At 47.2% G+C, this 250553-nt stretch overlaps 20 protein-coding genes across 23 annotated transcripts in view; 7 read left to right on the top strand and 13 right to left on the bottom strand.

The window, feature by feature from the left end:
- Positions 1-1166: 1166 nt before the first annotated feature.
- ARHGDIA (Rho GDP dissociation inhibitor alpha) lies at positions 1167-9369 on the bottom strand. The gene is made up of 6 exons (XM_054170643.1): positions 9275-9369; positions 4588-4797; positions 4155-4238; positions 3500-3576; positions 3263-3326; positions 1167-2836 (listed from the first exon to the last, which is right to left on the bottom strand). The coding sequence occupies exons 2-6, from the start codon at positions 4775-4777 to the stop codon at positions 2637-2639; spliced, it is 615 nt and encodes a 204-aa protein (XP_054026618.1). The 5' UTR covers positions 4778-4797; positions 9275-9369; the 3' UTR covers positions 1167-2636.
- LOC128898242 (uncharacterized) lies at positions 6101-9430 on the top strand. Its single transcript, XM_054171099.1, has 3 exons — positions 6101-6104; positions 7418-7480; positions 8814-9430. Exons 1-3 carry the CDS (start codon positions 6101-6103, stop codon positions 9428-9430), a joined length of 684 nt encoding a protein of 227 aa, XP_054027074.1.
- Positions 9431-9575: 145 nt separating this feature from the next.
- ALYREF (Aly/REF export factor) lies at positions 9576-14368 on the bottom strand. The gene is made up of 6 exons (XM_054171001.1): positions 14069-14368; positions 13668-13799; positions 11387-11534; positions 11223-11286; positions 10909-11086; positions 9576-9847 (listed from the first exon to the last, which is right to left on the bottom strand). The coding sequence occupies exons 1-6, from the start codon at positions 14297-14299 to the stop codon at positions 9833-9835; spliced, it is 768 nt and encodes a 255-aa protein (XP_054026976.1). The 5' UTR covers positions 14300-14368; the 3' UTR covers positions 9576-9832.
- A 48-nt stretch (positions 14369-14416) lies between these two features.
- On the top strand, positions 14417-14977 carry ANAPC11 (anaphase promoting complex subunit 11). Its single transcript, XM_054171002.1, has 2 exons — positions 14417-14560; positions 14652-14977. The coding sequence occupies exons 1-2, from the start codon at positions 14452-14454 to the stop codon at positions 14795-14797; spliced, it is 255 nt and encodes an 84-aa protein (XP_054026977.1). The 5' UTR covers positions 14417-14451; the 3' UTR covers positions 14798-14977.
- Positions 14978-15064: 87 nt separating this feature from the next.
- On the top strand, positions 15065-15879 carry NPB (neuropeptide B). Its single transcript, XM_009898012.2, has 2 exons — positions 15065-15412; positions 15571-15879. Exons 1-2 carry the CDS (start codon positions 15182-15184, stop codon positions 15697-15699), a joined length of 360 nt encoding a protein of 119 aa, XP_009896314.1. The 5' UTR covers positions 15065-15181; the 3' UTR covers positions 15700-15879.
- A 3892-nt stretch (positions 15880-19771) lies between these two features.
- PCYT2 (phosphate cytidylyltransferase 2, ethanolamine) lies at positions 19772-31697 on the bottom strand. Of its 2 annotated transcripts, XM_054170325.1 has the most exons (14): positions 31580-31691; positions 31077-31488; positions 30351-30439; positions 29402-29563; positions 27523-27589; positions 26982-27066; positions 25882-25926; positions 24416-24554; positions 23677-23759; positions 23412-23489; positions 22780-22845; positions 22468-22533; positions 21895-21983; positions 19772-21040 (listed from the first exon to the last, which is right to left on the bottom strand). In XM_054170325.1, exons 1-14 carry the CDS (start codon positions 31584-31586, stop codon positions 20950-20952), a joined length of 1479 nt encoding a protein of 492 aa, XP_054026300.1. In that variant the 5' UTR covers positions 31587-31691; the 3' UTR covers positions 19772-20949. The 2 variants fall into 2 exon arrangements, with proteins under 2 accessions (XP_054026300.1, XP_054026299.1); XM_054170324.1 differs by lacking the exons at positions 19772-21040; positions 21895-21983; positions 25882-25926 and having other exon boundaries at positions 22375-22533; positions 31580-31697.
- Positions 31698-31761: 64 nt separating this feature from the next.
- Positions 31762-35855, bottom strand: SIRT7 (sirtuin 7). Its single transcript, XM_054170327.1, has 8 exons — positions 35426-35855; positions 35209-35346; positions 34521-34625; positions 33559-33629; positions 33390-33462; positions 32860-32958; positions 32164-32400; positions 31762-31920 (listed from the first exon to the last, which is right to left on the bottom strand). Exons 1-8 carry the CDS (start codon positions 35519-35521, stop codon positions 31783-31785), a joined length of 957 nt encoding a protein of 318 aa, XP_054026302.1. The 5' UTR covers positions 35522-35855; the 3' UTR covers positions 31762-31782.
- Positions 35856-38665: 2810 nt separating this feature from the next.
- On the bottom strand, positions 38666-44587 carry MAFG (MAF bZIP transcription factor G). 2 transcript variants are annotated; one of them, XM_054170747.1, is made up of 3 exons: positions 44484-44587; positions 40168-40229; positions 38666-40078 (listed from the first exon to the last, which is right to left on the bottom strand). In XM_054170747.1, the coding sequence occupies exons 2-3, from the start codon at positions 40201-40203 to the stop codon at positions 39626-39628; spliced, it is 489 nt and encodes a 162-aa protein (XP_054026722.1). In that variant the 5' UTR covers positions 40204-40229; positions 44484-44587; the 3' UTR covers positions 38666-39625. The 2 variants fall into 2 exon arrangements, with proteins under 2 accessions (XP_054026722.1, XP_054026723.1); XM_054170748.1 differs by lacking the exon at positions 44484-44587 and adding an exon at positions 43303-43334.
- A 2447-nt stretch (positions 44588-47034) lies between these two features.
- PYCR1 (pyrroline-5-carboxylate reductase 1) lies at positions 47035-50602 on the bottom strand. The gene is made up of 7 exons (XM_054170788.1): positions 50408-50602; positions 50246-50316; positions 49970-50149; positions 49088-49309; positions 48543-48635; positions 47997-48160; positions 47035-47901 (listed from the first exon to the last, which is right to left on the bottom strand). Exons 1-7 carry the CDS (start codon positions 50472-50474, stop codon positions 47754-47756), a joined length of 945 nt encoding a protein of 314 aa, XP_054026763.1. The 5' UTR covers positions 50475-50602; the 3' UTR covers positions 47035-47753.
- A 2891-nt stretch (positions 50603-53493) lies between these two features.
- On the bottom strand, positions 53494-56305 carry MYADML2 (myeloid associated differentiation marker like 2). Its single transcript, XM_054170789.1, has one exon. The coding sequence runs from the start codon at positions 55860-55862 to the stop codon at positions 54954-54956; it is 909 nt and encodes a 302-aa protein (XP_054026764.1). The 5' UTR covers positions 55863-56305; the 3' UTR covers positions 53494-54953.
- Positions 56306-61099: 4794 nt separating this feature from the next.
- On the bottom strand, positions 61100-70410 carry NOTUM (notum, palmitoleoyl-protein carboxylesterase). Its single transcript, XM_054170786.1, has 11 exons — positions 69794-70410; positions 69343-69395; positions 69102-69197; positions 67999-68059; positions 67045-67103; positions 65555-65657; positions 64575-64766; positions 64135-64235; positions 63889-64036; positions 63242-63289; positions 61100-63131 (listed from the first exon to the last, which is right to left on the bottom strand). The coding sequence occupies exons 1-11, from the start codon at positions 70309-70311 to the stop codon at positions 62825-62827; spliced, it is 1686 nt and encodes a 561-aa protein (XP_054026761.1). The 5' UTR covers positions 70312-70410; the 3' UTR covers positions 61100-62824.
- Positions 70411-76691: 6281 nt separating this feature from the next.
- On the top strand, positions 76692-122005 carry ASPSCR1 (ASPSCR1 tether for SLC2A4, UBX domain containing). The gene is made up of 16 exons (XM_054170795.1): positions 76692-76828; positions 76909-76964; positions 77967-78078; positions 81674-81774; positions 87717-87774; positions 88653-88726; positions 89491-89929; positions 96617-96756; positions 99132-99213; positions 100072-100138; positions 101068-101130; positions 101441-101493; positions 116124-116175; positions 116849-116918; positions 117252-117439; positions 118431-122005. Exons 1-16 carry the CDS (start codon positions 76730-76732, stop codon positions 118442-118444), a joined length of 1668 nt encoding a protein of 555 aa, XP_054026770.1. The 5' UTR covers positions 76692-76729; the 3' UTR covers positions 118445-122005.
- Positions 122006-122802: 797 nt separating this feature from the next.
- On the top strand, positions 122803-133026 carry LRRC45 (leucine rich repeat containing 45). The gene is made up of 17 exons (XM_054170785.1): positions 122803-123162; positions 123857-123918; positions 124726-124796; positions 125107-125285; positions 125989-126117; positions 126670-126782; positions 127312-127370; positions 127476-127553; positions 128470-128605; positions 128888-128965; positions 129130-129241; positions 129415-129485; positions 130356-130448; positions 131043-131135; positions 132086-132259; positions 132356-132503; positions 132830-133026. The coding sequence occupies exons 1-17, from the start codon at positions 122826-122828 to the stop codon at positions 133024-133026; spliced, it is 2130 nt and encodes a 709-aa protein (XP_054026760.1). The 5' UTR covers positions 122803-122825.
- Positions 132980-139493, top strand: RAC3 (Rac family small GTPase 3). Of its 2 annotated transcripts, none has more exons than XM_054170791.1 (6): positions 132980-133069; positions 137517-137588; positions 137852-137969; positions 138574-138636; positions 139098-139257; positions 139363-139493. In XM_054170791.1, the coding sequence occupies exons 1-6, from the start codon at positions 133023-133025 to the stop codon at positions 139491-139493; spliced, it is 591 nt and encodes a 196-aa protein (XP_054026766.1). In that variant the 5' UTR covers positions 132980-133022. The 2 variants fall into 2 exon arrangements, with proteins under 2 accessions (XP_054026766.1, XP_054026767.1); XM_054170792.1 differs by lacking the exon at positions 132980-133069 and adding an exon at positions 135082-135188.
- Positions 139494-140597: 1104 nt separating this feature from the next.
- DCXR (dicarbonyl and L-xylulose reductase) lies at positions 140598-143892 on the bottom strand. The gene is made up of 8 exons (XM_054170790.1): positions 143800-143892; positions 143624-143721; positions 143290-143444; positions 142105-142147; positions 141692-141791; positions 141470-141534; positions 141255-141372; positions 140598-140760 (listed from the first exon to the last, which is right to left on the bottom strand). Exons 1-8 carry the CDS (start codon positions 143855-143857, stop codon positions 140657-140659), a joined length of 741 nt encoding a protein of 246 aa, XP_054026765.1. The 5' UTR covers positions 143858-143892; the 3' UTR covers positions 140598-140656.
- Positions 143893-145112: 1220 nt separating this feature from the next.
- On the bottom strand, positions 145113-152855 carry RFNG (RFNG O-fucosylpeptide 3-beta-N-acetylglucosaminyltransferase). The gene is made up of 8 exons (XM_009898019.2): positions 152186-152855; positions 151302-151350; positions 150695-150797; positions 150162-150315; positions 149054-149142; positions 148800-148965; positions 147384-147469; positions 145113-147156 (listed from the first exon to the last, which is right to left on the bottom strand). Exons 1-8 carry the CDS (start codon positions 152615-152617, stop codon positions 147084-147086), a joined length of 1152 nt encoding a protein of 383 aa, XP_009896321.2. The 5' UTR covers positions 152618-152855; the 3' UTR covers positions 145113-147083.
- A 150-nt stretch (positions 152856-153005) lies between these two features.
- Positions 153006-164125, top strand: GPS1 (G protein pathway suppressor 1). The gene is made up of 14 exons (XM_054170787.1): positions 153006-153091; positions 155615-155707; positions 156194-156375; positions 157611-157775; positions 157932-158067; positions 158221-158298; positions 158772-158832; positions 159224-159309; positions 159755-159849; positions 160906-161011; positions 161365-161445; positions 161572-161709; positions 162084-162218; positions 162958-164125. Exons 1-14 carry the CDS (start codon positions 153059-153061, stop codon positions 163030-163032), a joined length of 1464 nt encoding a protein of 487 aa, XP_054026762.1. The 5' UTR covers positions 153006-153058; the 3' UTR covers positions 163033-164125.
- A 7334-nt stretch (positions 164126-171459) lies between these two features.
- On the bottom strand, positions 171460-183446 carry DUS1L (dihydrouridine synthase 1 like). The gene is made up of 13 exons (XM_054170796.1): positions 183055-183446; positions 180715-180823; positions 179747-179797; positions 177973-178085; positions 176965-177047; positions 176705-176808; positions 175612-175756; positions 174894-174990; positions 174442-174530; positions 173527-173693; positions 173112-173149; positions 172145-172220; positions 171460-171848 (listed from the first exon to the last, which is right to left on the bottom strand). The coding sequence occupies exons 1-13, from the start codon at positions 183289-183291 to the stop codon at positions 171715-171717; spliced, it is 1443 nt and encodes a 480-aa protein (XP_054026771.1). The 5' UTR covers positions 183292-183446; the 3' UTR covers positions 171460-171714.
- A 1805-nt stretch (positions 183447-185251) lies between these two features.
- Positions 185252-227712, bottom strand: FASN (fatty acid synthase). Its single transcript, XM_054170794.1, is given in 45 exon segments — positions 185252-188212; positions 189295-189546; positions 189697-189795; positions 190350-190570; positions 190982-191209; positions 191704-191892; positions 192062-192304; positions 192579-192730; positions 192859-192950; positions 193375-193526; positions 194521-194722; positions 194998-195221; positions 196523-196645; positions 196799-196918; positions 197729-197823; positions 197825-197876; positions 197879-197907; positions 198392-198542; positions 199498-199698; positions 200024-200178; positions 200281-200399; positions 200589-200753; positions 202718-203101; positions 203247-203557; positions 204381-204584; positions 204799-204978; positions 205283-205465; positions 205558-205638; positions 205876-206067; positions 206414-206589; positions 207020-207135; positions 208697-208900; positions 209182-209316; positions 209721-209815; positions 211114-211303; positions 212543-212730; positions 213075-213534; positions 216220-216354; positions 216620-216735; positions 217369-217491; positions 217939-218139; positions 218970-219143; positions 220165-220317; positions 221129-221275; positions 227417-227712. Coding segments are annotated over 44 exon segments (7530 nt in total). The 5' UTR covers positions 221256-221275; positions 227417-227712; the 3' UTR covers positions 185252-188074.
- Positions 227713-231240: 3528 nt separating this feature from the next.
- CCDC57 (coiled-coil domain containing 57) overlaps positions 231241-250553 on the bottom strand; it is a 24774-nt gene continuing 5461 nt past the window's right edge. The window contains exons 3-10 of the mRNA XM_054171100.1: positions 248747-248970; positions 247473-247629; positions 244899-245085; positions 244315-244415; positions 243607-243835; positions 242841-242977; positions 238389-238611; positions 231241-231557 (exon numbers count right to left, since the gene is read on the bottom strand). Coding sequence (XP_054027075.1) covers positions 231319-231557; positions 238389-238611; positions 242841-242977; positions 243607-243835; positions 244315-244415; positions 244899-245085; positions 247473-247629; positions 248747-248970 — 1497 coding nt within the window. The 3' untranslated portion in view covers positions 231241-231318. The remainder of the gene's footprint in view (positions 231558-238388; positions 238612-242840; positions 242978-243606; positions 243836-244314; positions 244416-244898; positions 245086-247472; positions 247630-248746; positions 248971-250553) is intronic.

Below are 250553 nucleotides of genomic sequence, written 5' to 3' on the forward strand. Positions count from 1 at the left end.
GCTCATGGACTTGGCTGCCAGGCTCTGGAGAAAGCATGGGCAGTGAGTCACCACTGGAGCCCCAGCCTCCAGAGTTACAGCAGGTCCACCGTTGGGCAAATGGACCAACAGAAACGCCAACGTCCCGAGTTTGTCAAGAATTGCCCAAGAGCTGGGGATTGCATCAGGCAGGATCTCGCCCTGACACCAGCTGCCCACAGCGGCTGCTGGGGGCCGGCACAAGGAGGGCCTTTGTTCACTTTATCAAGCACATCTGGGCTCACTCTAACTGACACGAGGGAGGTGACGCCCGCCCTGAGCTCCTGCTCTCATGGGGAGGCCACAGGGGCACACACTAGGTGCAGCTCACGGCATGGAGCAGCACTGGCAAACTGCTGGCATCTGCTCCCCACCGTCACAGGCAGGCAGCTCAGGCCTGGCTGAGGCTGTTCTGTACTTCCTCACAGATTCCAAGCCACATCATTTCCTTCAGCTGCAGCACCTGGGATGGGCATCAGCTTTCCAAGGACCAGGGAAAAGGGCCTGTGCTGCGAGCTCAGCAGATTCCCTCCTGTACTCAGTTTTTCATCATTGTCACAAATCTTTTAGACTGGGAACAGGGCTAAGCCATCTCCTCTGCAGCTTCTGCAGTGCTGTGGAGCCTGTAAAGAGCTTTTCTTGATACACTTTTCTTATCCTTAACACAAACATGCCACATGCTCTGCAAACATCCTCTTACCACAGGCTCTTATCACACTCCCTCATTACCTCCCTCATTCCTCTGACCACACAGTAATTTCACTTGGTGCTAGCAGCTGAAGGGGACACACCACAGGCAAACCAAGGCTCAGAACCCAATGTGCTCCCTACAGAAGATCACCCCCCCAACCTTACCACCTCACAAACCCTTCATCTTTACTCCCCTACACCCTTCTCACCCTTCAGTGCTGGCCACGCAGAGTGAACAGCGAGGGACACATCCTGAGGTCAAACCCTGCAGCAGGGGCCTCACCTCTCTGGCAAGGTCTGTCCCAGCTTCCTGCTTCACCACTCAGCCAGCCCAGGGACTCAAGCCTTCTCCCAGCCCCGGTGTCTGCAGCAATCCCCTGTTGAGCAGAGGTTCCGCCACCTCCCGCCAAAGTCTCAGGGCCAGAAGCTTCAGAACAGAATGAGAATGGCTGTGGACAGTCAGTTCAAAGATTTTATTTAACTGTCATAAAAGGAGAAGCAGACGATGATTCCAATCCTGTTAACCCGGTTCTAGGATTTACAGACATATGCACCAAATCAAATTAACAAAAACCACTCTAGGGGCAGGGCAGGGGAAGAGTTAGAGGCAGAGACGTAGCTACGAGAAAGCCACATGTACTTGGTCCCAGTTCTAATACAACCTCAACGTGGCAGGATCCAAATGAGGGCTGCGGAGCTGGACCGTGCCTGCCCAGCCCTCGGGGCTCCTTCGCCCCGAGCGCCGTGCCCAGGCCGCCGCGGGGGTTCTGCCGCGGGCACGGCGGGAGCCGAGTGTCAAGGCAATAAATACTGACAGGCCAGGCACAGATTGTAAAGGCAGAACAGATACATAAGGCATTAACCGCTTCGGAGTACTTGTCCATGGCGAGCTCTGTGTTGATCGTATCAGGAGAGCAGCTGCAGAAACAGCCTAGTCCATCCTCAGCCCAAAACCGCCAGGAGGGCAGGTGCTGGCCTGGAATTTCAGTGCTTTGCAGCGACCTTGGCTGCAGTGAGAAGTGTGAGGTGATGGCAGCTCTGGTGACTCCCGCACCCACCCACCCTGTAGCTTCCCCCCTTCCTCGGAGATGCAGAGGCTGCCAGAGGTCGGAAGTCTATGCCAGCAGGGCCAGGGGACCTGCCAGCTCTCCCGACAATGTGAGGGGGCAGCCAGGCGTCACCCAGGATGTCACCACCCTCCCCTCTAGAGATATCCTGTCTCGGGTGAAGAACGGACCAGCAGCAAAGCGGGAAGTTGTGAATCTTTCCTAATAACCCACGAGGGGCGTGACCAAGAGGAGTGCCATGCCAACGGACGGGGGGAGGGCGGGTGGGGGCGTTTAAAAAGTGTAACAGGGGCAGGGCCCCCTCCCTAGAGGATACATGTTACACATTAAGGCATCATGGTTACAGGGAACATCCACAAATGACGCTGCCAGTGTTCCCGGGACACTGACGGGTGGAAGGGACAGGCTGGACATGATTTTAACCAACAAACAGATTCAAGAGCTGCCTGGCATTGAAGTTCTTCAGCTACTTGAGGCAGTAGCTACCCTGAGCTGTGCACAGGAAAGCCAAGCACTAATCCTACACAGAACATGGGAGTCCCTCCCCTTCAGCACCCACCTGAACAGAGGAAGGTGAGAAGCAGCAAAGGGCTTGGCAAGGGACCGAGCGCTCCCAGCTCTGTGCCGGGATGCCCAGCCCCGGGACGGGCAGCTGGAGACCAGATGCAGACAGCATGGTTTGGTCAATGCACTCAGCGATGCTCTGGGGAGGGGGCACGGTACAAAACTGAGCTCTCTGGTCAAATTATAATGGGGGGTGAAAGGTAAGAGGGTTCCAATGTCAGCACTTTGGTACAGGGGGGAATTTCTACGGTAGCCACTGTCTGATTCACGCTCTCTGGGGTTTGGCCTTGGGAAGGGCTAGTCCTTCCAATCCTTCTTGATGGTCAGGTTCCACTCCCAGGACAGGTGGTCAGTCTTATCATCATCTGTGAACTTGGATTTGATGTTGTAGCTGCCCCGGGCCAGCATGCCCTTAGGGGCTTCTTCCATGGGGGTCAGAAACTCATACTCCTCTGCTCGGGGGCCGTAGCTCCCAACCATGTATTCGGTCTTGTCAACTAGAAGGAGAGAAAGAGGCACATGGAGCCTCCCCTGAGTTTGGAGCAAGGCTAAAGCAAATTAAAGGTCTGTTACTGCTACAACAAGCCACAGGGGAGCTGTGAGAACAGGAACATCACATGATGTGTGAGCTCTGCTCACTCTGGAAACAGCTTCCCACATGCTAACATCACTGTCAGCAGTGATCTGCTCACTGTCAGGCACCAAGCCCAGGGGTGCTGGTGCAGGCAGGAGCACAGGTGGCCACAGCAAGAAACCCAGAAGCTTTCACACATCACCACAGGCTCAGCAGCACAGACGTGACTGAAGACATTCACTCTCCTCCCAGTATGAGCAGTGGAGGCTCCAGTGGGGGAGTGCCCATCACCAGTGGAGGGAGCAGGACGCCCTCACACAAAGCAGCACCCACCCCAGTCAGCACTTACTTTTCACACCTTTCCGGAACGTGTGCTGGATGTACTTCAACCCTGACACAATCTCCCTGTTAACCTGCAGAGAGACAAGGCAGCACTGCAGCAGACACCCCTGGACACGTCACCCACCCCTTCCATGGGAAGCAAGTTCCTCCATCACAGCACTTCCCAGGGCTTGGACATTGCCAGTGCTGGGATTGCAGCAGTCCCATCTTGATTCCTCCTTCAGATTCAGATCTGAACTCTTACCCTAAAGGAGATTTTTATCCGGTATTCCACACCCTCCTTCAGCACAAATGCTTGCTTCTTATAGCTCTCCAGGTCACCTGCAAAGAAGGCAGAGGGTCACTCAGAATCCCTTTGTATTGTGCTCTGGGGCCAATTTAAGATGCAAGAGGTCATCAGGACAGTGTCTGCAGGGCCAGGGGACAACCCTGACTGCCTGGCAGCATGCAGATCACCCTTCCATTTCTGCACAACAGGACCCTCTTGCTGCGCTGCCCAGGCTGCCCAAGGAGGACAAGTGATGCCCTGTGAAGGGCACTGCAGAGCAGAAGTGCAGGTAATGCAAGAATGATCTTTTGTGGACATTTGCACCAAGGCCACCACAACCTCAAGGCCGCCACCACCTCAAGGCTGCCCTGAGCATGGCTGCAAAGGTTGGGGGACAGTTGCTTCCCTGCCCAGCAACTCACATGAGGGAAGGCTGACACTGAGCAGGAGCAGAGAGGCCTTTTGCTGTGCTTGGGACACAGCCCAGGCACAGAGCACTCCAGAACCCCAGCGCCCAACTCGGCATCCCACCCAGGGGCATTTCTGACATAGGATGCTTGGCCCACAAGCCAGCCATGCACCTGGGGGCCACTGCACCTGGGAGAAGGGCTGGAATTCTCTCCTAACTCACCTGTCAGGTCCAGCTCCAGAGGGCCAGGAGCAGTAGTGCAGACCAAAGTCAGTTTGGTCACAACCACATTCGGAGCATTGGGATCTACAAGACATGTGGAAAGGCTGTTAAATCCCCATCCTAACGCCAGCCAACACAACTCTGTTTCCTTCCAGGGCACTTCTTGAAAGAGCAGGAAAACCAGTGGATGTATCGCCTCCACAGCACATCAGGCCCAGCTCAGGGACTCTCCAAGAGCACCCCCTCTGAAGCACAGCATGCCAACCCTCCATCCTTGGGCCTCATTGCTGGGGCCAGAGATTGGCACACGGAGCACAGACACACGCCTTCCTGCTCCTGCCAAAACACAGAGCTGGGAGAGGAATGGCAAGAGCAGACGTGAGGCAGGAGGTGACCAGCAGAGCCCTGCCCTGAGCCATGTCCTGGGGCTCACCTGCAGTCACGGTGACAGCACCCAGCAGTGCTTCCTTGTACTTGCGCAGGCTCTCATCATCCTTGTCCAGCTCCTGGATCTCCTGGATGCTCTTCTGGGCAGGTGGCTTATAGTTGACAGAGTGTTCGTCCTCCTCGTTTTCAGCTGCGATCTGGGCCAGCTGCTCTGCTGTCGGCTCCTGCTCTGCCATCTTCACACACACGACTTACACTGTAGTGGGAAGGAGAAATGAAACTGCAGCCACCTGCCCCCCTGTGCAGCTCCTTCCCACCAGCACAGCCCAGCAGCACCAGCCAGGCTCTCCCAGAACTGCTCTGCCATGATTTCAGGGGCTGTCCCCAAGGACCCTCAGGGACACAACTCTGCCAAGGCCCCGCAGACCCCTCCCCTAGGCCAGGTATCATTCGCAGCTCACTGAGGCCCACGCAAGAGGGAAGAAAAATTCAGCCTCAGCCCTTTCCTGGTAAACTGGAACAGATAAGTAAATACCTCCAGCTATGGAGAAAATGCTCTCCCCCACAAGACCAGTCAGGTGTGGTTTCAGTCATAACAAACCTAAGCCAGTTCAGTTCAGCTCTCCACAACACAACAATTCCAGCTAAGAATAGGCCTCTACCCCACCCTGCTCTGCACTGTTCCACCCTGGCACAAGTGCCAGGAGCCTCTGCAGCAATCTGGAGCTCGTATCTGTAACTCAATCAGATCCATTGCTCTGTGCTGGCTGCCTGGGAGGAGTGGAACAGGACACCCAGCTTGGCTGACCTCACGCTTGGCCCTTTTGAAAGGTCTATGTCACACACGGCCACGGGCTGTAAACGTGCAGAGTTTGGCTCAGCTGGGCAAGACCAACTAGGAAACGGCCAGCTGCACAACCAGTGTAGGGTGGAAGGGATGGAATTGAAGGGAGAGCTTTAAAGAAGGGAAGTCATTACCTTCTGCTGACTCCCAAACTCCCTGTGAGCCCTTTTTGAAAGTGTGACTGCAATAAACAGACATCCACACGGCAGACGATTCCTCAGCATCCACATGCATATCCCTCACAGTGTTGGAGCCCTTCCCATGGCACTGATGTCTATTAGTCTGCTACCATCTTCCAATTTTCAGACCAAGCAGAGGCAGCTCTGAAGAGCACCTATGAATGACAGGCCAGAAAAGCCACCAGCCACCTCTCAAAGACTCACAGCTCACCAAAGTCAGCTGTGTGGACGCAGTAGAAGGTCTGCAGAGCAGTACTGAGCACAGCATAGACCTAACAGAGGGGTCTGGCCTGGCTGATCACTGTGCACAGGAACAGCCCCAGTGTTAAACACTGACAATCCCCAGCAGCTGGAACAGCAGCTGATGTCCAGGATCAGATGTCCTACCCTGACTGGTTAAGAAATGCCTAAGTTTGGTTTCAACCAACCTCCAGATGTAGCAGAGAGAGACTCTTTCCTCCCACACATCACCAGCACTCAGTTTTCACCTTTCCCTTAGGGTAACCCCTCCCACAAACAGATATTTAGCAACAACCATGCGTAGGGGGCACAGAAAAATAAAGAGACACAACTGAAAACCCAAATCCTCAGCTCTTTAGTAATGTTCCTGTGCCTCTGGCCTCAATCCTGTGACACAGAGCTAAAGAAACAGTTCACCACTACACGGATTAATCAAGAGCCACGCTGATCCTCATCAGGTCTCTTAACTGACGGAAACCCAGCAAAGCCTGAGAAGAGCTCTTCAGACCAATACCAAGCACTGTTCCACCAGTGTTTCAAGCCAGGCTGGGGTTCAGATCTCTGCAGAAACCCTGGAGAAATACCACCTCACCTCTCAAAACAGGCCTCCAGGGGCTGCAGACAGAACACCACCTCTGATCACGCTGTGCTGAGCAGAGAGCACAGCAGAGACAAAAGAGAGCAGGCTCCTGGCCTCAGCTGGCAATGTGAGGGTCAATTCACCCTGTGACAGCCATCCCACCCCCCAGGGCACCAAACACTGCACTCCATCACCACAGGCCATGGTGCCTCAGCTGCTCCTCCAAACACACAGCCAGAGGGGAAGGAGACTCCTCATAGCATCAATACTTTTATGAGGCCTCATTCTTGCTCATCAGGCTCCTTCAACAAAGCCTTCATCACAGCTCAGGATTAGTAAAGCAAAGCTTTCCAAGGTATGTGACAGAGCATCCATGACACTGTCAGACACAGGGAAGCCAAGGGACATGACTGGACCTGAAGAGCCAGGAGAAGAAAGAGCCATGCTCATGTGTCCCACCTGTGCCTTGCTGACACCACACCGGCAGAAAGGAGAGGGGACCTGTGACACTGGCAAGGGGCTCAGCGCCATAACCAAATGTCCTGCTACACTGCTGACCTGCTGCTGGGCCTCACAGGAGCTCCACACCTCAGTCCTCAGGCATTGCTGAGGCATTTAGAGGAGGTTACTCTTCAGCTCCTTCTGAATGGCACTCAGGAGGTGCTGAGGTGCCCTGCTCAGCACCCCTGCACAGAAGCTTGCTGACTCCTGAGGCTCAGTGAGTTGCAGCCTCCACGGTGCTAGGCCCAGCTGCTCTGTGGGATGGCACAGACCTGCTGGAACATTGCCATGGCTGCAGGGAAGGGGGCTCCAGCCCCTGCTTGGCCTGAAAGCACTGTTACAGGAGATGGGCTCCTTGCGGTGAAGAGATGTCTGGGGAACAGCCTTGGGTTCTTCCCAGATTCCTGCAGGTCACAGAAGCCTGAAGGGCTGCAGAGGACAGAGGCTGAACCACTCCCCACCTGGGAATGCACTGCCTTCAGTGCTTCCTCGGTCAGCAGTTTCTCCTGGATTCTCAGCGTTTTTCACGCAGGACAAGGAGTGAGCAGCAGTGAATGCAAGAGCCCCACCTTCTGCCGGACAGACAAACTGCCCAGTACATAGCCCGACTTGTCTGCAGGAGAGCAGGGCTACACAGCCACTTCTTCGTGCCCCGGGACGAGGATGCCACAGCACAAGTGAGACCAGGATTAGTCAGAGTCTCTTTGGATGAGCTAATCAGCTTCAGACGTCCATCAGGCCACAGCGCAGCCGTGGAGAGGCGGCAGTGCCAATTCCAGCAGTCCCCACCCTTCCTCCTTCCCCCGTGGTGCAGCAGCTCAGCAAACTCGGCTGGAATGTGATCCCGTTAATAACCGCTCCTGCAGGGCTGCTTTCCAGACAGAGCAGTTCACAGATCCAGTTCACATGCAGCTCCCAGCGCTTCTGTGCTGCAAGGACAGGGAGCCAGAGCTGCGAAAACCGGCCCAGGCCGCGCTGCTGCTCGGAAATGAGCCAGGCTGGGACAGGTCCAGGGCAACAGCAGGGAAAAGGGGGTATTGGTGACCAGCTGACATCTCCTGAGGCTGAGTGCTGCCCTTGGACACTACCAGGAATCCACAGGGAAGAGGACCTCCAGACAATGCCACTGCACCCATCACTTTGTAAGGGCATCCCAGATGCTCATCATCTTGCCAGATCCCTGCTACTGGCTCACAACTCCAGGATGAAGGACTCAGAGCAGCTGGATGCTTTCAGAGACTTGGCATTTTGAAGATGGGGGGGTGGTGTTATTTTTTATCTTTTTTTCTCATGACATAACCCTGGACTGCAGTTTACCTGCAAGGCATTAACTGTCATGAGCAGCCCCAAAAGCATGAGCAGACAATCCACACGTTCACAGCTTCAGCAGTTCTAAACCTCCCACAGTCCTACGTCCACAACTCAAGCAAGCTACATGGCTAACAGGCTGCAGCCCAGCTCTGCCACTGTCTGTGTGGTGACCACAGCGCTGCAGACACAGACATCACTTGTCTGCCTGCATCACCACTTGTCCCTGTAGCGGACAAGAACACCTGCACTGGAAGAACTCTTGGACAAGCAGCACCACTGCTCTCTGGACCAGACCCGAAACTCTCAAGCTACCAACTCAGCCTTTAAGAGTGACTGGGAGCGCTTCTTGTCTTAAGAAAAGGAAGTTTCGACTTTCAGACTTGTTGCAAAAAGCCTACGGAGCCATTGCCATCCTTCCGCAAGGTGGTGAAAGAAGGAAAAGAGCCGAGACCTCCTGCAGCAGCCACGCTGGGGTCTCTATGCACGCTGCCCCGGCTGCTTTAACACGATCCCTGCCAACAGCACCACGGGCGACAAATCGGGCTCCTTCATTACCCTAACATGAAAGAACACTGACCCTGAGGAAGCTGCTTCCAAGTTCCTCATTTCGTAACCAGAAACCATTTATGGAAAATCCGAGACAAGTGAGAGCGCTCGCATCTCCACACACGCCGGAGACCGAAACGCGACCGCCGTTCATTCCACCACCGCCCGCAACGAGGGCAACGGGAGAAGCCCGAGGGACAGCCCCAGCTCCTCGTGGAGCAGGAGCCGAGCCGACCCGTCTGCGTTTCACCCTGACGTGGGCCTCGTGTTTCGGAAGCCCCTCTCCAGAACGGCCCTCACCAGCGACAGCGGCTGTCCCCAGCGATTAGAAGGTCGTGCAAGGGCACTGGGCTCCCCACTCCCGCACCGCGACCGCGCCCCAACCCTTCCCGCGGCCCATGGCCAGCGGGGCGCGGCATGGCCGGCCCCGCCAGGCCCCAGCTGGACGGCCTCCCCCCGTCCGGGCCCCACCGCCCCCAGGAGCCGCCCGTCGCCGCATCCCGGTCCCCACCGCTCCCCCGCCCCGCCCTACCGGCCCTGTTCGCTCTCCCTCCGCGCTGCGGTGACAACGCCGCCGGGATCCGCCCAGCCGCCCGCGCACCCCCGCACTTCCGGGACACGCCCGTCACTTCCCGTTATACAGGACCCAGCCTCGCACCTCACTTCCGGCCGCGGCCTAGAGCGCTGATTGGCTGAGAGGCTGCGCGCGCGGTGGCGCGCCCGACCATAGAGTTACGGCGGAGGGGCGGGGCGCGGGAAGGCGCGCGGGAGCGGGCCGGGCGTGGCGCGGCCGGGGGCGGCACGCGGGGCGGCGCAGACGTCAACACTTCTAGACACGGTTCTATTTTATTACGGCAAAGGTGAAAAAGCCACCTCGGCCCAACAGGCAACCAGTAAAATTTATCCCAAAAATAACTCGGTACAAAACGGGTCTGCTCAGAATTAAAAAAAACCTTTACAGGAGTTTAAAACCTATCCCAGAACGAAAAGTAAAACAATTCCCATCCACGGTATGAGTGGCCACCGCCGGAGCCCCCCCCGGAGCGTGGAGCCAGACTGGAGTCCTTCTCTGCGCCCGCTGCTCACCCATTTAGCTGGTGTCCATCTGGAAGAGAGGAGAGGAGCTGTCATCACACACCCTGCAACACTCCTGAAATACTCCATGGCACCCCTCTATAACACCCCATGGTACCTCCACACCTCATGGTACCCCACCACACCCCTGTGGCAACCCCCAGCACACCGTGGCACCACCACAGCATCCAGGCCCTTCCTTTACCCTCCACAGGCAGCCTGCCCCGGGTGAACCACCACTACTCCCCCGTGCTGCTGGCCAGGACCATGCAAGTTCAAGGCAAATACAGGCACTGGCCTGGGAGTGTCAATGGTGGCAGGACACAGCTGACTCTCTCAGTGCCCTCGGGCATAACTGGGAGGTACCTCACCGTGCTCACCATCCCCCAGTCAAGTCTGTGCAAAGTAAAATGATCTACAAATCCCCACAGCCAGAGAATGTTCAAAACACCAGACAGACTCATACCAAATTTTTGTGTAATACTGCTCATTCTACTCCTCCCACACTCCTGTCTCACCTTTACCCTATTCCTACAACACTGACTCTGCTGTCACCATGTACATGTGTGACCTCAGCTCCCTATCAATGTTTTCACATGGCTGCAGCTGAGACATGAGCTGGCTTTGAGGGCAGCCGCCAACATGTGTGGCTCCATGCTTTATGGACTTGTATCCAAAATCAGCACCCCTCTTAGGGACCTTTATCCACCATTGACCCCTCCTCCAGCAGCACCCCAGACAGAAAACAGGGAAGAATCCATGTGAGAACCATTTCCCCAGCCCAATATCTCTGTGGGGCTCGTGACACAGCCACTCTTCCCCACCGCTGTTCCAGCCATGGCAGCACTGGCCCTACACCAGCCCCAGTGAGGTGCAGGAAACGAGGCCATTTCTTGGCTTTTGGTGTCAGCAGTTGACAGTGTTCTGGAGCATGAAAGCCCACTGCTGGAGCAGGGAATTGCCCAGTTTCAGGACACTGCTTTAGTCCAGCTACCTGGCAAACACTCCCTCTAACAGGCAGCTAAGAGGCAGCAGGAATTTCCCAGGAAATGTCATGGGGGAAGCTGTGGCCACCATCCGGGCAGCACTTACCCTGGCATTGTAAGCATCCAGCTGTGCATCTAGTTCTTCTGCAGAGAGCTGCTGTTTGGAAGTTCTCCCAGCTCCTCTGCCTCTCCCTCTGTTCCCACCACGAGTTCCTCGCCTGTTGCCTCCTCCTCCACCGAATCCTGAACCGCCACGGCTTCTGGTCATGCCCCCTCTGTTTACACTGGGATTTTCAAAAAGCAACTGGTCTAGTGCACTCTGGTTAACCCAGACAGATCCACGCTTCCCACAGCAGGAGGGGCTGGGCTCATCCCCACCCTGCACTCCCCAGGCTCAGGGACTCCCACACAGCATCTCACCTCTGTGCTGGTCTCCTCTGTGTGTCAATCTGTGACGTGACCAGCTGGATGTTCATGGGGCGCCCTGGGGGAAGAGCAGCCCATGAGCCGGCGTGCGGCGGGACGTGGCACGTGGGCTGCTCCAGCCACAGGAACGCGCTGCGGAGGCTGTGGCACCGACTCACCGTCCAAGGGGACCCCATTGTACTGCTTCATGGCCTTCAGGGCGTCTGCCTTCCTCTCGAAGTGCACGTCCGCTGTCCCTAGGCTGCGGCCGGACCTGTCGTAGTGCACAGCTGCCTTCTTCAAGGTCCCAAACTCTGCAAAGAGCTCCTGAGAACGAGAGGGAGAAGAGCACAGGTGTCCATCAGCGCTGCAGACACTACACAGCCAGCAGCTTGCCCCATGCAACCACTCTCAGCAGCTCCAGGTGCCTTCCAAACCATCATGGGTAACTCAGAAAAAGCACTGATCGAAGAGGGAGCATGAGCTCCTCAGAAGGATTTAAGAAAGTCGCCACAGGTGACACAAAAAGAGGCAAGACTTCATCTTCAGCGAGCACAGCGTGCATGTTTACAGCCCATGAAGCAGACTCAGGGCAAACCTCACGTCTTTTTCTGGAGGCTCAAAGGGGTGACCACTCAAAAATAATTTTGACACTAATCTGTTCCAGAGGAGGAATGATCCTCCCCCTGACAAATGCAGGGACCCACAGGCTGATCACTGGACTTCTTTTCCTCTTTAAATCTTTATCAGACCAGTGCAATTTAAAAACAGTCCATCAGGAACAGACCCCAAACCTTGAAATAAGGAAAGCCCTCTCCTCATCCTTCCTCGTGGCACAAAGGCTGGAAATAAAGAGGCAGCAATGGAGCCACTCCTTTTGTTTAATTTAGGAAGCCAATTGCAGCGGCTCACCTCCACAAGTTTATGCTCTACCCTGCATCTCAAAAGCTTCACTGACACCAGAGCTGCTGGGTGTCAGAGGGACAGGCCACCTCCCATAGCATCTGCTGCAAATCCCAGACACCCTGCAGCTGTCCCTCCGAGTCACTGCCCAAGTATTTTTCAGAGCACCACATGTGTTCTTCCACCTCCCAGGCATGCAACACTCCAGGCAGGGCTGCAAGTCAGCTCCTCCCAGCATCTCTCACTGGAGATGAACATTTCACACAACTCAAGAAGTTCCCTGGACAGAAGTAAGGAGGTGCTCAGGTCCCTCTCCAGAGCAGCTGCCCTGGCAGCAGAGAGCAGAAGCTGTACCGCATTAACGATGCAATGAGCATAGAAACAAAGATCCATCACCACATCTGAGTCAGCACTAAATTACAGGCTGGGTAGTGACAAATAGGTGTAAAGCCATTGATTCAGCTTTCCTCCCAAATAAGCCATAGGTGGAAGATTGCCCAAACCAGTGGCAGAAACAGAAAATTTCAGCTGCCACACAAAGAGCAGGAGCTGGGTAAATTGAGGTGACTTCAGAGACTCATATCTGTGCCTGTCTACAAGAAGCAAGAAACTCATTTAACCCAAATCTGAACTTGCCTGAGAAAAAGAGGTGGGTTTAAGTGCACCATCCAGTAACTAGGTGACCTAAAAAAACCGATTCACCGGGCACAGCCGGATCAGCACATGAAGTAACAGGAATGAATTAACCAATGAAGGAGGCAGGGAATCAGTTGTTTGTTCTTCCCTAGCAAGGACACAGGAAGCCTTTGCAGCATAGTGAGCCCCAGAGCCCCTGGTGGGGATCTGCCTGGTCTTCACAAACCGTTATTTCTGTACAACTCTCACCTCGCTATGGTCCTGACCTCACAGCCCAGTGGGAGCAGCACACCCCAAGGCTACCAACCCACAGGCAGACTGCAGCGCATGTCCCACCGAGAGAACCCAGCAGTTCTTACCCACAGCACGTCTGAAACAAGGGCTGTGGCCCAGGTTTGAACACACCAGGTACCATGCGTCCTGTAGTGCAGAAGAGCCTGTGCCCCCTCACAGATATGTCCTCCTAGTTACACCCCAATGCTCAAAACAGGCCTTCACCAGTTGTGAAGCAGATCCCACAAAAGCAGAGCACCCAGATAGACACGCAGCACAGATACGGAATTGCTGTGGTTACACAGACCTTGAGAGTTTACATGGCTTACAGTAAATCCTCCAGCCTAACTAAACCCAGCCCAGGAGCAGCATCTTCCCACAGGTACTGTGGCACTCACTCAACAATGGGATCAGCTACCACCCTCCAGCAGACAGTGGCTTTTCCTAACTGCAGCCTCTTGGGATCCCCAAAACCATTGCAAGACAGGCACTTGTGGCACAAACCCCGACCCTGCACAGCTAGTTCATAGGCGTGGGGGTGTAAAGGGAGCTGCCGCGGGCGTCTGACGCGCCCGATCCCGACGCGATGAATGAAACCCCCTCCAAACATGACCCGCGCAACCGATGGGGCTGCTCCCAAGCCTCTACCTGAATGTCCGCATCCGAAACACCGAAGTCCAGGTTCGAGACAAGCAGTTTCCCGCCGGTCTCCACGCCGGCGCCAGCTCCAAAGCCACTGTCGAAAAGGTCATGTTGCCACTTCTCGGGGAGCTGCTTCGGCTGCAACAAGACCGGGACCTCGTTAAGCGGTGCCGGGGCATCGCCAGCCACAGCCTGCCGCCGGCCACGCTTCCCGCCCCACCAGAAGCGGACAAAGGGCCGCCCGCCGGGCCCGCCCTCCGCCCCGCCGCCGCCTCACGGCCGCACAGCTCTATCCCACTGCCGCTCGCCCCGCTGTATCAAAGGCCCGACCCAGGCCTAGGTCCCCAAGACACCGTCGAGCCCCATGGGCGAGCGCGCTCATCGCCCACTCCCGCCGTGCTCCATACCCGGCTGTAGGGCGCGGGCCGGTTCCTGCCGCCGCCCCGGGCCATCACTGGCCTGTTCCGCAAGGGGCCGCCGCCCGCTCGCCCGGCTCCCACGCCGCCCCGGCCGGGCCCGCCGCCGCGGATGGCGCCGCCTCGGCCCCGGCCGCCCCGGCCGCCGCCTCGGCCAGCACCCCGCTGGCTCCGGTTGAGCTTAATGATATCGTCCAGGGACATGTCCATCTTGTCGGCCATGATGGCGGCTCCGCTCCGGGGCCTGCACTTCCGGCCGCGCTGTGCCGACGCCGGAAACGGAAGAGGCAGGGACAGCGGCGAAGGCGCGGCGGCCGCGCGCCCTTGTGCGCGGGGCCTTATGGGGCGGGGCGGGACTTCCGGCGGGGCGGGAGATGCGGGTGCGGGTGCGGAGCTGGCACGGCGTCGCCTCCTGGCTGTGGGTGGCCAACGACGAGAACTGCGGGATCTGCCGGATGGCTTTCAACGGCTGCTGCCCCGATTGTGAGTGAGGGGACGGGCGGGCGGGATAGAGGCCCCAGGGCTGCGGCCTCCCCCAGGCCGGTCCGGGGCTGACCGACTGCCCATTCTACAGGCAAGGTGCCCGGCGACGACTGCCCGTTGGTATGGGGGCAGTGCTCGCACTGCTTCCACATGCACTGCATCCTCAAGTGGCTGAACTCGCAGCAAGTCCAGCAGCACTGCCCCATGTGCCGCCAGGAGTGGAAGTTCAAGGAGTGACCGCTGGGATCTGCCGGGGCACCGGGGGGCGGGACCGGGACCGTTTTCTGTTGCCCCAGGCCGCGCTCCCGGCTGGGCCGCCTTCAATAAAGGTGCGACCACTACTTGCTCCTCTCCACCCCCGTGTTCAGTATCCTGCTTTTAGGATCGGCGCTCGACGGAGAGGGGTGCAGTGGAGAGCGGCTTCGGCGGGTGCGGGAGGACCGGTGTCGGACGTGCACCGAGACTTCCGCAGCCCTATGGTAACGGGGATGGCTGCGAAGTTGCCAGCGAGTAACTCCCCTGCGGCTCTGCCGCCCCCGGAAGGCGGGCCGCGGGGGCGGGCCCCCTTCGCCTGAATATAAAAGCAGCGGTGGCCCAGCAGCGTTGCGTCTCGCCGGCACGATGCGCGCTGCCCGGTGGCTGGGACTAGGACTGGCACTGCTCTGTCTCTGCCACCCTGCCGAGCCCTGGTACCGGCCAGCAGCTGGGCCCCGGTACTACTCGGTCGGCAGAGCCTCGGGACTACTCTCTGGCCTCCGCCGCCCATCCCCTGCTCGCCGATCCAGCGTCGAGGAGCCCGGTCCTGGTGTGCTGCCCGGCTCTGCCCGCCCACCCGCTTGGCTCCAGTCTGCGGTGAGTACCAGGAGCTCAGGGCAGAGTGGGCACTGGGATCGGGCTCACAGCCATGGGTAGCATGCCAGAGCACCAGAGTCTTTTGCCTGCACTGTGCCTTTCATTCTGGTGTCTCGATACCTGGGGACTTTGGTCCCTGCTGACTGTCTCCTCTGCAGGTGCTGTGTGTGACAGATGTGGCCCCTGAGCCGTGGAGCTGCTGGTCGCTGCCTGGAGCCCCTGGCACTCTACGGTGCAAGGCAGACATAACTGTGTCTTTGGACCCCCTGGAGTGTGCAGATACCTGAGCCAGCACCAGTGTGTCTCTGGTGACAATAAACATGCTTAGGCTGACTCTGTTGTCTGTCTTTGCAGGGGAGAGTGATGCTGTGGGGTGGAGAGAGCCTGCTGGGTCTAAGGGGTTGGGGTTTCTGAGCCCCCACCCCATCTCCCTGAGAGCTGCAGGGCCTCATCTGGGGCTGGGGGCTGCCCCAGGTCAGGCTGGATAAAGCCAGGCTCTGCCCTGGTTGAGAGGCAGGATATTGAGCTTGGTCTTGGGACATGCCCTGGGTGAGAGAACAGTGACAACATGTCTAGGAACACATGGATGACAGCAGGACCAGGGCTGTGTGAGAGCCCTGGGAATGCAAACAGCCCCATTCCTGGCTTTGTCGTGGGTGTCACGGCAAGGGCTTCAGCACCCAGCCAAGCATCCAGCACCTGATGTGTGGTTTGATTCACCCTCTCTCTTCCACCATGCTTCCAGGAGCCATGAGAGCACTGGCTAGCCCCATGGCTCCTGGGCCTCTCTGAGTGGCCTTTTCCCCTGGGAACCAAAGCACCTCAAACAGCAGAAAAAAAATCACTTCTTGGTCACAACTATCACACTGTTGCCCCATGGAGACTGCAGGGGACCTGGGCTGATTGGTGGGGAGTAGCTGGAGCCAGTGGGGTTTTGCCTGGGGGTGAATGACACCCCAGGGTGCTCCCTTTCCTAGTTTGCTGACTCTCTGTGCTGCAAGAAACCTGGGCATCTCCACCTGGCACTGAAACAACAAGATGATGTTCTGGCAGCAGACTATGGCCCAGGGACAAGAGTAGTGTGGTGGCAGCCCCCCCTCCATCAGCTGCTCCCTGCAGTGACAGACAGCTGAGAGGGCCATCTCCTCCCCAGAGGCAAGACTGGGAGGACAGCACCCAGCTTGGCTGAAGTCCCTGACCCCATGAGGGTCCCCAGGACCCTGCCTCACCCAGCAAGGGTGCATGGCCACAGCAGTGTGCTCTGCATGAGAGAAGCCTCCTTAGCCCTGTCACCCACTCCTAGCTGCAGCACAGTCCCAGCTTTGCAAGACACTACACCATGCAAGTCTCAGCAAGGTCTGCACCTGCCCCAGGGCACCAGCGTGGCTCAGTCACTGGTGCCAGGGTCCTCTCATGAACCTAGATGGGCAGCAGGGTGCCAGCAGCTGCTGCTGTGTTTGGCCCCCTCTCCGAAATCCTGCAGACACAAGAAGTGCTCAGGCAGCTCAGGACAGCCATGCTGCTGCCACACAGATGTCCTGGGTGCAGCCCTTCTGCCATCCACAGAAGTACAACTACCTGAAGGGAGGTTGTAGCCAGGTGGGGGGTTGGTCTTTTCTCCCAGACAACCTGCGTCAGAACAAGAGGACACAGTCTCAAGCTGTGCCAGGGGAAGTTTGGGCTGGATGTTAGGAGGAAGTTCTTCCCCAAAAGAGTGATTTGCCATTGGAATGGGCTGTCCAGGGCAGTGGTGGAGTCACCATCACTGGAAATGCTTAAGAAGAGACTGGATGAGGCACTTAGTGACGTGGTTTAGTTGATTAGATGGTGTTGGGTGATAGGTTGGACTCGATCTCAAAAGGTCTTTTCCAACCTGGTTAATTCTGTATTCTGTAACACACTGGTTCAGCACCAGCTGTGGTCCAGGTGCTGAGCTCCTGCCCAGAGCCACCTCGTGTAGGAAGCAGCTATAGATGCCCAGCCTTCCCTGCACTGAGGGAGCAACGTGCTGTGAGGAGCTTAGCTGGGACTTTGCCCAGGGTAGCAGCAGCCTATGGTGACCTGCTGGGGCATCGGGGTCTGCCAGCTCCCCTCAACAGGGTTACAGCTGCTCTTACAAAAGTTAAGGCACCTGCCACAATCATTCCAGTGAGTCAATTCCCAATAGAGAAGGATCAGGCACTCACTGCAGTTGGCACTGCACAGGTAGGGCTCCTCGGGATGGGTGCAGGGAACAGAGCCCTGATCTTCTGTGCTTCAAAGAAAAATCAAAAATAAATTTAAAATAATAATAATGAAAAAGACAAACATATCACAGAAAACAAAGCAAGTCACAAACTTGACATTCATGTATTTTTTTCTCTCCCTATTTTAATTTCGTGCTCATTCTTGCCCCCAGGACTCGCAGGGTGTCAGTAAACAACAGCGTAGAAGAGAGGCCCAGAGGCGCTTGGAGAAAGGAACATCAGGTGCAAAAGTTTCCAGCGTTAAACTCAGAAACGACTCTGAGAGGCCCCAGGGCACAAGCAGCTCCGGTTGTGAGAGCCGAGCTGACATTTGCACACAAAGAAGTTTCCGCGGGCAGGCAGCAGCCGCGCAGGGCGAGCGCGGAGCTGAAGTGCCTCTGTCATTTGTTAATAACAGCAGTACCTGTCTGGGTCCCCGCGGCAGCTCGTTCGCATGCAAATGCTCAGCGCGGGTAGATGTGTCACCCCGGCTGAGTTGTTTGTTTTTAATGACAAACTCTGCTGCAGGCTCCGTGGGAGGGGGCTGCGCGCCGCAGAGGGTTATTTGTGCGCTCAACAGCCGGCAGCTCCCGGGAAGGGGCTGACAGCTCGCAGTCACGGCTGCTCTGGGGGCGAGGAGCGACTCTGCCAGCTCCAGGCAGCATTTCTGCTACGAGCCAAAGCAGCCGGGGCTCAGCAGGAGGGTGCACAGGGCGCTTGGGGGCTGCGATGCAGACTAGAGCAGTGTTTCAGCTCTGCCCCGGCACGATGGGGGCACACCACGTGTGGCTCCTGTGCCTGTTTTTCACTAGGCTGTAGCAGAACCAGGGCAGAGCCTGCCGCCCGTGCTGGCTGGCACAGCTGGCAGAATGGCCATTTCAGCTGGGGGGCAAGCCCCCAACCTGTCTCACAGCAGCAGCAGCTGTTGCCTCTGGTCAAGAAGGGAAAAACTCTGGGCTCTGCACTGCAACATGAGCAGCAGGGGTGCCTGGGCTCCCCAGGAGGGACCTGTCCATTGCCCAGACTCTGGGGACTGTCTCCAGCCAGACAAGGCTCATTGTGGCTTTTCATCATAGCCATCACCCTGACACCGAGGCAAGATAGGTGCTACCTTCCTATACAGGAAGCATCTTCTCACAACAAAGGGCAGCAGAAGTATGAGATCACTCCTACACCCCCCAGGGTTGCCCTTTCCTCTTCCTCAGCTGCAGAATTCCCTGCAGAGCTCAGCCTTGCTGCTGAAGAGCCCTTCTGCAGAGCAGTGAGGACCAGCTAGCTGTCTTTGCCCTCCCCAGTGGGAATGCCAGGTCTCAGCAGTGGCCTTGGGGGATGCAGGGGACAGCCAGGAGAAACCCAGGATGAGGGGACATACCCACAGCAGTCCCCATGCTTAGCACAGCACAGACACAGGGCTGCTGGGGCACCTGAGGGACTCCAACCACCCCAGGAGAGAACAGGAGGCTCACAGTTCTCCAGTCCCACCCCATGCTCAGCAGGAAGAGTTCTCACACATGCTCATGGCTCAGCTCATCACAGATGACACACTTGTTACCGAAATGCCAACATGCAAACACAGGCTCTGGGAAAGCCATGAGACCCAGAGCCCCATGAGCTTAGCTGTCCCCACCACAGCCCCCTCGGGACAGCCCCACTGTGACTGCTCACAGTTGCTGCTTTGCCACCAAGATAACACCAAAACACAGCAGAAGAATCCAGGTCACCTCTTCCCTCCATGCCCACCCTGGTTATGTGATAAACTGCTGAGATACCTTTTCAGCACAAATTTTTCTGCAGTTTTAGAACCCAGGAAACATAACCCCCCCAGAACACAGCAAAGACCTCTCTCACGTGGTCTAGTTCAAATTTCTAGTAAATTCTACACAAACCTTTTCCCTCAGCACAACAGATGGCTTCTAGGCAGAATGATCCCCAACCTCTGTGCCAGAACAAACCCAACATGCCCCAGAGCACAGGCCAGGCTGCCCAAAGGCAACAAGATCCTTCTTGAGACACTGCAGCCATTCCCCAGCCCCTGTCAGAGCGTCTGGGAAAAGCTGCTGTAGAAGACTATCCATCTGCAGGCTTGGCCCCTTTCTGCTACTAGACTCAAGTCACAAAGAAAGCAAAACACAATTCTTCATCATTTTATTAATGATCAGCAACAAAAGTTTACAACAGAGAACAACAGAACTGTTGTGGAAAGACATCCAGCACAGTGCAGGGAGCAGCCCAGGACACCCACCACAGCACCCTGGAATGTAAGAGGCAGAAAGGGGGGGCTCAGCCCAGCACCCGTTCTCCTCAGGCCATGTACCTCCCTGCAGGGGCATGTGTGCTGCATGCCAGCCCTCAAAACCAGCCATGAAATGTCAGCTGAAAGGTCCCTCCCTTAGGGAACCTGTCAGGCACAAGGTGAACTCCGGCAGCAGCAGCAAGGAGGGCTCTGAGCACGCTCCACATGCAGCACTGGGTTCTGCTGCCTCACAGCAGGGCAAGCCTTTGGCAGAAGCCCCCAGGGTTCCCTCACCTCACATAAGGAAATGCCTCAGCCCTGCAGGGACACTGCAGAACTGAGGGTCCCTGTGCCACCAGCTGCACACCCCCTCAGCAGCTGCCACACTGCTGCCTGCTGCTGGGGCAGCAGACGATTCTCTGACCCAGACACAGCAGAGGGAGCTTTTACCCAGCTACACCCAGGGTAGCTTTGGGTCTGGTGTTTGTGCAGTGGCAGCAGCTGAAAGTCGTAGCACAGCAAACCCCAGGGCCTGTCAGCACCTCCGGCAGCTGCACACTTATGGCTCAGCGTCCCCAGACACAAGCTCACAGGAGGAACTGTGGGTGCTGTGTCCTTCCCCCAGAAAAGCCTCTCTCACCAGTCTGTCCAGCCACCCCCACCACTGCCCAAAGGGCTGCCTGGAATGCTCAGGACAGCCACATCTGGAGGGGTACAGGGGGCCTGAGTGGCTGCTCCATTTCCCTCCTACTAAAAGCCAGAAATGGCAGAAGGTAAAAGCACATCAACATGTTAAAATATTAGTTATAATTAAAACCAGGGTGTTTTTCCCATAAAATCTCCTCCTGGGAAAGGGGATGGGGGCTGATTAATGGAGGAAAAACTAGGCAGCAGGATCCTGACTCGTTATGTCTGCATAATTAGTGCAGGAGGAGCTAGGACAGAAGAGGATAGGACAGCACATCCTGCATGCCAGCAGCAATGTCCCTGGTCAGGGGTCCCCTCTCAAAGAGCTCTCCTGCTCCTCAAGAGGGTGAGGCTGTGGTGCTCTGTGACTCACACATTGCCTCTCTGCTGGCCTAGTGCTTCTCCTCCTCCAGTCTCTTCATGGCCTCCAACACTGCCAGCTCTTTTGCTTCCTTCTTCTGGTTCCTAGCTTCAAACTCCAGCCTGCAATAATCACAAAATGCCACAAGATTCTCATCCATCCATCTCTCTAACAGGCTAAAATCACCCAGAGCAGGGGAGCACCGCCTTCTCCTAACACTGCTTTGTTCTGAGAGTACTTCAGAAACCTCACCAGTCCCCCCAGATCCCTCTTCAAGAGCTACCACACAGAGCTTCCCATAACTGTTACCACTGCTTTGCAGTCCTAGGATCCCAGAACGATTAAACACTGTTTATTTTCTCCAGGAAAATGGTTGAATCCCCATCCCCAGATGTGTTTAAAAGATGCAGAGGTGTGGTACTGAGGGACATGGTTTAGCACCAGACCAGGTAGAGTTAGAGAATAGTTGGACTTGCTCTTAAAGGTCTTTTCCAACTGGAAAAACAGATTCTGTTTCTCCCTGTGTGGAACATGCTGCTATTCCATGCTTGATCTGTCCTGGGATAGAGCATTTAGTGATGGAATACCAAAAAATCAAGTTTAACACTGACCTGAGCCAAGGTCACTGAGGGTGAAGGACTTGTGCCTAAAAGAGCAAAGCCCTGTTAAGAGCAACATGCTTCATTCCCCAAGAATCCAGCAAGGAAATGTTATCTTTAATAGAGGAAGAGGGAAAAATGACAGAATGTGCTGTGAAGCACATTCTGACATAGCCAAGTCAAGCTATTCCTTTTCCTGTACAGTCCACTACATCCACATTTAAGCAGCCTGCCCAAGCTACAGAAGATGAAGGCCCAGTTCACTGACTCTGTGGGTTTAGACAAATCCTTCTCTTCCTGTTTGATGCCATTAATTAGTCCTCAGACAAGGTAGATGGAACAATGCACAACACAACTAGGAGGCGAAGAAAGCCGACCTGTTTTTGATGATTCTCTGCACAATTAAGTCTGTGGTGAGGTTGCTGCCACTGTCCACCAGCTGGAAAATGCCACGTCTCTTTGGTTCCTGTGAACAAACACAGCACTCAGCTGTGAAAAACACACAGCACCTCTGGGTTTACAGCTCAGCAGTGAAAGCCGAGCAGAAGTCATGGCAGGTCCTATGGGCACCCAGCCAGGCACGACACAAAATGATCTCCTAGGGGGCAGAATAAATAACTGCTGGAAGCAAAGCTTCACTTATCTGGGAACTGAGCAAGGACTGGCATAGAGCAAAGATTACAGGATTTCTCAATCTGCCATAAAAGCATCAGGAAAAAGGCAAAACAAAACAGTGACTACAAAAAATTGGGAGCTGCTGCGAGCAATTTGCAGGCTTTGCTCCAAGCAGCTACCCTCAGGGGTGGATGAAAAACAGCATCACCTGCCAAGGACCTGCTTGGGTAGCATCCTCTGCAGCACAACTTCCCAGCTCAGGAACATGAACAAAGCCATAAAGTATCTGCCAAACACTGACAAAGCAGCATGGAGAGCAGCAGCTGACAGCTTACCTCGTAAGGATCAGAACCATCCTTGTCTGGCACCACCTCAGTCATCCCATGACACACAAGTGTTACCTGGAGAAGGACACAAAGTCACTGACAAGCTCCAAAAGATGACAGGGACTTTCCCTACCACTACACTTGTTGCAGCATAGCCTGCTGGTCAGCAAGGCCTGTACCAGGCTTGGCAGTGCATCTGGAGCTCCCTGTGATGCTTCTGAGCAGGAATATCTCTTCCATACCCTTGTGTTTCCCTGCACAACTTTAGCTCCCTAAGCACATCACACATCTTCATGTCCACCTACACACAATGACTCCTACCCTGAAGTGATCCAGTAGATCAGCAGTGACAGCATAGGGGGCTCCAATCACCACTTCTGAGACATACTAGAAAAGAAATCAGGTAAATAGTCCAAATATTAAACAAAACAAACCACTAAAAAACCCAAACAAACAAAAATAATCAATCCCAGAGACAAGCCTTCTTCCTAAACAGACTTAAGCAGATCATCTGGTTATAGAGTTAGGAGCAAGACCAGGGGAACAGGAGAGTGGGTCTAGCAGCCACTGCTTGTCACACAGCAGCTTTTTTTTTGCCCTAGAGAACCTGCTTCCTAGTGGTACATCCATAGCAAATCAAAAGTTAATTGCTCAGGGCACACATTTCTGGGCCTCCCCCATTTCTTTCCCAGGAATTGTCTCCCTTGCTACAGCAGGGAGCTTTCTACAGGAACAGGGCTGTCATTGCATAGAGCAGCACAGCACCCTGCAGGACACCTTGCCTTGTCTCACATGGTGTAACAGTGCTGGGCAGCCTAAAGCAATCAGTCTTATCTTTGTTTTCTTGGTGCACACCAAAGAACTTGTGGAAGATTGTTGTCTACAGGTGGACACCACTCAGCTCCAGGCAGTTCCTGGAACAGCACAGAGGCACCTACCCAACAGGCACTTACCCTGCAGGCCAAGACACTGAGTGTTCTCTCATGGATGTTCATGATGGGATAGTTCTTCCCTTTGTAGCGATTTACTTCCTACAAAAAAGCAATAGGCACAACTGGAAGAGGGACAGAGCAACCCCCTTCCCCCTCACTGCCTCCCAGTAAGAAAATCCTGGATGGGCCATTACATCCCACTCCTGCCTTCCAGAGCTCAGCCTGCTTGTTTCAGAAGGAACAGGGGCAGAGCTGCTCTGTCTCTAGACAGTGCTCTACTACAGACCTGATCAAAGTGCAGCCCAGCAATGATGTAGGGTTTCTCTGCCAGCTGGTGAACCTTCTCCAGGAAATCCACGTGCCCAATATCTGTAGACCTGTTTAAGGAATTGAAGCTAACATGGAAACCAGGGAAAGGAGAACGGAAACATGCACTAAAATAACACAGCAGGAAGCAGGAATCCAAAGGATTTTGTTTTTGCATTACTCGTTGCCTATGTTCCAAGAACAGATGCCTCCTTCCTGCCCAGGTTCCACAGGTTCTGGGAAAAAGCCAAGCATCTTTTCAGCTCCACCCTTCATGGCCTCAGCTTTGCTTCTGTCCAGAATTTCCACCTGTTCTGAGTGTTCTGGCACCATGTCTCAAAGGCCATGGTAGGGATGAAATGTCTGCTCCAGGTGCCCTGCGCAGTCACTCGGTCTATGACAGCCTCAAGTCCTCAAGAGGGGCTAGAGTGTGATCACCAGAGCATGCAGAGTACCAACTGCCTTCCTGAAATCCTCCAACAGCTACAAATCTCTCCAGAGAAGAGCTACATCTCCTTTCTCAGTGACCTGTGACTAAGCAGCAGCCGTTAAGAACTCCTGACTCTTCCCTCACACACACACATGAAGGAAAGGGAAAAAAACCACCAAAACCAACCAACCAACACAAACAGAAGAGGCAAGTATCTTAGTCTGGTGCCTCAAAACTGAAAACCTCAGAGACCAGCACAACTTTCTTGACTCTGTTTTGTCAAGGATACGGAAGAGGTCAAAGGCTCCAGCCACGTAGATGATAGTGTCTCCTGGCTGCGGCTCCTTCCCTGATGCAAACTGGATGATCTTCTGAGATGTCTGTAGGAACTGCGAGACGCCAGTCCAGGGACTGTGACCTTTTGGCCCCTGGGGAAAAGCACATACCACAGACATTTCCTCTTCAGGCTCTAGGAGGGGGTTTGGACACACACAGAGGGCAGCTGTGAGCCTTAATTCACTAGCAAGTGTCACAGCTCAGAGCAGCTTGGACTTTCGACATGCCTGGCACCAAATATTTACACAGTCTCACAAAAGCCCTTTTTGCTATGTCAAACACAAGTCTAAATTGTCCCCTCAAGAGCCAGCTAAAAGATGCTGAGAAGAAAGCTCAGAAAGAAGGAAAAGTAACAGGGCAGTCTTTGATTTCCAGGAGAGATGAGGAGTGCAAAGGGAGCTGACACCCAACCAACCTACACTCTTCCCACCCAGCCACCCATGCCAGGCTGGGAAAGAAGCACCTACAACTCCAGCCAAGGCCAGGTGGCAGCACTGGGATGGCAAAGATAGAACTTTATCCCCGCCACGTGGCAGCTCTGGAAACAGTCACTGAGCCATCAGCTCTGTGCCCTTAAAGCTGCTCTGCAAGACTTGAACAAACACAACTCAGCCAGACCTAACCAGGCCATACGAAGAGCAGCGTGCAGGGGTCATGCAGGGTACCTGGTGCCCAGATGTTTTCCCCAGATCCAAGCACCAGGAAACAGCCATGCTGGAGCAACAGACCCACACCTCCCCACCTAAATCATCATCACAAAAAAACAACGTGGTGGGGGACAAAGAGGATGATTCAACCTGGTCAGCAAACCCTTTTGTAAGTGAAAAAAGACTTACTCAAGCTGTAGGTCCAGGTGCTTGTTCACCAGGGACAATCCAACAACCAGGGGAATAAAAAGGGCAGTGAAAGCTCTTTAGAGGCAGCCCAGGATGTGTGCTGGGCATGGAAGGAGAGCTCCAGGAAGCTGCTCTGCTACTTGAGACCAGGCATGTGAGCTCCAGCTCTGCAGCACCGCACGCTAGCTACGTGCCTGTGCCAAATGCTTCCCAGACCAAATGCAACACCTTGAAAACCACGAGCACTGAAAGAAGCCTGCACAGAGGCTGTCCCTAGGATGCAACTGCAGCACTTGGGTGCCAAAGGAAGCAGTGACAAAGAATTTACGATCAAGCCAGAAAACCAGCCAAGGCTCAACAGGTGCAGCGGCTCCACAGCACTGCTAAGGAGAGTTCACTCCCTGTGACCACACCTGCCTCTCTCACTGGCTAAAGCAGCTGCTTTATGGGGCAGCAGACATTTACTCAGATTACAACTGAAGGTGAGGATAAAAACAGCCCTGCAACGTAGGCCAGAAAGCACATTTGGAATCCTTCTCAGACATGACAACAACCAGATGTCCATGACCAGAACTCACATTACCTTCCCAAAGTTGTCAGTGTGCTTCCGATAGTCTAGGTCCTCATCCTGAAGGGAGATAAAGAGTCAAAATGTTTAAGCACTCACATAGCTCTGTCCAGCCAAGAACATGCTTGTGTGTGGCAGAAGTGCTGGAAAGCTGGCTCAGCCTGCCCACCATTGATCTCTGGCACTGAATGCTGACAAACTAGTTGGTATCTAAATTCAGAGTCATGTCCCAGAATGAGTCAGATGAAACATGTCCTTATCTGATCCCAGCTGGCACCACAGTGACAGTGCTTCTTGCCCAATCTGCAGATCTGATAGTATCGCACACTTATGTCCTTCCTCTACTATGCAAGCCCCTTAGAGGACAGCATTCCTCCTCCCTTCAAAGACACTCCTCTAGAGATGGGCTCAGATCTCTGCAGACAGCTAGCAGCCCTCTGCTAGGTCTTGATGTGAATTTATAGATTACAGCTAAGCCAATCTAATGGCTCAGGACACTGAAAGATTTCCCTCTACCATCTCTTGAATTCCTTGTGGGTCCCTTGTCTTGTCCCTGCTGTTATCTAGGTGATTCCATTCACTGGACTGCTTGCTTACTAAGTCACTCAACTCATTAACAAACATAAAACTACTTCCTTTATTCTCCTTTGATTAGGTTAGCAAGCTGAGGAAAATCAAGAGAGATCTGGTAAGATTAGATACAGCAGAAGACAGAAGCATACAGTTCAGTGGGAAGGAAGAGGACTTTCCAAGTCTGGCACCACTGGGCTGCTAGACCAACGCGATTGCACTGTGTAGTTTCACTCTCAGGGAGGCCACAGGCTAGGTAGAACGTTCCCATGACATTCCTGAAGCTCACACCAGTCATGAGGGATTGAAACTTTTATCCCTCACATCTTTCCAAAGCAGCATGGGCTGAGATCATGGTGTGATCTCAGACAGGCTTAAGCAAACATAAGCAGGTTGTTTGGCTGCCACTGCCCATAATCAGCTTGCCAGTTCTTCATGCACCTAGGATCCAGACCTAGGAGCTCTAACTGCTGTTTGGGACAGCAAAAGGAAAGAGCTGGCAAGGCCCTGGATTCCAAACTCCCACCCAAAGCCTTCTGACTCACTATGTTGCTGTGGTGAGCCTTAGTCATGAGCAGCATGCGGCCAACGAGGTCGGTAGTGGACACACCTTGGGTGCGTTTGCATTCCCTGCAGGGAGACAAGCAAAGGATAAAGCAGAAGCCACAGGGGCATATACCTCTTCCCACAGTTACCACAGAACATCTGTGACACCTGGGAAATACAAAGCAGGGACCATTTCGAGAAGCCTTCCTTCTACCTGCTCCTGATATCAAGTACAGCATTCATCTGCTGAGCCTCTGCATCTTCACACCACCGCAACTGCTCTTATGAGGAAAACTTACCTTGCAGAGACTTCCCAACAGAGATAACTCCCAGTGAGGCTTAAGGACCATAACTAGCATCTGACAGGAACAAGAAGGCTTGGCCAGTCAGCTTCCCAGAAGCCAAAATGGTGGGAGCTCTGACACATGCTACAGCAAAATGAAAGCGTGACCTGAAGATAGCTCTGCTTCATCTGACTTCCCTTCAGGGCACAAACACCCGGAAACTATGCCCAAAAGAAGGTAAGCAGCAAGGTCTTACCTGTATCTCCCTGCTGTCTTCACTTCCTCGTAGGTATCCTTGCCATCTACCGTTAAGGTGATGTCATCTGCAGAGACAAAAAAGCCTCAGAACTGTGCCCCAGGCCTTCTTGCACTAAAGCAGTTTCAGAGCAGTAGCAGCTGATGAGATCCAGCAGGTGCACCAGACTACAGCTCTCGCAGACCAAATCCCTTCACACACATGACAATACATCCTGCATCCCTTGGAAACGCTAGGGGCTTGCAAGGCAATCCTACCTGTGGAGACAAGCATATTCTGGGATGCTAAACACCACAAGCCATCCAGCTCACTGCTCTTAGGTAGCCCAGAAAAATCTGAGCTGTTTGCCCTCATAATGACTCCAGCAGCAGGCACAAGTGAACTGTCTGAATAACAATGAACAGCTTTCATCAATCTCAGTATTGAAAAACATCTTAACTTCTCCAGGACTGGTTTTAGCTGTTGGTTCATGTTATACCTGTTTCAAACAGTCCTCTGAGAGCCAGTTCTACCCTAAGTGATGGCACTTCCACAGTGACATCAAGCCACCCTTCCACAGAGTTAATTTCAGTTCAGCCTTGGCATGGTTCCCAACTCACCCTACAAAACCACCTCTCACCTACTTGTAGTGATAGTGAAAAATCTTCACAAGGAAAACCTCAGCTGGTTCTCATCTGGCAGAGCAAGCAGCCTGCCCTGCAGCACTGGCAGCTCAGGAGGGCTCTCACACCTTAGGTGGCAGCTCAGGGCAGCAGAGGAGTTCTCCAACTCCACACCCTCACCTCAGGGCACAGGGACAGAACATCTTGACATGCCAGAAGAAGCAGAAACAGCAGCTTTGCTGCCTGTCACCACCTTAGTTAAGCTCAAGTTATTTCAAAACTTATCTTTTGCATAAACACAGCATGGCAAAACCGCAGGGTGCGAGGGTGGTACTCAGGTAGAAGTGCAGGAGGGATAAACACAGGGAAACTGGAGCAAAGGACACAGGTGATTCTCTGTGGCCATGATCTCTCACCGAGTCTAGTTAGAGGTTGTGTACCCCAATAACATTCAGGAAAGGCAATTAAGCTAGCAAGAAATTTGATAGTCACCCTGTCCAAGTGAAAAAGTGTATGTTGGAGAATATTTACGACTGACTTATGTTTAATGACACACTTGGCTTATCAGCAGCAGGTGGCTGAGATCAGATGAGGAAGGACACATGAAATGAGTGCAAAGACCACTCCTGATTAAACTAGCAAAATACCAGGGAGGAGGGACCGAGGTGGGATGAACAGTCCCAGGAAGGGACAAAATACAAATTCATCAACACTGGCACTCTTCAATGACTGTAAACTGAAAAGTGCTCAGTAAGAAGTAGGTCTCTGACCACACGGTCAGCTAAGCCCTTCAACAGCTTATCAGCCGGATAAAGAGAGAGAAGCTTTCAAGATCTGATCTCATCCCAGGGTAAGCAGATATAAACAGGATTGCATTTCTGCACACTTACCTTCTAAACAGCATTTTTCACATTTAAATTTTGCAAATTACTTTCTCCCTATGCACAGATTTCTGCTGATGCTAAGGGCAACCCCAGAATAAGTGTCAGGCAACATGCTTCACCTCTGTATGTGAAAGGGATGCTTACAGCCAAGGAATCTCCAAGGGACCTCACCAGTAGCAGGGTGCCCACACACAGGTGTACTTCTCCAGACCGCCAGAGCAGGAGTAGCTCTTCTGCCCACCCAGGTGCTGGTAAAGGCAGACCTCTGTACACGAGGTATCCTGGGGGCCAGCACTAGCCTGAGCATTCCTCCACATGCAGCAGGGAAAGCAAGAGCACAAAAGCCCCAGAGGGCCTGTGTTAACATAACTATCGCCTCAGAATTCCACTCACCACCATGCACACAGAAGTCACAGTTATATTTGTCCAGGGTTTCCAGTGTGGTGACATAGGGAGCTCCTGGAGCAATCTCATCCACCCATTTGATGGCTTGCACCATTTTGTACCTCTCCTCCTGTGTAAAGACAGGGGGGCCCTTGTGCTTGGCAATCTCCTCTGGGCGAGAAACAGAAAAACCCAGTTAGAAGCAGGTACTGCAGCTATGAAGCCTCTCACCTACAGGAGCCTCACTCATCTCATGGGCAGATGAACTTCCCTGGGGGCCTAAACTCAGTCTGAAATCACTTGTGGTAGAGAAAGAAGCCACAGCTAGATCAGAAAAGGTTTTAATTCATATGCATTTCCTTAATGTGTAACAAGGGCCCTGAAATCCACTCTGAAGGTGAAAGGTCTCATTGCCTCCCTGTACCCAAGACACCTCCTCCTAGTGGGGCTACCTGGGTCTCCCAGCAGCCCTCAAGGGGGAACTGCCCTTTCAAGCAACATCTTCACGCTGTGCTTGGTTCATGCTAGAAAATAAGCATCCCTAAACGAATTAAAAATCCATCTTCACAGGTGAGAACTAATTCCTAGCACTTAGCTCGCTGCAAGCCCATCTGGAAGTTAACTCAACACAGTTAATTTGCTGTGGAATATCAGTTCTGCAGTTTGCACCAGTAAAATCTGACTGGTTTTGAACTGGTTCAACCATCTTTACAGCAGAGAATCCAGATCACCCCTCAAACAAAGCCTACAAGCTCTATACTACCTAACCCTCACTCTAGAAAGCCTAACAGGGGTAACTCCACTCCCTTACTCAGGGAAGACACTTCTGGAGGCTGCTGCTCCTTGAGGAGATGTAGGAAGAACCCTGCTTTGCACCAGGATATCTCCACTCTTGCGGTTAACGCTGCTGGGTGATTCTAGAGGCAGCTCGAGGTGAAAAGCTGCAAAAACCTCTTACCATCAGTGTGGACTCCAACAATCAGATAATCTCCCATGGCCCGAGCTTGGCGCAGCTGGTTCGAGTGCCCATAGTGCACCATGTCATAACTAGAAAGAGAACAGCCCCGGTTCAGACTGGGGACGCTAGGATGAGTTTTGCTGGGAAGCTGCAGGAGGTGACCTTCCACCTTCGCAGCGTCAGCGGGAGTCCTTCCCCTCGGGCTGCAGAGTTTAAAGTCTCTCTGCCGTTACGATGCAGGACTGATGCGGTTACAGCCCGCTCACCAGGGGCAGGCGGCAGCGCTCCCTCACGCTGCAATAAAACCTGCCGCGCCCGGGGAGCTGGGTGCCAGTGGAGGACCAGCCGGATTACGGGGTCCCTATCGCGGAGCAGGAAATTGGCCGGGGAGCTGGCTGGAAAACAGCGTCCCCAGCACTCCGGGGCCAAGCGGCAGGTATCGGCTGCAGCGCCAGGCGCTCGGCACGGCCCCACCGGCAGCCCGGCCCAGCCCTCCAGCTCTCCGAGGCCCGTGGGGTAGCGAAACCCGTGGGAGCTGCCGGTTCCGGGGCGGTCATATCCTGCGGCGGCTTGCACCAGGACTCCGCAGCAGCTCAACGGAGAAGGCCCCGCCCCGGGGCCCATTGCCACCCCGGTCAGAGAAGAGCCGGAGGCACGGTTACGGCCAGCACGGTTTTATTTCTCCGGACGACACACCACGCCGCCCCCACTGCCCGCCTCACTCACCATCCGTCGCACCAGACACGTACGGGCCGGTGCACGGCACCGGCGCCCGCTACGGGGCCGCCACCGGCGCCCGCTACCGCCCCGTTGCGCAGCATGGCCGCGCTGTCACCGGCAGCACCGGCCGCCCGCCAGCACCGGCGGGGGCGCCCTCGCCCCGCCCCGTGCCCGCCCCCGCCGCCATCTTGGGGCGCGGCCCCGCCCGCCTCAGTGGCTCTTCCTGCGCCGTGTGCCCTTGGCGCAGCCGCGGCCCAGCCACCCGCCGGCCCGGGCGGGCGGCGGATCATCCCGCGACGGCTGCTCCTCTGGCGGCGGCGGCTCGGTACCCGGCGGCGGGGCCACCGGCTTTCGCGAGTGCGTGCCTTCCTCCTCGGGGCGCAGCGGCTCGGACAGCGCGAAGATGGGGTCCCGGGCCCTACGGAGACAGCGTGAGCGTTAGGGGGGGCGCTACCGGCGGCGTCGGTGCTGTCAGCCGCCGGGCTGGCAGGGTTTCCCGGGCCACTCACCGGTCATAGCGCGGGATCTCCAGTCCCAGCTCTGCCATCAGAAGCTGCATGACATCGTCGCACCGGCCGTGCAGCTTCAAGGCTGCCAGGTCATCCTTCGGGGTCCACTGCAGGAGAACACCAGACCCACGGCTGCAGGCAGCTCCCGAGGGCGGGGAGGACCCCTGCCCTGGGGCCTGCACGCTGCAGAGTGGATGGATGCATCACAGACCGGTGTTGTTTAGCCCAAACCAGCCAAATCCCTTGCAAAAGGCTCTCACCTGCAGGTTCACTATGTAGAGCTTTGGACGACGTGTGGGTGGCTTGCTCATGCACCAGAGGCGAGGGTATTTTTTCAAAACCTGCCACAAAATAGAGGTTATCAGCACAGCCAAAGGCACGTGGAACTGCAAACTGTATCAGTGAGAGGAAAAGGAATGTATTACCAGGAGGGGAAAGAGGGAGGAAGAGAGACTATCACAGATGGTGGGCGAATCCTGACACCAGAGTTTACAGTTGTCTGTTTGGGAGGAGACTGCTCAGCACCAAGGTGTATCACCAAGAGGGAATGCAGCTAACAATCTTCACCGAGTCTCTAAAGTTACCTTTAAGCTGGAACCCAGACAAAGAATCACATCTGCTTTGCTTGCAGCTTCTGTTGCTGCTTCCCAGTTCAGGGGCTGTCTCAATGTCCCCTTCTCCCCAAAGTGGACGATTGTATCTCTCAATTGTGCCCCACACTTGTGGCACATCCTGCCCGTGTGATGCCGGTGCAGGGCTGTGCGCTCCGTCACGTCGAATACTCGCACATACTCTCTGTTTGGTGTGCAGGAAGTGCAGACCTGGTCAGGACAAAAGCAAAAAGCCTGTTACATCGTTAGCATCTAGTCTAAGAACAGCTAAGAGCCAAGCACTGCTCAGAAGAAACGCACTTTTTGGGGACAATAAACTGGAAGCAGTAGAAGGGATCATCAGGGATCAGATGCTCATTTGGAAGACCTGGAGTAGCAAACAGAATTACAGGACCTTGCTGGCTATGCAGTAAGAGGGATTTCAGAGTGGGTCTGAGCAAGAGTACTCAGAAACAGAAGGCTCTACAAGTAGAGAGAAAAAGCTACAGAGCTGTACAGAACACTAGTTTGGTGTCTGGTGACTAGTTCACCCCAAACCTAATGGCCTAAAGATAGAATCTAAGTAGAGGCTAACCTTTGTACTAATTCTTCTTGAGCTAGCAGTGGACGATTACCTTATCCTCTTGTGAGGCCACCAGACAGTAATGCTGTCCTGTTCTGGGCACTCACCTCTATGTACATGTTTCCATGAAGCTCAGATATTGCTGCTCGGGGTAACCCACTCCGCAGGTGCAGCCCATCACAGTTTTGAGACACCACATGCTGCACCTTGAAGATAATAAAACACTGAGCTAACAGGCTCTAAAAGGAATGCTCAAATGCAGGCAATGCCTATGTCTCCAACAGCCCCACACATCAGAGCAGAACCAGCAGAAGAAATGTGTGGAGAACAAACCTTTCTAGAAGCTAAATGAAAAGACTTCTCCTGCTAAACAGCTGTACAGGTCTGGCTGACTTTGTAGCCAGTTCCCCAGACCAGCCTCACTGGAAGGCAAATATATGGTGTTAAAAGGCACCACAGAAAAATTCCCAGAGCTCATCTGGAGCTAGCCTAAGGGAGACTCGGCTGCAAGAGCACAAGAGGCTTCTTCCCACATGGATGTGTATTTGGGAAGCCAGAAAGACTCTTTCCTTGTGTTGGGCTTTATTTATCTTACTTAGATGAAGGAACACAAGTGAGGTGTAGAAAAATACCTTACCAGGTTGTGCTTGTGCAGGCAGGCGATGCTCATGTGGGTGAGTGTGGGCTCTGCCTCACTCAGATCTGTAGCCCTGACAAGAAGTCAAAAAAAGAAAGTAAGTTGGAATTGACCTTAATCTCTGCTAGCACCAGCTTTCTGTTGCACAGCTCAGAGTGCGTCTCCTTACCTGATGCTCCTGCCCTTCTGCAGCAACGTCCATATGCCATTAGGGCCTCTGTAGTCAGGGATTGAAGCTGCCTGCGTTACCATGAAAGAAATAAAATGAGGCCTGACGAGAAGATTCAAACCTCTTGTCCACAAACACATCACCCAGAACAACCAGATACACCTTATTCACAGGTGCCTTTTCATCCATTCCAGGTTTTCTAGCACAGCAATTGCCTAATAGCAGCAACATGTTTTCATATGTTTTCCTTAGTACCACTTTTCCTACCTTACAGCTCATTTTCACCTCTGGCATTTATTTTCTTCTATTCTACCATTATGGAATCCCTCCACAACTTTTTTTTTTGACCCTTAGTCCTTCACCATTTCCCTATGCACAACTCAAGTTTCGAACCTTTCCTATTTTCATCATACTGATTTCTGGTACCTTTAGGAAAAACACTTGTCACATCAGCACTCATAGCCTCTGCCCAGAATCATGCTGTGCGTCAGCAGAGACGGTAGAAAAGGTGACACACAGCATGTTATTAGAGGCAAAACCAGACTTCCACTCCCAGAGGCCCCCAAAGCCAACTGCTTCTTAAACTGCCATATGTAGGTTCTAACAATCACCAGCTATTCCTAGGTCCTGTCCACTGATGCAGCCAAAATGAAGTAGCTAACTTGGTTTGACACCAAAAGTAGTTGGAGAGACTTGAATGAAGTGAAACTAGCAATCCTCTCATTTGAGAAGCACCATCTTCAGAGGATGACGGAGGCAATGCAACCTCAGAATCAATTGGGCAGCAGGTGCAAAGCCCACGGTGGGAGCTAGCAAATGTCTCGGTCACAGTTTGCAGCATAGCACCCCAGATTTAGCACACACCAGAGTCATTTGGAAACCACAAAAAAAGTCCTAATGACATTGCAGCATTCCTGAAGGAGCTCCCAAAGCTCCAGCCACTCACCCCCAAAGACTCCTACCGTACTGATCCCAGCTCCTGTATAGATGACAAGGTGCTTGGCATTCTGGACAGCAGTGGCCAACTCAGTGACCTTTCTCTTTAACTCTTCTGGTTCATCACATACCTAGAAAACACACCTGAGCAAGTTCACATGTTTCTGAGATACATCTGAGTACATCACTAAATTAGAAGGACTGAGAATTTGCCTGGAAGTTTTAGCACAGGCTGGGTCTAACCATGAAAGCAACGCAAGCGTTATCAAAAGTGGATTTCAAATAAAAGAACATGGGTGTTGTCCAGGGAGGATCAAGGGGAAATGCTTCCTGGTTAGCAACATGTGCAGATCCACCCTCCCAAGACGTGCCCACACAGGACACGTGCATAAACCCACACACATTCGGAAAAGACAGGAATCTGGCAGCCCCTAGATTAAGGCTGATGTGGAGCCAAACCGAGGGTGGACGCGGGAGCCCACAACATCGGGGGCGGAGGCGTTCCCCGTAACGCAGCACGGCAGCTTTTCACCGAGACCTGCGTCAGCTCCAGAGCTATCCTGCAGCACCCAGCGTGGCGACCTCACCCCGCCGGAGTGCAGAGCTCCTCTTCCCGGCCGCGGCCTGCTCCCCACAACAACCGAGCAGCGGCTCCGGGGAGGCGCCGCCAGCCCCGCGGGCGACGACTGCGCCTGCCGCTCCCCCGCCGCCCACCTCCTCTTGCCGCCGGCGCAGCCGCTCCCGCCGCTTGCGGCGCCTCTCCAGCTCCCGGACGATGTCCTCGCTCTCACTCAGCACCTGGCACTCCTCGGGGCTCCGCTCCGCCGGCGGCTTCCTCCAGATGCGGGACACCTGCCCGGTGCATACGGGTGGTCATGGCAGCCCTCGGCAGCCCGCAGCAGCGAGAGGGCCGGGACGGGCCGCGTCGTACCTGTCTCCGCCGGTCCCGCTGCTCCTCTTGCAGAAGGATCTCGGCCCGCGCCGCCGCTTTCCGCTCCGAGCGGCTGAGGCTGCCGCCGGCCGCCATCACCCCGGAAGCGCCGCGCTTCCGCTGCCGGCCGCCCCACCCCAGAGCCGCTTCCGTTAACCGGCGAGAGCGGCCAGCAGCCACTTCCGGCAGCGCCGACCCGCCCGCGACAGCGTCCCCCCGCGCCACGGTGCACCGCGCCCCAAGGAAGCGCCAGGCGGCGGCTGTTTGAAAGCGGTTTATTGTCACGTACAAAACAGCGGCGGCCGCGGCCGCGGACGGACACTCTGTACAGCAATAAATAACGCACACCCGGCCCGCCCGGGCAATAACTTAGCAATAAATACCGCCGCCCGCCCTGCCCAGCCCCAGCGCCCCGACCCTGCAGCGCGGCGGCACCGGCGCCCTCGCTGGCGCCTCAGGCTGCCTGGTCAGGCCACAGGCTGAGCCCAGGGGGAAACCTCCCCCAGGACAGCCACCAACAGCCCGGGCGGGTAGGGAAGCCTTCAGCACAGGGCCAGAGGGCCGTCCGGGGACTGGAGAATTATCCAGCCGCCGAACTCCCCATGGCAACCTGGCCCTCCCCAGCCCCGGCCCGGGAGCAATGCCCGCCGAGGCTGCGCAAGGCGGGAGGAACTGTACACAATTCACCACAAGATACACAAATCCCCGGCAGCGGTGCAGGGAGACACTCCATGGGTTTGCCTTGGGGACAGGTCGTGACAGAGCCCCCTCGTCCCCAGCCACCGCAGTGACGGCACCGGGAAAAGGAGAAAAGAAAACAAACCAAAACACGACACCCTTCACAGCAGGAAACCAAACGGACGAGCACCTCAGGAACAAGAACTGTCACACTCCAGAACGCTATATACGAGAGAGGTCAGCGTGACGGCTCAGGGCAGGGGTCGCCTCGCACGGGCACAGGAGGCCAGCTGGCAGGGAACCGGGTCCCAGGAGCAGGACAGGAGACTCCTTGGACACTGCAGAAAGACATCACTCAGGGCCCAACACTTCACTGAGAACAAAACCAAAACCAACGCCCTAGCACAGGGAAGCAGCACTCACAAGGGGACCACGTCCCATCTGACAGCCAGCCCAGAACCTGCAGAGCTTGTTTACCACACAGGCACCCTTCAGCCATGGCTTTGCACCTGTTTTGCCCTACATGATGTGTCCTCATCAAACAACACCCTCAGCCATTTGCAGCAGGTGGGGCCACAAGCTTGCAAGCACAGCAGAGGGGAGGAGAAATGGCATTAACATCTGGTGGAGTCGGTACTGCCGCATGCTCTATTCTCCTGACTCATGGTCTCACTCTAAAGCAGCACTGTCTCCTATCAGCTACAGCATGGCTGCCACCCAGCAGGCAGGAACAGACCTGGACATCCCTTGCTGTCGACTACGACAGAAACAAGTTCACCACAGCTGCAGGATTGCCTGTCATCTCCTGCTCCAGCCCCTGGGGCTCAGTTCTAAACCAGCCCCATAAAGCCTTGGCTGCCCACTGGAGGCCAGGCCTCCATCTGTGTTTAGAATGCACTCTAGACAGTTCTGACTTCAGGTTGGCACCAGGAAGTACAGGGTTGGGACTGACACTCCAGCCAACTGGAGGTCTCCATGTTTTGAAACATTTTGCCTCTTCCAGGCACCCCATCACCAGCTGGAAGACATGGGTTAGACCCCAGGGCTGTGTGCTGAGTGCTGCTCAGTGCACAGCCCATCTGATAAGTGGCTGGGAAGTGGCATGTCAGACATTTCATCTCAAAGAGGAGAAAGCCCAGGGCTAGGAGGGGGAAGCCTGAAGAAAACATTCCAAAGTGCTCTTCATTCAGAAGTTAACTGGGAAAAGCATCCCAGACAGCACCTCCCTAAATTCCCAAGCAATCAGAGCAAAGCTGATCTCCCCAACCAGCAGGAAATCCCCAACCATCCACTCTCCTGCCATGACACAGCATTCATCAGGTTTCCCTGCTTCTCAGCCCAGACAACAGCAGTATCTGTTCAGCTACATGAGAAATAAAACACCAAAATCCACCCAGTACAACAAACTGCACTTCTCTGCAAGGGGCAGGTTCACCTGTGCCATCCTGGTCTGTCCACTCTGTTCAGGAGACTTTCAGCAGCTGGGTGATCACATGGACTTCATCCCCACAGCCTGTTTCTCTAAAGCAACTCAGCAATCAGCTCAGATTTTTGGGAAGGGGAGAGGGGGAATCAAAGTATGTGTGGAAATGGAGCCTGGACACAGATAGCTTCTCAGCTGTGTCACACAACTTTAAGTCTAAGCACTCTTCCAACACCCACAGACAGAAGCTATACCAGGAAAGACAGTACCATGCCACAGATGAACTTTCAGCGATGTGCAGACACTTGGGACTAGCACTGGCCCAGCACTGCCCAGAAGTCAGGCAGACTCAACCCTCCTGTTAGAAAAGCCTCAAGAGCAACAAGTTCCAACCATGGGACCTGGAGTTAAATCATACCAGTATTCTCCAAAACTTGGACATTTCTCTCTTGCATTACTTCTCCACCAGCTGCTTTGCTGTAGAAGGCAAAGCACATTGCCCCATTCAGGCAACTGTCAGCAAGAGGCCCAAGCTGCCTGTGCTCCTGCAGCAGACCTCTGCAGGGAAGCAGGGAAGCACAGGCACCGCTGCTCGGTTGCACCAGCCATTCATTTTTCGCCTTCCAGAGCTGCAGTGCCTTTGCCCCTGTGCCAGGATCCTTCTGGAGAATTCAGAGAGATTCCAACCCAATCTCTCAGTCAAGCTTAGGGGAAACGCCAGCAGGATGAAATGACAGCACACGGCAAAGGCAGCCACCGGCACCACCACACCACAGCGCCACGCGAGAGCTCAGAGAGCGCAACACCAGGGGACACAACGGAAGCCAGCAAGGTCGAGAATAAGTCACTTTTGGTACAATTGCAAAAAGATATCAAACAGGACTTGCCTCTTTTTTTGTCTTTTTTTTTTTTTTTTCTCCTTTTTTTCTAAGTTTTATAAATAAAGTCTGATAACTCTTTATAAAAACTAACCTCAGAGCCACAAACAGCTTGCGGGAGGTTCATGACAAACTTTAAAATTATTTCTTTATTAACTTTTTTTTTTTTTTTCTCTTTTTTAACTAGCAAAGTCTCTGAGAATATTTCCCCATTCCCATGGGCAAATATTCTCACCCTCTCAGATAAAAAAAAAAAAAAAAAAGAAAAAAAAGCTGACTATAAATACGCTCTCTCTCTCTCTTCTGTCTGATTTTAATTTTAAACTTAGATAATTTAATAACTCTTAAAAGGATGTTTCTCTCTTTAAATAAAGGGCTATTTAACCACATAAACTGGTCGTGTAAACCATCACACTAGAGACACTTGATACCCTCAAAGCACGGGAACAACTAGTGATTTTGGTGTTGTTCCATGCAACACATTAGGCACAAAACCGGCCTGTAGTCAACACGGTACCTTCCCTCCCTCCCTCCCCCAGGGTGCTGGGCCCCCATTGAGGGCCCTGTCACAGCTCCTCCCCTGGCGCTGGGGCAGAAGCAGCTGGACACGACAGCATCTTCCCTTCCACCACTGCTAGTTTACACAGCTAACGCAACGGACGTCTGAGGGGAAACCCACTGTTAGGGCACAGAGGCACACCTAGAAAGGAATAAAAACCTATGACACAGAACACCCCAACTGCAACTACAGGTACCAAAGGAGACAAAAGCAGCAGGTTCAGGTGCCTGGCAGTCAGGCACCGAGATGCACCACCTGGAAGAGCAATGAAATAAAGCCTTTGGGAGTGACCGAAGACTAGGGTTCCCGGCCCCCAAGGAAGAAAGCCTCCCTCCAGACCTTCCCCAAGCCCTTCTGACACCCTGCCACACTGCACAGACTTTCTTTGGCTAGAAAACCAAGATCTTGCAGTCTGTCCCAAGGGCACCCGAGGGCTACAGACTGATGGGTAGGAGGCTCTGTCTGCACAGGACAAGGGACGCATCACCACTGCTCATACCAATCTGGACACAACAAAACAAAACTGGAGTGATCAGCAGGCCAGTCCTGGGCCAAGTAGAAGGAACCCAGACCCATGTGGGGAGGGTTTGTGCTTTGGGGATTCCAGGCTGGTTTTGTGCCTAATTGCCCTGCACAGACAAGCTCAGGCAACACTCGCTTCACTAAGACCGGGCGTCCGTTTTGGATTTCACTATTGTGATGACACTAGTAGTAGCAACCTTGCCAGGGACCAGGGGCCCCATACTGGAGGTGAGGGGCCCCCGTGCAGGGGTCACGGGGCTCCGGGCCACGGTTCTGGCGAAGTTCTGAAGAGCCTCGTATTTGGAGCGGAGAGCATCGAGTTCCATTTTCATGCTGGCGTTCTCAGAGGCCAGCTTCTCCACTTCTTGCTGCAGCTCTGCCTTCTGCTTCTCCAGTTCCTCCTTCTGGGTAACGCGCTTGACTCTGCAGCTGGCCGCGTAGCCCCGGTTCTTCAGTGTGCGCCGGCGCTGCTTCAGCTGGATGATCTCCTCCTTTGACAGGCCTCGTAGATGCTGGTTCAGCTCCCGCACAGACATGGTCACCAGCTCCTCATCTGTCAAGCTGGTCCCATTCTCACCTGGCTCCCGCTTCACCTGGAAGAGAAGGCAACACGCACTCGTGAAACCTGCAGTGAATGCCTGCACTCACCACCTGTGCCCCTTTCCTCTACCTGCTGCTTTACCTTCAAGGCCTTGTTTCCTTTGTTGGGGGTCGTCATAACACGACAGCCTTGTCAATCAGGTTCTGGAAGGGAAGAAAAGTCAGATTAGCCTCAGAATGCAGCACAGCCTGTGACATTCCTGTGGCAGGGTCCAGCAGCAATACCCTGTGCTGGAGCACATCTCACTGCCCCTTCCCCAGATGACACTCAGTGTGCACCTATGACTGAGCTGAACTCAAAAGCTGTCCCCAGGCAGAAAATGCTGCCCCTCCACACATGCTCTCCTATAGAGACTTTGTGACACTGGGAGGGTTTTGGCTATGTTGTTGGGGTTTGTTTTGGTTTGGGTTTTGTTTCTTTTTCTGCTTGGAGTGAGGGAAATTAGAAAACTAGGAGGAGTCTGAATACACAGAAGACACATTTTTAAAAATAGCCTGGCAGGCAGCAGGCTGGGTCCAGAGCATGGCTGCTCCGGGCCAGTCATGCTGACTCAGCAGGACAGCACTCTGCACCTCTTGCTCCTGTACTCATCCTTGTTGCTCCCAAGCAGAGCAAGGCAGCCAGTCACTCCAACACACCCTTACAACAGGTGCCCAAGCACAGGCCAGAAACTCCCCAGGACAAGAGTTCTACCAAATTCTAGGTCCCCCCCAACAACACACAACCCTGGGCAAGGAGTGCAGGGAAGCCTGTGCCTCCACAACAGGCCTCGCTGGGCATCCTGCAGGACAGAACACCACTGCTGCATGCATGCCTCTCCAAACTTTTTCTGCTTCCCAGGAAAGTCAGCCCATCCAGGTTCAAGTCAAAGTCCAGCACCCAACCTTTCTCAAGGAACAGAAGGACAACTTCATACTGCAGTACAAGGAAGTATTTTGGCACACTGGGAATTCCATCACAAATTTGGGATGATGTCTCAGCAGCCTTCACCTCTCCTGGTCACAGAAAGCTGATCCCAGCTGTAGGTTCTTGCTGTGAATAAGTCCCTATGGGTCCCTGGCAATGCCAGAGCCCACAGCCACCTTTCCCCTCCCTTATCTTCAGAGCCAAGGTACACTCATAAGGAAACAATTACTTGGAGCAGACAAAACCAGGTGCTCCTTCAGTGCCACGGACAACAAGACTTCAGAACTGGTAAGAACAATTCCCAGGCCTGGTTTTACAGTAACACGTATCCAAGCTTCTGCTTCTGCCCCTGCATACCTCCTCCCCCGAGGCTTTAAGTTCAGAGTGCTACCACACTGCTCAGTGAATTAATCCACTCAGATACCGCTTGACAGACATAGCTGCACCTCAAACAGCTAGGAACAGCACAGATCCTTACACCAGGCAAGTGCTCCCGCGTAAGCACAGCCTATGACCACCTCTGTACCTTTTGTCTCTTCAGTACCTGTCAACAGCAATTTTGTTTGCTGCTGCTTTGCTAAATGCAAGAGGCTCTGATGTACAGTTACAGCCAAGAACCAGATGCACAAGTCAGCAAATACGAATTTATGCTCTCCCAGCAGCTGTGGCGCAGGCTCCCTGCAATGCATCTACCACCTATTAGAGGTGAACAGGGTCAGCGTTCCCCAGGACACCGGCAGAGACATTCCCAAAGCCCGCAGCCTGCCAGGAGCCAGGCTATTTATACCCAGAGAACAATGCTCCTTCCAAGGAGACATCTCTACAACCTGACAGTGCTGGCGTAGAGAGGGTCACTTTGCCATCCAAAGAGGGTAGCTGCAATGAAGCAGCCTAACACAGAACAGACAGCACACAAGCAACTGCTTCATAAAATCAGTTCTTCACTTCTTCCCATACTGTGCTATTTCCTTCCTCTTCTCCCACCTGGCAAACAACACAGCAGCTGGGAAATGGGGAGAAGAAAGGGAATAGCTTGGGAGACCAATGATGTCACCCCACAGCACCTCACTCTGCACTGTCCCCTGGTGCCAAGGGGAGGTATAGTCAATGGGACCTCAGAAATTTGTTTGCCTTGTAGCACTAAAGAATTTCCAGCTGCCCAGCAAGCACTCAAGCTCTCTTCACTAAAGCATGGCTGAAATAAAACAAGCAAGGCAACAAATGTGCTGGGCCAGGCAGGGTACTGGGAGAGGTTTCCTGGGGGCAGGCTGGGCAATCAGCAGGGCTGTTCCTGCAGTCCCAGCCCTGCAGAGGCAGTGACTCATTCCAGCCTTTGCACCAGGACTTCTGCTAAAGCAGAGATGGGATGAGAGAGCTGTCAGCAGACCAGAGAAGAGGCTCATCCTAGTCCACAGTAGCAGCAATTTAACTTTCTTTGAACTTACAAGAGTCAAGAATTTTTACCCAGAGGAATCCAACCTCCTCAGGCAGCAGCCTCCCACAACAGCCATCAAAGCTGTAACAGGACCATCTCCAAAAGCACCTGGTGACCCCACCTCTCCTCATCCCTCTGCCCAAGGAGATCAAAATCAGATGCAGCAACACTCAGTCAGTAAAACGAGACAAACTATTCAGAGACCAGGTGATGACTATTTTCTGAGCCTCGTTTGAAGGATCAGAGACAGGGCTACTTGTCAGCACACAGAGAGGACACCCAGGGAACTGGCACCACGACAGAAACCAGACTTGGCCCTAACTCTCTGGACTGCTTATTGCTCAGCTTTTCATAGCTTCCTGAAGAAAGATCACACTGAAAAGTGCCAAATGCGATGACTGCAATGAAGAAAATGCAGCCTCAACACATTTCCCCAGAGCTCAAAAGGCCTGAACTCAGCACAAGCACAGCCAATTCTCTCCAGCTCAAAGGCGGCACAAGGGAGCTGACAGCACCGCGCATGATTCAACGCGGGCCCCATTCTCCACATTCCTGATGGCAGGACCGTGCCACGAGCCCCGTGTAAACACGGTGACGTCACCCGTTCCAGCGCAGGCTGGCACCGAGCCGGGAGGGCAGGAGGGAGGCCCATCTGCAGGGACCGGGAGGCAGAGGAAAGCGCTGTGCTCCCCAACGTGCTCCACAGCACCGGGCGGGCGGATGAACGTGGTTTGCTGGCAGCGGTTTGGCGCACCACAGAACTCTCCCTCCCAGTGCGGATTCCACACTCTGTTTATTCACTTCGTTGTGAATTAGCTCACACAGCCCCCTCCCCCCCCAGAAGCCCAAATAACGCAGATGACTGCCCCCATTACCTATGAGGTCAGGGCAGTGTCCCTCCCTCCCTTCGGGAGTCCTGGAGAGCTTGGTCCAACCCAGGGCACTTGCACGGCAATTCTTCCTCCGAGGGATCTCCCACCCACCCAGTGTGACTCCACCAATCTCAGATCAAGAGAAGAGCAGGCTCTGGGAGACCCCCAATCTTTGGGCAGCAAGACCCCTGCGTGCACACAAACACCCCCCCAGACGCTCAGTGTTGGTGCCCCACAGTCCCACTGCAGATGCTTCAGTGCCCACTGCCGAGGGAATCAGCTCAGCACTGACCCTGCCTGCCCCTTGCACCCACCCCCCACCGGGGGCTCTGACAGGGTCCCTCCAAAACAGGGGCCACAAGCGCACACTCGTGTCTCCTCGGCCACCAGCTCTCTCCCGGTCAGCACAAGCCACACCGAGCGGTGGGGAAGAGCGGTCGTCCCATCTGCTGCCAAGCCTCTGCGAGGCCCCTTCACGGCTCGTAACCCTACCAGACCAACTCCTCCTCCTCTCAGCAGGAGGAACCACACAGCAAGAAAAAGGCCCGCGGCGTGAGCCGGTCAAGGCGGCTGGTGGCTGAGGAAGTCTCCCGGAGACGGCCACCCGGCAGGGCCTTCACACCGGCCCATGCCAGTGACTCCGCCCCTCGAGGGACTGGGGACTGGTGCCCGGGGCCCGGCTGCGGGCCAGGGCGCGGCGGGCTTCGGGAGCGCAGAGGGGGCGGGACGGGCAGGCCAGACCCAGGGGCATTCAGTCTGCGGAAAGACCAAAGCTGGCGGTAGCGGCGGGAGGGAGGAGCGGGACGCGCCTGCGGTGCCTGCCGACAGCGCCGGGAGGCGGCGGGCGGGGCCAGGCCCCGGGCCGGCGGCCCCGCGCACCTGTTGCTCAGCCGTGGGGCGGGAGACCGGGCGGGGCGGGGAACAGGGGCGGGAGGCGCGACGGGCGGCGCCGGGGAGGTTTCGGCCCCGGAGCTCCCGCCGTGAGTCAGCGGTCGCGGCCCCACGCAACACCCGCCGACCCGCGGCGGCAGCCCCGACCGCCATCCCGGGCCCGCCGAGCCCGCCCCGCCCCGGCCCGCCCCCGGGGACCGGCCCGCCGCTCCGCCCCGCACGGTGCTAGGGCCGCGCCCGCCACCGGAGCCGCGCCTGCTGTAGAAAGCGGCACCGTTGACGTCGCCACTCACCCCCTCACGGAGCCGCCGGTGCCGGGCCGGGCGGGGGAGGCCGCGCTGGGAGGGACCGGGACGCCGCGAGCCGCCGCCGCCGCCGCTCACGGACGCGTCACGTGATGTTTGGGTCACGTGGCTCCATTCATGAAGCGCCCGGCGCAACCGCCCCGGGCCTTAAGGGGGCCGCGCTCGCCGGGCGGGGGCGGTGCCGGCGCCGGGCGCGTCCCCAGCACGCACCGGCCCGCCGCGGGCGTGAGACTTCGCCCGTCCGCGAACACAAACGTCACCCGAGACCGCTGGGGGCTCCCTGGCCTCAGCCGGTACCGCCTACCCTCACCGGCGCTGGGCAGGTCCCAGCCCGGGGCTCGCCCGGGCTCCGGTGGATCGGTAGTGGGTCAGAAGGACGTCTCGCGACACCGCTGACCCAGCGGCTGTCGGGGCAGCGGCGTTTCCTCAAGTTTCCACGCGTGTTAGCAGTGGCCAACAAGGACGGGGAGTAAGGCGGCTGCTCCCCGCGGAGGGGCTCCCCTGTCCCACGGCCTGCGTTTTAACGTGGTTCTAGCACAAGCAGAGCGCGGCTGCTCCCGCTGCCAGCTCCAGGCAGCCTCTCGCCCAGGAGGCCCCAGGCTCCCTCCCAGCTGCCGCTCTTTGCTGCATCCACAATTTAGAACTGCTGAGACTGCACGGAGGAGCAATGAGGTCTCCACCGAAAATGCTGACTTAAAGATGGGGTCAGCAGCAGCCCTCCTAGGCACGGGTGACACTGCTGAACCAAGCCCTGGCTGAGACACGTTAGGGCTGGGACTGGCTCTTCGGCTGTGAAATGCCACTCTGCCAGGTCATGCCTGGCTTACTCCAAGTGTTTCCACCTGTTCTGCTGTAACAGTGGGTCCAGGACAGGAATACTGGTGCCTTCAGGCTGAAACAGAGTGCTCAGGGAAAGTGGTGGTGTTACCATCCCTGGAGGTGTTAAAAAAAACATTATAGACATGGTGCTCCAGGACATGGTTTAGCAAGCATGGTGGTGTTGGGTTGACAGTTGGAACTTGATCTTAAAGGTCTTTTCCAACCATGATTCTATTCTGTAATTTTAATGCATTTTACTACAAGCAAAACAGGCCTGAGAAGGAGAGAAGCAGAAGGTGCAGCAATGAAACTGGGTACACAGGAGCTCAGGCAGCATCATGCAGAAAGCACTCTCCTAAGGAGGAAGTAGAGTGTACCCTGGGCATTCAGCAGCAGCTCTGCTGTGCACACACAGGACATGAGCTTGAGTCCATTAGGGTTCTTTGGTAGGCCTCAATAAGCTGGGTTTTCATCTACTGTGGCAGTCAGCTCAATTGCAGAACCTAGGAAGTTCAGCTACAGCTCTGCTTCTCTGGGAGTATGCTGGGGCAGTTCAAAACTCTCTGCAGAGGGGATTAGACTCACTCCCTTGCATCAGTCAGTACTTAAGCCACCTGACTTCCAGACTGGCCTTTCTGTATGGACTATTCACAGCTTCTGCGTGGGGAAACTGAGGAACACACATCTGTTCATCTCCCATGGAAGTTTGTATGCAGCGGCAGAACCACTAGAAAGCCTAAAGGGTCAGGATACAGAGATGGATTAACACTCCTTCATGTCAGATTTCAGCCAGGTGGCTTTTCTCCTGCCTTTCTCTTCGAATTTCTGAAAACTGATAGCACAGGGTCCCAGACTAACTTTTACGCTGTTGCTCAGAGGCCATGAGTGACAAGGAGAAACAGGCCAATATGCTTCCCAGTCCCACACCCAGACAAACCAGCCTCACAGACAGGTTTGCAGCACACTTCAAGCACATTTACCACAGGTACCAAGGACCAATAACCCCTGCCAGAAGCAAGACATTATCCAGTCCAAACAGCTAGGATTAGCCACAACTCTGTCAGTGCAGCAGTTTATTTTACAAAGTGAAGCACACTCCTAAGGAGTAACATTCTACCATACTTATAGGGTCATACCCTGCTACCAGCTGAAAGCCCAGCACTCAAAATGCTTTAACATTGCTAGCACCTTTGTCAGCCTCTGCATTAATAGTAAAATACTCTTCCTGCATCACCTGCATGTCCAGGATTCCTCAGGAGGCTGTAAGCCCAACTTACAAATCCTTTTACCAGCAATCTCCCAGTACAACCCAAGGTAGAATAGTGTGAGTTATCCACCAAATCTGTTCCATCTCCTCCAGCCAGTTGCTCCCACGACAGCCCCGTTAAAGTGGTAGGGACAGGTTGCATTCTTTGTGCAGCTCTCTGGCTTGGGACATGCCTTACTTGGGCTCTGGGAGGAAAGTAGCGAGGCAAGGAAGCCACGCAGGAACATTGCCTATAAAGAAATCACAGAAAGCAGCAGTCTTCTCTTTGCTGCTGTTCTGGGGTTAGAAGGAAAGTCAGAAAGGAAAGGTTAACCATCCTTCTAGGTGGGTTGTAATCAGAACATTAGTACCTTCAACCCTCATTTGTCCCTTTCCCCAATGGGCCCAGGGAAGAGGGGTGTGGAAGCAGATTCTGCTCATGGAGAGCATGAAGAGCGGGTGGAACTTAGAGAACAGTCACTGCACCCCCAGCTGGTCCAACCACGTAAGCCAGGCTAGCAGCAAAAAATGGGACAGCAAGATCAGTCCAGGATTCCCCAAACCAGACAAAGCAGAGAGGCAGCCACCAAAGAGAAATGGAATGTGGTCCAGAGATTCACACCATCTGTCTCCCAGTCAAGGCAGATGAAAGATGGGGCAGAGGCACTTTGATCCCTTCTGAGAGGCTTTAGGCCCAGTCTCTCATGGAATGTGCAGCACTGCATTTGTACTGCAGTACCTGCTCTAGCCAGCAATGACAAAGACCCAAGCTCTGACAGCAGATGCAAGATGAGGCAAGAGAGATCTAAGTCTGGTTTCAACCTTTGAAGCTAAAAGGCATTCTGAAAACTCTTTGTAAAATCCTATTAGAAACCATTTCTGCATTGGACATCACAAACACTGCCTGAGTCCTAGAAGTAACCAAGGCTTCTGTACAAACAGTGCCCTTGAGTAAGCTCTGATGATGGCATTAGTCCTGCCCAAGAGAGAACAGCAATGCCAGGGACAGTTTGCACCAAGCCTACTACAGGTTAAAGACCCTTTTCTACAGCATTGCACTGTCCCATAGCTGCTGCAAGCTAGGAGCCAGGCATGGGGAACACCAACATTCAAAGTGAGTGTTTTTCCTTAGACAGAATGGAAAGGGCACAGAAGAGGCTGGTGTTCACCAGAAGCAGGCTACAGCAGTCTGGTCAGTTCTTCTTGCTGCTTGGGCTCTTATTGGTGAACAGGCTGACTTTGCTGGACAGAGAAGGAGACTCCATCTTCACTTTATCCAACAAAGTCTTCTTGATGGCTGCTGGGGAGATCTTCTCTTGGTCTGCCACATGCTGCAGCTCCCTGCAATGGGGTGGTGGAAGAGAAAGACATAGCAGAAGAGACAAGGAGTGAGAAGACAAGTTTTGCAGGTTCTTTAGGACTTTCTAGGTGCCCACCTTGTCCGGATGCAGGAAGCCTCCACAGCATTGATTAGGAGTGAGCGAAAACCACCACTCTCCAGGAAGTGCAGGGCATGGATGGTGGCTCCTCCAGGTGAGCAGACATTGTCCTTCAGCTGACCAGGATGCTGCTCAGACTCTAACAGCATTTTGGCAGCACCCTGTAGCAAGGAAGAGAAAATGGGCTGCCAGAATTCTGACTGAGGAACCAACTGTCAAACACCCCTGTACTCCACTGCACAAAGCAGCACCTGAGACTCAACAGTGGGGTCCTACCCCAGAGCAATTGGCAGGCTGCCAAAACACTTTCCAGATCTGAAAAAGCCTGCAGAGAAATCGTGGCTTCCCAGGCCCCATCTACCACACCACCATCAGCACCAGCAGATTGCTGCAGACACTTCCTATATCCCCTCACCAGGAACCTGTGTGCAGTCAAACCGAACGTTCTTTGAAGTAGATTTCAGTAAGAGGATTGAGATAATTTCAAACTGTGATGTGCAGAAGGAACAGATTCAAACTTGTTCTGGAGGAGGAAATACTGACCAGCAAAGCCTGTGCTCCAAGTCGAACTGCCAGCCGTCGGGGAAGTCCCATTTTCACTCCCCCATCTGCCAGAGCATCCAGTGCAGTGAATGCCTGAGACCAAACAAAAGGAGGTATGACTGAAATTCTCTACGAGGAGAGAATCCAGGGCTCCAGGATCACACCATGACACCTACCTCTTATGGACCTTTCAAAAGCCTCCCCTTTCACTACATGGGTGCCATGACAGCCTTCCCTCCCACTAGTTCCAGCCCAGAAGTGAAGAAAATGGGAGAAATGCAGCTTATGGGTCATACAAACTATAAACCCATGTTCTGCAACATGGACATGTGGACATGGCTATGGACTTCAGACTTATCCACTGGCAACAAACTTAAGTTGTTGACCCAAACTGGTTATAAACTGCATACCTGGATTACAGGTAGTATCACATGTGAACCATGAGGAAAACAATAAATGACAAACTGAAGTTGCACAGACTGTCACCACATGCAAAGCCTACTGCTCTCCCCAGGAGTGCCACAAGTTGAGGAAGCAGCACATACATACGCAGGGCCACTGCCACTGAGCCCCGTTACAGCATCTATCAGGTCCTCTTCCACCTCAGTGCAGAAGCCTACACTGGCCATCAGTTGTTCCAATAGCTTCCCATCCTCCACATCCGCGTGAGTCCCAGTGGCATAGACAGTGGCACCTTCTCGGACAATCACAGGGGTGTTGGTCATGCACCTGATCACTTTTGGTGTGGGGCAGAAGGTAGACAGTTTCTTAGGGCAGAAAATTATTTGAGATAGAAGAAACAAAGAAAGAAAGAAAGAAGGAAGATACCAAAATGAATTTTAGTGCATATTTCACATATCAAATAGGCTGTCTAGGAAGGGATTCCCGGGAGGAAGGACAATGTGAACAGAGAGAAAAGAGAGACTCTATTCCAGACTCCCTGCTCTGAGACAAAGGGCCCAAAATTTAAATGTCAGGTCTTTAGCAGTACCGGCAAACAGGCAGAGCTGCTGTTAAGAACAAGACCCTTAGGGCTAATTCACGCATGGCCTCATGAGTCTCCAAATCACTTAGCACAAAGACTGCAGAAATTCTGGGGCAATCACCCACCTCTTTTGAGAGAAAAAAAAAAATCTGACAGCTCCTCAGGTAACAGAAGAGCTGGCATAAGGACTTACAGCTTTTGACAACGAGAACAGTTAAGGTGACCCAAAGCAACCATTAGGCCACGGCAGGAATTTAGTCCCGGGGATGTGATATCTCGCACCAAGTCCTGGGGGACCAGAGGAACGCTACCAGCCCCAGGCCAGCTCCAGGACGGCCCTGTCCTGTGTCAGAATCGCCCCAGACACCGAGGGGCCGCTATGGGAGGAGGACCCAGCGAGGCTCCGGGCCCCACCCCGGCGCCTAGCCCCTGGCCATCTCACCTTCTCGATGGAGCTGATGGTAACGCCAGCTGCGCAGGACACCACGATGTGGCGCGGCTCGATGTCGGGGCCCACCTCCTCCAGAATAAAGGGGATGATGGGGGGCTTCACGGCCAGGAAGAGGACATCGCTGCTCTTCACCGTGTCCTTGTTGCTCACCGTGAAGTTCACGCCCATTTTCTGCACCGGGTGGGGAGAAACGGAACCGCTGTCACCTGGGGCAACCCGATAGGGACAACGCTGCGCCCCTCCACCTGCCTTCGACCATTCACTCACCCGCAGGCCACTCACGGTGGGCAGGTCGGTGTCCGGGGAGCTCGCCGTGATCTTGTGCGCGGCCAGGATCCCTGCAAACGGCAGCGCGCATCAGCCCGGCCGGTCAGCTCGGTCCGGCTCGGAACCACTAGCTTACCCCCACGCACCGTGCCCCGTGCCCACCTGCCGCCGTGAAACCCCTAGCCAGGGCAAAGGCGAGCTGCCCGGCGCCGATGAATCCCACGCTCATGGTTCGGCTCGGTTCGGTACCACCCAGAGCACACCTGCACCCGCGCCACCGTCCACGTGGCCGCGCGCGGCGCAGGGAGGCGGTGACGCGTGGCAGCAGGGCGGGGTGTTGCCGAGCAGCAAATCAGCGAGCTGCAGGGCGGGGCCACACCAGGCCTCCGCCACTCAGGAACCAGCTATTGGAGCAACCGGTGTTGGGTGTTGCATCATTCACCGGCTACGGAGGCCGCCGGGAGTCAGCTGCTGCGTCGTGCCGCCAGGCGGCGCTGTCCTACCACCGTAAGCAGAGTCTCGGCGACGCGCGCTCTTCTGGAAACTTCGGGCTCCGCCGCGTGCCCCGCGGGGTGGCTGCCGCCGTCGCCGTGAGGACTGCGGGACCCCGGACGGAAGAGGCCGGGCAGGCACCCTCGGGGGTATCCCGTTAGCAGTGTCCCCTCCTTCGATCTGGCGCCAGCACCGACACAGCCCCGGGGCTACCGTTCCCGCAGGTCTGAGCGGGCCGGGGCCGTTCCCAGCTGCTGTCCCGGGACATTCCTGGGATGCTCCTGCCCTTGCCGGACTCCGCGGGGCCGAGAGCGGCCCATACCGGAACGCCTCGGGAGCGGCAGCTGCGAGAATAAGTTCTCGGTCCTCCCTGCGCGGGCTCCCTGCTTCCCTGCTATTCCCGGCAGCCTGCCTTCTCTTTCTGGTCCGCAGGCAGGGGCCTGGGCGGCGCCTGGGAGCGGGTTCCGTCTCCCCGGGAAGGACCCCGCAGCCTTGTCCGCGCAGGTCCTGGCTCCGATGGAGGATGCTCGAGCGGGCGCTGATCCCGGCGCGGGCGCATCTCATCCTGGCCTCAGCGAAGGGATTTTCCTACTCTCCAGTCGGGCTGGAAACTTAGTAACCCAGTAACAGTGTGACAGACTGTCATCCTAACTCACGGACAGCCGCACCAGCAGGCAGCGCCGCTGCCCTGGGGCTGAATGTCCTGCGGTGATGGAGATTGGTCCCACTGGTGGCGCCAGCACTGATGCCCCATCGCATGGCTTCAGCAATGGGCTGTAGGGAGACCCAGACGCTTTGAAATATGTCTCTATAAAAACCAGGCACCAGGCAGTGCTCTTTTTTTCCCCCTAAATGTAACCTTAGCACATGGGTTTCTCTCTTCCCTCCCTCTCCCCCCCCCCCCCCCCCCCCCCCCGGCTTTTTCCTTTCTCCTTTATTGACACTAATAAATCTCAGTGTATCTTCTGTGGGTGAATGTTCTAAACCTTGTCTTTTGAGGATACTGAATCCCAGCTTTCAGTAAGAGGAGGAAAAAGGGAAACCCAACCCAAGCCCATTACATTGGTATTATACACTCTAACGATTTTATATGTATGTGTGTGCGTGTGTTTATTTATATATATAGATATTATATAAAATATATAGATATGTTTCAGTTTGGAATTCTCTAGGAGCTGTCTAGTTTGGCTGCAAACACAAATCCATCACTCTTAAATCGGCACATGCATTAAAGCTGGGCATGATTGGTGCCTTAGAAGCCTGTTTTACGGCAATCTATTTGATTGTGATTTGTTAATTGGGAAAGAGGAGCTCTGGAAAGAAATAGGTTTTTAATTAACTGAATCCTGACAAAGTTGGTCGTTAAAAGCATATTAAGCAGATATTGGATGTTCTCTGTCCTAGATTGGGTAATCTCATAGTTTCCAATGGTTAGTGAGTGTTTAACCACTGAGGCATGAGGTTTTGATTTTTTTTTTCTCCTAAAAGAGTCAATTGTTGTCCACACAATCTTTTTTTTTTTTTTTTTTGCCATTTTGACCATGCTAACATTTTTTTGCTCTGTCTTTGGCTGGCAGATGAGAAAGCTAAATCTGAACACACTGTTCTTGGCAATGACTTGTCTTTCCACTCGTCCAGTCAGTGGTATCATGATTTCCATGTTAAATTCTATTTCCTCCTTATTGTGGAGTCACTGAACGTTACCCCCCCCCCCCATTGTTTCCCAGTTACCTGTTTCTCTTGGGCCTTTCTTTATGTCCCTGGCACTGTATAAGTCACATCAACTTGTGTCATTAGCAGATTTTATAACGTTCCTGCTTGTTGCTCCTACTAGGTGCAAAGTCTTCCCAGCAAAAAGCATGGCTGAGAAAAACGTTAACCAGCTGAGGGGCTTTCCAACAGACTATACTGCTCGAAAGACTCCCAGCATCATTTCTGGAGACAAGCAGCCCCTACCTGCAAGCACCTGCCCCAACATCCCTCTCTCTGGCCTCCACCAGGTCCTGTGGAGCCCCTCCAGAGTTGATAGGAAGGTGCCTTCATAAAGAAATGTTCCTGGTTTTGCAGGTCTCAGTTTTGTAACAGAAGCCATTATGGCTCACAATCACCTTCTTGATTTTTGGTGCTCTGTGGTAACTTTCAAGTGTGAGCAGTCCAGGCTCACCGGTTTTAAAAGAATACATTAAAAATGCTCAGGGTTCTGTTTGTGTGCAGGGGCTCTTTGCACCCTACCTCCTTCAACTCAAATGGATTTCTTTTCCCAAGTTAGCATTTCTTCATTTGTTTGAGTGGTAAGAAATAAAGCTCTCAAGCACCCTGGCTGATATCTATAGCAGATAGTCTTTGGTCTTGCTCTTGAACAAGTTGCCAGCCTCTTGTTGGACCATTATCTTCCAGACTTCCTGTCCTTAATGGGGACTGGTGAAAGAGAAGAACCTCTTGGAAGGCTGCTCAGCACATTCCCTTTATGCTGGACTCTGATTCTTGACCTGTTTTATAGGCTAATAATTCCCCCTGCTAAAGTGCTTACTCAGTAGCAGAATTATACATCACAATTTGTCCCAACTATTTTTCCTTTGATTTTCAACCCCCATACAAAGCACCAATGAACAGAAAGTTTCCTTCCTTTTTCCTGAGTGACTCTTCTACAAAGAATGTCAGTCTGAGGTCTCGGCTGCCTTTTGTATATACTTCTTTTGGGGCTGTGTTCTGGCCTCACATGTCAAAATAAATTGAGCTATGTTTTCTGGCAGAAAGCAGAAGGGCTATATCTGGTGAAATAAAAGCTGCGTGGAGAGCAAGATGAAGGCACACAAATCTCTGGAGATGTAGTCAGTCTGCCATTCAGCTTTATTTTAATTTGGTTAATAAATAAATCTTGCTTCTGACAGTCAGCTACTTCAGATTGTAATCAAACCTATCTAGCCTGCATGCTTCTGCACACATACTCAGACTGCTTTGGTTTCTCACTGGATCAGAAATTAAGAACATTTCTTCCCATTAAGCTTGAAATCTGAGCTATGCAGTGTGGGACTTCAAAGTGGGTGTTTTGTCAGGGATGGGTCGGAGAAATGCAGCTTGTTGGTGACGCAAAGTGCTCGGGAATCCCAGTGCCTGATCCGGGCTGAGGCAGCGCTCCCAATCTGTTACCATGGTAGGCAAGCTTTGTCATGTCCCATCCTGTCTGTGGCCCCCCGCCCTCGTTTAGTCTTTTATGCAGCATTGAGAGATCAATTCAATTCTGCATCACCTTCCCCCCTCCTCCCAGAACTGATCTTTAAGCTTCCAGAAAAAAAAATTAAAATAAATCCTGACATCAGTAAAAAACTCCAGCAGCACATGAGCTGACACAAAGCATGTGCCAAGGTACCTCCTGATCACGTTTGAGCGAGGATGTCAAGGTACACCCAGTGATTTAGCAGTTTATCCTTGTTCTACACTGTATTTCTTGGCAGGAGAGCCCAAATTTCACAGATTTTCATTTCTATATGACTTGGTGTTTGCTAAATAGGAATATCCCATGCTGCCCCCCACGGCGCCTGCTTGAGGGTATTCTTTTTCTGTGCTAAACAGTGAAGGAGAGGGAGGGAAAGGGCTGGTAATCTTCAAAATACTATTGCAGCTATGATGTTCTTCTCAGAAACATTCTGACTGGAATTTCCCACACTTGCAAGCATTTCTTGTCTCACCACACAGCCCAGACTAGCCCAAACTAACCCAAACTCTGAAGGATTGTTTTTCATCTCCAGCACTGGTGTTCCTGGATGCAACTTTTAACTTTCCCACTTCCTGGGTAGTCACTTGATTACAGTTAAACTTTGGTAACAATTTCAAAATCCTTGGTGTCTTTCCTAATATTTGGCTCAGTAATTCAGTAGCCAGCAGACCCACTCTTGCAGCAGCCAGCATTTCTCATGCCTGGAGATGAAAGGCCATTCTGCATACTTTGGGCGGCATCGTGTCTTTGCTCTGGCACCAGGCAGCTGAGGGAGATGTGGAACGATGGGGGAGGTGAGCTTTGCCCAGCATTAGCTGCAGCCCACCTGCTAGAAGTCCTTAATTTGCTACTCCAGTCAGCCTTGACCTCGAGGTTTGGTTGATGGTTCTTGCGCACATGCCTGATGAGCACCTCCCTTCCTCACATCCTGTCTCCTGCTGCATCCCAGCTGCCGTTGCTGCCGGCGCCGGGACAGCTTTGCAGCAGTGGCGCCGCGTTTCAGATGTGTGAGACAAAGCGGATGCGCTGGGAGTAGGCCAGGTCCACAATGTAGAGCAGCAGGTTCACATAGGTGAAGATGGCAATCACCAGCTGGCTGTCCCAGGGGCACTTGCCCTTGGCACAGGGGCCGGGGCGCCGCGGGGACCCATACTTGCTGTCAAAGCAGAACACCGGCCAGATGACCGCCGCGCTCACGTACAGCAGCACTGCCCCAAAGGTGTAGATGACCACCGAGCGCTCGAAGGGGAACCATGGCAGGGCAGTCTTACCTGTGACGCTGAAGGCCACTACCACCACTGTAGCCACAAAGCAAAAGCTGTAGACAGCCACGCACCACTGCGTGGCCACGTACTTGCTGTACTGGCTGTCGTTCACCAGTGCCCCAAAGATGATGCAGGCCACAAAGGCCTGCACGATTTTCAAGAGCCCTGAGACAGTGGCCATGTAACTGGTGACTTGCCCTGGTTTGGCCCTGGTTAAGAAGACCTCAGCGGCGTAAGCGATGAACAGGAGGCCAGCGAAGACGCTGGCTGCGATGCGGAAGTCTCTCACCTCACAGCTGATGGGGTAGCAGTCGAGCTGGACGAAGTAGAGAGGGTAGATCACTGCAGCTGTGACAGACATGAGTGTGGCGAGCATGGCAAATGCAGCTGTGAAGTTTCCCCAGGAAATGCTCAGGCAGCTGTGCAGATGCGTGAACTCGCAGGTGATGATGAAGACAGTGATGGCGAAACAGAAGGTCCAGACAAACATGCAGAAAGTGCCATATGCTGCACTGAACCCTCCCTGGTGGGCTACCAGGCTGAATGTGGTGCAGCCAAACGTTATCTGCAGCAAACGAGCTATTCCCACGGGGGACGTCACAGCAGCAGTGTTCAGATACGGCCCTCCCGTGCTCTCCATCATCTTTCCAGTCCAGCAAACAATGCACTTAAAGCCCCTCCACAATGTTCTTGCAGGCTCTTGCTCTTTTGTCCTGAGTCACACCTGGTCCTGGATCAGTAGAGCAGCAGCTCGAATCCCCACCTGGTCCGTGCCAGTATCCGTAGGTGCTGTGTGTGACGCTGACTTTGCGCTTCTGCAGCCTTTCGGCGCAGACTTGCTGGCTGCAGGGAAGCTGCTGCCTGGCTCTGCCCACTGGCTGCGATCTCAGGGTGCCGCGATCAGCTCGCTCTCCTTCCTCAGGTCCGAAACCTGCCCTGTGTGTCCTTTCACCGTCTCCTTCCCCACATGATGGCTGCAGGGATCGCCTTCTCCCCGGAGGCTGACATTTACTCCAATTTAGCTCTGCAGCTGTAGCTCTCTCTGCGCTGTGTGCGGGAACCTAGGGGTATAAATAGGGGCTATATTAATAGTTCTGGAATGAGTCCTGCCCCCCTCAACTGCCGGTGTTATTTAACACTGAGGCTGTGAGCCCCACCAGAGGCTCTTGATTGTCTCTCTGCTGTCTCTCTAGAAGCATTGTAGGGTCACCGAGCACTGCAGTTCTGCAGCAGCCCCCCCACGCTGTGGGGGCTGTCGGTGGAAGCAGGCTGTGATCCAGCCACACTGCAGAAACAAGAGCTCAGACCTGCAGACCTAAGGCCCCTGGGCAGGGGCACAAACCCAAAGGCATCACAAGCCCTGTAAAAGGATTTAGGCCAGAGGCTATGATAAAAGCTGACTCACTTTGCTCCATTTAATCTGGAGCAGTAATATATTTACCTGCTGTGAAAGGCCCTGCTGTGCTTTTGAGTGTTACTGAGAGCATGTGGCTGTGGGGATTTTGAGCACCAGTCCTCCCTGTCTGCTTAAACTCTTCCCTGTCTCTGTTTTACTTATATGTGAACCAGTTATTCTTGTACCTCCGAATACCAAAACCAAACACAATTGTGGAAAAAAAAATTACTTTGATACTCTTAGTTCTGTTTTGGAACACAGATTTCAATCTACAGCATCAAACCCTCCCTCCTGTTGGATCAAAGCTTTCTCAGGTAACTGGTTTTGATACACATTTCCCCAGACTTGGTCTCCACCCAAAAGTCTCTTAAATCAACTCTAAAAACTCCAAAGGCATTTTCTGATGTAGTTTCATAATGGGAAAAATTAAAAACACAATGTAGTAGAAAAATTCTTCACTTACCTCATGGCAGTATTGCTGACTCTTCACCCACAGACCAGCTCTTGCTCTGCTGGTCCCAGTATGAAAGCAGGACCATCCTGGGAGCTCCACAGGTGCACAGAGTGAGCATGACCGAGGGCAAGCCCAGCTCAAAGCCTTAAAACCCTTCTGAATGGTTCAAGGTAGTCATCAACTGTGCTGATAAAGTCTGTAACTTCCTAACTGGGAATTATAGTCAGCCCTGGTGCTTGGTATCAGTAATAATTGCCCAGTATAATTGTTTCTTATTCATATGCTCACATAATGATGTGACACTCACCAAGGAACTGCAATGCACAGGGCTAGATACTGTAAGGAGCTGAGAAAGGTGAATATCTGCCCCAACTTGTGATCTCAGCCTGAAGTTCTGGGGCAGCCTGGGTTTGTCCAGGTAAAGGACACGGCTACTTCCTCTCCCACAACCCTTCCTTGTGCTGTGACTGGGGACTCAAACGGGCTGGTTCAGGGAGCGCAGTCAGCTGGAAGCCCACCAACCCCCCTGGAAGAACCCCCATTCTCAGCCATTTGCTGCCTGCGAGATCTGCTGGCAACAATAGTGCTGGCAGGCAGGACCACCACCTGAGATGTGTGACTGCAGCAGCTCACACTGCCAGGAAACGCTCCTTCAAGTGAGTCTCCGCTGGGATAAAATGGGCTTTGGAGGAGATGCAGCGCATTCAGTTTTTGGCGGCTTGTTCATACCCCTCCCCCCCTCGCTCCTACCCATCTTCCCTACACAACTGCTCTGTGAGCTGGGTCAGGATTTAACTCAGAAAGCTTGCACCGGGCAGGGATTATTTTTAACCTGGAGTCATCGCTGGTCTGATTTAGACTGCAGATGTGCATGGGTGTATCCACACAGCAGTGGCATCGACAGACGGAGCAGCCAGGACCAGAGGGCTGGACGGGAACTGTTTAAGCTAATATTGCTGTCTCAAGTCAGTTGTGCTCCAGCTGTGGCTTAAGGCAAGAGACAAATGGAGACAGACAGGTTATAGCAGGATTGCTTATGGTGAAAAGCAGTGGCTGCAGCACTTCAGCAGCTCACAGTCAGCATTTCGTAGGCCATGGATAGTTTTGTGAAACGATTTGCTTGAGAACAGGACAAATTTTGAGGAGGTTAAGATAAAACATGCCTACCTTCAGCTGTGTCACCCTCTTGTTACCCTGCTGCCTCTTTCAGGAAAATCCCTCCGATTTTCCTTGAAAAGACCTCTGGTGCTAAATGCAGAAAACCTGCATTCCTTTGGAGTGGAAGCTGAACAATTAACATCACAATAACCAGGAAATGCAGCAAGAGAGCCAAGGATCTCCAGGTGAACTGCTCTCACCCTGAGGTCTTGCCCTTCTTGTCTGTGATGTTAATCCTTCACCTCCAGAAGTTTCCCAGACTTTAGTGGTGCTGTATCACTGCCCGCATTGTGACAGATCCTGTAGAACAGGAGGGCTGTGTTACAAGGCAAAGCTATCGCTGCTGTTGGATTCTCCCCTATCCTGCCTGGAGACACTGCTTTGCTGACCCTGTGCAGCCTCAGCACTCCATCAGTGATGCTCTGTTGCACCTAAACACAGCTGAAATCACTCTGATAATTTATCTTCTTAAGCTCTAGCAGGAGCCTCTCTAGATCTCCCACTACCTCCAACACTTCCCCATTGCAGCATTTGGCTGTGACTGTACCACACTGGCTCGTGGGGTCAGTGGGGAAAAGTAGATTCAATGCTTAGCCCATGGCAGTGTTACTGCTTATGCTGTCACTTCTGCATCACCTCCTGTCTGCACTCACAGGCAGAGAGCATGAGGACATATCAAGGCCTTGGTGCCACAGGCTGATCACCACAATCCCCTACAGCTGCCCTGCACACTGTGATGCATCAATGATGTCTGGGCTCAGAGCAGAGCAGAGCAGAGCTGGTGCTGGTTGCCAGGCTTCTGGTTCCCATCAGAAATGGTGTCTTGGGAGGTAGTGTCAGCTGAGGGCCATGGTCCCCAGAATGAACAGCTGCCAGGAGCAGAACACCAGATGGACACTGCCTTCTGCTGGGGTGTTGGGTTGGAATGTGCAGGTCTCTGGCTTCTGTGGGTCCTCAGGGCCTCCGGGTGCTGCCAGCTGTCTCATTTCCCAGCATCATACAAATGCACTGCTAAAGCACTTGAATTTTATTTTCACTTTAAAAACGTGTATGCACTAAATAACTAAAGAACTAAAACCCCACTACTTCTTGCACCCCATCAGCTCAGCTTGTTGCACTGCTCCTCTGAGACCCTGTTCTGCTGAGCAGGCTCTGCCTAAACAGTTGAAGGTTTGTTCTGAAGGGAGACCCAGAGCCACAGACATTTGCTGGTGAATGCCACAGCAGCTCTGCAATTACAAGGAATGTTGAGGAGCCCACATACCCACACATCTGACCAGTAGCTCCTAAATGGCAAGACACAGCTTCTTACAGAGCGAGACAGTACAGAAGAGACCATGGCTACCAAACCATCCAGATTTTTAGCCTGGTTTCCACATAGGCAGTGTGCTGCCAGGACAGAGTAGAAAGGGCTAGGGTGGGGCAAAAGCTTGATCAGCAGCTCCATAGCTGCAGCAGATGCTGTAGAACTGAGGAGGAAGCAGCAGCAATGCTATACCACTGCTGCTACCATCCTCTTGCAGTGTTCTCACAGTAATGATGCTGTCTCCACGTCGTTTGTCCAAGGAAAGGGGCACCTTTCCCCAGAGCAGCCCTTCTGTGCCTGTCCTCTCTTCAGCGTGGCACTTCCTCTTTGCAGCTGCCCTTATTCCAGCATGGAGCTCCAGTTGGTAAGACTGGCAGAACAGCATCATCTGTGGTCTTCATTGTTACTGTAACCAGGTTTGGTGTGAATTACTTACCGGAACTGCAGTGCTCCTCCATGAGGGCTAACAAGTGATCTGGGTAAGGCAGTCTCTCAGGCCCTGCTCATTAGCTGTGATTCCTGTAGTGCAGAGAGGCACAGGGCCACCTTATGTGCCTGATGCCCACATCTGGACCTGTAAGTTGTGCAGTGTAAATCCATATACTTTGCTATCAGACTTTGACTTCTTGGTTGCATTTTAATTCTGGCTCAATCATGTGATGCTTTTGGAGACAATTTTTCCCTCTCAGAGGGAAAGCATCTCATCCAGTCATAAGATCTGAGAGTACAAACACATGGTACCAAATTCTTCCAGTCTTGCCCCTTTTTGCCACTGGCTTCCAGAGAGCAGATGTCACTGGGGATGAACTTAGAAGTGCCAGCTTGACAAAGGCTTAGGAAAATTATATTTATTGCACAAGTACAGGAAGCATAGAGCTGGAAATGACTTCCTACAGATGCCAGTTTCCAGCTACGACTTGAAACCACATTGTATAATTTTTCTAATAAATTAGCCAAGTTCCCCTTTAAAAATATTTCCAAGACTTCTCCTTGTCACAGAGGCACACTAAGCCAAAAGAGTGATCCCTGACTCCCAGGGATTTTTCCTGTACTTGCAAGGAAAACATCCCATGTGATCGTTCTTCGCCTCTTAGAAATTAACCTTTCAATTAATGTTTTCAGGAAAAAAAAGTATTCCAAACTTCAACAGTGGTATTTCTACTTTGCTGTTTCCTAGTGGAAACACACGTCTGGATACAGCCTATGGCACTTGTCGTATCTACAAGAGCATCATCTTGTGTATAGTCTTCCTGCAAACAACTGATACACACAGCAACTTCACTTGGTGCTTCCAACTGATGAAGCAGAAGTTCTGGCTACTCTTCCAAGTATCAGCACTTTGGATGTGACTCCAGCCCTCAAAGGAATTCCATCTTCCTGAATGCTTTTCCAAATGCTGTCTGCACTGAAAGAAGCCTCTCAATTTAATGGCAAGAAAAAAATGTAACCAGAACACTTCAATACCCAAGTCTGTAACACATAAAGGGTATCAGGAATCCCTAGACTGATACAGAAAAACTCCACTGAAGAGGTTTCCTGCAGTTCCCTTTTTTATTTTTCTTTAGATACTTTTTAAACATCTATAAAACCCATCTTGCACAGCAGGACAGCTAACCTCCTGCGTGCTACTGCCCAACTGTTTGATGAAGCCCGTGAAAGATAACCAAATGGCTGCAGTTTTGTTCACTTTTGTGTTTACTCACTCAAGACAATGGATCTTACAAACAGCACTACCACTTCAACCTGACAAGACCTATCTTGAATGTGCATGGAATTTTTCTAAAATGAGGCCCCAATTTTCTGTGGCCTACACTTAGTGTAACCTGACACAAGTGCAAGCAAGTGCAACGTTGGTATTGACAACTTGTGTGGAATGGACGTGAACAATGCTGTTTGTGCAAGGCTGTCCACACCAGCTGCAGTACACTACAGATTAAAGCTTTTCTGGGGCTGCCTCTGTGCTTTCCCCTCTAAGGAACAGCCTCTCCCTAGTTCCAGTTTCAGTCACACATTCCTCATCCCTCCCTCCTTCTCCTCCCATTACCATCAAAGGGGATTCTCTATGTTCTGAGGTGGGTGTGTTTGCAAATGACTAGAAGAATAGAAATATGTTGGTGCTTGTCTTGTTCTCTGCCTTTTATGTTCCAAATGCTCCCCATTTTAAGACAGGACAGATGGTCTGATCAAACATTTCTCTCACTAGAATAGAGGCTTTGCTGCAAAACCAGATCTCCTTGCATCTTACAATGCAATGCCCTGGACCACCTGGCAAATCAGTCATGCTGAAAATGCTGTGCAAGTATGCAAACATCGGCTGCTGGGTGAAAGTCTCTGTACTTAAGACCTCACAGGACAACCTCTTCATCAGAGAAACGACGACAAAGCACGTTGCAAGGGGAAGACAGAAGTCTAATTAATACAAAAATGTCAATACCACCCTCAGCCCTCTCCCAGGCACAAGTGATCATAAGGATAACCCATCTGAATGAGCAGCATATACAACTTTACAAAGACATAGGTATGGTTCTCCGGTCAGCCCTTATAAATAGCATTTTACATATTAAAATAAATATGTCCACATTGCCAAAGTAGCAAAGAGGTTTCTTCGTTATTTAAAAAAAAATATGTTACAAAACAATATCATTTATATTTCTTGCTTAGTTAAAAAAAAAAAAAGTAATTAAAAAGTCATTTAATAAAATAATACAAAAAGTAAATTGAGTACAAGAGAGTCCATCCCTAGCACGTGTCCTGGGTTTGTACATTATGACTCATCATGAGATGCTGACCTCCAGGAAGTCATGTAATCATTCCTTCACTTCTAGTTGGACAAAAGAAATCCAGTGCTTGCCTCGTTTTGTTTTGTTTTGTTTTTCCCACCACTTGAATCGAGTCTATGATGTAAAACTCATGGCAAGAGAAGAAGTCTTAGATCTGGGGAAGGTTCTCATTGATGCTATTTATGGCTTTGCTACTCCCTGTATCAGATTGCCTTGTGTAACACAGGAAGAGGATGTGAATGGCCAAAACTGAGCCCTGGAGTTTGGAGGTAACGAGTTCCAGTCAAATAGTGTAAGCAAGAAATTGTCTTTTGTTTGTTTGTTTGTTTGTTTTCGTGACACATCCTAAGTGTGCAAGAGTGTGGGAGCACGTGGGCGTGTACAGGTTTGAGCATGCATGGGTGTGAGCGTGCGTCTGCCTGCATGAGCGTAAGGAAGAAGATTAGAAAGTGTGGGAGAAGGGCTTAGTCTCCTCCTGATCTAATCTTTCTGCCCCTCTGAAGACCCCTTCCTAGTTACCACTGCTGAGCATCCCCAGAAGTTTACTGGGCTCCAGGCCCTGTTGCTGTGCCATCTTCTGAACATCAAAACCCATGTGCATGAGGAACTGGATGACATTCATCTCCTGCCCTGTGAACTGGTCCCTGATAGTGGGGCACGAGGGGTTGCAGTGAGGCCATGGACAGCTGTCAATCAGATGAATTGGGCAGCCTTTCAGAGGGGCCTTCCCGTTTTTGTTGCTCTCGTGTAGGCTCCGATCCCAGCAGTGCAGGGCACGGGGTAGTGACGTCCCCTTCACCTGGATGTCTGTCCAGTGACTGAAAAGACAAACCATACGGATTGCATCATCAGGGGCAGGCTGTCAGCAGTGGGTAATTCCCCTACCACTTCCCTGTTGACCTTTCATAGAATCTGCAAAAGCACTCACTTGCGTGTAATGATCTCATGAGACAAACAGGCAGGAGCAAAGCTAGCACTAAAGGAGAAAAAGAAACACGAATTAGGTCTTGGAAGGACAAAGTAACTCCTGAAAAATAGAACCCTCCGGACTAGGTAAAGGGCAGAATTTTTGATGCCCTTGGCAAGAGTTTTAAACCCAGCAATGACTATTGTGATATGAAACCCCAATGGAGTGGAATGCATTCAGAAGAGGCTCCATCCTGCCTAGCAGTGTGCATTTGCAACCAGACACCTGAGTACCTGCTCTTATATGAAGCAGGTAAGGCACACTAATGGTTCCTCCTCTGGGTGGTTTATGACCAGTACTTTTCAAAACATCCCTCTGAGCTTAATGGCTGTGCAATGGAAAGGAGTCTCAGACCTCACCTTGGAGGTAGGAAAGGAAAAAACCACAACACATTCCTATTGATAACAAAGGGTGGATGATAACTGTGAAGCTAGAGATCACTTTGCACTTCTCCAGAAATGAGAAAGGAAAGATTCTCCATACAAACTGATAGTTACCAAATTTACAACACTCATTCCTGCAGAGATCTGAAAATTCTGCTAGGATGCTGGACAAGAATGTCTCTTAGCAAACACACGTGTGAGGTTTTCCCTCAGTGAAACACTTACGTCACATCCTTCAAGGTGTTTCTCAGCTCCCTACCCAGATTCTGGATGTAGAGCCACTGCCCTTCCTGAACAGGCTGGCCAGTGAGGTGTACATTGTCTACAGTAAGCTGGGCCTCATCAAAGAGCCACTGGACAACAAACACTGGACCTGGGAAGACAAAAAAAATTGAAAAAGGGATTGCTCTAAGTTAGGTGTGGATACAGAGGAAACCCTAGAATCCATTCTATATCTCTCCTGATACTTACATCGAAGAGTAGGATAAATCTTATACCCAAAAAAGCAATTCCATTCCTCTCCCTCTTTAAACTGCAGCTTACAGCGTTCAGGAACAATACCATTCCAATACCTAGAAGACAGAGTAATTAGAGAAGGAAAGGCACAACTCAAGTCGTAACAATGGCCTTTCCACATCCCAGTCTGTTCTAATTATAGTTCCAGCTTACTGTCACCAGAATTCATTCTTGGCTACAGAGTCCCATCAACACATTTTAGAGCATTTCCAGTTGCACACATTCTTTTGCATGTCTGTATTTCAAATTATTCTCTTTTCCAATAAAGTAATTTTTAAAACCCCACTGATGTAGATGATAAATTCTCTTTAAATATCCAAGTGAAGATAGAGGAGGAGATTTTCTCCACACTCCCAACTTCTTACAGAAGCATACTTTAGAGCATCTGATTGTACCTTATTCCTCTTCTGATGGCTTCTGTTGGAGCACAGGTTATGGTATCAATACAGTCAGTTCTGCGATACTGTTTATTATCCAAGAACCATCCGGAGTCAGCCAAGCCTCGAACCTGGATGCCTTGATAACCCATCTCCTCCAGCTGCTCTGCCACTCGATCCACGTTTAGGAGCACTCCAGTCCCTCCAGCACTGCAACAGCAACATTAACACTGCAGTCATGAAGTGCACACAGCTACTCCATGGTTAGCTAGAGCACAGATCCTCTCACAGCAGTGACACCCTATGAACAACTTCACCTATCCACAGGACAATCCACAGCTAACCTGGCAGTCACTACCTTATTCCCTCACTTTGCCAAACACTCAAATAAAAACAGAGCTGAGTAACAACCTGTAAGAACCTGATATGCCAGAAACCAAATCCTGTTCTGATTCTTTCTTTTTGGGAGATACATCTGCTTTATATCACTTGCAAGGGGTTTGGCTGCCCCAAAACTGGAAGAATCTGAAAGTCAGGCAAATTCAGTCTTTGCAACTTCTGCGTTACACCCCAGTGTAACACACTGAGTGTCCAAAGCTTTACGCAACACAGCATGATTCAGAGCACCTGCGTCAGGGCAACTCTGGCATTTTATATCAGATGTCCCAAGTCTCTTCACATGTTGGTGTGGGCCAACAGCAGCAAGCACTCTTGATGCAGGGAAGAAAGAACACATTGGCTCTCTTCCCTCCCTCATACAAAGCTTTTACCTTCTTGTTATTTTCTCCTAAGTGTACCTGGACCAAAAGCCAAGGAAATGATATTGTATCATCCCCCATTGCACCACTTAAAGGGGAACAGCGAGAAGATACAGAGTTTCCTGTGTGTTACTGTACTCCTAGAAGAAATTTTACAGGAGCTGCTGAGACCTCTTCCCTAACAGCTTTCTACTATGGAAGTCTCCTGTCTCCACCACAGGAAACCATGTAGATACCTACCTGCTCCCTGCTAGCAGCAACACTTTTGCAGTGCCAAGACCTTTTCCTACCAGCTCCTTTATGACCTCCTGAATGATCAGTGCTCCCATGAAGGCATATTCATCTGGAAGAGAGAGCTCAGTGTCAACAAAACTGTTTCCTGTCCAGGCTAAGACTTTTGCTTCCTCTCAACAAATGCTTCGGAACCTTACAAAAGCATTATGAACCTAAAACCGAGCATATTTTCTCCACCTGTATCAAGTAGATCTAAGAAGAGATACACCCCTGTCACCATACAAAACTTGCTTCCCTGAAAGTGACTTAGATTGTCAACAGAATACACAGCAATGTAAACACACCTTCCTACAACACTGCTTGGGAACTAGTAAACTTAAAACATGGAAAGCGGGAAGGAAGGTGATGGGACCCTTTGTCCATACATGAGGAATGAGTACACCTTCCTACCGCCTGGAATCTCAGTTCCAACTTACTGCATCCCTTTTCTTCCCAATTCATAAAGCCAGTTTAGACAAGCAAGGTTTCACCCAATGTTTTACCCACTCAGACCACTGCTTCCCCAGCACCACTGAAAGGCAGCCCTGTGCTGAGGTGTTAACTGCTTCACAGGAACAACTGTGTGAAGCTGTGAGGAAGTAAATAGCCCCCAGCTGTGACAAAAGGTCTATCTGTGCTAACCATGAGCGGTCAGTTTCTCAGTGATCAGGTTTAAGGCCAGAACTTGTAGATCAACTCAAAGCAAAACATTAACCTTCTGCCTTTGCAGTGCTACATTGTGGAGCATCTCAGGCCAAATTCCTTTGTCCACAGCAGCAAGTATCAACAGTATTAACACTCTGGTCAAAGAAACTCTTAATGAACAAACAAGAGCAGAACTAAGCCCCCAGGCACCAATCCTCTGTAAGTTGGTAAACCCAGAGGAGCACAAGAGGTGGAACAGTTCCATCTGCATGAACTCCAGTTTAATCTGGAAGAGGATTCTTTAAGCAGACTCCCTAAACTCTGTCATTACCAAATGACAGCTGATGGCAATGCCTATAATAAGACAAATTATTCTTTATTCCCATAAGAAACCTACAGGCAGTTCCTTTCAAAGGCCAAATATCCTCCTGTCAGAAGTTTGAACTAAATTCACGGCACTTGCCCCCAAGATCAGCAAAGCCGAAGTCACATACAACAAACCATGGTTCCTCAGCTCCAGCATTTAATTTGCTGTGTGCTGGAACCTGGAGAATCATCTAAAAGGAATTTTTTTTATATCTAATCCTTGCATACTGCATCAGTGTAACATCTCTGCAAGCAGGGGCTCTGAACTATGTCAAAACAGCCTGAGCTAAAGAGATCAGGATGTTTTATCTGGACGTAGCTCGATATTCTTTCCTGCCGTTCAGCAAGAAAAAGCCTGTTCTTTATTCACGTAATTTCACAGAAGTCTGGCCATATCCTTTCATGTGTGATGTCTGGGGCAGCAACAGCCCATCAGCAACACTCACTTTTCTCAGACTTGGAAGAGGCACCACTCCAAACATCACTTGAGCAATAAGGGATGAATCTGTAAGAGAGAGTTGTGTGAGTACTGACGGTCCTTTGACATGCAAGGAGGGGTGAGAACAGGGTCAAGTAACTGGAAGAAGATTAAACCTTGGGGAGGGGAAGAGGGAAGAGTTTCTTGTCAAGTTAGACAACTTACCTTATTGCACACCAAGTGACAATTACAACTGCCTGGAATTTTCTCCTGGACACTGACAGTTTTACTGAGGTAAACCAATAAATGATTTGTCTTTTAATCAATCTAATTGAAGCATGGAACTCAGTGGACACGACAGACCAATAATTTTGCTCTTAGCTGTCCCACTGATGTGGTGGATGGCCTGCCCCAGGAAAATCTCTGCGCTTTTTTTTCACATGAAAAATGAGAGGACCTCAGCAAAGCAGCGTAAATGCTGACCTCAACCACTGGAGGTTTTTGTAGGAATTAAGTTATCTTCCCAGTTTTGGTTCTGGCTTGCAGAATGTACATTAACATCCTGCTCTTCTGCTGTCCCCTCCCATATAGATGCATATACAAACTGGTGACTTTCTCATTTCTCTTCTCTGAACCAGAAGAGCTGCTCCTCATTCCCCCCCTCAAACTGACAATGCCTAACACACTATCAGCATACCACTCAACGGCAGGATTTGCCACCTCAGCTCTTTGAGAGGGCTCTCTAAGCTATCCTCAGTTTTAATTCATCAGATCACCCCATGAGGTCAAGGAGATCAGACCTCAGACTTTCTCCAGACCTTGCCAGAGCTACTTCTTAGAACTGAACTAGAACAAATGTGGAAACAGACAATTTCCTCTTGCAAGTGTCCGCCTCATCTGTCTCTGAAGCATTTCTGCCAGCCTAAAAGGCAGGAGATGCTGTTGAAATGTAAATTAATTTCCCTCCGTTGTCCCTCCTTACACCATGTTTGCGTTCCACCAGTGGGGATTTTCTTCTGGCTGTGATGACAGGATCCCAGTTCCTGCAGATGGGCACAAAGAAACAAGAAATGTACAGAGAACAGCCTGTGACTTCAGAGAAACCCTATGAGCCTCAAGCAGGATCTCTGACCACACAGAAAACAAACATCCATGAGGGGAAAACATTGGTAAGGGAAGTAGAGGGAACATTTCTAAATTTGCCTTTAGGCAGATGTAACTTTCCAGATTTGATTCATGCTAGAGATGAAGCCTGCTCAGAAACCTCTTGTAGTACTGAGAAGAACCTGTGACACACATTTACAATTAAGCACTTCCCCAAAACCCAAATCCGAACCGGTGAATTTCTCTGTACCAGGATTATAAGATCTGTGTGAATGACAGAGGTTTGGGTGCTCAGAAAGCTGGAGTGTAGGCAGTGAGAGTGAAGAGAATAAGCTCAACACTTCTGTGCTGACCGAGGAGCCTGGTGGTCCTGAGTGTGGGTATCCAGGGTGCTAATCTCACCTGATACATGAGCTACAAACACTTTGCATATGCAGCAAACATCTGCTTCCACATAGGGAATTTATCCCTTGCACACAGGGAAAAGGTGGAACCATGCAGCTCCAGGTGAAAGCTCAGATCTGGTTTCTCCCTATGCCCAGGGCCAGTCCTACACTCACACGCAACCAGCAGTGTATGATAACATGCACCTGACAGGGAGAGAGGCCCCAGGACAGCTCTTCTTACAGGAGTAGGAGAAACAGAGAGTCTCTTTATCGACCAAAACACTAAACTACAGCTCTGCAGACCCCAGCAGGTGTGAATACCTGTGTGCGTTTAAAATAACCAGAACTGCCCACCAGTAACCAGCATGTATCCAAACACAGGCTTGCATCTGTGTGTCCTGAACCGGTTCACAGTGGAGACACAGGTGTGTGCTCATGTGTCCCCTGGCCCCTGGGCGGCTGCGATGCCACCGGGGTAGGAATGGGCACCCAGCAGTGAGCATGTGCCTGCAAGGACACTGATACCGCGGGCAGCTGCACCGTCCAAGTCTAGCTCCCCGGGGCTGTCCCACCGGGTCTGGCGGGGGACACTCACCCACACGCGTCGCGGGCCACTCCCGGGAGCTCATGAGCCTTCGCATGGTGTCGTACCGGGTGTCGCAGTTCTCCCTGTTGAAGCAGTACCACCCTCCTGGTGAGGGGAGAGAGGGTCAGCCGCCCCGCACGGCGCCGGCCCGCGGCGGGCAGCCCTTCGGGAGCAGCCCGCTGGGGCAGACTATAGCTGCTTCTCCGCTCCCGTCTCCGCCTGGTGCGGGGATGCAGGGACCGGCGCTCACCTTCCAGGAACAGCAGCCACCGCCGGCTGCCCTTGGACTCCTTGAGGTAGTAGCTGCGGACAAACAGACAGAAGCGGCGCAGCCTGAGCAGGAGCCGGGCACAGCCGCAGCGCTTTGATGCTGCTCGAGCAGGAGCGACGGGGCCGAGCGCGGGGGTGGTAGCGGCAGCAGGGTAGCGGACGCCAAGCCACACGCCTTGCGCCGCTGCCGCCCGGGAGGCGCTCGCTGCACCTGTCGCCGCCGCGCCGCCCGCCGCCGCCGCGAGGTGGCGCCACAGCCCTCGGGGGGCCAACACCGGGGGCGCGCGCGGCGAACCCGAACCGGGGCTCGGGGGGCGCGCGCAACGAGCAGGAGCCTCAGCCGAGGGCTCGGGGCCGTGGTGACCCGGCAGCGAGCGGCGCGGGCCAGCCTAGGGGCGCCGTAACGGACGGGACGCGGCGCGGGGACTCACCCGGCCGGGCTGCCGTCGTTGCAGGTGACCGAGGCGTTGTGCAGGAGGTGCAGTCGCAGGTCGTGCGGCAGCGCCTGGGCCGAGCAGGGGTACAGAGACTGCGCCAGGCTCTTGACCTGCGCCATGAAGCTGTCCATGTTGCCCTCCACGGCGGTGAAGTCCAGCGGGAAGCTCTCCGCCGCCGCCGCCTCTCCGCGATCGCGGGCCGCCGGGCCCCGCCGCCTCCAGCCTTTCCTGCCCTCGCCGCCGGGCCCGGCGTGCAGCAGCCCCAGCAGCAGCAGGAGGTGCACGGCTGCCGTGCCCATCGCCGCCCGCCGCCACCCGCCGCTCGCCGTGGCGGCAGCCAGCCCCAGGCGGCGGGCAGCACCGCCCGCGCTCCGCCGCGCCCCGCCGCGCCGCCCGCGAGGACGGGGGTCGGCAGCGGGCGGCGAGGGCGGCGAGGACAGCGCCGGCGGCGCGGGCTCGGCGGCGCGGCTGCCGGCGCAGGAGCCCGCCGCCCGCTCCCAGCCGGCGAGCATGACAGAGGGGCACGGAGTGCGCGGGGAGCGCTCCGGGGGCGCCGCCAGCCCGGGCGCCGCGTGGGGCAGCAGCCGGCCAGCCCCCGCCCTGCCCTGCCCTCCGCCCCCTCGGAGCGAGGCGGAGGGAGCGGGGGGTCTGCGCCTCGCCGCACCGGCACGGCGGGACGCTCCGTCGGGGCGCGCCCCGCGCCCCCCGCCGCCGGCGCCGCCATCGCCGCCCCTGCCGGCGCCGGGGCCGCGGCTGGCGGCGCCCGCCAGGCTCGCCCGCAGGGGCGGCGGCGGCGGTGGGGACTCGGGGTGGCCTCTCTGCGGGACCGGGGCCGGTCGCAGGGGTCGGGCCGTGAAGACCCGCACGTGGCAGCCCCCACGGCGGCGCCCCTCGGCCCGTGCCGCCCCCCCAATTTCCCCCCCCACCATCACATCCCCTCCCCCGCTCCGCGGCCCCGACGGCGGCCCCGCCCCGGCTCCGTGTGGGCGGTGCAGCCCGCCCCACCGCGGGATTGTCGCCTCCTCTCCCCCGGGCAGCCCCCGGCCTCCTTTGCTGCCCGGCCCCCCGCGCCGGTCCGGTGGTGGCTGTGGGCATTGTCCCGTGGTGCTGTTCTCCAGTGTGGCTCTGGCTCTCAAGGAGCGGCGGGAAGCCGGGACAGAGTCATTTGTCACCGAGACATCGGTGTCCGGTCCGCCTAGGCGCCCGCGGGTGACCGAGGAGGGCAGCAAATCTCTCCCGACCCCGGGATGTTACTGCCGTGCATTAAGGGACGGCTGGACCCTAGCTCCGTCCTTGCCAGTGCAGCCCCTCCACAGCCCCGGCTCGGCGGGAGCGGTTCTCTGTAGCGGACGGGGCAGATGGAGCCTCCGCACCGCGGGGGCACTGTGCACGCTGCGCTTGGCAGTTTAGGAGGTTCACTCCCGGTGGCTCAGTACGTTTACCCCCGGCAGCTCTCCGTTCGCTGGGGGGGAGGACACTTCCAGTGACTCCCAAGAAGCCTGGAGAAGAAACGTTGGGTCCCTGTTAGATGAGAGTCCGTCCTCTCTGTGAGAGTCAAGACTGTCGCAAGAAGGCTGCCCTTGTCGCAGACCTGTGTATTAAAAGTCGAGGGAATACAGTCAAAATGCTACTCTTTGAATAATTGCGTCTTTTAGATTCCAAAACAGACAGCTCACACCCCTCGACAACTCTTCAGAGAGGAGCAGGGAAAGTACAGGCAACAGTAATCTACCTGGGATGAAAAAAAGGGAGAATAGTGTAATCTATGGAGCGTTTTTTGGGGAGCAAGAGGCTCTCCAAAGGCTGTCCAGCTGCTGCAACTATATTTTAGCATGTTTGGCCTTTATGAGTGTCTCCTCAACTCTGAATTGCCTACCTATGTTGCACATGGGTTTGCAGTTTGCTTGCTGTGTTGTTTGGGTCTTGTTTGTTTACTTTTTCAGCCACTCCTATATACTTTTGGTCTTACCTCTGTCCTCAGCTAGACTTTTACCTCCAAATGTTTACTTTTGTGTAAGTTCTGATAGCACCCACAGTATCTTTAAGACAGGAAAAGTCAAGAAATTGAACATACTGCTACACACAGACACACACACACCATATTTAGCCCTGGTACATTTTTGGTCCCAGCATAATTCTGCATATCTTTTTTTTTACACTGCCCTTAACATCTCTTTCTGACTGGCCAGGAGAGGCCTGAGCAATTGATCACTAGGAATAGTTATAGCAGAGGAGCAGCTGGAAACTGGGTAGGTTGTACAAAGTCTTAAGAGATGAAGTCTGAAGAGAAAGTCTAAAGTGCTCCAGGATCAGTGGGACAGTTGGAATAAACAACTCTAAGACCTCATGTTCCACTAGCAAGAAAGCAGGACAGATAAGATTGCTAAACTCCATGCTACTTCTTCAGAGAAAAGACTGTCATTCATCTCACTGATAGGCCTGTGTTTTTTCCTGTTTTCTAGGCTCCTTCTCTTCAGGCAGGTCAGCAGTTACTGGACTCTAACATGTACCAGCTGGTGTATTAAGGGGAGACTGAATGTGATATAGCAGTGAAGAACCCTAGGGCAAAGCAAGTTGTAGATCTTTGGGCCTTTGTCCTGAGAGGTGAAGAAAGGCATTTAATTTTTTTCTGTCTTGGCTTTACTGATCCTTCTTCAGCTTTCTTACTTCTGCATCAGGTAACTCAGGAGGGTTTCTTGGTGGGCACTCTTACTTGTCATCCTTCCAAAACCCAGTAAAACATTCCTATTCCCTCTGTCAGGAAGGAGCAGAAAGGCTGCTAGAAAGGTGTAAGGCTGTGTGAGCTTATGGTATGACAGGCTGCTTTCTTCTAGACGTTTAAATCTGTTACAGTTTAACCCTTGATGCTTGAGAGAACATCAAAGTGCACGCAGACTTCAGAGAATTGTATAATACTGTCCTTCAGTACAAAAGGTTCACAAAGTTTTAATCTTTTAACAACCCTACATTGAATAGCTTGAGCTCAGTGCAGGGGGAAGCTGAGAGAAGCTGTGATAGCACTGGACTCCCGCTCCAGGCACTGAAGACTATTTGTTTGGCATATTTATTGGCAGGAGGCCAGCAATAAATTTGTAATGATTGTGACTAATGTTAAAGGAGATGCTTCTTTTATTTAATACCTTTCAAAATGAAATATCCTGCATAGTATGTTCCAGTATGTCCTAATGTAGTTCTCTGTGTTGAAATACAGTGGACTACACTATACCACAGCAGTTCTGGGGTTCCCCTGTACTCTGCCAGGACCAAGGCAGCTTCAGGACTTGTCCTTTTGATGTTTCCTTATCAGAAACCTAGAGATTATATCTAAAGTCCTGTGCAAGGACTTGTGCCACAGTTGTGTTTCCCCTTTGTAGCCAGCTCTTACGCCTCATGTAAGCAGCTCTACAGCCTTGGCTCCAATGAAGTTCCCTGGCTTGCATCTTGGGGTTTGTGTCAATCAAAAGTGTGTGTGTGTGGTGCAAGAAGACCACCCATAGAAGACCACTCACTGACAGATAAAATCCCTCTTTCACATAGTCATGCTGCCACTATCTCTTCTAATGTCACTGGTGGGTGGGGATAAAGAACTCTGGTAGGGCAAGAGAGCTCATTTACACAAACATAACATCCCAGGACTCTGCATTACCAGTAGCACGTCCTGTTGGTACAGACAGGAGGAACACTTCTCAGAAACAGTTATTGTGATAAGTAACTCTTGTTCTGCATCATGTGTTGGAACTGGTTACAACACATTTCTAGATGTCCACAGTTAATTTCTAATCCATTTGAAAGAAAGGAGAGAAATGAAAAAGGGAGGGTTCCATGCTTCATGAGAAACAAATCTGTGCCTTGCCCTGTGTGGGTGTGCGACAGTGCGAACATGCATAATGCCAGGGAAATGTATCTAATGCAAAGCACTAGCTGCATAAAAGGGGATTTTAGGGAAAGGTCATTCTACCGTTTGTGCACTGTAATCACTAATGGAATGCAATTTCTGCAAAGTTTTTAGCATGGTGGACATTGTTCTGCTGAGACTCACCTGGCAGATTCTGATAGTGGCACCTCATGATCCTGATAGTGGCACAAATGCCAAATTGTGTTTTCAGCTAATGAGTTCCTCTTTCTTTGTAGCATTTTAATGAACTCCAGGCTGTAGTTACCTCCTGCTTTTTTCTCTCCTGATGCTTCTAATTTCAGATAAATATCTGAGATTAGAAGTGGCTCTGGATATGAAATGTGACCCTTAACCTCCCTGCAACTTTCTGATTATGACATGCCATTAAAAACTAGATTCATCTCTCTAATCCTGCAACTTGGAAATGTTCAGCTCAAATTACATCGGTGTCTTTTTAACAGGAGCAACATTTCTTTACAGGATGTGTCACTTCCAAATGCAAAATAGGAAACAGCTGCCTGCTTCAGACATCAAATAGGAGCTACCCCTCCCCATCCAGAAAGATCAATATTTTGGTCTCCATGAAACCCAAAGTGTATCTTAAAAAATTGAATGGCTGCTCCACCTCAGCAGCTGAATATTCACTGGTGTTGACATAGCTATTTTAATTGTTTCTTCTTCATCATACCTTCTGTGAAGGTATTAATAGTGGAAAGACAGGATATCAGATATGTCAGATACTCCCAGGGCTCTGGATCTCTACCTGGTTGTACAGACCAAAAAGAACTCGCACTCCACAGGTATTTGTTGCACCCTTTATAGGCAAACATGAAAACTTCCAGGACAATCTTGCACTTAAGTCCTCATGTTTCTTAATGTATTTTACAGCAAAAGACAATGAAAATGGTAGAGAGATTTAAAAGAGATGTCTCCAGACTTGTGAATGTTGGAGACGGTAAAAGAGAATGATTAGTGATTGTTTCTTAATAAGCGATGGGGAACACCAAAGAAGAAGTTCTAAACCACAGAAAATTAAATATATCTGTCCTATTGCCCTGTGACCCTGTGGATGACAAAAGCTCAGATGGGCTCAAAACATGGCTGGGCAAATTAACGTAAGAAAAATCAGATATGATTAGATGTAAAGATACAACCTCTGACTTGGGAAATCCAGAAGATGCAGATTGATGAAAACTGGAAGCTGGTATTGGGGAAAACATAATCTTCTCTGCTGTTGTTCCCATCAGAGGCACTGTGTTGATTACCTTGGGGAAAGCCAGTTTAGCTTTTCTAAGATGTGGGCCTCTCTTCTAGAAAAGAGCAACCTTGAGAGTATGGTGATTTACAGTGCTGAATTCCAGAGTATGAACAAAGTTCATCATAATACAACCTGAGAACTAATATCCTGGCTCTGAAAGTAAAATGCATTGACTTAAACCATTTTAATGGTTTAAGAATTTTAATGGTTTAGGAATTAGATATGGACTGGGATGCTAACATCCTGAATGCTGTAGCTGTACAATTGATATGACAATGATACTTCCTAACAGAATGGGGCAAATGTGAAGACATTTTAAAGCATTATTTTTATGCCAAGATCTCCTTTATTACTTTCACTACATTTTCATGAGCAGTTATGGTTCTGGGTGGACTTAGGAATCCACATGCATAAGCAAGGGGGTATCTCACCATAATTTCAATTCCCATCCTTTCTTTTTCTCCCTTCTCTCACACTGCTGATATGGTAAAAATGAGCACGTGTTATCTTTTACAAAAGTGTCTTTCCTTAAAAGGATCTTTTCCCTTTACAAGCCAAGCAAAGCAGACATTTTTGTGGGCACTGAGGGTGGCAGTGGGGACTTAACATATATGATAAATATAGAAGTAGAGAAAGTATTTGGCATGTGGCAACAACTTAGGCTAAATAAATTCCAGTGGTTACCCAAACTAAAAGTTTTTTGTTGTTGTTGTTTGTTTATGATAGCAAAAAATCCAGACTGCAGATGAGTCTTCGAGAGTGCCTTCAATGCAGAAAAGGCAGTGCTGAGATTGAAGGGGAAGCTCATAAATGAAATAAAGCCTCTGAGAAGTTTTATTTTGTAAAACATACGATAATCTTTGGATCCCTAGCTGCAGTCATCTCATCTGAATGGCTGAGTTCACAACACTAATCATGAGATGTCCAATCAGCATTTTTCCCTTTTCTGACCAGAAATGGCTTTTGAAAGTAGTGGGATGCTGTAGTTTGTCTTACTACCAGTGTTCCGATTGTGACAGAGTCTAGACGCTCATCTGACAATGGGAGCGTAGTAAGATGCTACTCTGGGAAACTGGCTGCTGCAACACCTTTTAGATTTTCCCAAGTAGTTCCTTTCTTGTGCACGTAGATGTTTGTGAATTTTTTTGCACCGTCATTACTGCTTGTTAACGAGGCAAGAGCTTAAATCCGCGAGAGGTTTCTTGCCCTGAATCTAGCATCTGGGCTGGCCCCCAGCAGACTCTTCGGACTCGGGGCGCAGCGCGGCTGGCCGCGGGGCTCGGCAGGGTCGCAGAACCGCTGTGTTTCGGGGTTTATTTCCTTAGCCGTCCGGTGACTGCTCCTAAACTGGACTCCCAACGACCAGCGCCACGCCTTGTCAGCGGATGCTGTTCTCCCCTCCAGCTCCCCGTGGAGCCCTCGGCCCGGCCTGAGCCGGTAGAGCAGGGGATCACCTCCACCCGCCCCGCTCCCTCAGGTCGTACCCGGCGGCGGGCTCCTCTGGCGGCCCGGCATCCTCCACATCTCCTCCCCAGCCCCGCTAGCAAGCGCCGGTGACACCACCTGCCTCGTTCACAACAAGGGAAGCGCAAATGCCGCTGTGCCGAGCAGCCGCGGACGGCCACCCGCCCGATCCACTCCGAGACGCCCCCGCGGGAGAGTCCGGAGCCGCCCGGCTGCCGTCCTTCGCTCGACGGGGCGGGGCCCGCTGGTAGGGCCGGCCCAGGACCCAGCTCCGCCCCAGCCGCGCGGGGCTGGCACGGCGGCGGGCGGGAAGATGGCGGCGGCGGGCGGGGGGGGTGCTGTGGTGTCGGTGCTGGCCCCCAGCGGGCGGCGGGTCACGGTGCGGGTGGGGCCCGGCACGGTGCTGCTCCAGGTGGGTCCGGGGGCGGGGGCGGCCGGCAGCGCGGCGGCGGGGTCGCGGCTCGGCCTGTAACGCCTCTCTTCTCTCCGCAGATCCTCGAGGAGGTCTGCAGGAAGCAGGGCGGCAGCCCTGCCGAGTACGGCCTGAAGTGAGTCTCACCGCGGGGCCGCCTGCGTCCTACCGGGCTGGCGGGCGTGCGGCGCAGCCCGGGCCCGGATGGAGGCCGCGCTGTGCTGCCGGTTGGAGAGGCCTCGCCTGGTCCTCCCGCGGCTGCTCTCCCGGCTCAGGCGGGGCCTGTCGTTGCCGACCTGCCTACCGCCTTAACGTCGGGGCGCACGCCCGGTGCCCGCGGCCTGCCCCAGGCTTTGGTGTCCCGCAAGGCCCGCTCCGTTGCGAGGTGGACGGGCTCCGGCCCGGGTGCGAATGGTGCCGGCGGGGGTGTGTGTGTGTTAGAGAGGGATCCGGGGGTCCTCGAGCTGTCAGCGACGTCAGGTTTCGTTCGGTCGTCGAGACAGCTGTATGAGTCTTGTGTGGGGACAGGTGAGGAACTGATTCCCTGGGGAGTGGAGCCACACGCCGCGGGTCAGGTGATTCTCCATAAAGTGATTTTGTTCAAACTAGTCTCCTGGTGTTCTTGTGCCTAGTTCCCTTTGCTCTTGGGATCGATCAAACTCCTGTGTAAGTTCCACCCAGATGTCCCTCCCTGCACACGCACTTCTGCTAGCTCACAGGCTGGTCAGACTTTTTCCTTCTCTGGAAGTTTGACTGTGTGCTCCTGCTGTATCATAACCAAGAGGTTATTTGCCTGGGTGGCACTAAGAAAAAAGAAAAAAAAAAGTACCTTGTTATTTAGCAGTGAACATTGAGCTTCAGTATGTGTTCAGTTGCAGGTTTTCTTTTCAAGCTTGAGGAGCAACATCTATTTGAGTATTTTATTTGTGACCTCTCCGAACTGCAGCTTTTTTGGTAGGCAGGGTAATTGTTGGTAACTCTTTTCTGAATTACCAGTTGTCCCTTATTGAATCATGCTCTATGGCTTGGGAATTCTCTTGCTCAATACCTGGACTTTGCATTGTTGCCAGACCATGAAGTGATCTCAAGGTAACATTGGGTGGTTCCTGGTGTCTTCATGGACTGTCTTCTTCCTTAGGTTTCAGAGAAGTGTGTTGGACCTCTCTTTACAGTGGAGATTTGCCAGACTGCCCAACAATGCCAAGCTGGAGATGGTGCCAGTCACTAGTAAAGTGGAATTTGGAAACACGGTACGTTCATTCCACAGCATGACTCCCATCTGTGCAGTTATCAGCTGTGCTGGATACGATCTCATCAGATCTACTGAATGACAGCATGGGAGCATGGTTAGGCCTGGTCAGTGCTTGAGTGGAAGACTACCCAAAGACTGGTCGAGGTGTGGTGGAAAATGGTGATTTGGTAGCCTCTTGCAGTCTGTGCGATGGTGAAGTTCCCTCTGTGCTAGAGGATAGGGAGTAGTCAGGAGTGTATCAAAAGTTAAACATCACTGATGACTTTGCTCGGCAGTTGAGCTCCTAGCTCAGTTCCCTTTCCTAATTGCAATTTCATCTGCTGTTGTCTGCCCCTGGACTAAATCTCACGTTTTTAGAGGATTCTCGTGTGCCTCTTTCCCAGCATTGCTGCTCACGGCGTGTTCACGCAGCTTTAGAATTTTTTGGTGACGTGTGTTGTGTTTAATAGCTGCCAAATGCCCCTATTTAGTATAATTTTGAAAGGGCTTACAGATGCTGTGTTCTGTAGGAATTATTGTCATGTTTAGGAGAGTTAGAAGCCTTTTATGCGTGTCGTTACGGCAGTGGGAGGCATGGTTTGTAAAACTATGGATAGACGCTAATGAGCGTGAACATTTTATGTGGTAAAAATGATGCATGGTCTGGTTTAAGTAGCCTGGGAATGAAAAGTTGCCTATCACTAGCAGTCATCTCTCTCTTCACTGACTTCCTCATATGGAGTTTCTCAAATTTTGTGGAAGTTCTAGGACTGAAGTGCTGATCTCTTAATGTCTCCCTGCCAAGTTGTGCTGGTGGTATTCTGTCACAGGTAGTTGCTTTAGATGTCATTTACGTTGAAAAGTGAACTTGGTAGTGTGAGAAGGTTTTGCAGTCTCTGCTCTACTTCCTTGTGGGTGTGCAGTGTAGTACTGGGGGTCATTGATGTCCATGTTTCTCCCTGTAGAACCTCTATATACTTTGTTTTGGCATTAATGTTTTCTTTCTGAGTTTGTGATTGAAGGATGTTTGTGCTCCAAATAATGCCTTTAGTAAAAAAAAAAATAATATCACAAGCTGGTAGCATCTGCTTAAATTTTTTCAGTCAAAATTGTGATGGCACAGAGTTTGTCTTCCAGAAGAGAGTGTTTCTGTGAGCATGGTACAGTGATGACTTTATCTGACTTCTGCATCCAGTTTCATAGAATCATAGAACTGATTTGGTTGGAAGAAACCTTTAAGATCATCAAATCCAACCATTATCTAACTTTACAAACTCTGGCAGATATGGTACTGAAAGAAAAAAGTGATTTTACTTTTTTTCCCCTCTATGGAGATAATACGCAGCACATCAGAAAGGATGAGGAGGTTCACATATGGTAGAGAGGGATTATAACATGGAGTCTCTAGGTTATGAAAGAGAAGAGCTAATGAAGGTTGAAGTTGTTCCTCTTTAGTTGTATTTCAACAGAAGAGTCTACAAAAGTGAGGTTTCTCTTGGAGTGCTCATTGCTATTTTGTGGAGTTGAGAAGATGGAGAAAATATGCTTGTGGAGGGTGCAGTCTAAACAGAGCTGCTGTCCCATAAACTAAGAGCAGAGATTTCATTTGGAAGAATTTTACAGACAGTATAAGCAAATACTTTGTACAGAACAATTGACCAAAAGAATTCTCTGCCACAGGGAGCTGGTGTCCGATACTGTAGGAAGCTTAAAGTAGCCAGATAACTGTGACTAGAACTGGCACCAGTGTTATGCCCCAGCATAGTGACAGTTGAGAGGTGGACTCAATCACGCTGACCAGCTGCAGTAAGGCCGGGATGAATTGGGTTCTGTGCCTTTTGTTACTGTCTCTTTTATTGAGACAATGTGTGTGGAAGCAGGTGTGCTTTCCTGTGGTGTGTTGGCAGCAGTTTCCTGTGGAGGTTTCAATAAATCACAGGTTTGTTCAGCAAATCTGGTATTTTAAAAATAGAATGGGTTTGGGTTTGGATTTGTCTTTGTCTGTCAAAGTCATTGATTCCTGCAAGTCAGTTGGTTAGTGAAAAATTGACTCGGTTCCCCTTCTGATGGCAGGTGACCTGGGAGTACCATAAGAGCAGTTGTTAGCCTTTTGTTTATATGTTTGTAAACTTGAAAGATAATTGGCACTCTTAGTTTATATAAAGCCTGGGATTTAAAAAAAGACTTTTCTAATTGACTGAATAGGACTTTCGTGACATACTTTGCTTTGAACTGTTGCCCAAAAACTGATGCAACTGGTAGTCTGAAATTTCTGGGCTGGATTCTTAGGGAATGGTGATGTCAGCTGTCATCACTCTGTTGTAGTGGAGAATAATCTAAGGCTTGTCTCCAGCATAGGAGAAACCAGGAGGTTGTCACAGTGGTGGGATGAAACAGCTTAGTTCTGTTGGCTAGTTGTTGATGATGCCACTGTTTCCTTTGTGTAGAAAAATTCCTGTCTCCAGCAGATCACAATTTGCAGTCCTGCAAGGACTGGTAGGAGCTGAGGCAGATGACAAACACTGCCCCAAGGAAATCAGTCAATTGCAGAAGTGTGTGTTGCATATTTTTTTCCCATCTCTCTTTCTTTCTCTCTCCCCCCTCATGCTCACACACTCTTCACATCCCCACAGACCCCCCTCAGACTCTCAGAGAGACAGAGAGGATGCACTGAGATTGTTGGTAGGAACATGTGAAAACACAGAAAGAGAGAAAACTGCTGTTGATGTTTTAGGCTTATGCCCTTCTCAGACTTTTGAATAAGGCAAATTTCTGCAATCTTCATGAAACCACACTTGACTAGACCAGGTGCTACCTAGTGGTGCCTTTTGTGTGTGTTTACTTTTCTTTAGATGGGTAAGCTAATGGGGAAAACTTAGGCATTTTGAAAAAGAAAGCTGAATATTGTCTACAGCATGAACTAACCCCTGAAGTGCGCCACCATTCTCCATCTCTTGGTCAGCTGCTAGATTTTCCTCTTGGGAGCATCAGGAGCTGGATGTTCTGTGGGAGTGTCCTCAGTGTGTGTGTTGGTTTTAGAAATGCCTTGGGTTTTGTATGTTGTTTTTTGTTTGTTTGCTCTTTTAGGGGGAGAAATTCTCTGGAGAATATGTAGGATCGCATGAGCACTTGCTAATCAACACTGCAGGTTGGAAAGGGCCTGTTAGAATAGGCAGCGAGCTGTCCTTTGCCTTTCTCTGCAGGTGTTTGAGAATTCAAGAACATCCAGAATTGTTTTTCCCATTAGTTCACTCTTAAATTGCATGTCAGAATTTGGTGGTGAGGAAGAATGGATGAGTTGCAAGTTACACATCTAGTCTTTAGACTGATAACAGTTGGTTAGGTCTTCATGACTCAAGAGATAGATTTGGACCATATTTGTTGTTTCTCTGTGTGGCTGTGAAAGTGCTCTCTTTCTTCTGCCCAAGGGAAGTTGTTCTGCAAGTTGTTGTTCAAGTCAGCAGATTTAATGTAATCCTTTTCAGCCAGTGTTTTATAAGAAGGTGTATTTTTTTGGATAGCAGGTTCTAGAGATCATTGAAATATTAAAAAATAGAAAAGTGAAGGAAAAAAGTTTTCAGTTTTGGGAATAATTCAGTGTATCTTCCCTCCAGGTTCGGATTGCACTGCAGTTAGACGATGGCTCCCGTTTGCAAGACACCTTTCCCTGTCAACAGACTCTGTGGGAACTTCTCAACCATTTTGCAAAGATCAGGTAAGCAATGATGCAGTGAGAAAACACTTGTTTGGATGTATCTCCTCATGACAGTAGGTAGTTGTTATGGTGATCCAGCTAAATCCTGCAGATCTGTAGAATTTACATGTGTTTGATTGTAGGTTTTCCTTTACAACACAGATGTTTGCCTTTTCCATGCTCTTTCAGATTTAATATGCTATAGGTTCATTAGTTATGGAATCATTTATGTTGGAAAAGTCCCTTAAGATCATTGAGTCCAGCCACTAATCCAGCATTGCCAAGTCACCACAAAGTCCCTCAGCATCACGTCTACACAGCTTTTCAATCCCTCTAGGGATCTCATCTAGGGATGGGGATCTCACCACTGCCCTGGCCATCGTGTTCCAGGGCTTGACAACCCTTTGGGTGAAGAAATTGTTCCTGATGTCCAATTTAAACCTTTCCTGGCTTGAGGCCACTTCCTCTTGCCCTGTTGCTTGTTTCTTGGGAGAAGAGACCAACCCACGCATCGCTATAACCTCCTTTCAAGGAGTTGTAGAAAGCAAGAGGGTTTCCATTGACCCTTCTTTTCACCAAGCTGTTTAATAATAACAACAACATCAGCAATAAATCCTGAAGTAGCACTCCTGGTTCAGGACATAAACTGGTAACAAGCTGCTAAGGCTAGGAAGAAACTTTGTGGATACACTGCTGCACCTGTCTTTTACACAAACTTGTTTGAAGTCAAGTTACTGGCAGAGCTGAGATAGTGGCCTAGCTGGTCTTAATTACCAGTATTTCTGTGCTGTGGTTTCATGTGGTGCAGGCTGTTCTTTCTTAAGTGAGTTGCTATTGAGGCTTGCTCTTGTGGAAGTGCTTCAAGGAATTCTGGAGCTCTCAGCAGGCTGATGTGGAATCGTCGATTAGGTCCTGTTTAAATGCAAGAATTTCTGCTTCTACAATTATTCAATATATACATGGGTTAGAAATTGTATTTTTTGAGTCCAGTCTACATTCAGTGAATGCTTTCTTTTGTCTTTTAGTTTTGACTTAAAAATACTGTATTGTTTTGAAATGTCAAGCTAATAAAATTTTCTCCAAAGACAGTTCTTTTATTTTTGTCATGGCATTGGAAGCCTTTAAGCTGTGACAGCCATTCTGTCCTGAACAGAAGTTCCAAACTGCATTTTTTCTGTTGTAGTTTGCTTTACTTTTCTCTTGATGAAATGTATTTTGGTTGGTTTTTTCACCAGGTCCTGTATTTTTGTCTAATTCTTTCTCTTCCATTCCTCATCTTCTGCCAGTTGCTCTGTTGCATTTGAATCTCTTGCTCATTGTGTGGATGCTGTGCTGTGGTACTGTGCAAGTAGGAGCTAGTTTTGTTGCTTTCTTAAACCAGCTACTCATCTAAAGAGACAGGAGCTTTCTGTGTCAAAACCTTTTGAAATCTCCAAGGCTGTGGTGCTAGAAAAGCTCTGAAATGAGTAGGCAGTGGTAAGGGTGATGGTTTAGTAACACTCAGATAAGCTCAGTCTTTTAGGGCACAGTTACAGGATGCAAAGTGATGGATTGTCACCTGTTAGCTGAGATGTAGTAATTGACTGGTTACAGGTATGTGTTAGTAGTAGACTTCACACGCAGCAGCATAAATTACTTTAAATGAAGTTTCAAGTTGCTTGTTTTACACTGTAATGGAAATAGCCTAAGCAGCGTGATTCTGGAGTTGGCTGATGTTATCTCAATAACTCAGGGTTACATGGTTGAGTTATGTGACTGAGGTTGCTCTGTAGCTCTTTCCAGGGTGAAGGAACTAATTCTTCCAGCCTGCTAATGATGTGCTCTAACTTTTCTGCTAGTTCAGCCCCATGACAGGCCCATAACACGATCAAAGTGCTGGCCCAAGGGAGGGAGTTTGGATTGGGTGCTTCTCCTGTGTAGCAGGAGGGGATTGAACATCCTGCCCTCCTGTGTAGCTCCCCTCATATTGTTTGTGCAGCTTTATGGTGAATCATCTCAAATAGCTGATTCAGCTGAAAACTTACATTTTCCCTGTGTTACCTTGCAGGTAGGTAAGTTTCCTAACCCAGTGAAGGGTTGTCTTTCATAGGCAGTTATGACAAGCAGTGTATTGTGTCTGGAAACAAGGATCCAGAAGGAGGAGGCATCATATGGGTAGGAATGACGTATGTCAGTTTTCCCACTCAACATGATGTGCCATCAAACCACAGTTTGAGGAAATGCTTGAGGTAGTCTAGTGACTCTAAACCAAGATAAATGAGTCTTAGCATTCTCTTTTAATGGTCAGAGACCAGGTCCACACTATGACATTTACTCTTAAAGTCAGAAGGGACAGTCTTCATGTAAGGGCTAAAAAGAAATGAATTCTTTTCCTTTTGATGGAGGAAGGAGGTAGGCAAGAAAAGACAGGTATAATTTTCCAGGGTGTTTTAAGGCTCCTCTTGTAACTTACTACACACTTTGTGCCCTTTGGGAGGAGAAGAGTGCCATTTGCAAGTTTGGGAACTGTAAGACTGGTGGGGGTGGTAGTTATAGTGACAAATAGCCTTTGTGTGGCTTTCTTGTACATTAATTGGTTATTTCTTTTGTTTAAATTTCAAGCTTTTTATATAATTGTGCTCTTTTGGAGTGGGTTGGTTTGTTACAGGTTATTGTAGTGCTATTAGTTAATGGACATGCTGCCCTTTTTTTTTTTTTTTTTAAGCTTCTAACTGCTACAGTGTGCTAAGAGTTATTAACTTCAATTCATAAGACACAGCTGTTGTTTTCTGCCCGCTGGAAGCAGAGCTCACATGTTTGGATGGACTTTGCAAGCTTTGATGAAGTTCAACAAGCAGCACAGATGCTGCATGTGACTCTGTCACAGAACAAGCTGGATCTATAGCTGTCCATACAGATTTCATGGGCTCTGCTGCTCTTCAGTGTGTATTGACTCAGTTGACAAACTAGTCAGCTAGTTGTTGACTTTTACCGAATCCTTCCTTTTACTTTCCAACTGGAGATGTTTTCCTGGAATGCTCAGCTGCTCTAAGTGCGTGAGGGGAAATATTCTAAATCCACTGGAATTTCCCCCGGGTTTCCAGCGTCCATCATGGCTAATTGGGTCTGAAGAAGGTCTGGAAGCTATTGTAAGGCTGCTCCTCCTCTCAGCGTGCGGCAGTCCTTGCACAAGATGTTTACAGGCCCTGTCAGATCACTACATGCAGGAATCTAATCTGCTTGCCGTTGCCCTTCTGAAGAGCAGCACATCAAAGAAATGACAGTGTGTTTGATGTGTGTGCTTGCCTCAGTGAATGCATGTAACGGATTAACAGCAGCTGGAGGAGGAGCCTGCGAGCTTCCAAGAATTATACAAAAATAAGTCTCTGGGGGATCTTTCCTTGGCGTCTGTTCTGCAGAGACTAGTTGAGGGCACAAGCGTTGTATACCCTTTTAGCATGAGGCCTGGGAGAGAACTGTTGCTTTTCTCTCTCCCATGCTTGCCTGCCTGGCAGCTTCAGCAGCTTTGTAGACCCTTCTCCATAGAATGGGTTGCAGTCTGGACACCTGAATACAGTTTTAACGATGACTGTGACTCTTTGCTACTTTTGTGGTATCATTCATCAAGTTCAGATATTTTCCATACACTTTTAGAAGACTTTTCAATCCAAGGAGTTGTTTGGATTGAATTGGAAAGTAGTTTTGAAAGGTGAATGAAACTAGGTTGTGTAAGTCAAAACTGTTTTCCTCTCTTAGAGGTTTATATGGTTAGGACATGTTCCAGTCTGCCTTGGCTTCTCTCTTTGTAAATGATCATCCACCTTTCCTGATAGGCAACTCGAGATTCAAGCTTTTATTCCTCTAGGCTGTTTCATTTGCCTTTTTGTCATTCTGTGCTGTTTCCTTCATGTCTTAGCAGTCCCTTACCTTTTGTGTACTTCAATCAAAGATTCCTCTAGGGATACAGCTGATCCTGATTAGAAGCAAAACCTACTGTAGATAAGGTAGAGATCAGTAGCTCTCCTGAATTGTCTGGAAAAGTCTGAGCATGCATAGTCTGCTGTGGTGTGCTAAAGGTGGTCTCTTAGGTACTATTTTGTTCCCATGTTCCAGTCAAAAGACAGGACTTCCCCCGCCCCCTGCCTTTCCTCATCAAGCATTGGCCTTTGGAAGCTACTGCTGTCAAAACAGTGAGGGAGGTTGGAGCCTGAGTCTTGAATCATAAGGTTATGCTCACTCTATATTGGATACTTAATCTCTTTATTCCTGGCAAAGCATTGTATACAGTTCTCTGTCCTTGAGAGAGGATAACCACAAATGGTGACAGACCTATTCTAGTGTTGTTTTGGTTGTTCATCTTGAGTTAGGAAGTTAACCATTTCATAATCTGAAGCTCAGATGTGTTTGGATGCTCTGGGTGTGTCTGCTGCTTTCTGCACAACAGGATTTGATGCAGTAGCTGGGTGAAGTCTTCTGAAAGAATGGTATCTCAGAACTATAAACCCCTTGTCATCTATTGCAGCTAGTCTGGAAATAGTTCTCAGCCCCTGACTTCCCTAAACCAGACCCGACCCTCAGGACTGGTTTTACAGGTTAGTCTGTTTGGATTTGCTAACTGTAGAGTGGAGCTTCTCAGTTTCATTGTGACTCACTTTGTCCCATATCACCATGCTGTTGCATGCTTTATTTAGAGAGCCTCATGTTTTAACCTCTAGATCAAGACAGGAAATAGGCTGCTACAGTTAAACCAAACAGAAGTCTCAGTTCCGGTCTGTGCTAACAGGTTTGCTCCTCCACATCCTCCATCTAGAACTCTTGGGGATTACTCAAGGATTGAGTATCATAATTTTCTAGGTGGCTCTCTCAATCCTGAGTGACTTCTAGTTCCAGCTGTTTCACTTCCACTTCATTGAGGCTGAGTTTTGAGTCTAAATGTGAAGTTTTTTGTTGAATACTCCTGGAACTCAATGGCTATTTCCTTTCATTTTCTACTTTGTAGGCTGTCTGACTCCTTTACTGTTCAGTTTGTTTTGACACTTTGTGCTAGGTTAAATAGATTCATGCTAAAATATTATGTAAGGCATTGATTGTGTATATTCTTCCAAGCTGCCCATCTGTGATGTATTTTGGATGTCATGGAAAGACTGCATAAGATAATACTGGCAAAGCTATTGTTGTTAAGTAATTAGAACATCATGATGATACATAAGATTATTGGAACTGCTGCATTGAAAGTAGTAAGATGCATGGGGGTGTGCAGACTCTTGTCTTCTGAGTTGCTTATCTAGAAGAAAATGGGAAGAGTGACATCTTTTCAAGAGTAGCATCTTACGTTGTCCTCTGCACATGGCCTGTCAGCAGTTTGCATTGCTGCTCACATGTGTCCTTCCTCACTGAAATGCTTAATGTGGGTTGATCTTTACCTACAGCAGCAGCCTTTCCTTTGGCTTTATTTCGTCCCTGGTCTCCAGAATCTGAAAGCTTCTGCTGTTTCTCTTTCACCTGTCTGACACTAGGACAGGCAAACTCTTTGTCCTCTGATGATTCACGTTAGAAGAGTATTTCATTGTGTTGCTAAGAATATATGGACCTGTCCCCAAGGAAAGTGCAGTCTAAACTATAATAAACTTAGTTAACTTAGTTAACACTTACTCTTTTTAATTGCTTATCAAGTCATGATTCAGATCCTGTTCTGAAGAATGACATGCTCAAATTTCTCTAGTAAAAGCAGCTAATTTGAGAATTAACTTTGATTATCCCTCTTTTGTTTTTAACACTTTTGGGGCTGCGTTTAAGCAACAGCAAATGCGTCAGAGCAAATTCTTCACCTTATGTCTGACTCTCTGAACTGTCGAATGGTTGTTGGTGGAGGAACACGGAGGAGAGTGTTACCAGCTAATTTAATTCCTTGCTGTTGCCTTACGTTGGTTTTGGAGGGAGTGGACTGTCCTACAGATGCTACAGTATTTTGCCTTTTATTGCAGGGAGTTTATGGAACAGCATGGTGAATTCTCTCCAGTCTGTATTTACATGCGAGATGAGGTAAGTCAGAAAAAGTCTTCTCCTTCTGTCTCTCCTCTTTCTGTCCTAAAAAATAAGAAAAACTCAGCTCAGCTTTCCAACCTGGAAAGTGTTTCTTTTGAACTTGCTTGAGAGGGGAAGTAGAAAAATGTTGGTCTTTTCAAAGCATGACGTGTCTGTATGGAAAAAAGCTCTCTTGGAACGTAACCCTGGGCCGTTTAGACCTCCGAGCCCATAAAATGAGCTCAATGACCTGTTTGTGTTTTTCTTTCCAAGTTCTTTTAAAGCTCGAGTCAAAACAGTGGTTTCATTTTAATAAATATTTGCCTTTCTCTGTGTTTTGATCTTTCACTGTTAATGTTTTGTTTAATATTTTGTATGTGCGTATTATGGAATTCGCTCTCCCTAGCTGTCCCCTTCACTTCCCACTGACCTCTGTGCACAGATCATCTTTATTCTGGGACAGGTCGTTACAAGCAGATGGGAGGTGTATGTAGTGAAATCCGAGATGAGATGCCTGTGATTTACATTCTGACATAAAAACAATGCCTTGCTGAGGTCAGATCTGATTTGGATGTAGGTGTGGGATGGAAGTATAGATAGGCCATCTTCCCTTGAGATTATTTAACAAGCAGTGAATTTGGTGAAGCGTTGCAGGTGAAGACAGGTGGATTTAGGTCTGATTTCCACTTGCAGAAAGAGTTTGTTTTTGACTGTTTCTGGTGCTGTGTGGTGTTTGTTTTGATACAGGCTTCCTTCTAGAAAGAGCACTTTAAATGCTCACCCAGATAGGCAGCTTCCATGGCAGCAGGGGGGATGGAACTGGATGATCCTTGGGGTCCCTTTCAACCCTGACAATTCTGTGATTCTCTAATTGCTTTCCCGTGGTTCTATTGCAGATAACAGGGAAAGAGGCTCTAGAGAAGACAACATTGAAGTCACTTGGCCTGACTGGAGGCAGTGCCATAATCAGGTTAGGAGGAGCAAAGTTTGGATTCTTTGTTTTTCCTTTCCACTGTGGTGGTGAATTTGTTTTGTTTCAAATACACACACACACAAAAAGGCAAACATCACAGCACTCAGTAATTGTTGTATTTGCCTGTTTATCTGAAACTGCTGCCCAGATGTGCTTCCCACAGCTGTAGATGCTGGCACTGATCAGTCATGTGCAGATTAAAGGAACTGTTTGTGTCCTCTTATTTTTTTCTTTCTCTCTGTTTTTACATTTTTTTTCTTTTGTGAGTGAAACAGACAAATCAAAGTTAAACGTTTCTCTGAGAGGACATTCATTTACTGCTTCATTCATCCCTGATTTAGATTTCAGGCATTAATCTCCCAATCCTTGTAGTGCTTCCTGTTGACTGTGAGGTGGGGATCAATGGTAGCCTTTCTGTGATCTTCTAGCCAGTTCTGTGCAGTCTATGTGATGACAGGAGTGACTAGAAGCTGTGCTTTACAACTGACTGCTGTTACTTCCTGGAAGTCAGCTTTCTTCCTGTGGAGTGGGTTGTTCCTGTTAATTTTTTTAACACAAAATCCTGACCTCCCCACTCCTAACTTCAGAGCACTTGGAGCTCATTCTTTGTGGGTATCTGGAAGAAGCAGATCATCAAATTAGGGGTATATTGGAGTCTAGCTGTTTGGGGATTTTTTTGTCATGGTCATATTGAGAATGAGGAGAACAGTACTGTTATGATAAATTCTTTTGCCTTTATTCCTTTTGGTGTCCTCTTCAAGAGTTGTCATGAAGAAATGCAGTTCATCTGTTCAAGAGGAGTCTGTGGGTGCCACGGTGCCGTGCAGTGAGCAGACAGTGAGGCCAGGCTCTATTGAAGGAGCAGAGGATGTGCCCCTACCTCAAGCAAACACGTTCCCAAAGGACCTGGACCACAGGGATGTGGCCATGTCTTTAAACAGCTGCACAGACAATCAAGACTCAATTAGGGAATCTCATGCCAGTTTGGGGGAGCTGTGCCCTTCCTCAGAGCCTGAGCCTACCCCATTTGTTCCTTTTTCTGGAGACGGACAGCGTCTGGGGGACTCTTCTGTAGCTGCTTCATCTCCTGGGTCAGATTCACCATCCTCAAAGCTGCCAACAACTTCTTCCAGCCCCGAAGGCCCTTCTAAGCCAAAGAAGTCTAAGAACAGCCAAGAACTGCAAAAGGAGCAAGAACAGGTAAGGGAAAATTTATTTGCAGTGAGAGCTTTTTTTATCCTGTCTTGCCTGAGGCTGAGCTCCTGCAAGGAAAAAGATGTTTCCATTTTTAAGACTTTTTCCCCATAATATAGGGTTAGGTGCCTGGTGCCACACAGTTCTGCCAAGAGTCCAGTAAGGAAATACTGCATTTGGGATGGTTTACTATAGGAAATATGAAGGATGGAAATTTAAGAATTTGCTGTCCAGAGGCAAGCAAAGCTTTGAGCCTTGATGGTACCAGAAGAGCTTCAATCTGCCTACTTCAGATTCCCTGCAAATGTCATTAATAGATGCCCACTTTGTCACCTGCTCCCTGGGTACTTGTCCTTTTTTTAAGTGCTCTCTGCTGAAGATGTTTTGCTGAAGATGATCAGTTTGCTCAGACTTGTGTTTTATAGTACTTTGAAGGTGCTTCCTGCTTCTTGTGAGTGACACACCTCCCAGATCATACAGAAGGTATAAACTTGGCAGAGTTTCACATATGGAAAGTGATCATTTTTCTAACTTGCTGTAGGATTGCCCTAGAAGCAGAATTGGTCTTCATGGGTTTGTGGCAATTTGATCCCGTGGCTTCCAAGATCTGAGAAGATGGTCAGAGTTTCTAACTCTTAGGCTGTAGGCTGTGCTCAGCTTTCTTGTCTGGGCCTTTCTGTGGAATGTGGAACTCCATTGTAAAGCTGTTGCAAAAGCAGTATTCCGTGCTGGTAGTTGTTACCATGTGTTTCCTCAGAGTTCCTTCTGCCTGTGGTCACTGTGACTTACATGTCACCAAAAGAGTTAGACTGTGTGGTAGAATATAAGTGATATAGATCTAGGAAAGGAATTTTTCAGCTACAGTTGCATCTTGCCAAGAGTTCAATATTTGGAAAAAAACCAAATCTGGATCTTTTCTTTCCCTTTCAGTCTAGTCCTATCCCTGGTGTGACTCTTAACTTTCTTAGGATTGCAGATGAAGCAGAGACCTTCCATCCTTTTCTTGATTTCTGCTTGCATATCAAAGTGTTTCCTGCCTTGTTCTAAAATACCTTGCTGCTTAAAGTCTAACCCTCTCTAATCCTTCTTCCAGAAGGACAAATTGTACATCTGTTATCATTGTTGGTGCCTCTGAAATAAAACTGTAAAGGTTAAAATTAAAAATGCTTTAGCCCATGTACAGATACCAGAACTGATGGTCTGGAAGTGCTGTGGTGCTAAATAGTAGTGCTAAATATGCTTAATGGGCTTTCAGTAGGGGTTTGAATGCCTTCAGCAAGGTTGGGTATTTCTGGCAAGCAGTGCAAAATGAAGCTCAGGAGGCTTATAAACTCGTAACTTACTCCACTTTATTGTGTGTTGGGAGCTTCACATCCTGGAGTCTCTGACCAGCTCTTTCCCTTTCCCCTTCACTGCACACATCATCACTAGGGCTGGCTTTAGTGGTCAGAGATCGCCTTTGTTGTTTCCCACTCTTTAGTACCTCCTAGAGTTGGGGACTTTGTATTTATCTCTGGTTCTGATCCAGCCACAAGACTAAACAATGGAAAACCTTAAGCAGAGGAAGAAAAGGCTGCTTGATGAGGTTCAGAGGGAGCTTGATCCAGGAGGAATTTAGCAATACTATGTGTATGCTCTTGTGTTGATATAGAGATTCTACTGGCTTGACTTCTTTGTGCTTGCAGTCCATTCTTGGTGAACTTCTGAATTGTTTAGGAGCAGAAGACAGACCCTGAAAAGAATCTGGAGCAGTTACAAATGTAGCAGACAGAGGCCTTGCCAGCCAGTTGGTGAATATTTCAATGTATTGGAAGCATGCTTGAGTCCATTTAATCAGTGTTGTTTAACCTTTGATCTTGAGCAGCCTCCAGAGGAAGAACTAAGCAGTAGGCAGGGTGATTTGTCCAGTCTGATGCGCTGCTTGCTTCGATTGTACTCTTACCTATGAGGGATTTGGAAAGGAGGGATTTCATTTGTGTCTGAAAAGGGAGGAGGAAGTGCAAGGGTTTGTGCTGAAGTTTTTCACCAGTGCCATTGCCTGCACTTCTCTGTGCTCTGGCTGGAGAGACAGAACTCATTTTAGCGTTCTGCTGGCTACAGCTTAATGTGAAGCTGTGCTGTTGGGAACAGCAGTGGCCGAAAGACTCTCGTGATCCCGCACCTCAGAGCTGCAGTCCAGTTCAAACCACTCGGAGGCACTTCTGGAGCCAGCCTCCCTTCCAGTTTGAGAGCAGCTTTGGAAGCAGCTGCAGATTCTGTTGGGGGGGTTCTGCCCTTGTGTTAAACAGCATGTGATTTTGACTGCTGCTTTCAAGCCCTTTGATCTCTGGTGCTTTTGCTGCTGATTGATTACATTTTGTTCCCTCCTCCATTCCTGCCATCCTCTGCTCTCCTTGCTCTCAGCAGCAACAACAGAGCAGGGCTAGCCACATGGCATCTGCTTTTTGTCCCTTTTCAGTCCTGAGGAAAAAACCCAAAACAAAACAAATTATTTTTAAACATCAAAGGTCCATTTTTGTAAAAGAATCTTCCCATTAATGCTTTGCCTGTGTGTGGTTTTTGAAGCTGAAGAGAGAGGCTGGATAAAATCTGTGCCGGCGTCCCTTCGTTTCTTGGGCTGAAGATGGTTTACAGACAGCTGCATGCTGACTTTGATGTCAGAACATTAATTATTAGAAGGTAACTTTATACCAGATTGCCCATGAGATTAGAGCTCCTTGAGGTGGTGGGGAGAAGGTAGGTCTCCAGGGAGAGCTTGCTGCTGTGGAAGGCACAACAGCCACTGCTTCACTTGAAATAGAAGTTTTCCTCAGCTTACCTGCTTACTTAGATCCAGGTTGGTGATCACAGTGACCTGTATTCTTCCTGACACTGGCTTTATCACGTGGACTGCCTTTAGACATTGCTGTGAGTAAGGGTTCGGCCCACTGCTGAGATGTGCCTAACATCTCAGCTTTGGTCCCAGAAGTAGAGACTTTGAAGAATGAAGGTGGCAAAATGTAGTGCAACATCTTGGGCTTCTGAAAGTTCCTGGCTGACAGAAATACGACAGCACAATGCACAGGAGGTCAGAACTGCTGTATGGTGGCCGTGTATTGTTACAGCAGATGGCTACCTTTTGTCATGGAAAGACAGAAACCATGAGATATGTGTGGTGGACTGGGAAGTGAGCTGGTGTCCCTAGTAGCCTCCTTTTTGTAAATTGCTGCAGGAAGGTAGCTTTTGGATTCTATCTGTGCTTTAGGGATGTTGGTGACACATTAAATAAGGCTGTGTTGAGAGTACTGGGATTGAGAGAGTCCTAGCTGGAATACCTAAGTGAGCAGATGGTGGTGGATAAAGAAAGAGGAGGTTGGACTCTGAGGAAAGGGAACTGGTAGAGTAAGTGGTAGAATACCTCTTCCTAAAGAGTGTTTCCTATGTCTTTAAGGACGCTAGATGTATGGTTGCTATCGCAGGGTGTTAAGTACCTGTCAGAAGAGACATTATGTGGCAATCTTTGCATCCTCAGAGGCAAAATGATGATGTCTTTCGGTTGCTAAGCAGTGCTTAGCAGACACTTTGTGCTGCCCTTCTCTGATCAGATCCTCTTGTGCAATTCTGGAATGGAGTTGCAGAAACTGGCTCAAACCACCTGAATTATGTTTCACAAATACTCACTGCAGCTCTTTCCAGGGGTCACACTTTGCTTTTGGGGTTAGCTGAAAATTTAATTAGGCAATTTTTACTCATGCATTTTTGCAGTCTTATTTAGATGTGCACAGATCTGCCCCTCCTTCTGTACAGAAAAGTCTATTTCTTCATGTTGAGTAGTAGTTAAGTAATGTGTCTTGCTTTGGAAGTTAAAATAATCAGCATTCAGCACTGGATGGGGAAACAGATAAAATTACAGACTTGGGAGCTAGAAGGTGGCCATGAGTCTGTGGGGACATTGCAGGTATCCATTCTCTGTAGAGAATGAAATGGGGACATCTTGGCTGGATGTAAGTTGGAGGTCAGGAACAGGGTGTTTATGTCTGGGAAGTAGTGGATTTTGTCTCACAGCACGTAGGGTAGTTCTGGTAGGCTGGGGAATGGCTCTAGAGCGGACGTTCCTGGCTGCCCATTTGTGGTACCTTGTTGGCAGTGGAGAGCCATTTGCTTGACCAAAGATGTCTGGAAAGCAACACTTGAATGATAGTTCTAACATACAGTGGTCTGGAGCAGAGAACACACAGCAAGGAAGAGTGGTGAATCCTTAGGACTGGATGTATGCCTGCTTTCTGCTGTCTTGTGATTTCTGAAGTCTTCAGCTACTACCATGGTTTGGGCAGTAACTGATGCTTTCCTTGTGGAATCCTGATACTGTTAGGATTGGCTAAAGTGCCAATAATGGTAAGTTTAGGATTTGCTAATGCAGACATTGGAATTCTCTCCATTGTATCCCAGCACCCCTCACAACATACCATAGGACATTCCTGCTCAGTCTTTTTTAAGCAGTCTATTTTCAGTATGTGTGTGTGTGTGTGTGTTCAGAATGAAGTGAAACTTCAGCCTGTTTGAAGAGATTGAAGTACACCTGGTCACTGGGGAGGCCTGATTCATTTCCCTCTGGCCTCTGACTTTAATCTGACCTTACTAGACCAGCTGCAGGCAGCAGTTAGGGCTGCTGTGCAACAAGCCCTTTCCCAGAGGGTGGCTCTGCATGCTCAGGATCACTCCTGTAGCGCTGGGCATTTGTCTCCCTGAGCCCCAGGAAAGCTACAATCAGGCTCCTTCACCCACTAGTTAGAGCTGACCCTGCTCAACTTTCTAAAAGTAGCCAAGGGTCCCACCCACACAACCTCACTCTTTTAATTTCTCAAATTACCCTTTAGTGCCCACAAGCAGAGTGAACATTGCCTTGTAATTTGTGTTGTCTTTGACAATTGAGGGAGACTCCTTGCTCCCAAGGGGCCTGTGCCTGGGGGAAGGGAAAATGGATGGAACAGATGGAAGGGGAGGACAATCAGGCATTACAGAGGATTGGAAAAAGTATGTGAGGGGATAAGGGGAGAAGAAATTGACCTTAGGTTTGTTCACAGAGCCTAGAGCTGTGTTGGGCTGGCAGCTGATGGTACAGAAATGCTGTAGTATCAAAGTTTTTGTTCCCATGGAGCTCTTCAGTCATAGACTGCTTCCCCTTCTGCATCCCCTGTCACTTACAGCACACTGTTTGTTTTCAGATTCTGTGTGTTCAAACACTTCTGTGATTTAAAAAGTTTGAATTGCTCAGGAGCCAATAGGTGTAGCTGTCTCTCGTGTGTTTGACTCCGGTAGTGGTTTGTGTTCACATACTGACACAGCTGCTGCTTCTGACGTCAGGGAAAGTAGCCAGTGTCTAACCTTTTCTAAACTGGGAGGGATCCATAAAGTCACTCTCCCTTCAGGGACAGCCAATGATGTTTGTCTAATAAGTTTTGGGTGCAGGGTGCTGGGGGTTTGGTGTGGTTTAGGTTTCTTGGAGGCTGTGGGGTTTGGTGTGTTTTGTTTTGTTTCAATAACTGCATCTACAGTTACAGGCCAGGGCACAACTGTGCTGAAAGGTTTGCTGTGCTGCTATCCAGCTCCTGCTCTGGAGGCAGGAGAGGCAGAGTGGCCAAGCTGTCTGTGAGCTGCTGTGCAGGTGATAGGGACCTTGTCTGTTTGAGCTCTGTGTGCTGCCTGAAGGGCCTGCCCTCAGCACCTGGAGCAGGGAAACAACCAGTGAATGCATTAAATACTTTTACTGCAGCAGTGAATGCATGCAAGGAACTGCTCTGCTCACATCTGTCTCCTTTGCCTGCAACAAAGGCTGGTTTCAGTGCTACCTACTTCAAGTGCAAAACTAAAAGGTTTTCACTATTCAGGGGAGTTTTCTGCATATCAGAAACCAGGTTAAAAATTTGAAACGTGGACAATGAAACTCTGCAGTGGCAGAGAAACTCCCTCTGAATTCAGGGAACATAACAGGTCAAAACCTACCTTTCCAAATCAATGTACTGCTTTCTAGAGTAAGAAGAAAGGGTGTGAGCCCAAGTTGGGAACTTGATGCTGTTGGCTCTGTGGAAAGACTTTCGAATGTGAACAGAAGATACAATGTGAGCCAGGAGCGCATGGCAGATGGAAAGCTTAGAAGGGCAGATTGTAGTACAAAGCATAGCACCTGTGTAAGTTGTGTGCTGCTGTAGAATGGTAAGGAAGTGATTACATACTAAGAGAGAAGGGTTAGAATAGAGCAGAGAGGGGTACCTTATGGTTTTGGGACAGGAGTAATCTCTGAGTACTTGTTACAAGCTAGTAACTAGGTAGAAATAGGGTTCAGCTGCAAAATACCATTGTACTGTAAGTGAAGAGATTCCACAGGCACTCCCTGGAAAGGAGTTACCTCCTCTTATGTTAGGTGAGTGCTGAGGTTATTACCCAGGGCTTTCTGTACTGATGGTGGAGAGCAGCTCGTGTGACTCATTTGACTATAGATTGCTTGTTGGGAGGAATTGTGCCCCATGCATTATCAGCTATAAAGAGTGGCAGCCTCTGTCTTGTTAGTCTGATCTTAGTGACGTGAATTCCACACTAGTGACTGTATTTCGATTTTCCAGTGCTGTCCTTTTGTGTTCTCTTTTTTCCAGCCACCTCATGGCATAAGCAGAGCAATGCATTTAAGACTGACCAAAGCTGCTTTTTATTCTGTAGCTTGTAGAACGAGAGCCAATTGTGTGTCACCTGGACCTCCTAGAGCCACTGCCTGCTGCCCCAGAAGAGCTTCCTGATGAGTTTTTTGAAGTCACAGTGGATGATGTACGGAAACGTTTGGCACAGCTGCGGAGTGAGAGGCAAGTTCCCTTTCTGCTGGCTCCTGAGATTGCTCCATCTCCTTTTGCTGAGCAGAGTGCCACTATGCACCTATAGCTGGCTGTGATCTCTGGGTAAAGGCTTGTAGCTAAATTACTGGGTGTGGGATTAGTGACCAGCACTGGAAATCTCTGTCCTTTATGCCATTTGACTTCAAAGGTTATGTCCTGTTGTTGTGACAGCACCCACATTTTTGTGTGAATCAGTTAAGCACTTATGAAACCATTGTCCCATGCAGGTGGATGCTGAATACATAGAATACATAGAATAAACCAGGTTGGAAGAGACCTTCAAGATCATCACGTCCAATCCATCTCACCCCACCTTTCTTTCTTTCCTTCTTATTACTTCTGAAAGAGAAGCTGTTGCCTTTTTAATGAGATGTGCTTTTTTTTTTGCCAGAGGCCCAAAGTAGTGGTCAGCTTCTCCTGCCTGTTTCGATCTGACTTCATGTTAACTGCTAGGAGTTAAATGGTTGGAATTTGTGACTTGTGATGTACAGATGTACAAACACAATGATCCAACCTTCCCAAGAATAAATCCCACTGACTTCAGTAGTAGCTAGCGGAGGTTTCAGCCACTAAGAAACACCTTGTATTTTAAGTAACAGAATTAACCTTTTACTAGACCTCATCAGAAAAGACCAAAATTGAGACATTTACCCAAATGGTAATTAAGCAAATCAAACTTAGCCACAGATCAAGTTGTGAAAATGTTTGGCACACACACAAAGAGGGAGAAGTGTGGGCAGCTGGATTCACAGTGGAGTCTCTCACTGTTCAAGTAGCTTACTGTCAAATATTCATGATTTTACTGTACTCTTATTCCAATTCTGAGATACAAAAAAATCAGTTAAAATGAACTACCTTCCCTCTCACAACAGCATTTTGCTGTCTCTGTGCCCCTTAAAGAAAGTAATTTCATGAATGTACTTAGTTTCAAGTTGATCAAAATATTTCTTTAAATATTGCAAGCATTCTCTGAGACTGTGGGACAGCTTACTTTGCACTCTAACCAAGTCTGAGTTGAAATTTTTACTTAGAGCTGATTTTTTTTCCCCACAGGCCACTGAAATCCACATGAGTACACAGATTGGCCTGCAAATTACTCTTCTGCTTGGCCTGAAAATTACTCTTCTGCTTGTGGGTCTGCAGTATTTAGTGGTACAAATGTAGGATCATTTGGTTGGGGGTTACTGGAATACAGGCCCCTCAAAAAAGACCTAATTTCCAAACTTGCTGATGCTTGTAATCCCTGTTCCCTTTACAACCAGGGATAAAAATAAAGGCGAGTTGCACATGAAACTGATACCAGTTGGCTTCTGATCTCAGCTGCTGAATCTTAACAAAAGCTATCTGCATACAATGCAGTACTTTCAGTGCAATTAGAATTTAATTCTGACTTCACAAGGAGCTGAGAATTTGTGTGAATCAGCAACTGAGGAGAGAAGGAATGGAGTGGGTCAGTTTCATGTTTGCTTTTCAGACTGTGAAGTTGGCATTTTCAGAGCATCTTGGAGCGTGGTGTACCAGGGACAGTTGGTGAAGTTCAGCCTGTAGTTGTTTTGTTCATCAGCTGTTCCTGTGATACTGTGGTGCTTCTTGAAAATAAAAAGAAGTCCTTCACACTGTATAGGTGTAAGAGATTAACTGCTAAGTGGTTGTGCAGAATGACATGATCAAATGTTTCACCAAGATCTAGCCTAGTGAATTGGTTTTCAGAACTAAGTGCAAACAGGAAAAAGGGACTAAAGTTGAAGATGGGATCTGTTGGATCTAAGCTTAATTCTTTACTTACAGGAAAATACATAGTTATTTTTTTGAAGTTATGGTTTCATTTTGGGTACAGGTGGATTTTTTTCACCCACTTCTCCTTTTGAAGCACAGTCTACAGTTCTTGAATGATCTGAAACTTCTCATTTTTGCTTTGTTTCCCTGTTGCTAATTAATACCCATTAATTTCCTGTGCCAGCATTGATTTTCAGCTTCAGTAGCTCTTCTCCCTCCCTGGAGTAGTCATGTCCCACTTCAGTCTCTGTTTCTTTTCAGATTACCAAGTCCATCTCTTCTTAGGCAGCCTAAGCAAACATTCTCCCATTCTTTGTAATATCTTTTCTGGCATCTGGCATAGTGAACTCAATTTAAAAGTTGTACAAGACAAATACATTTCTACAGCATTGCTGCTGCTGCTGCTCAGCAGTTCCATGGATGAGATTTTTGGGTAGCGACCACAGGAGGTGGGGATAATACTGTGAGGGTTGAGCAGTTCTCATCAGCCCTGCTTGGACCTTTCACTTTCTTAATAAAAATACATCTTAAAATCACAGAAGTGACAGCTTGTCTTCCCATGTATCTAGGAAACATCTGGAAGAGGCTCCACTGATGACAAAATCTTTGAGGGAAGCTCAGCAGAAGGAGAAGTTAGAGCGTTACCCAAAGGTAGCCTTTGTTCTTTTTCCAGTCCCTCTGGCTAGACCAGACTTGGGAGTTGAGTAACTTTGGGAATCAGTTGTGATCAACAGGATCTTGAGGGAGGGTTTTTCAAATTTCTGCCCCTCTTAATTGTTTGTGTGCACTTGTATAACAGTTGTACCATGTAAAATCAGCTGTCCCATAATGATCTGGTGAGTGGCAGGCAATGTAGCTGCTTTTATTTTGGTCCAGATGTTTTAAACCCCCTGTGTGCTCATATCAGTCTATATGACTGAAGTTTCCTGACTGGCTCTTCTCTGTAGGCTTCAGCATTTTGGTAGTATCTCACTACAAATGAGATGAGAAGATGTTACAAATTGGACATCTCTTACCCTGTAAATATGATCCTAATGCAGTTTTTTGTCTTTGGTAATTTATTGCGAAAAGAGCAGGAGGTGAAGTTCACAAATGAAGTGGCTTTTGACCAATGCTGGAAATAGAATGAGAGGAGTTAGTTCAGCTGTATGGCAGGAGGATTCCTACTGCTGTGGGCACCTCAAGATGCTGATACTCCATCTCTACGTGTCCACGGGTGACTTTCTACTTTGTGCATCACTTAGCACAGGGATCTCCTCCTGTCTGAGTATGAGCTGCAGCATCATACATCATGCTCTTTCTGTAGATCACTCTCTTGCAGCCTTTGAAAGCCCGACAGCCCATGTCCTCTGAGGAGCTGCACACTGTTTGTTAGCCTCTATGCTATTCTGCTCCTGCAGAGTAAATATCTCAGATCTCCCCATTTAAAATCAAACTTGCTTGCAGATTCTCAGCCAAGCTCAGAACAGCCATAAACAGCTGACTTAATGTGCTTTGCTTCTGACTTAGGTGGTGTTGAGAGTCCATTTTCCAGACCGTCATGTTCTGCAGGGGTTCTTCTGTCCTAATGAAACTGGTAAGAGCAACCCCCATGTCAGTCTGTGTAGCTGCAGCTATCCTCTCTCATCATTGATCAGTTACATGACAAAAGAGAGTGGCTGGACAGATCTTTTTTGCTATCCAGGAAAATTACACTGCTCTGAAAAAAGAGCAGTCACTAGTTACATTGTCCTTACTGAGCTCTTGAATGGGATGAGAGAAGAGTCTGAGGTAGTTAAACTCACTTAAAGGGAATTTAATTCCAGGACTACTTAGAGACTGTCAGGCTACTCAGTGGCAAAGTATTTGTGCTCAGGCAACTGTTCCACTTGATATTTCATTGTTTATGTCCAAATGTTGTGTTACTGAGATGAGTTTGGGCACTTCTCTATGTTAATGCTTAAAAAGTTTGGGGCAAAACCCAACACACCCTCCTCCAATCCAAAACAAATGCAAACAATTGGGAAGAGGGAAAGAAGAGGCTTCACCTGCTGCAGTAAGAATAACAGGGGACAAACCTTTTTGCCTCCCTCAGTTCCTGAAAGTTGCTCAGACCATACACCAGGTAGTTCTTGCTTTTGTTACTGGAGCTCCTCTTATTCTCAGCTGGCAATGATGGTTACCCACATGATTTTTTGATACTTCTATATGGAACAAGAACTAATAACTAATTACCAGAGTCTTACCTGGCTGGCCTGTACAAATCTTGCAGCTGCTTTTGGGTTTCCTAGGAGGAACTTCACTGGCATCCTTAGATTTTGCTGACAGACCAGCATGTCTTAAGTGGGATTTTTTTTTCTTTTTCTCTTTTCTCCAAGACATTGGTAATGATAACAATGTTCTTTGGAGGAAAAGGCAATCTACAGACATGGTAGAGGGCAATTCTGCTGTTACAGGTTAGCCTTTCTGCCCAGCATCCGAAGAAACAAATGCAATTCAGCAAACCTTTCTCTCCTTTCTTCACAGTTGGCATTTTGAGAGACTTTGTGAGAAGCCACCTTGCAGATGCAGACTTGCCATTTTACTTGTGTGAGTGTTGTGCTGTTGGTAATATTTAGCCTTACTTGAAAAAGCCTGTTCCTGGCTGTGCTGCATGAGAGACCTTGTGCTGCCATGAGATACAGCCCAGGGAGGAATTCCTTCCCTAAATACAGACTCAGAGTGCAAAGAAGGTGTAACCTGCTCACGTAGCCACATCATGCTTCTGCCTAATAAGAAGCCAATGTGGGCAGTGAGAATGTGTCACTCCTTTAAAGAGCAGTGCTTCCTCCCATACCTGCTGTATTTATTGTTTTGGTTGCTGGGTGGTCCTGTTTTGTAACTTGTTTTTTAACTTCAGTTATTGCACCTCCCAGAATCATCTTGAACGATGAAAGTTTGACGCTCTTTGAGGTAAGGACTGACACGTGTGCTCTGTGATTCTCTCTACTTGCTGCTGCCCTTTACCCTGCCATATGCCTTTGCTACTTCTAAAAGAAGCTGTATAGTGGTGTGAGCCCCGACTAATGGACCCAGGTGTTTTGGAGCACAAGCTCTTCACCAGAAGAGGTCCACCTTGTGCAACAATATGCACTGGCGTATTGTGCAGGGTGGGAGGGGGGTTCATATTGTTGCTAACACTCGGAGCCTTATGGAGTCTGAACTGTATTTAACCTTGAAATGTTGTTACAAGAGCTGAGCTAATGGGAGTTTGATATATCTGTAGCTGGGCTGGTATAGTAGATGTGAGACTGGATTTAGATAGGTTACTGTTTCCAATTTCTCCAGCAGAAGCTTGAGGCTGTATTTGACAGACATCTGACCTTTTTGATAATCACTGTGTGAGAATTTATTTTAAGCCAGCTTGTACATTAAGGAATTTGTGCTCTCCATGTGTAACTTTTTTCAAATCCAGATTCCTTGACTGTAAATCACAATGTCTTAGGAGACTGACTGAGGGATTTTGCCTCGCTCAGGCTGTTCAAAATGTGCTGTGCTGTCCTTCAGAACCTCATGGATGTTTGTAAAGCCATGCACTGAAGATCACTTGCAGGGTAAAGGGTCAAACAAACTGCAGTGAGAGTTTTTGCTTGATGCCCCCAAGGGAGCAGGAGGAGTTGGGTGGGGAGAGGGATAGAGAAAGGAACTTTTCAGGCAGCATGGTGAATTAGGTAGGGATTAGCATACCTCTGAAGTTGTTTGTAATGGAGCTTTCCAAATTCCACAACTTCCTGACCAGGCCATGTAGAAGAGATACACATGCAGCTGCTTTTAGACTGTTGAATGTTCAGGGAAGAAAAGTGTGAATCTCTGTGTTCACTGTGGGAAGTCTCTCCCCTTCCTAATACCCTGTTAAGAATTCTTTGCTGAAATTTGAAGTTTTGAAAGTGTGTTTTTGATGTTGGAGTTCCTCATATGGTCAGCATGCCTGTGACAGGTTTAGCTTTCTAGAGAGTCCTGAGCTTCTTAGGGGTCACAGCCCTGTTTGGTTCTGTGGTTCAGGAACTGCTGTGCAATAACTCTCAGCCTCCACCCAGCTTCACAGCATGAGGACTGATGCTTCTATCAGCCTTCCTACTCTCTCCTTGACCATGGCCTCTCTTGGAGTGTGCAGTGTGCATGGCTGTGCTTTTCCCACTGACAGGAATGGGACAGTGTGTGTGTTGGTAAGACATAATGTCATTGTGGGTGGGGAGAACAACCATTTTTCTTTTTAGAGTCATTTTGGATATTTTAATTCATAATGAAAATACCAGTGGAAAGTGCTTTGTGTGCTTGAGCCAGGAGATTTTGCCATTTGGGCATGAAGGAAGTTCTTCCTCTGACTTGTGCCATCTCACCCACATCTGCCGCCCAAAACACTGTCTCCAGGCACACATTCAAAGGAAGAGCAAATAAAAATTGCTCTGCACTTGTTGGCAGTTCTGAGGCAAGGGAAGTAGGTGTGGAACTGTGTTTAATATAGACTGGTCAGACATGGCACATCCACACTTCTCTCAGCCCTTCTGTCTCTCCTTTTTCTTTCTCTTCTTTCCCTTCGGTTCTATGCTGTCATGTCTGAGCACATCCCTCACCTAGAATTCCTTTACACATATTCTAATGTGGGTTTTGGAAAGCTTTCTTTCATCATCCCAAAGTGTGGTCTCTCTGCAGCTCGCACCAGCAGAGGTTTCCTGTATAAAATGGGTGTTTTTCTGTCTTCTTCTAAGATTTGGCTGGGATGTGTTCCCAGATTTCCTGTTTCAGCCTTCAGACTTGTGTCCCTAGAAAATATATTGCTTTCTTTTCAGTGTCTCTGTAGGAAGTGAAATTCTCCCACACTCCATAGGCTGCATTTTCCTCTTGAGTCCCATGGACATCAAACTTTGGCACTGTTTATTTTTGATTTAAGATAGGTGCTTGTTTGTTTGCTTTAAGTGCATCCTAGATTCTGAAGACTCAAAATTTGCCTCTGTAATGAACCTTTGTCCTGTTTTCAGTTACGTTTATTAGATGTTTTGTTGCTCCTTCAAATTCCTTCACTTTCCTTTCTGACACTGCATTCTTCCACTGTCTTCTGTCAGTCTTGGACATTACACTGCTTATGTGCCTGTCCTTACCACCTTGAAATCTCCTTTGACCATTTTCTTCCTCTTTTTTCAATTAGCTTCTAAATCCTTTGTTTACTATACTCATTCCACAAAGAAAAGGCGGTTTCTATGACTTCTCAGTATACTTGAATGCAGCACCCTCTTTGCTGATCTGTATCTGCCTCTTACTCAGCCAGCTCTGATGCTGTCTTCATTCTCTGTTGTTAGCTTTAGTCTGTCTTCTAAACAAAGTTCAAAATCCTCTGCTTGCCCTTGTTTGCCCCTTGCCTCCCCCACTTTCTCCTGCTCTTTTTGTTTTCTTATTTTCTGCATACATCTAATGTTTCTCTGGATGTCTTTTGAAGCATAACTTGTTCAGTGAAACACCACAGAAATAATTGTTTTTTCTTTGTCTTTGAATCAGAAACTTTATGGGAGGAATTTTGTTTAATTTGCTGTGTTAAAGCCTTTGTTCTATACCTGGCACCATTGCTTGTGCTTGTTACATGTGTGGCAATTTCCCAGTTTCTTATTTGTGACATTTACTGTGGAATTCATTCCTCACAGCAGCTCTCTGAAACATAAAAGTGTTAAATTGGTGCTCTGTGAAGACTTCGAGGTGCCTTACAGCCCAGTCTTTTGGAATCCTTTAGAAATCACAACTTGGTGAAGAACTTGGTCAGTGTTAGTGTCAAGCATCTTCAATTTGCAGTGACTTGCCTGAGACTGAAGTGCTTGCTATGGCACATGGCAAAGGTGCAAAGCCTTGACTTCAGTACAGAGCTGGGACTGTTCATAGAATCATATAATGGAATCATGGGTTTAGGTTGGAAGAGACCTTGAAGATCACCTAATTCCACCCCTTCACCATGGGAAGGGACAACTTCCACTAGAACTGTTTGCTTAGAGCTCTGTCCAACCTAGTCTTGATTGCTTTCAGGAATGGGGCATCCACAGCCTCTCTAGGCAACCTGTTCCAGTGCTTCACCACCCTCACAATAATTTCTTCCTTTTAACTAATTTAAATCTGCCCTCTTGCAGTTCAAAAGCATTACCAAGAGGCAATGTTTGCAACAGGCCCTGCTTAAAAGTCTGTCCCTATCTTTCCTGTAGGTCCTCTGAGTACTGAAAGGCCACCAGAAACTCCCCCTGGAGCCTTCTCTTCTCCAGGCTGATCAACCCCAACTCTCTCAGCCTGACTTCAAAGGAGGAGGTTCAAAATGTGGTGCTCAGGAGTTGAACGTTCTGCAAATTGACCACTTTGGGAGATGATTTTTGCTCTTTTCTCACTTCCTCTGGGTCAACACAAAAGAAGAATAACATCCAGTTAAGATGAAGGGTGGGAAATCCAAAGCTGATTTAAGAATTCTTTGTTGTCCATGTAGCAGTGTAGTTAAATTGTGATTAGAAAGCAGTTGTGTTGAGAATTTTGGGCATAACTGAAGCAAACAAAATGATTACAGTTATTTGAAAAATGTGGAAAGCAAGTAAAATCTCATGCTTAAAATACTTTTAGGGATTGTAACATTACAAAGAGCTAATTATTGCTTTACTTAGCAGTTGCATGGCTTGGCATTTTCTTCTTAACCAGCTGGCTCTGGGTAGGTAAATGTGATAATGCATGTGTGGAAGAGAATAATTTGAACTTCATCTGCATCTTGGTGAACTCTTGGGATGATTGTTACAGCTCTAGAGCAAAGCCTTACAGTGATAAAATTCATCAGCTCATTACTGAATAGTAGTCAAACCCAAAAGGACCTCCTTCCCCAAACCCAAATATTCTGAATGAACTGGATAACAGAATGAAGAACATCACTGTGTCACTGTATGAAACCAGGGTTGCTTCCACATTGAATAATCTGTGCAGATCTGGCCTCTTCTATTAAAAAGGAACTGGTAAAAGTGCAGACAAGAGGAGGTGAAGATTATCAGAGGTTTGGAATGGCTCCTGCATAAGTAGGACTAAGTAGACTAGGACTTGTCAGCCTGCAAAAAACCACATAACTGGAAAAGAAATAACGTATCAAGTAGAAGCTGGAAGGGGTTGATTTCTTACTCTCACACAAGAATGGCATGAAGTGAGTTAAGCAGAAGCTAGAATAGATGGAAGAAGGTAGTTGTTCATGCAACAGAAATATTTTCTTTACAAAAAATAACGATTTTTAAAAGTTAAATTACGTTCAGCCTTGCCTGCAGGGCCCTGGGGCACTGGAAATGAGTGCATGACTTGATCCAAATGCTTGAGGCTAGCACCACTGCTCTGATGAGGTGGGCAGAAGTTTAGCAATAAGGGATGACACGTGTCACTGGATGGGCAAGAAACAGCAGGGGAATTGATTTATGTGAGGAGCAAAGAAATTTAATGTATATTCAGGATGAGATGCAAGAAGGAAGAAGGCTGCAGGGGCTGTGGTGACTTGGAAAGATAAAACAGGATGAAGAAGGGAAGCAGAAATCTGTGCCTGGACAGGGCTGGGTTCCACTGTCCAGAGTTTTAGATTTTGAGGCAGTGGCTTCTGGCCTGCCAGGAATGTGTGCTGGGGGAAGTGCACATGTGCACTGCAGCCTTCAGGTGCGTGTAAAATGGCCATTATTCAAAATGGGCTTGCAGATTGGAAGAGCTGCATTGTAATGCCAGTGGCCATGTAGCCTGTGTCCCTTGCCTGGGGCCCTTCAGCCCTTTCAGGTCATGGTTTGTTATGGCAGGAATGATTCTCTGTGTTTATAAACATTTTATTTGGATGAAGCATCAAACAGGAAAAAACAATTCCTGCAGAGAACTTGTCATACCATTCTGCTTACCCATACTGCTTGTCAGAGACCGCAGTGCTCTAACCCACCAGGATGGTGCCTTAGCCCAGTTTAGGTCAGCTGATTCTGGGTGAAGCTTTGCTCCCCCTTACTAGTGTCAATCCTTTTCATCTTTAACTTTCTTCTGGAGTCACTGAAGACCCCGTGCTCTAATGTCTTCTGCTTGGATAGGCTTCCCCTTCTTTTGCTGCAGATCTGTGTGCTTGGCAGGGGCTGAAGGGGGCTTTCTTCTCGGGGAAGAAACAGGCGCGGAAGTTGCTCTGGCTTTGGTGTCCCTGGCAACTGTGTTATTGTTGGATGCCCTTTTTATAGGCGGCTGTTACTAATCTGGCTGCTTTGCCAGAGCCATGCTGCTCTCAGTACAAATGACACTGGCCCAGACCAGGAGCAAGAGAGGTGATATTTCTGGGTGTGAGCCAGGTGGGGCAGCTCTGGGGACAGGTCTTGCTCACCCCTTCTCGCTTGCTCTCTGTTGTCGCCTTCCAAACTATGAAATCTTCAATCTGGGAAGTGCAGCCCTTCGCTCACTGCAGGGCTGAGGGCTACAGAGCAGTGCCTGGTCCTGCACTGGATGGGGTTAGGCTCTCTGTGGGTGGGTTACGTGAAGAGTTTGCCCCTTTCAGGCATTGTGTGGTCTGTAGAAGGGAAACCTACTTTAGTCAGAGATCCCCTTCTGTTCCCATTATCTGGAAGAAAAGAGATGAAATGACAGAGCAGCCTTATAGAAATAGAAGGCACATGGTTAAGGTGTCCTGTAAAATGTGTGGCTTTTGGGTGGAGGAAGTGCTGTGGAGTGTGCAGTTCTTCTGGATCTTGGGGGAACAGGGGGGCATGGGTAAAGTGACAGAACAGCTGATTTCTTAAGCCTTTTTGAGAGCTGGGTTTTTTTTTGAGAATGTGTGAAAGGTTGAGGAAGGAGATTGTCAGCTCTGTAGGGTTGTCCAGTTGTATCATTCAAGTGCCAAAAGCCACAGCTGTTTCTGCAGATACATCGTGTCAGAAGTGTTAGCAATAGACACCTGGAATGCTTTGCACCTGATGTGGTTCTCTTGCAAAGGTGATGTTCAGGTTCTCTTGCCTGCACATAACCTGGCACTTGATTTTAATGGGATATCTACCATGTTCTATCTGTCCATTTCCATTTTTTCAGCATTAAACTTTCATATTATCAGGCTGTTCACTCTTTCATAGATGTCTTACCTGAGCAGAAGATGACACACTAAAATAGAGCGAGTCCTCAGGTGCTTCATAGAACACCTCTGGAGTGTGTATTCATTGTTCAGGAGTAAAGTGACTTTCAGGGGAATCAAATACAATCACAAGGAATATTGCACTGAACTCTAATTGTTTCAGTGATAACTGTGAGCTGTAACTGAGATTGTATGAGCCTTGGAAGTCCTAACTTTCATACATGAGATTGTGTCTAATTACCCTATTCCATTTGTTTGGGGCTTTTTTTTAATGTGGTTTATTCTTCCTTTGCTCTCAGGGACTCCTGAGATTCTTTTTCACAAATAGGGTGCTTAAACTCTCGAGAAACAGAAAATGACAAAGTGTTAAAAAAACCCAAAGAGAAAAGGAATGTCTTCTCAAAATACAAGGCACTGTCATGATTAAACATAAGTGAGCTGTTAATATTTTTAAGTAGGAGTGTGGCAAAGAAGCATCCACTTACTTATTCCCCTCAGCTACTTAATTGCCTTCTGCTTTCTGCTTTTCTTTGAGAAATGTCTTGCTACAGAGGGAATTCTAGCAGCATCCTCCAAGGATATGGGAATCCTCTCCATGAATTTCAAAAGGATTTTCTAGAAAGTTAACAATCTTTGCTGAGACTGTCAGAGGCAGAGCCTGCTTGAGCCCAAACACAGTGTCCTGAACATTGACCGCTACCATCTTAGGTGTTTTCAGAACTCGTTGTCCTGGAGACTGTGACTGATGGTGTCACAACCCCACCGTCTGCTAGGGTAGAGGGTAGAGTTGCTTCTGAGGAAGCCTGGGAGTTGGGTGTTTGAGATTGCTGGTCCAGTGTCACACATGAATCATGGAGCTGCACGTAGCTTTCCTAGGTCTTCAGTTAGCATTTATCCTCCACTGTGTAGACTTCCTTGCTGTCTGAGGTAGTAATGAAAGCCCATTCTCGTATTTATGAGTGACTGAAATTTGTGTTGAAGCCAATAACAGGAGTCACTGCAGATGGTGGAGTACCATATTATCAACACTTGTACTCTCTCTCCACCCTCTCACTCCATTCCAGCTGATAAGATTGGAACTACATTCATTAAATCTGATGACTTACAATGAAGGGAGAACCTTTACACTGCAAGCAAAATTGGGGAAAAAGACAAATATTGTCAACTTGTTTGCCAAGATACTTGGACAGAAAGAACTGTCTGAAGTGAATTCTCCCAAAATATGTGTGTATTTACAGTATAGTGAGCACACAGATTGGCAGCAACATGAAGTTTTTGGAACCCATAAAGACTTCAAGGCATTGCTTTGATTTTTTTGTTATTGCTGGTTTTGCTGGCTGCCTTCTCCTCATGTCCCTTGAAGTGTTTTATAATGTTCTGCTCTCCAGAACTGATCAACTGCAGGCTTCCCTGTTGTAGCACTTGGCTTTGGCTTCCTTGTCGCTCTGGTTGCTTGTTTGTGTTTTTTCTAGGCTAGCTGAGCTTTTCAGAGTTGTTCATTAGCTTCTTTCTCCTCCCAGAAACAGGCACTCGTGTAGTGCATATCTGGGGTGCATTAGTGGAAAAAAGATCATTGATTGCTGAGTTAATAGTCAGGGAAGAGCAGAAGGTAAGAATACCACCAGCTGGAAAACTCAAGGTGGCAAAGAGGGCAGGAGCCCATCATCTGTGTTCAGTGGAGCTAAAGAAATCTGCAGGCTTCCACATAAATATTTAGATCTTCTAATCAGATCTTAGAGTGCACAGAGTGTTTCCTCTGGTGTGTACCGTGGGGCAGAAATCCAGGGGAGCTGTTTGTTTCTTTCTTAGCCTTTGGTTCTGTTTCCATATCCTAGTTGTTAACGACAGTTTGGGCAATACATCTGGCACGCTCCTTCAGTGGAACCAGCCACGAATTGAGCAGTGTGAAGCCCTCTCTTGCTTTTGGCAAGAGTCTAATGCAATTTCAGAAAAAATTACTTCATCAGAGTCAGCTCGTCGGAGGCATTTCCAGTGGCAGGCCTTGCGGTTATTCCACTCACTAGCAAAGAAAATGGTGATTAGTAATGAAATTCACCCAGCCCAGAGAATGGCATTCATTTTCCTGCATGGTCTTAGCCCTTTACCAGGTGTTTTCTCACCTGACTAGATTTTGGTATCGATTTTACCTCCTGCTAATCTTGTGAGGTCTGTTAACCATGCTGGCAGAGGCTGTCTCATACAGGCTGCCCAGGGGGGTTCTGGAGTCTCCCTCTCTGTGGGTATTCAAGATGTGCCTGGATGAGTTCCTGTGTGGTCTGGTATAGGTAATCCTGCTCTCGCAGTGGGGTTGGACTGGATGATCTCTTGAGGTCCTTTCCAGCCCCTAACGTTCTGTGATTCTGTGCTAGCATTTTAGACTGGCTTCAAGTGAAGCGAGGCACATCAGCCCAGGTGAGGGCTTTCCTTGTATGACTGAGTTCAGGGTGGAAATTCTGCCCAAAATGTCCTCTCTGAGGTCAGATCTTTTTGATCTCAGCTCAAGGGCTCAGTGAATGCTCTTTCTACCTGGATTCCTTCTTAAGTAGCCTTTTCAAATCTTATCTTTGCCTTATGAATTTTCAATGTCCCCTGCCTTAGCTGGTTCAGACCTCCTCCGTATTGGCTGCAGAATATCCATCTCCTTTGGCAGTTGCAGTCCACATTGAGCAGCTTTGTTCTCAGGTTATAAACACGAAGCACTTAGTCAGTTTGCCCCTTTCACCATGGCTGTAGTGTTTATTTCTGTTTCAGCGATGCTTTGCAGCCTTGCTGGGGAAGCTTTTGATCCACCGGCTTTCCGGTTGAATTTTCCAAGAGGCAGTTTATGTGTTTGGGGTGTGTGTAGTGTGCAGTATTTCATGTTGGTAGCTTGGGTTTCTCCTTCCATGCGCGTGTTCCTTTGAAGTGCTTATTTTCTTATTCATCTTTTAACATCAAACCAACAGCAGACCTGTGGCACTCTAATCTCTTCAGATCATGTAACGGAAAGAATGCTTCTCATTCTGGCAGCTGCAAGTTCCCCTTAGACAGCAGTCTCTGCCTGGTCTGAAAGCATCACTCTGGCAGTGAGCAGAATAACTGCGTGGTAACAATAAATGTATTTTGCAATCCTGGGTTCCAGGAGGTTTTTGCATGTCTGTGTCTGGAGCTACCTAGTGAAGGAGGAAGTATTGAGATGTTATTTGGGGAGAGTGCTGCCTAAAATCCATTCCGTGCTGTTGAGAACGATTTACTTAAGACAGGCAGTAAAACAAAGCAGGAATGTTTCTCTTGTGTATCACAGCTGGATGCCGGGGGAATGTTGTTCTAGTGCAGATATTTTTGTCATGGAATGCAAGACGCAGTAGCCCCAGCGTGCCACTCCACAGCCAGGATGCCCTGCTGTCACAAACCACGCTCACCGCTGTGGTGTCTGAGGAGCTGCACTCTGCCCCTCTGAAGTAAAACTTGGAGTGACTTAGCTGCATAGTTCAAGACTGCCTTTACAACGGCTGGTCTTCAGATTGCAGAAGTGGAAAACGCTCCTTTAAATCTCTGCCACTGTAACTAAGCAAACTGATGAAGCTGTGTTACTTAGGTCTTTTCATCAAGTCTGAGGAGTTGGTCGTTTGGAATGATATTCCCTAAAAGGGAGAACAGAAAGCAAGGCATTGGCTGCTTCAATTTCTTGCCTCATCAGTGACTTTCTGATCCCTTCAGCAGAAAGCTGTCCTGTGATTAAGGGCTCGGATGGGACTCTGGAGACTTACATACTTAGCTCTTGCTTCTGCTGCTGCTGGCCTGTGTGACCTGGAATGTTATTCAATCTCTTTAGGTCTCAGTTTTGCATCTGTAGAAAACAAAACAAAACAAAACCCCAGACCAGCCCCAAACCCTCATACTTCCTTGCATTTTGAGTTCTATGGCATGTTGCTGCTCTCTACATATATATAATTGTGCAGTAGAACACCATTTTCAATTGGATTTCTAGGTGCTGTTGCAATAAAAATAATCTAACTGTATCATGTAAATATGCCTTGCACAGCATGATTTGAACATTATAATTGGACAGATAATAACATCTTTTTTCCAAGTCAGAATTACATTGTATCTTTGGCTGGAAATCAAAGCAGAAAGGAAGAGAAATGCTGGATATTTGAGTACAGTAACTAGCTGTTGGCTCAGTCCTATTGTAGTAATTCTTCACATAAAACTGAACAGAGCGTTTTGAATATTTGTTTCAAACAGCCTGCGATTCTTTTGGTCGATCTGACTGGCCCAGTGGGACTCTAAATGGTTTCTAAATCTGTGTTGATTGACAGATACTCATACAAGAACCCTATGCAGTGAGGTTAAGAACTGCAGAGGGTTTCTGCTAGAGACATGGACATACAAGCATTAGAACAACTGCAAATGAGGAAATAGCAGATAACTTGAATATAGTTTTCAGGTAAGGATCTGCTCAGTATTTGTTCCTTGCATTCTTAAATAGTGTTAGAGAAGAATAAAGGACCCAGCTTTGGGTTTGTATGTTTTCCTGGACTGCAGCTACTAAAGCCTTCTCATCTTCATGCCAAGACATTCTTTGGCCAGTGGGATCATTCCACTGGCTGGTTTTGTTTTTATTTTTTTTTCTTTTTCCTTTCCAGTGTGAAATTGGTGCTGATTTGAATACTTTAGTGTTACAAAAAAAATCTCAGACAGCATTCTGTCCTGCCAGTGACTGGCTGGAGAATTCCTGGGGTGATTGGTGAGATGTAGCTTAGCCGCCTTCCATACTGAACCCTTAGTAAGTGCTGAAATTGGGATGATACCCGAGAATTCTGCACAAAGGAAGCTAGACAAAGGGTTGTATGAATGAGCCAATAGTCTTTTGAATTAAAGAACTTACTGGATGTAAATCTGGCAAGAGGGGACTCTGTGTTGGCTGACCCCTAGGAAAGGATAGAGATGCAGGGAAATGAGCCATGGGAAGGAGGTTGCGTTCTGTATACTTGTGAGCTGCTGTCTAGTGCCTTAAAGTTTCTTTCAATTAAAAGATTTTGAACTGAAACATTTGGACTGATGTTTTGCCAGCAGTGGGAAATGGTTGTGGACGTGGATCCAGAAACTTAGAACTATGCTTATTTGTCAACCTGTGAGTAAATAGGATAGAGGTTTATATTGGGGCACATTCTGTCTGCACTGGTGTGGTTGAGTGTGTCTGTCTAGCTCTTGGTCTGCGTTTCTCACTCTCTTTTTCTCTTTGTGCCTCAAGCAGGCCCTGCCATGAATTTTCTCTGACCCCTTGGGGCCATTCCCACATGAAGCTTTGATGTGTGTGCCCAGAGCTTGATTGACAAGGAAGTTTCGGTGGCGGCAGCAGGGAAACGAAGAGAAAAGGGCAGGGCTTTGAACTAAAGGGCTTTGAGCTCTGAGATGCTGTGCTTACTTATCTCCTTCAGAATGTTAATTATTTACCAAGATAATTGGTCGGGAGGGGAAAAAAGAGAGGGGAGGTTATTAAAAAATTCCAACACTAACACGCTACAAAAACCTCATTTTCCAACTTGCAGCTGGCATGAAAAGGATGTTGTGTATAAAAGGGTTTGAGTGTATGTGTACTGGGGGGGGGAAAGCTTTTTAAGGCACCCGTTTCCTAAATAGAGGGATCCCTTCAGACGAATGCAGCGGAAACATCAAAGCTCTTGCAAGAGTTTTCTCTGGGGTTTCTAAACCGTGTCTGGTACTTTTTAATTAAAAAAGTTTATGGAGAGCCATCTTTGTGACTGGAGCAGGCAACCTTAGGCTCTCTTGATTGAGGAATGAAATGTTAAAAGACTTAATAAATAATGATTTCTGGTAAAACGTCGGTTCAAGGATGTGAAGGTGCCTGGATGCTTTAGCAGGAGCTGAGACTTGGAGTAGCCTGATGAATGTTTCCTGCTTCAGCCTAATGTGGTGTAGGCCACACTGTGTGTGAAAGGCTCCTACAGCCTTTGGGTTAATGTAAAAAAAAAATACGTAATTGCCACATACATACTCGTTTGATGTTTGTAGTCAGGAAGATAGGTGCAGCTGTTTCATTTTGCCTCCAGTTAACACAGTTTTATTAGTCTCTGCATTAGGTAGCGATCCACAGACTCCTCCATGACAATCAGGGTTCCTTTGAGTTCTGGTAATTGCTGTGCTGGATCAGGTCCAAGGGCTGTCATTCTGGTATCCTGACTGTGCTGATGGTGGCAACAGAGGTTCAAGAAAACTCAAGAGCAGGCAGCCTGCCCTCTTGCTAGCTATGAATTAATGATACAAAGATGGGCAGCTGCGTGCTTTTGTCTATTTATTTATTTGTTGGATCAAGCTGAGAAGTTTGGTGGTGTTTTGACAGGGTGGTAGAAGCCCCATCCTTGGCAGTTTTTAAGGCCAGGCTGGATGTGGCTCTGGGCAACCTGATCTAGTGTGAGGTATCCCTGCCCATGACAGGGGAGTGGAACTAGATGATCCTTGAGGTCCCTTCCAACCTTAACAATTCTATGATTCTCTGCAAATGATCCAAAGAAATCACTGAAATGATTTTGTTTAATTGGATTCCCTAATCATCATAATTGGTGGCCCAACTAATTATTTTAGGGACTTCATTTATCTGAACTTCTTCCTGTTCTAATCCTTGTGGTTTAGCTCTCTGAATTTCCTTCCTTACACCCATTCTGCTGCTTCATTCCTTACTGACCTCAGAAGCATTAGCTACCAACGTTGAAAGATCTTTGTTATTTGTTAATGATGGGTAACTCACAACACTTACTAGTTCACTTTAATGCTTGCTTCCCTGCTTGGTTTTTTGTTTTTTTTCCTTCAGTTAGGGCTGCACAGCATTTCTGAGACCCCCTTTTTCCACGTAACGTTTATTCACCAGCTAAGGATTCAATAGCTGAAGGTTTTACTTCCATTTTCTCTGACTCCCAGGTGTTTAATCAGCCTGATTAAATTCATTAGCTCTCTCTTTCTAAAATACGATGTTTGCTTTAACTGTTCACACATTCTCATTTCTTTTGGTGTTGAATTTTATAACATTGTGATTGGTGTTTCTTACTGGCTCGAATCTGATCCTATATATTACTTGGGGCTAGTTGAAAAGAAGTTCTTCTCTTTTATGTTTACAATTATTTCTTCAGTGGGTCATAATTTGAGCTACTGACAAACTCTCAACAGTATAATTTCCTTTAATGTGTTAGTTTGTATATATTGAACACAATCCAGGTTTTTACTGAATTTTATTCAGTCTAAATTTATGCAGAGGTAGTTGAATAAAGCTAGATAGCCATGACATAAAAGACTAGGTGTGAAGCAAAGAAAGGAGAAGGTGGTGAGAATGGCCATTGTCAACATAAGTTAGAAGCTTCATCACTTTGATTTGTGTTTATTTTAAATTGGAGACAAACAAGTGAATTGCAACAAGCCAGATACTGCATGGTGCATTACACTTGAGAGACATCAGGTCTCCTGTTCTTCCTGTGTGATGGATGTATACCTTAAAGTGGAGGAAACTGAAACATAAAGCAGTGTGGTAAATTTATGGACAGGTTAAATTAGGAAGCAGGTCTGCTGGCTAGAACTGTAGACATTTCCACTTCTCTTTTATTCCCCCCTTTTTTTTCTTTTCTTTTTTAGGTGTGGCACACAGTATGACTAAAACACTCACCAAATGATTTGTGATTTGGCTGGCTGACATCTCAAGTAATAGTCAGAAGGGAATTGTTGAAAAACGTAGATCACTTATGCTGCTGTTTTGCTGCAATTAGTTCTGGCCACATTCTGTTTGTTATTTTCATCTGGTTTGGGGGTAGATATATAATTCCCAATAATCATTGATAACATTTGCAGATGAAATAAAGATGCAGCATGAGAAAGGCAGTTGTACAGTTATCTGAGTCATGTGATGAGCTAAATGGATGAAGAAAATGTTTGAATGTGGCAGTTATTCTAACAAGTGACAACTAGGGATTCAGGCTGGATTTATGGAGGGATGGACTGCATCCTGGAAAGTTGTTGAAACAGCAAACAACAACTAGAGATAGGGTATAAATGTAGTAGATTAGAGTAGATTTCTGAGGGCACAGCTGGATTTTCTTTCTCTTAACTATCAGCCTCTTAGGTCTTGGAAGATTCTTAATCATGCTCACGTTGTCGGCTCAGCAGTGGAGAGTGTGTCTGAAATATAAAGGCCTGAGTTATGGGGACAGAGCAAAACAAATGGCAGGTCACCAGCACAGTGAGCTCTTGCTGTACAGGTCTTGTCTGTGTGTAGCAAAATAGATCATAGAATTTTGCTCTGTGTCTTACTCTGAGTGCCCTGTGCTCTACACAAGTTTAGCCTTTTCTGAAATGTAGATGGTTCAATGACCTCAGCTTGAGCCCTGTGCATTGGTCTGTAGTTGTCTAACTTGTGTCTAATGGTCACTATGAACTATGAAATCATTTACCATCAGTGATCTCTTCTTTTCCACTTTTGCTACAGGCTAAACTCTTTCCAACTGCTGTTGTTCATTTTGGATCTGAGGAGTGTAGGGGTGAGTGAATTTCCTCTCTTCTTTAGCTGGCTGTATAGTTCCTGTAGGTAACCCTGAAAAATTGCATCCTTAGATTGAAAGCTCTTCCCACAAAAGGTAATGCAGTCCTTGAGAAGGCTGGTGGATGTTCCCATTCTGAATGGCGCAAGCTCTTCAGAGCTAGCTTGGTCAGTTAGCTGGAGCACAAATGTAAACACAGTACCTTTCCTATGAGATTTGTTAGGCTGTGGAGAAGGCATTGTCTCCTATGGGGACAAGAATGATAGAATGACCCTGGAAGGAGAGTCTGTTGTCCAAAATGTTAATTAGACAAATGAGTACGAAACACTTTTCCCGACCTATGATGGATATGGGAGAACAGATCTTAATCTTCGATTCTTTGTCACCTCTGTTTTATGCTTAGAATCTCTTTTTTCTCCCAGAGATTAAAAAAGTTCTTGAGGTGCAGCAAGCACTGAAGGAAAATGTCAAGATCTTAAGGGTTGAATGATGAAAAAGGGCACCTTGAGATGTAAAATTGTCACAGTTCAGGTGTCCTGTGTCAGCTGGGGGCAGACAATGGAGATATACTGTAGTACCCAGCAGGTATTTGCTGAGCTGAAGACTCTGTGATTCTGTGGTGATTGATCTCTCTGTGTTACTAAACAAGTCTTTGGGTTTCATTTTTAAACAGATTCTTACCTGAAATCAGACCTGCTGAGCTCTGCAGTTTCCCCTTCTGCAGCTGATTTACTGGTAGCCAGGTACGTGGGGACTGAATGGAGTGGCAAATTGGTATTTCAGGGATGGGAAGCATGAAATAAGCCAATCTTACTACAAAGAAAAGTGTTCTGAATATACTAGGACTTCATTTTCTCCTGAAACTGTCATACTGCCATATTTCACTTCATAGCTTTGTGAGTCCTTCTTTGCATGGTAGGATTTCAGTAGTAGGATTTCAAATAAATTCTAGCACTTTTATCATGAAAAAGAAGAACCTTTTTAGTCTGACTTTAAAAGTTCAAAGGTGGGGGTTGCACAAGGGGTTGTTATGAAAAAACAAAGCTTAATTCTGCTTGGGTTTTTTTCTTCCTTAGATGTTTGTCCAAACCATCAGTTCCTTCTACTTCATCATCTTTAGAATCAACAGTTTCACCCCTATCTGAACCACAAGTGGAAAGTGACCAAAAGACTGACGAGCAACCAGAGCCAGCGAGCGTGTGTGAAGCTCCACAGGTGTTGAGAAGGGTCCCTGGGAAAGTCCCCAAATGGCTGAAGCTTCCAGGTATCATGAAATCAGAGGAGTTGTCTTCTTACTATGAACTCCTCAGAATGGCAAGCTCCTCTGTGCTAAACATGTTGTATGTTGGCAGTACCCTTGAAGATGTCAGCATAGGGCTTGCAGGACGTTTAGTTCAGTGCTTGTCAAACACAAATCAGTTTGTTACTTAAACCTGAGCATTTGCTGGAAAAGTATCTGAATGCAGGCTCTGGGCTTTGAGTCGTGCCTAATTCATATGCTTGCAACATTTTTATGTTGTGGACACTTCTTAACTGTGCTGGTGTGATACTCAACGTATCAAAGGCTCCCATGTCACCTGTTAAATGTCTTACATTATTTTCCCTTTGCTAGTATAATCTGATTTTAATATTTTCAATCAGCTCCCTTAAAAGCAGTAAAAAGAAGAATTTTCTGGAATTCCCTGTCTAATAATGCCAAATGTTAACTTGCTGAGTGATAATTCTAGCATTTCATTCTGCAAGATCCCATGGGGCCATCAGCTCCAGCAAGGGCAGCATAAGGTATGAAATGATTGCTGGAAAGCTGCAGATAATTAGTTGATGTGTTGCCCTGCTGTGGCTGGTGAGTTTTAGACTGGTACTGGGATACTGATGCAGATCATGTGGGTAGCAGTATGTTAGCTTCCCATTTTCAGTATGCTTGAAGCATTCAACATAGAACGTCCCCAAGTAAAGATTATGTGGATAAAGTATGAAATAACATCTCACCTACCTGTACAGGTTGCCCATTAACAGTTGGTATGAAAGGTCAATAAGATGCTCTAACATGCATGTTAATAACATGTAGGATGAAGTTCTCCACTTGAAAAGTTATGATGTATTCACCATTCCATCTTCTTGAGGAGAGCTCTTACATGCTACCCAACATGCTGCTCTGAGTGTAGAATCCTCAGCAACCACATCATGTTTCTGAGAAACAATACAGTACAATTTACATGGTTAAGTGTTTCAGTGCTCTTATGTTTATTTTGTAGGTGGGAAGAGATGAAACACTGTGGGCTGCTGGATCAGGGAGCAGTCAGCTGAGCCTCTTTGCTGATGAGCTTACTCAGAATATGTAAGAAACTGTTGGTGGTCCTGGAGAGATTTAATTTGGATGAAAACTACTTATAAAAATAGAAAATTGCTATTTGAGGTGCCAGTTGCACCTTTTGGAGGAGTGGAAGGCCTGCTGGTGGTCTTTGTGACTACAGAAGCAATGTTAGAGGTTAAATTTAAGGTTTCTCGCATGCAAATAATATGAATAGAGAATTAAAGGGGAAATAATTCCTATATACTTTTTGTGGAGGATTTTGTTTTTATCCATACTTTTCAATTAAAACCTTCACAGTTCTACTTTCAGAGTTAACTTTGAGTCTAGCTGCCTGAATTCTAGCAGCAAAATACAATCCAATCCAGTTTTACCTATAGCTAAGTGCTGCCTAGAACAAGACTTCTCTCTGCTTCTTGTTGGCTGGGGTTAGTGTTGCTCATAATTCCAGGCTTTAGATAGCTGGAAAGTGAATGAAGAGGAAGCACTTAAACCAAGTCATTGAAACCAGTTCAAATGGGCTTTTCCTGTGAACCTTCTGGTTTGCTGCAGTTGTATTGTTTTCAGTTGCCAGAACCTTGTCAACAAAGAACACAGGTATCTCTTAATGGAAAGCATGTGGAGGCTGGTTTTGCCCCAAGCTTTGTTTTATTTTCACTACATATAATTAACATCAGTAATACACTGGGGGGGAATCTAGTAAAGGGGCCTCTTCACGTGACTCTTGATCCGTGGACTTCTGTGGTCCCAGCATTGTCCACAGCGGAGTAGCTGTTCTGCGGTTAACGTACAGAGGGGAGGACTTGCCCAGATCTTTGCCTCCTGCAGATGTTGTACAGGGATGACTGTTGTTGGTTAGAACTGTGCCTATGCTGCAGATGAACTCTATAGTGCCACAGTATCCATGGTGCTGTATTTTATTTGAAGTCTTCTCCATGGATCAGCGATTCATACTGGACAGCTGGGCTTCCATGCTACGGTAACAACATGTTTTCCATTTTCCCTGTGTAGACAATTGTTCCCTGAACTGTGTGTGCATCTGCACAATTTGTAGAGGTAATAAAGCAGAGTGGCCATAGGAGGCCTTTCGGTCGGTCTCTTTGATAGTATGTTTCTTCACCCAGTACTCAGTTTCTCTGTCAGTTCACAGGAACCTGCTCCCTTTTCAATGGGCCTGTCATGCCTCATTCCCTTCCTCCCGTTTTTTTTTTCCCCCAACAAAGCAAAACGGAGCTTTGTACCATCTGAATGAACTTCAAAGTGGCTAGAAAGGGCACCCAGGGTTCCTGGCACTTGTCATTGTCTCCCAGCCTGGCCAACATTTCCCTTCAGGTCTAATTACTTCCAAATGCTCCCAGATGCTTTGAAGAAAGTCAGAGGGAGGGAGAAGCATGAAAGAAAGGTGGAAGAGAAAAAAAGAGTCAGAGTGAAGGGAGCAGAATGCTGTAGCAAAAATGTTGATTGATTTCTTATATGTCACCCAAACATAAACAGGGCATGTGTGCGGCCGCTGGCAGTGGGCAATGCAGGAGCACTGTGTGCAGCTGCTGCCCTGGGTCCTCATGGTGCAAAGAGAGCCCTTCTGGCACTTAGCAGGCTGAGGATTAGGAGACTTCATATTGCTACCCATGTGCATTACTTCAGCCAGTGCTGCCCATACCTGTCCCTTGACTCAGCTGAGCATCAAACCCAAAACTTTTCTTTAAGGAGAATGAAAAATTGGTACCCTCAACAGCTGGAGCAGAATTTTTAGTCCCCTCTTCCTATGCAAGTAATTCAGTTTAGCCACTGCTGTTATTAAAATACTGCTCTACTAACATTCACCTCAGTGATTCTCTTCAGTCAAGAAAGCTGCTGAATGGTCAGAGAAGGGAACTTGAGCCTTTTTAAGGCAGAGGCTTTGAGAGACCTGTATGTCAGTAGGAATCAGAATGGAAGGAGAGATGAGGATTTGAAGTCTGGAAAAGGCAAGGAAGTAGCAGTGAGTTTTTTAAGAGGGACAAGAAGCCCTGGTATTTAAAACTACAAGATCTTCACTAAGGTAGTTGCTGCAAGGATTCCTGCCTGATGAGCTGATTTGAGTATCACTTCTGCTAGAGTAGCTCAACTGATCCCTGGCTTTGGGGGCATTCAAAAGTAGTAGTATTTGCCTTTTTAAAATTTTTTTTGCTATTGCCTTTTTTTGTCATAGAGTTTGGGGGCTGAAAGCTGAACTAGGTCAGTCCCTTCATTGGTTTCATTGTACAGCTGCACAAACAATTACCTTGGCAAAGAGGCTGCAGTGCAGAGGGATGGGGCACTGCTTCAGCTGGTACTGTCATCAGGAAGAATGTCTACTGAATTGTGGTTTTAGGTGAAGTTTCCAAGTGGCTGGTGGCCTGCTTGATGACCTTGATAGCTCTTGGCTAAAGAGTACAGTGACCTACTGAGCCTCTGCCTGCTCCAGCTGTCAGTGGGGGAAAACCCACTTGCTGTTACCGAGCATAAAGAACAGAGCCGGCCCCAGAGTGAGCAGCCCTGAACCATGCTGCTGTCAGCTGCCTCCTCTGCAGCTGCTTGTGTATTTCCCAACAAAGCCGGTTCAGTTGTGTGGGTCCTGCCTACATGTGTAAGGTTTCTTATTTCACAGCTTCCCCCTGTCCTCCCCCCTGGCTGAGGGGCCAGGCTGTCCCATGATGTGGGATTTTCACACATGCTGTTTGTTATTCTGTCCTTTTTCCTTTCGTCCTACAAAGATGTAGAGAAGAGGGTGGGTGAGGGGGGAAAACTTTGCAAGTCTTTGAAGCAACTTGACTTTCAATGATTAATTGCAGCAAAGAGCCTACACAAGGGAGGGGAAACTTGGGTTTAATTTATTGATGTTTCTTTGTGAGAACAAATTTATAGCACAGGCAAAGCAGCTTCTGAGGAGAATATCAAATGGTTAAAAGGTTCCAAGCACTCTTTGATGTCACAGCCCTGGAGAAATACTGGAAGGTAGTGAGGCACAGTCTCTGTTTATTTATAAAATAAAGATCAGTTACCTGCTTTTGGCAAGAGCCTGTGACCGAGCTCCTGTTAACAACCTATTCATTAGAGAGGCTTGGAACTGGACCTGAAGTTTCTGCCACAGCTGCCTGCTGAGGTGATGAAAACCTGAAGTTAGGATGATGTTTCCAGCCATTAAATCTTTCCGAGCATCTCTGTGAAGCAGCACCTGTTTCTCACATTAGCTGAGGCAGCAACAGCACCTTCCTGTACTGTGAAGTAGGGTTTACTGCTAAAGGAGCAGGATGGACACCAGTCACAGACCTAGCCGACCACAGCAAACGTTGAAGCCAGACGCTTCAAAACAGCCTCTGACAGCAGAGCTGCCTAGGTCTTAGCTACGCTTGGTAAAAGAGAGGAAGCAGAAGCAAAATGGCAGAGGGAAAAAAATTTGAGACTGCTCTTCCTTGAGCTAGACTGAAGATGAGCCAGATGTTTGCTGGCGGGTCAGGATCTTGTGCTGGTAGGCCACATGTGCCTCATGAGGCCTCTAGAAGTCCAGAAGCTGTAAGGAGAGAGCAGAAGTCAGTCAGCACATCTGCTGGGTCCCCAAACATCTCCCAGGAGGAAGAGGATTAAGCTGTCTCAGCCCACATCCTCCCCTCAGTGCAGCTCAGCTCCCGCAGCCACGTACCAGCTGCGGCAGCACTTTCTCCAGATGCTCGATGTCCACCTTCGCCAGGTCCTCGGCCTGTGCCTGCCGCGTTGCTCGTGCCGCTGCTTCTGCCGTGCAGAGGGAAAGGACTGTCAGAGGGGCTTTGGAGACGGTACGTGGGGGCCCGACGAGGTGTCGGGGGCCGGTTTCCCGGGAGGAAGACGCAGTCTCACGGGCTCTGCTCCCTTGAGAAGGCTTTTCACCGACCCACAGGGAGCGGAATCACGGCTGGAGGGGACGAGCCGAAGGCTCGGAGGTGGATGAGGTAGGGGTGGGGGCATCCTCTCGACCCCGTAACGAGCCGCTCTGGCAGCTCAGGCAGACCCCGATCCCGGCACCGGGAGGAGGTGCTGCGCCCTCACCTCGGACGAAGACCTTCAGCATCTCCGCCATCAGCAGCTGCGCGTCGCCGTTAACTGCAACGACAAAGCATTCAGGGGAAACGGGAGGCCGCCGCACTCTGCCCGGGCCCGCCCGCCGCCTCTGCCGCCCCGGTACCTCGGGTCCTGCTGTCCCGGAAGTGGAGGCGGAGCAGTCGGTCCACGGTCTCCTGCGCGGGGAGGAGAACGCGTGAGCGGGGCGCGGCAGAGCGGCTCACAACCCAGCCCCGCCGCCCGCTCCCGCCGCACCTTTTTGAAACCCTCTTCCCGCTCCTCCATGGCGCCGCCGGTCCCCGCCTCCCGGAAGCGCGGGCCGGGCGGGGGCGTGGCCGCCTCTGCCGTTGCGTTGGCGTCAGCGCCGCGCTCGGCCGGTGCCGGTACCGCGGCGGCAGCCATGGAGGAGTTCCGGCAGGCCTACGCGCGGCTGTGCGCGGCGCCGCAGGAGGCTGTACTGCGGGTGCTGCGGGAGCGCGGAACGGCGCCGGGCCGCGGCCGCCTGGACCTGACTGCTCAGAGCCTCTCGCTGGAGACGTGCGGAGCGCTCGGCCGGCTGCTGCCTGGCGCCGCGCCCTTCACCGAGGTGGTGCTCGGTGACTGCGGCTTGAGCGAGGAAGGTGGGAGCGGGGACCGTGACCGTTGGCGGGCGGAGGCGGCCTGTCCGCGGTGAAGGTGTCGCGGTGGGTCCGGAGCCGGCAGCAGGAGGGCTGGGCAGGCAGTAACTGCTGTTTCAGGCAGGTGAAGCTGCCAGGTCGGTGTCTGAGTGAGGAGGAGGCAGTGCAGTGTGAATGCCGTTAGAAACCCCTTGGCTGTTTTCGAGGGAACGTGTGTAATGCTGTTGGCGTTGAGTAGACGGTGGTGGTTGCTGATAGGGGAGAATTCGGATGATGATCTGATAGATCTAGTCACTAAGTCGTTAAATCTAGCAAGCACTGAATGGGGATTCCCTAGGAGGCAGTGTGAGCCTCTACTCGGTCCCTTCTGCATGAGCAGGATTTAAGGAAGCCTCCGTGTGCCCTGCATGGACATGGGCTATTTTCATAGCTGCAGAAGGAAGGCACACAGCGTGACACGTAGTTCTCTACCCAGGCACCTCTTTCCCTGAGAATATATTTTAAAATCTCCTGTCCTGAAAGTTCAGATGGAGCTTTCCAGCAGCAGTGGCCGTTTACTAGGTCACATGTTTTACCACAGCCACCTCTCCTAGGCTGGCTGTTGGTAAGGACGCTTTCTCCTCCACCTCAGGCAGAGGGTTACACCTAGGAAACAAACACTGTGGTTTGTTTTTGTGTTTTTGTCCCCTCTACTTAGGTGTAAAACTTCTGTTGCATGGTCTTTGCTCCAACACCACAGTCAAATCTTTGGATCTGAAGGTGAGTCTGGCTGAATAAAATGAAAACAAAGAGATGAGGAGCAAAATAGGAGTACAAGTTTAGTCAGACTGAGAAATAAATGGTCCCACTGCAGGATCGCTCTACAAGATGTGCACTGCTGTGAGATTCTTACCTTCAAGCAACTCAGTCCTTTCCTGCTTAACACCATGTCGCATCCAAAGTTACTATGCAGCTGATTTTTGTCTATTCTTATTGCATTACTCTATTGGAAAGTTATTGCTGTGTATCTGTTGTCAGTTGCTGCTTGGTCAGATGAAGCATGTGTAAGCTATTCTTTGGGTTTCTGTATTAAATAGTGAATTACTAGCTGTTTGACTTTCAGAGGCCTGGAAAACTAAGCATTGTTTTCCATACGTGATGATCACTCTACTGTAAGAGTGACTTTCTGTCCATCCCTCTGGCACACACATAGCTGGTCCCTTGAATTTACAGTCCTAAGCCGCATCACACCTTTCTCAGCTGAGGCCTTTTCAATTAAGTGTGTTGAAATGGTTCTGCATACCTAGAATCAGCATTTTCTGTCCTATTGTGGACCATGCTGATTCTGTGCCATCCTATGATTTTTGTGAGCTCTCAATCATGATGCCTCATAAGCCTGGCACAACCCTTCCTCCCAGGGACTTTAATTTTCTGGAAAGCTGACTAATACTGTGAAACAAATGTTGCTTAGACTATGTTTGACAGGCTGATGTTGGCATTACGGGTGGGGTGCTCCTGGTGGTGCTGATGGGATGGCTAGAATGGGACAGGGCATAGCCTACTCATCACCTGGAACTTTTGTTTCAGGGAAACAACCTGCGAACTGTGGGAGCTGAGGCTTTGGGAAAACTTCTTAAGCAGAACAAATCCATCAGGAGGTAAAAAAGTTGAATCTGTCTCTCTTTCTGTTGCTCCTGCCAGATGAAGTGCAACAATAGAAAAAGGCTGAGGGTGTAGCTTGTTGGGGTAGAAGGTATGTCAGGTGGTGCAGTTTCTTGTGAGGGATGGGACAGATGAAGGAGTGAGAACTGGAGGTGCCCTTTTGCATGATGCAGGGCCCTAGCAGCATCCTGGTCTCTGAGTCTGTTGGCAGATCTGGGTGTTTGAATGGGTACCATGGTCCAGGCATCATTTGTAATTGTGCATTTACTGTATGAACTCCAATCTTGTCTGATTTTTTTTCCCCAGCCTGATCTTGGAATGGAACAACCTTGGTGTGTGGGAGGAGGGTTTCTCCTTTTTCTGCCAAGGTCTGGGAGCAAACAACATTCTCCAGCGGCTAGATCTACGCAACAACCAGATCAACCACCAAGGGGCTGGAGAGCTGGCCATGGCATTGAAGCAGAATGCCAGCCTTCAGGAGCTAGGTAAGAGTTTTTTGCCCACCTATGTATATGTATGCATATGCACCTGTATCTTCAGGTTCCTTGCAGCCTGCCCTGATCTCTGCCAACTGGTTAGTGTCATTCCCAATTCCTCTCAGTCTGGAGTGCTTTGCAGACTTTGTTCAGGGAGTAGAGGTCACAGCCCCTTAGCCTTTGGAGAGTGGGAACTGTAATTGGAGTCTCTGGAACCAAATTTGCAGATGAAGATTGTATGCTTGGAGCAGGACAGTTCTTAGGGGAGGAGGGAACGGGTTCATTCCCATTTGTGAGTGCTGTTGGCATGCCTCATACCAGACTCTGAGACTGGCTTTACACTGCTTTGTCCTTAGTAAGGAAGTTTCCCAGAATTGCCTTCAGAAAAATGTGGTTCTTTGTGCCAGTTTTCTCATCCACAGATTGTGGTTGTGAAAGGAAGGCTTGTGAGATGAAAATGTGAGGGACAAACTTGTGTACCTTTTAAACTGCAATGGCTCCCTGCACTTTGCTATGCTTAAGAGTCATCCTTGGTTTTCCTACTTTGTCTGTTGTTTTCTCTTCCTCTCATTTACCTTGGAAGGTGTTCACCTGTCCTTGTGCTGAGACCATCAGGGACTAGTTAGCCATGCATAAGTAGCATGGTTTCTCTTGAGCCCTGTGTTTTCCAGCAGATGTGTGACTACTGGGTGAAAATTTGCTTTCTGTATAGATTTGCGTTGGAATAACATTGGGCTTCTGGGTGGCCGAGCTTTGCTAAACTGCCTGCACAGCAACAAGACCCTGAAGAAGCTGGAGCTGGCTGGAAACAATGTTCCTAGTGACATCCTGAAAGCTGTGGGTAAGTGTTACTTGCTGCACAAGAATCAGTAACGCCTTTTCCATTTCATCACTGGAGGGGTACAGGGCCCTTGCTGGTCTAGCAGAGAGCTATCTCTCTGCTCCTTCCTTTCTCAGCAGCATTTACACAGTGTCATGCAGTGCTTCCTCTTGTCTTTTTGAGGGCTGGTCAGGTTGGAAGTGTCACTTTTACCAGCAAGAGGAAAATAATAATTTGGATTAGAGATAACTGTGCCATGTAAATGTGGGAGAATTTGGGGCTCTAGTTTCCCTTTGAGTTCCCAAGCTTGGATATGGCTAATGCAATATCTCCTTTGTCATTGTCCTATCCATAGCAGAGTTGAATTGCTCCCTGTGGCTGGGGTGTTGATTGCTCCGTCTTCAATTTTGCTCCACCTTGTAAGATGAGAGTGGTCTTTGTACATGGGCCAGCCTGAGAAGGGCTGCTGGCCTGGTGCTTCCCATGGCTAGGTGTCATCCTGAGTGCTGTCTTCTAGCAATGCTTCCTGTTTTGATGCTTTAGAAACATGTTCTCCTGCTCTCTCTGCATCAGAACAAGCCATGGATCACAACCAAGACCGTCAGACTATCCTGAGTGACACCCAGAACCGCACATACATACTGACCAAGGAGGTTTTGAGTCTGAAGGATGAGAAAACCAAGCAGGTTAGCCATCTTATGTGTTGGCAGTTCAAATGGGGCAGCTGGAATCCTCATGAAAGGCTTAGTGTCAAGATTGTTGTGCACCTGAAGTTGCAGGTGTATCCCTGTGGGCAGGCACACATCATAGAGCACGATTTAGTAAATTGAGTCCTTTCTCTGCGCTTGGCTGCCCTGGAATCAAATGGTGTGGGTATGGACATATGCCCTGCTGAACATATTCATTCTGGAGGAGTTTTGGTGATTTCTTCACCCATATTTGTGCTTTTTGTTCTTTTGCCATTGGTTTCGTATTTCCCAGATGGTGAAAACCTGGGAATATGAGTCCTTTCCTTCTGACATCGAGTGGTGCAGAGTCCCTGCAGCTGATGACCTCAGTCAGATGTGCTAATGAGCCATCAAGCCTCCAGTTTGCTTGTTTTCAACAGAGTGGCTTGACCTGTCTTTAGCTTGCACTAGGAAGAGAAATATGAGAAAGGTAAATGCCTCAGGCTGATGCAGTTCTTTTCCTTACTGATGTTCACCTTGTTCACAGTTCTTGGATTTGATGGACACAATAGACAAGCAGAAAGAAGAAATAGCCAGGAGTGGCAGGTGAGTTGAGTTTCTGAGTGCTTTATGCTCTTCAGTATCAGAATTGGGCCCTCTCCATTTCCTGACAGAAACTACTTCTCTTTCTTTTCCTCCCACCAAATACAGGATATCTGCAGCACGAGTCAGCCAGCTTCAGGAAGCATTGAATGAGCAGCACTCCATTATGAATTCACTGAAAGCCAAGTATGGAGGAGGAAAACCTTACTCTTCCCACTGCTCTGTGCTGTATAGGCAGTGCTGAGCAGAGCTGTTAAGAAGGGGGATAATCTTGTAGGGTGGGTGGTTTACTGTTTTGCTTAGTTCTGCAGTAATATCCAGAAATTATGGTCAGGTCAGGCCTTTGGGTTTGCCATGGCAGATATTTACCCTGCTTTTAAGTAAAATTACAGTGCCTTGGTGTAAGAGCAAGTGAATTACAGAGGGTGAAAAGAGGGAAAAAGGATCCTGGGGATGGGATGGGGGCATGTCCCTTGCACAGTTCATAACATGGTGAGAGGCTGTACCTGCTTCCCATGGCAGTGGACAGTATTCTCTGAGCACCATGGCAGACATGAAAGAAAGTGACCAGGAACATTGCCTGCCAAGGAACAATGAGATGGAGCTGCCCAAAAGCAGCATTAGATTGTGCAGAGCCATATACATGTGACAGTGTAACAGGCTCATCCAATTCTGTCGGGCAAAGGTACTTTTGTTGTGCCCTACCTCAGTGTAGACACATCTCTCATGTACAGAGTGAGCAAATAGCTTATTCTATCTGTATTTAAAATGCTATCTGTACTTGTAAACAAGCTTGCAGTAGTATTACATAGCCAGCTTTGTGAGAAAGGGGTCCAGGAAAGGAAAACAGCACTTGGAAGAGGAGTGTGGTAGGACAGCAGAACACCAGGCTCTGAGAAGTCCCAGGTCACTCACTGGAGAGGTTGTTGGGTTCAGAGACATGTGGTGTCCTTGTCCCAGGGACAAAAAAGACCTCATTTAGGTAGTTAAATTTCCTTCACTGACAAATACGTGTTAACATCTTGTACCATGTGGTTTAGAGAGCTCACTGGAAATGTCTGAAATTGTCTCTCAGGAATCTGAAAAGTGTTTCTCTTAATAGGCTGCAGATGACTGAAGCTGCCCTGGCTCTGTCTGAGCAGAAGGCACACAATTTGAAAGAGCAGATGAATGTTGTAAAACAGGAACAAGCCAGCATGGCTGAGCGCCACTCAAAGGAGCTCCAGCAGCAAAAGCAGGTGAGCTGGATAAATCCTGCTTAGGTTTGAGAGCAGGTCATCCTTGGTTTGTGTAGGTTTGGGGGATGCGTGGTGGGATAGAAAAGCATGGGGTTTAGTGGGTTAACTATAGCCAACATGATGAAAATTCTTGAGTAAATTAGGTAGGTGAGTGGCAGGTGTGAGGAGGAGCCATGGTGTTTATGGAGTAGGTTAGATGGTTGGTTGTAGTGTTGCTTGGAGTAGGCTGGCAGAGTGAGAACTAAGGTGAGTGGAGGTTCTTAATGTTGATTCTGTTTGCAGGAAGGTGCTGATCGGGAAGAGAAGCTTTTGCGTGACTTGTCTGCTGCCAGTGAGAAAAATCTGCTTCTAAGAAACCAGGTAGGAAAGCAAGGCTAAGGCTGAGTGGGACTTGAATATTATTCACTTTTGCCCTTTATATGTGTCCTCTGCTTTGATCCTTGTTTGCTGCTGATTGTTCTAAACAGCCAACTTTCTCTGCTGATAGGAAAAGAAAATCCATTCTGGTGGTAATTTCCTTGTAGGTGGATGAGTTGGAGAAGAAATGCAAAGTTCAGCAAGATCAGCTATTCCAGGTGAAACAAGACTTGACCAACACAACAGCAGAGCTGAAGCTGAGGGCTGTGCAGGCTGAGGGTGAGTGGAGGAGCAGAAACTGGTCATAGGCACCTGTGAGTTGGGATCGCTGTCCGTGAGTCAGTGGTGCAAGGCAGCCAAGGAGAAAGGATGGAAGAGTTTATGATAGAGGGTGGCTATAGCCTGGGTAGCAGGAATACCATCATTGTGATCTGCCTGCTTTTAATCTACAGAACGCCTGGAAATGGAGAAGAAAAGATTTAAACAAAGCCTGGAAGACATGGAATCCCTTCGGGTAAAAGAGGTAAGAGTGCAATTTCTGCAGCATCTCTTGGGTCCTGACACACAAGTGCCACTGAAGGTCAGTGTGGGCTGTCAGCTGTTCTTAAATTTAAAAATGAGTGGACTCAGACATAGTGTGGGAATAAAAGGCTATTTCTGTGAGCAAAGCCCAGCAGAAGAGATCACAAGACATTCTGCCAGCTGGTAAGGTTTTGTGGCTTGCGAGAGGAGAGGCCAGAGTGTGTGTGTGATTGTACAAAAGAGACTTGGAGGCTGGCCCTTGTGTCAGTCTTGCTGTGCCTAAAGGGATTTATGAATGAGCAGTCTTGTCATGCTCACTGAATATGCATTAATGGAGGAAACTGAGACACATATACTGTATATAACCAATCCTTTAACAGGGATCATCTTGCTAGCCCCTTTCCTGTTATGTTTCAGGGGGATTCTGTCTGAGTGTGGACAGGATGAGAGGCTGTGATCAGATCTCTTTGGAAAGTTTGCTGAGGAGTGAAATCTCTCAAAAATAAAACCATACCAATAGATTTCTCAGAAGATGTTGAAATCTTGTAAGAAAAGACATAGGCCAGGAAGATTTTAGCCCAATTTTAGCCCTCTTACAACTAGAAAATGAATCTCTGGTGTTTCATGTCGCCTCAAGATGAGAGCTTGAACTCTGTATCTTTCATCTTGGCATGGAAAGGATCTCTAGAGCTCCCAGTTTCTAGAGGGTAGATTTTCTTAGTGGAGCTCTGAGGGAGGTAGGAGGTTTTCTTTTGCTGTTAGGTGGGTCGATGAGAGGATGCTCTTTCTTACGCCGAATGGCCATGCTGCTTTGCCTGGAGAGAAAAGTGGTTTTCTGTCACTTGTTTAAATGATTTTTACTGCTTTGCAGGTGGATCATATGACACAGCACATTGAGACCAGTGAACGTTCCATGCAGGACAGGATTCAGAGGCTGGAGGCCATCAGGATAGCTCTGGAGGAGGTGAGAATGGATGCTCCAGGCATGCTGGAATGCTCAGGTAGCGGTGTCAGGAGAAGGCTCCCAGGGGAGTTTTGTGGAATCTTATGTTGCTGACCTATGTAAAAATCACCATGTACTGTGGGGAGACACAGAAAACAGCAGTATGCCAGGTAAAATTATTTTTACTGCTTTGGACTAAGGAAAGAGAAGCTTCCAAGAGGAAACTTGTAGATTCTGATTGAAAAAAAATAAAGATTCCATTCAACATGCTTAGACTCTAACCAGGAGCTGGTGTCACAGATTTCCCATGTGGTCCCAAGTAGTGTTGCAGACGTCTTAACTATTCCTTCAGGTAGATCCAGTGTTACCCTCTCCTATTCCTGTCTTCAGAAAGCTTCACCCATTACTTGCCTCTCCTATAACTGAAATTCTTATTGAATTTAGATGGTAATCTTGGGGTGAGAAAAGGTGTGTAGTCTGGGTTGGTTTTCTCTACCCATGAGTGAGAAAGTCACCTGTGTCACAGCCTGTAACTGGAAGCTGCTAGTATTTTCTGGTCAGCCTTGTGTGATGCAGCTTCTCTCTCTGGAATGGTCTTCCATGTTTCTGTGGCAGGAGCTGAGCCAAGTCAAAGCAGCTGCACTTGCTGAGCGAGGCCAGGCAGAGGAGGAGTTCATAAAAGTCCGGAATCAGGCACGGCTGGAGGAGGTAAGGACAAGACCTGTCTGTGAGCCCTGCCTCTGTGGGCAGGAGTGGATTTGACTACCTAGCCTATGTTTTTGTTTCAGTTCTCAGGGAACTGCTGAGTAACTCTTCACTCTGGGTTTCACTGGCCTGCAGATAGTGTGATTTCTGAGGAAGGAGGCCTGAAAAGTCTGCTTGGAATTGTCTCTAGAATGTAACCACTGTCTTCACCTGCTCTGTGCTTTCCAGTAGTAACAGAATTGATGTGGGTAGTGTCATAGAAGATTTCATTTAAGTTGCTAACTTTTGAAGCTAACAGCCAGAAGTCAGTCTGTTTAACAGCATTTTTATGGGCTGATCCTCCTTCTCTGAACTCAGAGGAGGTTCCATAGGTAGCTACTGCTGCTGGATAAGAAAGGTCACTGTAGGATTGAACTTTGTGAAAATGGTGAAGTCAACACCCAGAACAAGGGATGAAGAAAAAACACTAAAGCTGTTAGAATGTTTACTCATCTGTAATATCACAAACCAAAATGCTTTACTGAGTTACAAACGTAGAGAAGCTGCCACTTGTGTCTGTGGTGGGACACAACAGTTGTTTAGTTGCACACATTGGTGTTTCAGAGCCATTCAGGATATGGAGGAGGTGAGGAGAGAGCATTAGTTGTAAATACTGGCAGTGGCATTGGTGCTCCTACCACCTCAACACCCAGTACAAGGACTTGCCTCTGTTTCTTAATGAGGGAGCTGGGTGTTGTAGCATCTCTGCCACAGTGTTTCCCCTGGCAGTAGAAAGCAGCTTAGATTCACTTCTGAATGCAGGGAGTGTGTCTGTTATGGCTGAGTCCTGTGTTTGTTCTTCAGTGCCAGCTGATTCAACCAAGGGTTCACCTTGTCAGGAATGAAAAGGGGAGAATCCCTTTCCAGGAATGGAACAGGGCTGATGGATTCTCATTTCCCTTTGTGTCTCACAGCAGCAACGATTGGAACACCTAGAAGAGAAGCTGCGGATGATGACTGAGGCACGGGATGAAGCTCAGAACTGTTGCCTTAAGCAAAAACAAATGGTTGCTGAGGCCCAAGCCAAAGCCAATCAGTTGAGCCTGCAAGCTGATGGACTCAGAAGGCGGTTAGAAGAACTTCAGCAGGTAATTGGAACTGAAGTTGAGAGATGGTCACCACCAGGGCAGAACAGATTGCTAAAGTTGTTTGGTTATTCATGGATTTGTCTCTGTGTGTGTTAGGACCTGAACAGTAAGGAGGAGGAGAAAGTGGCAGAGGTGAATAAAGTGAAAGTGGAGTTACAGGAGCAGATTGGACACCTGCAGGCTGAACGCACAGCACAGGATGGGCTGAGAGAGAAGATTGCAGCCTTGGAGAGACAGATGAAAGGTGAGGGATCCTTTCTTGGCTCTCAAATGGTAGCACTGAACTACCCATCCAGATGTATTTGTAGGAACTCTTGTCCTTATTTTATAGGGACCAAGACTGAGCTAACTGCCCAAAAGTTGCACAGCAAGCAGTATGTTTGGATTCCCTGCACAGTGAAATGTAACATCTTGTCTGTGTAAAACTTCTCCTGTTGTTTCATGCAGCTTCTCTTGTGTGCTTGTTGATCATCCTGCTTCCATTGCCTTTGGCTGTGCCTATAGCATATTATTCCCCCTTATTCTAGAGATGCTCTAATTTTCTGTACTAATGATGCTCTTCTTTCACAGCACTATCAAGTAATCACCGTGAGGCACTGCTGGACAAGGAAGGTGAAATATCCATGCTGCTGGAGAAGCTGAGAATGAGAGAGGCTGACATCTCCAGGATGAGGGAAGAAGAGGCCCAGCGAGCAAGTTTCTTGCAGAATGCCATCATGACATATGTGCAGGGCTCCCCCCTGGGAACCCACAGTTCTAGGAAATGAGAATGTGGCTTAAAGAATCCAGATACCTGCTGTCAGGAAAAGGGTGAGCAACTCAGGTACAGCCCCTTCTTTCTAAGTGGGATAGTATTGTCAGAGTGGGGTGACACAAAGGCTTGCAAACAGAGTGTTGCTTTTGCTCTTGTTCCTGAGCACATAAAGGAGAGAAGGAAGCAACCATCCACCAATGGGATAGAGGCTCATGGGTCTGAGTTCATGATGTGGAGCCCTTCCCCTGCACTGATACACACTTGAACTAGTTTCTGTGTTCTTTTGTACAGCACCAGTCTGTCAGCACAGCCTGTTGTTACAGGAGGCTGTATGCCCCCTGGGCAGGGAATGCTGAACCATTTATTGGGGTGCCAGGGCTTTTCACAGTGAAACTTGATAAACAGTGGGCAGCAGTGTTACAGTTCCCTCTAGATGGGAGCCATTTTCCTTGTTCTTGGAGTCCTAAAGCCACTGGAAACATCAGTTCTGATCCCTCTGTGCTTTGCAACCAGTACCTACAGATGGAATAAGTGGTTGCAAGCTCACGTTGGCTCTTTTGCCCTGCCCCTCCATGGCCATGGCTGTAGTGATGGCAGTAGATATGCCTTCATTAGGTATAGAAATGGCTATGCAGAGGCCACTGCTGTGCAGTGACCACCCATATCCTCAGAGAACAGATGGGCTTTGGCCATGCTTCAAGCCTCACACCACCAACTGGTGTGGGAAGGGTGAGGTGAGACAGGGGGGTCAGCATCTGTACTTTCTCACTGTGAACTGCAGCTCTTAGCTGGATTTCTTGTGGCCAAAATGCAGCAGGATTTCATTTCACAAATGGCAAAAGTGTCCTGCTGGCTTCTTAGGATCCTGGAGCTGAGTGCTGTTTTCTGAGCCTTACCCTAATGAGGAGCAATGCTTCTGACTTGGCCCTGGCATGCTGCTTCTCAGAGCACAAAGAGGGAGAGGGTGCTTCCTTTTCCTGGCAACATAAGCCCTCATATGGCATGGAGAAAGGGACGTGAGGGTCTGAACTGGAGAAAGTGGAGAGCCTCCTGTTTGTTTTTCCAGTGAGTCTGTGGTGGGAGAAGTGGACTTGCAGTACATATTTTAAGAGGCAACAGGAGAAAGGAATGTTGTGTGAACTGATTGTTTTGTGTTCATGATTTTTCATATTGAGTTTTGCTCTGCTTTTTTAATAAAGACCTTTTACATTTTGCTGTAACATGGGACAGTGACAAGCTGGACATTTGGCTGATGTGGAGGGAGGGGCCTGCTGCTGTGTTAGCTTCATGAAGGTCTTGCTGGTCTGTCCTAAGAGGCTGTTAGAGGTGGATAAGCTTAAGCATGTCTACAGCTTTTGATTCTGAACTAAGGTAAAAGCAAAGAAGCCAGGAACCTATGCCCCAGGCACAAGGAAGAGGAGATACTCTGTGTTGGTAGCTAGGTATCTGTGGGTGCTGGGTATCGCTGTAGACCAGCAGGTAGGGGAAAACAAAGCCTACTGTTTTGAGACTACCTCTGCCTGAGTTATCTCAGTTTGTGGTGATACACTTGGAGAGATGGAGGAATCCAAAAGCCATCTTAATGCAGGGTTTTTGCTGCTGCATCTTTGTTCCTCAGCAGCTCCAGGCAGATGATGGTGAAATCTGCAGTTACAATCCACCCGCGTTTTAAAGCTTCATCCATAAGCAGGTGGCCATGGGTGTGAGAACCGGCGTCTGCAAGTCTCCGAGCAACAGCCATCGTGTCGTTTCAGAGGACAGCGTGCAAATAACGTGCCGTGCAGGGGCGGTCTGCTCGGGCAGCGCGGGGGCAGCGGGAGCTGGCCAAGTACTGAGAGAAAGGGAAGGCAGAGCGGGGCGGGATCCTGCAGCGGTGTGGGGTGGGACGGCTCCGCCTTTCTCTTCCACCACCCTTTGCAGAGGGCTCCGGCCGGGCCTGCGGCAGCCCCGGGGGAGCGGCGGCGGCGGGCTGCGGGAGTCGAGCGGGGGCGGGGCCCTTGCGGGCACGCCCCGCCCCCGCCGTAGGGCTCGGCTGCGCTCGGCTAGACTCGGTCGCGTTCGGCTCGGCTCGCCTCGGCCCCGCCCCGCCGCGCGGGCTGTCACTGCGGCGGAGTCGCGGCGGCGCCGCCATCGCGGGCAGATGCAGGCGATCAAGTGTGTGGTGGTGGGCGACGGGTGAGTGCGCGGCGGTCGCGGGGCCAGCCCGGCCGCGCCTCGGCTCTCCGCAGCCCGGCACAAAGCGGGTCCGGACCCGGCTGCGCCGAGGGATGGAAGGGAGGGAGGACCCGGCGCGGCGCGGCCCCGCCCCGCGGCCCGGGAGAGCCGGCTCCGGCGACGGGAGGCGCGGCTCGGCCCGGCTCGGTCCGGCCTGGAGCATCGTGAAGCCGGGGCGGACCCTCAGCGGGGCTGGGCCCGCCTGGTCGCGGTGGCCTGGCCGGCAGTGATTCCTCACCGGTGGGGCCGCCGTGCCGCCGGAGAGAGACGCTTCAGGCTGCGGCCAGCGGGTGAAGAGCCCGAGAGCCCGGGCCGCGGGCCCTGCCCTGCTCCGCGCCCACCCACCGGCATGGGGTCGGGGCGGCCAGCTGACGCCGAGCGGCCGCTACCGCCGTCGCCTGGCGGGAGATCCAGTAGTCGAGCTAACGGCGGCTGGCTCCGTCCTGCCCAGAGGGTCCCGCTCCCTCGATAGTCCATAAACTTAGGTCTTGTCTCTTAACACCGTGTGGTTCCACATCTGGTAATGTTTTGCCTGGAAAACAAACAGCTGCTCCTCTTGGGGTGTCATGTCTGTCTCATTTTGTTAGGTGCCTCTGTATTGCTGTTCTTCCTCGTGCAAGTGCAGTCCCCCTCCAAAATCTTGGTGTTTCTAGGCTTCTCTCATATCTCTTATTGTTTGTGTTTTAAGCTGAAATACATCACTGTTTCTGATTTCACCATGTGCCTCTTGTCATCCTTCTTGCTTTTTTCTTTAGGCTTTCCCTATATGCTGCCTTTTGAGAACACATCTGTACGCAAGATGCAGGCATGCAGAGATTTATGATGGTTCATAACTTTTCCTAGCTTGTCCTGCATATTTTTCCTCATAATTCCTCTTTGCTTTCCTGATCACCACAGCAAGTACAGAGCTGAGATACTGTGAACTGGTCTTAGGCAGGGACTGGTCTTTCCCGTTTCCCATGTGTGCCGCCCCCTCAAATCGACGTTTTGAGCAAGGCCTTCCAGGTGCCAATCTGTGGGGGCTAAAGAAAGCAGCAGGAGAAAGGGTCACCCACCAAAACAGCACAGCCTTACTCTGGAGGAGAGTGCAACAGCTGGGAGCATGGCATGTTGGAAATGGACTTCAGCTGCAAGTTTTCAGTCCTGTGTTTTGCTTTAAGACCAAAGTGACAGTCCAGCGACTAAATGAATTCAGATACCCAAACACTTTAATCATAGATCAGCATGGGGTTTGTGAATTACATGACTTTCCTCTTTGAAGGGAGTGAGGTCATGCATGGTTCAGAAGAGTTGAGCCAGTCAGGGTAGTGGTTCCTTACACAATTTCCCTCTTCTCCCAAGAGAGGGGAGCTGATACAGGGAAAAAGGTGGGCAGATAGCTGTTGTGGTTCTCACTGTGCTTTGTGTCATCCTGGTACAGGACTGTGGGGTCCTCTGGGATTTTTTGCTTACTCCTGAAGTCTTTCCTTTCTGCAGTTACAGAACTGGGTGAAGGACACCTATTCATCTTTGCTAGGGCATCTAACAGCTTTCCCTGTCACTGGCACTTAAGGGGAAGTCTTGGGAAGTCTTCCCACACTGACTCTGGGAAGTCTCTTGCAATTTACAACTGTCACAGTGATGAGCAGGTTGTTTATAGTGCTAGTACTCCTCTGTTCTTACATCTAAGCTTTCCCCTCCCACTGCAGGGCTAACTGAATTTCATACCCTTACGCTGCTTCCAGCCAGGCCCAGCTCCACTGGGTTGACCAATCCCACCTGCCTTCAGCAAAGCTCTGAGCTGATATTTTCAGTGATCTACACTAATGCCAAAGTTTCTTTCCGAGTGACAGTGGTCACTTTGAAAGTGTTAGTTTGTGGATACTTGGGGTTTTTCGCCTTTGTATTTAGTAGCATTGAATTCCTGTATCTGAGGAGCTTGGATAATTCTGTGTTGTTGCACAATTTTTACCTCACTGTTTGCCCATTTTGCTAGATTATTATGGATGTGTTGAGCCCAGCATAGAATCTGATTTTTCCATTTTTTGGTTCCTAGAACAACTATATTTTGCCTGGTGGTTTGTTGAATGAATGGGGAAAAGGAGCAGGGGAGAGCAGTCAGGAAGGGCAAACATTGTGAGTTCAGGCCTGGTCTTTGGCAGCTAAAGAATTCCAGCCTGCTACAGGTTTATTTGGTTTATTTTTGCATATGATAGCTTTTTTATTATTTGTTTTGGTGGGAAGAAGGATGAGTTTCACAGTTCTTCCTGTTGTACCTTTCTTTATGCTTGTCACTCTTCCTCTCTGCAGAGCTGTAGGGAAGACCTGCTTGCTGATCAGTTACACCACGAATGCCTTTCCTGGAGAGTACATCCCCACTGTGTAAGTAATGGCCCTAGCCCTCAGCTGCTTTTTGTTCTGTATGCACATGTGTCTGCACAAGTTGGTTTTGTGGATGAGGAGAAGGCTGTCCCAAATCAGACTATGAACTTCACACCTGGGGGTGATGCTGATGATGTGTCTATGTGAGGTGGGCAGACTGCACTGCAGTCTCCTCTCCTGATGCATTGCCCCACTTGGATTTTGTATAAAGAGATGCATCGGTCACAAAAAGGTTGTCACTAATGGAGGCTCTTTCTTGGCAGGTTTGATAACTATTCTGCCAATGTCATGGTAGATGGAAAGCCAGTGAACCTAGGCCTCTGGGATACAGCAGGACAAGAGGATTATGACCGACTGCGGCCTCTTTCCTATCCACAGACGGTGAGTGCTGGACTTGGACTGGCCTGTAACTGCTCCCTCTTGGGGACAGGGAGACTCCCAAAGACAGCCAGGCTTCTTTCTTCTAAGGAAAGTCTTATGTTGCTGCAGCTGTTACCATAATCCTTGTTGTTTAAGAAGTATCACAGCTGAACTTCTCCTGAGCTTGTCCTGTCCTAGCCCCTGCTGTGTAATGGTGTTGAACAGTTACGTGTGCCACAGGGAAGCTCAAGTGAATGGAACAGTGTGGGGCTGCTCTGCGGCCAAGCTATATTCCATACTCCCATTCTCTCTTGGTGGCACAGCTCACTGTTAGGCTGCACTGTTAGTGTTTTCCTGGCTGTAGCAACTCCTGCATGGCCCTCAACCAAGGGAGAAGCTCACGGCACTGTGGGCTTTTGCCCATAGCACATTTATGGCCATAGGCTCTTAACATGCAGAGCCCTGTATAGTAAAAGATGAAGTTATGCATTCAAAGTCTATTCTTGCCCTCTCTGAATTAGCCAGTCCTTGCTTGTGGGATGAGGCTGTCCTGTATAAGGCCCCCTCTCCACCCTCCATTGTCTCTGGCTGTTTCTACTCTGCTGACCCTCTTGTTTTTGCACAGGATGTTTTCCTGATCTGCTTCTCCCTTGTGAGTCCAGCCTCCTTTGAGAATGTCAGAGCCAAGGTAAAGTATTCTCCTTCTGGGTGAAACAGTGGAAGGGAAGAACCAATGAAGTAAAGTCTCCTTCCCACCCAGCACCACACCTACAAGCCCAAAATTTGTAGCAGTCATATTTTGATAAGGAAGGTTATTAGTCTGCAGGTTTTAAGAGGAGCCTACTTTTTATTCATGACTTAGTTGGCAAAATTTTGTGGTTTTGAATCTGCATGAGATAAGGGATGTCCTAGAAGCTAAAATGCAGTTAAAGGAAGCACTGTGTGCAGAGTTGGCTGGCACTCTGTAATGATTCATGTCTCAGAGCCTTCATTAATACACCTACACCAATCTCCTTCTGCAGAGAATATCCAGAACTGTAGGCACAAGTATCCTGCTCAGGTGGTGTTAGCATGTCAGATGCTAGTGAAAGCCTAGCTCCTAATAGTAAATACATCCTTGTGGTTCTATCTACTGCTTCTTTGTTTCAGTGGTACCCTGAGGTCCGACACCATTGCCCAAATACACCTATCATCCTGGTGGGCACCAAGCTGGACTTGAGGGATGATAAGGACACCATTGAAAGGTTACGTGACAAGAAACTGGCCCCCATCACCTACCCCCAAGGTCTGGCCATGGCTCGGGAGATTGGTGAGTCTCGTGTGCTGGCACTGAGCTTTTGATTTCAGAGTGGGTGAGGGACAGCATGTCCTTGGTAGAGCTGGGGTGGTTGAGCTGGAGCTCTCTTTCCCCTAGGGTCGGTAAAGTACCTCGAGTGCTCTGCCCTGACGCAACGGGGCCTGAAGACGGTGTTTGATGAAGCCATCCGGGCTGTGCTCTGCCCACCACCCGTGAAGAAACCTGGCAAAAAGTGTACCGTGTTCTGAGGGCTGTGGCCTTGGTGCTGGCTCAGCATGTTGTCATCCTCTGACAGATTGCATATTAGCTGGGTGTTTCTGGAGGGGGCTGGGATGTGTAGGGCCCTTCATCATGTACGAAGTCAGTGTTTTTTAAATGTCTCTTTGATTTAACGTCAGTGTTGATGTGAAGGGGCAGTGGGGGCAGGAGACTAGCTGGGGGCTTTACAAGCCCCCAGGGGAGGTACAGTGGGGAAGGCAAGGTAGCTCCTTGGGGTAACAGGCTGTTTTGGCTCTCCAAAACCCCAAGCTGAAAGGGCTGAGACATCCATCCTGTCCTGGAAACACCTGGTTTCACCCTGCAGGTGAAACAGGTGGTGAAGATCCTTGTGGGATTGGGGAGGGAGCTTGTGTGAATGGTGCTGAGTGACAAGAGCAGCTAGGAGAGTGGTGGGATCTCCTTGCCCAGCCTACTGTGGCTAACAGTTAACAAATTGGTGCTCTAGCAGATACGTGCCTGAGACTGTTAAATCATAACCAGCCCCAGAAGGGGTTGAGGTAAATGAGATATGAAGCTAAAGAACTAATCATTAGGTGCTTTATTGGGTACTAGCCAAACTCAGTGAGTGAAACAGCTCTGTGCAATCCATGTATTTGCCTTTTCGTGTGCGCACACCCTAGGACAGTGTGGTGCTGCTCCCCCCATCAGTCTTTAGCAGGGCCTCCCCCCCAAATCCAGTCTCTGCAGAGCAGGGCTGTGGTTGTTGCCTCTGTTTTGTTTTTTTTCTACTAAAGACAACAAAGGAAGCAATGAGGAGTCTGCTAACTTCTTTCCCTTCCCACTGAAAGTGCAGGTGGGCTCTATGGATTTGGATGAACAGGGAGAGCTTCTGAAGGGTTGTGGGGGAGGGAATAGGGTTGGAAGAAAGACAGGTCCAATTTCTAATCATCATGTAGAGTGACAAGATAAAACCTTATTTGGTGCAATAAACATTCTCCATGACGGTGTATGTGAAGCTTTATTATGTAGCAGCCCTCTAAAGGGTAATCTTCCACTTCCCTCCTCATAGATTCCAGCCCTGCTGCCCCTCTCCTCCAGCAAGGCTTGCTCTGTGTTATTGTTTTTTATCCAGGTTTTATCTATGCAGTACTAGTATCAGAATTAAGGCCAGGTGTGAAATTCAGATGCCATCTTAGGAGACAAGAAATCCCCCATCGACCATCAGTGAGGTGCCAGTTGTCATAGCACTCTTATCACTCAGCAGGAAGAGAATGCTATTCACCACATCATCCACCTCTGGAATCAAACACAGAGAACAAGTATCCCAACAGGTATGCCTTTGACATGTAGATGCCACTGGAGTGGGGATATAGCTCCCCCACCTAAACTGTACGGTGCAGTATACAGGACAATGTGGCTGAGAGCTGGACATCCAGGTCCTTCTTGTGATCAGATGATGCTTAGTTCACAGCAAGCACCTCTGCTTCCCTCCCAGTCATATGTGTGAATGACAGAGTCTAAGGGCATTTCACTTGTCCTAAGAGGAGAAGGCTGTACAAGAGGGGAGATAGGTTGGACTTGATGATCCTTGGGGTCTCTTCCAACCTTAGTTACTGTGATAAGGTTGATTCCTGCCCTGTCCTTATCAAGTACTTCAGGAATTCAGCCTAGGCTATGCAGCAGAGTTGTGGCTTTGCCTATGAGATGCAAGGGACCTCTGTCTGTGATGTCAGTTACAGGGAAGGCTTGGATGCAAGAGTCCAGCCAGGCAACAAATCTACACCACTCACCTGCAAACTTTCCTAGTGGAATCCGACTAATCATGGCAGCAGATTTCTGAGGATCACTCCAGTTAGCTCTCCCCATGTCAGTCATAACCACCGTGGGGTTCACAGTGTTCACCCTAATCTGGGACCAAGAGCAACATCAGTCAAACCAAACAGCTCTGAATGGAAATGCTGAGGTTCAGCTTTCACATTTTCCTTGCTCTGAGAAAGAATCCTACCTTGTGGGGTCCCAATTCCATTGCCATTACCTGGCTCAGCATATCCAAAGCACTTTTTGTGGAACCTTCAAGAGAAGAACAGGAGGCATTTAAGTGCTTAGCACTTGGTCTGGAACACATAGACTATTTCACTGCCCAGAACTGGCAGCCAGCAGCTTGGTGGTTGTGGGTCTCCAGGAAGTCAGGAAGAAGAGGGGCACTGCTGAAGCTGCAGGTACTCACAGTAAACAGCGTGGTCACGCACAGCACGCTTAGACGCCTGGCTGGAGACATTCACAATGGCACCTGGCACCCCCTGTGCAATCATCTGTCTAGCAACTATCTGGGAGGAGGTAGAAGAACAAAGAAGGGATGCCAGAATCGGAACAGGAGGAATCACTATTTCACTCAGTAGGAATATTGCTGGGCTACTGTGATAGCCAAAAGAGCAGAAATATATGGAAGAATTAAGTCCTCACTGCCTCCCACTTCCACGAGCGAGAGTCAAATAGAGTGAAGGGGCTGTATATGCATATTGTCAGGGTACCTTTGGGTTACAGTCCCTTTAGTCCCACAGTGAACACCTATCTCTACTGTGTAGAATAACTTACTCACTGCTCTTCATAGAGACAAATGCAGTGAGAGTTCTTCCTCACCTGGGAAACATGAAGCACAGCATGAAGATTCACATCAAAAGTCCTGCAAATCAAATGTGAAAAGTTACTGAGTGGTTGCAGCCCAGGCCAGAGAGTTGTTTTAGGAGGCAGCAGAGACCAAGTGCTGCTGGTATCTTAGAAACACTGGCTCTACTCTAGAAGATGGACAGAAAGGCCAAGCTGACTGGCTAGCAAGAACAACTGCATGCTTTTGGCAATAACTTCTCATTAGATCTAAGCTATTTAGTGTGCAGGGAAGGCTGCACTCCTGCACTGTCACACTTCCAGCAGGACTCTGTTCTTTAGCAGAACAATCTCAGTTTCTCTATTAAAGTTTAAACAGGGAGGCCTGGGCATCAGCCAATGACTCTTCCTAGGTCAAACCCTTCATATGACTTTAAAGTAATAAATCTGTAAAAGCAGCTTTTTTCTTTTTGCCACAAAGTCCTTCTTTGGTCAGTTTTTTACCTGTTAGTTCTGTAGAACAATCTTAGCAGAATCCATTCATTTCACAGTCTAGTCACAAGTTAATCTGTTACTATAGACCCACAACAGGTGTTCTTAATGTAAGGCCAAAGCAAAACCCCTCTTCTCAGAAGGATGTAGATGCATTATGTCCTATGTCCTAAAGCTCACCCCCCAGACTGGAACGATGGATCTTTTGAGAGAAATGTTACTGCAGTAAGGAAATTTAATCTCCCATCATGACAGCTTTATACTCCTTTACCTGGCTTTGTCTTCTATGAGAATTGCTTTATGGACAACTGCCTTTCAAAGTAGCAGAGACTGAGCTGGAGCTAGACTGGCACCTGTGAGCTGGACTAACAGCACAAAGCACTCTTCTCTCCAGTGTAGGCTGTGTGGTGCCTGCATACCACCAGCTGAGAGATCAAACTATGGGCTCTGACTACTCCTTAACTGTGGAACAGCCACAGTGCTTCGCTGGGTGTCCTTTTGATCCTCACAGGGTGAAAGGTGATCAGATAAAGTACAAAAATACAGTAGACTGCAGACTAAGCAGTAACAATCAACAAACCACTGGACGTTAGGCGTTTCTAGTGCCTACACACAAGCAGCTTGCTTCTGTAAAAGTCACCAGTTTCTGGGAGATTTCCCACGCCAGTATTGCCAGGGCTCGGTGGGCAGCACCTCCCCACTGGCAGCAGCTGTGTCCGCGGCACTCACCGCTGCAGGGCGTCCCTTGTCACTTCCAGGAAGGGCTGCAGCATCGCCACTCCCGCGTTGTTCACCAGCAGCTCGAAGGGCCCCGCCGCGCTCACCGCCGCCTCCGTGGCGTCCCAGTCGGCCAGATCCAGGCACAGGGGCTCGATCCCGGGGCACTGCGGCGAGGGCAGCTCCGTGGGTCGGGGGGAAACCAGGGGAGAGCCGGGAGGTTCGGCGGGGGTCACAGGGGAGAGCCGGGAGGCTCGGCGGGGGTCACAGGGGAGAGCGCTCCCGGCGGGGGGGCCGGGGTGGCGGCTCGGGGGTGGCGGTGGGGAGGGTCCGAGGGCCCCGGTACCTCTCGCGCGAGGCTCTCCAGGTCGGCGGCGGTGCGGCTCAGGGCGGTCACGCGAGCCCCGGCCTTGCTCAGCGCCACGGCCACGGCGCGCCCGATCCCTGCGGGGACACGGCGTCAGCCCCGGCCCCCGCCCGCTGCCCGGCCCCCGCCCGCTCCCCGGCCCGCTGCCCGGCCACCTTTGCCGGCTCCGGTCACCAGGGCCCGGCGGCCGCGGAAGCTGAGATACGGTTCCATGCTGCGGGCGGACTGCGGCCTGGGCGGGCCCACAGCCCGGGCGGGGCCCGGGAGCGGGGCGGGGAGCGGGACCTGCCCCCTGCTCGGACCATACGGGCTTCGCTGCCCGCAGCCGGGAAGGGAGGCCTTGCAATCTGGGCCCCGGGCGCTGCTCCACCGAGGCACCTGCAGGGAGGGCATGAAGCAGGCCCAGCCTCTGCAGCCCCGGAGCCCCTGAGAGGATGCAGCCAGAGGCTGTTGCTGGGAACATCCAGAAACCAGGCATAAAACTAGGCCAGAGATAGTAAAGTGGTTGCAGGTAAGCTACCGCACCACAGTTTACTTGCAGTGATAGCCAGTGTGGCAGTTCCAACCACTGCCTAGCAGAGCTGGCATTGTGCAAAGGCAGAGGAGCACAGAGGAGCACTCTACTAACAGGTCTGCTGCTTAACACTGCGCTCCAGACATTGCTTTCTGAGGAGTCTAATTCAAGAGCTTCTGTGGCCTATCTGGTAACTGCAGGAACAAACATCAAAAAGAGCCAAGTTTACAACAATTAATTTACTCCTCCCTTGAACTGTTTTACTTTGTTAATCATCTGCAAAGATTCTTCCCCTCCACCTCTTCATCCAACTCACAGGATTTTTGACCCTTTGACATCACAGCAGCCTGAGAGGAGGCTGTAGAGTTTTCTGGATTACAGGGTTTGTGGTTCCTACTTGGTGCATGTGTTAACATAACAAAACACAGCCTCTGACATATTTAAATATTTATTTTGTAGAATCACTTTATGTATGAGACAGTAGTTTGATTAAACCCCTGCATCCCAATATATCCACAGAGCCTGCTCTAGTGTCAGCACAAGAAACCCTTAGGAGAAGCATGCACACACTGAATAGTTCTGTATTGCCACAGAGGAGGCCATGGTCCTTTTTCACTTTAATGAACACCCTACCAGCTTACCATACACTGCCTTTTTGGCACACCTCATTTAGGGTGACCAGCAACTACAGTGTGAAGTTTCTGCCACTCAGTTTTGCTGCCATTCATAGAAAGTGGTGTCATTTTTGAACTGCAGTCTGCCACATAATCACTACCAAGCCCATGCTGTCTGTGGCATCTTACAAGAGGCTGCTACCAGTGGATGAGGAAGAAAAGCTCGTAACAAGAGTTCAGAATCCATGTTTGAAGACCTCATGAAGTTTCAAAGCTCACTGCTAACAGGAAGTTGAAAACAGGAACCTAACAAGTGTTTAAAAAAAAACACAAACAGCCATTTAAGAACAGGAATCTCCAGAGCTATTAATGACAAGTTACTAAACCATAGAATGCTTCAATTCTAGTGAGCAGAAGACCTAACAGAGAGGTAGAACATCCCACAACCTACTATTCCACACGTCCTTCTCCATTTTCTGTAACAGGCTGTCAGTGTTACAGGTGTACCTGATATAGAACAGCCACTGTGCTAGCTGAACTGTGATCCAGTTCCCTGCAGCATTCTTATTCCTGTATCTCATGGTCACCTTAGTAGACATGAAGGAGAAATTTCAGAATGAGCTGCAGGACCGCAGCAAGTAGCAGTCAACTCCACTCAGCAGCAAACAAGCTCAATAAAACCACGCAGAGAGGACAGGGTACCCAGGTTAAGTGCTGAAAGGTTTGTGCTATAAGCAAGAGCACAGGGAACAGTGTATTTCAGGAGGCTGATACCTGCTCAATTTCCCATTTGAATATGCTGCAGGCAGTTGTCCTCATTACACCACTTTTCAAGTGGCAGGAAGTTCAGCAGCTAGCTGAAATCCACAACACAGCAGTTCAGAAATCTGAACCTTTTGCCAAGTCCACATTCTAGCCCTTAATCATGGTTCCAGGTTCTACAATATCATCCTATTGTTCTCCCCAGAATTCAACCTTAGGCTCTTCCACTAAACCAGCTTGTGTTTTCTGAAGAGTAGACAGTGGTGTTTGCAAAGATGTTTTTTCTAATGCTATTATTCATGTTGGGTAGAGATTGCACATGGACAAAGTTTGGGCTGACAGAAAAGTAACCCTATGGAGCCCCACTTCCACTTTCAAAACTGGGTTTATTTAAAAGGCAGCAGCAGGTGATACTGCTACAATGTTGAACTTCTTCCTTTATGCAAATGTGTAGTCTCCTTTTAGAGACAGCAAGGACTGTTTATTGGAACATTAAGAAGAAATAAAACAACACTGATCTAGACCATAAAGTAACCAAAAGATTATCTGAAGAAGCTGAACTGGAGTAATCACAGTCATACAATTAAAGGTCTTCAAATGGTACAGTCTAAAACTTCCTCAGGGCATTACAGCTATCTAGCACTCCTCCTCCCTCACAGACAGCAAAAGATCCAGAAACAGGGCAGGTTTCATCAGCCAGCAAGTATGCTCTAGCTCATACAACCTGCTGTGGGCAAAGTAGGAGATGTGGTTACCATCCAGTCTGGCAAATATTTCTTCAGTATCAAATATCAAGGGAATAGTCTTGGACCTGGCAGACCATCATTATAATCAGCCACCACTGCAATTCAGCTGGAAAGGGAGCCAAATCTGACAATCACCTCCACGGGAGGCACACAAGGACTACATGGGAGAATGTGCACTGTAAGCAACTCTTATCCAGTCCTCAGTAAGCTTTACCCCTCCACAGGGTTTTCCCCATGACAAAGGCTTTCAGCCTTCTTCACCCTAGTGATTCCAGGACTTCAGGGGGGTTACAAACAGACCCTGTTCTGGCCCATGGGTGCAGTTTTAATATGGCAGGCCACAGCAGCTCTTAAATCATTCTGTTCCCAAGAAAGATGAGTGAAAGCTTCCCCTCTCTTGTCACCATGGGGACTACAGTCTGCTATAGCACTCCAGCTCCAGGACAATGGCCTCTAAAAGCCCCTAACAGTAGTAAAAATGCTATCATTCCAAGTACTGCATTTGCCTAGGATGTGTCCAAGCACCGACTCACGTGACATCCGACCACAGCGTGAAGTGACTTCTACACGTGACTGTGGTCATGACATGAAGAGCCACTGCACAAAAGAACAAGGATTCTTCTTGGCATGTCCCAGGCTGCAGCTGAACAAAGGACACCACCTTGCTTTTGCAAATGGAGTCGGTCTGCCTTCTTTGTAGATACCTCTGGTTGTTTCCCAGTAAAAGAAAGAAATACACCAAGAGTCCACCGTGCCTCCTGTCTTATGCGAACTAGGGAAGGTAAACAGGTGTCAGCATCCAGTCAAGAATTACGACTCTTCTTAGCAGGGCACCAAATAGTATCAGGATAGAGCAGACAATGGACAGATTTAAATCTGTGGATGGGAAAAAAAAATAAAGAAAAATTAGGTTGGAATTCTCCATATGAGGAACGTAGCAGCACTGAATGCAACACTAATAGAGTGGAGGGTGGCTCTACCTTGCCTTTGGCACAGTCACAGGTGCTGACCTGAGAAAATCACCTTGTGAGTGGGTTTGGTCATCTTACAGTTGATGAAGATGAACAAGGCAGGGAGAGCTTGTTTTGGAAGTGGATACTCACCGTGTTGGATCTTGCTGAAGGCCAAACACTCCTCCCACACTCACAACATTGTGCTTGTTTTCAGGGTCCCCATAACTTAGGGTTACCTATAAAAGCAAATAAACATGTAGAAATTTAACACTAATACAGAAAAGAAGTGGGAATAATGTGATTAATCAGCTATGAAGAAAGACTCAAAGGATCCTGTTTAATGAAGGGTGCCTTATATTTGAACTGGTTAGCTTTGCCATAAGCAGTATTGGCACTGAATGGAGGTTGTCAGATGGACTACTGCTCATCTAAAGGCAGTGTGGGAGAACAAGCAAAGGAGCTCAAGTTGCATTGCCCTGAAGGACAAGATGAGTTACAACTGTGATCTTTGTCAGGGCATTAAACCTGCTAATGTCTGTACCCTCACTAATTAACACATGTTCACCATCACCTGACATTGCCTGAAGCCTGCAAGAGTAGTGCCTCAGCACAGGGGGAAAACAGAAACATTTGGGCATTAAATGGTTTGCAAAGGACTGCCACATGACAAACCTGGCAACAAAATTTAGATCTCTGGAACTCCATTTCAGTGCTACTCTTCCACACAAGCACTGTATTAAGAAATCTTCAGATTCCAGGTACAAGAAGACTTACATTTTCTAATTGCAGATACTCTGGATTTTGGGTTAGCTGTTACAGTCTCAGAGAAACAGTTAAATTCACTAATATAAAGGAGATTACATCATGCTGGAATTTGGCCTCAAGTGTACATTTCTGCTGCCTGATACAATTGCCAGGAAAATAAACCCGAGCAGTGTGTAAGGGCAAAACCACACTCTTGTTTTTTTTCATGGTGCCAAACAGTAAGAGCCAGGCAGAGCCTCTGGTTAGCCTCACAGCTCCATCTATTGCCCATCAGTAAAACGGTAACCCAGCAGTTCAATAAAACCTAGTTGGTTTTTCTTGAGAAAGAGTAGGATTCTTGAGATTCAGACAAGTTACTCTTAAAAATGATCAATACTATGTCATAGTTATCGAGAAGGTACTTGCCAAGACTACGACACATCTTTTTGAACAGCATGAAATCAGACTGAGGCTTTGTGAGACAAAGACAGAAGCCCTTTTTGCATGGCAGGCAAGCTAAGCATTGCCTCTTTCCACACTTGCTGTTACTGTGACTCTTAAGTTAAGATTTTAGGAGGAGATGGAGAATACCATGCTTAGGCTTGATGCAGCAGAAGGTGTCCCCAAAGGAGGGGACAAATACGTGACCTAACTGGCTAGGGCAAAAGTACGCTAAAAGGCCAAATGAAGGAACTGGGCAAGACACAACTCTGAGCGAGTCTGCAGACACCCTTCTTTGCTGAGGAGTGCTAAAGCTATGGAGAGTCTTCATTCTGACCAGACTGAGGTGTGATTACAAGAAAAGATGAGGCTCAGCCCTACCTGCTGCAGCACAGACTCGCCTTGTAGTCTCTGCAGGTTTTCCAGATGGGAATGGAACAAGGGGCTGTGCAGGAGCTTTACCTCCAGCAGCCCTTCAATGATGTAGCCAATCGTGCAGTCGTCAGGGAGACGCACTCTTTCTGCAGTGCTGATGAAATTACCCAGGCTGTGGGACAGGGCATAGGAGACAAGTTGAAACATGCTTTAAAGCCTACCAAACACAATGATGGAGCTCAGCTAGGAACAGGGTTTACCTGGCCCAGGGACTCATCTTCAGGGCAAGACCTCTGCTGATGCAGAATCCTGCTCCACCTGTGGCAAACCAGAATTTCACAGTTGTCTTCTGAAGAGAAACAAGAAAACACATGGTAGTTACTGATTTTGTTTTTTTTTTCCTTCCATTTGACTGGGCAGGGAAAGCAACCTGAGGTTCTACTGGACATCACATAATGCATGAGTCAGAACAAGACTACAGATTAATTCCTGTTTCTTTAGGCTGCTGAAAGCCCAGCTAGCCACTCTCTCAAATTAAATGCTCCCTGGCACCAACAGCAGGTGAACCATTGAGGTACCAGAACTGAAGTAGGATACTCAAAATGGGAAACTATAGTTCCACTCCTACCCAATTTCATCTGTCCCCTGGCCACTCTAGCCAAGGGTCAGAGCCAGCTCAGTTTCCTGGAGGAACTAGAAGGTGGTCCATAAGTCCCTTGGCTCCATGTCCAAGGAGACACTTCGGCTGCACAGTCTTCCCTGACAGGTTGCTTTGTAACTGACTTTCTGGCCAGTGGATTGATTTATCTTTAGGCCTGTCAATATAGCTAACTTAGTGTGGACTTGTCCTTAGCACATGTATCTTGTGACCGAGGTATGTTTGTTTCCACTTCTTGGAAACCTGGTAAGCACTCACTACTGGAAATGCCTTATATACCCAGAGAGCCTTTGTCACCCATCTGAGACTGGTAGCCTTTGGAGGTTGGTTCAAGATGATGACAATGTGATACTGCTCTCAAAACAACAAAAAACCCCTAAACAACCCAAAACCCTAAACCAAGGAACACTACCCCAAAAAACACTACAGGAAGAGTTCAGATGGGGAGGCCTTCATCCCAACATGAGGGAGATCAACATACATAAGCAAAAAAACCCAGACATCCACCCAGGAGACTCTCCTCTACATATGCATGCAAGGTCATATTGGAGGTTCATTTAACCCAGCACCCCATCTCTGAAAACAACCAGGGCCATATTCATTGCCTGAAGATTAAATTACTGGGTTTTTTTTATGGCAGTATCCTCTGAACTCTCAAGGTTTTCAAAGCTTACAAGGTATCTCTCAGACTAACTGCAGAATGTTCTTACTGATCCATCACTTTGGACATGGTCAGCTGCTTCAATGGGATGGTCCAGGCTTGGTCGCCCCACATAGACATCCTGGCTGTGAGAGAAGGCAGATAAGAGGCGCAGGAGTGTCCGAGGGTTCACGTAGTTGTCATCATCCACATGGCAAAACCATCTTCAAACAAAAAGTAAGAGTTACTGCAGAGGAGTGACAAAGGAATGAGTCAGAGGTTTAGAGATGAGACTAAGGTCTTTCAGGCTTGGAGCTTGTTTCCCATTGCCTTGAATTACAAACCTTGGAAGCTGAAAAGCACCACAGATCCTCATTTTGTGGAGAGGCTGAAATTAGTAACCCCCCCTCAGATTATCATCCTTTCCACCTTTCACATGATGCTTGTTTATAAACACTGCTTCATGCTGTACTCCCTTCCCTATGCTCACCACATTTTAGCTAATACTGCATTCTTTACTGGAGGCAGAGGAGGTTACTCAAGTTTCCTGTGAACACAGAACTAGAAGAAACAAAGTCAATCAGAACAATGTGTTTCACCTACTTTTGCCCAGATTCCAGGAATTTATCATATTCCACAGACATCTTGCAGCAGAGAGCTTGCCGGGTATGGACAGCAGAACAGTTGGTGTTGATCATATGATCCCCTGGAAAAATAAAGCTCAGCCCTTTCAGGTTTGAGAAGCATGTGCAGTCCAAAACCGACTACAAAAGAAGTGCACATTTGGCACTAATACTGCACATCTGAAGTGCATATGGTGCACACACAGAGAGTACAGCAAGGCTCATGGGTTATGCATACGGCATGCAAGCTGTAGAGCACATAACAGGGTGTGGGTCCAGGGGTATAAATAGTGCCACGAGACTGCGTGCAAAGGAAATGCCTAATATAACTTTGGACCAGACAGACTTAAGCTTACTAACAGGAAGGAAGTGGGTGCAAGGCTGAACCCTGCATTCAAGAAGTTTCAAGCATCTTGTTCAGGTGGTACATTAAGTAGGAGCAGCATATTCTCCTGTGAAGAAGTTTTCTCCATTTTCTGCATTTGAACTTGATGGTTGTACAGCATGAAATGAGGGCTTCCAGGGAAAGCCTAACAGAAACAAAACTCAGCCCAACAGCCTGCGTGCACTTCCGCTACACATCTTACCTGCTTTCAGGCGCAGCTCCCGGTCCTCCCAGTCTGTGAATATAAAGGTCTGTGGGAGACAGAAAAAGTGTGTCCACATTTGAGAATGTCAGCAACTAATTGCAGCTTTGCTCAGTTGTAGTCACAATTCCTAACGTTTTGTCTTGCAAGATTATTTCAAAGGAGCTATTGTGAGTGGGCAGTGGTGGTGGAGAGAACCCCAGCAACTCCACTCGTGCCTTATCTGCTAAGTTTTAGCACTGCAAACCAGAAGAGTCTAATTTCAGTAAAGCAGCCAAGATTTTACTCTCCTCATCTCAGGGTGTAGACAATTTCCAATTAGGAATGACTGACTTCTTTTTTTCGGTAGCACCTCCCTCTGCAACTTCACCTCCTTTCCCTGGCTAGGAATCATCCCACAGGTGTTAAGCAAGCTGAAAGGAAAGAATTAGTCAGGGTGGAAAGTGCCTGGCAGTAACACTGTCTTGTCCCAACTGCTGGAAAACATTGCATTAATAAGCTTGGATGGACTGAAATTCCCAAACAAGGGAACAAAATCTATATTGTTCTACGTAAAGACCCAAATCACTGAACTACTTAGCTTAGATGCATCAGCACTAGGGAACTTTTGCTACCCTGTAGTATTTTCCACTGTCATGCAAAAGTCAGCTAACTTTTCTGCTTGGACTATCAATCCCAGACTGCAAGCAAACTTGCTGCATCAGTAACAAACTCTTTCAGAGGTAGGTTCGGATAAGTGTTTGGGTAACACGACCCTTCTCAGTCTTACAAAGAAAGACGTTTTCAACACGCGCAAGGAAAGACTCGGCAAGAAAGCACAGCAGCTGCCCAGGAAAGCAGAGGGACGAGGTTCCTAGCTGCCCAGCCCGCTGGCAAAGCCTCACCTGTCCCCTCGCCTGGGAGATCCAGGTTTGGAGAAGCAAGTCCAGCCGGCTCTTGTGGTACTTCCTTGTGGTCTTCACCGCAATGAAGATGTCCTTCAGCTCCAGACTCTCCCTGGCCGAGCCCCCGGCTGGCCTAAGGCGGCTCTTCAGCACAGGCTGCGGGCTGGCAGTAAGGCCTCCGCCCCGGCCGCCCACCACGGCCCCCAGCCCGCCGCTCGGCTCCCCGCGAGAGCCCGCCCGTGTGCCGTGCACGCCGCTTCCTCCGGGGCCCGCCCGCTGCAGCGGTGGGCCACTAGGCCCAGCGGCGGGCGGCGGGCGACGACGGGGCGCGGCGGGGGGCTGCCCCCGCGGCAGCAAGAGGAGCAGGAGGGCGGCAGCGCTGACGGACAGTAGGAAGCAGGCCTTGCGGAGCCCCAGGCAGGACCCGCTCATGCTGCAGCCCCACGGGCCCCCACCGCGCTGCGCGGCCGCCTCATGGCCCCGCGGGCGGGCGGTGGCTCCGGACGGGCCGGCGCCGGGAGCCCGGCCAGTCCCGGCCAGGCAGCCACTGCGCTGCGGGAGGTGGCGGCAGCGCCAGTGGCTGGCGGAGGGGAGCACCCGGGCACCCCAGGCTGCGCTGACCCGTGGGGAAGGTCTCCCCAGGCAGCGTGGTCCAATAAACACGGCCGGGCCTCACGGGGGACCAGAGCCCCAGACAGTCCAGCTCCGCCCGTGCCGCCGCCCGGTGCCCGGCGGGAGAGGCGCGCCGGGCCGCGGCCCCTTTAAGGGCTTCACCTGTCGGATGCGGTCTGGCGGCGCCGCACGACCCGGAAGTGGAAGCGGGGCCGGCAGGGGGGCGGGAGGTCGACCGGAAGTGGCGGCCGCGAGGGAAGGATGCCGCTGCCCGTCCAGGTCTTTAACTTGCAGGTACAGGGCAACCCTCCCCCGCCACCCCCGGCAGCGCTCTCCCGACGGGGCCGCCGCGGACTGTGCTCGGCGTCCTTCCTGCGCGGTGTCCGGCAGTGCGGCTCAGCCTGGCCCTGCCGCGGCCTCCGGGTGGCGCGGTGCGGCCTTCCTCAGGCTCCGCGGCTGCTGGTGGGAAGGGGAGCCGCTCTCGGTCAAAGTGGACCCTCGTTCGCCCTTCCACCACCTATGTCGGTATCGTTTCCGCCGCCTTTGGCGAGGAGCAGCGCCTAGCCAAGCGTCCGCTCGCACCCGCGGTGTCCCTTGCTGCTGCTGCGGCCCTTTTGCTTGATTTTCGCGTTGTATGTTCGTAGGTAGGGCTTGGGTAGCAGGGGAGTGGATAATGAGGTGGTGGATGAAGAACTGAGAGTCTGCAGTACGGGAGAAAGCTGTAGGAGTCTAGCGGGTGTTGGGGTGTTACATTCAGTAGCCACACAAATTGCGAGTTAATTGTCTTTCTTCCCTTTAAAACAAGTTCTGTGTTAGGGCTCGGAGGGTTGGAGAGTCGGGACAGGATGAAAGGTAGTTCAGTATCCAGTACAGTTTCTTCATCAATGATAGATCTGACAGGTCACACTTCCTCTCGAGTACAGCTGGAAGTGCAGGAGAATTCAGCTAGAGTGCCAGTTCATCAGCTTGTATGAGGCCTTGTGAGGTGTCTTCCAACAGGGTGCTCAAAAAATCTTGGGGAATGAGCATTGTTTTATTTGGTTTGTGAGTAATTTTTCAGTAATCCTTACATATTCTTTCCAAAATAAAGAGTTAGCTTGAAAATGTCAGAGTTTGCATGTTCTAGTGGGATTTCCAGCCTACTGTTGGGTTTTTCTTCATTTGTGTGTTAGGAGACAAATACAGAAACAGCCAACCAGCATAGCAGGACACAAATCATTCTGTTCCACTCTGCAGTTCCATTCTGCAGTTGCTGTTAATTTCTGTCATGCTGATTTCTGAGGAATCCATATGAGGTTTTCACTATGGTAGGCAAACACAGCCTGAACCCCCCCAGTCCTGACAGTATTTATGATGTAAGAAAAGAGATAAAGTAGATTAAAATGGAAAAAAATAATAGTCTTGATATGTGGTGACTGAAGTGTTTGTATAGATAGTTTTGCTGAGTGGTGATCTGGACAATCAGACTCTTGTTTGCATTCTCCTCCTTTTTCCTTCATGCAGAGAGTAACAAACTAGGAAACAAACTTTTACATGCTTTACTTGCTTTTACTTGACCTTTTGGCAGATTTCAGATAAGTGTTGAGATGTGTGTGTTTGGTATATCCCAAGCTGGGAAAGAAGAAACAGGCAGTGGGAGAATACCAGATGCATCAATTCTTAAAGTTAAGAAATCTGGATCTGCCCTATTCTTCCTCACAGAAAACAAACAGAAATTGCCAACCCAATTCAAGAAACCCTCTCTCTGTCTTTAATTTCTTAACAGACATCAAAATCACCACGAATAGGGCAATAATTTGGTGTTGGTGAGGACAAGGTATTTGGCTTTTTTGTTCTTCCCAAGGTCCACTAATGCAGTTTGCCCCAAGTTGGGTGTTGCTTATGCTAATATCTGCACATCAGTCATCCCTAGGGGGAATGTTCAGCACACATTTTACTAGAAGGAGGAGGAGAATTCCACCACAGCATACTTGTTTTGTTTGTGGGGCTGCATAGTAAACTGGCTCTTAAATGGGAATATGCTGGGGTATTGTGTTGATGGTATTTACTGAGATCACTCTGCTGGTGTAATTCCTCTTGTGATTCAGAGCAGTGCAAGGTAATACTGGGAGAATAAAATTCTGTTGTTCTTGCAAAAGAAAACCTACCTGAACAGTTGAACTTGGGTAACTCCAAGTGGGATAGTTCAACTGATGGCAGATTTTTGCAGTGCAGGTAATTTTTTCCTCAGTGTTTAGTTAGAAACTGGAATTCCCATCCTGCAGTCTGGTTTTGATACTTTAAACTGCTTTTCAAAAGTTTAACAGTTGTTATCTTTCTGTATTTCCACTCCAAAATAGTAACTGTTAAGCATTTAAAGCAGCTTCCAAAGGTTCTAGTGAGTTTTTGGGATACTTTTTTGACTCGGAGCTGCATGAGTGTTAATGGCTGCTCTTGCTTGGGGAAGAGAAATATTGTCATTTGGAATTTAGCATACATGCCTGAGGTACTTTGAAGAATCAGATTCCTTGACCCCCTCACTTTCTTGCTTGATAATCTGCCAGACAAAAATCAGAGCAGAATGCTCTGTCCAAGTGCTGAGCCTTTGTGCTGCTTATTTTAGACCAGGCGTCCTGCTGAGTGGTAGTGTTGCTAGAGACAGATCCTAAACACATCTAAAGACTGAGAGGTGCCTTTTTTTGGTTGGGTTGGTTGTTGGTTTTTTTTTAATGAAAATAATTTAGTGCCTATTTAAGCAACTCCTTAATGGACTGAACCACATAGTTGTTTTGTGCTCAAATCTAATAAGCTGCCTTTGACCTCATTTTGCTGTTCCAGGGTGCAGTTGAGCCCATGCAGATTGACGTAGATCCACAAGAAGATCAGCAAAATGCACCTGATATCAACTATGTGGTGGAGAACCCCACTCTGGTATGTACTGGCTGAAGGATAGTGGGTTACCTTTCTTCCTTCCAGGGCCTGGAAAAGCTTCCTCCCTCTGTTAAGTGTTCAGAATTTAAACCTCAGATCCTTCCTCCAGAGTAAGAGTTCCTATTTGATCTCAAGGGAGATGCTTTAAAGAATTAGTATGAGCAAATTGTCATGTGGAAACTATTTTTCAAGGGAAAACTACATCTGGAATGGTTGTCTGGGTTAGGAAACCTCAGCACAAAGGACAGAATCTTGACAACATTATTACCAAGTGCTGCATTGGCCTTAAGGGACAGCATCAGCCCTGGAAGAAGAAAGCTCACTTGTAATGGACTCTATGTCTGAGGAAAATGCTACTGCTTGAGGAAAGCAGAAATGTTCTGAGTCATCGAGGTCAAGACTGCAGGAGAATGAGTGCAGGTGACAGTGCAGCAGCCTGGTTTAGTTCTGCTTTCCTCACCTTCTACGACCTGGCTTTGTCTGCAGGACTTGGAGCAGTACGCGTCCAGCTACAGCGGGCTGATGCGGATCGAGCGGCTGCAGTTCATTGCTGATCACTGCCCACAGCTGCGGGTGGAAGCTCTCAAGATGGCACTGTCATTTGTCCAGAGAACTTTCAATGTTGATGTGTATGAAGAAATCCACAGGAAGTTGTCTGAGGCCACCAGGTAACTAAGAGAGCAGGGGAAAGTTGGGAGCTTTTTAGACTGAGTTAAGACCAATCAGTGTGCAGCAGTGGGGGACTTGGCACCTAGCACTGTCATTTTGTTATGCAGATTGTGTAGAATCTGATGGCAGTGAAATGTGTGTGTATGTATGTGTTCAGATCTAAGGTCTCACACTTTTACAAAAGACTAAACATAGAAGACACTCTCTTAGTCTGCTCATTCTGAAGTCTTGGTGTTTTTCGAAGAAGGAGAGTTTAGCCCTTGCAACTGCTTCAAACCTTAATGTTGTCTTTCCTGAGGTAGATTATGGAGGTGAAGCCTCTTCTAGATGCTTTGTGTTCATAAATTTGAAGCTTTATCTAACTGCTTGCCTTGTTCTGGTGGATTTTTGTTGGTTTGTTTTGGTTTGGTTTAGTTGGGTTTTGTTATTGGTTTGGGTTCTTTTGTTTGTTTATTTGGTTTTTTTCCCTCCCTGACACCATGTTTGCTGTTAAGGACAGCATTTGATACCTCACTTTGCTGTCTACACTTCCTGGATTTGCACTGTTTTTGTTGCCATGCAGATTTGTTGGTTTGCTCTGGGAGTCTTTACCATGACAGTATGTTCAAAAAAGCCCAAACCCCAAAGAAAGAAGCAAAAAACCCCCAGAACTCAAAATGTGGTGGGTTGGGTTTGGGTTTTTTTTGGTTTGTTTGTTTACAGCATAAGAAAGTGAGTTCAGTGCAAGTAGATGTGTTGATCTGAACTGGATGGGAGCAGTAGCTGGGAAGGATCTGTACAGTGCAGCTTTGCTAGCAAACCGTTGCTGGGGAGAGGAGAGCTTGTAAACACATCCACCCTGTGTCCTGTCTGGAGATGTTTGATTAGATTCAGTGACTCTTCGCAGCCATTAAATACTCTCATATAACATAATCCACTGCAGCACTGTTACTGACTTGCTCTCAATTGATTTATAGAGCAGCTTAGTTCTTTACAATTATCAAGAACTTGCTTGTTAACAAAATACCTGCAAAAGATAATTTTGAGAAGAGCTTGTAAACCTCTCTGGTGCTTCTGTTATGTTCTGTGTGGAAAGCTCAGCAGTCTTTTTTTCCCCCCACCATCCTTGTTCTCTCTTTGGTTTCTTTTGTGGCTGCGGTGCTCTTTGTTAGGGTAACAGTGCCAGGTACCTGGCACAACTCTGTTGTGAAAAGCTTGCAGCATTATAGCCCCATTCAAACTCTCTTTCTTTCAGAGAACTGCAGAACACACCTGATGCTGTCCCTGATAGTGGAATTGAACCCCCTCCACTTGACACAGCGTGGGTGGAAGCTACACGCAAAAAAGCTCTTCTTAAGCTGGAGAAACTTGACACAGACCTGAAAAATTACAAAGGGAACTCCATCAAGGAGAGTATCAGGTGAGATGCAGAAGGCTCTGCTGGAGCAAGGAAGAGCATTTTGCTCCTCCAGGCACCCAAACGCAGGTCAGGGTGTTGAGTGGCTTGTTTGGAGCAAACTGACTGTGTCCCTTTCTGTGCACACAGTTCATTGGTATTTTAATTCCTGTGCTCCAGGAGAGGCCATGATGACCTGGGTGATCATTACCTTGACTGTGGGGACCTCAGCAATGCTCTCAAGTGTTACTCGCGAGCCCGTGATTACTGCACCAGTGCTAAACATGTTATCAACATGTGTCTGAATGTCATCAAGGTAGGCAGATTGGCAGGAAATGGCACTTGGTGTCTCTCTGATACCTGCTGTAAAGTTCATCTGTACTTTGGTTACACTTCTTGTGTCTGCAGTGATGCTGCTTATCTAAGTAGCACCACTTATCAATGCCTGTTCTGCACTGTTTCTTTATAGGTCAGTGTCTACCTCCAGAACTGGTCTCATGTTCTGAGCTATGTAAGCAAGGCTGAGTCTACACCAGAAATTGCAGAAGTAAGGTCCTGCTTTTTAACTTACACCAGTTTTCTCTTTGTTTTCTGTCTCCAAAACCTGTATAACAGTTTCTTCCTTTCCACCTTTGTGACTTGCTCCCTATAAGGGGAGGGGATTGGACTAGATGACCTTCAGAGATCCCATCCAACCCAGACCATTCTATGATTCTGTAAGACTCCCTTTGTCTTACAGTCTGCTCTTCCTCTCATCTGCCTCCCTGGCTGCTGTACTATTCCTTTTGAGATACATTGTTGCTTTTCTCCCATGATACATGTATAGGAAATTCTATTTGTGGTAGACCCAGAGACTTCCCATCCTCCTTTCTTGCCATCTTTCCCAAGACAAACAGGTGAAGTTATCTTGCTGATGAGATTTGCAAGTTAATTATTAGGATGAAATGTCCCAAGGACAGTTGTGATCAAAACGGTTTTCCTACTGATTGCTCACTACTGCTTTTTTTCCCCATCTTCTAGCAAAGAGGAGAAAGAGACAGCCAGACACAAGCAATTCTCACCAAACTGAAATGTGCAGCAGGTGAGTGACTCCTTCAGCCTTCCCTGTTGTCTGCCCATCTTTCTGGTAGTTCTCCAGAGGGCTCTTTGGAAACACTCTGTGCTTGGTTTATTTTTTGACAGGTCTGACAGACTTTGTATTTTCTCACCAGAAATGCAAAATGTACTAAAGCTGATGAGCTGGGATTGCAGGCTTGGTTTTGCTGATTCTTTCTTCTCTCTGAGTTTCTTCAGAGAGGATGCCAGTGGGAGACACCGCAGTTCAAAGGATGCTAGATACTGAGATTCTCATTTCACTTCAGTGCTGCAGACACTAGCAGCTGTGTGGCAGCCTGTCCTGCTCCCCAAGTGTTGCAATTTCTCTTCATTTCTCTGCTGTCATAAACAAAGGATTTGCTTTTTCTGGTTCCTAGGCTTGGCAGAACTGGCTGCTCGGAAGTACAAACAGGCAGCAAAGTGCTTCTTGTTGGCATCATTTGATCACTGTGATTTCCCTGAGGTGAGGACCAAGAGGGAGCTGTGTAGATGTGGGTCTTGGAGGGGATGTTCTCTGCATTAGGATGTAAAATTCAGATACTGTAGTTATTCTCACAGCACCCCTGTACAGCTGGGTAGTGCTGTGAACTGTGGGTTTGGGTTTTTTGTTGGCTTGGGTTTTTTTTTTTCCCAAGTCTCTGGTTTTGGGTTCTCAGAATGATCTACTCTAGATCACAAAGAATTACCTGTGAGATATGCTTATCTGTGTAGCTCAATCAAAACACTGTCTGCTAAACTGGTTTCTGTTCTCTTAGCAATGGACAGTCTGGGTAAATGCCTGAGAGCATGCTGAGTGCTTTTGGCAAGGACTAACCTTGTCACTGTGTGAAGAAAAGGCCTGGGATGGAACACTGAATTCCAGCTGCTGCCATTTTAGTCATCAGTGACAGGTGTCTCTCTTTCTCTAGCTGTTATCTCCTAGCAATGTGGCTGTGTATGGTGGTCTCTGTGCCCTTGCTACCTTTGACCGTCAGGAACTACAACGAAATGTTATCTCCAGCAGGTAAGTGATGCCTTGAGAGGAGTTTGTATGTATTGGACATCTTTTGGTACCTGGGACTTTGACTGAGGGTGGATTTCTGGCAGGAACAATAGATATTACAGGAGAGAAAGAATCACTGAGCCTCAGTTTGACTTCAGCGTTAAGTGCCATTTCACTATCTGAAACACAGCTGAGACTTTCCTAGTCTAATGGAAGTTTCCAACCTAGGTCAAATCCAGTATCTGCACACCCCAATTTTCCATCTCCATCAGCAATCCAGATCAGATACTAAATCAGAGGGACAGACCCCTACAGGAGGCAGCCCTAAGATGATTTGCCTTCATGTTACCACTCATTCTGCCATATGTTAATTGTATTAATACAATTTAATGATTGTTAATACAACTTGAAGTGTACAAGGCTAAGAGAATTGCAGTCTTTGGAAGGAAATGGGCATTTGTGTGTTATAGATTGAACTACAATGATAGGGAATTCCTGGCAGCTAAGTGTTTGGATTGAGGTGGAAAAAGGGTTGTTAGCCCTGATATTTTTATTGGCTGATTTAGAGGGTGAGATCCCAAGGTTTGGAAATCTGTGTTGGAGAATTGGGAGAGCGCTGAGATAATGTACATCCCAAAGATGTCCCACACTTGAGATAGGTTATTTTCCTGAGACAGCTGCATGTTGAACCTACCTATGCCATGCTGTACTTGGTGAAGGCTTTACTGTGACAGGGAGCAAAGCTGGCCAGCACAGACTACAGTGCGTGTGCATATGTGGCCTGTGTTCTCTGGTGGTGTGTCCTGACTTTTGACCTATTGCCACTCGTTGTTTGGTTTGTGTGGACAACCACTTCTGCTTCTTGGTTTGTCAGAAGTCTGTTGCCTTCCTTCACCACAGCTCTGATGCTGTGCTGCAGCTTTCTCTATTCCAGGCTCCCAGTCCTGCTGAGAATGGTCTGTTAGAGAGTAAATTCTTGGAATCTTCAAATGATAGTGAGAGTTTGTAACCTTGCAACTTGGAGTGCTGGGGTTGTGGGGTGTTCCAGTGTCTGACCATTACCATCTTTATCTGTAGCTCCTTCAAGTTATTTTTGGAGCTGGAGCCACAGGTTCGTGATATCATCTTCAAGTTTTATGAATCTAAATACGCTTCGTGCCTGAAGATGCTGGATGAGATGAAGGTGAGTTGCAGGGAGCAGTGCAGAACAGACCCTAAAAAAACTCCCTTCACTTTTTTTTCTGTGAGAAGCAGTGACTCTGAAAAGTAGTTACTAGAGTGTCCAGGTCTTCTGTGTCTTCTCTGTCCTGGGGTGGTGAATGGAAGCTGGGAATGGTTTATCAGTAGAGAGTGATGAGAAACGATACGTTTGTAACATGTATTGCTAGTTCTGTGCCTCCTTGGTTTATGGCGGTGTCTTGCTGTTGTGCAATGGCCTTAAGGTTTAAGAGCATGCACATACATGGTTCAGAATGTAGGAAGAGTTTATTTCTCAAGGCTGCTTCTCAGCTCCTGATTTATTTCATTTTGGCACAGGACAACCTGCTGCTGGATATGTACCTGGCGCCTCACGTCAGGACGCTTTATACCCAGATTCGAAATCGTGCCCTGATCCAGGTAATTATGCCCATAGTCCTGAGAGGTGGATGAACAGCCAGAGGCCACCTCTCTGGAACTGCTTTCCCCATGGTATTTCAGAGGGTGGGGAGTACACTTGGCAACTGAATATTTTCTTCTTCCTAGTACTTCAGCCCCTATGTGTCAGCAGATATGCGCAAGATGGCCACTGCCTTCAATACCACAGTGGCTGCTCTGGAAGATGAACTTACTCAGCTGATCCTGGAGGGGCTGATCAATGCCAGGATAGACTCTCACAGTAAGGTGAGTGCATCGGAGCCACACGTGGCAGACTGAAAGGCTGCACTAAGATTCGAAACGCTCCATTCCTGGGAGACTTTGAAGCTGCACTCATCTGTTGTGACTGTTGTTTTCAGTGGGGCTCACCTGGGAGTAAACTCAGACTCCATGAGCCCCCTTAGCTCTGTTCCCTGGTGCACAACCCAGCCCTGGATGTGTTTAAAGGTGGTTTGGATGCGGTGCTTGGGGATACAGCTTAGGGGTGAACCTCATAGAGCAGGGTTCTCGGTTGGTCTTTTCCAACCTGAATATTTCTGTGATCGAGTTCTGTGACCAAGGGCTTGCTGCTGTGGAGCCCTCTGGTAGCTCCTGTCTACAGTTCTGTGCACTGGTTGCAGATTCTCTATGCTCGAGATGTAGATCAGCGCAGCACAACCTTCGAGAAGTCTTTGCTGATGGGCAAAGAGTTCCAGCGCCGCGCCAAAGCCATGATCCTGCGGGCCGCTGTCCTGCGCAACCAGATACACGTCAAGGTATGGCTGCCCTGCAGGAGGGCTTGGAGGCAGGCTGAAAATGTCCCAGTTTTCATTTGCTTGTTTATTTACTTATTTTAAACTGAAACTGTGAAATTTGGGTGAGTGGAGGATTGTGGAGGGGAATGGATTTGTTGTGCTCATGACTGGACAGGATCTTTCCCTAGTGGAGACTGAAGACGTAAGGCACAAGCGTTTCTGGCCCAGTACGCTGACCTGCTTGTACCACACAGACTGTCCTTTGCAGTTCATTTACTTGGGTTAATTCCAGCTAGACTTCACTGTGCCTGATTCTTCAGACACTCATCTTTCCTTGAAACAGAAGATTGTTTGAAGTAATTTAACAGAGGAGGTAGAAAAATGAATGACTTGCTTTGGGGTATTCCTTCCAGGAGGCACTTCCAAAAGAATGTCCATGGGGAGGACATGCTGTCTGCCACAGAATGGGTTCAGTTCTGTAGTATTTTAATCCCTCTGATAGATAAATAACAGCTAGGACCCAGCTTCTAGGGCAAACAGCACCTGGTACATAGTAAACAGAAGAGTGATTTAGAACTTCTGGTTTGGCTTCTTTTGAGCTGTGTATAGAAGTTGTAGACAAAGCTTCATCAAAGCCTCTGTTATTTCTGAGTTGGGATTATGCTCTCCCCCTGCTGTTACCCTGCTGTGCTTCACTCTCGGGAAGCACTCTGCACGGTGTGTACATCACTAACTCAAATGTGTTCTGCTCTTGTTGCAGTCTCCTCCAAGAGAAGGTAGCCAAGGGGAGCTTACTCCAGCTAACAGCCAGTCCAGGATGAGCACCAACATGTGAAAAACTTCATGCACTACCGAAAGAAATGGTCCCTCCAGGACTGTACCCAGTGTCTCACCCACTAACTGCTGAGCTTCACAAACTGTCCCTGTCTCCCTCACTTCTTGTTTGGATTCAGAGGGTCAGGGCTGATGGTGGGTAATACAAATATTCCAATAACTTCAATTCTCCTTGAAAAGAAATTGTTTCTAAAAACAGCATCCCTGCAATGGGTCATCATTTCAGTTTTGGTAGAACATCCTCCTTCATTCTCCTCCTTCCACCACTCCATAAAGAGCTGGCAGGTTACTCATACAGATGCTGATTTGAGAGTTTTTCAGCTGCTATTAGTTTTTATTGTTTCAGAGCTGCAAAAAATAGTTAGTGTTAAGCTGAACGGACAGGCATGAGCAAAGATGGATTTCACTGGCCTGAAGGTGTTGCCTTGATTCTGAGCAATGCTGAGATTCTGTTGATTCCAGGTAAATTTAGGAGTGTGTTGTTCTCAGTTACAGAGCTAGAGTTCTGAGGGGAGAGGAGATTTCCTTGGAGAAACTCTTAATGATTTTTCACCTACACCAGAAAACATGGCCCTGCTTCCATGCATTCAGTCACAGGCCTTTGTTTCAGGGTGTTGTGTTTACCTGGATCCAGGTTCTTTCTCTCTGGTCTCTCTTTTCAAAGACCTGTTTCCTGATGTGTTTCCCACTTGTGCATGGCCTGGCTTTGGGGTCCAGTGTTACCACAGCAGTAAATCTCTACATCATGCAAATACTGCTGCTTGTCCAGTCTGACTGCCATAGTGTGTGATGGTTTGCAAACACGTGCAACAGTTGCTTCTGGCAGCATGGATAAAGGCCATGAACACCCCTGAGCTGGAAGAGCTGAAAGCAGCCAGTTCAGGTGCCTGCTCTCCAGGTGCATTTATTCTGCTTTTCCTTTTATAAAGGGATTAAAGGTGGCAGCCAAGGGGGGTGTGTGTTCTGTGTTAATGAAAGCAGGTGTGCACTGAAGTTTTTGAAGTCATCCATAAGGCAAGCTGGAAATTTGGATCCAGCCCTGACTGGTCTGGCAACTGACTGCAGATGTTCCTGTTAATGTGTTCCTGCCTTTTTTTTTTTTCTCTTTTGTTTGTTTGTTTCTTTTTTGGTTTCCTTTTTCTTTTGTGTTGTATCTGGTGCATTAAACAGGATTACAAACTGTCTGAGTAATTGGAGTTTTGTGTTAAGGTTGGGCTTTAGGTGTTTAGGTCTCGAGCCACTCATTGTTTGGGATTTGGTTTTGTTTTCTAAGATTGGTGGTGTTTTGTAGGCTGTTGTGCCTTGCTTTCTGATCTAGTTGGAGATGGAGCTTGGATGAACTGGGAGGAAAATGCAGTCTAAGGGAAGGTTCTAACAGCAGAATTCCTGGACTGCAGTTGTACAGCTGCTAAATTGCAGCAGAGGTCTCTGGCTTTTCTGTGCTTTTTATGACTTGGGTCATACTGAAGATGGAAGCAATCATTCCTCTGAGGTCCTTGGTTAAATGTTTTCCATTTGGCATGGAAATAGTCTCCTGGTTTTGAGGGGAGAAAGGAGAGAGATGGTTAATCAAGAGTCAGGCATCGCTGTTTGCCAGTTTAGTCAGACAGGCAGGTTGAGTTCTCAGGTAAATTGCTGCATGTCCTTGTAGAAGTGCTGGGAAGGTCACTTGAAAGCTTCTGCTCATGCTGAAGAAAAGCCATTCAGTGCTGTACTGCTACTTTCCTGTTCTTGCTTTCTTCCTAAAATGGGCCACTGCTGCCATTTCTGAGAAGCTCTTACACTCTGCTCCTGACAGGATGGTTTGGCAAGCCGATGAAGTCCCTGGTATCAGCTGGCTACCTCTGCTTGCACACAGCTTCCACTCTCTCATCTTTATTATATTACTTCTCTTCCTCCCTGAAAGCTTTCTGCTGGAGGAATCTTCAGTTGCAGATGGATGTTTTCAGAATGCTGACTTGAGAGTGTCTGTTCTTCCAGACACAGCGCTTGCCTGCTCTCAGAAGTGACTGCAAGCAGTTATCCTTTAGCAGTCGGCAGGGAGCCCACCAGGTGGCAACAGCAGTTTCCAGCTCTTCCCGTGGCCTGGGGCAGGGGTGAGAAGTTTCTTCTCTCCAGACAAAAATGCTCGCAACCTGTTTTGGAAAGCTAGAGCACTTCTCTTTCATTGTTCTGTCCTTCAGCACTGCTCAGGCAGTCTGTGCTTTTGTACTGAATGAGGCACTGTGACTCTTCTCCAGCCTGGGACAAAAGCTGCTGTTGCTTTAGGACTTTGTAGATGTGAGTCAGGGCTGCCCAGGCATATTTCTTCCAGACACTGTTCAACTCCTGCTTCAGTCCTAACTCCCTGCCAGTCCAGAAGTCGGGAAACACAGCATAGATGTATAACTTGCATTCAGAAGCTGTTTCCCCCTAGTGAAAACTCACACTTACCTAAGTGATTTCCCGAGTAATAAATGGGAAAACAGTGACTCAGAATGGATTTGCAGTGATTCCCTGTGACCACCAAGGTAACTGAGTGGATGAAGTTTTGTGAGATGTGTAGCATGTTGGTATGTCTAGGATATGTTCAGAGTAACTTAAGTGTATTTATTGAACTTTGTAGCACCTTTCTGTTTCTGAGGAAGAGGATGCTAGTGGTGGGCCATAACTGTAAATTCTGCAGTGTAAATTCTGCTTTCTTTACCTGACCTAGCTAGGAATAAAGGAAAATCAGCTGCAAAGGACATGGTACTTTTGCTGAAGGCAGTTCTAATTAGCACAGCTGATTTTAGTGCTAATGTAGAAGCTGGCACTAGGAGACTTGTGTTGGAGTAGTTGTGGGTGATTGGCAATTATCTGGGGAGAACTTGTCCAGTGTAATGCTCTGGGTTGCTAAGATTTATAGAGGGAAGTCTAGAAGATGATTTTACTGTTTGGACTGTGGCTGGGTGCAGCAGCATCTGTAAGCTGCTGTCATCTGAGAGAGTTCCCTGGATGAGGCAGAAAGTAGCAGAGTTCTGTCTTTGCCACATGTGTGATCAGCACACTGGTTTCTGGGACTCTGCCATAATGAGCTCAGAGTTGCTTCCTAACTTAGCTGTAATTTCAGCATTGTTCCATCCTCTGGACAGCTCCCAGAACTGCCACTGAAGGATGTCGTATCTCTGACTCGTGGAGTGCCATATCAGCTTTCAGAAAAACAAATGAGGTAACTTTAATAACAACAACAGCAGTGCTTCTGACAAGTACCCATCAGTGCATGGGCAGAAAACTGCTCAGGCATTGATTATTTTTATTAAGTTTTTTCCTCTTTTTTTATTAAGAGTAAAGTCTCAGCCAGCTTGGCTATTGGGGGTTCTCAAAGCCACCTCTTTCATTACTTTTTATATGCAGCAGAGGGCAAGGGGGGAGCAGTGTGCTCCACTGGGCAGTGCTCTTAATATTTTCCTGTGCCACCCTCTTGTGAGAGCATGAATCAGCATTTCATTTTTTCAGTAGTGTGAATGTGCTGGGGGGGTGAAAGGCACCAAACTGGCATGGAACTGGCTTCTGCTTGTCTCTGATGCTGGTAAGGAACAGGGGATGAATTACTCTGCTTTGCAAATGAGCTTTGTACTTCAGCTGATCTTATTTTGGCTTCTGTGTTCCTATGGATCTGTGAATTCCATTCAGTGCTCCACGGGATCTGATAGAACAACCTAGCTTTCGATTATCTCATAGGATAACTTGGCTGAAACAAGTTAATTGGATAGGGAACTGAAACTGTTTGACCTCTGAGAGAAATGTATGAGATTCAGTAGTTACAAGCTTGGTAAATTCATAATGCAAGTAAGAGAATTTCTTGATGGCAAAGAAACAGTTTGAGCTTAGGCTGTAATGAAGGGCAGCTGCATTAGCAAGAGAGGGTCTGATTCAAACAAGAATTCAGGTGGCAAGACCTGAAAATCTGTTTTGCATGGCAGATCAGGATAGGTGATCTTCTTGTCCTTGATCCCCCAGATATCACAGTTGCAGTTCTCTAATGCTTCTGCAGCTCTGACACCCTGTGTGCCTGGAGTTTATGTAACTCAGGTCTGGGTACGTAATGTTTGTGCCCTGTAAATACTTGCTGAGAGACAGGGCTTTGAGGCTTTGTTTGGATGGACTTGTGTTTAATTCTCTGCTGTCTCATAAGCTGTTTGCCAAACCAAAGCAGTTGGCTTTCTGTTTGTCAGGTGAACAACTGCAACCTTTTCCTGTGTGCCTCTGAAAATGGATTTAGATAGGAGAATCCAACTGCCCTCAAACCCAGAGGCAGAGGATCATTTGCACCATCACTCCACATGCAAAGCACTGCCTTTTCCTCCCTCTAATTCCATTAAATAGTCTGTATTTTCATGAGGGCCTGTGAAACAGTAACAAAATAGGACATTACTTTGCTGAGTTGGCAAGCTGCAACTTTTTGATTAGAGATAAAGAAGATAATTAGTATATTGCCTAGCCTTAAAGTAATCCCTAGTTAGTGTAGGTACAGGTGTGCCCAGCATGAATGGTAAATGGCTCAGCTTTATTTGTGTTGTAATAGTGCCTCTGAACTCACAAGCATTGTTTGTTAAGAAATTGATACACTGGTCATCTTTACCTTATTAATTGCAGGGCTGTCATCTTCTAGAGTCTCTGTTGAAAGCTCAGGTTGCAACCTCTTTTTTGTCATTAGCTTGGTGATCTGTAGTTCCATGCACAAAGGGAGGTCTGTGTTGCAGTGCCTAACTGAGCAGTGTTCCAGGCCTCTGTCAGGAGCTCTGCAGCCTCCTGCCTCATCATGGGACAGGAGCTAATGAGCCAAGCCTGCATCTGTCTGCACTGCCTGTTAAGAAATGCCTTGGAAGAGGGGGTGGGATGAATATGCCTTAAATATTAATTCTGTCTAGAAATGTGTTCCATGAGGAGTCTCAAGTGTTAAGCATTCCTGACTTGAGGAGCCTAGAGCCAGCTTGCTCCTTTCTTCACACTGGTGAGTGATTCTGTGATGAGACTCAGGAGAGATGGGTTCTAAAATCCCACTGTGTGCTTAGGAACATAACCTGAATCTCTCACATAGCCCCAGTCCACTGCTGTGGTGTAACGGGGGATGTTTCTTACACTGATGGCTTTTCTGACCTGATACATTGTCTCTGAGTGAGAGGAGAATGACTGAGCTTTGTGATGGGTTTGGGAAACTGGGTAAATGAGTCTGGGCAGGTAAGAGCTTGAAACTCCATGGTCAAGGACATTTAGGTATTTATTAGAAGAGGAGCTTCTGGAACTGACCAGGAAACTTGGAATACTTTAAAGAGTGTGTCTGCATGAGGGAAGAAGTGGACTCTTTCCACAGGAGGTGGGAGATGTGGTTTCAGGTTCCATCTTTAAACGAGACAGAGAAGCATTTTTAACCTTGGTTCTCCCACACTAATCACTGGGCTATTTGGCAAATGCCACACCCTGTCCCTCCCCCTCAGTTTCTGGGCTAGTTCCAATTCACAAGGTGAGCTAGAATAACATGTACCAGCTTAGTGTCTAAACTTGATTTGAATACAAGGGTAGTCAGAAATGATGAAAGCTGCAGAGTCTTGGTTAACAGGCTGATTAGAGATGCTATTCCCAGAGGATCTTGGAAATTATTTAGTTTGAATAGCAAGTAATTAAATGGGCAGACTGAGCAGGAGAGTTGGAACTACTTTTACTGTTGTAACTTACAGAAAGGCACAACTAAATGTGAGGCATTTAAGTCCAGCCTGCCAGATGGCTGTGAGGCCTTACCTCTTGTAGTCCCTCTAGAGGACTTGGTGTGAAAGGATGGAAGCAGCCAGCTGGCAGCTAGCTCGGTGTGGACAGGAGATTGATGCACAGGGTCGTGGGACAGGGAAGATGGCTGAAGAAACAGCATGGAAAATGAGAATAGAGGCTAGAAGCAAGTGAGCACAAGAGTGATTGACATATGGGCAGGGCCCTGCTTCCCACTGGTGCTGTGCTTTGTGAGCTGTGCATCCTGCTGGTGGATTCTGTTATTAGTGCTCTGAATGAGAACCCTTCTCCATGAATTGAACACATCTGCAGCTACTAGGCAAGGGTCTTTCCAGCCCACTCTTCTGGTCCTTGTGTGAACTCCTGACTGTAAACTACAACACAGCTTGTACTGCAGGTGAGGAAACAGTCTGAGCTCACCAGGGCCGGAGGGGATGTGTGTACACAGACATGAACACACACAGAGAATGCTTGTTGAGAATTCCAAGTGTTAAAACTGGTTTATAAAATAATCAGGATGTGTTCTTCTCTCCTGGTTGCTGGAAGTACTGTGCTTCTGTCATTAAAAAACAAGCCTTGAGCCCCCGTGACTGGGGTGGGGCAGGGAAGGGTCTTCCCAGTTGCCAGACTTGCAGGAAGATGTGTTTGTTTTCTGGCCTTGGAGGCACTTTAGATTTGTGGTTTATTACTGGTCACTAATCATTCTTTCCCAAGGCAAGGGCTCTAATGCAGAGAAGATACTTTGCCAGTGCTTTATGCAGCCCTAGGATTCTGGGTGCTGGGTTTCCGGATTTCCTTTCAAATCCCGAAAGGGAATCTGGCAGGCAGAGGAAGAGTCTCTGCAACTGGGATTCTAGAAAAATGATGTCAGCCAGATGAGGCATCAAGGAAAAGGCTCCTTCCTGGCTCCTGTCCTCACAGTTGTGTTCAGAACAGCTATGCCATGTCCAGTGTTGATGTTAAATGATCTGTTTTGTCTTAGATTTGTGTAAGGTGCACATCTGAGTCAGCTCCAGTCTGGAGGTTCTGTTGCACAGGCTGAGCATAAGAAACAGGAGGAGCTGTTTTGTCTGTGAAGTGGCCCTCAAACCATCAACTCTTCAGAACTACAGAAGGTAGTAACACTGAGTACCCACTTGGGATACATCACTACAGACAGTAAGATGGTCTACTTGCTAGACACTGTTGCTTATTTGCTTGTAAAATTGACAGCTGGACCACAACATAACTTACTACTGTCCAGAGCAGTGCTGCAGTCTGCTGTTAGAGAAATGTTAGGTTAGACACCAGCCTAGAATAAATTAAAACAGACAAAATGAAGAAGAGTTATGAATAAACCTTGCCTCCATGGAGGCAAACTTACTGGCTCAAACTGGGCACACAGGGTCTAGCAACAGGATCTGTCTGTAAGTGTATGCCAAGTCTCTTGCCAGGCTGGTCACGTGAAACAGGGGTTTGCAATGCTAGAAGCAGGGCCTTAGTGCAGCGGTTGAGAGCTAGACCTGCTTGGTCACAGGCAAGCTGGTTTAGATGGCCAGGAATGGTTGCTCAGGACCTGGGCCAGAGATGTAACTCTTGGTTGCCCTCCTCCAGTGACCTGGCACCCTCTTTCCTTCTTTTTCCTACACCCCCCCCCCCCCCCCCCCGCCCGCCCCGGGCTTTTGTATTTCCCCCTCTTTTCTCCATTTCCCTTAAGCAAACCACAGTTTAAGCCCTGCTAATGTTCTGGCTCAAGGCTCTAGTGCTGTAGAGGGTTTGCTCCCACCATGCCAGCTCTGCCAGCCCAAGCATGGCTAGGCTGCACAATGCAGCAGTGCTTTGGCTCCTTCAGCACGCTCTGTGACAAGCACTAAAGAGCTGCTGGTTCCAGTGCACTAAGGAGGTGCCAGCAGCTGTGCAGGAAAGCTGCTCAGGCTGCAGCTGCAGGACATGGCCACATTAGAGCAGAGCCACCAAGCATGCAGTAAGTAAACTGCATTCAGAACACAGGTGACAGCTGAGCTAAGCTTTATTTGTTTTTTCTAGCTTGACTTCCAGTTCTTCAGTCTACTAAGCAGCTCTGTACCATTGCTGGATGGGTTTTTTGTGGCTGCTGCCATTCTTTACAGTGTACTGACCCTTGGAAGGCTGCACTGATCAAAGGCCTAGGAGACAGACAAAGCCCATAGGGAAAAAGGTAAAAGTCAGGCAGGGGTCGTGGGTGTGTGAACCCGCACCTGGTTTGGACACACTTCTCCCAGGCTTTATGGGGGGTTGGGGGAGAAGGAGAAAGAATGAGCATGTCATTAAATATGAAACTCTGGGCAGAGAAAGGTTCAGGGACTTGGTTCTAACTTAGCACATAATTTCAGACACCCCTCTCTATTAAAATAGAGATTTAATTTCCCCCCCAACCTTTGGCTCCTGGGAGCTCATCAGGCTTTATCATACTGTATAAAACTATTAGTTGTTAATACACAATGTGATAATAGCAACATCTTGATAGCTTTACATTCACATGTTCAAAGCACTGCTGGATTCCTTTCTGCACTGAAAATGCAGCCTGTAGAGAGGTTCTGGTAGCTCAGAAGTCATCAATGTTGCTGGTCCAATACATGAATAAAACCAGGACACAAACAGTCAATGAACATACAAGAGGCAGATCCTGATGGCAGTTCAGATTGGTTGCCCCCCCCCCCCCCCCCCCCCCCCCAAAAAAATGCAGCATTTTCAGTCTTTAAAAGACAGCATGAGGAACTGAATTGCATCCTTTTTTATTCAAATGCAGGACAAGTCCCTGAGTAAGCAGCTTTCTTTTACTTAAATAAAATTTTTCCAGAACTTAAAATGAAACCTGTGGAACAAGTTCACACAGCTGATGGTGAGCTGGAGACGGCATGTTCTTTGGCCCAGGGAAGCAGAGGCCTGGCAGGGGCACTTTCACTTCATTTCCAAAGCTTCATACAGTAGTGTCAGCAGCCTCCCCCGCGGCTACATCTCCTCTCCGACTGACCTCTGGGTTCTGAATTGCTCTTTGACTACTCTGCCATGAAAGGGATTTCTCATATTTGGTCTTAAAAAGTAATCCATGACCTGAAGAAGCAAAGATTGGGGAAACAACAAAACAGAAACGACCCTGCCATGAGATGAGTGCACTGGTAAAGAGAACAGCTCCTTCCTCAGTGGTCTAGAGAATAGGTCCTCCCAAGGCTGGGAATTCTGCATGCCAGCAGACAAGACCACCACACACAGAAGGAAAAGCCTTTTAAACTGCATGATAAAATTGTAGCTAGCTCTGCAGGTAGATTTTAGCCCACACCTCATAAACCATTAAGGAATGAATACAGATGGAAGATGAGACATCTGCTCTGTGACCCATAGGGACTTACCTGGGCAGTCTGCAGTCTCTCTGAATGCTCTTTTCTTACAGCAGCCTCGGCACATGTTAAACACACATTTATTGCCCTGGGTTGAGATGAAGGTGAAAAGAAGTTTGCATCAGTGAAAATGAAACTGTTACTGGTTACTGTAAGCAACAACAGCACAGCTCTGCACAGTCAGACCTCTGGAAACCACTGAACTTGAATGTTAGGCACACCTCAGGCTAGTGAAGATGAGAGAGCTGATGTTGCGATGGGGAGGGGGAGCCCCAGCTATCAACTCTTTGTACACAGAGGAGTAAACTAACAAAAGCTCACATCCAACTTCTGTAACATCAGTGGTCTGCTGGTCATCCTGAGTTGCACAAGCAGGAGAGTGCCCTTAGCATCATGCTGCTTGCTGCAATCCTCTGCAAAGGTACTCTGTAGAATACAGTGCCTGACATGCTTGCTCCCATCTGTACCACAGCAGTTACTGCCCCACCTGCAGCTTAAAATGTACCTGAGTGTGTATTAAAACATAATGTATGACCCTGAGGGACGTCAGGAGTTGAGTCCCTGATAGCTGACAATCTGTCTACACTAGAGGGGGTCTGTGGTGCTCTGGCTGACATGTGCTCAGTGACTCTTCAGGGAAGTGAGATTTTCTTGTCTGCTTTGTCTCCCTCCACCCCAATAAAAAAAAAAATCCTTCATGTTTAGGAAGCCCTTGGTTGATGTTGTTGTTTTCCCTTCATCCCCTCTGTCTCTTATGACAGAGCTTGGGAACATTTGAGCTAGGAAAAAACCAACAAACAACAGGCCCAGGCACAAGATTTCAGGCTGCCTGCAACATTACAGTGATGTAAGAGCAAAACAAAAATGAGACCTAGCCCAGCTTCAGACAGTCATAGCTGCTGCACCAAGCTGTGCCAGCTGAACATGGTCTGATTGCCATCTAATGGAAATGCTTTAATGGAGACTGGCACCAACTTACCTTTGGGTTTCCACACTGGTCACATTTTGCATATTTGGCTGGAAAAGAGAGAAAGAGAGCTGATTCCAGCCATGGTATTTTTATGTGGAAGAAGTAAATTTAAATCAGGATCACACAAAGCTTGGCACTTTTCTAGCCAGACAGGGCACATCCAAGAACAGTGCAAAGGTAAAGATACTCTGATTTTTTTTTTTTTAAGTGCCTCCAATCTAAATCAAAACACTGAAAGCTTTACTTCTCAAGTCAAGTGTAGAAGAGGAGGGTCTGCCTGAAATGCATACAACATTTCAATTAGTGACAGCTGTAATCTACTTGGTAGTGCATTTTGACCTTAAAAAGGAAAATAATGAATGGCAACTCATGTCAGATGTGGTATCAGTGACTCCATGCATTTATGCCAATAAATGGAACTTACGTTTTAAAGATGGATCAAAGCTTTTATTTGGATTTCTTAACTTCTTCTTTTGTTTATTCTTTGACAGAAGCTCAGAGTTTCCATCTTCCTCCTCTTCCAAAGCACGTTTCCCTCGCACACATTTGTCAGTCTCACTGCTACCATTCTCCTTGCATCTCTCCTTTGGCCTGAAACAATGAGTAGCAATCACCCTAAGCTGGCTGGAGGGGAGAAATAGGTCTTCCCTGAACACTACTCTGCTTCACAGAAACCTGGGCAAGCTGGAAACCCTTCTGTCATGGCTAAATTACAGGGAAGTGTCATTGCCCTTGGAAGTGGCAACTAAACCCTAAGTTTTTGTGTAACATTACCTGCTAATAACAGACACTGTCAGATTTATTGGTTGGTTAAGTAGTTTAGGTTGGCTGAATTAAGTTTGGCTCCTGTTATTGCCAGGTTCTACTTAGGTATTTAGTTAAGTATTACACTTGCCACGCTCACACTCTTCTCCAGCTCAATTTTCACAACAAAGGGAATAGGGTACCCGAAAAGTGAGACCATGCAACACAAGTAGCCTTTATAAAATACAATTTAGTTGCCACCTACACTGGCAGTACAAGTGGTGTGCCACAAAGTGCTGTCAGGCAGCATGTGTTGCACATCAAGTTCTTTTTCTGAGCTGTAGTTGGAATTCTTGGTGGTTACTTTCTAGAGAGGGAAATCTGAGGAGCATCTAAAGAAGATGCACACCACAAGCAACATCCCCATAAACAAAGTAACAACCAGGGAAAAAGAGAGAGAAAAAACAATAAAAATAATCCAAAGCCTTCACTTATCTTCTAATGAATGAAAGCTCCTAGACCAGAACTTGGTGGCTCTGTACTGAGCATGGCTGGGAAAGGTGTAGAATTGTCCACATCAGAACAGATCACTCACCCTGGCCTGACGTACGGCTGACAGATCCAGTGGAAAAAAGGCAACCCTTCTTTTGGCTTTTCTCCTTCTTTCTGGTTTGCTATTTCTTCCTGCAGCACAGAGTTCCAGTCAGTTTCCCTGGAGTTCTCACAAAATACTCCAAATAACACTCCAAGCTCCAGGAAACCACAAACTGGAATTTAAACTAACAGTTACTGATAGTTAAATGTAGGCAAACCCCCTCTGCTAAGACAGGGGAACTGAAGCAGGTTTGTGCCTCCTAAAGCAACTTTATGCTGTGTAAAGCTATTGAGGCTTGAGGGGCTGCCACCGCAGTAAAACTACCAATATCAAGGTTGGAAAGCCACAACTCCAACAAAGGGGCCAACAAACATCAAGTGCATGACATACATGGTAAGTTCCCACCAAGGGTGGGCAGTGTTGTTCTGGGAGATTAGGGCCCGTCTTGGTACCTGGCACCGTAGTTTCAGCTCCCTGTTGACATCTACAATGCCCTCCAGAGTCTTCACTTTTGCTAACTCATCACGCAGCTGCTGGTAAACTTGAAGCCTGAGGCAAATGCCAAACATCAAGTCATATTTATGCATTATTGCTAGACTGAAGAGATCAGCTAAAAATGTCTTTGTAAAAGCTTTATATAGATTTTTTTTTTTCTTGCTGCACATGCCTTGGTAGAAGCTTATCTTCTGGAAGTGCAGAGAACAGCACACACAGTTGCTCCTCTTGGCCAAACAAGCACTTGGCACACAACCAAGGTACTTGGAGATAAGCTGATGTGAATGTACAGTTTGTCAGCTGCTCCTCAGTAGCTGCCCATGGCCATGCTCTGACTCCACAGTAAGTGCAGGACAGTTTGCTTCACAGCAGGCCAGGGGTTAGTTAACTGAGGTTTGCCACAAGTGCAGATGGGCAATTACCACATGGCAGCTGATGTGCTGGGAGCTCACACCCTCCCTTGTCTTGTGGTAACTTGTTCACTCCCCTTGCCCTGCTTCCCAGATGTGCGGTGAAGCGTTAAGGCCTCAGCCCACACTCTTTACAGCAAGGTCCTGGAGAGAAAACCTGGCAACATAATAGTTGTGACCAGACAAATCCTTGTCCAGAAAAGTCAGACACTTGCTGAGCAGGATGAGCCCTGAAAACATGAGAGAGTTCTCTGGAGATACTCACGTGTGATGCCAGAGCTTGAAGAGATGAGCCCTAACATAAGACAAGGGACAAGGATGCTTCTGCACTATCTCCAGGTACTCCTCAGCCATCTCCCACACCAAGGGGTTTCGGCCCTCAAACAAAGCTGGGTTATGAAGATTACCTTCTAGGGAATGAAAAGAAATACTCAAACTTTCTTTTCAGGACTGCAACAGAAAACAAAAATCTAAGCTCTAGAGTTCCATCAGGACTGAGCTGAGTGATTCTAACAGCCAGTCACAAACACATCACCCAGGTGCTCACAAAGAGGAATCCAGGGTCCACAAACTGTAGCCTGACCTCAGGAAGCTGTGTTTCACTATTTCTTAAGTCAGTCAAGTAGCTCATATCTAATTAAAGTACATTTTGCAGAAAGAAATCCAATCTTGACACAAAGAGTGAAAAAACATTAGTAAACAGAGAAGCCCCTGCCTTCCCTTGCCCTGTGGTTGCATCCTTGGACAGTGAGGGTTTTACCTATGTCTGTATCCACATTCCTATGGCTTAAGTTTGTAGATACTGCTTCTCTGCTTTCCCCTCCTAGCTCCTCAAGCCTTATCCAGTATTTCATAGAAGTAAGATTCTACAACCCCCCTGAAAATGTGTTTCACTACTCTTAACTGTGCAGTGATGGGAAGCTTTATTCTGCTGTCTATCCTAGACTTGTAGGAATCTGTGGCAGCTCTTTATTGTCCCACACCAACATGAACCACCTGCAGGAATATTAATCAGTGGATGCACTTCCTGCTTCAAGATCTATTCATAAAACATTCTGTTGGTTAACAGATACCAGGAAAATATTCCAGGACAAGAGAAGTCCCACATAACTTAGATTTGAGCTGACCACTCAATGGTACAAGTCCAACCTAACAATTGCTACAAGTCTGAAGTGATTCCTGGTGCTAGGAAGAGAGGTTTGGTGCAAGAGGAGGGAGAACAGCCACACAGCTTTCAGTCAAAGCTGTTCACCATGTCAGGCTGCTGTAAGCTTTTAATAATTGTATATGGGGCTGCTAAAAGAGTAAGAAACAGTTCCTATTCTCATCTGTTGTGAGTAGAAGTTGCTTCTCTTTACCTGCACTCATGACACCGTGCACTCCTGTCTTACGGATACACTCCTCCACGTCGCTGAGGCACTGGATGTTTCCATTTGCAAACACAGGAATGTTCACAGCTTTTCTGTACCAGTGGATAAAACAGATGCACGGAATTGAGACTTGGGAGTCCACCCAGAAATTCTACTCCTGTCGCCCAAGCTTGGTGCAAGCTTCTGCTTAAAATCTACCCTCCCAGCATGCCAGCAGAAATCCACCAGGGTTGGTACTGCTCACTAACCTGACAGCTTGAATGTGCTCCCAAGACGCCACACCAGCAAGTGGGCCCTTCTGCTCCTTAGTACGGCCATGCACAGTCAGCAGCTGGAACATAAAGTTACTTTTCAACTGTGTGAGCCACTGGAACAAATCCACTGACAACAATTTCCTTCCACCCCATACATTAAATTCCTGCTGCTATTTCAACAGTGAAGGGATTTTGGTATCACAGAAAGATATCAGCAGCTCACCTACCATGGCATGGGCTTGGGCTTCTTTCAGTTTGCTATTGACAAGATTGTATCTTGGGAGAACCTACACATTTCCTGTTGCATTGGCTCCCACTTATGATTCACTCTTTAATCTGTGATACATTGATCAGGATGGCTCCTCAGCAGAAAGCCTGAACACTCTCACACTGGCTCTAACTCCAGACTGTCTCTTCCAGTTCAGCTGGGGTTAAACCCTAGAAGGCTGCTCATTTCTCCACTAGTGGTGGTCATCTGTGACACTGTATTTCCTGTAGCACTGTGGATTTCATGCATTCACACCACCTCCTGCAGCAGAATGTCAGACTGAAGCACGGTGAAGGATGTCACTTTGTGCAGCAATTGCAAGAGAGACTCCAAAATCATGACCATAGAATAGCTTAGGGTGGAAGAGACCTTACAGATCTTCTAATCCACTCTCCCTGCCACAGGCAGGGATGCCTCTCAACTAGACCAGGTTACTCAAAGCCCCATCCATCCTGGCCTTGAAGATCTCCAGGGAGGGGGCATCCACAACCTCTCTGGACAATCCATTGCAGAGTCTTGCTGCACCTGCAGTGAAGAATTTCTTCCTAACATCAATGATGTGTTCCCTTTCATGCTATGGACCTGCTGTCTATGACAGCAAGCGTGCAACCCCTCTGCATCCCCTGTTCTCTGCCTGTAAAACATCTCCACAGTACACCAAGGACTGGTCATCAGATGCTTCACACAGAGACCTGTGTGCAGTGCCACAGTGGAGGGAGCACCTGCCTCCTCACCTGGCAGCCAGCTTTCTCCAGCATCTGTGCATACTTCACCGTCTTGGCGATCTCTGGGAAGACGCGGATTTTGCAGGTGATGGGCACAGAGAGCTTCTCGTTAGCCAGCAGAACTGGGGGAGGTTGAAAAGACAGGTAAGGGGGCTGCACAAAGCTGTGAAAAGGCCCTACTCTCGTCAAGAGCTGATGCTGGGTGTGAAAGAGTCTGAGAAGTTAATGCTGTGTAGTTCTCACAGCTTAACCAACCAGGAGCGCTCTCTGCAAGCCTGACTGCATGAGTGAACCAAGCAGCAGCAAACACAAAGCACAAAATCTGCATTCTAACAAGAAGGCATAAATCAGGCAGCATTTCACAGCCCTAATGTTTCCACTGCATTGAACCTTCCCTTTCAAAGATCACCCCCTTCAAATCACTGATACAAGCCTGCTAACATCACAGGCTCTTGTACTCCTCCTTCTCTGCTAACAACATTTGCACACGCTTTTCCACCTTCCTAGAAGGAATGCTTTGCTTCTTTCCAAATTGCACCCAAACAATCATGCCAAATCCAAGAGGCTTATCAACAGAGGTAGGCTGTGGACCCATTTATGTTGTAAATATAGATTACAGAGTCAGGGTGAAATCTAGAACATGATAAACTCCTGTAGCCTTTACACAGTGCACTGAATCAGAAAGCTGCTAACAGCCAGGCAGCAGTACAGGCCTGAAATTATCTTCTCTTCCACAGCTTTGATGTGTAATGTAGGAAGTCACCTGATGTCTTCTAATCCACTTCCTAGGATCTGTAATGATAGGTCTTCCTAGGACCCTTTCAAAGAAGCCAGCAAGGTATCTACAGGGACCCCATCACTTTAAAGAAGGCTAGGAGAGAAGGGGGAAGAGGAAGCTTTGCCCACCCTTTGTAGAATAGCCTGTTGAGAGAACTCTTTACTAGACAGCCTGGGTTTTCATCCAACTAGATGACCTGGGGTCTCTTCTCACCTTGAGACTGTTCTGATTTGCATCTCTCACTCCTAAGTGCCCTAACAATCACATCACATGCTGGGCAGGGAAGCATTGTCTGTCCTCCCAAGTTCTCAGCAGTGTCTTTGTATCAACCACCATTGGAGATTCCCTGGACTACAGAGAACACAAACAGAAGTAAGACTCTTAACTTCATGGTTCAGACACTTGCTTTCACATGGAGGCACATTCTCAGCTCTTCACAATGACCAAGCCCTTGCTTTTAACATCAGTTCTGAATGTATTTCTAAAAAAAATTTAAAAATCCTGCTCCCAGCTGCTACCAATGGTCTGAAAATGTCCTGTGCATGGCAGGAGAGGGGCTTGCTATGGTGTGGTCAGAAAAAGTACTCTTGAGTTGATCAGAAAGGGGCAATTGTGGCTTCAAGCAGAAACAGAAGTCCTGGCACCCAAGAACTTCAAAGGAAAAAGCATGGCACTGGGAGTTCTGCTCTTTCTAGAGCTGGAGAGCCACTAAATCATCATTGGATTGGGACTGAACTGACTCACTTTCACCTAAAAGTCCATCTCAGGTACTGAAATCTTTTATCAGATCAGAGTTTGTAGTGGAATACCACCAAGTATCTTGAGGGTGCCACTGAACCACAGCAAGGAACAAAAAAACCTCCCAAACCCCACAAACACAACCCTCCTCACAGAAACATGCTGCACCTCCTTTCCCCCCAGAATTGCTGACCCTCATGACAATGATGAATTCATCCCATTCTCAAAGTGAAGCCTCTCTAAAGTGAGGCCTTTCTAAAGACTTACTCATTCTCTGAAGAAGATCCCACTCCTCTTGCAGAAATGCCCCATAGTGACCTACAATAAACCAGCAGATGACAGACTCTTACAGCAGGGTCAGACTCTGAAGCATGCAGCTCTCATAAATGTTCACAGACAATGATGCAAACACTCTTAAGTGTCACTGGCAGAAGCAGAGCAGCTGTGTCCTGCCCACAGTGGAACACATTTGAATCATTCTATTCCCAATGCCACCCTAGATTTACAGGACAAGCATCGAATCCCCACACCTTACTTTCATTGCTGCTCCCTAAGGCTGGTGTGTTGACACTGCTAGCTCAAAGTCCAACTTTCAGAGGTCTGTACCAGGTGTTTAAAAATTCCCTTCAGGATAAAAGCTGATCAGACTGAAAGACCTACTTGCCCTGTACACCACTGACCACTTCCTGTTAAGACTCTGAAAGACACTTTAGAAGAGGAATGGGCAGTTACTGAACAAACCTTCCTTCAACACCCCAACTGATCCAAAGCACTGGTTCTGAAACAAGCTCCCATGGCAATGCCTTTAAGGGATTCAGCAGCTGTCATCCTCTTCTATGTTGAAGTGAACAAACTGTGCAAGTATCAAAGAAACAGGACACCAAGTACTAAGTAATTTTCAAGGCAGGTTTGCAAAATTGGGCTGTTTAAGCAACTGGAATCAGGAAGAAAATTAAGATCTTGTTAAAAATACCTTTTTTCTGCAGGATATTCAAGACACAAGAGCTGTCACACAGGGGAAGCTAGGATTAATTATTAGCATAGCTACATTTTGCTCTAGGTATTAGAAAGCATTATCTGTTAAAGTGGGTGTAACTAAGTCTGACTTCAGCAGTACTGCAGCCACCCCCACCCCATCAAATTAACCACTTTGGTCCTCTCGACATTTTACTGCCAGTGTTCCTATCTGAACCACCCCAGCTCTCTGGCTGCCCAGGGTGCAGGTTTGCACGTACCTCTCTTTGCAATCATTTGGGGGCAACCCAGGTTGAGGTCTATGGCATCACAATAATCCTGGGCCAACAGTGCTGCTTGGACAAACACTTCAGGGTCATTGGCACAGAACTGAGAAAGATAAAAGTGGAATAATCAGATAATAGCTTTCTCCAAGTACTGACAACATCTTATGACATAGTTCTGAAGCAACTACTTGCTACAGAAACAGTTAACCTGCAGCTCACGACAGCAAGCACCATTTCTCAAAAAAGCCCCAACCCAAACAAAAAATGTGACACACACCAGCTAATCCTCAACCCTCCAGTGACAAAATGAGAAAGGTGAACATCCAAGAGGCAAAGAAACATTTGTAGAATATTTAACATGTAGTAGCCAAGAATAAGAGGGGACAGTTCCTAAAATCCCCTGGAGAACAAAGAGCTGCTGCATTTTCATCCAAAAAAGCGGTGCAGAAGGAAAGACTTGCTCTTGGGTCTTGAGACAGTTAAAACTTTGTGCATCCTAGTGAGCACCACTGCCTCCAAAATGAACTCATGTTAGAGTGGTGTGCTACACAGACACACTGGGCTGTTAAGTCAAATGCTCAGTCTCAAATATAATTAACCTTACATTTAAAGCACAGTGCAGAAATCAACTTATTAAGAAAAAATAGGCTACTTTGAAGCTGCTTTTTTTGAGGACAGAGCCAGAGTACTCTTTATGCTTTCAAACAGATTAACAAAACTCAGTGCCATCACATCTTTAACTAACACAGATCTAAACTCAAACTGGTGAGCAGAAGGTGTTACTTAAACCCTATACAAATTATGGCTGACACCACCTAAGCCCACAAAAGCCATTTGTTTTCTCTGAGATGACTGACATAACAGAGAGCCTCCAACAAAACCACACTGGTGAGGATTTTTACCGAGTAGATAAACCCCAGATTTCAGGCTGGGCTCAGACATCCTCTTGCCTAATCCATTTCCAAGAGTCTGTGACCACAACCTAAACCTGCCCAGAAAGACTGCAGAACTCAGTAAGATTTGCTGTCCTGGGTCAATCCAAAGATTAATCGAGTAAGTTCTGTACCTTATGACCAACTGTGGCCCGTGGGAAGGACACAGCAAGCCCACAGTAACTGCCACTCTTCAGGTAGGCTGGCTCAGAACAGCTGCCTGAGCTGAAGGCCTGTGCTCAAAATACAGCATCCTAAGACTATTCAGAATTTTGCCACCTGTATTTTTCTGTGGCAAAAGAAACTGCCTCCCATGGAAAAAAATGAGGCTGTGTAAAGCTGTACTGAGACCTAAGATCCACCTCATCCTGCTCTGCTAATAGCCAACAATGTCTAGAGAACAGCAGCAGCTGGGAGGTGTTGTCAAGGACTCTGGAAGCAGGAGTGGTGTTTGCTGTAGCTCATGACCCCCGAGAGTCTTCCTTAATTTACTTTCTAAACTCCTGTAATTTTTCAGCACACAGTACATGCCATGGGAATGGATTTTGCTGGGTTGGACTGTGACTATTCTTACTAACACGTGTTTCCATTTTCAAGCCAGTCATACTTTCACACATCTCTTCTTACTTGGGATCTGAGGGTCTTCCAGGGTGAAGAGTCCTCATCCATTTAACTGCTCCACATGTGGAAATCAGCCCATTCCTCTGCTTATGCTAACTGTTCTTCCCTGCATTATTCTTCAGCTCTCCAGGACCCTCTCCCTCCTTGGGATGGAGTACCTGATACTCAAAGGGTACTCAACAAGCAGAAGCAACAAATGCTTAACAGTATGTCCTACCTTCTTTGCATCCTCTGTCTGTGGCTAACCACTGACCTTATGGTTTCAGAGAACTACTCAAAAACCTGTCATGCTTCCTGAGTGGGATCAGATCTGTCTCTAAAAACGAGATGCAGAGGACTGAAACCCTGTGAGAAGCCTTTAAAGCTACAGGCCACCGTGGTTAATACACCCAAATCCTCTTTGCTAGACATGGGACAAACAGAAAAGCAGAGTTATCGTGAGTAGTATTTAGGTAAAGAAAATGAGATTTCTATCACCCTATACAACAACCACTTCAAAATCGGGGTGAGATTGAGTGGCTTGGCCTCACACGCATTTGGGGAGCATCTGGATTTGTTATTCCAAAGGGGTGGATGAGGAGGCTGAGGGAGCATTGGGCAATGCTGACTTGCTTTTATGGCGTTACCCAAGAGCACCCGGCAGGTGCCCCGCTCCTTACCGCCGCTCCCAGTGCCGAGGCTGACTGGGCAGGCGTCGCCGCTCCAGCAGCAGGGCGGCCGGGCGGGCGGGCCGGGGGTCGGGGGGCGCCGGTGGCGTTTCCCGGACGGCCGCAGAACTTACCTGCACGATGAGCGGGCGGTCTTCGGGGCAGGCCTCGCCGTAGAGGTTCTCGCGGCGGTAGTTGGCGTCTCTGAGGAAGACTTGGGCGTGCAGCATCGGCGTGTAGCACAGCTGGGCACCGTGGCGCCGGCTGAGCAGCCTCCAGGCCAGCTCACTCTGGTCCACCATGGGCGCCACCACATAGTGGGCGCTCCGCAGCGTCTCCCTCCAGAAGGCCTCTCCGCGCAGCTTCGGCATCTCCCGCCTGCCTTCCCGCCCGGGCAGCGCTGCGCCAGCTGCCGCCCCGCACCGCCGTACCAGGGCTCGCAGCCGCCGCCTGAGGCCCGAAGGCGGGCACGAGCGCTGGGCCCTGGCGGGGCACCGCGGCGGCCGGACGGTGCCACCGCCATCCCGCTCCGGCCGGCTCGGCGGTGCAGCTGCGCCCCGTCCCCTCCGGAAACCGCGGCGCTAACAGCAGGGGCCGCGCGCGAAACGGTCCGGGTCGGGGCAGGGCTGGTGTCTGAGGGGACCGGACCGCGCTCCCCGCGGCGGGCTCTGGCTAGGACGCTGCGGGTCTCTCCCGCGGCGCCTCCCGGCGTCTGGAACTCCCTCACCGACCTCGGTCCGAGGCTATGTGGTAGCCATTCACCCTAGGTGAGGGGCGGCTGCCATCACGACAGGCACGGACGGCCTCCCCGCCAGCAAACGCGCAGGGTGTCACGGCGCGGGGCTGCCCCGCTGCCGGAAACCCGCGCAGGAAGCCCCAGCCGTCGGCCGTGGCTGTCAGCCGTCCGCAAGAGCTTTTCGCAGCGCGGCCTGTGCAACAGCAGCAGCAGCACCTCCCGGCCTGCCGCGTCCCTGCTCCCGCTGTGGCCGGTAGCGCACACCCCTCTCACGCACTCACACTGCTCGCACACCCCTCACGCACCCTCTCGAGTCCCAAGCTGTACTTATGGTTTTGCACTTTAGCCTCTGTCCCCAAGAGATGCCAAGGGGAAGCGCTTATTGATGCGTAAGCGAGGGGGCCCTACTGGTCCTTGGTTTCGGATGATCAAGGCGGAAATGATCCACCTGGCCGAACCAAAGTAACACGTGAAAAAAACCCTTTCATTCTGCAGCACTTCGTAAAGCTACTGACCACTGCCTGCACCACCAGCACAGTGGAAGACTTGCCAGAACCTCCCAGAACATTGAAAATGCTGCATTTTTGCATGTCAAAACGTCCATGTAACATTAGTCATAGGGCTTTAGATTTTTTTCTTCAAAAGGAAAAAAATTGTTCATTATATGCAACCTGAAAGCAGCAGAGCCTAAGCAGAGCTCAGTAAGCTGTTAGAGATTGTCCACAGCCTTCACAGTTCAAGATGACTATCAATGCCTGCATCTCCCATTCTCCCCAGTTTTCAAACACTCATTGGGTGGTAGAGTTTGCTGCAAGAAATATCTAAGCTTCAAGTTCCTTTGATTCTTTTCTTCAATTTTCCACTGCCCTCCAAGAGGCTAATACAACCAGTTCTGCTATTTTAAATCCACACCCTCCCCAACCCTTCCACACCACTCCCATTTCCTTTTATGTATCTGCCCCAGGGTTATTTTCTTTCTTTTGACCCTGATTTGCTGGTAAGGCGTCTGATCTTCAAGGTGTCTCTTTAGTGCATTTGGTTGAAGCAAACACCTCCTTTCTTTAAAAAAATATTTGAGATAGTGATAAAATGTCTTAGTACCAGAGAGCTTCTCTACTTCTGCTGTTCAAAGGCACCAGTTCCATTAAACTGTAGCTTTCAGCCTTTGCCAAGAAAGGTAAGCTTCTTTTCCCTCAGGAAAGTGGCACAATATGAAAGCAAAGTAATTTAAATAATGTTCCCTCCTGTGAAGGCTGCATTGCAGATTTAAGGTACATTATCCATCATTGCAGAATAGCACTGTGAGTTTGGGAGCTTAATTAACTTTACGAAGGGCAATAGGGAACTGTGGTTGTCAAGTCTTAAGACTAGCATGTTGTAGAAAAGACTGGGAGGAGCTAGGTGACAAGGATGGAAAGCCAGTATCAGCTGACAGGGGATTCCCAATTCAGTTTTGGACAGAAGGGTAGATATAAAGGACTTTGCTTCCGCCCATCGTCTCAGAACAAGCAACCACAGCATTTGATTTTGCATTACGATTGTTCTACCTCTGCCTCTCTGATGGAACCACTGAGAAACAACAACCAGTACCAGAGCTAGTAAGGTTTTTATTTTTGGCACACTGTATTCAGCAGCCAGTTACATAATGGGTTACAGAGCAGCAGCTCAGAATTAGACAATTATGGAGGAAACCTCCCCAAAACAATCTTCTGCTTTTCAAATCACCACAAGAACATTGAGAGCATTTAGGCTATAAGTAATTCTCGAGGAACTTCTATCACTAAACCAGTATCTTCAAGCTTTGCTTTGATGAGATCATGCACATTTATGTTTAGAGAGAACTTGTCCAATTCATGCTTTGACAGCTGGGCCAGCAGTCTTTGCTCCCTCCACAGAGCCCATTCAGGCTTGTTAAACACTTTAAGCAAACATGTACAATCCTGTGCTGAAGTTTAATTCACTCCTTCCTTTTTATGTCTAGGTTTTCAATATAGATCAAGACAAGTAGGAGTCTCTCAACTCTTTTCAAATTCACTACAATTGCAAGTAGTGAAATTTAAAGCAAACCAACCAACTGGTCCACATTTGTTTTATGTAGTATCCTATACTAGGATGTGCATGGATAGTACAGAGATACACTGAAGTCTCATAGTGTGCCCAGTTCAGAGCCACTCTTCACTTAGCACCTCTAAGGCACCTCACCCCCACACATTACCCACTTCCCTCCTTTTGTTAACACCTAGTCATCATCACACCTAACAACTTAATTGCCTAACACTCTCAATGACCTTGAGGTTGATGCTATTAGTCCCATTTTGCAGATGGGGAAACTGAAGCATTAGCATTAATGACTTGTCCCAATCCACAGCAGTGGAGCCAGAATTAGAAGTTAAGCGTTTCCACTTCAGTCTTGTGAGTGAGTGTGGCTTGGTTGCATCTAGGGTACCAAAATCATGGCAGCAAGAAGCCATGGTCCAGAATAAGAAGTCTTCTTTATTATTGTTGTTATTTCTACAGACTCCAGATTAGATAGGGCAGCAGCAGGTTATGCTTTATACCAAGAAATGTGAGGTTCCAGATGAAAACACAGGATTAAGAAATGGTGGTAAAGAACAAGACAAAAAGCCAACCAGTGATCAATTCTGTTTAATACTAGGAAAGCCAAAGAGAAAGACACTCTTCAGACCAAAAAAAATTATAAAAAAACCCAAACAACAAACCAACCAAACCCAAGACTTATTTTGGAAATGCTTTAAGCTGACATTATGTTGGTTTTATTTCAGATTTCACAAAAGAAATACTTTATAAAACTAAAACCAGTTAATCCAGCCACTATCAACAGAGGGTGGTATAAGCAAAGGACTAGGTCAGAACCTGCAGTGAAGAACCACCCATTCCTGTCACAGAAATGCTGCTGCACTGCCAGGATACTTCACTGGGGGATTAAAATGGAGAGAACTGGGGTTTTACAGCAGTTCTGAGGCACAATAGCTCCTCCTAGTTGGTGCTTTGTTGCTACCCAGGTCTCCTCTGTATCATAAGTGTAGCAAGGATTTACTGATTTCGGAAAGGACAGATCCAGCATAGCAAAGGCAAGAAATGTTTTAATTGAATTTTATGCAAGTTTCCTTTAAAAAGGTACTAGAGTTTAAAATCATACCATCAAACTGATTACTTAGCTAACTTATGTGGGATCTCCAGTCTCATTACCAGGAGGAAAATGAATACATGAGGCTTAAGCAAGCCCTGTTCTAAATACAGGGGCTTTGGGTACCAAGGTTTGCCTGATCTTTGGTTATGGGACAGCAGGGGTAAGATTGTTTGCTCAGTTATTGTTGAAGAATTCTATTTCCTGCCCCATTCCAAATGTCTGGTTGGGTGGTGAGACTGGAGGTGGGAGGGAACAGGGTAAAGCAATAGCCTTAATGATTTACTAAGGTTCTGCTACTGCAGAGGACAAAACCCTGCATGAATATAAAGTACCTCTCCAGGGACAGCTTTGCCTGTTTGTACCATGCCCCTGTTAAGGCTGTGCAATACAGTGGCATCTGTCAAACCATCTACCCTTCCCTCCCATCCCTCTTGCTCCTCAAGAGAGCGGATGTCAAGAATCCTCCCTTCTAACGTTTTCCTTTCTGAACAGGGCAGAGCAGTTGAAGGAAAAAAAAAAAGAAACAACACAAAAAAACCCAAACAACAATAAAACAGCAAAAGAAACCAGACTGTTCCAAAGATTCACTTTGGTTTAACAGATGGACAATTCCCCCTTGTAGAATAAACCTTCCCCTCCAAAAAGGGATGTTTCTGTTCTCCTATAACCCACGATAAATTAAAACCAAGTAAGAAGTCTCTGGTTTGACACAATAAATACTTAGAATATATCAAATTAAAAAAATATAGTTACAAAAGCCTCAATGGAATTCTCTTTCTGACTTAACTACAGACAGATTCTTCACAGACAAAAGGTATCTCCGAAATCAGCTGCAGCTTCTCTCCCTGCTCACTGGGCTTGGTCAACAAGTGCTATCCCACTTTGGAATACTGTTAAGACAAAACAATACAGAGCACAAGAAATCTACTCCTAAATTTGCTTTTCATACTGCCAAAGGTGTAGGAAGCAACCATCAGTGGGGAACCTTCAGAGCAGTGCACAGTGACAAAGTCACAGTACTAGAGCAACATGGACAGGGATACCAGGGGAAAATAAAGGATAGGAAGAGAAGAAGGAAAGAGAACCCATGAAGGCTGAGAAAGGAAAAGATGAGCAAGAAAGAGAGAGAAAAAGACCAAATCAGCTGGACTTCCCAGTTCTGGCAACAGAGCAGATGAGATGTTGAACAACATGAAGAGTTCCTTGGGGTCTATCCTAACAAGGAATGTTGGCAGTTTCTTCATTGTTGACAATAAGTAAGCAGAAGTTAACCCTCTCTGACACTGACTCGTGGCTCTGCCAGTGAGCTGTGGATGATGCCAATAATTGACTCAGCACCATTGCCCTCCAGTAAGGTGCGGTGATCTCCTTCAATGACATGGACAGATATTTTCCCATCACATACCTGCAGAGACATGAAAAAAAAAAAAATAATCAACTTATATTCTGTTCACAATTTACAATCAGATGGTCATGCAGCTCAATAACACCACTGCCTATCAAAATCAGCACCAGTTTTACTCTGACGTGTTCTCATAGACCAGCTGCAGGGCATTGTTTGGAACCACTGTTTTAAAGCACAGTACTTCGACAGCCTGGCAGGTGATCCACCCAAATATAAACTGGGCAGGAAGCCAATGAACCTGATACTAACAGAGTAATTTATCTACTATGTCAAAGAATGAACAACAAAATAGCTACTTCCAAGCCCTTAAGAAAACAAACAAAAACCCTCCCTTCCACCTCATCTTTCTCCCATCACCATAAATCTTCCTTTGAGGTCATTATGTAACCTTAGTAACATACAAGTTACCCTGGAATTGACAATGAATGTAAGTTAGAAGGGACAGGATGCCAGAAACATAAAGGTAGTTCTGAAAATCACTTCCTTTCCCCTGCTATCTGTACCATAATGTAAGACGCTTAACCCTTTTACGTGAACAGGAGCTGAAGAACATTGACTTTATCTGGACTACAAGCCAAAAATCTAAGCTTTTTAGGCCCATGAGAAGCCCACATACTAACTTCTAAAGTGATCCACAACAGCTAACTAAGTCACTTCTTTTGTTAGAAGGCTGACAATTTCTCTTCAAAAACCCATCCTAATGCTGTGGATAAACTTCAAGGGTCTACAGTGACCTGGTGGAGGCTCAAAAGTTAGTTCTGTCATGTTATTCTCTTTAAACATCTTTATTATCTCATGCCTATCGAGAGCGCTGCAAGAATCAACTATAGAAAACACCTGACAAATATAGAGGCTATACTTCCTGACACTCACTACCCTGAGGAAGTGCCTGGAACCAATAAATTTGTTTGCTTTTGGGGATTTTTAATTCTTTAATTCTGCAGCACAACAGCTGCAGAATGGTTATTTATTTCAGATTAGTTTTGTCCCTTTCCTCTCAATAAGGATATTCCCCATGCTCTTCTATCATTCTCCCAAATATCAGAAGAACCTCAACAGTCACCTGTGGGCCTCAAACTGACCTCTGAGAGTCTGTAGTCTCCACCCAGACCTTCTTCATATTCATTGTTGGACTTTGCCCGCATCAGTGTCACATTCCCATGATACTTGAACTCTGGTATGTACTTGTCAGCAGCCTTCAGTTTATAGTAAAAGGAAACAGCAGCAAAACTGAGTGCTTCACGATTGATGTTTGTATGAACTCGAGCTATCAGGTCTGCAGCAGCATTTGCACGAGCCTCCAGATCTTTCAGGGGCAGAAGAACCTCCAGCAGCTGCAAAGAGAAACATTTTTTTTCCCCATTAGTCTCAGTATCTGGGAGACCACTGCCATTAAACAAACAAAAAACCCCAAACCACATCCCTCTTGGGCAACACGGAGAGATGTATTAAAACAAACAAAAAACCCCACCAAACCTCATTACCTTATTGTAGTCAATGCCTGTAAACTGCTGGACAAAGGCACACAATGCTTCAGCCTCCAATGCAGTCTCACTTCCCTCTGACAGCTTGGCTCTGTAGCTCTGGAAAAGAGAAGAATAAAATGCAGACATAAGAGGGGTAAGCTTTATCTTGCACATTAGATTAAAAACAATCACAGAACAAAGGGCTTTGAACTGGGAAGAAGGGAAGGAGAGAGGGAAAAACAAACAAGAAAAAGGCAGACTGAAGCTTGGGGTGGGGAAGGAATATCACTTGAGGACAGATCAGAAAACAATTCCACAGATGGCCATTGCCAAGAGCCTAGTATTCTCTACCAAGTACAATGGAAATGGAAAGGGAGGTTTAAGCAAGGTTGCCTAGTATCCCAACACGAGGATCTTGCCTTGCAGGCTCCAGGTTCTTCCAGCAGACAGCTGTTTGTGTCCTAGTCCTTGCCAGTTCATGAACCCCCACCTGCTTCCATCCTTCAGTCACCCCTAAGCATCCACTGTCTACAGCTGCTTCCCAACTCGCCAGTCAAGCAAAGTCTGTCAGCTTTTCAGGTGACTCACGTCTAGAATACCAAGCTCCCAGAAGATGAGCCCTGATGACACAAGATGGCCCCCAGACAGAAAGTTTTCTTTGTGTTGCTTACCTGAGTGTATGCTGCCACAAAGGAATGAGACCCATCAAAGAGGAACAGACTGTTGAGTGCATGGGAGCCTTTCTGCTGTGCTTGCAGTTGGGAGCACATTTCAAAGGCTACACAGGCACCAAAAGAATACCCAGCGATGCGGTAGGGTCCTTCAGGCTGGATCTGCTTCATGCAGCTAATGTAGTAGGTTGCCAGGCTCTGTATGCTGTCCACCGGAGCAGCTGGAACATAGAATCAGGTCAGAAACATAAGCTCAGAAACAATCCTGTTGGAAACATCCAGGTTATTTTGAAGGGAAGTTTCCAAATTGTGGTTAGCCATGTACATTTTGGACAGGGAATTAAGACTGTTTCTGCTTTCCACAGACAGCTGAACGGCATGCCTTAGTTTTCTCCTGCATATTTATCTGTGGGCAGGGACTCAATGCAACATCCAATTATTCCATTTCCCCATCCATGAGCTCTTCAGTCCAGTGTAGTATGTCTCGTGTTAACTGGGGATGTCTGACATGATCCTAGGCAGACTACAGGTACCGAGTTTTGAGAGTTTAGAAACAAAGCTCTCTCTCTAAAGCAACTAAACCCCAGCATTTTCTACGTTTACAAACTCAAGATGCTGAAGAACTGAGATACCTTTTGTGCACTGGAACCCATAGCAGGGTACACGAAGTTTGGAGGCCAGAGTGCAGAAGACTGCAACGGAGCCTTCGATGGGGTGAACGAGGAAGAGAGGACGCTCTGAGCTCTGAACATCATTGAGACGAGTCACTGTTGGTGCTTCTGGGTTCACCAATAAGTTGTTCAAATCTAGTTTTGGAGGTTCACCTGGGCCTGCCTTCATCATCTGGGATGGCTTCATCTCTGAAAAGAAGTGCACCAGACGAGCACAATTAGCTTCAGGATCATTCTCGGTCACATGGCTGTAAGTCCTACAGGGGAACCTCAGGACTGCTCTGGACTAGCCCACTGGCTCTCTAAATCATCAGGGCACAGACAGAGATCTTCCTGTTGTCAGCTGCTCTGCAGCAACTGCATGTGCTTTGAGCTTACAATAAGCGTGACACTGCACTCTATTCCTCAGGTAGAAGGTCTTAAATTACAATCTGCACACTGCTGAGTAAGACAGATCATGTGGGCAGGTACTAGCCAGGCAAGAAAGCATCCTTCCTGCTCTTACACCCTGCCCCTAGAACTGATAGGCCTGAGCCAGCCATCAGGGCCCTTCAGTGACACATCTGTCACTCAAAAGCTGTTCAGCTATAACCTCGTTTCATGATCTTGTTTCATAACGCGATAGAAGATTGTAACACTAGTTACAATCTTGGCTGGTAGCAACCCTCTTCCCAGCAGACTACCTTCTCCTTTCCCAGTCTTGGAGGAAAGTTCCCGCAGTTTGTTGATCGTAAGCAGCCGAATTTCCCTCATGGTCATAACGATGTCATAGTCTCTCTCCAGTGTCTGCCGCACCTCCACACCCATCAAAGAATCCAAGCCCAACTCTGCCAAGGAGCTGTCAGCATTCAGACTGCCCACATCACGGACACCTGAGAAAAAACAGCACAGAGTCTTCTCAGCTTCCTTCTTTCATCTAAAACTGGAACAAACTGCAGCTGAAGGTTATCACCTTTCAGGATCACCTACAGCAGCACCACTGCCTTCCAAAAAGCACAGACAGTCGATGCTGCCCAGCAGGGCCTGTCTGAGAGCACTTACCCAGGATGTGCGCCACAGCTTCTACAAGATTCCTCTGACTGCCTCCTTCAGATTTCACAGAGACCTTCTCTGCTAGGACAAAACTGGACATGACAGGGTGAGGTTGATTCAGGAAGGTATCCAGCACCTCCAAGCACGAGCTGATTTGCTGGGGAATGGTTCCTCCAACGACAATCTCTTTGTTTCCCATTGTCTTCAGAAGGATACCCACATCACCAATGGCTCCCCACTGGATTGCCAGGCCTGGAGGAGAAATCAAAATTAACATATTAGGCAACCAACCAAAGTACTTGACAGCGACAAAAGGGAGTCAAAAACCAGGTGGGGAAAAGGCCTGCATTTCCTTTGTATTGCTGAATGGTCAGTGCTCCTTTACACAAAAATGACCCAAGCTAGGAAAGGAAGCAGCCTTCAACATTCCTTATGGTTCCAGACAAGGGCTTAAGTTCCTGGTGAACTGTTCTCTGGATGTTTGGTGAGATAAGATTACTGTGCACAATACATAGAGACAACTTACCTGGGAGTCCATCATGTTGTCGCTGCTCACAGATACGTTCCATGGTAGAATTGGCAAAGCCATAATTACTTTGCCCAGCATTTCCTCTTCCACAGCTTACAGAGGAGAACACAACGAAATAGTCCAGGTCTGGACACTTCTTACGAGTCACCCTTGGAGCAGAGCAGGAGAGAGAAATCTAATCAAAAAACCCTGCTAACTGCATGTTACCATGGGAGGCTAGTGCAAGACTGAAGTGACCATAAAGCATTTCATTGTCAACCTTTCTACAGACACTTACCGATCCAAATGAAGGGTGCCTGAATACTTGGGCTTGTTGACCTCTGAGAATAGCTCTGGGGTCTGATTTTCAATCATGCCATCTCTAAGGACCTAAAGGGGGACAGGTGGTTTGAGATATGAGAGGATTTCACTACACAAGGTGGTTTTGTAACCTTACAGCACAGACATATCCTGAATGTCCTGAAATAATGACAACAAAAGGCTTCTGGGAAATCTGGTTTTTTTTCAGTACTGCCTCTGCAGCCTTCAACTGTGAAATTCCATATGGCATCATTCCTGTCCCCGGGAGTCTTAGGCAACTTTTTGTCTTATCCCAGAACTGAGTTTGCTGGTCAAATACTGCTGCTTCCCAGGTCAAGGGGCCAGACCTGTAAGGCTTTAATCACTATGTAAGGCCAAAGCAAAGTGTCCTTTGAAACGGCAAACTAAAACGATAAACCCCTATGGCCCTCAGTGAAAAAGCCACATGAAGAACTGCTGTCTCTTACAAGCTCTAAGCACTTCTGTCACTTACCACAGCCAAATTAAAGATGCCTCCAACTGGGCCAAGCTTCAAAGCTTCTTCTATCAATCGCTGTGTTCCTTCTAGTGTTCCAATATCGCTGGTAGACACCAAGACTTGCACTCCCAGTGCCTTCCATTCTCTCACACATTTAGCCTGGTAGCCTGCAAAACAATGTAAGGTGAACAGTGCCTGGGATGAAGCATCCAAACCATAAGGCTTTGGTTAATCTCTTCCTGATGCTTTTCTGACTAGGTAGAGACTGATAGCTAAACAGTTCCTCATTCAGCTGCAAGAGTAGTGGGTAATTTGAATTCCAGAAGTATTCTAAGTAGATCAGAGTGGAGAAAGGGTGGGAGATGGGGGGAAAAAAGCCCCAAAGTACACCAGTGAAGGGAAATTACCTTCACAAGAATTTGGGTACTGAGACAGGAAAGAGTGGATGGACAGATAGAGTAAGGCAACGATTATAGTAGCACAGCCAGAACTTGAGAAGTATTTAATCTATGTACAAGTGGTGCAATTGTGAACTTGCTAATAAAAAGAAGAAATGTGCAGAGACAGAGCAATTCTGTTCTGACTGAATTTGTATGAGGAAACACTGAAGACTACCACTGATAAGAAAGCTCAATGCTGTGACTGTAATCAAACTAGTGCCTTAAAATGGAGCAAAACCACATACTGGCGTTACTAGCCAGTAGGACAAATCTTCAGAGATTGACATGAAGGAGCAAGAGCACATGTACAACACCTGTAACTGACAAAGGACAGAGTATCTTTAGCAAGGAGTTTATAGGCCTTTCGTTGTGGCATGGGACCCACTATGTTACAGGAACTGAACAAGTCAGTGATATAGACAAGCAGGATACAGACCTTGTAGAGGGAGTAAAAGTGAAAAAAATCCTGAGTAAGGAAAAAAATAGGTTGATAGAGTTGGTAAGCATTTAAAAAAAGGAAAGATGTAGTTGGAAAAGAGGTCAAGTTAAAAGATACTTCCTCCTTCGGAATAAAGAGGGACAACAGATTGAATAGAAAACAGAGATGAGGATTAAAAAAAACAGATTAAGATATTATTAGCTGATAAGATACTTGGAAATGGAAACTATAAACCTGAGGTCTGTTCAAAGACAGTCATGTTCCCTGTTCACTTTTGCTTACCAGTTCGTATGCCAGAACGGGATGTCAGTATAAGCTTCTGTGCTCCTCTCTCAACTAGCCACTGTGCCAGCTCAAGCCCAAATCCTCCTAGGCCCCCTGTGATGATGTACGACTTGGTAGGTGGACAGCAGGTCCGGGAGATGGCAGGGATTTTAACTGGTTCAGGTGTTCCTGAAGCATATTGTTTTTCTTCATCTTGGACCTTTAACCCCCCAAAGAAAAACAAAGGAAAGAAAAGGAGTAATTAAGATCAGATACACCGTTGTGCATTTCTTATCTTTCCAGGCCATGCTCCTCCAGTCAATAGGAGTGAGCACTGCAGAATCAGTGACAGTTAATTCATTACAATGTCAGCATTAAAAACAATAACCTCATGCTGGCCTAGTTACACAACTTCAACTTGTACTGGATCAAAGCATTCAACAGTCACCTCCAGAGGATGACAGATGCATCAGAGAAGGCCATTTATCTCATTACCTTAATCATAACTTTGCCAATATGTTTTCCTTGTGCCATGAACCTGAAGGCAGCTTCCACCTCTTCTTTGTCAAAGACTGTACGCTTCAGGGGCTTTACTACACCATCTCTTATGCCTTTTGTCAACAGCTCTGATACCAATGCCCAGTCCTGGCTTCCATCCTCAAAGACTGCATCCAGTAGTATGCCGTGAAATGACACATTCTTGAGGAAGAGAGCCATTCCTAGAAGACAGCAACTTGATTAGGATTTGATGCTGCTGACACCCCAAAACATTTTGTCTTCTGCTTCAGAAACATTTCTTTGTAGGTCAGTAGTGTAAAACTGAAGAGTAAAGTAGTCATCAGTTGCTAGAATTCTGCATTTTCCACACTCCTCATGTATACTCTCTAAATGCTGTATTAATTAGGTTGCTCTCTTACAAGCAGACCAGGTAAACTGAAATTCCACTCACAAAAACTGCGCGTCAAGAGGACGAACTAGACATGGCCAGCCCGGTATTAAAAAGGACACTTTATGTGTGGTGATAGCTGAATGACTCCTCTAGAGTCACAGAGGAGCTAGAATCTCATGTACCTCCTGCCCATCTCCACAGGAAACTCTTGCTCATAGGAAGTTTTCCATGATGCTAAGATCTTTTGAGATTTAATTAGAATAAGGAAGGAGACTGTCAACACTTGCTATATGCAATCGTTCTACAACAGGAGAACATTCTTCTTGTTTTCCACTAACACATCCCATTATAACATTCAAATTTGTTTTCCCATCCAAGACCAATCAGGTTAGTCTTGCCCCTCTGCCATCAAAATCCAGCAGATGCTGCTGACTTTCTTGATGGACAAGACACCTTGCAGAGAGGTCTGGATAGACTGGAACATTGGGCAATCAATGACATGAAGTTTAGCAAGAACAAATGCCAGTTAGACTAGATGATCATTGCAGGTCACTTCATCTGGAACTATCATAAAATGGCACAGATATTTTTGAAACAACAAAGTAAGCTTCTCCTAAGATCAGGTTCTCTGAGTTACCTGAAAAATTCCAATTACTTTCACTCTACAAGTGACCAAGTTCACCCATAAGACAGAGCAAAACCGAAGCTTGTCTGACAGTGCACTCATCTATTACAAATGTCTGTGGTACATTCACAAAAACATCTAACTCAAGTCCAAGAGACCTATGAAATTTGCAAACAGGCACAGAGGTAAACAATGCCACTTGAAATGAATGCTGCTTCTTACTGCCTTCTTATCCAAACACTGTGGGCAACATGTCCCCTTTACTGACTTAAAGGAAGATACTGATTTTAAAAGATCCTTATTTTGCATGTTGCATGCAGGCTTGCAGAACAATGCTGAGTGTCATGCTTTTCAACAAATACCTTCCTAGAGAAGAGCACAAACTGCTAGTGATAAAAATGAAACAAGTATTCCAGCTAAAAGATTTGCTGCATTTGAAAAGAATAAATAAATTGTGCTGTCATGCTTAAACCTAATGAGATGCATTTCCTGATGCCCCATCTTACCAAGCTGACTGTTCTTTGACAGGTCAAATTTGCCTATTTCCAAGAAGCGGCCGTGTCGAGCAAGACAACGCAAACTGGCTTGGAGCTTCTCTTCTGCCAAGGAATTCAACACAATGTTGACTCCTGCAATGAAAGGAGAAGCAAAGATTTAACAAACTCATTCTTGCTGACAGCCTAACCTTGTTTTTCAGTGACTCCTTTTGTCTTTAACAAGTGTAACTGCTTAATATGGCATAGATTACAAAAGAAGGGGAAAAAAGTACTCCTCGAGCTTACCTTTTCCATTGGTAACTCGCAGCACATGTTCCTCAAAGGCAGTGCTTCTGGAGCTGGCAAAGCTACTGGCATCCAACTGTGGGAATCTTGCTTGGAGATACTCACGTTTCTCAGTGGAGCCTGGAAGCAGGAGACAAGTTGAATGATGACAGTGCTCTTATGTTACCTTTTTTTTTTGAATGGTGAAACATCCCGTTTTGACCTGCACATTTTCCCCCAAGCACTGTAAATATGAGCAGCCAACAAGCACTTGCTTCACAGCTCTCAGGCTCTCAAATTGTCAAACCTTAGGACAAAGGGTGTCCAGGACAAGGAGGAATAGAATTAAACTTGAGGAAGGCAGAGTTAGACAGGATATTAGGAAGAAATTCTTCACAGTGAGGGTGGTGAGACACTGGAACAGGTTGCCCAGGGAGGTTGTGGATGCCCTCTCCCTGGAGGTGTTCAAGACCAGGCTGGATAAAGCCTTGAGCAACCTGGGCTAGTGGAAGGTGTCCATGCCAATGCCAGGCGGGTTGGAACTAGATGATCTATGACTCTATGAATCTAGATGTTACTGTTAATTTACAGGACAAAGCAAGGACCAGAAACATATCAAGCCTTTCAATGGGTAATCATTCTTTATCAATTTACTCAATTTAAAATGAAGTCTTGATTTGCTTTCATACTTTTGATCATATAGTGCACAGAAGCAGGTAAATTTGTCTGTGCTGTGGAATTTTCAAGCATGTAGTAACTGTATTTACTCTGTATCCTGATCTCAGTTAAGAAACTAGATCAAAGTTACAGGAGATCATACTGAGGGCAGAGTACACACACAAATAGCTACTTTTTATATATAAACTCATGTATGCACACATTTCCTCTATTTATTATGTCTATATACTATGTATTTATTTTTTTCCCCAGAACATTAGACTCAGTACTCACCTACAGTAGTAAAGACACGGCAGCCCATGCTCAGGGCAATGGCAATGGCTGCTTGGCCCACACCTCCTGAGCCAGAGTGGACAAGGATGCTCTCACCCTTCCTCATACCACCTCGAACCACCAAAGCATAATAAGCAGTGGCATAAACCACAGGCACTGTAGCTGCTTCTTCCAGAGTCCTAAGTAGTAAAATGAAACAGAAATGATATCTTCAGCCTGGGAAAAGACAACTAAATTCTCCTGATTACATTTGTTTTCCTGCAATGGAAAGGTTAAACTGCTGAGGTAAGACCAAAAAACTACAAATGGTTCAGTCACACAGCAGACTGCCACAGCTGTCACACACTGCCAAGAGTTTCATCCCTCTAGGACATTTCAGTAACTAGTGAGTAACATAACCAACACAGAAATCCCAGTGTCTGCTGAAACACACAGAGCTGAGAGCCCAGGGAAGGAGATGAGAACCTTGTGCTAGCCACTGTACAAAAATCAGTGTTCAGCTCCTGCAGTGAATCTAAGCCAAATCCTATAGCTGCTCAGGGAACTCTAACTCTGTTATCATTTCCCAGAGGGGACTATGGTGTGATCAGAGCTGTCACCAGCCTCAGGCAGGAAGGCAAATCTTAACCACATAGACAAGCCAGAAAACAGAAGTTGACCTACCAGTTTTTAGGCACCTCCCATAGAAACCTCTTGTGGCAGTCTACCACTGTGGCCAGCCCTTTTGCTGGCAGCAGTCCCATCACCCTCCTTCCAGACAGGTCCCGTCCTGAGAACTCCATGCCCAGCATGCACTGCTGCAAAACCCAGTCACCTGAAAGAACATTAACATCTTTTACAAAAGGAATTTCTCTTCCAAAATCCCTTGGTCAACAGTTTACTGTAACAGTAGTCCCTGAAATTCAGAATCTCAAAGGAAAAAACAAAACAAAGTGGTGTGGTTTATCAACAGTTTTCACAGTTCCTAAGTCACTAGAGTTAAACTCTCCCTCCAAGAGTAGGACAAAAGGACTCTGCCTCATTAAATCTTACTCTTTACCCTTGATGGTATTGCTTTACTTTCCAGTTTTCATCTGAGAAATTTCATGGAAACCTCTTGTTTCAGAGGCAATTTTGCTCCTCTTTGAGGAAAGATACATAAACTAGGATGATGACAGCAAAAATATCCTGCAAGACCTTAATTTCTGCAAACACCCATTTTAGGCAGAGACTAATCTCAGTCACAAAGGGAAATCCAGCCCTGGTCACATCACCCATAAGACACTTCAAACACATTTCTTACATGTTTTACCCCCTTTGCTTTAAAACCATTTAATAGGTATTAAATTTATTCTTAACTCACTACAAGGCAAGACATTATTACCTTGTATTTTTTTGTCCCTAAAAGCAAAGCATGTCCAGTGGCATGGCAGCAGGAAACTTTAAACATTCTCACTTTTGCAGTTACCTTACCCATCTTGGGAACCTCCATCAGGTTGCTTACCTCATACTTGGTATCTATGCAATGAGGCTAGTGCTGATTTCTTACAGCAAGGTTTATTAATTTTGCCATATGACAAACAAAACTACATCTGGGAGGGGGTTTTGGGGAGGGGGTTTTGGTGCCCAGTCCTGCAGCAGGGATATAGCTTTCCAAAGGATGCTTCCTTGCTCAGCAAAAACTGATACCCGCTTCAGTCAGTGCTTAACTAACACTGAGGAGATTATGCAAAGAAACTGTAAACCAGTAACACATAAATACTTTTTCCTCTGGCATAATTTTAACTCACCAGGGATAGCATCAGGAGGAAGCTTTCCTGTGGCCAGCATAATGTCACGGAAGTTGAGAGACGAGTAATAGACTTTGCAGAGTTGAACATCGGCAGTGGACTGGAAGTGTCGCAGTGGGGAGGCAATCCAGCGGAGGGATGAGAGATCTCCACGAGTCAGCACATTTACATAGGCATATTCTGTCAGCTCCTGAGGTTGTGCTGCAGAAGGAGGAACCATAAGAACCTTACATACCTTAGCACAGGCACACACTTTCCAGAAGGAGTAAATTCCTTGTGTAACTGCTACCTCCTCCTCCTCCATTTGCTCTCCAGAAAACTTTTTCTTACCCCTGCAATGTCATCTGTACCCTAAACAGCTGATCCCTCCCCACCTGGCACCAGAGCACGCCAATGTTCACTATGAATTATCCATTAAAAAGTAATAACAAAAAATTATTGCAAAAGCAATAGCTACTCATTTTATATTCAAAGCCCATTCAGACTCATGGTCCTGCAAATCATCCTCAGACCTCAAAGGAGTTACCTTGCTGCAATGGGAGATGCCTGAAGGAGCCCCACTTTCCATCACGATATACATTCATCACCAAGTCCTCCTGAACAATCTGCTTCATCTCTTGGGAAGAAGGACTCAGGGGTGGGACAGCGGAGGAAGGGTTCAAGTTGGAAACGAACACACACCTAGAAACCAAGAGTTGGCATTATTGTTTGATTTCTTACAGGCCTGAAAAGAAGCTTACACAAAAATAGCTCTAACTGTGACTCCAGGGCATGCTTACAGACCTGATTCTGTGGCCTTCTGCTTCAAGGCGGAGGCAGTTCACCATTCCCAAAATTCCTGAGTTCCCACAATTGGTGGCAGTCAGCCACACAGGCTGCTCCAAGGGGTCAGCCAAGACCTCCTACAAGACAAACCCCAAATTGTTTTACTAGGAACCACAGAAACAAAATAGGCTTCATACCCTGAGGCAGAGATTAGTAACTTCTATTTGAAAGCCATGGAACAAGCACACTCTTCTAACACTGCTAAATATCTCCTTTAGAAGTGATAATGATTTTGAAATTCAGGTATCCCAGACACCAATTCTCACCTTTAAGGATTCAACCCATTTAAAATTGGTCTCATCTACTGGCAGAAAAATGGGGGATTTGGCAGGGGCCTGCCGGCGACACAGGAAAATAACTGAGCCGAAGAACGACTTCTTCATGGCAACCAGATTCAGTGAGGCATTTTTGAACAAGGTATCCCACTGTGCCTGTCAAATCAGGTAAAACAACAATTACCAGGCAAATCAGAAGTCAATTAACACAAGTCACATCTATACTTTATGTTGAGTCTCCTCAATGATGGCTGCATTAGGAACAAGAGGCACTGTCCACCTCTTTCCTGCTTTTGCTTGAAATCTTGGCATCTATTCTGTATTGCCTCAGTACAAATATATATTTGATTATCCTAACAGTATTTTATCCATGTCTAGACTGTTCCTTCTTCCCTAAAAGATCTTAGGAAGCAGTAGTACAAATATCTCCAAGAGCTGGTTAGGGAACTAGTCTTAGCACACCACCAGGTGTGCAAAAACCAGAGCAGTGACCATGCTGTCAAATCCCAGAGGGTATTTGAACATGTCTGGAAGTAATTCCAGCAGTAAGGCAGACTTCCACAGAAAGTAACAGAAGGGGAAACATCAAGCTTAGACATAACCAGTCTGTGTCACCATAAGCCCAGTCCAAAATAAAAAATAAATTAAAAAAAAAAAAAAAAAAGGTGGGCCAGAGGAAACATGGAAAAGCAAATCACCCCAATCCTTCAGCTGCCTGAGGCAGGGAGCAGCAGCCAACCAGTATCAAGGAAGAAGCACCTACACACAAACTATGTTGAAACAGCACTTCAGAAACACAAGAGAATGAAAGTCCATATATGGCATATCCAGGAACACTGAGGCTCTATTTGAATGAAATAAAGCCATTTGAATGACTGCAGACTCTTACAAAAGCACCCATTTGCCTTTCACATGCCCGGCACAAAACAGGGGAAGGATTTTACAGCACGATCCCTTATATCAAGGACTAGGGACAGCGTCCCTGCCTAGAAAACTTTAAGATCTGTAGTGGTCCTGTCCACTCTTTCCTGTGTTGCATCATTTTCTTCAGAGAAGGTGCATTCAACTCACAACTAATCTTATCCAAGGGATTTGTTAACACCAGACTACTGACACTTATGGCAGATGTGGGTTTTAAGTTACCAGCTTCAGTAGCACCTCACACTTCTTTTTACCTCCCTCTTTACTGGGTAAGATGCAAAGCCAAAGAACCTACCCTTTCTTCTCAAATCTCCTTGAAAAAAAACTTTGCAGGAAGCAAAGGGCTAGAATCAATGCCACTGCAGAACTCAAAATCCAATTACCACACTCCAGAAGTACAAAGAAAAAGAGTTAAATTATTAAAAGAACTACTGTTTTCTTATTCTAAAAGAGCTGAGAGGCTACAGCCCCTCAAATCAGAAAGAATGCCTATGTTCTGTAGAAGGGCAGCTTCCCATTACTGCTTGAGCTAGCAGCTGCCAAGAGAAGGCAATGTCCCAGTTCCCACCCTTACTCTAGCCACTCTGTCCACTCTCGTGCCAGCACTGGCATTAGTTCATCTGCATGATATACTGGTTTGCAGATAGAAAGCAGGCACCTTGCCTTCCCCAGTCTTATTTCCCTCTATCACATTATGGCATGGGGAAGAAAGGAAGGAAAGGGGGAAAAGAGAACAGTACAAGAGAAAAGCCTTCCTTCCTGGGAGCACTTCAGTGTTAGAACTTAACTAGTTTGTAAAGTCTCACTTCCAGCAGTGATATCTAAAGTAAGAGAGATATTCTGATACTGAAGCATTTAGGATGCTATGGTGATAAAACTGTACCCTACCTAGCACCACAGCACATTATTTCAGTTTGAAAGGAATTGTCCTGTCCAGTGTTTTAATGCAGGTTATATGGATGCACCAATGACAATAATAAGTTAAAGAAAGGCTTTTCTAACTGAACTCAATTTTCTCTCCCAACCTAGTATGTGGAAATTCCCAACTCTTCTCTTCTGAAGTCATGTTTATTACATATTCCCACAGAGGGTTCCAATGGAAAGTGATGTGCATGATGTCTACTCAACATTTATAACAGCATCTGCAAGACGCAGACTCCAGACTACCCACTGAGAAAGTACTGGTACTTGAAACTTACCTCACTCAGGAAGAACTGTTTCTGCTGTAGATCTGGACTTGTAAGGAAACTGACAATTTCTGCAAGAGTTTCTCCTTTAAGGAGGGTGTGTACCAGAAGAAAGCCTCCCTCTTTCACTGCGGCTGCCAAATTAGGGACAATTTCCTTGGTGTTCCCTACAACACTTGTTGAGTAGTTGTATACCACCAGGTCAGCATTGGTCAGATTTCCAGAGGGGGGGCTAGCTGGATCCCACTGGCTAAAGGAAATTCCAGCATCTTGTATGTCTGTTTCAGAAAGAGCTTTCTGGCTGGTGTCAGTGGCAATGTATTCCATCTGCAACACGGGCTGAGCATTCAGAATGTTCGTGACATGAGGGAACAGATGTCCATTTCCTGCAAGAGCCTGTGAGAAGAGGAAGGAAAAGGGCAAACCAAGTTGAAACATGAATGGTACCCAGAATTATAAGTGGAACAATTGGAGTATGGGATTAGGTTACTGGAAGGCCTATAAACACCAGCTATGATCCCATCCCAGGCTTCCAGCTAACCTCTACTATCTTCATCCTACGACTGGTCATGTTTTCCAATGCCACATCAATGCAAGTCCTCAATTCTGTAGAATCCAGCAATCCATTAAGAAGAGGGTCATCCTGGAAGTGCATTTTCTCTCGAGCCACAACCTGTTGCAGCTCAGAATGGAGGTTTCCATTCAACTCCAGACTGCAGATTTCATGAAGGATATACTGAAGGCCCTTCTGCATAGGTGAGGACATTGTAACATGCTCTGCACTTTCTAGTCCAGGGACAATTAATTTGATCCCATGCACTGCCACCTTGTCCTGTAAGTTCTGGATCAGATCTAAGGAAGAGAAAGGGAAACAGAGGAGTCACGTTTTTCAGAGGGTTTATTTCTCCTGTTTACCTTAATTTGCTACACCAGCTGATCAGCACCACAAATTACAGCATCTTCTACCATCAGCCTAGCCACACACAGTGCATGCTCCTGCACATTCACATGTATGTATTGCACAGCAGTTGCAGCCCCCCTAGACAAGTAGGTTTTGTGGCAAAAAGTCTTAAAACACCAAGATTACCTGTGGCAATATTCTGACTGAAAGAAAGCAACTAACAGAAAACTTCAGACTGATTTAGTGAGCTGTGGAAGAAAATTGTAAATTTCCACCAAGATAAAAATACTAAAATGCCCTTTATTTTTTTTTTTGCTGTATATCCAGATGGAAAATAGCTGATCTTGACTGAGATCAGCAACACCATTAAAAAAAAAGTAAAATCCAGTACAGCATTTGTAAAAAACTTTGGGGACATTATTTGGACACTACAGAAGAGAACTCTTTAAAATCTATTGGCAAATCAAAGGATGAGCGTGAAGATGCTACCAACATAGAATGACAAAACTACTGTCTCAAAATATAGCAAAGCCCACATCTTAAAGTAAAAACGTCAAGAAAGTAGTTCTCTCTTCCATCCCACTGAGGGGCAGTGAGGGAGGGGTTGTGTGGTGCTTAGGTATCAGCTGGGGTTAAACCACAAGAGAGGGTTATGTCATCTGACACTGCACGTATCTCTGAGGTGTTCTGACGTAGTATGAACAGCTTCTCTCACAACACTTCTGTCACACTGCAGCATTCCCCTAGTGTGACAAGAAACCAACCCCATCTTACCTTTGCAGTGGTTCAGATATGTATTAAGATGACCACTGGAAGACAAACAGTTTTTCTCAATATAGGGCACAAAGCAGAATTTTTCCAGGGTGGGACCGGTCCGTTCCTGTTGTCGCCGTGGTGCCACAGAAGCATGAAGACCATTGATCTGAACACCTCCTGCTTTAACACTATTGAGACAGCGGTCCACAAAAACATCAAAAGCTGAAAGAAGGGCAAGAAACACAAGTTTGCATCAAAGTCCACCAGTATTTCATTCAGGGTGATGATCAGATGAACAGTGGTATGTCAGACTGTTATGGAACAGCTCATAGACTAAGAGGATCCCCCAAAGTCCATCCAACTTCTTCACAAATCATACATTTATCCACACAGCACTCAAAGCAATGAGCAAAAGCCCAAGCATAAGAGATGTTACCTTCCACATTGTCCTGGTACTGGCACACCTGCTCTTGGTGCAGCATTGGGTCAATGTGCACTGAGCGAATCCTGGTGGGTAAGCGCAGGCTGCGCCCAGGCTCGGCCAGGATGATCACGTGTAGCAAGGTGTCAAGGAAGGTCACCCAGTTCCCATTCCACAGAACTTTCCCTGTGTTTGCTGCAGAAGAGGAGGAAGGGGAAGGCTCACTGTGATTTCATTATTCAGCAGATGGCAGAAGTCATTGCTTAACAAATGCAGACACTGCTGTATGTACACAGCACCCCTGAGAACTCAACAGTCAGCTCTGCACTGGACTAAGAGCTTCCCAATGCTCTGTCCTGGCTACTCTCCATTATCACACGGAGTATAATTACCACACAAAACACAGCCAGGTGGACTGTTAATACAAATGGAATTAAAAGATCAAATATCCACCATTTAAATAACCTGCTCATCATTCTTCTATAGAAAGTAAATTCACCTTCATTGTTGCATTCCAGAACACCCTGAAAGGTTGGTCCATAATTATATCCACGCAGATGCAGCTCTTGGTAAATGTCATCTTTCAAGAGGCCAGACTTTGAGCTCTTGTCTGCTGGAGTCTGTGAGTCAGCTGGTTTTTGGAAGTCCTTCAGGGCTGTGCTTTCTAAGAGGAGAATCCTCCCTGAGGGGCACAGCAGCAGGAAGAGCAATCAGTGTCCATACATAATGGATTTTAGTAGGATGGTTGCATACATGTACACTTCCTTCACTTACCACTCACAGCCAGATTCCCGTTCCCGGACACCTCAAAGCAGTGGGAGGCAGGCATGTATCTTACTTCCAGCTTCACTGATCCTGCAAGAAACATTGAGGAAGACAGGACAGCGATGTCACTCATTGCTACCATCCAGCAGAGCTTTCTTTTCCACCATCTCCAGACTCACTGCACGCAACATAAAGATAACCATAACATACGCTACTTCACTTCATGAATTCAATTCTTTGCTCTCATGTTCTTCCCTCACTTTCCCCTTGCATTTCTTTCCTCCACTCCCTTCATCTCCATTACAGAGTTTTGCACTCCTTTCTCACCATTTTTGGGAAGGATAGTTGCCTGATGGATTGTGACTTCTTCAAAGGTAACAGCTACTTGCTCCATGGCTGTGCCAATGGTCCTTGCCAGAGTTCGCCAAGCCAGTACTAGATACCCAGTTGCTGGGTACAGGACTCTGCCATCAATGCAGTGACCAACCAAGTAGTGGTCAGGAGAGCCAGGACTCACATCTGTCAAATGATAAAGAGCAGATTAAAAAATAATAAAATCACCACAATAAAGATATCTTCTCCCTTCAATGTCTATATGAGGTCCAGTGGTTTCCCCAACTATCCTGCCTGGCAATATGTAGCTCTTAAAACTACTGCAAGTCTAAGTCAAGATAGTTTCCTGCTCTGTTCATATTCTTTCATCCCATTTCAGAAGCAGAAGCAGTCATTTTAGATCCAAGTCTTAAGCTTCAGAATATACCTTCAAGAATGCTGCTTTGAGCATCCTTTTCATAGTTTTACAAAAGAAATGCAGAGGTAAAGCAAGAAAGAGATGAACAGAAAACCCCAAAATATGCAAACACACCAATGTTGTAGATGGAAGCAGATGCAGAGCCTTTGGAACCTGATGGAAAGTCTTCAGCTTTTGGAACGTCCCAGTCCTGGCTGTGGTCCCATTTGATGTATGGGGAGATAAGGGGTGTTCCCACTGGGACAGGGTATTCCACAAGTGGGAACAAGTTATTTCCAAGAACATTTAACCTAGGAAGACAAAAAATATCAAGACAATGGGGGAAAGGGGAAAAACTGACCACAATACTTCGAGTCAGACAGTAATTGTTCTTGGGCTCCCATGTCTAAGATTTCTCCAGGAGTATCAGTAACACTGCAACCAAATTTGGAACTCAGCCTATAAGATGCAGTTTCTTTCCAAGACCTAGCTCCAGGTTCCTAGGCTTCTAAAATGGGACTCCTCTTTAAAAGTCACCTTCCCAGACCAAGTAGTCTCTAACCCAAGACAACATTCCGAAAGTGAGTGTGTTGGATATGTAAAGTACAGATGCAAGCCCCATTTTTTCCAGGCTTTTTGAAGTAGTATTTCAATGAAGACATGTGAAGACATGTATACTACAGAAGAGATCTGAATTCTCTCCTGATATCCCAGTCACCGTTCTCCCTTAAGTCTCCTTACCCAGTTAAATGAATCTTTCCCATCTGTGTTAGGAAAAACTCCAAGTTGTTTTTCTGCTCTTTCTTCATCAAAGGCAGGATGGTGCAAGTTGGTTTCAAAGTCCTCCTCAAGATACCCTGGTCAAACAGAGTCCATAAATCACTGGTGGAAGGCATTACTTACTACTTAGTCTGAATTTTTCTCTACTGGTGTGCCAAGAGCTCTGTGCTAGGTGATAGAACATATAGCATTTTACCAGAGGAAGGGCAGCACAATACCCTTCCAGCAACCCAAGCTGCACATCCAGTAAAGCAGAACCTATGTAATATTCATTAAATTCTGCCAAAAGACAAATCTCCCTTTGCCAAAGGAGATTGTTAGGTGGAATCAAAAGCTGCACTTCAAGAACTGCCAGATCACCTTCTCAAGCCTCCCACTCACTCACACAGACACCACACAACTTCGGCCCTTACTCCCAGGAGCAGCCCTTTTTTGTCTGAAGCATCTGCAAGCATTTTCCAAGTGACAGCTATTAAAGCTCAAAATGCAGCCCTGAACATCTGACCAAACTTGTATCTTCTCTTCTATTACATCTCACAGTCTTTAAATGGAAGTAGGGGAGAGAAGAAAAAAGAAGAACACTCTCAAACCCAGCTGGTGAAGTCTTTAGTCACTTGTATCAGAGTCTGGAATTATGCAATGACTTTAAGTGTATAATCTTTTTAGAGAGAAAAATATCTGCCCAGTTTAAAAGCTTTGCTCTTATTTTCTCCTCTAGTCACTTTTAAAGCATAAATAAGATTAACATCACACAATAAATATACACTGGGCTGGAACTCAGAAGCACTGTATAACTATTAAGAAGACTCAGTTACTTGAGAATCAAATTTAAGACTTTTCTCCTCTTGCATGCCACAGACCAAATGAAAAAGACCAGTCCTTGAGACTTAAGGGACAGGCACAATGTCATAGCACTGGTCTTGTGGAGCAAGTGCATCCTAATGCACCTGATGTTCTGCATCCTCTACGATGGAGCTAATTCCACAAAGAGAATTCTTATGGGCTGGTCTCAGAATTCTTGGTCTAGGAGATGAGGGGAAAACTTCACTACCAGCTATCCCCTTCTAAGAAAAGAATCTCCAACCAAATTCAGTGTACAGATGGTGGTAACAGATTTTTCATAGGGAAGGCCTGTCAGGCTTGAATTTCTCCCTCCTGCTCCAATTTTCACACACACTCCCTCAACAAAATGCTTTTCTTACTTGCTGTATACTTCAGAGCTCACTATCAGCTATCTGAAATGCATGCCAATAAAAAGAGGCTACAATGTGAATGTCTGGATGGGGAACTGGTAATGTCTTGAGATTATTTTTCCTTCTTCAAAAGAGTATTAATACACACCATGCTCAAAAAAAACCCCAGCCAACCACCTAACAACCCCCCCCCCCCAAAACCTAAATTAAACTAAAAACAACAAACCAAAACCCCACACCAAAACCCATGGCGGGTGGGGGTGTGGGAAATCAAGAAAGTTTTAAAGCTAGGGGGGCACTCAAAACTACTGGGGGGAGAAAGTGTAGGGGCACTAGGAGGAAAAATGCCCCCAACCTGAATATTCCCTAGTCCTCAGATCCTCAATCTCCTTCCTGCAGCAGTGGATCAACTGTGGTATCACACTGCCAAAACCAAACACAGTACCTGGAGAAGAGCATGTGGAGCAATCTCTACTACGACAGCATTCTCTGGAATATGCATCAGACCTTCGTGGAACAGCACTGGACTCACTAGGTTGTTCACATAATAGTCTGCAGAAGAATGCTTGGCCAGTTCACTCTGCCACTGAGATTCAGGGATAGAGGTACTGACCCATCGTGCTGAACGAGGTTTGGGCTGTGGAATGACCTACGGATGAGGAAGAGGGACAGAAGAGTTTCATGTCACAGATAACAATAAGACAGGCAGAAGCAAGCAGCTCTTTCTTTTTACAGGCCATTTTTCCCAGCTTCACTACTCAGGAGATCCTTATGCCTGAGGTCACAAGACTTCAAACCTTAGGCCTCAGAAACATCTACAAGCTCTTCAAGAGATTTATTCCTCAAGAAAGGAGCCCCCTTAAACTCAACCTATGCTGAAATCCAGGTGCCCGAGTACAAGCCATGTGAGTCAGAGTTTAGCAGCCTTACCTTTTTCAGGGCCTTGAGGAGTGCTGGTGCAATGGACTCCATGTAATAGGAATGAAAGGCGACACCGGCGCTGCGTACCTCCTTTGCAAACACCCCATCCTTCTTCAGCTTGCCTACAAACTCATTCACAGCATCCTGGGAAGAGCAAAAGAAGTGAACCAAAAATAAAAACTCGCAACATATTTAGGATCTGTGTCACTGTACTCTCCCCACACCTTTCATCACTTGCCACTTAAGGGCAGCCATATCTGGGATGAGGCTATTGCCCTTCTCAGCCTTAAAACTCATCATTCACTGTGCCCATGGCTGTCAGACTATTCAGCATAGAGATCTTTTATTAGTAGGTCACTGAGGCACTGACACCACCTCCTCTCACAGAGCATCTGAGTGCTCAAGTTTACACAAAGCACCACTTTCCTTCCCACCACTTTAATCCAGCTCCCCTTTGCAAGCAGCTGAGCTTTAACTCAGTTTCACTCTTCCCTCGTGGGTGCCAGTCACAACTCCAGCTTGCACCCAAACTTGAGTTTCTTGCTCACCAGAGGCCCCGAAATCGTGACAGTATCTTCAGAATTGTGACACGCTGGTACCACACTTGGAGGACACATCTGCTTACACTCCTCCCATGTCAGACCTGCAGCAGGAAGATCACAGGACAAGTGTTTCTAGCAGCAAGTCTCATAAGGGAAGGCAATCTTAAATGCAGTCACTGCACTTAATTCAGCATTTTGCTAAACTGGGAAGGATTCTTATCTCTCTGCTCCCCAGAAGTGGTTCTGCATAAGCTGAGGATATTTATCTCAAAGCTTTATCATGACATTTATCACTGATACCAAGCACAAGAACAGAGAACTGATTCTTGGTACCAGCCCATTAAAGGACAGGGTAGGGGGAACCCACACACTTTCGAAGAAGCATCAGAATTGGTTTATCTTGCCAATAGCAATCTGAGCTAGAATAGAAAAAAAGACTATGCCAGCTTGACTCACAGAGACTAAGTGGCACAACTTGAGTGGCTTAAATAGCTTAACACATGCAGCATCTGGTCATATATTACAGATACAAGTCACAGGAAGAATCTGACCTCAGCATCAGATTATAAAAGCCACATTACATGCAGCACTCTGATCTAAGTTCTGTCTGTCAAGTATTCAATATCAAGGAAAAGAGGCTAAATGAGGTAGGTAGTCCTTCACAGCATTAAAGAAAGAAGTCTAGAATTATATCAGGTCCTCTAGACAAATGCACTGCATTAGATCTGCAGCAGCTTTTCCCTGAAGTGCTTCACTTTTTAATTGACCACTGCATCCAATAAGAAGAAACAGAAGAACAACAATGCTACCAATAATAATTTTCTTTTTAAACACATCAGGCAGCATGAAGCCACGAAAAAACCTGCTGAATCCAAAGCTCACAAGTGGACAAAACTATATAGCTTACAAAAACACTGAGCAAAGCTGGGTCAGGAGAAAACTGCTTCCTAAGTATTACCAGGTCTGCTAAGTACCAATGGCATTAAGTTGCAATAGGCAGTTGTCCACTCATAATGATGGCTTACTGGTTTCTTGTTTCATTACTCTTGCAGACAATCATACATATGTATTATTAAACAGAAAGATTTCCATATCAAGAGCCAAACATCCTAGTGCCTTAGATTTTCCCCTCTTGTTTCAAGATGATTATTTATCAGGCTTCTGTTACCTGTCAATAATTTTCTCTATTTCCACTTAGCCTTGAATGGATTACCAAAGTGTTGCCGTATTTCAGGTCCCCTATCAACTTTAACAACCTGTTCTACATTAGAAGGGAAGAGGCAAGAGCAGCCAAAATTTTACAGAAATTATTGTCTCCACCAACACATTTCTATCCCAATGCCACAAAGCCAATCAGATGAACTTTCCTGTATCGCTCTTTTGATAAGGGTACACCTACCAACAGCAGCCATTCCGCCTGCCGGCAACTTGCCCTCTTTAACACATTGTCCTCGCCAATAAGCTGCAAGAATGGCTTCTTCATGACTTAAGGATTCATCTGCATAGCCACAAGCTACTTCTCCCACTGAGTGGCCTACAATCCCATCAGGTCGCAGACCTGCTGCCTTCAGCATATCGATCTGAGCGATCTGTAAGGAGAAGCAGGGATTAGTGATTCCATGTCAGAGTAAGGAGGTGTTGGCCCTCAGAAGTACACAGCACGACTACATTACAAAATGGCTTTTTGGTACAGATAATTCTTCTTGGTCTTTCTGCTTCCCTCCTCACCCCTCAAAACTGCAGCTCCAGCCTCATTTCAAAGCTATCCCATGTGATTCCAGTACTATTTGGGCCTCTTCACTATGTGGCTTTCCACTAAGAAGCTATTTTCAACAACAAGAGGCTGCCAAGAGCATGTCTGTACAAAGTAAGAGGCAAGACCAGTTTTCCACATAATTTTAAAAGCTCTGCCTCTAGTTTAGTAGGAACAATTAATCCCATATTGACTCTCAGGATTAGTATAATTTAGTATCATTTAGTCCATTTGCAGAACAAACTTCAGAAGGCATTCAATGGAACCCTGCTCCTTGGCATGAACACTTACATAAACATGACAGATATTCCTTAGTCTCTTAAAAGAGGGCAGTTCCACATGCACACACAGAAAAAGCATAGAATGGCTTAGGTTGGGAGGGACCTTAGAGATGATCCTCTCTACCACAGGCAGGGATGCCTCTCAACTACACTTGGCTGCTCAGGGCCTCATCAAACCTGGCCTTGAACACCCCCAGGGAGAAGGCATCCATAACCTCCTTGTGCCGCCTGTTCCAGAGTCTCACTACCCTTGTACTGAAGAACTTCTTCCTAAGATCCAGTCTAAACCTACTGTCCCTTATCTTAAAACCTCTTGTCCCATTACTAGACACCCTTATGAAAAGGCCCTCCCCAGCCCTCCCATGGGATCTGTGATAGGTTAGAGGCCGACCCCCTTCAGGAAGGCAGCTGTAAGGTGCCCCCCAAGAGTCTTCTCTTCTCTAGGCTGAACAACCCCAGCTCCCTCAGTCTATCCTCATAGCAGCAGTGCTTCAGCCCTTGGATCATCTTTGTGGCCCTCCTTTGGACTCACTCTGTGTCCTTCTTATGATGGGGACACCAGAACTGGACACAGCATTTGAGATGGGGTCTCTTGAAAGTGGCAGAGCCCAAAACTGTCAAGAGTACAACAAATCCCCTCGTGTCAGAGGAATGTTTCTAACAGATGCCACTTGCCAACTGAGCTTCTATTCATCGGTCTGAAATGTTACTGGCCAAACAGACACACTAGCAGAGCATGCTGATGTGGATTGAGTCAATGACCCCCTCCCCACCCCCAGTCATCTGAGTCTTACCTGAATAGCAGCCAGGCCAATGAATGCATTGACAGTGTCATCAAAAGTGTTCTCATCTGCACGCAGAAGCAGCTCTGAGACCTTTATGCCTGTGCTCTTCAAAGCCTCATCTGAGCGCAATATAGACTGACGGAACAAATCCAGCTTCATGAGGCTCACGCCCATGTTTTTCCACTGTGTTCCCATGCCTGCAGGATAGGCAAAGAGGAAGTGAGCTTTAGTAACGCTCCATGAAAGGAGCAGACAACACACACTTGCTCTGGCAGTGAAAGAATTTTATCTAAGAACAAAACATTGTACATTTCTAACATCCTCTAAATTAGGTACTGTGTGTTTTTTATTATCCTGGACTTTGCTATCATCAGAAGATGGCAAAGTTAGGATTAGATAAAATGCAGGAAACATCAATCTCCTAGACACATCACAGGGCTGCATGGTAGAGTGGAAAGCGTTAGTGCATAGAATCCAGTCAACTGCTCCAGCCTCAAAGCCAGAGGAATGTGGAAGCCTGGACCTGCTGCTGCAGGCTTACCTGAGCAGATGTACCACAGCGGTCTGCCAGATGCTTGAACTTGCTGAACCTCTCGTATGTCACCCTCGCTGCCCACCAGTGTGTAGCCCCTGTAGGGCATGGAGGACACAGGAATTGAAGAGATCTCATTGAGAAGGCTGAGGTATGCATTACATCCCACGTGCTTTTTGCTCTCTTGAATTAGTGTTTCCACAGCTTCCGGGGTTCTGCCACAAAACTGAACCAGTCTTGGTATGGTTTGAGCCTCCACAGGCTGGCGTTTTTTCCCGTTTGGCCTCAGAATGACATGAGCATTAGCACCTCCAAAGCCAAAAGAGTTGATACCGCTAAGGCCGCCTTTCACTGGTGTTGGTTTACAAACTACCTTCAAAGAGCCATCATGTAAGGCAGGAATATCTGCATTTGGGGTATTGAAATGAATATTTGGAGCCCACACCCCATGCTCCAAGGAGAGAATGACCTGGAGGAAAAAACAGAGTGTTGTTCTGTGATCCACATTTCCTTGTAACAAACAGGTTTCTGTTATTGTTTTACTATAAATGAGACACAGCACACACTAAAGCAGCTGTTTGGATAAAGGGACACATCAACAAATAGCATTATTAGTGTTACTGAGGTAGTATCTATTTCATCCAGGTACATTTCAAGTCCATGCAGGAAGTCAGCAGTGAAAGTAAGAGTGGTAGCTTTAAGTTTAGTTTCCAGACCCTTTCTAACTGGAAATCCATGCAGTCTGGCTGGAGAAGTAGTCTGGCTGCTAAGAATGACAGCTACTTTCTCCCCCTTCAGAACCTGCCCCTTCATTACATTCTGCTTCATCTCGCCCCAGTCACACACAACCACTCTCTTCCTCATCACAATGAATGCCTCCACTTCTGCTTTTGCTGTCAAAAAGCCAAGCTGAAGCACTGGTAAAGCAGGCTGCTTGCTGCTTTGCACCCATTTGTGGTCTTCTTGATCCAAAAAAGCAGGAACAGTAGATTGGTCAAAACCAGCAGAGCCAAAGGGAAGTACAGAAACAGCGTGAGAGTTAGAATAGCTGTGCCAAAAAAGCAAGAGCTCCTTCTCTCAGCAGCATCTTTATAAACAGCCCATGACACCAAGCCCATAATCCTCTGTGGCACAAGTCCAGCAAATCACAGACTACAAGGTCAGTTGCAAACACTCTGTGCTCTGTATGTTTGGCCATTCCTTCATTACCACAAAATAGTCAGAGAAACAGGTATTGGTTCAGGAAATGTTCTTCTGAGTTGATTCTCAGACATGGCAGCCTACCTGGGAGAACAACCAGCATAAATGCATGACTTTCACTCCAGTCAGCATGTCTAAAGTTGCAGTTTAGTACTTTCATGCATGCTGCTCCACACCTGCAATACTCTGCACCATGGACTTACTCTTACTTTACACAGCACACATTCATCCTTTCAAGTCTGTCATGGCTTCTACATAAGTTTGAGAGCACAGTAGAGAAAGCACACATCAGAGCCACTAAAAGGCAGTGTTTTTGCTGTGCAACATGTAGTTAGACAGACTGAATAGCAAAAAGGTACAGGTGACTTTTCCTCCCTCACCAGAATTTAGCTGAAGTGGCCTCGGCAAGCCCTAGACCCTTTCCTACCTATCCACATAACGAATATATTCTTTTAAAGTCTGAAATCCAATACCTTCAAGATTTATTTTCCTCACTGACATCTCATATAAAAGCATTTTTATGGAATTCCAAAAGAAAACATCTAACAAGACTGCAGACTTTCTGAGATAGTTAATGTCTAAGAAAGGCTTGGTGCAATTTTTGGCTGGGTCTCAAGGACACCTGATCTGCCATTCCAAGTAACTTTCAAATCTTTAAATACCAAGTGCTGCCCAACTTTCAAATAACCAAGAACAGAGAGAGAGAGCTTCAGGTGCTTTCAACATGCCAGATCTGGAAATGAGACCTAGCACAATAGAAGCACAGCAAAAAAAAAATTAATATTCTAGCAGGCATGACAGATGCCATGGGCTCTTGCCTGCAGCTCCAAGTTCCAATACAAAGTTAAGCAGGAAAACTGATGATGAGAGTGAAATGGCATCAGTCTTCAAAAAGAAAATGCATCCTCTAAGAAACAGACAGGGAAAAAATATTTCAAAGTTATGATCCTGTCCTGACAGATCATAGCAGAACTGCACTAAGCAAATTGTTTAGAATGTTCAACACAGTCTGGATGGAGAGCTATGACACAGGTATTATTCCTTCTATGAAGAAAGTGTCAGTCTGAGGGACAGAGGTGCTAAAAGTGAACTTCCCTCTGCAGAGTGATACTGTCTCCATGATTTATTTGCAGATGAGGTTATTCACAGCAACTTGTACGTATTCAGGTCACAATACCCACTTTGAAGACCCTAAAGTTCCAGCAGTGACAGCATAAGCATACGTGACTTCAGTTTGTGGCTCTGAGGCTGTCAGTAATAGGCTTACAACCAAGAGTGAACATTAGCCAGCTCTCTGCTAAGCAGTTTAGCAGCCAGGGCCAACAGATGACTGCCTGCCTACAGCAGTAGTTAGCAGGCTGGTTGCTAGGACAACCAGTTTATTCAAGCTGGTTGCTTCATCCCAAAGAACTCACCTGGCTTCTTGCCAACACAAGAGAGTAGAGGAAGAGATGGTACATCTCTGACAAACAGCCAGAAGGATCAGCTACTGTTTTGGCACTGAAAGCCCACACTGCCTTTTATCTTTGGTCATTGCCAACTACTCCAAACATTTAAATCCCTCTCCTTGTATGCCCCTCAAACCCAAAGGACTTAACAGCAGCTCTGTTGGAAGGTTCAGTGCAAGGATAATCAGTAAAGTGATCCCAAAGCCTTTATTCTGAGCAGTTACGCTCCTGTAGAATTCAGCAGGAAGGGGAAACTAAGGTGTGTGTGCATATATGCCCAGAACACTCCTGTCCAGTTTGCAGAATAGTCACCTGAGGTTTTACAAGTATTTGCAGGTGAAGCAAGAAACAAATAATTAATGAAAATCATCTGAGTTCTTATCACCAGTGAACATTTTAATCTTGGATCAGTGCAAATTCTCCTTAAAAGAAGCAAACATAAACCCCACACACACACTTTTGTGTTGCCCCTCTCCCCCAGTTTTCTTTCTCAAGCTGCCTATTACCTTGGCTAATGCAGAAAGGCCAGAGGCAGGCTCTGGATGACCCATGTTTGACTTGACTGATCCAATCAACAGTGGATCTTTCCTATTTTGACAGAAGAAACTTGAAATGCCATTTAGTTCTTGTGGATCTCCAACCTAGTAGGAAGAGAATCAGAACGGCTATTAACAAGCACTTCCACAACACATCATCAGAGAGACATCTGAAAGATGTTTGGGCAAAATTCCAAAGTGGTGTAGCAGTACATGCTCTAGGAACTGGTAGAAAGGAGAAATGTAGGAACAGAGTTCATTTTAAAAGGAGAAAAAAAGAAATTAATTTAATGGAAAAGTGTGGTAAGTGATGCAAGGAAAGAACATAAGAGAGAAGAAAACACTCCAGTCCCAAAGGGGCCATGCTGACCTTGGTGCCTGTGCCATGAGCTTCAACATACTCCACTTCTTCAGGTTTAACACCACATTCTTTGTACATAGAGACAACCAACTGCTGCTGCATGTCTCCAGATGGGAATGTTACGCCTAGGACAAAAAATTGTTGTCAATTCCTCTCTCCTATCAGATGATTCCTGTTCTGATTTTAGCACCTTTTCAACTGCCTGGGGCTATGAAGTCCAAAAGAGTCAAGAGACTGTTTCAGGATTTATGCCAATGTCCTGAACTCCAAACATAAGCCTCTCAGGTTCCTCAGAAGGAAAGCAGAGGAAGCAGAAACAGACTTAAATCAATGAGTTAGACTGGAGTGGAAAGATATTGGTTAAAAGAATATTAGGAGATGGTTCACGCAGAACATGTGAAACTTGTGTGTCCATAACTGGAGACCAAGAGAAGTGGGACAGCAGTAGGAAAAGAGCCTTACAGTCATGAAACTACCTACACTGAAGAAGTTACTGCAGAGATGTACTGAGCAAGGCTGAACCAGTGACAGGACACTCCTGGTACTTTCTACTGCAGAAACTACCACTTATGTCCAACTCCTCTGCAAAAGAGGGTCTTGAACTTTGCATTACCAAAACACACAAAAGAGGGAAAAAAACCCTTAAAACAATTAAAAAACCTAACCCCTTCACACATCTAAAGAGGAACTCTACAACACCCCATTTTTGATGACAAAGACCTGGTAGGTATCTCAATTTTCAGAGGTTGAGGGCTTACCTTGCTCCTTAAAGCCATCAGTGTTAGTTCCAGCATTGACTATTGTAGCATAGACTCGCTTAGCCATGGATTTCTTGGTCAAAAAAACGACCACAACAGCTTCAGAGCGACAATATCCATTCCCTGAGAGCAGAGAGAAAAGAAAGAGTCACTAATTTTGCTCTGCTTTGGAAAAAGTTGCAAACCACCATGCAAGTAAGCCTCTGAGTTACCACTTACAACAGACTGATTTAAGAGGCTGACATAGCCATTTCTTTAAAAAACCCAACAATTAACGTCCTAGAAAGGCTCGCTGCTCATGACAAATGAGGATAGAAAGTTTCCATCAAGAAGTAGATCTTTTTCCTCCCCCAATGGCTAAGGAATGAGCCATACAGTTTCTTCCACACAGTTAGTTTGCCAGGCTCAGTGGAGAATGCAACACAGATCAGGGCCAGGGTATGTCCCAAACAAAGCAGCTAAGAACAACTTCAAGGCCAGCTCTTTGCTCTGTTAGAGGAGTATCTGGTCACAGATTCCACAGTAAGTTCCTCGCACACAATACAACCACCTTTTGTAGTAATGCCTTACCTGAAGCATCAAAAGCCTTGCAGGCACCATCAGGACTAAGCATACCCAGCTTCATGAACTGCACAGAAGTGTTGGGTTTCAGCAAAATGTTGACCCCTCCTACAAGGGCTGCACTGCACTGTCCATTATGAATTGCCTTGTAAGCATTTTCCAGAGCCACCAGACTAGAGGAGCAGGCTGTGTCAATAGCTATGCTTGGCCCTTAGGGAACAGAAAAGGAAAACAAAAAAGGTGGTGTGGTTTGGGGTTTTTTGGTTGTTTTTTTTTTTTTTTAAACTGTTTCCTTCCTAGAGTTGCTCTCCAAAGCCTACCTGATGGAATCACAAGAGAAAGATACTAAAAAAAGTTAAATGACAGTTTCAGACACAACAGATAATCCCAATACAATGGGAGACAAGAATGACATCTCTACCTGCTCACCAGATAGTAAGGGATGAGAAAGGTGGAAAAAAATGTAAACAGTTTGGCTTTAAGAGTATTAATTCCATGCATCCATCAAAAAGATATACTGCAGCTTCATAGGCAAGTCTCATCTACTCCCACAACCTCACCAAGAAAAATCTCTTCCTCTTCCTGGTGCCACCCTGGCAGTTATCACTGTCCTTTGCTGTTCTTCAGAACAATTCCCCATCCCTCCAGTCCCCAGCACCACACATGGCAAATCATATCTAAGCCTTCAATTACAATTTCAGTGGGCTTCTTCCACTTTACTCAAAAAGAGTCAGCTGTCCCAGCAAGTTTACCTCTGGGTTAGCTGACTTCTGGCACAGCTTGACACCAAACAGCAGTCAAATGCCAGGAAAGACCTAGGCTCCTGACATCATTACCTTTCAGATGAATGCCAGCTCTGCCCATCAGTAGCAACTGAGTTACAAAGCATTACAGAGTCTCATCATGAAGTTGCAATACATTTTCTCCTTCCCAAATGCCTCTTTACAATCATTGCAGGCTTTCTCCATCACAAAAGGGTCTACATCATTATACCCACCCCACTCCTCTACAGCAACAGTGGTACAATCATACCAACTTACCTTTGAAGTCAAAAAAGTAGGAAATTCTGTTGGGAACCATAGCACGTTGGCAGCCAGTCATACTGTATCCCAAAAGCTCTTCAGGATCTTGGCTAAGGGCTTCACCAGCTTCTGACCCACTGTTGCCAACCCACACACCTGTGTCTGTGCCACGGAGGGTGGACGGGTCAAAGCCTAGGAGGATATTGGAAGGTAGATTAGAGGAGATAAACCAAGAAGGGGCAAACTGGGGAAGTATCAGGATGTATGTTGGCAGCAGATCATGAAATACTATTTACTTGTCCCTTTCTGGCAGGCCTTACCTATTACCTGTTTCAACTGCAGATCTAGTAAGTCTTACTGCAGAAGTCCACCACAACTCTGGTAGTGGCCTTTGGCCAGAATACAATGTGCCCAGAGACAGCTTTTCAGCTCAGCTGAGCATTGCTACAGTCTTGTGCAAAAAAAGTGTATGGGCTGGGCTACAAAAGATAAAAATGCTGATCAGATTAAGCTAACACAGTCAAGCCTCCAGAGTGAGGCTCAGCAGCACAGGAGCAAGTGTTAGCTTAAAATGTCAGTACTACTGAGGTGGTTCCAACTTTTTCCTATGTGTTTATGTTCAGGCATGAAACTAATCAATGTGAAAAATAAACTTTTTGGCCCTGTGGGTAAATCAAAATCTCAAGACACTGGAAGAAATGGAGGAAAGAGGCTGCTATTTCTGAAAGCACACTTCCTGGGCAAGCCTTCCATACTAGCAGATTGAATGCCACAAATTTTCCATGAATCTGGCCAACAGACAGAAATACATCAGGTCATCTGACAGTCCTTCAGATCTCTGATGAGAATTCTAACCAAGTCATCTCCCTTCTGCACTACAAATATGCCCTTAACAAAGGGACCTATTATGCAATACTAAGGTAGAGCAGAACATACAAAAGCTCTAGACCTGTTTTCTGTTAACTGTTGTTAAGTTTCTATCATATTAATTTCACCATATCATGCAGGCAGAGATTGCTGGCAGGCAGATTTCCTAGTTTGAGTTCCAGAGGAAACAGCTTTATTCTAACTCCTGTAACAGTCCTTTGTCTCCCCTATAATGTGATGGTTTTCTCTTGTTAGAGATCTCATCACACAAGTTCATGTCTGCACCTGCTGCAGAGATAGAGGCAATACAGCTGAATTCTCCCTCTTCAGACATTCAGCTGCTTACCTCCATCCAAAATAGCCTCATAAGAAACTTCCAAGAGCATGCGAAGTTGAGGATCCATTGTATGAGCTTGTTTGGGGTGAACTCCAAAAAAGGATGCATCAAATTTGCTTAGGTCCTTGAGCTTTCCATTTCTCTTGGGCAGTCCATAAATTCCTGAAAAGAAAAACCCAACACTGAGCCACAGAGTATGTCAGTTTTGAAGCAGCTATGAGCTGAGGCAAAGAACAGGATGACCAAAGCCAGCTCTTGATTAAATGTGAGCCTCAATTCCCTGCTGCAGTACCCAGAGTGCTGCCATGAATATTCACCTACCCATCTCTCTGAATCTCATTTGGAGGTAAGAATACTGCATTAACAAAAGCAATTGTCATTTTTCACACTCTCCTGGATATGAGAGCAAAAGACATTTATCTAATCTAAGCAGTTTTGCTCTGGGAAGTTGTACCAAGCACATAAATGAAGGTTCCAGTCAGTCACCAGTCAGAACAGAAACAAAAGCTACCTTTTACTTCTGCAAATTACTAGCTTGACCTGGGCAGACTTACACTAAACACTTCAGAAAGATAGTTAGACCCAAAAAGAACATTGTAAAAAGCCAAAAATCACAGGGCTGGAGTTCCTGTGCTATTTCTGAACCCAGAAAAATGTCAGAGCCATCTTACTGCAACAGCTGTCAACAGGAGGTACAGGATTCATTGTGCCTAGCTGCTCTGTTGGTGTTCTTTTGTTTGGAAGCAAGTCACATACTATTTATAAGCTACTACTGCATGGGATGTAACATTAGAAAACAGATTGAGTGAGACCTTCAAAAAAGTGTTCTGTTGCTGAATTTCTTGGAGATGCCCCAGAAGTGAATTCAGAAGCTGTGGCAGTGTTTCACTTCTGGAAAATCCTTTCCTTTCATAGGTAACTCCTCTAGAACACTCAGAACTCAGGGCTTCAAAAGGAGACAGTAAGCACTCACCTGGTTTCCACCTCCTATCATCCTCTGTGACCATATCAACTCCATTCATCAGGTTCTCCCAAAACTCTTGCAAGTTCTCAGATTCTGGCAGCTTTCCTGCTATTCCTGCAATCACCACGTCCTCCATCCTTTAACTTCTCCCTGTTGCTGAGAGCCACAAAGCAGTAAGATTAGTAGGATTTCACAGAGAAGGAGTATATGTGTCTCCTGTCCTCCTGACATGTTGTGACAAACAAGTGTATTTGCAGGAGAAACACCCACACAGGAACAGCCCACAGAGTCTCTACTAAAAGACACCCCAACTAATCAAGTGGACCATGAGATCCATGGGGTCAATGAGGATGAGAAAACTGAACCCAAAGCAGTGTTGGGCTCCAAGAACCACCAACTTCTGCATGACAACTAGAAAAAGAACAGGTCTAGCTCTACTAAATGCAGAGCCTCTGTGAAGTCAGCAGAGAAGAAAGATTAACATGGTGAAGCAGAGGTGGGTGGAGAAATTATGAAATACATATAGTAAAATACATAATTACAAGGCAAACCTAACAGGTAGCAAAACAAGTTCTACGATCATTCCAAAGTCAAATGCTAACTTAAGAATCAATAATCAGAAAGTTTGGAGGGGAAAATAAAATAAACCAACAAAACCCCACAAAACAAACACAAACCCAACCAACCAAAGGAAAAAAAGAAATCACAAAAAAACCCCAAACAAAAACAATCCAATCCAAACTCAACCAACCCAAATGACACAGGAGAAAACCCACAGAGAAGCACAAAGTTTACAGTACAACTTGCATAACTTTAAATACCCAAAACAGGAAGGAAGTTTTACATATGAAGTATTTCCTAACTGGACCCTGGGCTGCCACACACTTAGAGGACTGGGAATGGAGAACTGAGTACATGTGGCAGAGAGCAGAGCTTTAAGATTGGCACAACAGATCTTGATTCCAGATGGGATGAAAAATCTTAGCTCTTGTCCCAAGAAATTTGCATTCTAAGACCCTAATCTCAAACAGCACAAGCACAGCATGATGCTGTAGAACACAGCATGGCAGGACATCTACACAGACTACACCACCAAATTCTGGCTCATGTATTACAGTCAGCACGCTCGTTTATTTTCTCTTACACTGAAAATGTATTAACAACTAAGCAGAGAGAATGCAAGTTAACCTGATGTTCCAGTTAAGATCAAATTAGCTTGTAGTTACTAGGTAGGAAAGTTAAAGAAGGGAGGAACGAAAGATATGGGTTAGTTTTATATATATATAAAAAATAAAGGTGTGGTTACATGAACAAAAGATGTAATAAGCCATCACAGAACTTCCTTGAATAATCCTTCTGGTAAGTAGAAGCAAAATATTGTTGATACTAGAAATATTAATTAATGTGTGGGATGTTAGCAAGTAAAAACCACTAAGACAGCTGGGCATTCCAACAGCCAAAACCATGCATTGATAACTCTAAAGCAAAGACTGCAACGGAAGACCTCAAGTTTGACTTCCACAGTGCTATGTAGGCCCTTTGCTTAAGCAATGCTGATGCTTGATCATCTCCTCCATAAAGCAACACTAATGGGTACTCTTGGACAAAGGTTTCGGAGCTGTTCTTCCAAAGCAGGACACTTCACTTAGGCTGCAAAGTTATGCCTCTTTCAGGAGTTCCTAGTGCTTTTGAGCAGGCATCAGGGCTCTCTTCCATCCACACATTGCTGAGGTGTAACGTCTTATAATAGCTGGAAGAGGTTGGGATGCGCAGAGGGAAGCAAAGCCTCTGGCTAGCCGAGTGTAGTCCAGCCAGAACACATCACCACAAAGGTTGTCTGATTTCTTTTACCCTCCTTCTTTGCTTCTCGATTCAGGTCTGTGGAGTAACTGTGGAATTATGCAACATGCAACACTGAAGCAGAAGAGGTGATTACCTCATCTAGTCCATCCCTTCTGGGAGCAGAAACAGAAGTGTTCCCAAAAGGACATCTTGGATTTCTCAGTCTTATGCTAAACACCCAGACAACAGAAGTTCCATTCCACTTTGTCCCTTTAAAAAGGGAAACACTAAGGAGAAAATGCATAAGGTGTTTAAGACCAGGCTGGATGAGGCTCTGGCCAGTCTGATCTAGTGTGGTGTGTCCCTGCCCATGGCAGGGGGGTTGCAACTAGATGATTCTTGTGGTCGCTTCCAACCCTGACTGATACTATGATAAAGCCTTACTGAGGAACTGTTCCCCAAAATGGAGACCCAGCCCACTGTGCTCTGAAGAGAAGGCTCCAAGTTTTTCCACTCAGATAAATCCAGTCGGTTTTACTGGCATCACATTCTACCTGGAGAGCAGAATCAAGAGTGACACACCTCTGCTAGGCTTGCAGCAGTTCTGTGCTAGGGGCAGAGAAGGAATAGATCTCAGGCACAAAGCTTACAACCTGATCATAAGACAAGAGACATACATGATCATAATGGGATTATGATGCAGGTTTATGCCGTAGCTCTTTGGGCGATGATCTCCAGCGAGAGAAATCGCTTGTATTTCAAGGGACTGAAATGGCACTTCTGGGATTGTTTCTTCCCATCTCTTTCCCTGAAGTATCAGAAAAACACCATCCAGGTACAGCCAATGTTGACAAAATGTTCCTCTGAGGCAGTGAAGTAATAGAATTTATCAGCAAAATAATTTTTGCCAAGATCTTATGAATGTAGTTGAGCAAGATTGGGACAAAGGTGGAGAAAAAGATGCTGCAGTAATCAAAATGTAGGAAGAATGAGAGCCAAGATGTTAATTTTAGCTGGGTAAATGGGCAAGAAGAGCCACAACTTCAGAATTTTAATACACAAAATAAGGAAAGATTTTGACTTGACACAAAGAGATCCACGTGCCTACATTCAAGCAGCACACAAGTTACAGATTTAGCAGCAGAAAGAGCTATGATTTGCTGTGAAAGAGAGTAGGAAGACAAAAAAATTATGAATATTAAGTCATCTTTGATTAAGCAGTGATTAAAGGAGACGTCCTGGCTACCCACAATGGCTTTGGTCTTCCTTGCCAGATAGCAAGCAGGCAGACCATTTTAAATTTGACTGACTTTACCCCCAAATGGAGGAGTATTTTACTATATTAGAGACTGTTTCCTCTGTAGAGCTTTTTTAGACTATACGCAGTATACTGACAGGTTTTTCAAGTAGAAGGCATCACACAGATCAAGAAATAATACTATTTCTATAGCTGTTTTAAAGGAGACTGGACTTCAGCAAATACAGAGATTGTTCCTACTACATCTTACACCTGATGAGCAAGGTGATGAAAAGCAACAGGTCAAAAAAGGAGACAAAGAAGAGGGACAAGTAAGAGTCTCTGATTTCTTAAGGTTGTATTTTACTGGATCCAATGACACTTCTAACATCCTTTTCCCTCTCCTTACCCACAGTTCCACGTGAATTGAATTATGTGAATTCTTCCCAGACAGTTTGCACTAACAGGGCAGGGAGAGGAGGGAGAAGCAAGCCCCCGCCATATCAGTCCCAACATACCAGTCTGTACAGACACTTCAGTTAGGCATAAACTATCACCTCACTGGATTTACACAATATTTTTTTGGCAATGATATTGCATTGCTGACTCATACAGTCTGGGACTAGTAATAACTAACAATCCCTTCTGGTATTATTGACCACTAAAAGCTTTCATCACTTTATACTTGTGCTCTGGTTATCTACCTCCCACATTAGGCATTTAACAAGGGCTGTTTTGTTTGTTGATGCCAGCTCCTTTCTCCAATCATGTTATACCTTCTTAACCTTGTTCTCTATTGGTATCACGTTTGCTTAATGAGATTATCGAAGTTACTCTGAAGTTGAAATACTGATCTCCACTGCATTTAAAACCTTTTTCACTACCTCACTAATTCAGCACCAAAAAAATTCATCAAGAAGAAAACTGTTAACCATCATTTTTCACCATCCCAGGCAGCTGCTAAACTTTTTTTACAATAATTGTATCAGCTGCTTACCTATAAAAATATCTGTGTTCGTTAAGTCTTTAAGCTTTTAGAGGGGGAGAAGAAAAAGAAAGACAAAGAAAATGTAAAAAGTGAAGGTAAATTCGATTTCTTCTCCACTCATACCTGACTTGCCAAGTACTTAAGGGAACACTTTTCTTGCTCTGCTCTACGTCCATCTAAGGTTCAGTGAGGAAAGGAAGAGGAGAGAGAGGAAAAAAAAACACCACACATTTGCAAGCAAACAATAAATAAAACCTAAATCTTGTTTTGCCTGATGCAGGGTTTTCTTTCCTAGATAGAAGCACACTATTTATTTCACTGTTATTTTGATGGCTGTCATGAGGGTGGGACAGAATATTCAAAGCCATCTCTGTTGCTGTTTCTAGGTAGTCCAAAGCTTAATCTTATTTGGAACTCCTGTTATTATAACACGCTACATTCGAAATTTCTCTACCAGAGACACTTGACAAAAGCACTGCTTTCTTACTTTTTCATAATGACTACACGACAATCCAGGTCTTCTAACATCCATCACTACTAAAATTTGTAATTACAATTATCGTCACATAGGAACTTTTCTTGTAGAGACCTATAATGTCTGCCTCCAAAAACCCTTCACCAAATCGAGGCAAACGCAGAATGCTTTTCATTTTCTGAAAGCATTTGGCTACAGTCAAATCTGTGTGCTATAGCTTGAATTTAACAAAGACCTTTTAACTGTCTCTGTTTCAAAGCTGGATTTGTCCCAATGGCCACAAGAGATGAAAAATGCCAGTGTGTTTTCATATTTAAAATGCACTACTTAACAGGAAACACATTCTGTGTCAGAGCTGTTATTTGAGAGAGTAGGTGAGATTCTGCTCATGGAATCAGCACAGTTCTGTTGATTACTGAATGATCAGAACTGATTTGTACAAAAATGTAAGTTCTCAGTATCACTACATCATGTTTGTAAATTATCTGTTCAGAACAGCCCTCCACGTTGGGACCTCATCCTCTGAGCTCATCTACTCAATGCAGCCTTTCACAATGTACTATTCTTTCCAGTTTACTTCAAGAAGCAGAGAGGCTGCAGAAAAAGGTGAACCTTTTGCTCGTGTAGCTTGAGGTTTTTTCATCCTTTTGTCTTTTAAGGCAAGACATGCTCCAAAGGCTTCAACGCTGCTCTGAGGTGTATGCAAGTTAACAGACAAAACTTGAACACTGCCCATTTCCATTTAAACATCCAAATAAAGCTTTTAGCTAGAAAAATATGCATTCGACATCTCAAAGGGCCCCATGTCAGGGAAGGAATGTGGACTAAAAACCAAAGCGGAGCAAGATCAGCGAAAAGAAAGAAGACGAGCATCATGTTCCAGACAAAAATCACATCATCAAATCCAGACTCATGTACGACTAACGGGGTTATTTCATGTAGGCTGCTGGTACATATCGGAGAGACATTAAGGAGTACACTCGGCACCTCTCCTGCGATGGTTCCCTCGCACCTATTGAGAAGTCACCTTTCGCAACAGCGAACGCTGGATCTCCTCCCGCACAAGCCTCCCCAGCCTGCCGCGCCGGTGCTTTCACGCTAACGCGCGGGAGCGCAGCGCCGCCGCCCCGCTGCCAACACACAGCAGCCCCTTCGGCCCCAGGAGACAGCCCTATGCTCCACGCCGCTCGCTTCGCACCCGGGCTGCGGCAGCTCGGTTCTGACGAGGCCGTGCGGCCCCGCGGCGAGCGCTCACCGCTCCACACCGGGCGCGGCCCTCCACCACCCACCGCCGCCGCTAGCAACCGGCACATTGAAGCTCGAGGGGAAGAGAAGCAAGACTCCCGGCCGTGTTATCGAGTGCGCCCCTGCATCCCCCGAGCCCGCCCGGCCCGGCGGCGAGGGGTCGCGGCAACGGCATGGTCCCCGCCCGCCGCCAAGATGGCCGAGCGCCAGCTCCACAATGCAGCCGCTCAGCTCCCTCCGTGCGGCAGACGGAGAGGGAGGCTGCGGCTCGGCGACCAGCTACCGAGCTGGCGGAGACTCTCCTTGCCGCGGCCGCGCTGAGCCACGCGATATCGGCCCGCGGCAACGGGGCGCGGCGACCACGACGCCGGTGCGCAAGAACGTTCTGGCCGTAGGAGCCGGGCCCGCGGACCCCGGCACAGCCTGCGGATCCCCCACCACCAGCCCAGCGAGGAGCACGACGTAGGCGGCAAGATGGAGCCTCCTCGGCGCGCCAGCCGGGTGCAGCGGCCCGCGGGACCAGAGGATCCCGCTGTTCTGGCCGCGCCATATCTTTTGTCCCACCGGTACCTGCACAGGGACGGAAAGCTTCGTGCCGGGAAGACTCTAGCGTTAGCTCAGCGCTGGACCGGACTGCTGCGGGGCGGGCTCTGCGGGTGGACACTGGCGCTGCTGCGGCGGCCGGTACCAAACTGCGCACGGCCGATGCTCCGCACTCTCCTCACTGTCTCCCTCTAGCTCCCAGCGCTATTTAAGCAGTCACCACCTCCAGAGGCCACGCCACATGGGCTGACAGTTTACTCCTCACTGCAGTCCAATGAGAGCTGGGGCAGGGCCGCCCCGAGCCGGCCCCGGGGTGATGCCAACCCCTGCCCGCCAGAGCCGCTCCACGGGAGGAGGGGGCCGTAGCCAGGCCGGGGCGGGCCCAGCCGGGCCCCCCGTACCCGCGGCACCGGGCCAACCTCTCGCGGCCCGCCCCCTGCTGGAGGCCGCGGAAGGCCGGGCCCTGTGGGGCGGGGGCGGGGGCGGGGAGGGGCTGGCTGCGGGCCGGCCTGGCGAGGGGCGAGGCAGCGCCGACCCTCCGCAGGCGCGGATCAACTCGTGTTCCCCTCCCACCTTCCCCGGGTGCTCACACTGAGGAACACATACACACACTAGTGCTGCGCCGCCCCTGTGGCTCGGTGGGAGGCTCGAGGGTCCCGCCGGCGCTGAGCCAGACTCGGCCGAACTGCGGGCTACCCGCGGCGCACAAAGAGAAGGGGACACCGGCTTGGACGTGCACTGCCCCGGACGGCACCCAATCCGGGGGCGGTAGAGTGTGGGCGGGGGCGCGGCGCCGCCAATCGCGGTGCCCGTGGAGTGTTGCTAAGCGATAAGGCGATATGGTGACGGCTGAGGGGACGGCCGGGGCCGCCGGCGGAACGAGCCGCACTGGCGGCGGCGGTCGTTCACCCCGGCAGAGCGCGGTGCCGAGGTTACCAGAGGGCAGCGGGCACGCCGGCCAGGGATGCGCTGCCCCGTGCCCAGGCCCGCCGCGCCGTCGTGACTGGCGGCAGCGGGAACCGGTCCGGAGGTGGGGGCGGGCTGTCGCGCACCCTGCCGTGTCCCCGGTACGCCCCCCACGGCGAAGGACGGGATCGCTCTGCGTGCGGGCGCCCTTTATCCACAGTCTGTGTAACGCGCACTCCTGAAACCAAAGCCAACACCAGCGGCCGGAGCGACGTTGGTTCTACCCTCGGCTGCCACGCCGGCACAAACCACGCCATCCCGCCTTCGGCCGGCGAACGTAGGCCCGGCCGGGAGGAAGCCCTGGCCTTGCCTCTCTCCTGTGGGCAGAGAACGCATCGCTCGGACGTCCCGTCCGTCTCCAGTGGGAGCCCTTCCCTCCTGCCACGCATCGCAGCTCGGTTAGGACGACCTCTGCGCGGAAGTTTTGCCCTTCTTCCTATATTCCCTCAATACTACAAAAGCTTTGTAACCCGTTGACAATGACAATAATCAGCAATTGACCTTTTCAGTAGGGAAAGGCTGGATTTTTTTTTTTTTTTTTTAAGAGGCTCTCCTTTCTTTGTGCAATTCAACAGCATCTTTTGTACTGCCTTGCCATCCCTCTGTCATCTTTTCAAGAATCAACACCTAATTTGTTAAATATTTTGGTCATAAGAGAATACTAGTGTTTAGTACACACTTAGCTCAACCTCCCCACACAGGATCCAAGCCATATGTTCATGTTCTTTATTGTTGTTATGCACACTTTGCTCTTTTTCAGCATATTTATGGGCTATGCTCCTATTACTACTCTCAAACAAATGTACAATGATTGACTTTTTTCTACCACAAATAAAACAAAATGAAACAATCCAGAGCTATCACCTTCCCTTACCTACAGCTGCCTTGAGGAAACCAGTTTCTCAGGGAAACTGAATAAATTAAAGGTGCTTTTCTGTCAAGAGGTCTGCATGACCAGACATACCAGGTGACAAACTGGGGGGGAAGAACTAGACAACCACCAAAACCCAGCCAAACTCCTCAAATAACCAGCCAACCAACAAACAAACAAACACACATCTGCAAAGAAACCTATACAAAGGAGTTCTGAAGTTTGCAGCCCATGAACTTATATCCATAATGTAAGGAATAAAGAGCAATGTTTTCCCTACACAGATGCAGTTTATCATTACAAACATTAGGGATCAAACTGCCCTTTTTCCAAGGGCATGCTGCTTTTAACACCCGTAAATGCACCAAATCCCATAGCACTGAAATACTGCACATCCCCACAGTTCAACATTAACCATGGAATTGGGAATAAATTTTAAAAATAATTTTAAAAAAATCAGGATAATCTATAACCATTAAAAACTTTGGAATTTACACATTTTGTTCTTGAAAACCAGTGAGAGCTGTAACTGGTGTGATCTGGGCCAAAATTCCTCTACTTGTTAGAAACCACTATGCTTTGAGCTACAGAAAGAGCTCATTCAGGGCCTGGTTCAAAGGAATGCATCATGTTGTTCCGGCTCATGAACAATGTTAAATGTTGAAGCCAGTGGCAGGATTTCCAAGTAATTCAATGGTTTAGAAAGAAGCTCTCAAGGCCTCTGAGGCCTTATATTGGCTTGGTAACACCCCACTGAAATTTATTGCAGATTTAGCATCTGGTTACAATATCATAGTACCGTTGCACTAAAGCAAAGCATTTGTAGCAGGGAATAGCAAAATAATAATTCAAATGCTTAAAATGCTTACTACCACATTGTCAGATACCAAAAGAATAGTTGGTTGCAAAGAGCACCAGGAAAGCATATCTGAAAATGAAAAGCACTATGGAAAAAAAGAGGCTCCTGAGTAAGAAGCTCTCTTCCTTCATTGATACTGTTTAGATTAAATGTGTTTTTAGCAGCAGATGAGAAGTATTATTCACCTCAGAGGTATAAGTCACAGAGTCACCTGGTTTGGAAGGGACCTCTTGAGATCACCCAGTCCAATCCCTCTACTCAGCAAGCGTCAGCTGGAGCAGGTTGCTTAGGACCACATCTAGCTGGGTTTTGAGTATTTCCACAGATGGAGACTCCATAGCCTCTCTGGGCAATCTGTTGTAGTGCATGACCATCCTCACAGTAAAACAGGTTTTCCTGCAATTTTTCATGTGCATGTCTTTTACTTCTAGTAAAACTCATCACTGTAATAGCCCAAGACAGCTCGGCATTACTGGAAACATTGCAAAAATGCACTGATGACTTGTTTCAGTGTGCTGGCATGTTCATGGCTCTGGATATCCTGCACTACATCACAAAACTAGAAGAAAGCTTGACTGGGTTATCTGTTGTTAAACTTACTTTTTACAATGCTTCTGTAAGAATCTAAGTGCCACTAAAGAACATATTTTTCCCTGCTTTCCCTCTTGTTAAAGAATATAATTAATGCTGTGACAGTGGAGTTCAATTTTACACTCTTTCATGCTGTCTGAACAAGTGGAAATGACTACAGAATGTGAGAATCAATATAGGTCCAGGTGCAATCTTTTCTAACCTCTTTCACGTTGAAAGATAGCTGAGCAGGATTAACGGTTGCATTGTTAATGAAAAGAAAACAAATAGGTTGAGGCACCCCAGTTCTGAGTTTAAATCACATCTACAGTTTCTCAATGAAATATTTGCCAAAGAGCTGCAAGCCCTGCCTGAAGGCACAAGGCTTTACATATGTCTTAACTGGGCGTTTCTAAATCCATGACACAAGCAATATTTAACATATGTAATTAAAATAAAGCAGTAAGGACTGTAATCTCATAATGTGCACAGATTAACCCTGTATTTTAGGGTTTCACACTATGAAACAGGGTATTTGTTCTCTCTTCTGGCTGCAAACATACTCAACATACTAAAATGAAACTGGTGTCTAAGATCTGATTTATAGATTTCCAAGTACCTTAACAGCAAGTGGGGACCTGGAGCTTGCTGACAACAAAGAAATCAGTCTTTAATGTTATAGTTGCGGATTTTTGCTGGTGTAGGAGAAATTGTGGGGTTTATGGGATGTGCTTTATGGGATAATCCAGATACATGCCTGGATTTTAACTTCTGCTGAACTTCCAGCCTGGTTCCTCTGACTGCCAAATCTGCAGCTGGCATTTCAAGTTTATCCTTGGGTTTGCTATTTTGCTGAGATTCTTCAGAATGCTCAGTTGACTGTATGACTTCAAACTCCATTGCTAAGAAAGAAAAAGAAAGAAAAATACTTTGTCACTATGTTTGCATTTAATTCTGAGACTGGAGAGTTAAGAGAACTGATTTATTCTTTGTCTCTGAACACATTTCTACCATAATACCACATTGTTTAAGTCTTGTATTGAGTAATAGAACTGTTTCTGTACATAGGAGGCACAGAACTCTCCATTAAGGCTTGCTGCACTGATGGTATAATAATACATCATCATCTCCTGCTCAATCCTTGCTTCATGTGTACCTGTTCATCCTCCATTAGCATCAGACTGCTTAAAAGAGAGAAAGACAGCTGAAAGGTCAGTGTAACTGTTCCAGGTCAAGCACTATCTGTTCAGCTGGTTCTAAACACCACATTGTATAAGTCTCCCCTTCTTCCCATTGTGAGAGAACATTTGTATCAATCAAGGCAATACCAACACACTGGACAATGCCACAAAGTTAGTCCTACCCATTGCTGTATTGTGAAATGGTGATAAAGTAGTTAGCTGCAATAGTTTGATCTGTTTCAGGAAATCAGCAGCAGCCACAAAAGCTGCAGCAAAACATGTTTGGATATGCTTGATCCAAAGGGCTTGAAGGAATTTCTGTGGGCTTGACAGAGCTGCACTACTACCATTATCTGTGGGGTTTTTTTGTCTCATCTCTCACAACAGATGGTAATTACTGTAGAAATCTTCAGCTTTACTGTCTAAAATACTCATGTGTACTAGAAAGGACTAACTCAAAAAGCAACATCTTTGGCTGGAAAGCAGAGACTGCTCTTGATACCAATTGAAGTCTATTCTGCAGCCTCTCACATAATTCTCTGAAAAAATGACTGTCTCCAGCTAACTGAACTTTAGTCTTATCACAGGTTTCATCAGGCAAAATAAGTGGAATTGGTCAATCACAGTATTCAATGTAAACTATAGGTAATATTTATAGCTGCTTGGCTCCAGACACTTAATGCTTATTTTTCAAGGCACTGGGATTTTAACTTTAGATTTTCTGTGGAGAGCCAAAGCAGATAACAGAAGCAGTCATAACACACTTGTGATACATGCTGCAGCATTCTCTACTAGCTGAATTTTTTGAGCATGACAGGCTTCAACCCCAGGTACTGTTCAGTCACAGAGTAAGAACAAGAAGGGCACAAACTGACAAAGATAAGTTATTAGCAGAATAAGGTAAATTTCCATAGTCAGCAACATGGTAGAAAGTCTAAACAAAATTCTACATGGAAGGAATCATGGAATGAATTAATCTGTGTTGGTTTATATCTCTGTGCAAAGCATGACACGGTGGCTACTGTCAAAACATAAGGCTTTGCAGAATATTTTTTTATGCTCAGGCTCAGCTTGAAGCAGCTCTTCACTCGTGTGTGTGCAATCCCTGCACTGTCAGCTTGCTGCCATTTGTTATTACAGGTGGCAGAAGCTCAGGGTGCTCTTGGCAAGCGATGATGTTGTTCAGCTTTGCCACCTAGTGGTTACCTACAGATGTAGAAGGTTCGAAAGAGGATGCTTCAGCACATGGAAGACATTTGGGTGTATTTTCCTGCCTAGAAAAAGACTTTAATAATGCATTACCCATGAGCTCTGTCACATCTAGCAGATAATAAAGCAGAATTTCACAACATCAATGGTTTAAAACAGTGTGGGCAGCCTGAAAGGTACTCGATAGAGCTTCAAAGATTATTGTGCTTGAACGGAAGCTGCAGCAGAACAAGGTTACCAATAACAGCAGTGCATAGGGTCCATAAATAGCACATAGTCAGTGCTGCTTACAGACAGACTGGGGTTTGATTTACTCCCTCAGTTCTGAAGGGTCTTTTCTATTCAGCTGAAGGAACAATTTCAGAAGTAATGTGGGAGGCCCTAATCCTGTAGAGCCAAAGGCAAACTAACCAAGCACCAAATGCTTCAATGCATCTCTTCCTCTGAATTCTTCTATATGCTTGTGTCTTGACATAGTAGAGACACTACAGTTATAACTAGCAAAGGCTAATTACTTAGGTGTTTGGAGCAACAAACACACAACACAAGCATTCTGTATGGCTATTCCTAAGTTTGGGACTGTCAAACCTTCATGTTAGCACAGAAACTGCAAACTTGTAAGGTAAGTTCTACAAAATAGAACAAGAGAAAGAACCAGTGCCCCAGACGAACAAACAATGCAAAAGCACACCTGATTTACAAGCCTGTAACTTGCTTCCAGAAGTGACCTAGGCAACCAGATCTAGTAAGATGATACTCAAAAGCCTAAACTGCTTTTGAAAATGGACCTAAATGTTTAGTGTATTGAAATGCTTAACACAGCTTCTATTTTATGTATCTAAATACAGTCAGAATATGCACAGATTTAATTTCCCCCCCAAGAACTGAAGAGATACAGGTAGATATATTGCATGAAGAAACTGAAACTGCCTCTGATGGAAAATTTCACTTAATAAACTTGTCACTAAGTATTTGCTTATGGCTAACAGTGCTTCTGAAGGAACACCAATTCAAACAAGTTCCTATTCAAGAGCAGAACATTGAAGTGAAGAAAATGTAACTAGAGGATTAGTTAATATTTGTGAAACACTCCAAAGATGAAGTTTTATGTAATGCAGGAAAGAAATCATGAGTCCCTCTCTGATTGGAGCCGGAATGAAGCCAGAGCCAGAGCACTCTGCTTGTTAATATTTTACCATATTCTTTCTCTGGCCAGCTTTTTACCCACATGGATTGCTCTTAGAACTGTCAGTGATGTCAAAGCTGTTGAAATTCTGTCTAGTGTGGAAACACTCAAGATAACTTTTGATCCATAAAGTGTAGAATTTCAGACCACAGAGCTTTGCAAGTAACAGTAACAATGAAAACTATAGTAGAAGAAACTCTCCCAAGTTCAAGTAGTAAACCAGAAAAGTTGCTTTGCTTCAAAGCAGTTCAGTCTCCTTCTTTATTAGGCTACAATGTAAACTCAAACTAGTAGACCCAGTACACAGTTTTGAGTGTCTGTGGAGTAGAGGTTTCTCAGAATGCCCAGTGGGACCATCCACCACAACTGCAGCTTTCCATTGGCATGGAAAAGATAAAAGTTGCATCTATCCCAAAAGTAAATAAATGAAGTGACTAGTGGGGACGTTCCAAGAGCAGATACAGCTTGCCTTACACTCTTATCCACCCTGCACTGACCACACGCTCTGACAGAGCTGGTTAGCAGCTTTTCACATGGTACCATAAAGCACCTTTCACCATATTGGCTCCAATCTGAATGCAATCTTACAGTCGAACTTTAATAGCTGATGTTTGGTTTTCTGCCCAGAAAAAAACTAGTAAGCATCTCCAACAGCCAGTAAAAACTCCATTGAGTGAAAGTACTCGAAGAAAAAAAAACCCAAAACCCACCTAGTTTTCTGTATGTCTTACAAAGCTTCCCCTCCTCCCACCTGACAGGAGCCCTGATAGCCCACATGTCAACAGAGCAGCCTTGCAGCATGTACAGGAGCTAATCACAAGCTTGTACACGTGTCATGATTTTCAACAGCTGTCCTCTGAGGACGGCCTGTCAGTGTTCAACATGCACATGGTACAGATCACCAGCTGAAGTCTCCCATCTGCTCTCAACCTCTGGGATGGGCCATATAAAAAAAAGAAATACAAAAGTGTATTTCTGACCACTACAGTACAGGTATGTAATATTGGTGCTCTTAATATCATCATAGCTTCTACTTGTCTGTCCCCATAGCAGGAGTTTTTTCTTTCAATAATACAGAAAGGTAAAACCACCTTAACAAACCCTTTCTTTCTATTTATCTCCAGGATTAACATGTAAATTATTAAGTCCACCTGATTCCTACAGTACTAACTAAATATTCAGCAGTCAGCATAAGGAGAAAACTAAAATAATCTCACAGCCTTCTCACTTGGCTTGGAAGCTTCCATAAGTTCTTAACCTGATGGTGAAATAAAGTATGTAACTCTGTACTTCAATAATGTGGTGTTAACATAGTCAAAACTACTCCAAAATACATTGAATTGTGTCATATGCTGGAAACACAGCAAACTGCAGGGCTTACTTGACATGCCAACCAACTGTCCAAGAGGTTAAAAACCAAACCAGAACAACACAACATTCTCACACTACAATTGCTCCTGTTTCATCAGAAATGGCCACAAAACACAGCTACTGGAGTGACAGCTTTCTACAGAGTTGAACATGTAAAGAAAACATTTAAATAAGCAAAGTAATTTGCTTGATTTCTTGTTTTCTTACTGAGCTTTGAGTGTGTGCATCACTTGTAGCTGAAAACCCAGCATCTAGTCACTGTCTCAGTGATGGTTCTGTCCACTATAACCATGTGTTTGATGAGTATGTTAAGTGAGTGGTTTTAAACAGGGAAGTTGGGTTAATTTTTCCATCTCTCAGACATGAAAAATAATGCAAGCCACTGCTAAAAATCAGAAGCACAACTCTTGAGAATTGTGTATATTCCGCTCTGAGGTCACATGCTTCCAAAAAAGGAAGATTTTCCTTTCAGCCCTGTTTACTGAAGTACAGAATTCAGAGCAGTAGACTGAAGGATACCATTTGGATCATTACCTGGAGGAGAAAGCCAAGCAACATAAAAGAGTTTTTCAGTGTCTGCACATCAAGAGTAAGAAACTCTGCTCAAGTGTTCTTGATGCAGAGATCAAATCTGGGTGCAGAGATCAGATTAATGTCGACCTCAAGAAAATATCACCCCTTACTGATGTTTCATTTGTTTCAGGTCAGCAATATCCCTTTCCCTTTTGCTATTTCTGGATCCCCAAGAATCTACAGTAAGTTTTGCAATGGTGGTTGGAAATTTCTAAACATTAAGAAACTGATGTCCTTGTAAGGCTGCCAGTGGCGTTGCATCACGCATGCAGCAGCATGAAGCTGCGTGGCACTATCAATATTGTTTCAAAGATATCCTTTTGCTTATCCTGTGAATATAGGCCTGACCTGAAATAATCTTTCTATTTCAGTCCCAGGCCCACAAATAAAGCACATGAATCATGACTGCCAGCATTATGTCCATTCCAGTCCTACAGGTCTGTCGATATACATTACTTTGCCCTGCAATGCAATGGTGTTGTGAATGAACACACTTATAATCCATCCTTCATTTTGAAAGCCCTCTTAAATGTGATTTTTTTTCTTTCATGCTGCTCAAGATGGTTTGTTGCATCTATATAATCATTTAAAAATAGATGTAATGTAGGTTGGAAAGTACCTCTGGGTGAAATGTCACAGTGCTTATTGCTCCCTGCTCATAATGGGTCTTGACACAACTTGCGTCCATTGCTTCTTTTTACTGTGTACATCCAAGATCCAAAATCCCTCACTGGGTATTTAAACAGCAGCAATCAAACCACCCACTGACTCCTTTTCCACACTGAACAAACCAGGTCTCTAACCCTCTTCTCATAGAATAATAGAACTGTTAGGGTTGGAAGGAACCTCAAGGATCATTCAGTTCCCAACCCCTTGCCATGGACAGGGACCCCTCACACTAGATCAGGTGGCTCAGAGCCACATCCAGCTTGGCCTTAAAAACCTCCAGGTATGTGGCTTCTACCACCTCCCTGGGCAACCAGTGTCTTACCACCCTCATGGTGAAAATGTATATGTAATATGCCACAACACCCCAGCAGCCTTAGTACCTCTCCACTGGACTCCAGTCCTTTGTATTGGAGGGTCCAAAACTTGACAGAGCACTGAAGATATGGCCTCACAAATACCAAACAGAGGAGAGCAAATAATTCCCCTTAACCCAGTGGTTGGATTCTTTGTGTAGTCAGGCATGTGGTTAATGGCACACAAGTATCTATGTAATGGTAACAGGTCATTATGAATATAAAGCTCATTTGAATTGCTGCCTTATTACTCCACAGCTGCCATCAGATCTCAGGAATAATAATGAAAATAATATCAAAAAACCCAAAACAAAACAAAAACCCCCTTAAAACTCCCACCCAAACCAGACAAACCCAAACCCCTAAAAACAACCAAAAAACCCAACCCAGAGAAACCTCATGGAATTCTAGGGAGTAATACTGGCTACCATTAAAAGGTTCCTTGCCAATTTGCTTACAAAGAGGCTACACTTACTGCACACATCATAGAAATGGTGCCTCTGCTGAAATTTCCAAGAATATGTAGAAGTATTGCATCAATTAATGTTTAGTCTATGCCCTAGGTTTTACCTTCTTCTCTCATTCTAACCCTAACACTGCCTGACATGTAGGGTCAGGGTGCTGTCTCACATAGAAGAATTTGTGTGTGCTTTCATTTTTTTTGTTCCAGCTTGCTGCACTGGACTGTAGAATTCTATATAATGCCTAGCTCACTGGATGCCCACAGCATACACCACATCATGACCATGTCTCACTCCTGGCCTTTATGTCTTAGCACACTAAGTAATATTTCAGCTACTAACCTGCCACAAAAATAATGGCTAAGCAAGGATATGCCAAATTACAATTTGGCCTAAGCTACTTGGCAATACATGATGTGTGCAGTTCTCAGAGACACACTTTCATATCTGCCCCAGATAAGGTTTAGACCATGTCAAAACAGAAGGCTAGCTGCATTTCCCAGGAGTATTTAATTAAAGGGGAGAAGTATTTGCAACAATGGCATTATAATCAGACACCTATATAGGCATTCCTCTTAATTCTTACTTTTGCTGAAAACAATGAAATTTCCATCAGGTAACTCATTAGAGCTCTACCAATCATATTTAGTGGAAGGGGGCAGCATTCAATACCATACTCTCATCCTCCTAGAAGAGTCAATACTGTGACTACTTTACCAAACATGCTTACCTTGATCAGTGTTCTTTAGAGGACTGGGAACAGGAGGGCTTGATTCCATTTCTAAAGTTTGCCAAATATCTTGGCAGCAATTCTGTGCTCTAGATAAAGGAAACTGGGGCTGCTGGCCTTGACTAGGCCTCTGCTTGAGTGGCTGACTCTGAATGATCCTTGAGGATGGGTCTGCCCTTCTTTGCCCAGGCCCATGATTTTCAGTAGAGAAATCTTGCTGAACCTGTTCAAATTCAAACACAGCCTTACAGACATACATACTTTTCATATCAAAGAAAACTCATAGTGGCATCTTGGTCTCAGAAAAGTAGAAGGTTTCAGCAAAAGGCAAGGTAAAGTAAAATTACTATTTTTCATTTTGAAAGGTTGTAATTTGAGCCTTCCCAGTCTTGGAACCCAGAATGGCCTTCATTACAGTATGTCCTAACTAGCCTTTTTGTTACCCTCACTAATACTTTTGATATCAAAAGAACTGGATTAGATAAATTGGACAAAATATCTCCAGCTCATGTTGCATTTACCTGAGTGACCTGTTACAGTTCTCCATTTCCATTATCTTAGACTACCTGCTATATCTAAGGAAGAATAAGTCTCCATTAGCTCTGCAAAGGTACACCAGATGGCCTTCTCAGTTTATCACTGTCTGATGGTTTACAATGTTTGCCCACACTGCAACCTTTAAAACTTCTTCATTGACTAATGAGCAGTAAAGAACAGGGACTTATTTTCACTCATGCAAGCTGTTCAAATTTGGTTCTAATTGACTCTAACAGCACAGCCCTCTGGACTTCAGGCAACCTCTCTCTATCAAATGAGAGTGCCCCTTCTGGGGATATCTTCTGCTAGGAAGAAGCTGAGAGAAATTCAAGCACCTGTGATAGGGCATCCAAACAGGGAGTTCTTCTCTGCCAGATTCCCTTAGAACATATTCTGAAATTCTGCCACAGATTCAATTTGATAGATCCATTTTGGCCAAGAAATATTGATCTAAATTCTTCCCTGATATGTGTCTTTCCCAGCTGAAACAGCTCTTGGGTGCTTGGAGAGCCTTTTCATATGCCAAGGTCTGAGCCTTCCAAACAAGTACTACCTGGTTTTACTACCTTTTTTTACCCAAAAGAAGAGTAATCCTGTGAAGAAGCTGGATAACTCTTTAAAGACCTGATTGCAGAACACTGAACTTGATCCCATCAACACTCATGCTCAAATTTAATCAATGGCTGATCTTTGTCCTTCAACTTTACACATTACTTTCTCGAATCTACTGACCCAAGTGCTTTTGTAATTAGTTCAGCTAACAACCCTCATGGGTATAATTACATGGCTAATCTGCAGTGCTCTTATTTCCCAGGGAAAAAAAAATAAAATCTATTTTCAGCAGAACTAAATTGCAAATTGAAAAACTGAAAGCACGTCATCCCCAGACATACAACTGGTAAAGTTAATACCAGTGAGTCATTTAACCTTTAGTTACCTGATTTGTAGCACTTATTCCAAGCAACTGCAGAGTTGATTTTTTTTTTTTCCCCTTTAACACCACTATTAAATGTAAGAAAATAAACCACTCATTAGAATTTGTTTCCCCTCTCTCTTCTAAGAAATTCACCTTTTGTCATGCAAACCGTGTGGCCAGATGGTTCGTGTACTTTGTAAACACCCAGGCCAAGCAGGTAACATCTGAAGAAATGAGTGATAAAATCAGGCTAAAAACACCACAGGGTGGTATGCTCAAGATGAATATATGGTTGTTCCATCTTATCTTTCTAGAATGTGTCTAGATGTAAAAATACTTAAGGCATTTTTAGAATGTGTTCAGATGGTAATTTTTTTTTTCAAGTAAATGACTGATGGCTGTGATCTCTTAGTGCAATCTGACACCATGACAGGATTGTCTCCTGTGTGGTTTCCTATTAACACCAAGATCTTACTGTGCATAAAGAGAAACATTAAACTTCAGTTTCCTACATATTCCTGGATGAACCTTAGTAAACCACAAAAGGGCTCCAAATCTGTTCTTGACTTCAGTTAATAGAAGAATGCATAAAGAAAGAATTAAAAATAAACAGGACCCTCCTGAGGAAATTATCTTTAATTTAGTTTAATTTTTCTCCAAAGGCAGTTTCAATCTAATAGGCTAGAGGCTGACTGCTTGGAAAGCTGCTCAGCAGAAAAGAAACAGGAATTCTGGTGGACTACAAGTGAAAGATGAGGCAGTGATGTGTTCTTGAGACCTTTGACCAACAGCACCCAGGGCTGCATCAGGAAAAGCCCTGCCAGCAGGTCAAGGAAGGTGATTATTTCTCTTTGTGAAGCACTGGTGCAGCCATATTTAGAGTACTGTGTCCCCTTCTGAGCTCCCCAGTACTAGACAGACGTTGTCATACTGGAGCACAAAGATGCCCAAGGAACTGAAGCAGCTGACGTATGAGAAGAAGCTGGGGGAGATGGACTCATTCAGCCTCCAGAAGAGATAGGTCAGGAGTGATCTCTTCAACATGTATAAGCTCTTGATGGGGATGGTGGAAGGAGATAAAGATGACTGAGCTAGATTCTTCTCAGTGGTATACAGTGGAAGAATGAGAGGCAATGAGCAGGAAGTGAAGTACAGGACACTCATGAGGGGAAAAAACCCAAACACCTCCAATCTTTATTGTGAGTGTGATCCAACACTGGAACATGTTGCCCATAGAGGTTCCCAGAGGAAGTATTTCCCCAATTGAACTTAGTTAATAATTCTACTGGAGTCTTATACCTCAGAGCAACAACCTCACTCTTTATGAAAGAACATTGTTTACCACCCTCAAAACTACAACGACAATCAGCTGCTCTGACTCAATCCTTACAGGAACAAACCCATTGATCAATTAAGTAAAGTACACAGTGAAATCCTGACTACTGAAGTCACTGGGAGGTCTGCCACTAACTACTAGGGAAGCCAGGATTCATCCATTTGTTCCTCTGATGAAAGCTGCAATTTAACTATTAAAAGTTGTATTTTACTTACAAAAGATAAGAGACCTTGCTTTCATAGATGGAAAATGTGCCATGACAATAATTTGCACCACTGTGGGTATTTGGAAGTATGCTCACTGATTCATCATTTTCAACTTTATCTTAGAACATACTGCAAAGCCTTCAAATGGCCTACCTTACTTAAAGTGAAGCTTTCATGCCTGTAATCCAACAATGCATTTATGCTGCATTAGAATCATAAAATCATCAAATCATTTATGCTGGAAAAGACCGTCAAGATCATCAAGTCCAACCATTAACCCTGCTTTACCAAGTCCACCACTAAACCATATCCCAACACATGTGTTTCTGAAATTCCTTGGATGAAACAAAGAAAAAATAATTTTGAAGTCCCACCTACACCATTTATGTTAAAGGGATAACATCTGGTTGGCAGCCAGTCACTAGTGGTGCTCCCCAGAGCTCAGTTTTAGGGCCAGTTCTCTTCAGTGCTTTTATCAATGACCCAGACACAGGAGTTGAGTGCACACTAAGTTTGCCAATTATATTAAATCAGGACTCATTGATTCCCTTGAGGCTAGAGAGACCTTACAGAGAGATCTCAGTAGAATGGGGCACTAGGCTATCACCAACTGTATGAAATTTAACCAGAGCAAAAGCTGGACCCTGCAGCTGGGACAGTGTGATCCTGCTTGTCTGTATGGACTGGAGGACGTGAGTCTGGAGTGAAACCCTGCAGAAAGGGATCTGGGGAGTTTGGTTGATGGGAAGCTCAATATGAGCCAACAACGTGCCCTGGTGGCCAAAAGGGCCAAGCGTGTGCTGGGCTGCATTAAGCTGAAAGGAGCGATTGTCCTGCTGTGCTCAGCACTGCTGCAGCCTCACTTTGAGCACTGTGTGCTGCAGTTTTGGGATCCACAATGTGAGGATATAGAAATATCAGGAGGTGTCCAAAGACGGTCAGCAAAGATGGTAAAAGCACTAAAGGGCAAGATAGAAGAAGCTGAAGATACTTGGCTTGTTCCGCTTAGAAAAGAGGTGACTGAGAGACAACCTCACTGCTGTCTACAAATTCCTCAAGGGCGAGCAGAAAGGGAAGTGCTGATCTTTTCTTTCTGGTGTCCAGCAATGGGATGCAAGGGAATGGCTGCATCAGGGGAAGTTCACCCTGAGAGGGTGGTAAAGTACTGGAACAAGCTCTCCAGACAGTGGTCATAGCCTCAAGCCTGACAGCGTTAAAGAATTATTTGGACAATGCTTAGATACATGATTTAACCTCTAGATTGCCCTGTGTGGAGGCTCAAAGATCCCCATGGGTCCCTCCCAGCTCATAATTCTATGGAATCTTTCAAGGTACCAAGGTACTCAGGTAAAGTCAGTAAAAGACATTCAAATGCAGAATTCTAAGTGAAGTTACATTCTTGGAATTAGATTTGCCTTGGTTGCTCTATCGCCAGATTTCAGAGGGCACATCATTACCTGTGTCACAAGGCTGTGCTGCAGATGCTTTAAAGCTCTCAGCTGACACCGTGTCCTTCTGACGAGCTCCCTTGGAAAAAGGCTGCCAGAGGCAATACAAACTGTGCAGTGCTTACAGCTACCAGGATGCCAAAGTCCTACAAAGGAGGGAAAATACTGAGGAAGTTGTTGTTTTATCATCAATAGTACATTCCCAACAAGTGTTTGTAGTGGATATCAATGGACCACAGAACTGCCTTCCCATTGCAGATGCACTGAATGCAATGTGAAAATGGGCCTTATGCTTTTTGCCTTTGCTTTGTTGCTACAGCAACTGTTGCATGGAACTTAAATGTCCACAATGAAATCTTGCATTATACATACTCTTGATGCAGGTTTTCTCTGTAGTCAGCTTATCTGCTTTCTCTTCCACAAAAGAACTAGTTTTTATTCCAAGACATAAACTACCTCCTTTCTGCTCTTAGTTTGACTTCCAGTTCCCATACTGACATTTAACCACCAGGAAGTCCTTCATCTAAGATGTTCATCAACAAGAGGTTGCTGCTTATAGACTTTTGCTGCTGTATCTTAGCACCTTCTGTCACAGGTTAACCTTACTTGCAAATTACCTCTGCAGTCTCATGCAAAGTATGCAGAGCAGGAATCAGCCAGGCCCAGCAATTTGTTTTCATACTGAAGCCTATCTCTCTCCAGCTCAAAGGATGAACTGATTCCCAGGTTTTACTCTAAATATATAAGCTAGCACTCATCTGTAAAATAAATTTACCTTCCTCTGATGCCATTCCAAGTTCTGCCCTGAGTCTGTTTCCCATTTCAATCAGCTGCTGCTTCTCTTGGTTCAGAATGGAGATTTTTCGTGCTGCTTCCTTCAGTTTATTTTGCATTCCTTGTAGAGTGTAGCTGACACCATACTGAAGAACAGCACCAGGACCTACATCAGGTAACTGTTGTCCAAGATCTACCATGTTTTTTTCAGGAGCTTTGGGGTTTGGCCCCTGAAAAGAAACAGTGCATATAATCCCTTATTTCTCTGGGTAGTTTCACCATGACGTAGGAGGCTCTTGAGAACATACATGGAAGGCATACAGGCCTGTCTTTAAAGAAAAGTCTGAAGTATGGATTTACAATGGCAAAGCTGAAGAGGTGATACATGGTAGTTTAAGCATTTCCAAAGGAAAAAAAAAATTTTAAAAAAAATCAAGAAGGGCTTGAAAGTTCTGCAGTGAGTTCTCCTTCCTTGTGTTTTCCTCCCTTGTAGGAGACAATGAGTAGTCAAAATTTGTTCCCTAGAAAGAACGAGCACAGTTTTGGCTGACAAAAAATCATTGCTGGCTTTCCCTGAATTTCCACTAATTACTAACTGACCACTTGCTTCAGTTTTTAATATTTAGTCAAGCAAAATTAAGTTGCTATGTATTTAATTGCACACACACAAGTGCAAACAGATATTTAGGTAGTTTAAGCCTCTCCATACCTTTTCCATCTCTGGGTTCACTATAAAATCTGAGTTAGCTGATCTGACTTGGACATTGCTCAGAGGGGTTCCAACTGAAATTTTGTTTGTGATCAGTGAACCTAAAAGAGAAGAGGAGTGTAATATGAATGAATGAATATGTATTTATAGAGAGCTTAGGCTTTCACACCAACAGCTGCCTCAGAACTTTGTCTCTTTAACAGACATCTTTACCACTTTGATAGATAAACAGTAAACAGAGCTGAAGAAATATAAAATAGTACAATATGCAAACACCACCAGCTCCTAAACAAAGAAGTGACTAAAGGTGGCACATTAGAAAGGTCAATTCATGAGAATGGAGCACATAGAAGTTTTTAATTCTTCTCTCAATATTGCATTATTTAATCATTCTTGGGGAACTAACAAATTGTAATACAGAAATTCTCAGAATATCAGACCTCTGTGTGCTCTTGTTATGGAACCCTGAGAACCACACAGTCATGATCTTTATGCAGCTGGGGACTGTGTAGCCCTCATAGGCCATGACCATGACCACAACACTTCCTTAACTGAGTTTAGAGGTCTGTGGCAAGCATTGACACCTTGCTCTGCAAGCTGGCTGGTTTCTCTTGGAGGAAGAGAGGACAATGTGCATTCATCAAGACTTTCCATTTCTTTCCTCATCTGTGCAATGGCAGCCCGAAGGTTGGCATTCTGCTCCTGCAGCTTTTTTATTTCCAAGGTAGAAGCATCTTTGCTCAGAGAACTTTTATCATCATACTGAAATATCTGTAAAATAAAAGGACAGCACAGGAACTAGCCTTCATTAATGAACAAAGCATATTCTCTCCACAACACACATGCAGATCCATGGACAGACTCAGGAGAAAAGAAAGAGGTCTGCTTATTCTGGGGATTTACTGGGGGGGTGGAAATTGCTATGATGAGAACCTGAGATGGGGAAGGAGGCACAGAGGGAGAGAAACATGGCCATAGAGTCTTATCCTAACTTCCAAAGACTTTGGTTCTAAAATAAGAAGCAATGTCTTCCTTTTGTGCATTTGTTATAGACCAGCTATCAGTGAACAACATAAAAGGAGCATTTGTCAGGTAAAGGCTGAAGCTCTGACTTCACAAAGGCCTTGAAGCCTGACTTTTGGAACTAGAGCCAGCCTCAAATGCTACTCCTTTTCTGTCTTCTCCATCACTCCCCAATTCCTTCACTCTCCTTATTTCCTCAGTCATAAGTCAGTTCTGTGAGGGTGGTCTGACAGTGTGATTTGGAATGCTAATGGCCTTCAAATTAAGTTTCCTGTCAAAGACAGCAGCTGCCCTACACTCTTTCTCCTGTGCCTTTTCCTGCTCTAACAGTAGAAGGTGTGCAGAAGATGAGGATAAATCATTCTTCTCCAAGGCTATTAAGGTGAGAAGAGCGGGGAAAGAAACTAAAATAGCATGAAGGGAAAGACACCAATAGTACCAATACACCACCCAAGCGTGTTTGGAATTTCAGGGTCCAGCCCTGCTATGAACTGTTCTGGGTTGAGCATCTGCAGCTGCCCAGCAGGGTGCACTGCAGCACACTCTTTAGCTTCCTTCTTCCACAAAAGACAGTTTTCTACTCCTAATACATCATCCTCCAGCCAGTTCTGCATTTTTCTTTGCAATTGCAAATAGCTTTTAAAAAAAATTATCTACTTTAATAAGTAGCAATGAAAAGAAGCGATGCTAAACCACAGTATTTTAAACAACTGGCAAATCAGTGTTTAAAGCATTGCTTTACAATTTTACTTCTACCACTTCAAAGTCCACCATGAACTGCAACTAACACAGAGCCTCAGCAACACACCAGGAATTAATTTTCCCCATTTTGATGTGCCATGATGTACACTGCCCCATTTTGAAGCATCTGCCCACATCCAGCTTGCTCCTTTTGCAACTGAGTAATGGATCAAGAGTGAAAATGAAGCCTGTGACACCTAATCTATGTGTACTCCACACTAGACATGTCTGTATTTTGAATTAAACATATGAAACTGAGGAACAGCTTACAAGAAGTCCAGTGAAAACATCCCCATAAGGCTGTCATCTCAAAATGAATTCATACAAGCCAAGACATTAAGTGTTGTCTAACCTGTTTCTCCCCTTCAGGTAAAATACTGTGATTAAACCATGTTTGTATTGTCTGTTCTCCCTCAACAATCAAAGCAAAATGAACAGTGTTCACTTTGTGCAACCTGTCCGCTCTTTTCTGTAGATCATCTTCAATTTAGGAGGGAAGGAAGGAAAGCAGAGAGCTGTCAGTATCTCAAGGACAAAGGGTGTAGAGATTAAAAAAAATTAAACAAGGAAGAAAAAAAAGAAATAAAACAAAAGGAGGAAATAAATATATTTTAAATCACAGGATAGAGATTCATAGCATCTCTCTTTTGTCTCTGTCAAAAACTGCCTTCATAGGAAAAGAATTTGGCTTGATTGTCTCATCTTTTGTCTACGAAATGGCCAATGCTGATTTGTCTCTCAGATGCCTTCCAGTGCTACACCTGCTGATGCCTATGAATCACCTTGAGAAGACAATGGTAAAATAAAACACCAGAGAAAATGCCTGCATTCTGAATCTTGTAAAGAAGGGTTTCCTGTGTATCTGTGAGATTGAGGCAGCTGGTCACTGAGCATTACTGGCAGCCCTGTGTGTCAGTCTCTAAACAATAACCATGTATTTCATTTTTCAGAAACAGAAGCTTTTACACTTCACAAAATAGGATTTTGTTTTTTGTTCATACAAAAGTACTCCAGGGTTTTCCAGGCCTAATATTGTTCCCTTCACAGAGGTCAAGCTGTACTGTGATCAGAAAACTCTTTTTGGCCTGGGGCTGATCTAAAAGGGATCTTTCTCCTTCTGCTAAAGTGTGAAGAGAAAAGCAGTGGCATCTCTCAAGCTGACTTGACTTCACCACAAAGGAGTAGAGGCTGCTGTTAGAGAGTGCCCATGAAAATGAATCTAATTTTTGATCAGATACATTTGAAGAACTGCTGTTCATAATACAGAATTACTGTTTTACAGATCTCTGAAACATCTGAAGACATGCTTCCCCTGAGAAACACGATGACGGAAACATTCCATAGCTCTCTATGCAACAGATGGTTCCTAAACAGTGTTAATTTGAAATGCTTACCTGTTGTCCTGCTGAAGACAGGCTTTGTGTTACATCCTCTGATTTCTGACCACTTTCAGCAGTCTCACAGAGCTGCTGCCAGTCCTGTTCTGCTTGCACTTTATTCTGTTCAAGAATCCACTCTCTCTCAGCTGCCACACACAGTTGTTGTTTATACCTAGGAAAGACAGAGCAAAAGTGTTGATTTTAGCAGTATAAATGCTGAGAATATTTTCCCTTTGGTTTTTGGTTTTGTTTTTTAATCTCAGCCCTGTTTGCTGTCCTCATCTTTTTTCCATGTTCTATTTTCCAAATTACCTATTTTATTCTATTCCACTGTAAGTATTTTACTGGACAAAAGCATTTTAATTTGCTTAGAGCTCAGCAGTCTCCTAGGGTCCATCTGTACGGGTATTTAGAATCAGCTTTGGAGGTCACCTCAGCTCAAGCGGCATAAACCGCTCTTCAACTCCAGTAGCGCTCTTGGCAACACCATCTACAGCGTGTTTTCCATTTGCAAACAATGGCAATGAGATGCAAAAGAGCTAAGAATTAAAGTTCTTGGATCACCAAGGTAAAATTCCTAAGCTCAAAGCTTTAGCATATGCATACATCGAAAACACACTGAGGACCAATGGCACATTCAGAACTGAAGGGTTTTCAAGACAGACTCAGTTGTCACATGGCTGAGCTTTGCAAATACAAAGCTGTTAAGACTTTGGGACCGTCTCAGGATTGGTTGTAAATGTCACTTTACACAAAGTCTTAGTCTTCTTTACCACCATTCTGCATCCTTCTGGAATTTGGCCAACTATGCCCTCAGCATCTCTTCCTGTCCATGCATCAACTGAATTTGCAATTGTTTATACACAGGCTCCTTACAAATCTCAATCAGATGAGAACCTGGGCCTGGTGTTAGCACTACAATCTCTTCTCTTCTCTTTACATACAAGAACAACCCCTCTCCCATGTTTATATATACTTTCTTACGGCAATTAATACAACAAGTGATGCAATCTTGGATATAAAATTGTTGTCCAGGGAGAAAAGAGCAAAGTCCTTCACTCTTTCCTCACAGGAAAGGTTTGCCATCCCTTTGATCAGCTTTGTGGCTCTCTTCAGTCTGCCCATGTCTTTTTTTCAGTTGTGGAGACCAGGACTGGACACAGTACTCCAGGTGTGGTACCCGTTTAACCGTGAATTACTGTGAACTTTTCACATAAATAAGTTGGACACAAAACTGGCAAGTATGGGGTTCTGAATTTCTTCATCACAAGATAAATCAAGTCACTCACTTTCCAATCAGAGCATCTTTCTCCCTTAAACAAGCACTGTGACTCCACTCTCTTCTGCACAGCTCAATTTCCAGACTTTTATATCTTGTCTGCAGTTCTCTAATCTGCTGCTTCAGCTTTTTTAATTGCTTGACTTGTGCTGCTTCTACTGAAGCTGGCATTGCATCCTTTTCCTTAACAGTGTGAGCTAGTTCTTCATGCCTAGATGAAGCAGAGAGACAAAATAAAGTGAAGTTTCAAGCAACACAAGCATCTCAATTTTCAGTACTGATGATTTACTTTCTAATAATTTGGTTCAACAAATTCAAAGAATCATTGTCAGGAGCAGTGGAAACAGAAATCAATATTTGCTTGCCAGTGGAACAGGGTGTGAGGAGGTCTTTTGTGGTTGTTTTGTCAAACTAAGAATGCCATTATTTTTCCCCTCTACCTATGCACTTCAGTTTCTTGAATTATTAATCTATAGGTTAAAGCAAGTGAACACAGGCACCAGAGAACCATCCAGGTAATGATGGATGATTAGTGAAGACTAAAGATGTGGAGCATACGGATTTTGAAGGAATGAATTCCTCATTACTAGCCTTAGAAAGATGAGACAGGCCTTTCAAAGGCCTGCATATAGTCTTTGGTTGTGCAGGGGGGAAAAAAAAAAAAGCAGTCACTATGAATGAAATTAAGATGCTTACTACAAATACCTCTGCTTCTTAGTATCCTGGAAACACTACATAGGTGCAGGAAAAGCAGCACCAACATCAGAGTCATCTTTTCCTGTGGTTCACACAGGAATTACTTGAGATCATAATATATTATTTCATTCTACAGGGTAACAGCTTAAAAATCTGTTACTTTAACTTCATGGGACAGATCTAAGATACCCATTTAAATAATTTACTTTTGAAACTCTCATTCTTTCTTTTTAATTTCTGCATCAAATTTGGCTAACAGTTCCCACAACAGGACCAACAGATAGCCAACACTAGTACAATGGTACAGATGGCAATCTTGTATTGTCAGAGGCTTTTTAAAACACTGCACAAGGGGTTTAATCATTGCATAATCTCTCTGCTCTAATGAGAATCAGAATGTGCTGAGTGAAATCTCTCTACGATATGTCTCCTAACAGGACCTACAGGCAAAGGGGAATGTAAAGAATGGCATCCTTTGCAAAATATCAGATTCTATAACCAAAAGGAGAGAAAAGAAAAAAAGATGGATGGATGAATGGATGCATGGAGAATGGATTATTTTAGCAGGACTACTATACTGAAGCAGCAAGATTTGGACTGGCAGGCATTGGGTACAAGATGTAATTGCCTAATAATCTCTTTTACCACTTTGTAAGTGGCATTTATGTGATATTACACATTGGCTTGGTTGACAGGCAAAATCCCCAACATTCTGGTTTTAATGATTAAACACATTCACCTGTAAAGAATTAAAAGTAATTTTAGTATCTAATACATTTATATGCAAAACCAAAGGAAGGTAGGTTTGGCTGTTCTTTAAAGTCTGTAATATATATAGATGGTGTAATGCCCTCCTAAGGTATCACAATTGAAGGCAAAATTTCACTGTTTGTAAGTTTATCCTTTTATGATTAAATGATAACAATATGAGAGGTAGGAACAGGGAAAAAAAGTGCCTTGTCATTAGGAGTATGACAAACAGCATATATCTACTCATCTTGCCTAAGGCTGCCTCTACTTTCTAGATGCTGACCTTTCCTGCAGTTTCAAGGTTAAATTTAGTAGTCTGCTGCCTACATAAAATAATCTTACACAATATCAGATTGCTAAAGATAATCCTA

The sequence above is a fragment of the Dryobates pubescens genome, chromosome 20 (assembly GCF_014839835.1).
Source record: "Dryobates pubescens isolate bDryPub1 chromosome 20, bDryPub1.pri, whole genome shotgun sequence".
Classification (NCBI taxonomy): domain Eukaryota; kingdom Metazoa; phylum Chordata; class Aves; order Piciformes; family Picidae; genus Dryobates; species Dryobates pubescens.

Bases quoted from the DNA above. Each gene is read 5' to 3' on its own strand.
- NPB (XM_009898012.2), top strand. From the start codon at position 15,182: ATGCGCGCTGCCCGGTGGCTGGGACTAGGACTGGCACTGCTCTGTCTC. The intron at 15,413-15,570 runs GTGAGTACCAGG...TCTCCTCTGCAG, and splicing joins CCGCTTGGCTCCAGTCTGCG to GTGCTGTGTGTGACAGATGT.
- RAC3 (XM_054170791.1), top strand. From the start codon at position 133,023: ATGAGAATGTGGCTTAAAGAATCCAGATACCTGCTGTCAGGAAAAGG. The intron at 137,589-137,851 runs GTAAGTAATGGC...CTTTCTTGGCAG, and splicing joins GGAGAGTACATCCCCACTGT to GTTTGATAACTATTCTGCCA. The intron at 138,637-139,097 runs GTAAAGTATTCT...TCTTTGTTTCAG, and splicing joins TTGAGAATGTCAGAGCCAAG to TGGTACCCTGAGGTCCGACA.
- ASPSCR1 (XM_054170795.1), top strand. From the start codon at position 76,730: ATGGCGGCGGCGGGCGGGGGGGGTGCTGTGGTGTCGGTGCTGGCCCCC. The intron at 101,131-101,440 runs GTGAGTGTTGTG...TTTTAACTTCAG, and splicing joins AGACTTGCCATTTTACTTGT to TTATTGCACCTCCCAGAATC. The intron at 116,919-117,251 runs GTACGTGGGGAC...TTTCTTCCTTAG, and splicing joins GCTGATTTACTGGTAGCCAG to ATGTTTGTCCAAACCATCAG.
- NOTUM (XM_054170786.1), bottom strand. From the start codon at position 70,311: ATGCTCGCCGGCTGGGAGCGGGCGGCGGGCTCCTGCGCCGGCAGCCGC. The intron at 67,104-67,998 runs GTAAGGAGGGAC...TCTCTCTTACAG, and splicing joins TGGTGGAACGCAAACATGGT to ATTCATCCCTTATTGCTCAA. The intron at 64,767-65,554 runs GTAGGTATCTAC...TTGCTGTTGCAG, and splicing joins TTGCTGCTAGCAGGGAGCAG to TGCTGGAGGGACTGGAGTGC.
- GPS1 (XM_054170787.1), top strand. From the start codon at position 153,059: ATGCCGCTGCCCGTCCAGGTCTTTAACTTGCAG. The intron at 153,092-155,614 runs GTACAGGGCAAC...TTGCTGTTCCAG, and splicing joins TCCAGGTCTTTAACTTGCAG to GGTGCAGTTGAGCCCATGCA. The intron at 158,068-158,220 runs GTAGGCAGATTG...GTTTCTTTATAG, and splicing joins TGTGTCTGAATGTCATCAAG to GTCAGTGTCTACCTCCAGAA.
- ANAPC11 (XM_054171002.1), top strand. From the start codon at position 14,452: ATGCGGGTGCGGGTGCGGAGCTGGCACGGCGTCGCCTCCTGGCTGTGG. The intron at 14,561-14,651 runs GTGAGTGAGGGG...CCCATTCTACAG, and splicing joins CAACGGCTGCTGCCCCGATT to GCAAGGTGCCCGGCGACGAC.
- MAFG (XM_054170747.1), bottom strand. From the start codon at position 40,203: ATGACGACCCCCAACAAAGGAAACAAGGCCTTGAAG. The intron at 40,079-40,167 runs GTAAAGCAGCAG...CTTCTCTTCCAG, and splicing joins AAGGAAACAAGGCCTTGAAG to GTGAAGCGGGAGCCAGGTGA.
- PCYT2 (XM_054170325.1), bottom strand. The intron at 27,590-29,401 runs GTGAGTGGAATT...TTGTCTCTGCAG, and splicing joins TGACTTCTGTGTGCATGGTG to ATGACATCACCTTAACGGTA. The intron at 21,984-22,467 runs GTAAGCTGTCAG...GTTTGTTCACAG, and splicing joins ATGGTTCTGATCCTTACGAG to GAACCAAAGAGACGTGGCAT.
- DUS1L (XM_054170796.1), bottom strand. From the start codon at position 183,291: ATGCCGAAGCTGCGCGGAGAGGCCTTCTGGAGGGAGACGCTGCGGAGC. The intron at 180,824-183,054 runs GTAAGTTCTGCG...TATCTTTCTCAG, and splicing joins ACCGCCCGCTCATCGTGCAG to TTCTGTGCCAATGACCCTGA. The intron at 172,221-173,111 runs GTAAGTTGGTGC...ATCTCAACCCAG, and splicing joins ACCAGTGTGGAAACCCAAAG to GGCAATAAATGTGTGTTTAA.
- ALYREF (XM_054171001.1), bottom strand. From the start codon at position 14,299: ATGGCCGACAAGATGGACATGTCCCTGGACGATATCATTAAGCTCAAC. The intron at 13,800-14,068 runs GTATGGAGCACG...GTCTTGTTGCAG, and splicing joins GGCCCGCGCCCTACAGCCGG to CCGAAGCAGCTCCCCGAGAA. The intron at 11,087-11,222 runs GTGAGATGCTGT...TGAAAATCCCAG, and splicing joins CAGAGGAGACCAGCACAGAG to TGTAAACAGAGGGGGCATGA.
- RFNG (XM_009898019.2), bottom strand. From the start codon at position 152,617: ATGAGCGGGTCCTGCCTGGGGCTCCGCAAGGCCTGCTTCCTACTGTCC. The intron at 148,966-149,053 runs GTAAACCCTGTT...CCTGTCCCACAG, and splicing joins AAGATGAGTCCCTGGGCCAG to CCTGGGTAATTTCATCAGCA. The intron at 147,470-148,799 runs GTAGGGCTGAGC...TTGCTTTTATAG, and splicing joins GCGAGTCTGTGCTGCAGCAG to GTAACCCTAAGTTATGGGGA.
- LRRC45 (XM_054170785.1), top strand. From the start codon at position 122,826: ATGGCGCCGCCGGTCCCCGCCTCCCGGAAGCGCGGGCCGGGCGGGGGC. The intron at 128,606-128,887 runs GTGAGCTGGATA...TTCTGTTTGCAG, and splicing joins AGCTCCAGCAGCAAAAGCAG to GAAGGTGCTGATCGGGAAGA. The intron at 132,504-132,829 runs GTGAGGGATCCT...CTTCTTTCACAG, and splicing joins CTTGGAGAGACAGATGAAAG to CACTATCAAGTAATCACCGT.
- ARHGDIA (XM_054170643.1), bottom strand. From the start codon at position 4,777: ATGGCAGAGCAGGAGCCGACAGCAGAGCAGCTGGCCCAGATCGCAGCT. The intron at 4,239-4,587 runs GTGAGCCCCAGG...CATGTCTTGTAG, and splicing joins TGCTGTCACCGTGACTGCAG to ATCCCAATGCTCCGAATGTG. The intron at 3,577-4,154 runs GTGAGTTAGGAG...CCTTCTTTGCAG, and splicing joins TCTGGAGCTGGACCTGACAG to GTGACCTGGAGAGCTATAAG.
- MYADML2 (XM_054170789.1), bottom strand. From the start codon at position 55,862: ATGATGGAGAGCACGGGAGGGCCGTATCTGAACACTGCTGCTGTGACG.
- PYCR1 (XM_054170788.1), bottom strand. From the start codon at position 50,474: ATGAGCGTGGGATTCATCGGCGCCGGGCAGCTCGCCTTTGCCCTGGCT. The intron at 50,317-50,407 runs GTGGGCACGGGG...TGCCGTTTGCAG, and splicing joins TAGGGGTTTCACGGCGGCAG to GGATCCTGGCCGCGCACAAG. The intron at 47,902-47,996 runs GTGGGCACCTAG...ACCCCATTGCAG, and splicing joins GCTTCCTGCATCCGGACAAG to GGAGCTGCAGCATGTGGCAG.
- SIRT7 (XM_054170327.1), bottom strand. From the start codon at position 35,521: ATGGCGGCCGGCGGCAGCCTCAGCCGCTCGGAGCGGAAAGCGGCGGCG. The intron at 34,626-35,208 runs GTGGGCGGCGGG...TGTGTTTTCTAG, and splicing joins TGCGCCGGCGGCAAGAGGAG to GTATGTGATGAACCAGAAGA. The intron at 33,630-34,520 runs GTAGGAGTCTTT...ATGGTAACGCAG, and splicing joins CAGGAGCTGGGATCAGTACG to GCAGCTTCAATCCCTGACTA.
- DCXR (XM_054170790.1), bottom strand. From the start codon at position 143,857: ATGGAACCGTATCTCAGCTTCCGCGGCCGCCGGGCCCTGGTGACCGGA. The intron at 143,722-143,799 runs GTGGCCGGGCAG...GTGTCCCCGCAG, and splicing joins GGTGACCGGAGCCGGCAAAG to GGATCGGGCGCGCCGTGGCC. The intron at 143,445-143,623 runs GTACCGGGGCCC...CCCTCGCCGCAG, and splicing joins TGGAGAGCCTCGCGCGAGAG to TGCCCCGGGATCGAGCCCCT.
- LOC128898242 (XM_054171099.1), top strand. The intron at 7,481-8,813 runs GTACATAGCCCG...TTTCGTAACCAG, and splicing joins CCGGACAGACAAACTGCCCA to AAACCATTTATGGAAAATCC.